This window comes from Lactuca virosa, chromosome 1 (genome assembly GCF_052849685.1).
Source record: "Lactuca virosa cultivar CGN04683 chromosome 1, Lactuca_virosa_CGN04683_v6, whole genome shotgun sequence".
Classification (NCBI taxonomy): domain Eukaryota; kingdom Viridiplantae; phylum Streptophyta; class Magnoliopsida; order Asterales; family Asteraceae; genus Lactuca; species Lactuca virosa.
This window is the reverse complement of record NC_136426.1, coordinates 307,337,140-307,625,497: the sequence shown is the minus strand read 5'-3', so window position 1 is coordinate 307,625,497 and position 288,358 is coordinate 307,337,140. Positions and strand designations below refer to the sequence as shown.

The 288,358-nt window shown below is 39.1% G+C and overlaps 1 pseudogene; it reads left to right on the top strand.

Annotated features, from left to right (window-relative positions):
* The first annotated feature begins 189,622 nt into the window (after positions 1 to 189,622).
* Positions 189,623 to 191,376, top strand: LOC145130944 (uncharacterized; annotated as a pseudogene).
* The last annotated feature ends 96,982 nt before the right edge of the window (positions 191,377 to 288,358 follow it).

Sequence of the window (288,358 nt, the reverse complement as noted above, 5' to 3'; positions counted from 1 at the left end):
CAACTCTCCTGGCTTGTTGATATGTGACTTTATCTCCAAGTTGTGAGCATATATAGACCTTGCTTGCCAATAGGGCTTGAGTGGCCTTGAACTATTCAAGAACTTGTGGGTTAGGGAGAATAATTGGAGGAGGTGGAGGGAGTGAAGAATGATTTTCGGGACATCATCTTCAAGAGTTTTTGGGAAGATCATAATTGTCTGAACCAGACATCTTTTGGGAGATATTCAAGATAGTTGATTTAAAGTCCTTAATATAACACCCAATATGAAATATTAATGCTAGGACCCAACACAATATTTTATACCTTAGAAGAGGGATGCCGTAATCCAAGCTATAAAATATTTGAAGGTAGGCGAATGACGATTCACCAATTTCCACCATGAAAAACGAAATAAATTATTAGGTTTTAATTGGTTTTGAAACTCCTAGATCCTTTGAGATTCATTGAACTTTTCAATGGCATGTTTCAATCTCGAGTTTGCCCTTCAGGTTTTGTGACTGGGATGCCGAGGATCAAAAAACAAGGTATGAATAACCATGCAAATATACTTGGTACCCTTAATATTTACCCCTCAATTGATGTGTCGGTTAACCACACGTGCTCCATCGTTACTATGATAAACATTAAGTTACCCTTTTTCTACCTTGTTAAATCCAGGTTAGTGTGCCGGTTAACTACACACGCTCCACTAACGACTTAATCAAAGTGCAAAGTGTAATTTCATGGGTTAGCACCTTATTCACATTTTCCTAAAGTAACTAAGATTGAGAATTTTATAAAAACATTTAGTTACTTTATATTCCATCATACTCTTAATGAGGATTTAAAGTCCTTGTCCTACCCGTTCGGCTAATGACCGTCCACCAGTCAAGGAAGTGGTGGGTGAGAGTGGACACCCATTAAGCTGCCATTTTATAGGCAGCAACCTTATACCCCCCTTATAGACCGGCTTCGTGAATGAGGCCTACTAACGGTAAGACTGACTTACTCTTATATATATATATATATATATATATATATATATATATATATATATATATATATATTATTAACTTATAATACTATAATGTATAAGGGTTGAATTTTAACTTTTAAAATTCTAGGGGTTGAAACTAAAGTTTTTAAAGTGACTTTACATGTTCCAAAACTTGAGGGCAAGTTTTATAACTTTCAAAACTTTTCATCTTTCATAACGTATGAGTTAATGGATTAATAAAATGAGAGACTTTTCATTTTATATAACCTATGTGTTTAATAATGGACTTTAAAAGAGTGACTTTTGGTAATCCATAACTTGAGGACAAATTATGGATTCCATTAAAACACATCAAGATCAAGAATTAAACTAACAAGCAAGTTACAAATAATTCCTATGATCTTCTAAACTCATAAGTTCATGAATGTTCATATCAACAATTTCAAGAATCATAAACAAACCATATAAAACTTGAAATTTTGATAATAGCTATTGAAAATGGATTAACATAACCATTACACCATCTAAAACAAGTTTTATAATACCAAAACAGTTTAGGGTAATGTTTCTAGTCCATTTCCTGCAGCAAAACTCGAAAATCTGCATTCAGGGGCTCCTACTCGTCGAGTGCACGAACCTACTCCACGAGTAGGATGAATTTACTCATGGACTCGTCGAGTCCCCCCACGGACTCGGCAAGTTCATGCTGCAGAATGAAGAAAAATGTGTTTTTTCCAACAAGTTTGCATCAAGTATCAAATAAACAAGCCGAGGCTCTGATACCACTGAAGGGTTTTGAGCATTCTAACACTCCTGTGGTGTAGATGGAACCCTAGAGACCATGGATCTATGTTTTACTAAGATACATGCAAAATTGATTTTCCAAGGTTCTTCAACTATCTAGCATAGCATGGGGAACTTTTAAACATAAATGCTAGAAGAAGAACATACCTTTTGTGGTTTGGATTCCTTGAGAACCTTTTGAGCCTAGCACCTCAAGTGTGATCCCTCAAATGTATCACACAACACCACAACACTTGGAATGACCTTGAGAGAAGTTCACTTACACCTCAAAATCGGCTTGCCCTCTTTCTTGTACAAGTAGTAGTCATAGTGCCGATTTTGCTTGCATAGGGTTCTTTATATAGTTGTGGCACAAGTAGGGTTACACCATGTAAACCCTAATTGTCATGGCTTTCCATATTCCATGATCCATGGGTTCGTAACCTCCATGGATTATCCATGGAGCACCTTATGGGTTTTAACCCAATCCATACAGACCATGGATCATTAGCCCACTATACAAGAATAGATGATTTACACAATCAACCGCATATATTTAATTAGTCTCCTTTTGATCACTTAATGAATTCCAAATTAATTCTTTGATCAATACTAATTAAATAATATTATTAATATATTAGAACTTATAATATATTAATAATCCTTAAGTGTCCTTTCTCTCATTTAGTCTATCCAAGTATTGCAATGCCATGCAACCCAAATGGACCATGCCAATCGGGTCAAGTACATTCCAGGAATAGTTATGAACTTAGACACCTAATCCAACATATTCACCCCTAAGTGACACCTAAAGCACTTGATCATAGTAGAATGTTGAGTTTTAACAAGAACTCCAAAAGTGTTGTAAATGTGTAACCCTCATAAAAATCATGCCAAATTTAAACTTTTTAAAACAATTCAAACCAATTAATTATTACAAAGATTGTTTTCAAAATATCCAGTGTCAGAGTATTCCAGAATCAAATCATAAAAATCATAGGATGCATACGATCACGCCTTCACCTTCCCGTGATCGTCAGAAGTACCTGAAACAAAATCAACAAATGTAAGCCCGAAGCTTGGTGATTTCCCCCAAAATACCATTGAAATACAGATATAACAATATCACATAACAAACACAAGATTCCTAATGAGCCATCAGTCTGAATGGACTGCCTCACAGGCCATCAATCTTTCTGGACCGTTCTCCGAGCCATCGGCACGTCTGGACCGCCTCTCAGGGTCTTCAGTCTATCCGGACCGCTCGTCGGGCCTTCGGCCTGACTAGTGTGCCCTAACCGGGTCTGCAGTCTATCCGGTCCGCCCTGGGTGTCTTGGCCTAAAGCACAAAGCAGGACCTGCCTCAACCCAATCCCAAGCCCAACAAACATGTGCACATAAATATCATACACTTGCATGCAATTAAAGATAGTCATACAGACCTAACAGATCACTAACATGGCAACAATCCTATAACCAGGATACCGATCTAACCGATCAATAACATAGAAACCATCCTATAACCAGGATACTGATCTAACCGATCTCTAACATAGAAACCATCCTATAACTAGGATATCAATCTAATAGATTACTAGCATAGCAACCATCCTAAACCAAGATGCAATCTAACCGATTAATTACATAGCAACCATCCTAAAACCAGGACGCAAATCATAAAGGGTCAGCCTTGGTGCCGTATACCCTGTTGATATAGTGAGGAGAACTCACCTCACAAGTAGCTCGAATCGTTAAAGTCAATTCCACCAAATACAGTTCCAAATCCAACACCTACATCCACCGATGACTCACTTCCATAAATTCCCAAATTACCAAAATACCCCCAAAGGTCAAACTGGTCAACCCTTGGTCCAAGTCATAGCCAAAGGTCAAAGTCAACAGTCCATGTTCACCCAACTCGTCGAGTTCCTTAAGAACTCAGAAAATCATAAACCCTCACCGACTCGTTGAGTTTCCGACCAACTCGTTGAGTTTCCGACCAACTCGTCGAGTCCATGCGTGTCCAGAAATCGGGGAAAACCCTAACTGACTCGTCGAGTCCTCTTACTGACTCGCCGAGTCCATGCAGAAACCAAACAACAGGAAAAACCTTGCCAACTCGTCGGGTCGGCTTATCCGACTCGTTGAGCTCATACAGTCCATTTCTTGTCCAAATGATTTTGAGCCACTCCAAAGCTCCAAATTGTAGATCCAGCCTTGATAGGCTGTACTTTTGTGGTTTGGGCTAGGCATTCTAATGTATAGGTCTTGGTAGGATGTTAGAGTGGATTGTGGTGGTTGTAACTTGTTTGTGGATGTGTGCAACCGTTCATGTGTGTACGGCCGCACACGCTGTGTGCGGCCGTACACGTGTATGGGGCTGTACACTTGTGTGCTGCTTCATGTGGTATAAATAGTCTGAGTCTGTGTCAGTTGAAGAGTGACGTATGTGTGTGTTTCCCAAGGTGTACCTGACATTTATATGTAATAGATGTGTGCATGCTTGGCTTTATTCTCCTTCTACTCCTTCTACACTCTGTTTGATTGTTTGCAATTCATTGATCACTGATTTGGATCTATAGATCAGGGACTTACAATTGGTATCAGAGCCTATTCAGTGTCAATTTGAAGAATCATAAGAGTGTGCGGTTGAAGATAGTTGTGGTTTTTGAGGTGCATTTATAATTTTTATTGAGAAACTGCTTCTAATCATTGTTTTTACTAAGTTTGGAACCAAAATTCATTCAAAAATCTAGTATTTTTGGGTGTGCGGTTGAAACTTTGAAGGAGTACGGTTGAACGAGTGCTGCCAAGTGTACGGTTGGCGTGTACGGTTGTTGTGTACGGTTGGCGTGTGCGGTTGAGTGAGCGATTGCATGTACGGTTGAGTATACTGTTGAGTGTGCGGTTGGAGTGTACTGTTGAGTGTGCTGTTAGAGTGTACAGTTGAGTATACTGTTGAGTGTGCGGTTGGAGTGTACTGTTGAGTGTGCTGTTAGAGTGTGCAGTTGAGTATACTGTAAGGCTGTACGGTTGGAGTGTGCGGCCACACTTATATTTATTAAAGAAATTTTTGTTGTTCAAAAATGGAATCTCAAAGCATGTCTGCTCATCATGAATTGGATGCTATTATGGGTACCACTTCTCGCATTCCCCGGTTGTTGTCGGCAGAAGGATTTCCTGAATGGAAATATCGGATTGAGAAGTATATCAAAATGAAAGATTTCAAGATATGGCGCAATATTCTAAGAGGTCCAATCCGCATCACAATTACACTGGAAGATGGAACCATAATTGACAAGCGGATTGAAAATTACACGGACGATGATTTTGAGAGAGTCGAGGAGCAGGAAAAGGCTCTTGCTACACTTACCATGGTATTATCTCCGCAAATTGCTCAAGGTTTCCATGAATATACGTCAGCAAAGGCTTTATGGGAAGCACTGATTGAAGTCTATGAAGGCAATGAAGACATGAAACAGAGTCGCCAAGACATGTTGCGACAGAAGTTCAATATGTTTAACCATGTCTTGGGAGAAACAATTGAAAATCAGTTGCAAAGGTTTATCACACTTACCACAGAAATGAGCTCTGCTGGTGTTATGGTTACACGATCTGAGATCAACAAGAAATTGCTGAATTCTTTACCAAAGTCCTGGGATATGAATGTCTCAGTGATCAAAAAGACCAAAGATCTGAACCGTTTAAGTTTGGCTGACACAATTGCAATCATTAAGGCTTGTGATCTCGATGATAAGCAAAGGGAAATTAATCATGTGAATTCATATTCCACAGCAAATCTTGGGATCCAAACCACCAACAACACTGCTTTTTCAAGCTTTACTACCTCTCAAGTTCCTCCAGTTTCTCATGTTCCACAAGTTCAACCCTATGTGACTCATCAACCTACCTCTTACGTGATCCCTCAAATGCAACATATTCAAGTTTCTCAACCTCAAACTTTATCTCAACAAGTTGGTTCTATTGTTGGTTCATCCACAGCTGCACCTAGTCAATCTCAAAGGTTCAGTTCTCAAGAAAAAGAAGAAAATCTGGTCTGGTGAACTGTTACAACACTTTTGTGGCTGGAGAGCTTTCCCCATAATTATCTTTTGCTGACCTAGACCAGATCCATCCTGAGGATGTGGAGGAGATGGACATCACTTGGCAAATGGCCATGGCTGTCTTTAGAGCAAAGCAGTTCTCCAAGAAGACAGGGAAAAACAACTGGAGTGTAAACTCTGACAAGAAAGTGGGGTTCAACAAAGGGAAGCTGAGATGCTACAATTTCCATGAGCCTGGTCATTTTGCAAGGGAGTGTCCAAGGCCAGACCGAAGAGAAAACTCTAAAAGAACCATGGTACCGGTGACCTATGTCAAGAAGGGATCTTCTTCAAGCAATCATACTGCCAACTTGGCGATGGTAGCCCAATCCTTTGATTGGGAAGATCAAATTCAGGCTCTAAATATTTCAGGACCTGAAAATGCGCATCTTGCTCAGATCAAGGATGGTGTGGAGGAAGAAGCAGAAAAAGACCCGAAAGAGGAAATGATGAATCTTCAGTTTGCGTTCATGGTGCAAACTTCTTCTGAGCTAGTTAAACCCGAGATGTGTCAGTAGTTCAGGGGGAGCATGAAGCTGAAAATTATGAATCAAATAATTCTGTGTCTAAATTTGGTGTTGAGTTTTGTGATGAGTTTGGCTTAATTCTAAAAAAAAAAAATAAATAAAAAATTTCAAGAAGTTCGGGTTCAGAGACGCCAAACCTGCTTTGACGCCCATGGCTGAGACACCACTGTTGACTCCTGATCTTGAAAGCGAACCCGTAGATCAAACATACTACCGATCGATGATCAGATCGCTGATGTATCTGACTGCAAGTCGCCCAGACGTTATGTTTGCGGTCTGTCAATGCGCGCGCTTCCACGCTAATCCTAAACTGTCTCATCTTATTGCTGTTAAACGGATTTTTCGGTACCTAAAAGGCAGCCCAAAATTGGGTCTTTGGTATCGTAAAAATTCCGAATTTGATCTTTATGCTTTTGCAGACAGCAATTACGGAGGCTGCTAACTTGACAAGAAATCGACTTCAGGCGGATGTCAATTTCTCGGAGATAGGCTAGTCTCCTGGAAGTGCAAGAAGCAGCATACTGTCTTGACCTCAACAGCAGAAGCAGAATACGTTGCTGCGTCTGCCTGTTGTTCTCAAGTCATATGGATCCAACATCAGCTGTTGGACTACGGTTTGAATTTTAAAGAAACCCCTATTTTTTGTGACAATGAGGCTGCGATCCAAATTGCTAAAAATCCGGTCCAGCACTCAAAAACCAAGCACATCGACATCAAAGTTCATTTTATCAGAGATTGCTATGAGCGCTCGCTCATTCGGCTAGAACAGGTTCCCACTACTAATAATGTGGCGGATTTGTTCACAAAGCCGTTTAACAAAGCTCGATTCGATGTGCTGGTAAACTTTTTGAAAATGATTCGCTTTGAGGATTAATTTTTGTTTAGGTTAGTTTAAATTTGCGCATTTCAATTTCATTCTCACCCCTGCACAAATTTAGGGGGAGAAATAAACCAAAACCAAACAAAAATTAGAAAATCAGAAAATCCAAAAACAATAGAAAATCAGAAAATCCAAAAACATTAGAAAAACAGAAAAATCAAAAATATTATTGTGAAGTGATGTGTTGGGAAGTGATATCAGATTGTGATAACAGACAATCTGAGTCTGTGTAAAGTACCAAAGCTGAATTGTCTAGGCTCTGTGTTCGATGCGCTGGTAGGCACGAAAAATTTAATGGACTTGACTAGGTGCAGATGAACTTAAGGAATCTAGAGAGTTGATAAACTCTGACCTAGATAGTTCTATTTAGCCTGACAATACGACGCTTGGATAGGTTGAGCAGGGAGATATACATGAAAATCCACCAGTCACATTAAAGAACCCGTATCTAGAACTGTGGTTTAACTTTTCCTCGATGTACGGATTATGTCCTTAATTCCGGTACTGACGGGGCGACTGGGGAATTCCGATAAATTAGGTCTGTAGGAAATTATTTTCTTTATTTCCTTCTGTTAGTCATATGTTGCCTCCTCTGTGTGATCGAAAGATCCGACCTGGACTGCAGCATATGCAACTCTATTTCTCTGCATCTTCTATCTATGTAATTCTTCCTATCTGTTAGCCATATCCTGTCTCCTTTGAGTGATTTACAATCCGACCTGGTACACAACATATGCAACCTTCTACTTCTCAATCCCTCTGAAATTCTAGTCAGTTATATGTTTCACTCTCTGCGTGATTGAAAGATCCGACCTGAGTGTACAGCATATGCATTCCAAATCTATCCTTTCTATGAATAATAGTCTGCTCACCTAAAGTAAGGAGTATCTCGGAAGTTCTTGATTATTGGGGTACGTCAGGAAGCGGGAAACATGTTCTAGTACATCTAAAAATTGAACAATTCTAGATTGTCTGTAAATCTCGCTGCTCAATTTAGGTGGATAACAATATCCTTGGTCGTCGTCAGATAAATGGTCCTTAGGGATTTTTATCTAGTAACTTAGGATCAATCTGTCTTGTCACTGATAGCATTCCTAAATTTTGTCACAATTTTTCGTGCTTAAGTGGGCCACAATACCGGCGATCGACCAGACCGATTCATGAAAGGAGAAGTACTGACAAATGGAAAATGATTGTCTAACAACTTTGATCCCACAAATCTCAAAAGGTTATTAATTTCAGTTAAAGGCGAAACCTAGGTTAAATTCAATTTTTAATATCATTTTATTTTGTTTTATTTTATTTTTTAATTTTGTTTTATTTTTTATTTTAGTAAATCTTAGAATTTATTTCATTTTTAATTTTGTATTTTGTAATTAATCCTCAAAAGGTTTCTTTTTTAAATATTTTTGGGTATTGGGCTTTTATTGTCAAGAATGGTAAAATGGCAGCCTCTATTGGAATGTATATAAAAGGGGGATGTGCGGTCAAAATCTCTTTCACTTTTACTCCTTTCAAAATACGACCGCACACAGCTCCTATTCCTCTCTCTCTCTCTAAAATCCTCAAAAACCCTCATTTTTCGAGAAATCGAAGCCTCTTAATCGTAAGAACTGTGAAATCGACTCCCATAATGTAGTTTTTGAGCAAAATAGATCTTGAATCGATGGTCAATTGAAGGTTTTGGTATCGACTGTGTGTGTGCGGCTGGACGCCGTGTGCGGTTGGACTCGTGTGCGGATGAACCGTGTGCGGCTGGACCGTGTGCGGCTGAACCGTGTGCGGCCAGCACTATGTGCAGTTGGAACCTGTATGCGGCTGTACACCTTGTGCGGTTGCACACATTGTGTATGGCTGTACACCTAAAATTGACATTAATTTTTGTTTAATGGGAAATCTCTTATTTTTTATGCTTGCGTGTTTCAGAACATCATGGGAGATCTTGAGTTCGCAAAGGTGCACAATTCAGCCATTTTTCTAGAAGATCCTCCGGTGGCCCACAACAATATCAAATTCATTGTTGATGGTCTAAGGAAATGCTGCTTGGTCTCTGCTTTCACCACATGTCCAGTGATTTATCAAAGGTTGATTAAAGAATTTTGGAGAAGCACATATGTTGAACAAAATAATGACGATGAAAAATATCTTGAGGCAAATGTGCAAGGAAAGAAAGTTATGATTACCGAGCAAATCATTCGAGAATCGTTGCAGGTTAATGACAGGCCTGAATTTTCAATGGAGATTGATCTGGAGCAAACACAAGAAACACTGAATCGTATTGGTTATGAAGGAACATTTCCTCCTACTGTCAAGAAGTTGTTACCTCCTTGCTGGAAGTATCTAGCTCATGTGTTTGTGAGCTGTATTTCCGGAAGGAGATCAGGAGCTAATGAGATTTCTCTCTCCAACACTGGAGCCATTGCAGCTTTAGCATCAGGAATTGAGTTCAACTTTTCGAAGTTCATTCTGCATGAATTAATTCTAAACATTGAGGGAAACAAGCGTGATAAGTTCTTGATGTACCCTAGGTTCCTGCAAATCATCTTTAATGTCATGCACCCCGAGATTGAGAGAGGAAATGAACTTTTGGATCTCAAGTTTATCGGTCCAAGTGCCTTCGGCTTAATGAAACAAAATCGAACTTGAAAATTTGTCTTTGAAAGAAAATTTCCGTTGATAAAATTTGGGATCTTTGTCGAGGAGAGTGATCAGTCAGAACCCAACGAATCTTCTTGTCCTACGGAGACCGACGATGTGGTCATCTCTACTTCTGAGCCTGAAACTGAAGAAGGGTTAATCTCTCCTGTGGCAAGGATTGCATCGGAGCATGAACAGCTGCCAAATGTGGAAGCTGAGAGTGAATTTGATCAAGAGGGAGATAAAGGTGATCATGATGGAAATGACGAGTTTCTACATGATATGGATTTCTCGGGCCTCGACAATGTTGCCATTCCTCTCAACTTTGATTTTGAACACGAAGATGGACTTGACTCAGGTCTGGATCTCTCTGACAGATTCTTCGAAAAGGTCGATGAAGTTGCTTAAACTGCAACTGAGACTAGGGCTATAGAGAAGACTTTTAAAACTATGCCTCCTTCGTCTACCTCAATGGAAGAAAATTTAAGCCAACAGGGTGCAGATTCTAGGATTCCTCCCCTTGATTCTGTTATCCCTACAACGTTTACATTTTCAAATGACCCGACACTGACACAAACCTCTCTGCCTCCTGTAGAAGGAAGGCAACAAAATTTGAGGCAGAGTGTGTCCATTCAAGGCCAATCACCACCAAGTGCAGCTGCAGTCTTCATCACAACTGTTACAACACCACCTCTCCAATCTAATGAAGGTCCAAGGTCCGTGCTTGAGACAGGCGGACTGTCTGCTGTTCCGGCATATTCCCCAACAAGACCGTCGCTTGATGAGGCTTCCATCAGACTCGCTAAGCACTTGTCTCAACATAGCCCAGAATCTTCCTCCCGTGGAAAGGGAATATCTTTCGAGGAAGGTCGCTTAAGGGATGACAATTCTGTTGTTTCCAAACTTCAAGAAGAGATTGGTATTCTGAAACAACAGAATATTGAGAAAGACATTTTGCTTGAACAACACGACAATCTCATCGCTGAACTCCTGGCAGAAAATGCTTCCAAGTCAAAACAGATTACTGATTTGCAAACCAATCTTGGATCAGTAACTGCCTTTTACTTCGATTTAAAGAACAAGCTATTTGACGCTTTTGGGGATAAGCTCAAAACTTTGTTTCAACAGCCTCATGGTATAGAAGACCCTCCTACTGCTTCCGACCAGCCTTCTGAAAATGAAGCTTCTTTTGATCAACCTCCTCCTACAACAAGAGTCGTTGATCGATTTGAAAAAGAACCTGAAGGTGCCAGACCTCGGATCACGATCAAACATGGGAAGAGGACCGTCACTGCCAATAGAAATGAAGGATTACTTTTTATGAAGAACTCGAACAAAAATCGCAAAGCAAAAGATCCTGTATTGACAGTGACGGATCTTAAAAAGCGAAAGTTTGGTGACGAGTATGGTGATCGCTCCGGGATCAGAATGTGGGGTTATGATCCTGAGTCTAAATTATGGGTGGTTAAAAGAAATTCTGGTCTCTCAGAATACTACAAAAACATCCATGATTTTAACTCATGGACGAAGGTCGATCTTTCTGAACTCTCTAGAGCCCCATTCCACAATCCCTCTAAAGATCCTAGCGCTTCAACTTTCAAGCAGTTCCTGGACAGACAGGTCAGGGATAACTTCTCAAAGATGAAAACTGCAAAAGCCCTATACAGAAAAGATGCGGATGTTATTGATCCTGAATCTGGTGAGCCAATGAAGATCATACTTTGGCCAGCAACAAAATAACTGAAAGAAATTCCTATCCCTCAACACATCCATGAAGGATATCTTGACGACATGGAATTTTGGGCATATGATGATGAAACTGCTACTGCTGCCATAAAGCTCAAGAGAAGCGAAAACGTGATAAGGCTTATCAGTGCAAAAGATCTTCTCAGATTCACTGAAAGAGACATTCGTACCTTAGCTCGTCACCAAATCATTTGCAGAAAAGAAGTCATGGAGGTTGCTGCTAAGGAATTCACTGGAATGGTCGCCACCATCATCAATGGAAAGCTATGGATGGGATCAATGGGAAAATCTAACCTGAAGCTGTTCGAAAAACCTGGAGAATGAAGACCATGTCTATGCTAGCCTCAAACCAAGGGGGAGATTGATAGGCTGTACTTTTGTGGTTTGGGCTAGGCATTCTAATGTATAGGTCTTGGTAGGATGTTAGAGTGGATTGTGGTGGTTGTAACTTGTTTGTGGATGTGTGTAACCGTTCATGTGTGTGCGGCCGCACACAGCACGTGTGTGCGGCTGCACACTTGTGTGCTGCTTCATGTGGTATAAATAGTCTGAGTCTGTATCAGTTGAAGAGTGACGTATGTGTGTGTGTTTCCCAAGGTGTACCTGACATTTATACGTAATAGATGTGTGCATGCTTGGCTTTATTCTCCTTCTACTCCTTCTACACTCTGTTTGATTGTTTGCAATTCATTGATCACTGATTTGGATCTATAGATTAGGGACTTACAAGCCTCCTAGGGCCTAGTTATCACGTAAAGTTGCAAACTTTACGTGCATGCGAGGTGTTAAGAGCTAAAACTAGGCTAAGGAAGAAGCTTAAGGCAAAGAGAAGGCCATAGCTTGACCAAGACTGAAACTTTATGACAATAAGGAGCTAAAGGAGTCCAGATCTGAAGTTGCAACCTCAGATCTTGCCCCAAAACCGAAAATAGTACAACAATACACCAAAAGGGTTCTAAACCTATGAATGAAGACATCTAGCTAATGGAGATCCATGGTAACGACTTGTTACCTTCAATGTGATGCTAAAATGGAGTAGAGTTCAGATTTACAACTCCTCCTTGTTCCAAGCTTCTTGAACTTCAAGCTCTTCTCACCAAGATCCACCTTCCAAGCTTAAAACACACAAATGTGGAGAGTAAACACGATTTAGGGTTTCTGAGCTCAAGGGGGTTGTAAGGAGGCTAAGGGAGGCTAATGACCCTTTAAATAGGATGCAAAACCTTGGAAATTAGGGTTTAATCCTACAGCTCCAACTCGTCGAGTTGTATCCTCCAACTCGTTGAGTTGGTCACTTAAGACACGCGGCCAAAAACCGTTCCTACTCGACGAGTCAGGACATCAAACTCGTCGAGTAGACCTTTCAAAATGAATATAAAGCTGAAAAGTTTATACCTGAGATTCGGGGTGTTACAAAACGCCAAGGAAATCAGATCTGCATTTCATAAGATAAACCCATGTATATCGAGTATAATCATCTGTAAAATATACGTAATAGGTTGACCCATCCTTTGTGGATACTGGTGCAGGACCCCACACACCAGGATGAATAATATCAAAAGGAGCAGTAGAACAAGATATACTTTTACTGAAAGGTAAAGCAAAGAATTTTGCCAGTTTACAACCACTACAATCAGAAATGTCACAAGTATTGAAATGATCCAAAACACCACTAGATGCTAGAAAACTCAAATGTGATACAGACACATGTCCCAAACGATAATGCCAAAGATAAAACACAGACGAAAAAGGAATCAAACGAAAAGAAGAGAAATCAATGCTAGAGGCAGTAATAACAGATAATTTGAGCACCTCCAAGACATACAGTTCCCCCACCCTACGGCCGATCCCGATCATCTTCTGAGTGTGTTGATCCTGTATAACACAGACATAATTAGAAAAAGAACACCCAATTACTAGACTTACACAACTGACTGACTGAGGCAAGATTCAAAGTAAGTTTAGGAATATAATAGACATCGGGGAGAGTGATATGAGAAATAGAGACAGACCCAACACCCTCGACTAGCATAGATGTATCACTAGCAGACATTGCAAAAATAGATGACACATGTGACAAAGAAGTAAATCATGAAAAATGAGGAGTCATGTGATGGGTCCCATCAAAATCTAAAATCCACAAAGATGAGGGAATACCTGATGTACCGGATAAAGTAGGACAAGAATGACACATAGATGCAGACATAGCAGAGGGATTAAAGGCCAAATATTGTCTGAATCACTCAAAAACCTTGGGATCCAATGTAGATGGTGGCATGTTTCTCACAGATTCTGTGTCAACTGGTGGTGTAGCATCAGCAACAAACTATGGAGGACAAGGTGTCCATAGAGGAGTAGCAGAGGAATGTAGCTGACACTTCTGTTGACCAGACCTATTTGGTTGTCCCGACTGAGACTGATCAAATTTACCCTTGTTGACTAACAATGGACACTGAGCATTCCAATGATTTTTCTGTTTGAAAATTCACACTCATCATAAGCAACCCTTGAAGTTTGTCGAGACTGATTAGAGGAAACAACAAGCACAGCAGGAGTGGAAGTAGGAATGGAGGTTGATTTAAATCCTTTATCCTCATGAGACTTGATACGAGTCTCTTCAAAAATCAACTCATGAACAACAGAATCCACTGAGGGAAGGGGAGAGCGATGAAGAATCGTTCCACGTAGGCCTTTAAAATCTGAACGCAAGGCCATCAAGAACTGGACCAAACGTTGTTCTTCCCTCCTAGCAATCTAAGGCTCAAAATCTTTTAACTATTTAGATTCAGTAAGAGCCAATTGATCCTACAAATCAGACATAGCAGCATAGAAATCTTGAATACTCTGGTCATTTTGTTGAAGAGCACGAATATCATATTCTAACTGATATTGTTTAGAAAAGTTGGACTCAGTATACAGTCTCTCCAAGTGATTCCAAACTTCTGTTGCGGTGTCATATTTAGCCAACTGCATACCAATAGACTGAGTAACAAAAATTTTAATCCAAGTAATGACCTTGGATTTATGAGTCTCCCAAGCATCAACCAACAAATCGAAATTCTCAGCTTGAGGCACTAATGGTTTGGCTTTAGTCCCAGTGACATAGCCCCACATATTCTTCCCACAAAGGAAGTTCTTCATAACATAACTCCAATACGTATAATCTTTCCATCTAGATGAGTACTGATTGACTGAAGGGAATCATCTTTTCCAGTCATGTTGGTAATGAATAAATAACTACAACAATAGATAAGCAATATGAGAATGAGAATAGCAACAAACCAGCGAAAACAATTAATCGAATAGCAAGAGATTGAATAGCAACAACGAACTAACAATAACAACAAACGAGTACCAACAAACAAACGAACATCAACATCGACGAAGTATTAAACAGTTCGATCCGCACCACAGATAATTGCTACAAAGTCTTATAACATCGTATCAAACCTCCGCTCTGATACCATGATAACATTCTCATATAACTATGATAGAGAGAGAAATTACAAGGTTCTAAATGAAAAGCATAAAGGCTACAAAGAATAAAGCAGAGAATAAATACTATGTAACGCCCGGTTCCTGGTATGTATTTAATTAAAATATATTCGTTTTTGTATAGAAACTCGACGAGTTGGAGGCCCCAAACTCGTCGAGTAGGGATGGAAATTGGACGCGGGATGGGAAGTCTACTCGACGAGTTGAGAGCCTCAACTCGACGTGTAGGACTGGCAGAATTAAACCCTAATTTTCAGGGTTTTGCACCCTATTTAACCACCTTAACCTCCAAAGGTTGGCCACATTTGCAGCCTCCATCGTCCCAAACCCTATCCATGAAACCCTAATACACTTTTGTGAGTTTGTGAGCCATCCTTGAGAGATTTTTGTGTTTTTAAAGCTTGTGGAAGAAGAAGAAGCTTGAGGACTCAAGAAGGAGTTTGTAGATCCAGAAACTTCACCTTATCCTCGTCACTTTTTGGTAAGCAAGTCTCAAACTTGCCAAATGATTGCTTAGATCTCCTTTTTAATACCTTTATTGGGTTTTTGGTGTAACACCTGTTCCAGGTACTGATTAATTTTTATAATTTTTAGGGTTTTGTGCATGGACTCGGCGAGTTCGGGTACTCCAACTCGTCGAGTAGAGACTGTTAGGGGACGCGAGATTTGGATCCTACTCGACGAGTTGGAAGGCCTCGACTCGACGAGTAAGAGCTGTAAAGAGAAACCCTAATTTTTAGGGTTTGCACCCTATTTAAAGAACTTAATGCACCTCTTATGGCCTCCCTTATCACCCTTTTAGCCAGAGAGAACCCTATTTCGACCTTGCATCATATTGAGTGAGAGTGAGAGCTTTTGTGAGTGATTTTGGGGTATTAGTGAAAGATTCTTGAGCTTGAAGAGGAAGGAGCAAGGAGAGGAGCATTAGATCCAACATCTACTCTGTCTTAGCCATCATTTTGAGGTATAAAGTCGTCACCTTGATCTCTAGTTGATTAGATACCTTTTCTTGGAAGTAAATGACCATTTTTGGTGAAAAATAGAGTCAAACTCGGATCTGAACTTATCACAAGGATATGGTTCCAGATCTGGACCTCTCTAGGTCCCTAATGACATAAAGTTGCTCACTTTATGCAGTCTAGCCCCTTTCCATGCATAAAAACCTTGTAAGAAGCTTAGTTTTGATGTTATGGCCTTTAAGGGCCTTGCATGCACGTAAAGTTTGCAACTTTACGTGGTATCTGCACTAAGGGAGTCTGGATCTCAATTTTGGGACCTTAGAACCCACTGAAAAGGGCTGAAATTGGAAAGGACTGAAAGAACTCGTCGAGTCCCTTAGCTGACTCGACGAGTCGGGGTAAGGTTTGCCCATTTATGGGTTTTCGGATGACTGCAGTGAAGGATTAGGGTTTTGGTCTAACCAGACATTAGTTTTCTGGACATATGATTAACTCGACGAGTCACTAGGGTGACTCGACGAGTTGATGCGGGATTCAGTGGAATGGACCCATGAGGAACTCGGTGAGTTAACACATCATACAAGAACTCGACGAGTTGCTGAATGCACTCGACGAGTTGAGGTCAACATGGACTGTTGACCTTGACTGTTGGCCTTGACTTTGACTAGGGTTGACTTTGAGGGTAATTATGGGATTATGACAAGTTAATCACATGTTGGTTATAGGCAGTTGAGGAGGAGCAGTGCAGGGGATACATCTGATCTCAACTTGTCAGTTCAGTTTTCAAGAGGTGAGTCTCCTCACCATACAAATGGGTCTAAGGCACCAAGGCCGACCCATTTTATAATATGTGTATCCTAGCTATAGTTGTATTATGTGGCATGTTAGTTGGTATGAGCTAGGAAGCATGCTAGTGGTATATATGGTATGTATTTATGGAAGACCATGGGAGAGCCCATGACACTTGGATGTAAGACCATGTGGAGGGCCCATGGCTTTCCTATCGAAGACCATGGGAGAGCCCATGGCACATAGGTGTAAGACCATGTGGGGAGCCCATGGCATCCTGGAGTAAGACCCAGGGGAAGAGCCCACAACATCCCTATTTGTTGTATGCGTGGCTTATGTGATAGATATGTAGCTTCTATAGCTATATGATATGTGATATGTGGATTGTGTGTGTGGTATTCTCTAGGGAACTCACTAAGCATTAGCTTACAGTTTGTGGATTTGTTTCAAGTACATCTGAGCCCAAGGGAAAGGGCAAGGCTTGATGGCGCGACGTGTACTCGCTCTCAGGCGTTTTATGGGACACTCTGATGTTTAGAAATAATTTGAAAACAATTGTATTGAGATTTTATGATTTATGGAAAAGTTGTTGACTATTTAAAAATGGAAAATTTCTTTTGAAAAATTGGTTGTTACAAGTTTGTATCAGAGCCTTTGTTTGAGGGATTCAGGCACACTCTCGGGTGTCTCAGGTCTCAAACTAAGTAAATGGTAAAATTGTTTTCAAAAATAAAATAAAAGTTAAAAACTTTTAAAGAATGGAAAAGATGAGAGTGCAACGCGCGTGATCGGCCGAGCCAAGTAAGTAGTTCCCCAATATGATTACCCATGTTATACTGATATTTGAGCTATGGTAATCGTGTGGATCTTGCCATGTGTATGCTTTTAAAGTTGTATACGGTTAGAAGCATATAGCCTTAGAATGATTGATTTGGCCTTATTTCCTGTTCCTTTTTTGGTTGTGGTCCTAGGCTAGAATCTCTTATTCGAAAGTCTATTTGATCCTTTTCTGTGTATAATTTGCATGCATAAAGGCAACCTGTTATGATTGGTATGATTGATGTGAGTAGAGCAAATCTTAGGATAGCCTGAGATTTGAGATATGTGATAGTCTGTGGGATATGATTTATTTTTGGAACGAATAAGAGTTAGCAGGTAGAGCCTTGGGGAAGCTACAGGTAGGTGTGGAAGGTAGTATTGGGCCTGTACTACTGAAAGCACAGGACCTGTACCCTAACCGATGTTAGATCCGACAACTCTAAGGAGGACCGGTGTGGGAAGATCCCCTATATAGATATCCTGATCATTATGATTTATGATATTTCAGTTCAGCATGGTGGTGACATGATTTGGGATAGGGAGATCAGGATCAGGATCAGTATCTGGATCTGGATCGGGCAGCGGTACTGAGCCCATTGATGAGAGGCTGAGCGAGATCATTGCATCCGAGGTTATGAAGGGCATCCTTGACGCTACCCCAGTGATCTTTGGGACGGTCAAGGAGGGGATGATGGAGATTATGGAGGAGAGGCTCAGGTCATTCGGAGCCGAGATTGCTGCGGGCCAGATCGGGGCCCGAACTCCCTCGTTCCGGGAGTTCAAGGAGTGTGGAGCGCCGAAGATTTTCGGGGTCAGGGACGTCATTGTTAGCCGAAGCTGGGTGGCGGATATTGAGAACGCCCAACGCATGAGTTCTTTCCCTGATGCGACAAAGGTGGGTTTTGATTCATGTATGCTGAGTGACAGAGCCCGAGATTGGTGGGGAGAGGTAACCAGCCAGGTGGGAGCATCCGGTGTGGCTGAGATGACATGGGTCAAGTTTGTTCGGCGATTCGATACGGAGGTTGCACCACCTATTGAGGTGCAACGACTTGTGAGGGAATTTCATGACCTTCAGCAGACCACCGAGACTGTGTCAGAGATCACCACCAAGTTTTGGGAACGAGCTTTATTAATACCACAGTACGCTACGGTGAGGATATGAGACGGACGAGATATCATTCCATGCTGAGGGATGATATCCGGGAGTTTGTGAGCTTTATAGGGTGCAAAACCCTAAACGAGATGGTGGAGAAGGCCCATGAGCGGGAAATGGAGTTGGACTTCCGCACCAAGCGGAAGCCTGAGCAGGCACATACAACAGTGGGTCAGGCTAAAAATCCTATGACCTCAGATCCTTCTAGTAGGGGCCAGCAGGGCCGTGGACGGTGTGCCAAGTGCGGTAAACCGCACAGTGGGGCTTTTTGGGCGGCAGGCTCGGGATGCTATGCGTGTGGCCAATCGGGCCACGTGATAAGGGATTGCCCCAAGAAGGGCTTGATTTGTTTTTACTGCAAGCAAACCGGCCACAAGCGGGCCGATTGTCCGAAGTTGTAGGGAGGGGGTGGAGAAATGGTGGGGCCTCTGCCTGCCACACTGAGGATTAAAGATGGCCGCCCTGCTAAGGCGGATGCTCCAGTGTTAAGGAGCCACAGTTTCAGTTGACTACCGAGGAGGCTCGGGCAGAGCCAGATGTCGTGGCTGGTATGTATTTATTCTTCCCTACTCTATATTTATTTGCAAGGCTTATGTGTACATTGTGCTTGTATAGGGACCTTCTTGGTCAATGGTATGTCGGCTCATTTTTTGTTCGATTCGGGAGCTACCCGATCATTCGTGTCTCTTGCGCTTAGCAAAAAATTTCGGGATATGCTGGGAACTTTGGATTCCCCACTCGAAGTGGAGAATGAAGATGACCGCACTGTGAGTGTTGCGAGGGTGTATCTGGACTGTGTCCTGAACGTGCATGGAGAGAGGTTTCGTGTTGATCTAGTTCCGATACCGCTGCGAGGGATGAAGGTGATTGCCGGGATGGATTGGTTGGGAGCCAATGGGGCCATGATCGATGTCGAGCGCCAATTAGTGAGGGTTCGAACTGGTTATACATGGTGAGAGGGCCTCGCAGGGGCCAACCCTCTGTTCGGCTGCGAGGGCTAGGAGATTTCTGCAGCAGGGATGTACGGGATTTCTGGCTTATATCTCTGATATAAGGGTCGATACCACGACAGATATGGGCAGTGTGCCGGTTGTACAAGAATTTTGGGATGTCTTTCCTGAAGAGATACCAGGGGTGCCTCCGGAGAGGCAGGTGGAGTTTCGCATCGATTTGGTGTCGGGTGCCGCTCCGATAGCGAAGGCACCGTACCGGCTAGCACCGTCCAAGATGCAGGAGCTATCTACGCAGCTTCAAGAGCTGCTAGACCGAGGGTTTATCCGTCCGAGCAATTCCCCATGGGGAGCTCCAATCTTGTTCGTGAAGAAGAAGGATGGATCACACAGGATGTGCATTGATTATCGGGAGCTGAACAAACTAAGGGTGAAGAACCGTTATCCGTTACCGAGGATCGATGATTTGTTCAATCGGCTAAAGGGCACGTCTTGGTTTTCCAAGATTGATCTACGGTCGGGATACCATCAGATGAGGATTCGAGATTAGGATATATCGAAGACAACTTTCAGTACTCGGTATGGGTACTATGAGTTTATGGTGACGTCATTTGTGCTCACCAATGCCCCAGCAGCGTTCATGGATCTCATGAATAGGGTGTGTAGACCGATGTTGGATCGGTCGGTGATCGTTTTTATTGATGATATTCTGCTCTATTCTAAGACCAGGGAGCAGCATGGGCAGCATCTGAGGGAGGTATTGGAGACCCGGAGGGCGGAGAGGCTGTTTGCCAAGTTCTCCTAGTGTGATTTTTTGCTGCGGGAGGTATATTTTTAGGGACACATCATCAACCAAGAAGGCATTTCGGTTGATCCAGCCAAGGTAGAGGCAGTGACGCGGTGGGAGGTACCGAAGAATGCATCCGAGATCTGTAATTTCTTGGGTTTAGCGGGCTATTATCGGAGATTTATCCAGGACTTCTCCAAGATTGTTGTGCCATTGACCTGCTTGACCAAGAAGAATGTGACATTTCGATGGGGGCACGGATCAGCAGTTGGCTTTTGAGACCATGAGATGGAAGTGATGCGAGGCTCCGATTCTAGTGTTACCACACTCACGACCTGGAATTGGGGGCCGTGGTGTTTGCCCTCAAGATTTGGAGGCACTACTTGTTTGGAGTGCGGTGCACCATCTATAATGATCAGAAGAGTTTGAAGTATTTGATGGATCAACATAACCTTAACATGCGACAGAGGAGGTGGTTGGACGTACTGAAGGACTATGATTGTGAAATCTTATATCATCAAGGGAAGGCCAACATGGTGGCTGATGCTTTAAGCCGCAAGGCGGCAGGTTCCTCGATCGGTAACGTTTGTTTGAGGATGAACGTGATCTCTCCATTGTTGGATATGATCAAGGAGGCACAGGCCGAGGGGGTGAAGAAGGAGAATTGGAAGATAGAACGGATTCGGGGACAGTATCCTTTGTTTGTTAAGGATAGTCGTGGCCTTCTGACACAGTGTGGCCGGGTGTGGGTACTGGTAACTGGAAGAGTCAGATAGAAGATATTGGAGGAGGCATACAAGTCCAAGTTCTCTCTACATCCGGGGGCTACGAAAATGTATAGAGATTTGAGACTGAGTTACTGGTGGCCCTACATGAAGCGGAAGATCGCCTGGTTTGTGGAGCGGTGCATGACCTGTAGGAAGGTCAAGGCCGAGCATCAGCGACCTCATGGAAAGGTTCAGCCGTTACCCATTCCCATGTGGAAGTGGGAAGAGATCACTATGGACTTCATCACGAAGTTACCGAGGACGGCGTAGGGTGTGGACGCTATTTGGGTGATCATGGACAGATTGACGAAGAGTGCCCACTTTATTCCGATCTCTGAGAGTATATCCGCTGAGAAATTGGCGGATATCTATGTGTGAGCGTTTGTGGCTAGACACGGGGTGCCAGTGTCGGTAGTCTCTGATAGGGATATTCGGTTTACATCTAGGTTCTGGAAGAAGTTCAGTAACGCCCCGATTCTCGAATATCAATTTATGGTGATAAATTCTCATGGATTCAAGGTCTACTCGACGAGTTGGTCGCCTGACTCGTCGAGTAGCAGCGGGTTAGCCCGCGCACTTAAGTGACCTACTCGCCGAGTCCAAGAAGGGACTCGATGAGTAGGAGCTGGAGGAAGAAACCCTAATTTCTGGGGTTTTGCACCCTATTTAAAGGATCATTTTTCCCCTTAGCCTCCCTTTACTGCCTCTTGAGAGTACAGAAACCCTAACTCGTGTGTGTGCTCCATATTAGTGTACATTTCAAGCATGGAAAGAAGATTTTGTTGCTAGAAGCTTGAAGATCAAGAAGTTGGAGGCAAGAACGTTTGGGGATCTGAAGTCTACCTCAGTTTAGCATCATTTGAAGGTAACAAGTTGTTACCTTGACCTTGTTCTTTCTATATCTCTTCATTTTGAAAGATTAGGGCTTCTATATCATGGGTGATAACCATTTTTGGGTATGGGCTAGGATCTGAAGTCGCAACTTCAGATCTGAGCTCATCTTGGACTCTGGAGCCATAAAGCCTCCAGCCTTAGCAAGCATGAACCCTCCATGTTGAGATAAACTCCATTGTAAGCTTAGGATTGACATTCTAATCCTATAGAGCCGTTCATGCAAGTAAAGGTTGCAAATTTCCGTGATAAACATGCGTTTGGAAGTTGGATCTGTAGCATGGAAACTTAAAATGGCCTAAAAAGCATCTGTACGGTTGAAGGATTGACGGGACTCGGCGAGTTGCAAGGTCGACTCGGCGAGTCATATGAAGATGGTCATGTACTCGACGAGTTGGATGAACAACTCGGCGAGTCCGTTGAAGATTGCCTTGGGCTCGACGAGTCAGTCGAATGACTCGGCGAGTCGGCTAGGGTTTTTCCCCAACCCTTGGACACGTATGAACTCGACGAGTTGCAGGGAAACTCGACGAGTCAACCAAGGATTTCACGACTTCTCGAGTTCAGTAAGGACTCGACGAGTCGGTAAAGTGCACTCGACGAGTCGGGTCAACATGGACTGTTGACCAAGGGTTGACCAGTTGACCTCTAGGGGTATTTTGGTAATTTGGAAGTTTATGAAAAAGGGTTTTATGGTAACTGTAGGTGGTGAAGTTCGTGTTGGTGATTCGAGAGTTTAGCCTATCTCTCCAGTGTGCCATTTGGGAGGTGAGTTATCCTCACTATACTAAGGGGTCTAAGGCACCAAGGCCGGCCTATTGGTTATGTTATTTTAGCAGTATTAGATGTTGAATATGAGTTAGTGTTGCATGCTAGTGGTTATGTTAGTTAGGTAGATCTGTAGGACTACCTGTGTTGTTATATGATTATTTGCATGCACAGTGGTTATGTTTATATGTGGACATGTTATGTGGTATGGGTTGAGGTGATACTGCTCCGTGAGGTAACCAACAAACCCGGGAGCATTCCAGATGCGACCTAAGGGAGACTCGTACTGTGGGCTCGAGGGCATTCCAGTTACGAGCTGAGGGAGACTCGTACTGCGGGCTCGATGGCAAGCCAGATGTGAACTGTGGGCCCGTAAGGCAATCCAGACTCACACTGTGGGCCCAGGGGGTAATCCAGTCTGTAAAGTTGTGGAGACAGTACATGATGTTGTTTATATATGTGTTATGTGCAGTGTATCGGTATTTTGGGGGAACTCACTAAGCTCACGGGCTTACAGTTTCAGTTTATTGTTTCAGGTACATCAGGGGATCGCGGCAAGGCGAAGGCATGATCGTACAGCTCCTCATATTTATGTTGATGTTTCTGGGATACTCTGATATTATACATTTTGAAAACAAGTTTTTAATAACTAATGGTTTTGGGTTGTTTAAAAAGTTTTAAATTGGATTAAATTTTTGGGTGTTACAAGTTCCACGAGGAACTGGGCACTCAGTTGCATTTCGGTACAACGTACCACCCCCAGACAGATGGCAAGGGTGATTTATGGAAAAGTGGTTGACTATTTAAAAATGAAAAAGAAATAATTTTATGGCGCGGTGTGCACTCTTTCTCAGGCGTTTTATGGGACACTCTAATGTTTAGAAATAATTTGAAAACAATTGTATTGAGATTTTATGATTTATGTAAAAGTGGTTGACTATTTAAAAATGAAAAATATGTTTTGAAAAATTGGGTCGTTACATTTGGTCCAACTAGCATGATCCTTAGGAAATAGACGTCCGAAGTGAGTATACTTTTAGATCTAGAGCTTTGAAGGGCTTTTAAGGCATAACTGTGAAAAATTTATGGCCATTGAATCCCCATGCAAGCTTTAGGTCATCATTTTGGCCTTTTAATCTCCAAAATGCCATGCATGGAGGGAAAGTCAGAGACTTTACGTGTTCATATGGTGCCTAGGGTCTAGATCTCAGTTTGTATGCCTTAGCTTAAAGTATTAATGGCTTTTGGATCAAGATCTAGGTCTTAAAGAGTTAGGGTTTGAGCTAAATCCATTAAGGAAGGGTATTAACTGGTAAAGTTGGAAACTTTACCCTTAAAAGGACATTTTCAGTATGTCTATGAAGTATGGAGCTGAGATCTGAAGGATAGGCGATTAATCCATTAAGAAAGCTTAACAAACTAAAGAACTCGACGAGTTCATAGAGGAACTCGACGAGTTGGGTCGGGGTATCCCGATTCTATTGATAGGAGAAAACCGACGAGTTTGTGAAAGAAGTCGACGAGTTGGATCGCGATTTCAGGGTTTATGATTTATAGAACTCGCCGAGTTAATGGATCAACTCGGCGAGTTGAGTCAACCCAGAATGTTGACTTTGACCATAATGCTGACTTTGACTTGGACTTTGACCAAATTTGACTCTTAAGGGGTTATGAGTATGAAAAGGGAATTAAAGGAAATCTTCTATGTATAGGGGCTTGAGTCGGGTGATATCCAGAGCCTGAGTTTTTGCAGCTACTTCCAGTTATCGAGGTGAGATACCTTCCTATAGGAGTGGGTCTAAGGCACCAATGCCGACCCACTAGTAGGAGTATAGAGTAGAGATGATTGTATTTGTGATAATTGTTTTGTTTGACACTATCTGATGTGATTTATATGTTATATGCCATGTTATATGTGATAGTGGTAGGAAGGGTGGTTAGACCCCGTAACTGGTTGTAATAAACCGGAGGTTAGGTCAGGCACCCAGATATGCCTAGCAGTATGTTTATGATATGATATTATGTGGTAGTGGTAGGGGTGAAATAGTCCCCGTAACCGGTTGAGATAAACCATAGGGTAGGTCGGGCACCCAGATATGCCTGACAGGGGTAGGTCGGACACCCCGGTATGTCTGGCAGGGGTAGGTTGGGCACCCCGATATGCCTAACATGGGTAGGATGAGCACCCAGGTATGCTCAGCAGGGTAGGTCGGGCACCCAGATATGCCTGACAGTATGTGATTATGTCATATGATAGGGGAACTCACTAAGCTTCGTGCTTACGGTTTACAGTTTTGGTTTCAGGTACTTCTTTTTCAAAAGGAACAGAGCCAGCAGGATCGCTGCGCATCACACTATGATTTCCGCATTATGAGATCTTTGGGAATTGTACTCTGATAATACTTTTCTATGACATATTTAATTATTTGAAATATTGGTTTTTGATTATGAAATGAGTTAACACTGTAGATGTTTCTGACTACTGGTTTTATACTTACCTAATTAAAAAATGAAATTTTTGTCTATGAATTTTGGGGGATGTTACAAGTGTTGGATTAGGTGTCTAAGCCCATAACTATAATTGGTATGTACTTGACCCGAGAGTAGCATGGTCCATTTTGGGTTGCATTCACCGAAGCAATTTGATAGGATAGATATTTAAGAAAGAGGTTATTTGTGATTTATTAATATATTATAAATATAATATATTAGTTGAGAAATCACATTATTTAATTAGTATTGATCAAGAATTAATTTGGAATTAATTCAGTGATCAAAAGAGACTAATTAAATTAACGGGGACTGATTAAGTAAATCAGTGATACTTATAGTTTGGGCTAATGATCCATGTTGATTATATTGGGTTTTTGTATACTACAACATTCTATGGTGCACATACAACCCTAAATTCTTTGGATCTATGTTTTCTCTAATTATACATGCAATAAATATCCAAAGCATAAGCCTACAACTAGCATATGATTTGATGCTTGAATCATAAAATATAGTAAGAATAATTACCTCTTTGTTGTAGCTTTATGTATTTGGCCTTTAAGAACTTAGCACCTCAAATGTGATGCCTCAAACGGTTCACAACACACCCTTGAACAATTGGATGACTTGAGAGAGATTACTAGGCACACAAATCGGTTATGAACTCCAAGAACACTTGTTGTCACCGATTTTAGCTATGGGGTTATGTATATATATGTAGGAATCCAAAAGTCATGGGTAAACCCTAATCCCTACACTTTGGGTTATGATCCATATTTCATGTGGGCTAAATCTTCATGGAAACTTACATAAACTTATACCATCATGGATCAATAGCCCAAACCATATATATATCATTGATTTACATAATCAGTCCTCGTTAGTTTAATTAGTCTCTTTTGATCACTAAATTAATTCCAAATTAATTCTTGATCAATACTAATTAAATAATATGATTACATATTAATATATTATAACTTATAATATATTAATAAATCATAAATAACCTCTTACTCAAATATCCATCCACGAATTGTCCTGGTGATATGCAACCCGAATGGACCATGCTACTCTTGGGTCAAGTACATACCAATTATAGTTATGGGCTTAGACACCTTATCCAACAAAGTATGTGGACTAAATCTTTGTGGAGTCCATGAAGATTTAGTCCAAAGGGCTTATCATATGGATTATTGGATTAAAGGCCCAAGGAAGTGGATTAGGTTTTATAAGTTGAAACTCTTGGAATTCAACATTATAAGTGTAACCCCTAAAACCCTAAAATGGGCACTTGTGCATTCCAAGAAGATGCTAGCGGTTTTGGTGGTTCTTAGCCTCTATCTCATCTGTCCTCCTCTTGCTCTTAGTGTTTTGTGAAGCATTTGAGGCATCACACTTGAGGTGCCAAGCTCTTGAAAGGCCAAATTCTACATGCTACAACTAAGAGGTATTCTTCTAACAAGTTTTTTATGTTTCATGTATCAAGTTGTAGGCTAGTTATAGGTTTCATGCTTTGGATAATTTTTGTTGCATGTATAACTATGCAAAACTTAGATCCAAAGCATTAGGGTTGTATGTACACCATAGGGATGTTAGAGTACATAAAACCGAACAGTGGTATCAGACTCATGGGTGTTTTCTGTTTTATATATATATATATATATATATATATATATATATATATATATATATATGCATTTGTTGTTTGTTCAAAGCTGAAAAAATCAATTTTTTTGGACTCTACCTGATCACCACGAGGTGGTGACGGGTCTGGCAGATTTTTCGGATTTCTTGGCTTAATTTGGATTTGTATAATTACTATAAGTTGTTTTGTTGATCAAAATTCAATTTTTATGTTATGAAAATAATTATCCTAATCCAATTAAAAGGCATTTCTCAAATTTTATGATAATTACTAGTTTATATGATAAAGCTAATTATTTGTAATTTTTGATTTGAAATTATCTTGCTACAAGAGTTGCATTAGGTCAAATTGGCAAAAGATAAATATATATATATGATTATACTATGACTTTAAATTTGATCTAAATGGTTTTGAGAGGTTACAAAAATTGCCATCAAGTTTTGGAACTCAAAAAGTTTTTTTTAAGGAGTTACAAAACTTGTCATCAAGTTTGAAATCCAAAAGTTTTTTAAGAGTTACAAAACTTGTCCTCAAGTTTTGGAACTTAAAAAGTCTCTTTGATGAAACATTATCTCTAGTAATTGAAAGGTTTCAAAAGGTGCAACTATTGGGTTCATAACTTAAAAAATTAATTAAATAGTTTTTAATTTTGAATTTTTTATATTTAGAACCTTGATGTCTTTGAATAGTTCAAATTACAGCTTATGGACTTTATTAAATTGATTAAAGTGTTTAATTAAAAGAGAATTAATAATTCCATAATGATATGGTTTAAGTTTAATTAAATTAAGAGTATAATTTATTAATAGATTAAACCATCTAGTATTTTAAAAGTTTAAAATACACTGTTATACTATATAAAATTAAAAGTTTAATATATTATATATGTATAAGTAAAAAGTCAGTCTTACCGTTAGTAGGCCTCATTCACGAAGCTAGTCTATAAGGGGTGTTTAAGGAAATTTCCTATAAACTGCCGATTGAATGGGTATCCACTCTTACCAACCGCACTCTTGACTAGTGGATGGTCGTTAGCCGAACGGGTTTGATAGGACACTTAAATCCTCATTAAAAGTATAATGAAAATACAGAGTAACTAAACAATTATAAATTCCCAATCTTAGTTACTTTAGGAAAAATGTGAATTTAGTGCTAATGTATGAAATTTCACATTGCACCTTATTAGTCAGTTAGTGGAGCGTGTGTGGTTAACCGGCACACTAATGTGGACTAATGAAGGATGGCAATCGGTTTCTCGTAAATTATCATTTATCAATGGAGCGTGTGTGGTTAACCGGCACATTGATTAGGTGATTAAAGACATCGAGAGCACCAAGCTAATTTGCATGGTTATTCACACCTTGTTTGTGATCCTCGATATCCCAGTCACAAACCTGAAGGGCATAATCGAGATTAAACATGCCATTGAAAAGTTCAATGAATCTCAAAAGAATCTAGGAATTTCAGTTCATTTAAAACCTAATATTCATTTTCGTTTTTCATGGTGGAAATTGGTAAATCGTCATTTACCTACCTTCAAATATTTTGCAATTGGATTACGACATCCCTCTTCCGATTTGCAGAATATTGTGTTGGGTCCTTGCCTTAATATTTCATTTGGGTGTTATATTAAGGACTTAAATCAATTAACTGGAATTGCTCCTTTGTAGATGTCTAGTTCTGACAACTATGGTCTACCTTATCCTTTTGGAAAAGGATTTCCTTATAAAGATGATATTCCACAAGACGATTGAGGTGAAAGATTAATCCCTTCTTCGTGCTGTAGTGGAACTTCTCTTCCTCCACCTCCTCCTATAATTCTCCCTGACCCACATGTTCGTCGACTTGAAAAGTTCAAGATCACTCAAGCCCTTTTGGCAAGTAAACACAAAGATGGAAAATATGTGTGTGAACACGTCTTGGAGATGAAGTCACACATTGACAAGCTGGGAATGTTAGGTGCGTTGCCTCGAGGAAGCTGGCTGTTGACTTCGTTCTTTAATTACTTCCTAAGTCATATAGTGAGTTCATTAGAGATTACTATATGACAGACCGCAACGTGACCCTTATTGATCTTACCTATTCGCTAATTATTGGTGAATCAGAAATGATTTGGCGCACTGGTAATGAAAATTTGATTGGAAGATCTACTTCCCAAACTTCCATGGACATTGAAAATGGAAACATTAAAAGTCCATAAAAGTCTTCTCTTCCCAATGGAAAGGGATTGGCCAAGGACAAACTGTTCGACCAAATGGTAAAGAGAAAGGCTAAGTCTGTGATTGTCTCGTGTACCATTCCAAGAGAGTCAGTTTGTTTCTATTTCCAAGAGAAGAGGCATTGGTTGCGAAGCTGCCCTGACTACCTGAGAGATCTAAGAGATGGTAAAATCAAATTGTATGGTTCTAGTTCAGGTAAGTCCACTATCTAACTCTATTAAGTTCCTATTTGAAGACTCTTAATACATGATGTGATGAGATCACATTTTGATGCTTTGTAGGATCGAAGAAAAGAAAGGAAGCTTAAAGGAAAAGCATGCTGTGTCTGACCGCGAAGAGATGGATTTTGATCGCATGATTCGATGATCAGAATTGTGAGCTGCTACTTAGGAGTTATCATAGATTGCTTAGAAATATGTAGTAACATAGTTTTCATTGCATTGTAAGGACAAGTTTTTCCGCAATGTTATAAATAAAGAAAAATTTGATTTTATCTTATTTTATACTTCCTTACAATGGCATTTGTGAAAATTGATGTTTGTATGTATCTATTTTTAGCAATATAGATTTGATTCTTTCGTTTGTGGTAGTGTCTGAATTTACCAAATAAGGAAATATTCTCATCACCAAGTTTCAATTGGACAGAAACTTGGAATCATGCAACTTGTATTGTATGATGAATAAGAACATTTGTCTTTGGGAAATTAAGACTAATTCATTTTCACATGTACATGTGAGTCAAGTGAAGGACTAGGGGATCGGGTACACTTTGTTGTGCACTGGTCAGGTCCACCATAAAGAACGATAAGACTATTCGTCATAATTTACTAAAAGTTTAGTAAATATGGTTATGCTTACAAGATTAAGTGTAATTCTGAATCATTGAAAAAGTTTCAATGTATGGCGGAACGAATAAGAAGAATCAAATTAGGCAGAAAGATAAAAGTTTCTCCAATCTGAAAGGAAATGAGAGTACTTGAGTATCGTGTTTTATGATCATCTTAGTGATTATAAAACCATATCACAATTGATCCTCTAAATACATCTCTGTGCATTTGTATGGCTAAGAAGAGGAATCGTGAATTGTTGAAATAGTTAAACCAAGAAGATGAGTCATACTTCGTTCCAAAATCAAGTCTTAGAGTCATACTCCAATATTGTGACTTGAGTGACATAATCTTAAGAAGGTTTATAACACATTTAGAATTGGTAGTTGTGATGTCTTTAAGACAAAGACCAACTAAGACCAATTGTATGAAGTGTTTTTTTTATAAGAATCCACACTAACTCTTGAATATTTGTTTGTCAAGGAGTGTTTCTTGACAAGAGAATATTATATGTCAACAAGTTAGTGGGAGTCTTAAAGAACTTGAAAAGTTTCAGGAACTAATTAAGAATAAACCATTGTTTATCACTAGCACACGACTTGAGGTTTGTAACCTATCGTGTTGATATATTCTTGTTTCTATGCCCATCCCAGTTAAAAGTTGGCTATGCATGTGAGTTCTATGAGTTCTCAAATGATTGCATAAGGTGAAGGACATTGATCAGTGAAAGTTCATTGATCTATATGAGTGAGCTGCTTAACAACTTGGAAGACATGGTAGGCCCTTGTACTTCCAAGTTGCAATAAATTAAGATTGAACAAGTTCAGTCCATATGAGTTTGAATTTGTCATAGACCTTGTCTTATGATAATGGTTGGGAATGACAGATTCACTTGGATAGGAACACATACACCATAAAATCTAAGTGTCATAACGTTTCTCTCAAATTCATGAAAATGATTGTGAGGAAACGCTTTCACTAAGTAGATTTTAAGGAGATAGCAGTTGTATTAATTGCGTTCTCAAATTCGATTATGATTACGACATCCCTCTTCGTAGTTCGAATTGTGAGAAATGGCAAATAGTTTGAACATTCGGAACTTATTGTCGTAAGTTCTGAATAGTTTAGACACACATATGAGCTTTCTAATAAAAGGTGTATGAGCTTAGATAAACTCAATAAAGTATTGATTTCTAGAAGTCCAGCTGATTTTGGATACATGTCAAAGCTAGTGGGAGCATAAATGTTATGCTAGTAACAAAAATTTGTTATGCTAGTGGGAGCATAATTATTATGGTAAGTGTTGCGAGTTAACAATACTATTTATAGGAAACAAAGTTCTAATTTGCAAAGTTGCAACGGTTGAAAAGTTGTTTCGCTATAGTAAAGGAAAGGATACTTATACTTTATTTCGAATCTAAAAGTTTAGATTGAAGTATTAATCAAACTTAGTCATGGATATATATGAATACCATGTTGAAATATTTGAACATTGGAAATTCTATATATGGAAATATTATAGCAAAAGACGGGTCAAGTATCATGTCTTTATGTAAGACATTATGAATCGTGTCCCATATGCTTCGGATATAGGATCGATTGCATATGCTATAATATTCACATGTTCTAATTTTCCAAATGCATAGGGCATTAAGAAGGAAAAGGACTAGAACCAGATATGACTAAAGTGGTTAAAGAACTGTCAAGGACAATCTAAGGTTCGCTAAGGATTGGTTTCTTAAGGAGAGTTGGAAGTATAAGTAATGGATGGTCCATATTGACATTATTATGAAGAGACAGAATTCCAATAATAATGCATTGTCATATGGCAAATATAGAAATGTTTTCATAATGGGAGTTGGATAGTAAGAATCTATGTGTAGATTAGAAACTTTTATGCAACAAGGATGCTCAAATGAATGTACTTTAAATTTGAGACTTCGCTTCCTTGGAATTGTTTTGTTATCAATCTCTAGTGGAAAGTTTTGTAATAGCGTTGGCAAAGTCTCCGTGACTTTGGTACCATGACATTACAAAATGAATTATTGCATGATAGTTTAGAATCTAACACTTGTGATAAAGATTTGGAATTGTGAAATGAGCATCATTAAAATGTTTTCAATTGATCTATTTCACAAAGTAAGGAGCGTATATATAAACTAAGTGTGCATGCTTGGAGCATGGGATAACTATTGTTTTTAATTCAAGTATTAAGTTGATTAATCGAAACATTATACAACGAATAATGTGTAATCAATATGGTGATTAAATAAAAGGTGTTTATTTGTATTCAAACTTTTTGAGACCATATTGAAATCGATTATTCTTGTGTTTCACTTTGCATGTTTTGACTTCCTGAATAATAAGATTATTCAAACTATCCACAGTCGATCATACTTTGGAAGTAGGTATTGAGGTAAGACTGTCATGAATCCGTCTGTAGATTGTCTACAGTGTTTAGACATAGCACAAGTTTGCTACAGTATTCATGAGTACCCCTATAATAAGATTTGAGTATTGGATTAAACCCACGCTCATGTGAATCACTTCATGGATTTCATCACGAGTGATTGTGAGACGATAATATCTTATATTCTTGAAACGGAGACATATAGTTGCAGTTTACAATTTGGTTGCACATTGATGATATGTAAACGCACTAGTAACTTGGTGTTATAAAACATATTGTTGTGTGTGATTTGATGAGTAAATAGAGCAGGCATATGAGTCGAAGTTTATCCGTTTCTTTTACCCTAAGAGGGATAAAAGCGATATCTGTGGGCCCCTCGATGATTTAGTGATGACAACCCTAAGCGCTTGGCCAAGCCTGGAGTGATTTGATATGTTCAATTAGTCGGTCGTCATAAGTCGGAAATCGGGAAACAACACATGAACAGAGAGAATGATTCTAATCCATGTAGTTCATACGATATCTAGAATGGAGGAATATATGATCCCTTATCTAATGGACGCGTTAGACTTCGACAACGGCTTTTAAGAGCTCCGATTTCTAGTCGGTTTTTCAAGTCGTACTTGTAGTTATAGTTATTAGACTTATCCAAGTGGGAGACTGTTGAATTAGATGTCTAAGACCATAACTATAATTGGTATGTACTTGACCTGAGAGTAGCATGGTCCATTTTGGGTTGCATTCACCGAAACAATTTGATAGGATTGATATTCGAGAAGAGGTTATTTGTGATTTATTAATATATTATAAGTATAATATATTAGTTGAGAAATCATATTATTTAATTAGTATTGATCAAGAATTAATTTGGAATTAATTCAGTGATCAAAAGAGACTAATTAAATTAACAGGGACTGATTAAGTAAATCAGTGATACTTATAGTTTGGGCTAATGATCCATGTTGATTATGTGGACTAAATCTTTGTGGAGTCCATGAATATTTAGTCCAAAGGGCTTATCATATGGATTATTGGATTAAAGGCCCAAGGAAGTGGATTAGGGTTTACAAGTTGAAACTCTTGGAATTTTACACTATAAGTGTAACCCCTAAAACCCTAAAATGGGCACTTGTGCATTCCAAGCAGATGCTAGCCGTTTTGGTGGTTCATAGCCTCTCTATTATTTGTCCTCCTCTTTCTCTTGGTGTTTTGTGAACCATTTGAGGCATCACACTTGAGGTGCTAAGCTCTTGAAAGGCCAAATTCTACGTGCTACAACTAAGCGGTATTCTTCTAACTAGTTTTTTATGTTTCAAGTATCAAGTTGTATGCTAGTTATAGGTTTCATGCTTTGGATAATTTTGTTGCATGTATAACTAGATAAAACTTAGATCCAAATCATTAGAGTTGTATGTGCACCATAGGGATGTTAGAGTACATAAAACCCAATAACAATTTGGTATCGGAGCCTTGGTTTAAGGGATTCGGACACACCTTCGGGGGTGTCTGGACTCAAATCGAGGGTTTGAAAGATTTTTACAAAAAAAATAAATTTTCTAAAATTTAAAATTAACGTTTTTGAGAAAGAACAAGGAGTGTGATGCCTGCAATCGGCCGAACTCAAGTAAGCTTTCCCCAAGATACCCATACATGTTATGTGATGATATGATATGATTATGAGAACTGCATTCTATATTAGGGCTGAGGATCTAGGAAGGATGCCTTATATTCCTATTGTATATATATGAGAACTGCATGCTAGGTTAGGGCTAAGGATCTAGGAAGATGCCTTATGTGCCTGCTATATGTGTTTATTGAATTACCTGCAAGTATTGATTAGTCAGTGATATGATGGCCTGATTAGGATATGCTTGATTATGGTTACTCAATGCTCGAATGCTACTTGCTTTGTGCTTTTAGTAGTTCTAGCTATCTTTAACTAACTAGTAAATGAATATATTAAGTTACATATTAAAAGGACTAAATAATTTCAGAAGGTTAGGTTTAGCCCTATTTCGCAGCTATCGTCTGAGTCTGACCATTGTAGGCTAGGACCTCTCATTCGAAGAATTATCTGGTCTTAGTAATATGTAATGGTATTCGCAAGCTAGTTAGGGAAAGATAGCATGAACTTCTTATGCAGCTGATGGCGGAGAGTGGTTCGGAGATTACCCTAGGGTAAGCCTAGGATGAGATTAGCATGGAGAGCAATAGTAGTGGAAGGGACTTGGTGAAGCCAAAGCAATCCTTGAGGAAAGTACGGATAGATGTGGAAGGTAGTATGGGTCGGTACTACTGAAAGCGGAGGATCCGTACTCGAGTCATGGGGGGCTGAGATGAAACTAGGAAACTTGTAGTGCGTATGTGATCCCTCAGTATTGGTGAAGTATTCAGATGGTTGTTATAATATGTTTTCAGCATGGTGAAGTATTCAGATGGTTGTAGTGCGTATGTGATCCCTACGTGGTAGACCAGATGGCAGCTCTGGCGCTGACGAGGGATTAGGATCGGGCTCTGGAGTCGGGCAGCTCGATGATCAGATGAGGGAGTTTATCCCAATTGAGACTATGCGCAGTGTTATAGATCAGACTCCTGTGATCTTCGGTACGGTCAAGGAGGGTATTTTTGAGATCCTTGATGAGAGGATGAGAGCATTTCCTTCTGAAGTGATGACTGTGATAGGGACGCGTGCGATGACGTTTCGGGAGTTCCGAGCTTGTGGAACTCTAGACTATCATGGGATTGGATACCCTATTCTCAGTAAGAGGTGGTTAGCGGATATGGCTAACGCGTTCAGGACGAGTTTCTGCCCCAAGGAGGCAAAGGTCAGATAGGCTTTCTGCTTGTTGAAGGACCAGACATGTGATTGGTGGGAAGAGATTGGTAGTGAGTTGGGTGATGATACGGTGGATTTTGTGTCATGAGATGATTTGCAACCGAGTTTCTAGCGGAGTTTGCTCCGGCAATTTAAGTGCAGCAGTCGGTGCGAGAGTTCTTGGGTCTCCGCCAGACTACTGAGGTTGTGGCAGAGGTTACTGACAGGTCCTAAGAGAGGGCTTTTTTGGTACCGCGACATGCAGCAGAAGAGTAGATGAAGAAAGTAAGGAATCATGACACGCTACAGGATGATATCAGGGAGTTCACGAGTATTTCGGGGTGTGAGACTCTGAATGATATGATTTCTTGAGCCCGTAAGTGGGAGATAGATTTGGAGTACATTGGTAAGAGGGGGTTAGTGTTGGGTTTTATGTACTCTAACATTCCTAGGGTGCACATACAACCCTAATGCTTTGGATCTAAGTTTTCTCTAATTATACATACAATATTGGTTTCCAAAGCATGAAGCCTAAACTAGCATACAAAATTTCATATATGAATAATAAAATAAGTAAGAAGATTACCTTTTGATGTAGCTAGTAGAACTTTGACCTTAAGAGAGCCTAGCACCCCAAGTATTGTGCCTCAAATGTCTTACAACAAACCAAGAACAAAAGGAGGAACTTGAGAGAGAGAGGCTTGGAGACACAAATATCGTTTTGAGCTTCTGAGAATCACTAGTGCACGATTTTTGGCTTAGGGGCTATATATATATATATATATATATATATATATATATATATATATATATATATATATATATATATATATATATATATATATATAATGTAGAATTCCAAGGGTCATTTGTAAGCCCTAATCCATACACATAGACTTATGATCTATAACACACATGTACTAACTCTTCGTGGACTCTCACATAAACTTGGTCCATAATGGATCAATAGCCCAAACCATATGTATCACTTATTTACATAATCAGTCCCCGTTAATTTAATTAGTCTCTTTTGATCACTAAATTAATTCCAAATTAATTCTTGATCAATACTAATTAAATAATATGATTTCCCAATATATTATACTTATAATATATTAATAAATCACAATAACCTCTTTCTCAAATATCCATCCTATCAAATTGTTCCAGAGAGTTGCAACCTAAATGGACCATGTTATTTTCGGGTCAAGTACATACCAATTATAGTTATGGGCTTAGACACCTAATCCAAAAGTCTCCCACTTGGATAAGTCTAATAACTATAATTGCAAGTACGACTTGAAAAACCGACTAGCAATCATATCTCTCTAAAAGCCGTTGTCGAACTCTAAACAAATCAATGACGCGTCCATTAGATAAGGGATCATATATTCTTCTATTCTACTAGATATCGTATGAACTGACACACGGATTATAATCATTCTCTCTGTTCATGTGTTGTTTCCCGATTTCCGATTTATGGCGACTGACTAATTGACAAAATCAAATTAGTCAACGCTTGGCCAAGCGCTTTGGTTTGTCATCGCTAAATCATCGAGGGGCCCACACATATCGCTTTTATCCCATATTAGGTAAACTTCGACTCATATGCTTGCTCTACTTACTCATCAAATCACACACAACAATGCGTTTTATAACACTAAGTTACTGATGCATTTTCGCATCATCAATGTGCAACAGACTTGTAAGCTATAACTCATATATCTCTGTTTTAAGAATATAAGATATTATTGTCTCATGATCACTCGTGATAAAATCCATGAAGTGATTCAGTGAGTGTGAGTTTATTCCAATACTCAAATCTTATTATAGGAGTACTCATGAATGTTTGTAGCAAAGTTTTGCTATGTCTAACACCTTAGACAATCTTACAAAAACCCATTCATGACAGTCTACTTTCATAACCTACTTCCAAAGTATGATCGACTGTGGATGTTTGAATGATATTATTATTCAGGAAGTCAAAACATGCAAAGTGAAACACAAGAATAATCGAATCCAATTTTGTTTCAAAACTTTTCAATATAAATAAAACACTTATTATTTAATCACCATATTGATTACTCATTATTCATTGTATAATATTTCGGCTAATCAACTTAATACTTGAATTAAATTAATAGTTATCCCATGCTCCAAGCATGCACACTATGTTTATCTATGGTCCCTACTTTGTGAAATAGATCAATTGCAAACATTTCCAATGACTCTCATTTCACAATTCCAAATCCTTATTGTAAGTGTAAGAATACGAAATTCTTGCCACTATTAGAATGTGTTAGGTTCAAACCCTTATGCAATGATCCTTATGTAATGTCAATGCACCAAAGTTACAGAGACTTGGACAATGAAATTACAAAGTATTCCACTGAAGATTGTTACAAGACAATTCCATGGATACGAAGTCCCACATTCAAAGTACATTCCTTTGAACATTCTTCTTGCATAAAAGTTTCTAACATAGATTCTTAATATTAAAACCCCATTGGGGAAACATTTCTATATTTTCCATATGACAATCCATTCTTAATAGAATCCTATCTATTCAAAATCATGTCAACATGGTCCATCGATTACTATAATTCCAATTGTCCACAAGCAACCAATCTTTGGCGAACCTTGGATTGTTCTTAGCAATCGTTTAACAACTTTAGTCATATACAGTTCTGGTCCATTTTCCCTCTTAATTCCCTAGGCATTTGGAAATTTCATAACACATAAATATTATAGCATATGCAATCGATCCTATGGCCGAAGCATATATGACACGATTCATAATGCCTTACATAAAGACGTGATACTTTACCAGTCTCTTGCTATAATATGTCCATGTATATAATTTTCTTATGTTGAATCATTTCAACATAACATTCATATATGTCCTTGACTAAATTTGATTAAAATCTCAATCTAAACTTTCAGAAGTATAATTTACACTCCCTTAATTATAACAAAACAACTTTTCAAACTCTGCGACTTTGAGAATTGAGACTTGTGTTTTCTATAATTAACATTGCTAACTCACAACACTTAACGTAATAATTGTGCTCCCACTAGCATAATAATTACATTCTTATTAGCATAACACTTATGCTCCCACTAGCTTTGACATGTACCCAGAAATCAGCTGGACTTCTAGAAAGCAATACTTGTTGACTTTCTTACGAAAGTTGAGATTTCTGATACGAGATACTTCGATAAGACTTTATGTAGGCTTCTCAAACTCATACACCTTTCCATATATATCTCACATGTGTGTCTAAACAATTTTAGAACTTACAACAATAAGTCTCAAATGTTTAGACCTTTTTCCATTTCTCACAATTCGAACTATGAAGAGGGATGTCGTAATCGTAATCGAATTTGAGCACGCAATTAACACAATTGCTAACTCTTTAAAATCTACTTAGTGAAAGCGTTTCCTCACACTCATTTTCATGAAGTGGAGAGAAACCTTATGACACTTAGATTTTATGGTGTATGTGTTCTTATCCATGTGAATTTGTCATAACCATAATCACAAGACAAGGTTAGTGACAAATCCAAACTCATATGGACTGAACTTGTTCAATCTTAATTTCTTCACACCTAGCAGCACAAGGGCCTACCATGTCTTCCAAGTTGTTTAACAGATCACTCTTACTAATCAGTGAACTTTCACTGATCAAGGTTCATTGCCTTATACAAACAATTGAGAACTCATATAACTCACATGCATAGTCAACCTTAACTAGAATGGACACAGAAACAAGAATATGTCAACATGATATGTTATAAACCTCAAGTCGTGTGCTAGTGATTAACAGTAGGTTTACTCTTGATTAGTTCATGAAACTTTTCAAGATCTTTAAGACTCCCACTGACCTCTTGACATATAAGATTCTCTTTGTCAAGAAACATTACTTGACAAACAAATATTGAAGAGTTAGTGCGGTCTCTTATCAAGATAAACACTTCACACAACTGGCCTTAGTTGGTCTTTGTCTTATCCAAGAAATCATAACTTACCAATTTCAAATGTACAAGAGTAAGAAACATTTTATTCTACATTTGATGAGTGTTATAAACCTTTTCTTAAGATTATGTCACTCAAGGCACAATCTTGGAGTATGACTCTAAGATTTGATTTTGGAACGAAGTATGACTCATCTTTTGATTTAACCATTTCAATAATTCACAATTCCTCTTCTTAGCCATACAAATGCACTAAGATGTCCTTAGAGGATCAAATGTGATATGGTTTCATAATCACTAAGATAATCATAAAACACGATACTCCAGTACTCTCCATTCCTTTCAGATTGGAGGAACTTTTATATTTCTGCCTAATTTGATTCTTCTTATTCGCTCTGCCACACATTGAAACTTTTTCAATGATTCATAATTACACTTAATCTTGTAAGTATAACCATGTTTTACTAAACTTTTAGTAAATAATAACGAATAGTCTTATCATTCTTTGTGATCGACTTGACCAGTGCACAACAAAGTGTACCCGATCCCCTAGTCCGTCACTTGAGTCACATATACATGTGAAAGGAATTAGTCTTAATTTCCCAAAGATGAAAGTTCTCATTCATCACACAATACAAGTCACATGATTCCAAGTTTCTATCAAATTGAAACTTGGGTGATGAGAATCTTTCCCTATTTAGCAAATTTTAACACTACCACAAACGAAAGAATCAAATCCATTTTCCAATATTGCTAACAATAGAAATAAACAAACATCAATTTTCACAAATGCCATTGCAAGGAAATACAAAACATGATAAAATCAAATTTTTATTTATTTATTAAAAGAACGGAAAACTTGTCCTTACAATGCAATTACAAATGAAAACTATGTTACTAAATATTCCTAAGCAATCTATCATAACTTCTAAGCAGCAGCTCAAAAATATGATCATCGAACCATGCGATCGAAATCCATCTCTTCGTGATCAGACTCAGCTTACTCTTCTTTTAGGCTTCCTTTCTTTTCTTCGATCCTACAAAACATCAAAATGTAATCTCATCACATCATGTATTAAGAATCTACAAATAGGAACTTAATAGAGTTAGATAGTGGACTTACCTAAGGAAGAGTCAAACATTTTGACTTTACCATCCTTGTGGTCTTTCAGGTAAATAGGGAAGCTTCGCAACCAATGCCCCTTTTCTTGGCAATAGGAGCAAATAGATTCTATTGGAATGGTACACATGACAATCTCAGACTTAGCCTTTCTCTTTACCATTTGGTCAAATGGTTTGACCATGGTCGATCCCTTTCCATTGGGATGAGAAAGCTTTTCTGGACTTCCAATGTTTCCATTGTCAATGTCATGGAAGTTTGGTAGGTAGATATTCCAATCAAATTTGCTTGACCAGTGCACCAAATCATTGCTGATTCAGCAGCAATTAGTAAATAGGTAAGATCAATAAGGGCCATGTCGCGGTCTGTCATATAGTAATCTTTAATGAACTCACTATATGACTCAGGAAGTGATTGAAGAAGTAAGTCAACAACCAACTTCCTCGATACATCGACTCCTAACACTCCCAGCCTGTCAATGTGTGGCTTCATCTCCAAGACATGTGCACACACAGACCTTCCATCTTGGTGTTTGCTAGCCAATAGGGCTTGAGTGACCTTGAACTTTTCAAGTCTTTGATCTTGTGGGTCAGGGAGAACTATTGGAGGAGGTGGAGGAAGTCCACTACAGAACGAAGAAGGGATTAATCTCTCACCTTGATCGTCTTGTGGAATATCATCTTTATGAGGAAAGGATTCGGGAAGACCATAGTTGTCAGAACTAGACATCTATAAGGGAGAAAATCAAGTTAGTTGATTTAAGTCCTTAATATAGCACCCAACATGAAATATTAAGGCTAGGACCCAACACAATATTTTACAATTCGGAAGAGGGATGCCATAATCCAATTGCAAAATATTTGAAGGTAGGTAAATGAAGATTTAACAATTTCCATCATGAAAAACGAAAATGAACATTAGTATTTTAAATGAATTGAAATTCCTAGATCTTTTGAGATTCATTAAAATTTTCAATGGCATGTTTAATCTCGATTATGCCCTTCAAGTTTGTGACTGGGATACCGAGGATCACATGAAGGTGTGAATAACCATGCACATTAGCTTGGTACTCTTAATGTTACAAATCACCTAATCAATGTGCCGGTTAACCACACACACTCCATTGATCCATGATTAACATCAAGCTACCCTTTGTCACTCTTGTTAGTCCCAAATTAGTGTGTCGGTTAACCACACACGCTCCACTAACGACTTAGCAAGGTGGAAAGTGCAATTTCATGGAATAGCACCATTTTCACAATTTTCCTAAAGTAACTAAGATTGAGAATTTATAAAATTTTAGTTACTTTATATTTCATTATACTTTTAATGAGGAGTTAAATGTCTTGTCAAACCTATTCGGCTAGCGACTCTCCACTGGTCAAGGGTGCGGTGGGTAAAAGTGGATACCAAATTGCGGTCATATTATAGGCCGCTTCCTTAAACACCCCTTATAGACCAGCTTCGTGAATGAGGCCTACTAACGGTAAGACTGAGTTTTAACTTTAACATATATAATATATTAAACTTTTAATTTTATATAGTATAAGGGTATATTTTAAACATTTAAAATACTAAGTGGTTTAATCTATTAATTAAACTAGACTTTTAATTTAATTAAACTCAAATCATATAATTATGGATTTATTAATACTCTTTTAATTAATCTTTTAATTAATTATCAACAAAACCATAATTAAAACTTTTAATTCTCAATTTAAGTTATGAAGTCAAAAAGTTTAGTATTTAATATTTCTCAATTAAAACTTTTTTAATCAAATTTTATATTCCAAAACTTGAGGGCAAGTTTTTAAACTCTTCAAAACTTTTAGAATTCCATAAAAGAGACTTTCCAAGTTCCATAACGTGTGGGCAAGTTATTAAACTCTTCAAAGCCATTTAGATCAAATTTTGTAACCTTCCAAGACTCTTGGAATTCATAACTTAAGGAGTTAGTTTGTTTTATGAATGAGACTTTTCATATCTATAACTTATGCAGGTTTCATAAACTCTTTAGATCAAACTTTTTAAACTAATAAAAAAATCAAACAATTTTATCTTTAACTAATTTGACCTAATTCAACTCATATAGCAAAATGATCGACATTTTTTACAAATAATTAGTTTTTCACAAAATCAAGTAATTATCTTTAAAATTGGACAAGCATCATGTTATTGGATGGGGATAAACATTACCATATCAATACAATCGAATTTTATGAACCAAAACCGTTTGTGGTAATGATCCTAATCCAAAACAGGCCAAAAACTCCAAATTTTTGTCATCTGATGATCCAACTCGTCGAGCCAGGCAATGGACTCGTCGAGTTCATGGCCAAATTCATCCAAGTCGTCGAGTCCCTCTTAGGACTCGTCGATTTCATGATCCAGACAGCAAAATTCTTATTTTTTCAACTTTGAAAATCAAACATTTGCATTAATATAATATAAAACTACCCATGGCTGTGATACCACTGTTAGGTTTTATGTACTCTAACGTTCCTAGGGTGCACATACAACCCTAGTGCTTTGGATCTAAGTTTTCTCTAATTATACATACAATATTGGTTTCCAAAGCATGAAGCCTAAACTAGCTTACAAAATTTCATATATGAATGATAAAATAAGTAAGAAGATTACCTTTTGATGTAGCTAGTAGAACTTTGACCTTAAGAGAGCCTAGCACCCCAAGTGTTGTGCCTCAAATGTCTTACAAAAAACCAATAACAAAAGGAGGAACTTGAGAGAGAGGCTTGGAGACACAAATATCATTTTGAGCTTTTTAGAATCACTAGTACACGATTTTTCGCTTAGGGGCTACATATATATAGTGTAGAATTCCAAGGGTTATTTGTAAACCCTAATCCATACACTTAGGCTTATGATCCATAACACACATGGACTAACTCTTCATGGACCCTCACATAAACTTAATCCATCATGCATCAATAGCCCAAACTATATGTATAACTGATCTACATAATCAGTCCCCTTTACTTTAATTAGTCTCTTTTGATCACTAAATTAATTCCAAATTAATTCTTGATCAATACTAATTAAATAATATGATTTTTCAATATATTATACTTATAATATATTAAAAAATCACAATAACCTCTTTCTCAAATATCCATCCTATCAAATTGTTCCAGAGAGTTGCAACCCAAATGGACCATGCTATTTTCGGATCAAGTACATACCAATTATGGTTATGGGCTTAGATACCTAATCCAACAGTTAGATTAGGTGCAGACAATGGAGGGCCTCGGGAAGAGACCCAAGATTCTGACCAGTACATGAAAGGCCAGCAGGACCGGAAATTTGTGCAGCATGTGAAGGAAACCGCACGAGTGGACTTGTCGTTCCAGAGATTTGGGCTGCCGCAAGTGTGAAGGAAACTAGCAGGGTTTGCCCTCCGGGGGCAAACTCGTTATTTCTCCTCTGCAGACAGGTAGGCCACAAGAAGGCCGACTGCCCGATGTTGAGGAGAGGAGCAGTGAGTGTGCCTGCTCCGGCCACTTTGAGGATCACCGATGGACGAGAGGGTAGGGCAGGAGCCCCAACAGAGAGGAGTCGAGCTTTACAGTATCAGACATAGGTGGTCAGGACTTCAGCATACGACATTGCGGGGACGTTATATGCTGTTCTCTTCATGGTTATATCAGTATGTAAGACTACAGTGGTTCTAGTAGCATTCACGTTATATGCTGTTCTCTTCATGGTTAGATCATTGGTGATCAGGCGTGATGTAAGACTACAGTGGTTCTAGTAGCATTCACTTTTAGTATTAGATTCGATGGCGACAGGTAGATGGACTTTTATGATCAGGTAGATCAGAAGGAATAATGGAGCCATGAGTGGCAATATGATTAGGGCAGATTTTGATAGCCAAAGTTCTCCTCGGAAGTCACGTGAGGCAACTGTGAGGTTACTCTTGGCTCAACAACTGGGCCAGATTTCAGTATTCTAGATAAGTTGGGACCAGGGAGGCCTCGGTGGATTTTGGAAGCAACCAGGAGGCAACATACTGTTTGGGTACGGTCAGCGGTGGCCTATGCGAGAACTTCTGGGTTCAAGCACCACCGTCACTTGGAGAAGAGCGGTAGCAGAAGGATACGAGTGTTATATGCATAGGTGTTTGGTCATTGGATGTTCCAAGAGAATTGTATTTTCGCATGGGTTGTGTTCGGTTAGAGTTTAGTGGTGGTGTAAGGATGGAAGTGCGAGCGAAGATTCACTAGCCAGGGTAAAGATTGAGGCCTCCATTCGCCAGCATGGGAGGTGGATTGAGGTATCAGACCAGATCAGATTTCAAGAGTACTCTTTAATATTTCAGAGAATGGGCGATCTTAGGGTTGACTGGTAATCGATCGTTAGCACTGGTAGGCGTTTGTTATCAACATGTCCCTTCGGGGACATCCGATAAAATTGGATTTCAGAAGGTAAGAAGGATTGGGAATCCTTCAATTCCTCATGTTTCGTGAAGACTTAGTCGAATCTAGGTGGGGGAGAATCGATCGGGTACTCAATAGTAGAAGTAGGAGTGAATCTAGGATGAGTTCGCATCCCCGGCAGGTTGGAAGGCATCCAATTGGCCGTCTAGGTGGAGGATTATGTGAGTTGCGAGTTCGGAAGACGTTCCAACATTTTGGTTCACGTTTTTCCTTGGCATTGGATGGCAGGATTGGGGACCATTTTAGAGCTCCAGTTAGGACTCAAGTTCAGTCGAGCGTTAGGTCAAGTACATGTTCGACCCAGTATGGACAGTGTTGTAAGACTGCAGGGGTAGCTGTAGCATTCACAAGCGGTCAGATAGTATGGACAGTGTTTTAAGACTACGGGGGTAGCCATAGCATTCACAAGAGGTCAGATAGTATGGACAGTGTTGCAAAACTGTGGGGGTAGTCGTAGCATTCACTAGCGGTCAGGTAGTGTGGGAAGTGTTGTGAGACTGCGAGATGACACGTGGCATTCACGAATTCTTTCAGACAATTCGGTCAGGGTGGGTCACTTCGCTAGATTGTGGGTAGACCACAACATGATTGGAATCAGAAACGGTAGATCATTGGTGATCAGGCGTGATGTAAGACTACAGTGGTTCTAGTAGCATTCACTTTTAGTATTAGATTCGATGGCAACAGGTAGTTGGACTTTTATGACCATGTAGATCAGAAGGAATAATGGAGCCATGAGTGACAATATGGTTAGGGCAGATTTTGATAGCCAAAGTTCTCCTCGGAAGTCACGTGAGGCGACTGTGAGGTTACTCTTGGCTCAGCAACCGGACCAGACTTCAGTATTCTAGATAAGTTAGGACCAGGGAGGCCTCGGTGGATTTTGGCAGCAACCAGGAGGCAGCATACTGTTTCGGGCAGTTCAGTGTTTCAGGCAGTTCAATGTTATGGGCAGTGTTGGTGTTTCAGGATTCCATGTATGGACGGAGTAACTGATTGAGTGTGAAGTGATGATCACTCGCAGTGGGATTAGATAATCTCAAAGTAGTTTATTTGACCCTATTGCGCAGCTCTCGTATGAGTGTAACTGTTGCAGGGAGGAATCTTCTACTCGAAGGATTATCTGAGCCTTCTATCAAGTGAAAGCATTCTACAGCAGGCTTATGGTTAAGGACTTCATTTTCGAAGGTTGCATCAAACTAATCAAAGTTGGAATTTCTGTGGTTGATCAGTTGTTCGATGAGGTTTGAGCATGGTAACATTGCAGTGTAGGTGGTCGGCCATGGAGGCGGACCATTATGGAATTAAGACTTTAGGAAGGCAGAAGTGGTTTACGGAAGCTAGGAGTTCATTTCTTTGGGATGGAAGTTCGGTACAGTTTCGGTTGACTTGAGAAGGTTGTTCTACATGCAGGATCATCGGTTGTATTCCACGAATCATTAGTTTTGGATATGAGTAGTGATAAGGAGCGATTTCGAGGATGAAATCTAATTTAAGTGGGGGAGAGTTGTTACACCCGTTTCCGGATTGCTTCGTTGCTGGGGGCTGTGGCCCAGTCATCAGTTGTCATGAGGCTTAGGGCTTCGGGAAAGGAAGGATTTAGCACATTTCGGATATAGTTGCCATGGTATAAGCGGTCCAAGTATTTGATTGTGTCTTCGGAAGACAATGGTGTAATCGTAATTTGACATCCCAACGTTTTATGGGTTATGGGATTTGTTCGGATGGTTTTATGGGTTGAGTAAGTTTCTATGGGCGTAGGGTTTGTCGCCACCTTTTCATGGATATAAGGATCGTTGGAAACGAACCACAGATAAGGAAGTTATGGCACTTTGAAATTATTGGCAATTTTGGTCCCTAATGAAGATGCTTGGCAAATCAGACCATGCATGCAAAGGTTACAAACAAGTGAGTACGTCCAGCGTAAGCTGGGGTACGCCCAGCATAGTGCTGGATAAGTGAAATGCTGGTGCGAAAGATGTACGCCCAACATACAGTGAGTACGCCAACGTACGTCCACGATCTTCAAAACCCTAATTTTAAGGGTTGGCTCACTATTTAAGCACCTTAAGTCCAAGGGGGTGCGCCTCTCTTTCATTCCTAGTGTCTTAAACCCTAATTTGGATTGGTAGCTTCATCCAAGAGTGTTGTGAGCTTTGTGGGTGCATTTTGGTGGTTTTTGAGTGCATTTCAAGAAGTGGAAGCTCATTACAAGGTGGTGGTTTAAGGGAGGACTTGTGGATCTGGACTTCTTGCTACATTTTCAGCTCAAAGAAGGTAAACAGTTCTGAGCTTGATCACTATATGCTATTTGTGAATATGTGGGTTTTTGGTCCCTTTTTGGCCTCATGAGCAAGATCTAGTGGATAGACACCACTCCAGGAGCTTTGAGTTGCTACTCTTAGCATTTCAGAGGTTATAAGTCCATAAAGTTTCCATCTTTGAGGCTAGAAACCATTCATGCATGTTCTAGATGGGTATTATTGGGTTAAGTTGGTCATTGGGTCCCTTTGAGTCATGCAAATGTAAAAAGGTGCCGACTTTATGCATTAAGAGCCTTATTTAAGGTTCCCTAGAAGTTTGGATGCAAAGGACTTAACGGATTAAGTCCTAATATGAGTCTTGAGGAAACAGTAGGTACGCCCCGCGTACTGACTTGAGGCGCCGATCTGTATCGTCGAATATGTTGAGCGTAGCAAGGAGGTACGCCCCGCGTTTGTCAATCAGTGGGCCTTCGGGCTTGTTTTTGTTTGGGCTGCAGACTTGGATTTGGGCCTTGTGTGTTGGGCTTTATGGTCAGGAGAATGTTACAGTCTTGGACTTGGGTTGGGCCAAGGGTTCTATTAGGCCTTCGTGGGCCTAATGGTTTCGGGCTCTCTTATGGGCCTACAAGTGCACAAATTTTGTTGGATCAGCTAAGGACATATATTTTGGATTAGGAATAAGTTATTGGGCTTTAGAGTAAGGACCATGTTAGGGTTGGGCCCAATTTGGACAATTGGGCCATTAATGGACTTTCATGGATTTATAGTTTGGGCCTTGATGGGTCGAGGGTGAAACGGTCATTTCACTCAAAGAAGGATTATGGATCATGGTTTGAGACCCAATTGCTAATAGGGAAATATTTTGGTATTGATAGCTCGCGGAGTTACAAGGGCAGCAACTAAGGATTTCCTGCAATTGACTTCAGCAGTGTGAGGTGAGTTACCTTCCTGTAAGAGTGGGCCTAAGGCCCCAATGTCGGCCCACTAGTAGGAGTATAGAGTAGAGATGATTATCTTTGTGATAATTTTCTGGTATGCCACTATCTGTTATGCTTTATGTGCTGGTATGCTATGATATTTTGTGATAGTGGTAGGAGGGGTGAAATAGTCCCTGGTTACCGGTTGAAAGAGACCGAAGGGGTAGACAGTACCCATATATGCCTAGCAGTATGTGATAGGTTTTGAGCATTCTAACACTCGTAAGGTGTTCATGCAACCATAAATACCTTGGATCTATGTTTTCACTAATTATACATGCAATGGTGTTTCCAATGTATTAAACCTATAACTAGCAAACAATTATCATATACCACACAAAAATCTAGTTAAGATAACATACCTTATGGTCGAGATTGAAGTCTTGATGTATCTAGCCTTAAGAGCTTATCCCCAATAGTGTGGAAGCCTTAAGTGGAATCACAACACATCATAGACAAAGGAGGAACTTGAGAGAGAATCTTCATGCACCCAAAACCACCATGAACTCCAAGAATACACTTGTGTCGATTTTGGGCAATGAAGTATGTATTTATATGTGGCATTTCTAGGGTCATGGATATAACCCAAATCCATACCCATGGGTCTTATGATCCATGGCTCATATGGCTCAACTCTTTATGTATCCATACATAAACTTGGTCCAACATGGATCGTAAGCCCAACACACATAAATATAACTAATTAACATAATTAGTCCCCATAGATTTAATTAGTCTCCTTTTGATCACTAAATCAATTCTAAATTAATTCTTGATCAATACTAACTAAAACCATATGATTTCATATTAATATATTAGTCCTTATAATATATTAATAAATCAAATATAACCTTCTCTCAAGAGTCCATCCTAACAAATTGTCCTGATGATATGCAACCCAAATGGACCATGCTACTCTCTGGTCAAGTACATACCAATAATAGTTATGGGCTTAGACATCTAATCCAACAGTCTCCCACTTGGATAAGTCTAAAATTATTATTGCACGTATGACTTCATAACCTGACTAGCAATCGTAGCTCTTAAAACCGCTGTCGAACTCTGAACAAACCAATGACGCGTCCATTAGATAAGTGATCATATATTCCTCCATTCTAGATATCATATGGACTGAGACATGGGTTATAATCATTCTCTCCAACCATTTGTTGTTTCCCGATTTTTGATTTGTCACAACTGACTAATTGAACGAATCAAATTTGTCCAGGCTTGGCCAAGCACTTAGGGGTGTCATCACAAAATCATCGAGGGGCCCACAGATATCGCTTTTATCCTTTTAAGGGTAAAAGGAATGGATAAACTTTGACGCATATGCTTGTAGTAACTACTTGTTGAATCATACACAAAGGCATGTTTTCTAACATCGAGTTACCAATGCGTTTTCGTTCAATCAATGTATAACCAACTCATAGGCAACAACTCATATCTCTAGGTTTGAAGAATATAAGATATTATCGTCTCATGATCACTCGTGATAAAGTCCATGAAGTGAGTCAAATGAGCGTGGGTTTAATCCAATACTCAGAACTTATGAGCACGCATGAATGTTGTAGCAACTCTTGCTTTGTCCACTACCTTGGACATCTACAAACCAGTTTCATGACAGTCTTGCCTTAATACCTACTTCCAACGTATTATCGACTGTGGACGGTTTGAACAACTTAGTCATTCAGGAAGAACAACCTAGTTATTCTGGAAGTCAAAACATGCAAAGTGAAACATAATACTAATCCTATATGGCCCCAACACTTTGAGAGTAAATAAAACACCTTTTATCTAAGCACCATATTGATTACTCATTATTCATTGTATAATGTTTCGATTTATCAACTTAATACTTGAATAAAACAATAGTCATGCCATGCTCCAAGCATGCACACTATGTTTGTCTAAATAATAGCTATGCCATACTCCAAGTATGCACACTATGTTTGTCTTATGATCCTTACTTTGTGAAACAGATCAATTGACAATATTTCAATGATGCTCATTTCACAATCCCAACCCTTATTGTAAATGTAAGAATACCAAACTCTTGCCATTTACTATAATCTATTAGATTCTAAAATTATATGCAATGAACCCCTTGCAATGAGTATGCACACAAGTCACAAAGACTTGGCAACAGACATTACAAAGTATTCCAATGGAAAGCAATTGCATGGAAACGAAGTCTCACATTCAAAGTACATTCCTTTGAACACCCTTCTTGCATTAAGTTTTTTGATCTTACACAGATTCAAAGAATAACTTCCACCTATGGAAACATTTCCATATGCCCATTTTGACTATCACTTGTGAATAAGAGTTGCTTCCTTTCAAAATATGTCAATATGGTCCTATTTCTATACTTCCAATTGTCCATGAGCAACCAATATTTAGCAAACCTCATATTGTTCTCGACAATTGCTTAATCAAATTAGTCATATCCAGTTCTAGTATTTTTTCCCTCTTAATGCTCTAGGCATTTGGAAAAATTTAGAACGGATGAATATTATAGCACATGCAATCGATCCTATATCCGAAGCATATGGGACACGATTCATGATGTCTCACATAAAGACATGATACTAGACCAGTCTTTTGCTATAATATTTCTATTTCTATTTGCCATGTCCTCATAATTCAGATTATGAAAAGGGATGCCGTAATCACAATCGAATTTTAGAACGGAAATAATGTCCCCATATATAGAATTTCCTTAGGTTGAACCATTCCAACATAACATTCATATATATATATATATATATATATATATATATATATATATATATATATATATATACTTGACTAAATTTGATTAAAATCTCACGATCTAAGTTTTTAGATTTGAAATGAAGTATAATTTCCTCTCCCTTAATTATAGCAAAAAACCTTTTCCCAATTGAAACTTTTGTTTTCTATAATTAACATTGCTAACTTGCAACACTTATTATAATTATCATACTCCCACTTGCATGATGATTATTAGCATAACACTGATGCTCCCACTAGCTTTGACATGTACTCAGAAATCAGCTGGACTTCAAGAAATCAATACTTTATTGACTTTCTTACCAAAGCTCAGACTTCTGATACGAAATGCTTTAATAAAACTTTATCAAAATCATACACCTTTCCTTAGATAGCACACATGTGTGTCTAAACAATTTCAGAACTATGAAAAGGGATGCCGTAATCATAGTCTCAATTGTTCAGACCTTTACCATTTCTCACAAGATCATGTTAGTGTGCCGGTTAACCACACACACTCCAATAACTACTTTGAGAATACAAATATCACAATTGCTATCTACTTAAAATCTCTGTGACAGCGTTTCCTCACCATCATTTTCATGAATCGGAGAGAAACCTTATGACACTTAGATTTTATTCTTTTTTTTTATATGGTGTATGTATTCCTATCCATGTGAATTTGTCAAAAACATAATCAAAAGAGAGGGTTAGTGACAAACCCAAACTCATATGGACTGAACTTGTTCAATCTTAATTTCTTGCCACTTGGCTGCTTAAGGGCCTACCATTGCTTCCACATTGTTATGCAAACAATTGAGAACTCGTAGAACTCACAAGCATAGTCAACTTTAACTAGAATAGGCACAGAAATAAGAATATGTCAACACGATAGGTTAAAAACCTCAAGTCGTGGGCTAGTGATTAACAATACTCTTGATTAGTTCTTGAAACCATCTCAAGATTTTTAAAGACCCCACTGACCGTTTGACATATAAGATTCTATTTTGTAAAGAATCATTCCTTGACAAAACAAATATTCAAGAGTTAGTGCGGATTCTTATCAAGTTAAACACTTCTCACAATTGGTCTTAGTTGGTCTCTGTTTTATCCAGAACACCACAACTATCCAACTTCAAATGTACAAGAATAGGAAACATCTTACTCTACATTTGACAAGTGTTATAAAATTTCTAAAGTTTATGTCACTGAAGTTACAATCTTAGAGTATGACTCTAAGACTTGATTTTCCGAATGAAGTATGATTTACCTTTTGATTTAACCATTTCAACAATTCATGATTCCTCTCCCTAGCCAAACAAATGCACTAAGGTGACTTTAGAGGATCAATTGTGATATGGTTTTATAATCACTAAGATAATCATAAAACAAGATACTCAAGTACTCTCCCATCTCTTCAGATTGGAGAAACTTTTATCTTTCTGCCTAATTTTATTCTTCTTATCCGTCCTGCCATACATTGAAACTTTTCCAATGTTTCAGAATTACACTTAAACTTGTAAGTATAACCATATTTACTAAACTTTAGTAAATCATGATGAATAATCTTATCGACCTTTATGGTGGACCTGACCAGCACACAACCTAGTATACCCAATCCTTCAGTCCTTCACTTGACTCACACATACATGTAAACAAGGAATTAGTGTTAATTTCCCAAAAATGAAAAATTCTCACTCATCATGCAATACAACTTGCATGATTCCAAGTTTCTATCCAACTGAAACTTAGGTGATGAGAATCTTTCCTTATTTGGTAAATTATGACACTACCACAAATGAAAAAATCAAATCAATTTCCAATATTGCTATCAATGGAAACATATAAACAACAATTTTTCACAAATGCCATTGTAAGGATAAATAAAATCAAAACCTTTTCTTTTATTTTAAAACTTGCTGAAAAATCTTATCCTTATAATGCAAATAAATATGAAAAACATGTTGTTGTCTATTCCTAAGCAATATATCATAACTCTTAAGTAGCAGCTCAAAATTCTGATCACCGAACCTTGCGATCGAAATCCATCTTCGCGACCAGAATCATCATACTCTTTCTTTAGGTTTCCTTTGATTCTTCAAAACATCAAAATGTAATTACATTACATCATGTATTAAGAATCTCCAAAAGAGACTTCATAGACTTATATAATGGACTTTAACCTGAAGCAAAGTCAAACCTTTTTGACTTTTACCATCCTTATGAACTTTCAGGTAAATTCGACAGCTTTGCAACCAATGCCCCTTCTTTTGGCAAAAGAAACATATGGACTCTATAGAAATGGTGCACTTGATTGTCTCAGACTTAGCCTTTCTCTTTAAGCATTGGTCAAATAACTTGACCATGGCCAATCCCTTTCTATTGGGAAGAGAAAGCTTTTTTGGACTTCCAATGTCACCATTGTCAATGTCCAAATAGGTTTGGGAAGTAGATCTTCCAATCTAATTTGCTTTACCAATTCTCCAAATCATTGCTGATTTAGCAGCATCAAACAAATAGGTAAGATCACTAAGGGTCATGTCGTGATCTGTCATCAGGTAGTGGCTGAAGAACCAAGTCAACAACCAGCTACCTCGAGACTTTGACACCCGACTCTCCCGGCTTGCTAATAGGGATTGAGTGACTTAGAGCTTTCAAGTCTTGAACTTGTGGGTTAGGAAGAATTATTGGAGGAGGTGGAGGAAGTGAAGCATGATTTCCAGTCCCATTGATGCACGACAAAGTGATTGATCTTTCACCTTGATTGCCATTTGGGATATCATCTTCATAATGAAGCTTGTTCCTAAAGATTTGGGAAGACCATAGCTGTCCAAACTAGACATATATAATGGGAGAAATTCAATTTTAGTTGATTTAAGTCCTTAATATAACACCCAATATGAAATATTAAGGCTGGACCCAACAACCTATTTATAACTCGAAGAGGGATGCCGTAATCCAAGTTATAAAATATTTGAAGGTAGGTAAATGACGATTTACCAATTTCCACCATGAAACCAAAATAAATTATTAAGTTTTAATTGGATTGAAACTCCTAGATCCTTTGAGATTCATTGAACTTTCAATGGCATGTTTAAATCTTGATTGTGCCCTCTCAAGTTTGTGACTTGGATGCCGAGGATCACAAACAAGGTGTGAATAACCATGCAAATTAACTTGGTACCCTTAACTTTATCACCTAATTGATGTGTCGGTTAACCACACGCACTCCAACAATCTATGATAAACATTAATTTACCCTCTGCCACACATTGTCAGTCCCAAGTTAGTGTGCCGGTTAACCACACACGCTCCACTAACGACTTAACAAAGGTGCAAAGTGCAATTTCATGGGTTAGCAACATTTCACATTTTCCTAAGTAACTAAGATTGGGAATCTATAAGTGTTTGGTTACTTAGTATTTATCATTATACTTTTAATGAAGGGAGAATTATAGTGCTTATCCTACCCGTTCGGCTAACAACCCTCCACCAGTCAAGGAAGCGGTGGGTGAGAGTGGACACTCCTTAAACTGCCATTTTATAGGCAGTAACCTTATACCCCCCCTTATAGAACGGCTTTGTGAATGAGGCCTACTAACGGTAAGACTGACTGATTCTTATACATATCTATATAATTAAACTTTTAATATAATAATAGTATCAGGGTTGAATTATAAACATTTAAAATTCTAGGGTTTGATTTGGAATTAAACTATACATAATGGGTAAACTTTACAAATTCCAAAACTTGAGGGCAAGTATTGAAAATATTCAAAACTCTTGGATTTTCATAACTTATGAGTTTAATTAAAGTTTTAAAAACTTTAATGAAGAAACTCTTGAAAATCCATAACTTGAGGACAAGTTATGAAGTCCATAAAACTATTTATGAGAAAAAGACTCTTCATTTTTTAACCTATGACACTTTTATGAGTTTTAAGATTCATAAATGTGACTTTTCATATAACTTGAGGACAAGTTACAAAAACACATTTTATGAACTACTTTTAGATCAATTTGGATTGAAAACAACTAACACATAATTTTTTCATTAATCTAAATTAACTCATAAAACAAGGTGACACAAAAACTTGGTAATCCATAACTTGAGGACAAATTATGTACTCCATTAAAATACATTTAGATCAAGAATTAACTAAAAAACAATTTTGCAAATAATTCTTATGATCTACCAAAACTCATATCAACAAATTTAAGAATTACATATCAACAATTTCAAGAATTACATAAACTAAAACACTTTGTGGTAATGATTTAATCCAAAACAGGCCAAAAACTAATTTTTTTTTCACTGAACAGTCACCACCTCGTGGTGAACTGGCTGATTCCAAAAAAAAATGATTGTTCTTGCAAATAGCATCAAGTATAATTGAAAACAAGCATAGTCTCTGATACCACTTATGGGTTTTGAGCATTCTAACACTCCTAAGGTGTTCATGCAACCCTAAATACCTTGGATCTATGTTTTCACTAATTATACATGCAATGGTGTTTCCAATGTATTAAACCTATAACTAGCATACAATTATCATATACCACACAAGAATCTAGTTAAGATAACATACCTTATGGTGGAGATTGAAGTCTTGATGTATCTAGCCTTAAGAGCTTAGCCCCAATAGTATGGAAGCCTCAAGTGGAATCACAACACATCATACACAAGGGAGGAACTTGAGAGAGAAACTCCATGCACCCAAAACCACCATGAACTCCGAGAACACACTTGTGTCGATTTTGGGCAATGAAGTATGTATTTATATGTGGGATTTATAGGGTCATGGATATAACCCAAATCCATACCCATGGGTCTTATGATCCATGGTTCATATGGCTTAACTCTTTATGTATCCATACATAAACTTGGTCCAACATGGATCATAATCCCAACACACATAAATATAACTAATTAACATAATTAGTCCCCATAGATTTAATTAGTCTCCTTTTGATCACTAAATTAATTCTTGATCAATACTAACTAAAACCATATGATTTCATATTAATATATTAGTACTTATAATATATTAATAAATCACATATAACCTTCTCTTAAGAGTCCATCCTAACAAATTGTCCTGATGATATGCAACCCAAATGGACCATGCTACTTTCGGGTCAAGTGCATACCAATAATAGTTATGGGCTTAGACATCTAATCCAACAATATGTTTATGATATGTTATTATGTGATAGTGGTAGGGGTGAAATAGACCTGTAACTAGTTGAGATAAACCGGAGGGTAGGTCGGGCACCCAGATATGCCTGATAAGGGTAGGTCGGACACCCCGGTATGTCTGACACGGGTAGGTTGGGCACCCCAGTATGCCTAACATGGGTAGGTTAAGCACCCAGTTATGCTCAACAGGGTAGGTCGGGCACCCAGATATGCCTGCCAGTATGTGATTATGTGGTATGATGGGGGGACTCACTAAGCTTCGTACTTACGGTTTACATTTTTAGTTTCAGGTACTTCTTTTTCAAAAGAAAAGGAACTGGCAGGATCGCAGGGCATCACACTATGATTTCCGCATTATGAGATCTTTGGGAGTTGTACTCTGATAATACTTTTCTATGACATATTTAATTATTTGAATACTGGTTTTTGATTATGAAATGAGGTAACACTATGGATGTTTCAGACTACTGGTTTTATACTTACCTAATTAAAAATAAAATTTTTTCCTATGAATGTTGGGGGATGTTACAGGGTAGGACCCCTTATTCGAAGAATTATCTGGTCTTAGTAATACATAAAGGTATTCAGGAGATAGTTAGGGAGAGCTGACATGGACTTCTTATGCAGCTGATGGCGGAGAGTGGGTCGGAGATTAACCTAGGGTAATCCTAGGATGAAATTAGCATGGAGAGCAATAGTAGTAAAAGGGACTTGGTGAAGTCAAGGCAATCCTTGAGGAAAGTACGGATAGATGTGGAAGGTAGTATTGGCCCGTACTACTGAAAGTAGAGGATCCGTACTCGAATCAAGGAGGGCTGAGATAGAACTAGGGAACTTGTAGTGTGTGTGAGACCTTTCGAGGTTATATATGACCCTTACAATTATGTGTTTTGTTTCAGAATGGTGGTAACACGTAACGGAGCAGGAGGTTCTGGGTCAGGGTCAGGTTCGGGTACAGGTTCCAAGCTAGTTGATGACAGATTGCACGAGTTCATTGGATCCGAGATTACGAGAAGCATCCTTGAGGCAGCCCCGGTGATTTTCGGTTCAATCAAGGAAGGTATCATTGAGCTGATGGAGGATCGCCTTAGGGCATTCAGGAGAGATATGGCATCTGGCCAGTCAGGGACTCGCACACTCTCCTGCAAGGATTTCAAGGGATGTGGTGCGCCAGACTTCTTCGGGGTGAAGGACACCATTGTGGGCAGGAGATGGATTGTAGACATCGAGTCTGCACAGTTGACGAGCTTCTGCCCTGAGGGGTCAAAGGTTAGGTAAGTTGTGGGTTGTTTGAGGGAGAGAGCTAGAGACTGGTGGGAGGCAGTCAGTGATACGTTGGGAGCCCCAGATTTAGGGTTGAGTTTGCGCCATCTATGGAGATCCAGCAACTAGCCAGGGAGTTCTTGGATATGAGACAGACTACTGAGTCAGTGGCGGAAATTACCGCTAAGTTTAGGGAGAGAGCCTTACTGGTGCCTCAGTACGCGAGTGATGAGGAGATGAAGAAAACCCGGTACCATGATATGTTGAGAGCTGACATTCGAAAACATGTCAGCTACTCGACATGCCCGACTTTGGATGAGATGATATCCAGGGCGAGAGAGAGAGAGGGAGATTGATATAGAGCACATCAGGAAGAGGAATGACGAGGCTGGGCAGACGACTGGGGTTTCTGGGAAGAAACCCAAGGGATTCGAATCGAGGTCGAAGTGCCACTAGGGCTGGAGCCGTTGTGGGAAATGCAACAAGCCACACTAGGGAGTCTGCAGAGCTGGGGGATCGGGATGCTATAAGTGCGGCAAGACTGGGCACTTTGGTAGGGATCGTACTGCCCCTACCCCCACCATTCAAACATCAAACCTGATTTTCTTTCATTGCAATCAGAAGGTCCCTAAAAAGGCCAACTGCCCGAGATTGACATCAGGAGCGCCAGTGGCGGCGCCAGCTCCAGCGACCCTGCGGATCACAGATGGCCGATAGGGCAAGTCAGACGCTCCAGTGGTGAGGAGGCGAGCCTTCCAGTTGACCGTCGAGGAGGCGCGTGCCACACTGGATGTGGTGACGAGTATGTTTTCTTCTCTCTGTCCTTTATTACATGTCAGTTTTGATATTTATATTCTATGTGTTTTGTTTGCGATTGTTCCTTGTGAACGGTATCCCAGTAAAGGTGATATTTGAGTCGGGGGCTACCCGATCATTCGTATCTTTTGCACTCAGCAAGAGGTTTGCTGAGTCTTCAGGCATCTTAGATTGTTCTTTAGAGGTCGAGATTGCGGATGACCGATCCGTCCAGGCGTCAGAGGTCTACAAATATTGCGTCTTGAGGATGTATGACGAGCGGTATCTCGTGGATTTGATTCCCATTACTTTTAGGGGAACAAGGTTGTCATAGGAATAGATTGGTTGAGCCCTAATGGGGTGGTGATCGACCGTGAGCAGCAGTTGGTTAGGGTCAGGGCCCCATGTGGGAGGGAGCTAGTGATTCGGGGCGAAAGGCCGCAGCGTGGGACGACTTTGTGTTCAGCAGTGAGAGCTGGGCGCTACATTCAACAGGGTTGCCCAGGTTATGTCGCCTATGTCATGGATACCCAGGAGGAGGGTAAGGCAACCGTGGGTGATGTGCTAGTTGTGCGGGAGTACACGGATGTGTTTCCAAAGGACTTGCCTGGGATACCTCCGGAGAGACAGGTGGAGTTCAGGATTCACCTAGTTCCTGGTGCGGCTCTGATAGCCAAGGCACCATATCGGTTGGCTCCTCCCGAGATGCAGGAGTTGTCTACACAGCTGCAGGAGTTGTTAGACAAGGGATTTATCGGGCCGAGTAGTTCGCCTTGGGGAGCCCTGATCCTGTTTGTGAAGAAGAAGGACAGGTCACATCGGATGTGTATAGATTATCGGGAGTTGAATAAAGTAATATTGAAGAACCGTTACCCACTCCCGAGGATTGACGATCTCTTCAATCAGCTTCAGGGGCATCTTGGTTTTCCATGATCGATTTGCGTTCAGTCTATCACCGGATGAGAGTCAGGGATGAGGATGTACAGAAGACTGCTTTCCAGACTCTCTACGGTCATTACGAGTTCGTGGTGTTGCTCCAGAAAAATTGAAATAATGAATAATATTATTCAGATTTTGAGACGAAAGAACTCCTTTTCTATCATTTGGGCTCACCAATGCCCCTGCCGCATTCATGGACCTCATGAACCGCGTATGCAGACCGATGTTGGATCGGTCTGTGATAGTCTTTATTGATGACATCTTGGTTTACTCCAAGACACAGGAGCAACACGAGGAGCACTTGCGAGAGGTGTTGGATACCCTGAGGAGGGAGAGCTTGTACGCCAAGTTCTCCAAGTGTGAGTTTTGGTTGCGCGAGGTGCAGTTTCTGGGGCACCTTGTCAACCAGAACGGTATTCTGGTCGACCCGGCCAAAGTGGAGGCCGTGATGAGATGGGAGGTTCCTAAGTCTCCATCTGAGATTTGGAGTTTCCTCTATTTATGAAACATCCCAAAAATACAAGCCAAAAATTTCGTTTCAAAAACATTATCAAAACTATAATCGTTCATAATCAATAAGAAAACCAAGTGTCATGTATCTCAAAATCTCATATCAAATACTGCAACAAAACCAAATGAGAAAATATCAGAGTCTTAATCAATCCCAGGCTGAAATTTGTATTGTGTGCCATGCGATCATCCTGAGCCCTTCCATTTTCTAGTAGAAGTACTTGAAACCAAAACTGAAAACTGTATGCACGAAGCTTAGTGAGCTCCCGCAAACTACCACACACCATACAATAACACATATAACACATACTGGGCCTTGCCCACTGCATCGGGCCCCGCCCGACATTGGACCGAAGTCCGGCATAACTTGGGCTCCTCCCGGCATCGGACCGAAGTCCGAAATAACTTGGGCCCCGCTCACTACATCGGGCCCCACCCGGAATCGGACCGAAGTCCGGTATAAACTAAACATAACATAAACATAAACATATAACATAATCACATATACTGCATCGGGCTTGCCCGGCATCGGATTGATTTCTGGAACATATAAAACATAACATAAACATGAATGAATCACAAAGACATCAAGCATACATAACTACTTCTCGGGATCGCCCGGCATCAGACCGAAGTCCAGAAACATATAAACTGCATCGGGCTTACCCCGACATACTGCAACTACATAAACGGGCCGGTATTGGTGCCTTAGACCCGTTCCTACTGGAGGAAAGCTCACCTCACACTGCTGAAGTCCTGCTGACAAAACCCTAGCTGCTGAATGATAGATTCCCGAATCTGTCAACATCAAAATAACACCCAATTAATAATTGGGTTCCATCATATATACTCATAAGTCCCTGCTTGGGGTAAAAGACTGCTTTACCCCTATCTTAGCTTGATTCAAGCCCAAGGCCCAATCGCAAAGGCCCAAAAGTCTAATAATGAACCAAGGCCCAACTATGGCCCAATTTTCCAAATTGGGCCCAAACCTCTACATGGTCTTGCCTTAAGGCCCAACCATTTACTCTTGGTCCAAGACTTGACATTCTGATGGCCCAAAATCTCATAATCATCAAGGCCCAAACTATGGCGCATCTATGGCCCAATTTTCCATATTGGGCCCAAGCCCCTTACGTGGGCCTTACCCTTAAGCCCATTAAATTATTCTAGTCCATATGATTTTTCTTGAATGGCCCATTATTGGCCCAATCACCAAGGCCCAATATAAATGCCCAACTTAAGGCCCAAGTGAAATTAGGGTTTCACATAAAATGACAATTAGGGTTAAGTGTTTCTCACTTAACCCATTAAGGACTTAAACCATTAAGTCCACTACTCTACAAGATACATCATATGGTGTAATCGGGCTTAATACATAGTCCAATGCCAATGGCCCAAATGTGGGTCCCAATAAGTCCAAGGCCCATAATCTAATATTAGGGTTTTCTAAACCCTAATTAGGGTTTCCCACCCAATAAGTGCCCAATAGGCCCAAAACTGAATCTTTAAGCCCACTAGGGGTTCATTAGGTCAATTAGGGTTTTGCAAGTGGGGCACCACCCACTACCACGTCGGGTAGTGGTGGTCAACGGATGCTCACGGCGGAGGCCACCACCTCACGGTGGTGGTTTGGTTCTTTTTCATTATTCCTTTTGCTAATTACAATTACAATGCTTTAATCCAAAACTAAACACACACACATACTAACTAACATAAACACACACACAACCACTTTAGTGGTGGCCGATGGTGGTAGAGGGTGGCAGCCACCACGTCACGGTGGTGGTGGTGGCCTTCTTCGTTTTCCAGACACACAAAACACACACATACTACACGAACTTGGAATAACATTACTCTCATACTCATGTGAAACACGAATATGGCAGCCCCTTCGGGGTGGCGACGATGACCGGAGCAAACAGGAGCGAGCCAACGACGGCGGCGTTCGGGATTGAAAAATGGCAACAGGAGAATGGGGGAGGAAAAATTATTCAATCCGCCACCGAGAGCTGCTACCACAACAACCATAAACTTGTTTCTTTTGGCAGCTCGTTGTCATAGCTTCATCAACAGCCTTCTTCTTCACTGGTTGTAGAAGCGACGATGGCGACTGGTCTCGGCGGTTCGGTGTAGCAAGGGGCATGGAGGCAGCGGTCGCTCACCGCAGTAACTGCGACGTCCTTCATCGGCCCTCGTCTTGGCGGTCCTCGGCTCCTACATTGGCGGCAATGGGAAAATGGGAGTGTGTCTTCATCGGCAACAATGCCATGATGGCATCTCGATGGTGAGGCAGCAGGCGTCGGCGTTCGAGGCTTCATCTGGTCGGAAAAACAAGAGAGGCATCGGGTGGCAGCTGGAGAAGATGCGAAGGAGGTGGCGGTTGATTCCCCACTAGGGTTAGGCTTTGGGAGTAATAAGGTGATGGGAAGGAAGGTCACCGGGTAAATCCCGCTCCCATACAAACTTCCATTTACTTTTGTCACATATAGCCCCTCCTTATCAGTTCTTCTTCAAATTAAGCCCCAAAATTTACCTTTTATACCCTGCCTTATGAATTCCATTTCATAATAAGTCCTAATAATTACCAAGCATACCCCCACTTCTAAACTCCTTCTCAAATTAAATCTGTAATTTACTAACAGCCTTCAACCATCAAAATTCTTCACAAATTAATATGAGAATTAAATTTTAACCCCCAACAACAACGCCTTGCTAAATTATTCCGCATTTAGGGCCACTACTCATTAATACATTTTTATCTATTTATTTATTTAGCAAACGGGATGATACAACTCTCCCCCACTTAAATTAGATTTCGTCGTTGAAGTCATTCCTTACCATCCCTTACGCTCCCGGCAACTAGAACTACTTGGCCACAATACCGAGTAGAATCCCAACCTTCCCAAGGCAGTTCAAGCCAATCCTCACAGGGTTCTAAAACCCGAAGATGCACGAATTCCTGGCATTATGATCAGACTACTCAACCTGAAATCTGAATCTCGATATGGTCTGACTCCTTGACAGACCGCTCATACTGAATCATTATTGGCGAACCCAGTCCACTTATCTCTCCACAGACTACTCAACTTATGACAACTCGGGGTTCCCACTGGAAAACAGAGTCACAGGCCTAGTTATCCCTGCAGATCACTTATACTTGGCCACGACTCAGCTAATCCCGCTGTAAGTGATTTGTCACTTCCCAATCAACCAGCTATTCCGTCCGCAGCTGCAAACCTGAAACACTAATACTGCTCGAGATCCCAAAACTGCCCGAAACACCGAACTACCTGAAGAAGTAGGTTGTCACATGACTGCTTTCCCAAAGTCTATCGAGACCTTCCTGGTCTCACTTCATTCTTCCGTCATCTGAATTACCGGATTCCAACCCGATTACGGAGCCACAAGACTCACACGCAGTCTCCCCACGCGACTTCTGAACGAAATCCTTGTCTGTCAATAGTTGTTATCAGTTATCATGCCACTGAGGCTCTAATAACCTTCTGATCAAACTGATCTGGTCTATACGTCGAGTCCTGACATCACCAAAATCCAAGACTAAAAGTGATTGCTACCTGACCAATGGCACACTTATATCACAAACGGCCTCATACCGCCCATTGCTTCCTTGATCCCATGACTGTAGTGACGTTCCGACAGTCTTATCCCTGGCTCCACTAGGTCTAATTCATCTGGGGAAATCTGTAAACCAATCTGTGGATTTGCCACGCCCTCACTGCTGCACCTGAACTGGTGGGTACTATTGTTCGTTACGCGATCTAACAACACTCCCATGCTATCTACCAACATAGTGAATGCTACGGCTACACCCACAATCTTACAACACTCTAGCACTATCGGACTGCTAGTGAATGCTACGGCTACACCCGCAGACTTACAATACTCTAACACTATCTGGCTGCTAGTGAACGCTACAGCTACACCCGTAGACTTACAACGCTTTCCATACTGAGTCGAACACGTGCTTAACCTAACATTCAACTGAACTCATGTCCTGACTGGAATCCCTAATCTGATTCACTAAGGCCTGCTATCACGTAACCCCGCTGCATCGGTACCGCACCCATGTCTTGTTGGATAAGGTGTCTAAGTCCATAACTTATTTGGTATATACTTGACCCGACCCGGCATGGTCCATTTTGGTTGCACTTCACCCGAACTATTTATATGGATAACATTATGAGAAGAGTATATTTGTGGCCTACTAATATATTATAAGTTATAATATATTAATATGAAATTGTATTATTTAATTAGTATTGATCTTAAATTAATTATGAATTAATTTAGTGATCATAAGGTGACTAATTAAATAATGGGCTATTGTACTTATATAGTGTGGGCTAACACTCATAAGGAAATGGGCTAAGCTTGAATGGGAGTCCATGGATGATCCATGGAGCTTTTAACCCATGGATCCTTGGAATAGGAAAAGACATGGGTTATTAGGGTTTGCATGGTTCATAACCCTAATCATCTACACTATATAAAGAGGCTTATGGTGCTTGAAAAGATATTGTGGGTGTGCATAAGGTGTGGCCGATTTCTAGAGTATTAGAGTGCTCTCTCATAAGTTTTCCAAGTTTGTGGTGATTTGTGATTTCCATTTGAGGAATTCACATTATTGGTGCTTGGCTCTCAAACTCCCAAGGAATCAACTCACTAACAAAGGTATGTAATTCTTCTAGTATCTTTTATGTTAAAAGTACCCCATGTATGCTAGATAGGTTATGAACCTTGGAAAATTATTTTGCATGTATTTTAGACAAACATAGATCCAAGGTTTCTAGGGTTGCATGAACACCTTAGGAGTGTTAGTTTGCTCAAAACCCAACAGTGGTATCAGAGCCTAGGCTTGTTTGTTTGATACTTGATGCAAACTTGTTGAAAAACTCAAGTTTTTTGCATTCTGCAGCATGAACTCACCGAGTCCATGGGGGGACTCGCCGAGTCCATGAGTAAATTCATCCTACTCGTCGAGTAGGTTCGTGCACTCGACGAGTAGAAGCCTCAGAATGCAGATTTTCGAGTTTTGCTGCTGGAAATGGACTAGAAACATTACCCGAAACTGTTTTGGTGTTATAAAACCTGTTTTAGATGGTGTGATGTTTATGCTAATCCATTTACAATGGCTTATATCAAAATTGCATGATAATATGTGTTCATATGTTCTTGAAATTTTTGATATGATGTTCATGTTCTTATGAATTATTGGTAGATCATAGGAATTATTTGCTAAATTGTTTATTGATAATTCTTGATCATTTATGTGTTTTAATGGAGTCCATAATTTGTCCTCAAGTTATGGATTTCCAAAGGTCACTTTCATTTATGCACACTTAAAACACATAAGTTACATAAAAATGAAGAGTCTTCATTTTATGAACCTTTAATTCATATGTTATGAAATGAAAAGTTTTGAATAGTTTCAAAACTTGTCCTCAAGTTTTGGAATTTGTAAAGTTACACACACTCTAATATACTTTAATTCCAAACCCTTAGAGTTTTAAAAGTTAAAATTCAACCCTTATACTATTTATAACATTAATGGTTAATTATTATATATATGTATAAGATTAAGTCGTTTTACCGTTAGTAGGCCTCATTCACGAAGCCGATCTATAAGGGGGGTATAAGGTTGTTGCCTATAAAATGGCAACTTAATGGGTGTCCATTCTCACCCACCGCTTCCTTGATCGGTGGAGGGTCGTTAGCCGAACGGGTAGGACAATGACTTTAAATTCTCATTAAAAGTATAATGAATATTATAAAGTAACTAAACCTTTAATAAATTCCCAATCTTAGTTACTTTAGGAAAATGTGAATATGGTGCTAACCCATGAAATTCACACTTTGTACCTTACCAAGTCGTTGGTGGAGGGTGTGTGGTTAACTGGCACACTAACTTGGACTAGTAAGGATCACGAAGGGTGACTTAATGTTTATCATAGATCGGTGGAGCGTGTGTGGTTAACCGGAACATTGATTAGGTGATAATATTAGGGGTACCAAGTGAATTTGCATGGTTATTCACACCTTCTTTTGTGATCCTCGGCATCCCAGTCACAAAACTTGAAGGGAACAATCGAGATTGAAACATGCCATTGAAAAGTTCAATGAATCTCAAAAGAATTTAGGAATTTTAAAACCAATTAAACCTAATAATTCATTTCGTTTTCATGGTGGAAATTTGTGAATCGTCATTCACCTACCTTCAAATATGTTATAGCTTAGATTACGGCATCCCACTTCTAAGTTATAATATATTGCGTTGGATCCTAGCCTTAATATTACATTTGGGTGTATTATTAAGGATTCGATATATCTAATCTAAACTTGTTTTCTTCTTTTCAGATGTCTTCCAACAACAATGCTTCGGGCTCTAACCCTACTGGCTCCTATTCCCTCATGATCCTTTGTGGGAGGGTCATCTTTGATGGTTCCCACTTCATGGATTGGATCCGGAACATTAGGATGGTCACTCGTTATGAGGACAAGGAATATGTCCTCGATAAGGAGCTAAAGGAGCTTGATGAGTCCACTGCTACTCCTGAAGAGGTCGCTGAGTATCAGGCACATGAAAGAGATGCCACCAAGGTGGCATGCATCATGATGGCCACCATGACAGCTGAACTCCAAAAGTCCTATGAGGACTATTACCCTTTTGAGATGCATCAGGATCTAATGGAAAGGTACCATCAGAGTGTTCGTCAAGAGCGGTATGAAATAATCTCCTCCATGATCACTACCCGTATGAAGGATAGCGAACCAATCACGAGCCACATGCAGAAAATGCAAAGGTATGTGGACCGTCTAATGAAACTGAATGTGAACTTCCCTGAGGAGTTGGCAATTGATATCATTTTGCACTCCTTGCCCTCGTATTATGATCAATTTCGTATGACATACCACATGAACAAGGAGGAAGTCACACTCAGTAAGCTTCAAGGACTTCTGAAGACTGCCGAAAGTGGTCTTAAGAGTAAGTCGGTTACTACTCCTACTCCTACTACTACCCCTGTTTTGGCTATCGGGCAAGGAAAAGGGAAAAAGAGGAAGCACCCTTCGAAGGGTACCAAGGGAAAGTCCCTTGAAGGCTCCTCATCTGGAACCAAAGGTGGTTCTATCACTCCTTCTGCCATCCCTAAGGATGCTGAATGCTTCTACTGTCAAAATAAGGGGCACTGGAAGCGAAACTGCCCAAAGTACTTGCAGGATGTTAAGGATGGGAAAGTGAAACCATCCCATGCAGGTATTTACACTATATTGTCTAATAACTCACCATATTCTAATTCTTGGGTTCTTGATACAGGTTGTGGTATTCACATCTGTTGTGACTTGCAGGGCCTAAGAAGAAGTGAGGATGTGGAGCACGGAAAGATAAACTTAATCATGGGGAACAAGAAGGTTGCACCTGTTGCCAAGATTGGAGTTTATACTTTGTTGCTAGATAGTGGGTTAAAGTTAGATTTGAATAAATGTGTGTACTCGTCTGAAATGGCGAGGAATATTATTTCCTTTCATGCTTTGTACAAACAAGGTTTTACCTTTTCTTTTGATAATGAAGTTGGTAGTATTAATGCTTTCTTTAATAATGTTCTTTATTTTAAAGCATTACCTTGTGATGGTGTGTATGAAGCTATATCGGTTGTAGATAATTTAGGAAATAATGTATTATGTATTGATTCTTCTACTAGCTTGGATAAAGCATCTTTGTGGCATTGTCGTCTTGGACATGTAAGCAAGAAACACATAGGCCAGCTCCAAAAGGATGGAGTCTTGGAGTCGTTCGACCTCAAGTCGGATGACAGTTGTGAGTCTTGTCTACTTGGAAAAATGACAAAATCACCCTTCACTGGTACTTGTGCAAGGGGTGAGGGTTTGTTGGACCTTATACATACTGATGTATGTGGACCATTCAAAACCGCCACAAGGGATGCTAATCGCTATTATGTGACTTTTATTGATGATTTTAGTAGATATGGTTATGTCTACTTAATCAAACATAAGTCAGAAACTTTTGAAAGGTTTAAAGAGTTTAAACATGAAGTAGAAAATCAATTGGGCAGGAACATTAAGATGCTTCGATCCGATCGAGGTGGTGAGTATCTTAGTACTGAGTTCCTCGACTATCTTAAGGAGTGTGGGATTGTCTCACAATTGACACCTCCCAGGACACCACAACTGAATGGTGTAGCTGAGAGGCGTAATCGAACTTTGTTGGACATGGTTCACTCTATGATGAGTCGAGCTTCGCTACAATCTCTTTTTGGGGGTATGCCTTAGAGACTGCCGCCCACATCCTTAATCTAGTCCCTACAAAGAAGGTTGCCAAAACACCTCATGAAATGTGGACTGGGAAAGTTCCCAATTTGGACCATATCAAGATTTGGGGTTGTGAGGCTTTCGTGAGGCGCGAGACTCATGACAAGCTCAAACCTTGAAGTGAAAGGTGTATTTTCATCGGCTACCCACAAAAATCCTTTGGTTACCTCTTCTACAGACCCAGTGAGAATGTGGTCTTTGTGGCAAGGAGAGGGGTCTTTCGAGAGAGAGAATTTATAAACCAAGGAGACAGTGGGAGGCAAATTGACCTTGAAGAAATTCAAGACTCAATTGGTGAAGGAACCTCAGACACTAGCAATCAACTTGAGGAGGAAATTCCTGTTGATCCAGCTGACGAGTCTATACTTCCGAGGCGTTCCACAAGGGTTAGGAACACACCTGAGTTTTTTTATGGATCTCATATTACTACGGAAGGTGATACATTTATCAGTGACAGTACACTGGTAAATCTGGATGAACCTAACAGTGTTAAGGAAGCCATGGCAGGCCCAGAGTCTGCTAAATGGAAGGAGGCTATGGACAGCGAGATACAGTCCATGTATGACAATCAAGTTTGGAACTTGGTTGACAATGTACCAGGTCGTAAGACATTCGGGTGCAAATGGATCTTCAAGAAGAAGACCGACATGGATGGGAAAGTGCACACTTATAAGGCTCGACTGGTCGTGAAGGGTTTTACTCAAACTCAGGGTATTGATTATGATGAAACCTTTTCACCAGTAGCAAAGATTAAGTCTATTAGGGTTATGCTAGCCATTGTTGCATTTCATGATTATGAAATATGGCAAATGGATGTCAAAACCGCTTTCCTTAACGGAAAGTTGGCTGAGGATGTTTACATGAATCAGCCAGAGGGTTTTGTCAGTGCAGAGTACCCCAATAGAGTGTGCAAGCTTGAGAAATCCATTTATGGATTGAAACAAGCATCTCGAAGTTGGAATCTTTGTTTCGATGAGGAGGTCAAAGAGTTTGGTTTCTCAAGAAGTGAAGATGAGTCATGCGTGTATGTCAGAGCTAGTGGGAGTATAGTTAGCTTTTTGGTACTATATGTGGATGACATACTACTCATAGGAAATGACATCCCAACCTTGCAGGAGGTTAAGTCCTGGCTTGGGAAGTGCTTTGCTATGAAGGACCTTGGAGAAGCTGCCTATATCCTAGGGATAAGGATATTAAGAGAAAGGAGTAAAAGACTAATTGGAGTTAGTCAGAGTATCTACTTGGATAAGGTGTTGAAAAGGTTCAACATGCAGAATTCCAAGAAAGGAGAATTACCGATCCAAAGCAATGCCAAACTGAGCAAGGCTCAGAGCCCGAGTACAGAAGATGAGATAGTTGAGATGAGTCGATTACCTTATGCTTCCGCTGTTGGCTCGATCATGTATGCTATGACTTGTACCCGTCCTGATCTAGCCTTCGCTTTGAGCATGGTCAGCAGATATCAGGGGAACCCTGGCAAGGCTCATTGGACTGCGGTAAAGAATATTCTCAAGTACCTGTGGAGGACTAAGGATTGGATCCTTACCCTTGGTGGGAGTGATGACTTGAGAGTAGTAGGGTATAGTGATGCTAGCTTTCAGACTGATAGGGATAACTTACGCTCTCAGTCGGGTTGGGTCTTTACCTTAAATAGAGGGGCAATCACTTGGAAGAGTTCCAAACAAGAGATTGTAGCTGATTCGACTTGTGAATCAGAGTACATAGCAGCGAGTGAAGCGGCAAAGGAGGCGATATGGCTGAGGAACTTCATCGGAGACCTTGGAGTTGTACCAGCTATTAAGGAGCCTATGGAGATTTTCTGTGACAGCAATAGTGTAGTTGCCTTAGCGAAGGAACCAAGAGATCATGGCAGATCCCGACACATTGACAGAAAATATCACTTCATAAGACACAAGATAGAAGAGGGACTCCTCGTGGCAAAGAGGGTATCGTCAGATGAGAACCCTGCGGATCCCCTTATGAAGGGACTGACGAGGGTGAAGCATTTGCAGCATGCGAGACACATCGGGCTGAGGGACGATATTAGTTTTACAGATTAGATAGTTATTACTGAAACTTGTAAAATGTAATCGACGTTTGATGATGAATAAAAGTTGTGATTTATTTATGAGTAAGGTGTTGCTATCATTGTCAATTATTTACTATTGTTTCAGCTTTGCATGTTTTGACTTCCAGAATAATAAGTTTATTCAAACTCTCCACAGTCGGTCATATGTCGGAAGTAGGTATGAATCAAGACTGTTATGAATTGGGATTGTAGATGACTAAAGGTGTTTAGCCATAGCAATGGTTGCTACAACATTCATGAGTACTCATAAGTTATGAGTATTGGAATAAACCCACACTCACTTGTATCACTTCATGGAATTTATCTCGAGTGATCATGAGACGGTAATATCATATAAGTCTTCAAACCTAGAGATATGAGTTGTTACCTATGAGTTGGTTGTGCATTGATTGCACGTAAACGCATCAGTAACTTGATGTTATAAAACGTGCCTTTGTGTGCAATTCAATAAGTAGTAGAACAAGCATATGAGTCGAAGTTTATCTATTCCTTCTAGAAATAGAAGCGATATATGGGCCCCTCGATGATTTTGTTTTGACCTATGTACCGGGCCCGGTCAGAACTAAATTGATGTGTTCGATTAAGTTCTTTGTCAAACAAATCGGAAATCGGGAAACAAACTGCTGGACAATAAGTAAGACATTGTTCCATGTATTTGTCCGGTTGATATCATGAGAGCAGAGGATTATGCGATCACTTATCTAAAATGGCGCTTCATAGTTCAACAGAGTTTTTGAGAGCTACAATTGTCGGTTGGTTCCTGAAGCTATATAGGTAAATACAGTTATCAGACTTATCCAAGTGGGAGACTGTTGGATAAGGTGTCTAAGTCCATAACTTATTCGGTATATACTTGACCCGACCCGGCATGGTCCATTTGGGTTGCACTTCACCCGAACTATTTATATGGATAACATTATGAGAAGAGTATATTTGCGGCCTACTAATATATTATAAGTTATAATATATTAATATGAAATTGTATTATTTAATTAGTATTGATCTTAAATTAATTATGAATTAATTTAGTGATCATAAGGTGACTAATTAAATAATGGGCTATTGTACTTATATAGTGTGGGCTAACACTCATAAGGAAATGGGCTAAGCTTGAATGGGAGTCCATGGATGATCCATGGAGCTTTTAACCCATGGATCCTTGGAATAGGAAAAGACATGGGTTATTAGGGTTTGCATGGTTCATAACCCTAATCATCTACACTATATAAAAAGGCTTATGGTGCTTGAAAAGATACAATGTATGTGTGCATAAGGTGTGGCCGATTTCTAGAGTATTAGAGTGCTCTCTCATAAGTTTTCCAAGTTTGACGTGATTTGTGATTTCCATTTGAGGCATTCACATTATTGGTGCTTGGCTCTCAAACTCCCAAGGAATCAACTCACTAACAAAGGTATGTAATTATTCTAGTATCTTTTATGTTTAAAAGTACCCCATGTATGCTAGATAGGTTATGAACCTTGGAAAATTATTTTGCATGTATTTTAGACAAACATAGATCCAAGGTTTCTAGGGTTGCATGAACACCTTAGGAGTGTTATTTTGCTCAAAACCCAACATGTCTGTGATCGAAGCATCAAAATAACCCACAAAATCATCTACACCCTCTGGCAGGGTGAAAATCAGTGCCTCACACAACCGTTGTCTGAGAGTCTCGAAGGCTGCCTGCTGCTCAAGCCCCCAACGAAAGGTCATCGGCTTCTTGGCCAGCTGTGTCAATGGAACTGCAATCTTGGAGGAGTCCCGTATAAATCTCCGGTAGTAACCCGCTAGACCCAGGAAACTCTGAATCTCAGTTGGAGACCTCGAAATCTCCCACTGCATCACGACTTCTATCTTGGCCGGATCGACTAGTATACCCTTCTGGTTGACAAGGTGCCCAAGAAATTGCACCTCGCGCACCCAGAACTCACATTTGGTGAACTTTGCAAAACGTCTCTCTGGCCTCAGAGTCTCTAGCACCTCGCTCAGGTGCTCCTCGTGCTGCTCCTCAGTCTTGGAATAAACCAACATGACGTTTTACTCTCCCAATCCCGCAAATGTTGCACTGATTCTGGCCCTACAGGCCTCTCAAAAGCTGATCTGAAATCTTGGGTCTCCTTCCGAGACCCTTCAATATAAACAACTGATATGGTTCCCTTTTCCCAATGTGATCGAAGTCAAGATCTCACCCTCGTGCTCTAGAAGTCATATCATTCAGGTTCTCGCACCCCGAGATACTCACGATCTCCCTGCTATCATTCTACAGTATGTCCTGATACTTTATCTTCTACAATTCCTTATCTGCTGCATACTGCGGTACCAACTAAGCTCTCTCCCGAGACTTGGCAGTGATCTCTGCCCAGTCACTACTAGAAAAACAGCCTTTTACGACACGCAATGCGTGTCGTAAAACGCTCAGACGGCGCGCAAATTCGCTTGTCAAGGAAGGCCCTGTCATAACGAGAGACGACACGCTTTTGCGCGTCGTCTATAGACGACGCGCATTTATGACACGCATTTACGACGCGCATTTACGACACGCAATGCGAATCAAGGAAGCCCCTGTCATAAAGGAAGATGACACACATTTGCGTGTCGTAACCTTACGACGCACGTTTAGGACACGGATTGCATATCATTAGAGCCCTTGTCATAAATGAAGACGACACGCATTTGCGTGTCATAAACTTCAGCAACCATTTACAATATAGATTTACGACGCGTCTTTACGATACTCATTTACGCATAATACAAAAATATGGAAGCAAATATATAACCAAACAATCAATTTCATCCATAACATCATGTCAAAAAATTGTAATACATTGGTATTAAGGGGATCCGATTGTACATTGTTAATAAGAGGTTTTCCCTAACTATATAACGTAATACTACATTGCTATTAAGGAACACCTTCTTGTTTCTACTTCTTATTGTTATTCTTCTGTTTCCACATGATACCTGTTTTCATCATTAACACATTAGTATTTTAAAAGGCTTTAAGCATCATCAATCTATGTTATAAAATATTAAAATTTAATACACATGTAGTAACATACCCTTTTCCAAGAATCCAAGCTTTAATACAACCCATACCTGTATAAAATATTAAAACTTAATACACATGTAGATTATAAAAGTTAATATGAAAGAGTGAAATAGTGCTACTTTCCCCTAAAAAAAGCAACACTTTCTATTCTGTTATATTATACAGCTTCAGTTTACTTAATATAAACCAAAAAGAATCAAATACAAAATATAAAAGTGAAAGTGAACAAGGGGACATACTTACTTTTAATAAAACACGAAAAGAATGTGGTTGTGGTTGTGTTTGTGAAATGCATTTCAGAAATCCAACCCACAATTTTGGCATTCTCCATACCTGTACACAACCACAAAATACAAAATATGCCCTAAAATTCTTAGACAAAAACATACCAATCCTGTAAAAAGAAAAATAGCAAAAAAACAATTTAAGGAATATATAATTAACAATCACTATGCACCAAGATAATCTACAGTCAACATCTTAGCTTGTGCAGAAGTGTGATGAACCAATGATTACTACTTGTAATAAGTTAACATTCCACTTTCCTGTCTTCAATTTATCTGCCACTAAAATAGCAAAAAATCAGTAACTATGGTGATGAAATGCAGAGGAAAAGAAGAGAAATTACATTAAGAATATGAAATCTAGAGTTGAGAAGAAAAACAACCATGGAACAACTAAATTGATCAATAAAAGAATTGACTAAACAACAAATACAATTTTTATATAGAATTATCAGGCATACCAAATAAGTTCTGAAGGCATTTCCATGCAATATTCAACTCTTTTTTTTTTGATAAAAAAGCACATCAATTCCTGAAGATAAAAAATAAGCACGGGTTTTAGGAACAGAGGGGTATATATGATTTTAGATTGTCTAATTAACGTTCTGAAATATATATGATTTTTTTTTTATTTTTTTATTTTTTTTTCTGATCTGGACTCTAACCCAGGCTGGTAAGTGTGTGGTTGATCTACCAACTCAAAAATGTTTTGTGAATAGAAATAAAAGTAAAGCATATCATAGAAAAAAAAGTGTGCTGCTACTACTCACAATAGACGACACAAATTCAACAAAATCATAGGTATTATTTGAAACCAGAATACAACTAGCTATCGTTATTTTAAAATCATGTCACCAGTTTCGTTTCATTTAGTCTATATAACTTTAATTACAGGATATATGATGAGATCAATGATTAGAGCCAAGATTATTTACACTATGTAAAAGCTATTATCGTAAGTATTATTATTGTTAACACTATTATTATTTTTTTTGTCAGTATTCTAGATCGATCCTTGCTAGATGCATATTTATCATACAAATATGTAATACAAATTGAAAACCAAGGAAGATGACAAGAAGAATATCACTTGTTTAATTGCTTGCTTTAATTCATTATCCACTAATACTTTTTGATGATAAAATATCCAAAAGCATTAGTTTATCTGTAAATTTTACCCTTTCTTAAGCTCCATAAAGGCAGCAAAAACGTGATGGAATTGGTCCATGAGAACCTTGTATTCCTTTGTACCACCTTCAGGAAAAAAAATAAACTAGCATTAGCTGACATATCTTGTGAACAAAGGCTGGAAATTTAGAAAATAAATTTCTAAATTGGTTATAATCATAAACATTTTAGAAATGATTTGAGTCATTAAAATTACATAAGCAAAAATGAGTTATATTGCAATTTTCCATTCTATGACATGATGGAATGGAAAAAAATGCCCCTAACAAACAATTCTTTTTTCACTCTAATGGAATGAACCATTCCATTCCAATTCCAATTTCAATTCCAACACACCAAACACAGCCTAGTACTCACATGCAAAGTGCCAATCATGATCATAGATATGCCGTTGAAAGGCAATCAGAATTGGTACTTTGATTTCAACATCTATACTTGTATCATCCTCTGAAAAAAAAAGTGCAGAATTAGTAAATAATGAAAATCAAATGATTTTTGTACACATCTTAGGAGAAAAGAAAAAACAGAAAAAAAAAAAACAACCGCAACATATCAAGAGGGTCAAGAATGATACATCTTATCAAGTATTTTAGTACTTATCAAAGAAAATCAGAAAATTAGAAAATTAGAAAATTAGCTTAAGGGTATTAAGACCTACCTAATTTTTTTTTATATATTTTGATATAATACAAATTAATTTATGTTTTATATAACCTGTCTTTTACTTATTTACATTGAAAATTGACAAATAATTTTTTTTCCACAAAAACGGAAAAACTATCTACAATGAGGTTATTGCCCTTTGCCACTATTTAATCACCTTACCATAGTTTTACACCCAAAAGCCAACAATGGAATAATGCATTGAACATTACACGTTTGCAAATAAGATACACATTAGCAAAAAATGGTCTTAGCACTAACTTTCACCCACCCACCCGATAACAAAAGAAAATGTAATCCGCCCAGTCAGTTAAACTTTATTTGCAAGTAAGTATATACAATAATATTGCAGAGTTTTTTTTAGTTTGAATGAGTATTCAGTCACTATTCATCCATACCTCTTTAAGTAGTTGATACCGAATGATATTGATCTCCATCTAGGGGTAGGGCTAGGTGTTGGTGTTGTTGGAGCGGAAGAAGCATTAATGATATTGATAACAGTGAAAGGGGAACTCAGCTCATCAAGTTCATCATCACTTGTGTTTAATAGAGACTTACTGCATTTTTGAGTTCTGCACCGGCCCCAAAGCTTGGTTTGCCTGATGAAACAGGAAGAACTCTTGCATCACTGATTGGGTCTGATAAAGGATCAGTTGGAGCCTCATCAGCAGATTCCCGAAGAATAGCATTAAACATAGCCACATCTAATCTCCCCATGATGTGAACCACCCATGAGTTCACATCACTTTGTCTTGCATTTCCTTACTAACACATCTGAATAATATCACTCAATTCTCCTTATCCTGCAAAAAGTAAATTCCCAAATTCAACTTCAATATTCACATCTTCCAATGCAAAAATACGAGCATACTTTTCTTAGTTTCTTTACCATAGGTTTAAGAGCCATCCCAACTTTTGCTATTATGATGGTCAAAGTTGACAAAATAGCACTTTTCACTTGCCATGGGAATCGGTCGCCTATGATTCGGATCAGAGGCCTGGAATCATCAAGGTAGAAAACACAAGTCAAGAAAAAAAATAAAATATGAGACTCTTAGACTTAAATGGTATATACCATGTAATAGGGATAACAAACTCCTTGAGTGCTTTTTCACTTGTTACTTCAATTAATTCTCAAAGACCTTAAGCAGCCTATTCTCTCAATTCTGTTGACCCGTTTATTAGGCCCTGAAGGTATATGGGAAGCAATGGTTGAAGAGCCTTTGGGAGACATAACCCAGGTATAACAATTGGTCAACCCTATATGTGAGGCAGGATCTAATTCCCAACAATCTGCTGCAAATCCGAAACAATGCAAAGCAAATTAATTGAAGGTGACTTTAACAAGAGATCCAAACCTCATCTGTTTTTTTCTTTCCTTATATTGGATATATAAACTTTCACAAACCTCTATATAAAAAACTTAGACAAACCTCGAGAGTACGTCAAAAATTCTGAAGCAAGAATCAGTTTTATTTCAGTAGGGAGGAGTAGGTTCATTTCGGTACTAACAGGTATGATATACCATAGAGTCCAGTTCATTTTCTTTCCTATTATCGATAACATCCAAGACCCATCAGAACCTAAGTAGAAAATACGATCACAATTGAAAAAAAATGAATCTTAAAACAACTAGGTTGGAGCAAGGGATTGCTTACCTGTGGACGACATGAATAACCTCCAACAATGATTGAACTCATTCGATCCATTTAAAAGCCTACCCTTTACCAAATCGATTGAAGACGTCATATTGAAGGTTGTTTGTAACTAAAATCTACGAGATTGATGATTTTAGTAAACTAAGTAAACAGATGATGTAGTTTTAACATGGGGAAATATGGATTCGAGCCGTAGAAGCTGAGAAGTAGACGCATCTATGAAGCGGGGTACTTGCAATCGATTTGTTGGATTTTATGGTCCTATTTTTGGGAGGATTTTGTGTGTTCCGGAGAAAAGCGCTAGTTCTTCCAAAATTTTGGAGGATGGATCAATGTAACGGGGCTGAGGTCGCCGACAAGGAGAAGCGAGCATGAGATCACTAGACCTGAGGTTGTCGGCAAGGTAAGGTTGCTGGCAAGGTGAGGTAGCCGGCAAGGTAAGGTTGCTGGCAAGGTGAGGTAGCCGGCAAGGTAAGGCGAGGTGATCAGGTGAGATTGTCGATCGTTGTAGAGGCAGAGCACCAAGAACGATCATCTTTCATTGGAAGTCGACGGCGGTGGGAGACACTTGGAAGGGTCGAAGAAGAAGCAGATGGTGGAAGGTGAATGGAGGTTTGAGAATCGAGAGAGAAGAAAGAAAGAAAGAAAGAAAGGGGGTTTTCGGCAGGGATGAGCTAGGGTTTTTAGCCGGTGGAAACAAAGCGGGCTTTTTAATTTTTGGATTTCATTTCCCCCTCGGATGAAACGCGCGTTTCATTAAAATTTATAAAGCGACATGCTTAGACGACATACATTTTATTTAAGGTGCCCTCCATGTTTTTTTTTATTAGACACTAGTTTTAGGGCACGCAAAAATGCGTGTCCTCTATGATTCATATTTTAGAAAACTGACATCAATTTTTAGGGCACGTATAAATGTGTGTCCTCTATCAGCGCATGTCATTGATTGCGCGTCGTAAAAGGCTGTTTTTCTAGTAGTGAGTCTCAGTAGTGTGGCGGAGATCTAACAACTCTCACGCCAACTGTTGCGCCTCAATCGCCTGGGCAAACTCTGCGCGGAATCTGGTCGAAAAGTCCCATGACATAACATCAACCTCTTCACCACTCAACTTACCAACCTCTTCCTATCAATCGCGTGCTCTGTACCTCAGGAGTTAGGAAGTAAATCAGATATTGTCCCCTTTCGAGACAACGGCTGGTACGAAAAATATTGGCGACAACTGCCAACCATCTGCTGCTAGCAATGGGGTCCCTAACCCCCATGATAATCTGGAGCTTCACAAGCTCTGAACTCTCGGAACATCAACGTACGTGTTCCTATCATGATTGCCATCTCAGTGTGGAATGCACTCTACCTCTCATCACAAATCTCTAAACTGCCCTCCCCGATCATACCGAAGACCACAGGAGTCTGGTAAGTGATACGGTGCATAATCTCAGATGAAATGAACTCCCTCATCTGATCATCGAGCTGCCGGGCTATAGAGTCCGAGCCTAATCCCTCGTCGACACCAGAACAAGCATCTGGTCTACCAGGTAGCGTCACTATACTCGGAAATATACCATCACAATCACCATAATACTCGTCAAAACTCGAGGGATCTCACACACTACAAGTTCCCTGGTCTTATCTACGGATCCTCTGTTTTCAGTAGTATGGGCCCTTACTACCTTCCACATCTATCCGTACTTTCCTCAAGAACTGCCTTGACTCCACCAAGTCCCTTTTACTGCTACTACTCTCTGCTACTCTCATCCTAGGCTTGCCCTAGGGCAATCACCAACCCACTCTTCGCCATCAGCCGAATAAGTAGTCCCTGCTTTCTTCCCCTAACTAGCTCGCAAATACTATTACATATTACTCAGACTAGATAATTCATCGAATGAGAGATCCTACCCTACAACGGTTGGACTCAAACAAGATCTGCGAAATAGAGCTAGACCTAACCTTATGAAATTATTTAGTCCTTGCAATATGTAGGTTAACATATTCGTTTACTAGTTAGTGAAAGACAACTACAACTACTAAAAGCACAAAGCAAGCAGCATTCGGGCATTGAGTACACATAATCAAGCATATACTACTCTAGCTATCATACTGACTAATCTGTACTAGCATGCAATTCTCAATAAGCTGGTACACATATAACAGGCACATAAGGCATCCTTCTTAGATCCTTAGTCCTAATCTAGCATACTGTTGTCATAAAGCTGAAAAACATATCATAACATAAACTTGTATGGGTAATTTGGGAGTACTTACTTGAGCTCGGTTGATTGCATGCACCACACCCTTTTCTCTTTTCAAAGTTCTTTTCTTTCTAAAATTTCTTTTCGCTTTTTCTAAAACTCTTTTCTTTCCTCAAAATCCTTCTTACAAAAATTGATTTTCTTTTTGAAAATTTCTATACCAATTCCTTAGTTTGAGTTCAGACATATCCGAAAGTGTGCCCGAATCCCTAAAACCAAGGCTTTGATACCAACTTGAAACATCCCAAAAATACAAGCCAAAAATTTCGTTTGAAAAACATTACCAAAACTACAATCATCCATAATCAATAAGAAAACCAAGTGTCATGTATCTCAAAATCTCATATCAAATACTGCATCAAAACCAAATGAGAAAATATCAGAGTCTTAATCAATCCCAGGCTGAAAGCTGTGGTCTGTGCCATGCGATCATCCTGAGCCCTTCCCTTTTCTAGTAGAAGTACCGAAAACCAAAAGTGAAAATTGTAAGCACGAAGCTTAGTGAGCTCCCCCAAACTACCACACACCATACAATAACACATATTTCACATACTGGGCCTTGCCCACTGCATCGGGCCTCGCCCGGAATCGGACCGAAGTCCGGCATAACTTGGGCCCCGCCCACTGCATCGGGCCCCACCCGGCATCGGACCGAAGTCCGGAATAACTTGGGCCCGCCCACTGCATCGGGCCCCGCCCGGCATCAGACTGAAGTCTGGTATAAACTTAACATAACATAAACATAAACATATAACATAATCACATATACTACACCGGGCTTGCCCGACATCGGACCGAAGTCCGGAACATATAAAACATAACATAAACATGCATGAATCACAAAGACATCAAGCATACATAACTACTTCTCGGGACTGCCCCGACATCAGACCGAAGTCCGGAAACATATAAACTGCATCGGGCTTACCCCAGCATACTGCAACTACATGAAAAGGCCAGCATTGGTGCCTTAGACCCGTTCCTACTGGAGGAAACCTCACCTCTCACTGCTGAAGTCCTGCTGACAAAACCCTAGTTGTTGAATGACAGATTCCCGAATCTGTCAACATCAAAATAACACCAATTAATAATTGGGTTCCATCACATATACTCATACGTCCCTGCTTGGGGTAAAAGACTCCTTTACCCCTATCTTAGCTTAATTCAAGCCCAAGGCCTAATCCCAAAGGCCCAAAAGTCTAATAATGAACCAAGGCCCAACTATGGCCCAATTTTCCAAATTGGGCCCAAACCTCAACATGGTCTTGCCTTAAGGCCCAACCATTTATTCTTGGTGCAACACTTGACATTGTGATGGCCCAAAATCTCATTATCATCAAGGCCCAAACTATGGCCCATTTATGGCCCAATTTTCCAAATTGGGCCCAAACCCCTTACATGGGCCTTACCCTTAAGCCCATTAAATTATTCTAGTCCATATGATTGCTCTTAAATGGCTCATTATTGGCCCAATCACCAAGGCCCAATATAAAGGCCCAAGTGAAATTAGGGTTTCACATAAAATGAAAATTAGGGTTAAGTGTTTCTCACTTAACCCATTAAGGACTTAATCCATTAAGTCCACTACTCTACTAGATACATCGTATGGTGTAACCGGGCTTAATACATAGTCCAATTCCAATGGCCCAAATGTGGGTCCCAATAAATCCAAGACCCATAATCCAATATTAGGGTTTTCTCAACCCTAATTAGGGTTTCTCACCCAATCAGAGCCCAATAGGCCCAAAACTGAATCTTTAAGCCCACTAGGGTTTCATTAGGTTAATTAGGATTTTGCAAGTGGGGCACCACCCACTACCACCTCGGGTAGTGGTGGTTAACGGATGCTTACGGCGGCGGCCACCACCTCACGGTGGTGGTTTGGTTCTTTTTCATTATTCTTTTTGCTAATTATAATTACAATGCTTTAAGCCAAAACTAAAAACACACAAACACACTAAATAACATAAACACACACACAACCACTTTAGTGGTGGCCAGTGGTGGTAGAGGGTGGTAGCTACCACCTCACGGTGGTGGTGGTGGCCTTCTTGGTTTTCCAGCCACACAAAACACACACATACTACACGAAATTGGAACAGAAGTACTCTCATACTCACGTGAAACACGAATATGGCAGCCCCTTCGGGGTGGCGACGATGACCGGAGCAAACAGGAGCGAGCCAACGGCGGCGACGGTCGGGATTGAAAAATGGTAACAGGAGAATGGGGGAGGAAAAACGACTCAATCCGCCACCGAGAGTTGCTACCACGACAGCCATCAACTTGTTTCTTTTGGTAGATCGTTGTCATAGCTTCATCGGCAGCCTTCTTCTTCACTGGTTGTAGAAGCAACGACGGCGGCTGGTCTAGGCAGTTCGGTGCAGCAAACGAGATGGAGGCAGTGGTCGCTCACCGCACCAAGTGTGACGTCCTTCATCAGCCCTCGTCTTGGCGGTCCTCGGCTCCTACATCGACGACAATGGAACAGTGGGAGTGTGTCTTCACTGGCAGCAAGGCCATGATGGTATCTCGGTGGTGAGGCAGCAGGCGTCAGCGTTTGAGGCTTCATCTGGTCGGAAAAACGAGAGAGGCATCGGGTGGCGGCTGGAGAAGATGAGAAGGAGGTGGCGGCTGTTTCCCCACTAGGGTTAGGGTTTGGGAGTAATAAGGTGACGGGAAGGAAGGTCACCGGGTATATCCCGCTCCCATACAAACTTCCATTCACTTTTGTCACATATAGCCCCTCCTTATCAGTTCTTCTTCAAATTAAGCCCCAAAATTTACCTTTTATACCCTGCCTTATGAATTCCATTTCATAATAAGTCCTAATAATTACCAAACATACCCCCACTTCTAAAATCCTTCTCAAATTAAATCTGTAATTTACTAACAGTCTTCAACCATCAAAATTCTTCACAAATTAATCCGGGAATTAAGTTTTAACCCCCAACAACAACGCCTTGCTAAATTATTCTGCATTTAGGGCCACTACTCATTAACAAATTTTATCTATTTATTTATTTAGCAAACGGGATGTTACAGTTTAGGAGGATATTATCGGATATTCATACAAGATTTCTCCAAGATACCGGTACCGCTGACCCGACTGACAAAGAAGGCGGTTGTTTTTCGCTGAGGGCCTGAGCAGCAGGCAGCTTTCTAGAATTTGAGGAAGAGGTTGTGCGAGGCGCCGTTCTTAGCTCTGCCAGAGGGCGTTGATGCTTTTGTGGTATATTGTGATGCTTCCATCTCAGGTTTGGGCGCAGTGTTGATGCAGAGAGGGCATGTCGTCGCCTACGCCTCGAGGCAGTTGAAGCCTCACGAGGTGAACTACCCGACACACGACCTAGAGTTGGGGGCTGTTGTTTTTGCCTTCAAGATTTGGTGACACTACCTCTATGGGGTCCGTTGTACCATTTACACGGACCATAAGAGCCTGAGGTATCTGATGGACCAGCCAAATCTGAATATGAGACTGCGAAGGTGGTTGGACGTGGTGAAGGATTACGATTGTGAGATCCTCTACCACACGTTTAAGGCCAATGTTGTGGCCGATGCACATAGCCGCAAGGCATTCGTAGCCCCGATCAGAGAAATCTTTCTGAGGATGAGAGTGATGACTCCTCTATTGGAGCAGATTTGGTAGGCTCAGTAGGAGGCTATGAAGGAGGAACATCGGAAGAGCGAGCGTACTGTGGGTCAGATTTCCTCCTTTGACTATGATAGCCATGGGTTATTAACACTCTATCTTAGAGTGTGGGTCCCATATCATGGGGGTGTGTGCCAGGTTCTGATGGAGGAGGCACACAAATCCAAATTTTCTATCCATCTCGGGGCGACGAGGATGTATAGAGATCTTCGTCCTGATTACTGGTGGCCCTGCATGAAGCGGGATGTAGCTTGGTACGGTGAGAGGTATTTACAGGAAGGTCAAGGACGAGCACCAGATACCTCACGGCAAGACGCATCCATTGGATAGCCCTATGTGGAAATGAGAGGATATTACTATGGGTTTCATCACGAAGCTTCTTAGGACTACACAGGGAGTGGATTCGATTTGGGTTATCATGGATCGGTTAGCCAAGAGTGTCCATTTCATTCCGATTTAGGAGAGCATTTTGGCCGAGAAGCAGGCTGACATCTACATCAGAGAGGTAGTAGCTCATCACGGGATGCTAGTTTTCGTGATTTCTGACCGAGACGTACGGTTCACTTCTAGATTCTGGAAGATATTTCATGACGATTTGGGTACTCGTCTGCACTTTAGCACTTCTTTTCCCCCGCAGTCAAACGGTCAGAGCGAGCGGACCATCCAGTCGTTGGAGGATATGTTGCAGGCGTGCGTTCTAGACTTTGGTGGTGTCTAGGATACCTACCTTCCCTTGGCAGAGTTTTCCTACAATAATAGCTACCACGCCAACATCGACCATCCTCCCTTCGAGATGCTATATGGGAGGAAGTGTAGAACCTCGATATGTTGTGGTGAGGTTGGAAAGAGGGTCATGGGGAGTACCACAGTGGTACTCAAGATGACAGAGAAGATCCAGCAGGTCCGGAGTAGACTCCAGACGGACTAGAGTGGGCAGAAGAGCTACGCCGACAGACGTCGATCAGACCTGGAGGGTCAGGTAGGAGACATGGTCCTCCTGAAGGTGTCATCCGGTTCAGGAAGCGGGGCAATTTGGGCCCCAGATACATTGGTTCGTTTAGAGTATTGGCCCTGGTGGGCCGTGTTGCATATCGACTGGATCTGCCAGCCGAGCATACTCAGATCCACATCACCTTTCATGTCTCCCAGCTACGGAAGTGCTTAGTAGATGACTCCGCAGTAGTGCCTTTAGAGGATATTCAGTTAGATGACAGGCTGAACTACAACGAGCGACCAGTAGCCATCCTCGACAGGAAGACAAAGGATCTGAGGAACAAGAAGGTGGAATTGGTGAAGGTGCACTGGCAGCACCGCAAGGGATCGAAATGGATATAGGAGCGAGAGGTATATATGAGGGAGCACTACCCAGAGCTATTTCCAGGTGCAGCAGACTTCAAGGACGAAGTCTGAAATAAGTGGGGAGATTTGTAATGCTTGGTTCCTGGTATGTATTAATCAAAAAAAATTGTATAGAAACTCGACGAGTTGGAGGCCCCAAACTCGTCGAGTAGGGATGGAAATTGGACGCGGGATGGGAAGCTTACTCGACGAGTTGAGAGCCTCAACTCGACAAGTAGGACTGGAGGAATGAAACCCTAATTTTCAGGGTTTTGCACCCTATTTAAACACCTTAACCTCCAAAGGTTGGCCTCATTTGCAGCCTCCATCGTCCCAAACCCTAGCCACAAAACCCTAATACACTTTTGTGAGTTTGTGAACCATCCTTAAGAGAGTTTTGTGTGTTTAAAGCTTCTGGAAGAAGAAGAAGCTTGAGGACTCAAAAAGGAGTTTGTAGATCCAAAAACTTCACCTTATCCTCGTCACCTTTTGGTAAGAAAGCCTCAAACTTTCCAAATGATTGCTTAGATCTCGTTTTTAACGCCTTTATTGGGTTTTTGGTCCAACTAGTATGATCCTTGGGAAACGGACGTCCCAAGTGAGTATACTTTCAGATCTGGAGCTTTGAAGGGCTTTCATGGCATAAAGGTGAAAACTTTATGGCCATTGAAGCCCCATGCAAGCTTTAGGTCATCATTTTGGCCTTTTAAGCTCCAAAAGGCCATGCATGGAGAGAAAGTTAGAGACTTTACGTGTTCATATGGTGCGTAGGGTCTAGATCTCAGTTTGTATGCCTTAAATTGAAGTATTAATGGCATTTGGATCAAGATCTAGGTCTTAAAGAGTTAGGGTTTGAGTTAAATCCATTAAGGAAGGGTATTAACGGGTAAAGTTGGAAACTTTACCCTTAAAAGGACATTTTCAGTATGTATATGAAGTATGGAGCTTAGATCTGAAGGATAGGGGCTTAATCCATTAAGAAAGCTTAACAGACTGAAGACTCGACGAGTTCATAGAGGAACTCAACGAGGTTGGTTGGGGTGTTCTGATTCTATTGATAGGAGAAACTCGAAGAGTTCGTGAAAGAACTCGACGAGTTGGATCGCGATTTTTGGGTTTATGATTTATGGAACTCGGCGAGTTGATGGACTAACTCGATGAGTTCAGTCAACCCAGAATGTTGACTTTGACCAGAATGTTGACTTTGACTTGGACTTTGACCAAAGTTGACCCTTAAGGGGTTATGAGTATGAAAAGTGAATTAAAGGAAATCTTTTACGTATAGGGGCTTGAGTCGGGTGATATCCGGAGCTGGAGTTTTTGCAGGTACTTCCAGTTATTGAGGTGAGTTACCTTCCTATAGGAGTGGGTCTAAGGCACCAATGTCAGCGCACTAGTAGGAGTATAGAGTAGAGATGATTGTATTTGTGATAATTCTCTGGTTTGCCACTATCTGATGTGATTTAAATGTTATATGCCATGTTATATGTGATAGTGGTAGGAGGGGTGGTTAGCGCCCGTAACCGGTTGTGATAAACCGGAGGGTAGGTCGGGCACCCAGATATGCCTGGCATTATGTTTACGATATCATATTATGTGCTAGTGTTAGGGGTGAAATAGTCCCCGTGACCTGTTGAGATAAACCGGAGGGTAGGTCGGGCACCCTGATATGCCTGACAGGGGTAGGTCGGACACCCCGGTATGTCTGAAAGGGGTAGGTTGGGCACCCCAGTATGCCTAACATGGGTAGATTGAGCAACCATGTATACTCAGCAGGGTAGGTCGGGCACCCAGATATGCCTGACAGTATGTGTTTATGTGGTATGATGGGGTAACTCACTAAGCTTCGTGCTTATGGTTTACAGTTTTGGTTTCAGGTACTTCTTCTTCGAAAGGAAAAGAGTCGGCATGACTGCAGCGCATCACACCACGATTTTCCGCATGATGATATTCTTGGGATTTGTACTCTGACATTATTATCCTATGACATGTTTTTGAGACATATGACTTATGGGTTTTTATTATATGATATAACCTTGATGATGTTTTCAATAATCTGTTTTATGAATTATTAAATTAAAAATGAAATTTGTGGTCTTGGATTTTGGGATGCTACATACTAGCAAGACAAAACCCTAAAGGGATAAAGACTAAAGGCCTATAAACATGTGGGCTAATAATATATAGGCTAACATAAACGTTATGTGGTTTATTTCTTCATATTGATGCATGACCACAACAACCGGATCACCTTCGTGTGCGTTGTTTATAACATGGTTATAAAGTCCATCAAACTCGCAACATGTTGACCTCATAAAGTGAAATGTATAACTTATTGCATCAAGATTACGACTGCGACAACCCATTAAATCATGGAAAACAGTTCCAACCTTTGCCCAAAAATCCCTTGAAGTTCGACTATGTGGGTTTTCCATAACCGTCACCCATGCCAGTGCTAACTTCTCTTCTTCCTCTTCTGACCAATTATTCATTTTGGGAGCCATGGTTCTTGAAAGATCAAGCAACACAAATGTGTGAAAGTGAATAAAAGTAGAGAGGAATCGGGTGAAATATGGAAGGTGTGTGGTTGTATCTATATATGTAAAAATAAGCCAATTAAAAAAATTTGAAAGTAGCCGTTACATAGTGGTCAAAGAGGTCAAAGGGAGTAAAACCATTTTATTTTCCGTTGTGTATCGACCTCGGCCCAACGAAATAGCATGAAAACGACAAACAACGACAAGCCAGGGTGGTGTGCACGGCCGTTGTCCATTGCCACGTAGACCACGACCGGTCTCATATACGGTATACTGGTTGGCCTTACATGTATTAACCAAATCAGTTAGGCTTTGGTCATATACGTAAATATTCTTATCCTTTTTAGACCAATAGAAATTACAAGGAACAAACGTAGCATCATTATCGTCAACATGAACCTCGATAATAGATTTATCTCCAAGATTGATTATAACACCCATAAAATTCATGCCAATTTAAAACTTTTTAAAACATTTAAAACCATTAAGTTATTACAGTTTACTTTTAAAATAATTTAAACATCAGAGTATCCCCAGAATCAATCATGAAAATGTAAGGAGGTGCACGATCACGCCTTCGCCTTCCCGCGATCATCAGAATACCTGAAACAATAATCGATAAATGTAAGCTCGAAGGCTTAGTGAGTTACCCCGAAAATACCAACGCCACACAGATATAACCATATCATATAAACATATAAGCAAACAATACAATATGCGTAATGAGCCATCAGTCTGACTTGACCGAATCCCGGTCCTCAGTCTATCTGGACCGCTCTTCGAGCCCTCGGCACGTCTGGACCGCCCTCCTCGGGGCCTTCAGGCTATCCGGACCGCTCGCTGGTCCTTCGGCCAGACTAGATTTGCCCAGCCCGGGCCTGCAGTCTACCCGGTCCGCCCAGGGTGTCTTCGCCTACTGCACACAGCGGGACCTGCCTCAACCCTTTCCCCAAACCAATAAACATGTGCACATCAATATTATATGCTAGCATGCAATAATAGATAGTCATACAGATCTAACCGATCTCTAACATAGCAACCATCCTAAACCAGGATGAAATCTAACATAGCAACCATCCTAAACCAGGATGAAATCTAACATAGCAACCATCCTAAACCAGGATGTAAATCATAGAGGGTCGGCCTTGGTGTCGTAGACCCTGTTGATATAGTGAGGAGAACTCACCTGGCACTACTGAAGTCCCGCAGATAAAACTCCAGCTGTTGGTTGACAGATTCCCGAACTGTCAACATCAAACAATACCCAATTAATAATTGGGTTCCAAGCCCAAGGTCCAACTCACACTCCAAAAGCCCAATAGTCCAGTAATGGGCCAAAGCCCAACATATGGCCCAATTTTCCAAATTGGACCCAGACCTCTACATGGTCTTATCTTAAGGCCCATCCATTAATTCTAGTCCAAACTCTCGGCATTCCATGGTCCAATATCACATAATCATAAAGGCCCAATTATGGCCCATCAATGGCCCAATTTCCCAAATTGGGCCCACGACTCTCACATGGGCCATATCCTAAAACCCATATAATTATTTAGTCCATTTGCTTATTCTTGGAAACCCATTAATAGTCCAATCACCAAAGCCCAATAGGAAGGCCCAACTCAAGGCCCAAGTGTAATTAGGGTTTTCACATGAAATGATGATTAGGGTTAAGTGTTTCTTACTTAACCCATTAAGGACTTAATCCATTAAGTCCAATATTGCCTTAGGTTAATTTTTCCAATGATTATAATTTAATATTTTAAATTTAATAATTAATTAATATCTTAGGTTTATTAAATAATTCCCGTGCGGTCCCGACAATTCAAAATTACGGTTTCATGGCATTATGGTTTTCCAAACCCAAATTAGGGTTTCTAACCCAATACTAGACCATTAGTCAATTGGTTGGGCTTTTAGATCACTTTGGGCCTCATTGGGCCCATTATTGTTTTATTAGGTCAATTAAGGTTTCCTTGGGCCCATTACGGTCTCTTTGGGCCTACTAGGGTTTCATTGGGCCCAATTCTGTCCAAGCATCCCCAAACGAGTCCAAAACACAAACAGAGCACACCGCCACCCAACACGGCGGCTGGTTGCGGCAGGAGACGACAGCCACCACCTAACGGTGGTGGTTTAGAATTTTCTTTAAATTACTTCGCTACAGATTACAATACAATTTACGATAATAACTAAATAACACACACACACACCCATAAAATAATACATACACACAACCACCCTTGTGGTCGCCGGTGGTGGTTCATGGTGGCAGCCACCACCTTACGGTGGTGGCGGTGGCTATCCTCGATTTTGCCGGATATACATCATACACACACATAATTCAGATTGCATACTACTCTCCAGCCACCCACCCGGTAGCAACAACGACGGGGAAGGGCGTCCGACGGTGGCTTCATCTTTGGCGTTCACAGCTTCTTCCGCGGCACCGTGGCGGCACAGTGGCGGCGCCGACCGGAGGGAAGAGTGGGGTTGGCGGCTGGAGTATGAAATTAGGGTTAGGTCTAGGGTTTGGTGGGTTATGATGAATATATACAGGAAGTTTAAGGAGGGTGACAGATTCACCCGAATCCATCTTTAACCATTTGCATATATTACACATTTAATCCCTCTCCATAAGAAATCTTTTCAGTTTAAGTCCCCGAAATTACCATGCAGTCCCTGCCTGACAAATTCTTTTCAACTTAGGTCCAAAAGTTACTCTTAGCCCATGTTTCAATGAATTCTTTACAATTAGGTCCCAAAATTACACTTTAACCCCCAGAGATTCCAATCTTGACATTTCGCTTCCCGAAACCAACTCCCAGCTAATTATTATTCGGTTTTGGATCATAATAATATAAAATAATAATAAAATTTACTTCTCGGGGTTCCGGATTTAGTATTTAATTATCTTATTTTAATCGGGGTGTTACAACTCTCCCCCACATAAATTTGATTTCGTCCTTGAAATCGCTTCTTATCATTCCTCACACGCCAGGCAACTTGAACTACATGGACACAATCTCGTGCATAGACCCAGCCTTCCCAAGGCGATCAAAACCACCCTAACAGGGTTTTAAAACTCGAAAATAGACGAATTCCCCGCATTATGATCACTTTACTCAATCTGAAATCTGAAGTCTCGAGATTGAATTCATCGCACTTAACTCCCAACTGGCTACTCAACTTCTGATAATCTGGGGTTCCTACTAGAAGACAGAGTCACAGACCAAATTTCTCTGCAGAACACTTATACATGAAAGAAACTCATCCGGAATACCAGATTCCCGCCCAGTTGTTGAACTAGTGAGCGATCTTACAGTCGCTCCACGCGATTCCCGAAAAAAAAAACTTCGACTAGCAATAACTGCCCTAGTTATATCGCCACTCACAGCTCCATCAATCCTTCTGGTCCATCCGACCATAATAGTCTGACAATTTGTCGCCATCGAACCAAAATACGAAAAGTGAAAGCTACCAAAATATTGTAGTCTTACATCATGTCCGGTCTCCAACGACCTACGTGTTGGATTAATGTCTAAGTCCATAACTATATTTGGTATGTACTTGACCCGACGCGGCATGGTCCATTTGGGTTGCACTTCACCGGCACAATTTATATGGATAGTCTTTTGAGAATAGTATATTTATGATTTATATTAATATATTATAAGTTCTAATATATTAATATGGAATCATATTATTTAATTAGTATTGATCAAGAATTATTTAGAATTAATTAAGTGATCAAAAAGAACTAATTAAATATGGACTCTTATATATATGGAATGGGCCAAGTTCATTTAGGTTGGGCTAAGCTTTCATGGATGGTCCATGGAGCTTTTAACCCATGGATCCTATGTAAATGAAAGGTCATGGGTATTAGGGTTTACATGGATGTAACCCTAATCCTCCATAATATATAAAGGGTCCTTGACTCACAAAATTGGCACAAGTGTGTGAAAATAAGAGTGGGCCGATTTTAGTGTGCATACATATTCTCTCAAGTTCTTCCAAGGTGTTTTGGTGATTTGTGATTCCATTTGAGGCTTCCACACTATTGGGGCTAAGCTCTTAAAGCTTGAAGACATCAAGCTACATCAAAAGGTATGTCATCTAACTAGAACTTTGTAGTATAGGTGCTTCATAATATGCTAGTTAGGATGAAACCTTGGAATAGTTAATATTTGCATGTATAATAGAGAAAACATAGATCCAAGGTTTATAAGGTTGCATGTACACCATAGGAGTGTTAGAATGCTCAAAACCCAACAGTGGTATCAGGGCCATGGGTTGTTTTCTGTTATATTGATGCAAATGTTTTATTTTTAAGTTGAAAAAAAAGGAAAAAAAACATGACGTTTGTCAAATTTTAAGATAATTACTTGTTTTTGTGAAAAACTAATTATTTGTAAAATTTGAATCATTTGCTATATGAGTTGAATTAGGTCAAATTTAGTAAAAGATAAAATGATATGATTATTTTATTAGTTTTAAATGTTTGATCTAAAGAGTTTTTTGAAACCTCCATAAGTTATGGATATGAAAAGGTTTTTAAAAAAAATTGATTCAAAGTTTTTTATGGAGTTACAAAACTTGGTCTTAATGTTTTAAAGAATTCCATAACTTGTTCTTAAGTTATGGAACATGAAAAGTTTCATCATAAAACAAGTATTTAACTCCACAAGTTATGGAATCCAAAAGTTTTCAAGAGTTACAAAACTTGCCCTCAAGTTTTGGAATTTGGAAAAAGTTTTTTATGATAAAAAAAAGAATTGAATTCTAAAACTCTTGAGTTCATAACTTAAACAATTAATTAAATGGTTTTAATTTTGAATTTAATAATTGGAATTATGATGTTTTATTGAATAATTCAATTAACTCTTATGGACTTTATTAATAGATAATTAAAGTGTTTAATTATAAGAGAATTAATAATTCCATAATGACATGGTTTAAATTTAATTAAATTAAGAGTATAGTTTAAGTAATAGATTAAACCACCAAGTATTTTAAATGTCTAAAATACACCCTTATACTATTATAATATTAAAAGTTTAATATATTATATGTATAACAGCAAGTCGTCTTACCATTAGTAGACCTCATTCACGAAGCCGGTCTATAAGGGGGGTATAAGGTTACTGCCTATAAAATGGCAGTTTAATGGGTGTCCACTCTCACCCACCGCTTCCTTGACTGGTGGAGGGTCGTTAGCCGAACAGGTAGGACAAGGACTATAATTCTCCCTTCATTATAAGTATAATGATAAATACTAAGTAACTAAACACTTATAAATTCTCAATCTTAGTTACTTAGGAAAATGTGAATAAGGTGCTAATCCATGAAATTACACTTTGCACTTTGTTTAAGCTGTTAGTGGAGCGTGTGTGGTTAACCGGCACACTAAGCTGGACTTAACAAGGTAGGCAAATGGTAACTTAATGTTTATCATAGTATCGTTGGAGCGTGTGTGGTTAACCGGCACATCTACTGAGGGGTAAATATTAAGGGTACCATGTATATTTGCATGGTTACTTCACACCTTGTTTTGTGATCCTCTGCATCCCAGTAAGAAAACCTGAAGGGCACACTCGAGATTGAAACATGCCATTGAAAATTTCAATGAATCTCAAAAGAATCTAGGAGTTTCAAAACCAATTAAAACCTAATAATACATTTCGTTTATCTTGGTGGAAATTGGTGAATCGTCATTCACCTACCTTCAAATATTTTATAGCTTGGATTACGGCATCCCTCTTCCAAGTTATAAAATAGTTTGTTGGGTCCTAGCCTTAATATATCATATTGGGTGTTATATTAAGGACTTAAATCAACTTTATGTGAATTTCTCCCATTGTTGATGTCTAGTTTAGACAACAATAATCTTCCCAAACCAAGCTTTCCTAATGAATATGACTTCCCGAGTTTGGCTCATGGAAGTCATACTTCTCTTCCTCCACCTCCTCCAATTTTTCTCCCTAACCCACAAGTTCAAGGTCACTCAATCCCTAATGGCAAGCAAGGTCTATGTGTGATCACATCTTAGAGATGAAGTCACATATTGACAAGCCGGGAGAGTTGGGTGTCAAAGTCTTGAGAAAGTTGGATGTTCAATCACTTTCTAAGTCACATAGTGAGTTCCTTTGGGACTACTATGAAACAGACTATGACATGAACCTTAATGATCATATCTATTTGCTTGGTGCTGCTGAATCAGCAATGATTTGGAACGATAGTAAAGCAAATTTGATTAGAAGATCAACTTCCCAAAAACTTTATGGACAGTGACAATGGTGACACTGGAAATCCAGAAAAAGCATTCTCTTCCCAATGGAAAGGGATTGGCCATAGTCAACCCGGTTGACCAAATGGTAAAGAGAAAGGCTAAGTCTGAGATAGTCCCATTACCAAAGGGTCCATATGTTTATTTTTCCAAAGGAAGAGGCGTTGACTGCAAAGCCGCCAAATTTACCTAAGGATGTTAAGGTCAATAAGTTCGACTCTACATCAGGTAGAGCCCATTATCTAACTCTGTTAAGTTCTATTCTGAGATCCTCATTACATGATGTGACTGGGTCACATGTTGATGTTTTAAGAATCAAAGAATAGAGAGAAATCTTAAAGGAAGTATATGTTGATTCTGATCGCGAAGGTGGATTGCGATCGCATCAGAATTTTGAGCAGTTGCTTAAGAAGTTATGATATATTGCTAAGGAATAGATAACAACAATTTTCCATTTGGATTGTAAGGATAAGTTTTTCCCCAAAGTTTTAAAATAAAAGAAAATTGTTTAATTTTATTTATTTGAAGTATCCTTACAATGGCATTTGTGGAAAATTGTTGCTTATATGATTCCACTGACAGCAATATTGGAAAATGGATTTGATTCTTTCATTTGTGGTAGTGTCTAAATTTACCAAATCAGGAAAGTTCCTCATCGCCCAAGTTTCAATTGGACCGAAACTTGGAATCATGCAAGTTGAATAGTATGATGAATGAGAACTTTCAAGCATTGGAAAATCAAGACTAATTACTTGTTCACATGGATGTGTGAGTCAAGTGAAGGACTAAAGGGATCGAGTACACATTCTTGTGCACTGGTCATGTCCACCACAAATCTCGTTAAGACTATTTGATTTACTAAAGTTTAGTAAATATGGTTATACTTACAAGTTTAAGTATAATTCTGAAACATTGGAAAAGTCTCAATGTATGGCAGAACGAATGGGAAGAATCAAATTAGGCAGAAAGATAAAAGTTTCTCAAATCTGAAAATATGGGAAAGTACTTTAGTATCATGTTTGTGATCATCTTAATGATTTAGAAATCATATCATAATTAGTCCTCTAAAGGTCATCTTAGTGCATTCTTATGACTAAGAAGAGGAGTCATGAATTGTTGAAATGGTTAGATCAAGAAGATGAGTCATACTTCGTTACAAAACACTTCTTAGAGTCATACTCCAAGATTTTAACTTGAGTGACATATCTTAAAGAAAGGTTTAAAACACTTGTCAAATGTAAGAGTAAAAGTGTCCTACTCTTGTACATTTGAAATTGGTAAGTTGTGATGTTTTGGATAAAACAAAGACCAACTAAGGCCAATTGTGTGAAGTGTTTGTCTTGATAAAGAATCCGCACTATCTCTTGAATATTTGGCAAGATAGTCTTATATGTCAAGAGGATAGTGGGAGTCTTAAAGATCCTAAAAAGAATTTCAAGAACTAATCAAGAATAAAACCTGAGGTTCTTCACTAGCACACGACTTGAGGTTTATAACATATCATGTTGACATATTCTGTGCCCATTCCAGTTAAAGTTGGCTTTGCATAGGAGTTCTGAAAGTTCTCAATTGGTTGCATAACAACTTGGAAGCAATGGCAGGCCCTGTACTGCCAGGTGGCAAGAAGTTAAGATTGCATAAGTTCAGTCCATATGAGTTTGAATTTGTCATTATCCTTGTCTTATGACTATGGTTTTGACGATTCACATGGATAAGAACACATACACCATAAAATCTAAGGGTCATAAGGTTTCTCTCCGATTCATGAAAATGATGGTGAGGAAACACTTCCACCAAGTAGATTTGAAGCAGATGGCAAAAGGTCTAAACAATTGAGACTATGATTACGACATCCCTTTTCATAGTTCTGAAATTGTTTAGACACACATGCATGCTATCTAAGGAAAGGTGTATGATTTTGATAAAGTTTTATCAAAGCATCTCGTATCAGAAATCTAAACTTTGGTAAGAAAGTCAATAAAGTATTGATTTCTAGAAGTCCAACTGATTTCTGAGTACATGTCAAAGCTAGTGGGAGCATAAGTGTTATGCTAATAATCATCATGTTAGTGGGAGCATGATAATTATTGTTAGTGTTGCAAGTTAGCAATGTTAATTAAAAAAACAAAAGTTTCAATTTGTGAGGTTGCAAGGATTGAAAAAGTTGTTTTGCTATAATTAAGGGAGAGGATATCTTCATTTCAGTTCTAAAGGCTTAGATTGAGACCTTAATCATCTTTAGTCAAGAATATATATATGAATTTCATGTTGGATTGGTTCCACTTAAGGAAATTCTATATATTGCATTCTCAAAATTCGATTATGAGTACGGCATCCCTCTTCATAGTCAAATTTTGAAAACATGGCAAATAAAAATATTGTAGCAAAAGACTGGTCTAGAATCATGTCTTTATGTGAGACATCATGAATCGTGTACCATTTGCTTTGGGTACAGGATCGATTGCATGTGCTATAATATTTGTCATTTCTAAATTTTTCCAAATGCCCAGAGGCATTAAGAAGGGAAAAGGTCTAGAATTGGATATGACTAAAATGATTAAGCAATTGTCGAGGACAATCTGAGGTTTACCAAAGATTGGTTGCTCAGGGACAGTTGGAAGTATAGTGCTAATTTTGGAAGGACCATATTGACATATTCTGAAAAGAGGCATCTCTTATTCAGAAGTGATAGTCAAAATGAGAATATGGAGTTGTCTCCATAGGTGGAAGTTATCTGTGTAAGATTAGAAAACTTAATGCAAGAAGCATGTCCAAAGCAATGTACTTTGAATATGAGACTTAGTTTCCATGGAGTTGATCTCCATTGGAATACCTTATAATGACTGTTGACAAGTCTTTGTGACTTTGTACATATTCATTACAGGAGGGTCAGTGCATATAAGTTTAAAATCTAAACAGATTTCGATAAATGATAGGAATTTGAAATTCTCACATTTTTCGATAAGGATTTGGGAGTGTGAAATTAGAATCATTGAAATTATGTTCAATTGGTTTATTTCACAAAGTAAGGATCATAGACAAACATAGAGTGCATACTTGGTGTATGGCAAAGCTATTGTTTAAGAAAAACATAGTGTACATGCTTGGAGCATGGGACAACTAGTGTTTTTAATTCAAGTATAAAGTTGATAAAACCGAAACAATGAGTAATGACTAATCGGTATGGTGATAAATAAAAGTGTTTATTTATATTCATAGGGTTTGATACCATATTTGATTCATTTATTCTTGTGTTTCACTTTGCATGTTTTGACTTCCAGAATAACTAAGTCGCTCTTCCTGAATGATTAAGTTATTCAAACCATCCACAGTCGGTCATATGTTGGAAGTAGATATGAATCAAGACTGTCATGGGTTGGTTTGTAGAGGTCCAAGTTGGTGGACAAAGTGGTACTACAACACTCATGAGTGCTCATAAGTTCTGAGTATTGGATTCAACCCACGCTCATTTGAATCACTTCATGGATTTTATCACGAGTGATCATGAGACGATAATATCTTATATTCTTAAAACCTAGAGATATGAGTTGTTACTATGTGTTGGTTATACATTGATTGCACGAAAACGCATTGGTAACTCGATGTTATAAAACGTGCCTTTGTGTATGATTCAACAAGTAGTAGAACAAGCCATATGAGTCGAAGTTTATCCATTCCTTTTACCTTCGGGATAAAAGCGATATATGTGGGCCCCTCGATGATTTAGCGATGACACATGTGAGTGCTTGGCCAAGCCAGGACTGATTTGATTTGTTCAATCAGTCAGTCATCATAAATCGAAAATCGGGAAACAACAAATGGACAGAGAGAATGATTATAATCCATGTCTCAGTCCATATGATATCTAGAATGGAGGAATATATGATCCCTTATCTAATGGACAAGTCATTGACAAGGTCAGAGTTCGACAGCGGCTTTAAGAGCTACGATTGCCAGTTAGGTTTTGAAGTCATACTCAATAATAGTTTTAGACTTATCTAAGTGTGAGACAGTTGGATTAATGTCTAAGTCCATAACTATATTTAGTATGTACTTGACCCGACCCGACATGGTCCATTTAGGTTGCACTTCACCGGCACAATTTATATGGATAGTCTTTTGAGAATAGTATATTTATGATTTATATTAATATATTATAAGTTCTAATATATTAATATGGAATCATATTATTTAATTAGTATTGATCAAGAATTAATTTAGAATTAATTAAGTGATCAAAAATAACTAATTAAATATGGACTCTTATATATATGGAATGGGCCAAGTTCATTTAGGTTGGGCTAAGCTTTCATGGATGGTCCATGGAGCTTTTAACCCATGGATCCTATGTAAATGAAAGGTCATGGGTATTAGGGTTTACATGGATGTAACCCTAATCCTCCATAATATATAAAGGGGTCATTGGCTCACAAAATTGGCACAAGTGTGTGAAAATAAGAGTGGGCCGATTTTAGTGTGCATACATATTCTCTCAAGTTCTTCCAAGGTGTTTTGGTGATTTGTGATTCCATTTGAGGCTTCCACACTATTGGGGCTAAGCTCTTAAAGCTTGAAGACATCAAGCTACATCAAAAGGTATGTCATCTAACTAGAACTTTGTAGTATAGGTGCTTCATAATATGCTAGTTAGGATGAAACATTGGAATAGTTAATATTTGCATGTATAATAGAGAAAACATAGATCCAAGGTTTATAGGGTTGCATGTACACCATAGGAGTGTTAGAATGCTTAAAACCCAACACTACAGTTTCCTGATTCCGATTATGCTGTGGTCTACCTACAATATTGCGAACCGGCCCACCCTGGCCTAATCGTCTGAAGCAATTCGTGAATACTATGGGTCCTCCCGTAGTCTCACAACACTTCCCTCACTATCTGACCGCTAGACCTAACGGATTACATACAGAGTCTTCAGCATAAGTGGACTGCCTCACTGGGCCTTCAGCCTATCTGGACCACTCTCAGAACCTTCAGCATGTCTGGACCGCCTCCCCGGGCCTTCAGCCTGTCTGGACCGTTCCCCGAGCCTTCGGCCTGACTGGTACGCCCTGCTGGCCTTCAGTCGATCCGGACAGCTCTAAGTCTGTTGTGCATAAACCTGGACCCATCCTGGTACCCTTTCCCATATAGCCAGTTATCCCCCACTTGGGGTTTCGAACTCCTGATCTAATCCGTAGACTATAATCTCGGCCTAATTCTAGACCTCATGTTGATCGCCCACTCTCTTGGGAAACCGTGGTCTGATCCCTGATCCGCATATCTACCATCTACGCTAAATAACCCGCACACCCGTGCTGAAAGTACTGCCGAGCCCTGGCAGCTAACAAAACCCCCAATCTATCGATCCAAAAACCCTCATAGTCGAGCACACACTCGACCGAACCCCTGAACTGAACTCAATTCATGACTATAAACCCACACGGATTCCCCAAATTCTATTATCAAACACCGAGAGGACCTGATACACATGCTCGGGAGTTTTACCGAACTCCCAACTCATACAGCTCTCAAACCAACAGCCACTTGGGCTGCCTTTCTTCCTGACAAGGATACGAAACTTATCCTAGTTTCGAAACCACTCCCGCTTCTGCATCCCGGGGTAACTCTCCCCCACTTAGATTCGACTAAGTCTTCACAATACATGAAAATTGGAGAATTCCCAATCTTTCTCCCTTTCCAACGATCGATCTGATGACAACCATCTCTTTCCAACTAGTGCTCCGTTACTAGTCATTCCCAAATGATCACACACTTCTAAGAACTAGATGAACACTTCCTGAATCCCAGGGAAACCAACAGTCCCTAATGCTCGAATGATCCCACACCCGAATCTTGAAGTCCAAAGATAGATGCTCCAACCAATGTCTCAACAACGAGTTACTTCCCTTGGCGCTTTCCTCCGCCAATGATTAACGATTACTAAACCACTACATCCTAACAATGCTGAATAACCGTCCTGTGGGACCCCGTTCGTAGACCTCCCACATAATACCCTTTTTCCCAAGGTGTTCCAATAATTCTCACACAGTCGGGCTCTAGAGATCATATCATTCAGGGTCTCACACCCTGATTCACTCACCATTTCAATCATCCATAGCTGAACCGCAATAGCTGAAACAACCTTTGCCCACAATTAGGCTACCACTACTCTCAAGACATAGTCTCCAATCCCGGAAGTGCAATAGACCACACAATCAATCCTTACTGTCCACTGCAATAGATCCACGGCAAATCGGATCTTAGCTCCCATGGGTCGGAACAGTAATCGTGTATGCCTCACAAGATACTCATGGTGTATTAACCCACCTGCGCTCAGCAGCGCTGAAATGATGTCGCCAACGCCGACGACTAACTGACCCCGAGTTGGAATACAACCTGATCCTGGCGTCACAAGCTTGCTCACTCCTGCGAGCTCGAAAACTGAAATGGCACAATCCTGGCCCTAGAAACGACATTTCAATCCATCAATTAACCATTCTACTTCCAGCTGCAAAACCTCAGCTGATCATAATCATCACTCCCTTTCCGGAGTCCCCACATCTCGCATTTCGGCCTCAAGCAAAACCCCCACAGCCTCAAATCCAGGAACTCCTGTGCTAGCCACTCCCGCTCAACCCGCAGAATTGTAATGAGTATTATACATCTCCCTGATCCCAAGTAACTGCACCCTCTGCACATCACAATATGTACCAGTAACAAGTCCCGGTACTGGAAAACTCGACCAGCTCCTCTCCATGCCGTCGTTACAGTTGTTGAAGCTGCTGCGGCAGCCGTCTCAGCAATGGCTGCATAACGCTCATCGAAATAACCAACCATGGCGGTCTTAATAGACCCAAACATCTTCGGCAACTGTCCCCGGACAATCTCGATCGCCTCCACCCGGATGATCTCCTTGACACGATCCTCTGACAACACTGGCCTATCCTGGCTGCCAGCTCCCAATCCTGATCCAGATCCGGTCTCAAGACGTCTCGTAACCATCATTTTGATAATACACCAGAAAGATCTCGTATAGTCCATATAATAACTGAGAACAAACTCCCAACTAAACCCCAGGGGTTGTGACTTCCTTGCTACGCATATGGGTCTTGTGCTTTCAGTAGTACGGGCCCATACTACCTTCCACACCTACCCATATTTGTCTGAAGTATCACCACAACACCCTAACAATACACATAAATATATCGAGCGCTCAATCCTCACTCCTAGAGGAATGCTAAATATCTCGTAACTGGCCTCCCAGCCTCACACAACTCACCCATGAAACTTCCACCAACCCTGCAGCACTGGTGTATGCTAACCATACATAACGTTGGACCCTATAGACTTTCGAATACCAGATCCTACCCTAAGACCTTCATCAAACAAGAACAGGAAATAAGGCCAAACCAAACATTTTCAGGCTATAAGATCTTAGTTATGTACGGCCGTGATACATACACTAAGCAACTACAGTAATGATGTCAATTTCATATAAGGAAAACCCTAGGCTATTAAGCATCATATAATCAGGCAATTCTATCATGCAATTCCTGAAGATCCCTAGCCTAGTGCTAGCATGCTGTTTTAACACATCACACAATCAAATAATCCGTAAGGTATTTTGGGGTCTATCCGCGAGCTCCGGCTGATCGCACACTTGCATCCTCCTTCATTATTTTGAAAACATTTTAAGAAAATCGTTTTAAAATCTTGTCCTCGGTTTGAGATTGGAGACACGCGAGTGTTTCCTCCAATTCACTCAAACCAAGGTTCTGATACCAACTTGTAACACCCATAAAATTCAACCCAATTTAAAACTTTTTAAAACATTTAAAACCATTCAGTTATTACAGTTTACTTTTAAAATAATTTAAACATCAGAGCATCCCCAGAATCAATCAAGAAAATTTAAGGAGGTGCACGATCACGCCTTCGCCTTCCCGCGATCATCAGAATACCTGAAACAATAATCGATAAATGTAAGCTCGAAGGCTTAGTGAGTTACCCCCAAAATACCAACGCCATACAGATATAACCATATCATATAAACATATAAGCAAACAATACAGCATGCGTAATGAGCCATCAGTCTGACTGGACCGAATCCTGGTCCTCAGTCTAACTGGACCGCTCTTCGAGCCCTCGGCACGTCTGGACCGCCCTCCTCGGGGCCTTCAGCCTATCCGGATCGCTCGCTGGGCCTTCGGCCTGTCCAGATTTGCCCGGCCCGGGCATGCAGTCTACCCGGTCTGCCTAGGGTGTCTTCGCCTACTGCACACAGCAGGACCTGCCTCAACCGTTCCCCCAAACCAATAAACATGTGCACATCAATATCATACGCTAGCATGCAATAACAGATAGTCATATAGATCTAACCGATCTCTAACATAGCAACCATCCTAAACCAGGATGAAATCTAACATAGCAACCATCCTAAACCAGGATGAAATCTAACATAGCAACCATCCTAAACCAGGATGTAAATAATAGAGGGTCGGCCTTGGTGCCGTAGACCCTGTTGATATAGTGACGAGAACTCACATGACACTTCTGAAGTCCCGCAGATAAAACTCCAGCTGCTGGTTGACAGATTCCCGAACTGTCAACATCAAACAATACCCAATTAATAATTGGGTTCCAAGCCCAAGGTCCAACTCACACTCCAAAAGCCCAATAGTCAAGTAATGGGCCAAAGCCCAACATATGGCCCAATTTTCCAAATTGGGCCCAGACCTCTACATGGTCTTATCTTAAGGCCCATCCATTAATTCTAGTCCAAACTCTCGGCATTCCCATGGCCCAATATCACATAATCATAAAGGCCCAATTATGGCCCAATTTTCCAAATTGGGCCCAAGACACTCACATGGGCCTTATCCTAAAACCCATATAATTATTTAGTCCATTTGCTTATTCTTGGAAGCTCATTAATAGTCCAATCACCAAAGCCCAATAGGAAGGCCCAACTCAAGGCCCAAGTGAAATTAGGGTTTTCACATGAAATGATGATTAGAGTTAAGTGTTTCTTACTTAACCCATTAAGGACTTAATCCATTAAGTCCAATATTGCCTTAGGTTAATTTTTCCAATGATTATAATTTAATATTTTAAATTTAATAATTAATTAATATCTTAGGTTTATTAAATAATTCCCATGCGGTCTCGACAATTCATAATTACGGTTTCATGGCATTAGGGTTTTCCAAACCCAAATTAGGGTTTCCAACCCAATACTAGACCATTAGTCAATTGGTTGGGCTTTTAGATCACTTTGGGCCTCATTGGGCCCATTAGGGTTTTATCAGGTCAATTAGGTTTCCTTGGGCCCATCAGGGTCTCTTTGGGCCCACTAGGGTTTCATTGGGCCCAATTCTGTCCAAGCATCCCCAAACGAGTCCAAAACACAAACAGAGCACACCGCCACCCAACACGACGGCTGGTGGCGGCAGGAGGCGGCAGCCACCACCTTACGGTGGTGGTTTAGACTTTTCTTTTCATTACTCCGCTACAGATTACAATACAATTTACGATAATATCTAAATAACACACACACACACCCATAAAATAATACACACACACAGCCACCCTTGTGGTGGCCGGTAGTGGTTCATGGTGGCGGTGGCTATCCTCGATTTTTCCGGATATACATAATACACACACATACTGCAGATTGCATACTACTCTCTAGCCACCCACCCGGTGGCTCAAGGCGGAGACAGCGGCAGCTTTGGGATGGCAGTGGTGGCGGCCACCATGGCTGGCGCCCATGGTGCCATGGTGGTTCTTCCTCGATCTCCGGCCAGCAACCCGAACACATGTAGACTCAGAACACGCACAACAGCAGTGGTTAACGAATGGAAAAGAAGAAGAGGGTGGCAGCGGGTGTTCCCGGCGGCCACTCGATCTCGCTGGAGGGAAACATCTGCAAGGGTGGAGACGACGGCACAATGCGAAGGTGGAAAGAGGTGGCGGAAACTTCAGTTGATCATGACGCACCCGTCGGTATTCACAGCTCCGAAGTGGCCTTCGGTGGTTCACTCATGGCTGACCATAACATCACAGGTGGCAGCGGCGGCGGTTCATGGCTGAGATGACACTGAAATGGTGGAGAAGGAAGGGTGAAGCGAACGACGGTAGTAACAGCAACGGGGAAGGGTGTCCGGTGGTGGCTTCATCTTTGGCGTTCACAGCTTCTTCCGCGGCACCGTGACGGCACAGTGGCGGCGCCGACCGGAGGGAAGAGTGGGGTTGGCGGCTGGAGTATGAAATTAGGGTTAGGTCTAGGGTTTGGTGGGTTATGATGAATATATACAGGAAGGTTAACGAGGGTGACAGATTCACCCGAATCCATCTTTAACCATTTGCACATATTACACATTTAATCCCTCTCCATAAGAAATCTTTTCAGTTTAAGTCCCCGAAATTACCATGCAGTCCCTGCCTGACAAATTCTTTTCAACTTAGGTCCAAAAGTTACTCTTAGCCCATGTTTCAATGAATTCTTTACAATTAGGTCCCAAAATTACACTTTAACCGCCGGAGATTCCAATCTTGAAATTTGGCTTCCCGAAACCAACTTCCAGCTAATTATTATTCGGTTTTGGATTATAATAATATAAAATAATAATAAAAATTACTTCTCGGGGTTTCGGATTTAGTATGTAATTATCTTATTTTAATCGGGGTGTTACATTGATCAAACGGGACTCTTGTTCACCACTTTCTCATTGACATTCAAATCCAAGTGCCCAAAGTTCCTCATTATTGATCGAAATGTTATACAGCTTAAATATACTCGTACTTTGAAATTTAGTGGCTAACCGAATACCTAAGACAGATTGGCTGATAATAACTATAAAAAAGATGAATTCAATAATAACTTTCATTATTGTTGTTTAATATAGATGTTATTTGATAAATGATCTTTATCTTTTGGGGTTTCTTATATACCAACTCGTGGATATAATGTCACTTTAAAGTCGAATATTTATTTAGCTTTATTTGTTCACTGTGTCTATATATATATATATATATATATATATATATATATATATATATATATATATATATATATATATATATATATAGGGTTAGGATTAAATGTGAACTTTAAATATAATGTGAATGTATGATTTAATTTAGGCCGTTAGATTAAAAAATAAGGAGGCTAAGAATGGATGCTGATTCTTTTTAATTTCTTATTAAATGAATGACGTTAATAGGGTCAATTGATTCATTATTCATCTATTTTAAAAAAGGAAGTTGACATGTTATATGCATACAACCCGATTCTTTCACTCCAACACCTAATATGATTCAATGTTATTAGGGAAGAGTGGTGTTGATATGATCATCTCAAGATGAGATTGCCCCAAAATTTAAAAAAAAAAAGTCAATTAGCTATTATAAAAAAATTATTTAATTCTATGAACGTTGTAAACATAGATCAACAATCAACTGAGGGTTTAAAAATGAAGCATAGAATCGAAGACAAAGAATGAAAAGACGTTCAAATTCAAGATTACGAGCGACCTTCAAATCGAGGTTTAAAAACACAGAAGATGTACTATTGAGGTTAGACGATGAAGACAATGATGATTTTGTCCCTCCACCACCCGTAGTTTTATTTTTATTCAATTGGTTTTTTCAGAATGTCTGCAACAAGATTATTAAGAAGTTAGGGTTTCCAAAGATAAGGTCTTTTTTTTTTTAATTCTAATCTAAGTTTTGTGAATAGTTTTAATGCATGCTGCTCGTTTTTTATAGTAGTAATGGGTTATTATGAAAGAATCAGAATGTTTATTACCTTGTGTTCTGTAAGAATGTGTATGTATTCTTGTAGAATTTAATTTGAGTATTCTTTATATGTTTAAAAATAGATAATGGAAAAAGCTTTTCTCATATGGGATGTTTTTTTTTGTAATGTATTCTTTCATAACGTGGTTATAAAAGTTGTTTTTAACAAGATAGGGTTTGTAAAGATTTTTTTTTAAATGTTAAGCGCATTTTGATGAACATGTTGATGTGTCCTGATTTTCCCAGTCGTAGCAGGAAATATTCAATGAAATTTTGGGCTTGTACAATGAATTCTCTAAGAATTGCAGGTTTAGTACAACGATTTTGGTTATATAGAGCTTAATTGCAAAATAATTTATAAGAATTATTGGTTTTTTTACAATCTATTCAGATTTTTTTTTTGTTATAGTAAAATGAAATCTATTAGAGATAATGGGTTAGTATAATAGTTTGGTTATACATGACTTACTTACAAAAGTATACTTGCAAAATTTTTGGTTTAGTACGATGATTTAGTACAAGTTTTTAGTATTTGTTTTGTAGCACCCGGTTCTTGGTACGTATTCAAATTCAAGAAATTTGGGATTTACTCTAGGACTCGGCGAGTTGGAGGCCCAACTCGTCGAGTAGACTCGACATTATGCGGGAGTTTTAGTAACCTATTCGACGAGTAGGGGACCGACTCGACGAGTAGAAGCTGTCTGGACAAAACCCTCATGTTCAGGGTTTGCACCCAATTTAAACAACTTTTCTTGCCTTAACCCAGCCTCCATCGTTCCTCCCAACCCATAGAAACCCTAACTCGAAACCCTAAGTCATTATTGAGTGTTCTTGAGATTTTTGGTTCCTTTTGTGTGTATTTGAAGTTGAAGAAAAAGAAGGAAGCTTGGAAGTTCAAGTGGAAGTTCGTAGATCCAAAGGTTGTGCCCCAATTCCAGCTCAGTTGAGGTATAAAGCTGAAACCTTGACTATTATTTGCTTAGTTCTTGATTTGGGGCTATTTTCTACCTTTTCCTAAGCCTTAGTGAAGCTATAGTCGGAATTGTGTGCATAAGTGGGTTTGTGCTTCAGATCTGGAACCATTGAGGGTTCCCATGGCATAAAGGTGCCAACTTTATGGCCATGGGAGACCCATGCTTCATATATATACCTCTTTTATGGATTTTTGAGCCAAAAACCCCATGCATGGACTTCAAGATTGGAACTTTACGTATGAAATGGACCCTAGGAGGTCAGATCCATGGTTTTGATGCACTGAGACCCATTGTAATCGACTGTATAGTTTTGGACAAAGAGCGACTCGGCGAGTCACTTGGGTGACTCGGCGAGTCGGGACGCTTTTTCCCCAAAACGTCTTCTGGAAATGGTTTATATTGAGTGGAAGGAACACTCAGCCTGCTAGGGGTTTGTCTTGGACCTGGAAATCATAGGACTCGGCGAGTCCAAGGCAATCTCCTAACTCATGAAGATGGACTCGACGAGTTGTTCATACAACTCGGCGAGCCATAGACTGAACACATTCGTATGAGGGAGATGAACTCGACGAGTTCAAGGATGAACTCGGCGAGTCGGTTGAAGATGGTCCCGATGTTATGGGTGAAGAAGGACCCGTCGAGTTGTTGCTAGACTCAGCAAGTAGAATCGGGGTTTTAAAATTTTATGGAAAAGAGGACTCGACAAGTTGGCGGGCCAACTCGGCGAGTCGAGTCAACTGGATGTTGACTTTGACCAGGGTTTAACCTTGACTGTTGGCTTAGACTCGGGTCGACTCTTGTAAGAGGGTTATGATTATGAATTTGTAATCGAGAAGGGTTGTTGTGTAGGGATTGAAGAGTTGAGACGAGCTGATTTCCGTGCCGAGGATCGTGCTGACACCACACGACATCGAGGTGAGTCTCCTCACTGTTTGTATGGGTCTACTGCCACAATGCCGACCCATTTAGTTTATGTATGGTAGGAAGACCCGGGGGTTAGCCTTAGACAACATGTATGAAAGACTAGGAGGTGGCTCCTACCACACTGTATGCTATGAGAGACCAGGAAGTGGCTCCTGGCACACTGTATGCTGAGTAGCCTAGTAGAGTAGTATGTATAGTTGTCTTGTGATGCTTGCATGGAAGACCAGGGGGTGGCCCTTGGCACTTGTCTGTGAGACCCAGGGAGTGGCCCCAGGCTTGACAAGAAAGACCACGTGCGGCCCGTGGCATAACAGCAAGACTATGTTTGGCACATAGCACCTTACTTGATTATGGATATGTTTGTTATGTATGGCTCATGGTTATGTATGGCATGTATGGATCAGTTGATATGTATGGCATGTGGTATCTGGGGAACTCACTAAGCTTCGTGCTTACGGCTTTCAAATATTTGTTTCAGGTACTAATGTTTTTCCAAGGAAGGAGCTTGGGACGATCGCAGCGCATCATACCATGTTTTCCGCACTAGATGATTTTTGGGATTTAAAACTCTGATAATTGTTTTATTATGAATGCTATTAAATGTTTAAGCGAAATTTATTAAGCAGTTTTTAATTAATCAAAACGATATTTTCGGTTTTGAATTTTGGGATGTTACAAGTTGGTATCAAAGCCTTATATTGAGGGATTCGGGCACACTCTCGGGTGTGTCTGGACTCAAACTGAGGACTTGATATGATAATTTTCAAAAGGAACTTGAAAAGTATTTGAAAAGAGGAAAGAACTTTGAAAAGAACAAGGTGTATGATGCATGCAATCGAACGAGCTCAAGCAAGTGGTTCCCAAAATACCAATACATGTTTATTATGTGATATGATATGATTAGGTGATTCGCATGCTAGATTAGAAATAAGGATCTAGGAAAGATGCGTTTGTATGTCTATATGAGCTTGTAGAATTGATCATCCAGTGGTAGGATAGCCTGTTTAGGTTATGTCTGATTATATGAGCCTTGAATTATATGTTAATACAAATTCTTGATTAGAGGATAGAACAGTTTCATTGGATTATGTGGTTAGTTTTCCCAATGCTCGAATTCTGCTTGCTTTGTGCTATTGGGGTTCTAGTTAACTTTAACTAACTAGTAAACGAATATGTACGTTACATATTACGAGGACTAAATAATTTCAGAAGGTTAGGTTTAGCCCTATTTCGCAGCTCTTGTATGATTCCAACCGTTGTAGGGTAGAACCCCTCATTCGAAGAATTATCTAGTCTTAGTGATATGTAATGGTATTCGCGAGCTAGTTAGGGGGAGATAGTGTTGGATAAGGTGTATAAGTCCATAACTATTTCTGGTATGTACTTGACCTGACCCGGCATGGTCCATTTGGGTTGCATGGTACCATGCAATTGGATAAACTAAAATGAGAGAAATAACACTTATGGTTTATTAATATATTATAAGTTCTAATATATTAATAATATTATTTAATTAGTTTGATCAAGAATTAATTTAGAATTAATTAAGTGATCAAAAGATAACTAATTAAATATATGGGTAGATTATGTAAATCTTCCATATCTTATATAGTGGGCTAAGAGGCTCCATGGATTATCAAGTTGGGTTTCACCCATATGATGCTCCATGGATGCTCCATGGGAGTTACAAACCCATGGGTCATGGAAATGAAGAGTCATGACACATTAGGGTTTACATGGTGTAACCCTATATGTGTCAACACTATATAAGAAACCCATTCTCCACCAAAATTGGCTACACATAAGAAACAAGAGGGCTAGGCCGATTTTAGAAGTGTGTATTCTCTCTAAAGTCATTCCAAAAGCATTTGGTGTTGTGTGAAGCATTTGAGGCATCACACTTGGGGTGCTAGGCTCACAAGGTTTCAAGGATCATAAGCAACAACAAGGTAAGTTATTCTATCTTTCATGCAAGTTAAAATTTGTTCCCCATGTATGCTAGATAGGAATATAACCTTGGAATTCAACTTTGCATGATAATTAGACAAACATAGATCCAAGGTTATTAGGGTTGCATGTACACTTAGGAAGTGTTAGAATGCTCAAAAACCATCAGTGGTATCAGAGCATAGGTTTGTTTGTTGTTTTTTTTTTGTGTGCAAACAGCTTGAAAAAAAAATCGTTAAATTACAAGTTTTTTTTTAAGTGTAATTTTTGATTCTTGAAAGTGTTCATATTCATGTTCTTGAACTTATGAAGATTAGATGATTATAGGAATTGTTTGTAACCTTCATGGTAGTTTAATTCATGATCATAATGTGTTTTAATGGAGTCCATAACTTGTCCTCAAGTTATGGAAAACCAAAGGTCTCACTTTTATTAAAGCCATTAAAAGAACACAAAAGTTATAAAAATGAAGAGTCTTCATTTTTATTACTCAATTAATTCATAAGTTATAAGAAATGAAAAGTTTTGGAAGTTTACAAAACTTGCCCTCAAGTTTTGGAACATGTAAAGTCTTGATTAAAACTTTAGTTCCAACCCTTATAATTTTAAAAGTTAAAATTCAACCCTTATACTTTATAATATTATAAGTTACTAATATATATATGTATAACAACAAGTCGTCTTACCGCTAGTACGCCTCATTCACGAAGCCGGTCTATAAGGGGGGTATAAGGTTGTTGCCTATAAAATGGCAACTTAATGGGTGTCCACTCTCACCCACCGCTTCCTTGATCGGTGGAGGGTCGTTAGCCGAACGGGTAAGACAAGGACATATAAATTCTCATTAAAAGTATGATGAATATTATAAAGTAACTAAATGCTTTTATTAAATTCCCAATTTTAGTTACTTTAGGGAAATGTGAATAAGGTGCTAATCCATGAAATTACACTTTACACTTTGTTTAAGTCGTTGGTGGAAAGTGTGTGGTTAACCGGCACACTAACTTGGACTTAACAAGGTAGGTAAAGGGTGACTTAAGGTTTACCATAGCATCGGTGGAGCGTGTGTGGTTTACCGGCACATCGATTGAGTGATAAACCTTGAGGGTACCAAGTGATTTGCATGGTTACTTCACACCTCGTTTTGTGATCCTCGGTATCCCAGTCACAAAACTTGGAGGGCACACTCGAGATTGAAACATGCCTTTGAAAAGTTCATGGAATCTCAAAAGAATCTAGGAATTTCTAAGAACCAATTAAAAACCTAATATTTATATTTCGTTTTTCATGGTGGAAATTGGTGAATCGTCATTCACCTACCTTTCAAATATGTTATAGCTTGGATTACGGCATACCTCTTCTAAGTTATAATATATTGTGATTGGATCCTAGCCTTAATATTACATTTGGGTGTTTTATTAAGGACTTTCTTCAAAACTAATCTTGTTCTCTTCTTTCAGATGTCTTCAAACAATGCTGCTTCTGGCTCTAATCCTAATGGCTCCTTTACCCTTATGAACTTGTGTAGGAAAGTCACTTTTGATGGATCCAACTTCAATGAATGGATCAGAAACATCAGGATGATTACCCACTACGAGGACAAAGAATATGTCCTTGACAAGGAGCTTAAGGAGATTGATGAGACCACTGCAACTCCCCAGGAGATCGCTGACTTCCGGGCATATGAAAGGGATGCTACAAAAGTGGCATGCATCATATTGGCCACCATGACAGCGGAACTCCAAAAGTCCTATGAGGACTTCTACCCTTTTGAAATGCACCAAGATCTGATGGAAAGATACCATCAAAGTGCACGACAAGAGAGGTATGAAATCATATGCTCTATCATAACAACCATGATGAAGGACGGGGAATCCGTCACGAGCCACATGCAGAAAATGCAAAGGTATGTGGATCGGTTGCTGAAGCTTAATGTGAACTTCCATGAGGAGCTTGCAATAGATATCATTTTGCACTCCTTACCATCGTGCTATGATCAATTCCGCATGACATATCACATGAATAAGGAAGAGGTCACACTCAGCAAACTTCAGGGACTCCTCAAGACCGCAGAAACAGGTCTTAAGGGTAAGTCGGTTGTTACCACTCCTACTCCAAACTCCGCCCCGGTTTTGGCAATCGGGAAAGGTAGAGGGAAGAAGAGGAAGAGCTCTTCGAAGGGTACCAAGGCTAGGACCCTTGATGGCTCTTCTTCAAGTGGAACCAAGAAAGGTTTTGTCACTCCTTCTTCTGACCCTAAAGAGGCTGAATGCTTCTATTGCCATGAAAAGTCACATTGGAAGCGGAACTGCCCAAAGTACCAGCAAGATGTGAAGGATGGGAAAGTTAAACCCAACCATGCAGGTATTTACACTATCTTATCTAATAACTCACCCCATTCTAACTCTTGGGTCCTTGATACCGGTTGTGGTATTCATATATGTTCTGATTTGCAGGGACTAAGAAGAAGTGAGAATGTGGAGCATGGAAGAATAAACTTAATCATGGGGAATAGGAAAGCTTTACCTGTCACCAAGATTGGAGTTTATACTTTATCGCTAAGTAGTGGGTTTAGTTTAGATTTGAATAAATGTTGTTATTCGCCAGAAATGGCAAGAAATATTATTTCCTTTCATGCATTGTATAAACAAGGTTTCACCTTTTCATTTGATAATGAAGTTGGTTCGATTAATGCTTTCTTTAGTAATGTTCTTTATTTTAAAGCATTACCTTGTGATGGTGTGTATGAAACTGTATCTGTGGTTGATAACTTAGGAAATAATGTATTGTGTATTGATTCTGTTAATGATAATAACTTGGATAAAGCATCATTATGGCATTGTCGTCTTGGACATATAAGCAAGAAACGCATAGGCCAACTCTAAAAGGATGGAGTATTGGAGTCATTTGACCTAAAGTCAGATGATAGTTGCGAATCATGCTTACTTGGAAAAATGACAAAGTCACCCTTGGAGTTGTACCAGCTATTAAAGAGCCAATGGAAATTTTCTGTGATAGTGAAAGTGCAGTTGCCTTAGCCAAGGAACCAAGGGATCACAGGAGATCCATACACATCGACAGAAAATACCATTTCATCAGACATCGAATAGAAGAAGGACTCCTCGTGGCAAAGAGGGTATCATCGGATGAGAATCCAGCAGATCCCCTCACGAAGGGACTGACTCGGGTTAAGCATCTCCAGCATGCTCGGAGCATAGGGTTGAAGGATGATATTAGATTTAGTAGTTAGATAACCTTGAAATTTGTAAAGTGTAATTGACATTAGATGATGAATAAAAGGTGTTTTATTTATGAGTAAAGTGTTGCTATCTCTTGTCGATCGTTTACTATATTTCTTTTGCATGTTTTGACTTCCAGAATAATTATGTTTGGTATATCATATTATTCGAACCTCCACAATCGGTCATATGTCGGAAGTAGGTATGAATCAAGACTGTCATGATTGGTTGCAGAGGTCTAAGTTGTTGGACATGGCTACAACACTCATGAGTGCTCATAAGTTCTGAGCATTGGACTTAACCCACGCTCACTGGAATCACTTCATGGAATTTATCTCGAGTGATCGTGAGACGGTAATATCATATATGTCTTCAAACTTAGAGATATGATTTGTTACTTATGAGTTGGTTATGCATTGATTGTACGTTAACGCATTGGTAACTCGATGTTATAAAACGTGCTTTTATGTATAATTCAATGAGTGGTAGAACAAACATATGAGTCGAAGTTTATCTATTCCTTCTTGGATTAGAAGCTGATATCTGGGCCCCTCGATGATTTTGTTTTGACCTATGTATCGGGGCCCGTCAGAACTAAGTTGATGTGTTCAATTAAGTTCTTTGTCAAACAAATCGGAAATCGGGAAACAAACTGCTGGACAATAAGTAAGACATTGTTCCATGTATTTGTCCGGCTGATATCTAGAACAGAGGATTATATGATCACTTATCTTAAATGGCGTATCATCATCTTCTCAGTTCCGAGAGACCTTGAAAGAGCTACGATTGCCGATCGGTTCCTGAATTATTGCAGTTATAGTTATTAGACTTATCCAAGTGGGAGACTGTTGGATAAGGTGTATAAGTCCATAACTATTTCTAGTATGTACTTGACCTGACCCGGCATGGTCCATTTGGGTTGCATGGCACCATGCAATTGGATAAACTAAAATGAGAGAAATAACACTTATGGTTTATTAATATATTATAAGTTCTAATATATTAATAATATTATTTAATTAGTTTGATCAAGAATTAATTTAGAATTAATTAAGTGATCAAAAGATAACTAATTAAATATATGGGTAGATTATGTAAATCTTCCATATCTTATATAGTGGGCTAAGAGGCTCCATGGATTATCAAGTTGGGTTCCACCCATAGGATGCTCCATGGGAGTTACAAACCCATGGGTCATGGAAATGAAGAGTCATGACACATTAGGGTTTACATGGTGTAACCCTAGATGTGTCAACACTATATAAGAAACCCATTCTCCACCAAAATTGGCTACACATAAGAAACAAGAGGGCTAGGCCGATTTTAGAAGTGTGTATTCTCTCTAAAGTCATTCCAAAATCATTTGGTGTTGTGTGAAGCATTTGAGGCATCACACTTGGGGTGCTAGGCTCACAAGGTTTCAAGGATCATAAGCAACAACAAGGTAAGTTATTCTATCTTTCATGCAAGTTAAAATTTGTTCCCCATGTATGCTAGATAGGAATATAACCTTGGAATTCAACTTTGCATGATAATTAGACAAACATAGATCCAAGGTTATTAGGGTTGCATGTACACTTAGGAAGTGTTAGAATGCTCAAAACCCATCAGATAGCAGGAACTTCTTATGCAGCTGATAGCAGAGAGTGAGTTGGAGGATACCCTAGGGCAAGCCTAGGATGAGATTAGTGCTGGGAGTAGTGTTAGTAGTAGTGAAGGGGACTTGGTGGAGTCGAGGCAATTCTTGAGGAAAGTACGGATAGATGTGGAAGGTAGTATGGGCCCGTACTACTGAAAGTAGAGGATCCGTACTCAAGTCAAGGAGGGCTGAGATAAAACCGAGGAACTTGTAGTGCATGTGTGATTCCTCAGCAGCGATGAGTATTTTGATGATAGTTATGTTATGACTGATGCAGTATGGTGAGGCTACGAGGTAGAACAGTGGGCACATCAGGTGCCGAGGAGGGATCAGGCTCGGGTTCAGGAGCCGAGACGCTCGGGGAGCAGATGAGAGAGTTTATATCAGCAGAGATCACGCGCAGCATATTGGATCAAACTTCTGTGATCTTTGGTCCAGTCAAGGAAGGGATTTTGGAGCTTTTGGATAGCCGCCTCGAGGCCTTCCGGGCCGAGATTGCTGCGGGGAAGTTAGGGGCTCCTCTGGAGCCCAATATTTATGGATCTATGGGATCCCTAGGTATGGAGGATCCCGTTATTAGATCTTGTCATCAGGGATCGGAGGTGGGTTACGCACCTTGTCTCCAGGAGAATCCGCTACATGATTGGATCGTTGAGGAGGTTTCACGAGCCGTACGCGAGAAGTTACCCGACGTTATTTAGCGTGTTACTGATAGGGTAACCGCTAGGTTTCAGGGTTAGTCAGGGGCTGTTCAGGGGGCTGATGGGATGGTCGGGGTAACTCGGGAGAAAGAGTTTGGTTCGGATGTGCAGTTAGGGAAGAGGAAGCGGACTTCTAGTCAGGCTCAACGATCTGTGCAGTCGGACGCTGCCATAGCTGACGCAAGAGACCCGAGTGGTCGTAGTGGATGTGCAAGGGGTAAAGGGGTACATGAGGATGTGCACAGTAGGTTACAATGCAGTAGGTGTGGACGGAAGGGTCATCTCCGCCGAAAATGCACATCGAAGGAAGAATTGTTTCTCCGTTGCCATCAGCCTGGTCATTTCAGAGCAAATTTCCCCCGTTTAGCGGTTAAGGCAGCTCAGGATTCATCGTAGATACTTCGACAGAGAGGGGGAGTTCAGGTTCCAACGCCCATGATTCCACAAGATGTCAAGATCGAGCCGCAATAGACCGCTGATATGTATTTCAAATCCAGCTTATGTTTATGATTTTATTGTTATGGTACTGCATCGATGTTAGTAAGTGTATTTCAGCATATTATGTTTCCTGCTTATAAATGAGTTGTATGCCATCTGCATACCATGGATGTTAGAATAGTAGTTCGAAGATGATTCCCTTTAGAGCAAGTTCTCAGGATGCAGTCACTGTAGCAGGTGTGTGTGTGGGGCTCGGAAAGTGTTTTGTTAGCCTTCAAGAGTATGTATGAGTTATCTCCTTGCTTGTATTCGGATTATATTGTGGAAAATGCCATATGCCAATTGCATACCGGGAATTATTAGTAGCTATTGTAGGGTCAAATTCCCTTTCTGGTTTGGAAGCATTCAGTGTTATTTTGGGATATGGTCGAAATCGGTTCAGGGGCATTATGTGTCGATCCGAGGTCAGGCTTCAGTAGGGTCCATGGAGTGGTCATCCACCATCATTAGAATTCGGTGGTTCTAGTCTTGGTGTTTGGGATAGCTTTTGGAAGCATCAAGGGAAGTGGTCTATCACTGAAGAGGTTGCTCTGAGCATTAGTTATTCGGACCTTAAGGACGTCAGTTTGAGCTCAGGGGATTATCAGTATCGGGGATGCAGAAAGTGTTCATCTAGTATTCGGTAATCGTACGGTATTTGGAGTGGGCTAGTGACGGATCGTTAGCAAGATTAAGGCGATAGTAGTTATCATGCCTATCGTGTAAGGGAGGAAGGAATGGAAATACTCGGATTTTCGCGTGCCGTAAAGACTTAGTCGAAGCCAAGTAGGGGAGAAACAATTATGTTACGGGAGCAGGAGCGGTTTTGAAACTGGGATAAGTTTCTCTCTTTTGTCAGGGAGAAAGACGACCTAGGCGGCTATATGAATTGAGGATAGTGTGAATTGGAAGTTCGGAAAACTTGCCAATGGTGAGATCGCATTCTCGGGATGTCTGATAGCAGGTTGCAAAAGAATCGGTTAGGAGTTTCAGTTAGGACATGAGTACAGCTTGGGGTACTAGAATGTGCTTGTATGCTCGATTATGGGTATGTTCAGATTAGTAGTCAGCGAAAGACCATGGTCAGCTGTCGAGTCAGTGTGGAAGGTGTTGTAAGACTACGGGTTAGCCATAGCGTCCACTAGCAGCCGGTCGGTGTGGAAGGTGTTGTCAGACTACCGGATAGCCGTAACATTCACCAGTGGTCAGATAGTATGAGAAGTATGGTAAGACTGCGGGGTGGCCCGTAGCAGTGGTTAGTAGATAGTGTAGGAGTGTTGTAAGACTATGGGGTGGCCCATAGCGTCCCTAGTTGGCAGATAGAGTAAGGACGTTGTAAGACTACGGTGTGGCCCGTAGCATTCGTATATTAGTATGGTTAGACTGCGGTGTGGCCCGTAGCATTAGTATGGTTAGACTGCGGTGTGGTCCGTAGCATTAGTATAGTTAGACTACGGTGTGGCCTGTAGCATTAGTATAGTAAGATTGAGGTGTGGCCCGTAGATTTGGTATTGTAAGAGTACGGGGTGGCCCGTAGCACTTGTTAGTTAGCTGTTGGTATAATGGTATAGTAAGAATACGGGGTGGCCGTAGCATGCATTACTGGTCAGATGGTATGGGAACATCAGACTGCAGGGTGACCCGTAGCATTCGTCGACTTTTTTTCAGCAGTGAGAAGGTACCAGCTGCGTGAATCGTATGTGGGTTTCTTCAGGTAGGGTAGACCAGGGCAGGACGGCCCGCACTAGCGTGGGTAGGTCATAGTATGATTGTATTCGGGGAGCGGTATGTCCTTCAAAAACCAGGAGTGATGTAAGACTACAACGGTTTTGGTAGCATTCACCTTTAATAGTAGATTTGTTGGCAATAAGTAGTCAGACAGTACGATCGGGAGGGCCATCAGGAATGCTGGAGTCGCGAGTAAGGGTGTGGATCGAGGGGTTTCGATAGTTGAAGTTCTTCAGAGGTCGCTGGAAGCGACTGAGAGATTGTGCTTGGAATTACTAGCTGGTGGGAGTCCGGTAATCCAAGTAATGTCAGATCAGTTGCCGAGCAAGGTAGTATCAGTTCATCCGAAGAGTGGTTAAGAGACAGCAGGATGTTCGGATAGAAGGGAGTACTATGAGGAACCTTGTGCGCGAATTAGCTCACCAAACGAAGGCACTAAGTCACTTACAGACGGATTTATGAATCTCATAGTAATGGGTTTGACCTTGTAGCGCAGCTCTCGTATGAGTCTAACCGTTACAGGGATGAATCTGCTACTCGAAGGATTATCTGAGCCCTCTATCAAGTATCAGTATGCTACAGCTAGTTGTGGACATGGATTTTGATCTGATGATAGCGTCGCGATAATCGGCACTGGGGAGTGTGCATTGGTCAGTTACTCGATGAGGTTTTGGCATGGTAGTTTTGGATTATAGGCGGTCCGTGAGGGAGACAGCCCAGCATGGGATTCAGACTTTGGGGAGACAGAAATGATTTGCGGAAACTCGAAGTTCTGTTTGGTTTTAGGATGTGGTCCGTGTAAATTGCACGATTGAGCAGTGGTGCCTTTAGGGGATATTCAGGAGGGTGACAGCCTGAGTTACAACCAGCGGCCAGTAGCTATCCTCGACAGGAAGTCGAAGGATCTGAGGAACAAAAGGGTGGAGCTGGTGAAGGTGCAATGGCGGCACCGCAAGGGCTCAGAATGGACTTGGGATTCAGGGGATGGGATGAGAGAGCACTACCTGGAGTTTTTCCAGATTCAACAGCAGACTTCGAGGACGAAGTCTAAAATAAGTGGGGGAGATTTGTAGCACCCGGTTCTTGGTATGTATTCAAATTCAATAAATTTGGGATTTATTCTAGGACTCGGCGAGTTGGAGGCCCAACTTGTCGAGTAGACTCGACATTATGCGGGAGTTTTAGTAACCTACTCGACGAGTCGGGTGACCGACTCGACGAGTAGAAGCTGTCTGGACAAAACCCTAATGTTCAGGGTTTGCACCCTATTTAAACAACTTTTCTTTCCTCAACCCAGCCTCCATCGTTCCTCCCAACCCAGAGAAACCCTAAGTCATTATTGAGTGTTCTTGAGATTTTTGGTGCCTTTTGTGTGTATTTGAAGTTGAAGAAAAAGAAGGAAGCTTGGAAGTTCAAGTGCCCTAATTCCAGCTCACATGAGGTATAAAGCTGAAACCTTGACTATTATTCGCTTAGATCTTGATTTGGGGCTATTTTCTACCTTTTCCTAAGCCTTAGTGAAGATATAGTCGGAATTGTGTGCATAAGTGGGTTTGTGCTTCAGATCTGGAACCATTGAGGGTTCCCATGGCATAAAGGTGCCAACTTTATGGCCATGGGAGACCCATGCTTCATATATGTACCTCTTTTATGGCTTTTTGAGCCAAAAACCCCATGCATGGACGTCAAGATTGGAACTTTACGTATGGAATGGACCCTGGGAGGTCAGATCCATGGTTTTGATGCATTGAGACCCATAGTAATCGACTGTATAGTTTTGGACAAAGAGGGACTCGGCGAGTCACTTGGGTGACTCGGCGAGTCGGGACGCTTTTTCCCCAAAACGTCTTCTGGAAATGGTTTAGATTGAGTGGAAGGAACACTCAGGCTGCTAGGGGTTTATCTTGGACCTGGAAATCATAGGACTCGGCGAGTGTATTAACAGACTCGGCGAGTCCAAGGGAATCTCCCAACTCAGGAAGATGGACACGGCGAGTTGTTCATATAAGTCGGCGAGCCATAGACTGAACACATTCGTATGAGGAAGATGAACTCGACGAGTTCAAGGATGATCTCGGCGAGTCGGTTGAAGATGGTCCCGGTGTTATGGGTGAAGAAGGACTCGTCGAGTTGTTGCTAGACTCGGCAAGTAGAATCAGGGTTTTAACATTTTATGGAAAAGGGGACTCGACGAGTTGGCGGGCCAACTCGGCGAGTCGAGTCAACTGCATGTTGACTTTGACCAGGGTTTGACCTTGACTATTGGCTTGGACTTGGGTCGACTCTTGTAAGAGGGTTATGATTATGAATTATTAATCGAGAAGGGTTGATGTGTAGGGATTGAAGAGTTGAGAGGAGCTGATTTCCGTGCCGAGGATCGTGCTGACACCACACGACATCGAGGTGAGTCTCCTCACTGTTTGTATGGGTCTACGGCCACAATTCCGGCCCATTTAGTTTATGTATGGTAGGATGACCCAGGGGTTAGCCGTAGGAATTTCGCATGAAAGACCAGGGGAGGCTCCTGGCACACAGTATGTTATTATGAATGGTAGGAAGACCCGGGGGTTAGCCCTAGGCAACATGTATGAAAGACCAGGAGGTGTCTCCTGGCACACTATATGCTATGAAAGACCAGGAGGTGGCTCCTGTCACACTATATGCTGAGTAGCCTAGTAGAGTAGTATGTATAGTTGTCTTGTGATGCTTGCATGGAAGACCAGGGGTGGCCCTTGGCACTTGTCTTTAAGACCCATGAAGTGGCCCCAGGCTTGACAAGAAAGACCACGTGCGGCCTGTGGCATAACAGCAAGACTATGTTTGGCACATAGCACCTTACTTGATTATGGATATGTTTGTTATGTATGGCTCATGGTTATGTATGGCATGTATGGATCAGTTGATATGTATGGTATGTGGTATCTGGGGAACTCACTAAGCTTCGTGCTTACGGCTTTCAACTATTTGTTTCAGGTACTAATTTTTTTCCAAGGAAGGAGCTCGGGGCGATCACAGTGCATCACACCATGTTTTCCGCACTAGATGATCTTTGGGATTTAAAACTCTGATAATTGTTTTATTAAGAATGTTATTAAATGATTGAGCGAAATTTATTAAGCAGTTTTTAATTAATCAAAACGAAATTTTCGGTCTTGAATTTTGGGATGTTACATGTTTGTTTAGCTTACTACGTAATGAGTACTTTGAAAAAATTATGTGTTAATGCAAATTATTCTTACAGAGTTGTTGGATCAATAACAAATTTTGTCGTTGTACAAAACTAAATTAAAAAACATTCATTCATAATTGATTTTTTAGTACCATGGTTGAGTAAAAAGTTGTAGTTATTGTTGATTGAAATGCCATGCATTCTTGTAAACTGTATTGTTTAGAAAATGTTGGTTCAGTGGAATATATTCTCAAAGAATTGGTGCTTTGTTACGATGGTTTTGTATTCTTGGGTTTTTAACGTAAATTCGCCTAAGTTGATATTAATGTATTAACTTTTTTTCATTGATAGAAGTTGTTGTAATTGCACCACAACCTATACCACAACTGGAAGTTACAACCGAAAGCTGATCAAGAGTTACTAATCGTAGAGATTACTGTGCAATAAGAACTAGTTATACAATAAATACAATCAGAAATACAAGAAATGATTGGAGTGGAAAGAAATATAAGAAAAAAGGACAAAAGACAACATAGAATCGCCAAAAATCGGAAATAGCTCCATATCTTTCGAAAACCACATTCAGTGATTCACTCATCATGTGCTCTAACTATAATCTGGTTTCTCTATACCCACAACCTACTTATTGTGCTCTTCTTTCTTGTGTCCAATGAAAGGTCTCAACACACCATCATCACAAATAACTTCCATACTCTTTAATGGATTAGTACACTGTAATATATATTACACTATATAAATGTAAGATTACTAGCAAGAAAAAAAATTGCATCAATATTTCTATAAGAAATATTAACTAAAAATCAAACAACCAAAACAACAAAACATTTATTACATAATTGGTTCTTGACAGAATCACATTAACAAAAAATACATTGAGTTTTTTAGAATACACAAATAATTAACTTAATTATTAAAAAGCCTTGTAGAATGGATAAATATCTAAACAAATCATCTCAATCATATGAAAAGGATGAACAACATATATTCTAAAAAATATGTATTTATATGAAACAAGCTAAAAATAACTACTTAATTGTTCAATTTGATACATTGATTCTAAAAGAATAGTAGTTTCAAAAGTATTACCTAACTAAAAAACAACAACAAATTGTTAACAATTTAGAAAAAATTTATTTATGCATTATTAGACAAATTAGTACATTTAAATAATTCAGAAAGTATTTCAATATGAAACAGAAATTGAGTTAAAAAAATTATCTATTATTATCACATTCTTTAAGAATGAGATACTAAAATTCCAATATCATGAATACCTGGTTTCCTATTATCGTAACTGGAAAAGAACCTAAAGCTTATAAATTTTAATGAAAAAACAAACTGAATTTTTACCTTATTCGAAATTCCTGCTTTCTTGATTCTCGTTGACAAATGTTCATTGTTGAATTTTACTGACATCAAATCAATTTATAAAAATCTGTATAAAAATATGATTTGATTTACTGCATATCAATTGTTATGGAGGATGAACATAATTCTTACGAATATGATGAAAATGGCGATCGAATAAGATAAAGTGGAATAAACCGATTCAAAACATATAACACATCTGTGGTTTCCTTATATATCGAATTGTTTATTTTAGATAATATTTCAAGTGGTTATGAAATTCCAATCATACCATTTTCCGAAGGAATTTGTTCAATGGTTGATATTAAGTCATACATTCATACAATATTTAAGGTTCATATATGAACCTAACTCATTCTCTCTCTCTCTCTCTCTCTCTCTATATATATATATATATATATATATATATATATATATATATATATATATATATATATATGGGTAAAGTGAATATACCTAACAACCTTATATAAGCTTAGGTACCTAACTTCATAATAATACTACATCGGTTTGTATCAGATTTACATTGTAATTGTCTAAGGTTCTTAAACTTCAACCCCATAACTTGATTACTTCCAAAATCTTTTGATTTTCACCATTATCTTTCTTTTACATCACGTGTTTCTGTCGAATATCTCCTGATGAGCTTCATATCCTACCGCTACAAATGAAATGATGAAAGAGAAATATAATAATTAATTTCCAGATTTTTTTGAACTAAATCAAGTTTAGGGATGAAGTTTAAGAACCTTCGATGATGGCAATGAAAATTTATTACAAAATGACGTAGTATGATGAGGTTAGGTACCTAAGCTTATATAAGGTTGTTAGATATATTCAATTTACCCTATATATATATATACATATATATATATATATATATATATATATATATATATATATATATATATATATATATATAGCCCGTGGCGTGTAGCTCAATTGGTAAGGCATGGGGGCGACTTGGATTGATAACAGATAGGTTGTGGGTTCTATCCACTACACCCCCCATGATTCCCAGCCGCTGAGTCAGTCAAAATATAACCAATCATCGAGTACCCTTGGGGGTTGGGTTCGATGGGGACGGTTTGGGTTGCCGGACTTCAACCTTTTTCGGATTGATATAGTCCGGCAACTTTTGGTCTTCTTTTATCTATATATATATATATATATATATATATATATATATATATATATATATATATATATATATATATATATATATATATATATATATATAGATAAAAGAAGACCAAAAGTTGCCGGACTACTTTATAATGTATAGATAAAAGAAGACCAAAAGTTTTTAAGACTAAAGTCTTAAAAACAAGGGGATAAAATTTTGACCACTTGATCTAATTTGGATGGTGTAGATTATATATAGGCTAATCCAAGTGAACAAAATTAAACCAATCAAAATAGAGCACTATGACTATAAAAGACACTTGATACATTTCTTCCTCTCGCAGCTAAGAAAGCCTAACCAATTACTCTTTCTGGAAACAACTACTCACCATCTCATCCAAAAGTTAAAAACATAAACCTAATCTCCCTCCACTCGCACGCACCACAAGCCTACAACACTCTTAACCTTCGGCGCCATCATTTACGACTACAAACTCATTTCGCCACCACTTACACACCACATAACCTCGAAAGACCACTGATACTCCCCACAACTTCCGTAATCCTAAACCATTACTCCTAAAATGCCCGCCTCCTTAAGCTAACAACCACCGTCCTTCTATCATCAACCACCTACACTTGTTTTCTTACCATTGTTGAAATCCCTAAGTCCAAAATCTCTAGATCTAAATATCCTTCTCTGAAAAATCTATACCAACATCGAACTACCACCAACCACTCTCATCATCACGCATTCTTTCACCACTTACTACAACCTTTTCCTTTTTCAGATATATCAAAGACCAACGAAATGCATAAATAAATAGAGCTGAACATTAAAGAAAGGTTTTTAAAAATGGGTTTCCAGATCTTGTATGAATATTTTTCCAGAATCGGATGGAAAAAGCTTTACGATAAAAAGGCGTCTTAAACTCTGTTTTATGGTTTACCTTTTTTTGTTTTGTGATATAGATTTCGTTTTTATATTATTTTCATTGTTTTATTATTTTTTACAATATCTTGATGCGTATGTATGTAAATTTGACATCGATATTTAGATTTGTATGCATGTATATGTTTGTCAAATCTTTTGTGTATGTGTGCGTATTTAACTGTATGCAGTTTGTTTTGTTAAATTTTTTCAATGAGTTACACATCTGATATATGTTTTTAGATTTTGTTTGATTTTAATTTTTTTTAAAAACATATATTTTTCCTAATATGAGAGCAGTTGAATTTTGACGCAAGAATTAGTGCTTATATATTTTATTTGAGTTTTATTATTTTTTTCTAAGAAAGCTTTCAGCATGATTTTCTGTTTACAGTGGTGAGATGTGAAAATTCCCATGCATGGTCAACAAAAAAAGTTTAGATATACAAGCAACTTACAATTCTTTCAGAAAAGTATAGTATGAGAAAGAGCATGTCATAATACGATTTTTCGTATGGTTTTAAAGAGGAATAAATTTAGTTAATCACAATAAAAGGGTTTATATATATTACTCCGTATGTATTTAAAATATGAAATTTCTTTCACTTTTCGACAATAAAAAAAGTCAGTTCAGATTATAAAAAAATACGCAAAAGGTAAAACTAAAATCTAATTTATATACAAAACTTGATGTATGATATTAAAAGTTAAAAAAAAATATTGTGATAGTACATTCTTTCATTAAGTGAAGGATAATTAAAAGGAGTAAAAGACAAATTATTTTTTGAAAATGAATCATTACTGCAAAAGTCGATTATGATACTCACAGTTGGATTGTATCGATGACTGTTTAAAGCAATGGTTTACAACTCATTAATGTTGGAAAATTAATAAATGTGAAAGAGTGTTTTTATTTGGCCTTTAAACTTAATCATGATTTGTTGTATTTCAATCTACATTTTAGTTGTATTATTTATAATTTCTTTTAAATTTATATTAACTTTACTTTAACATTTGTCCCAAATCAAATTTTTATTGTAAATAAATAATGTTAGTATTGTAAGCAAATAATTTTAGTTTGAAAGATAATGAATAACAATACTTAATTAGTGACAAATAAGTAATATTTATGTGTTTGAAAAAATAAATTATAAGAAAATTAAATTATTATTATTATCATTATTATTATTATTATTATTATTATCGGCTATTTAAAGTTTCGCTGATATTTTGGTTTTTAAAACACTTTGATTAATTAGATATGACTTTTTGTTATTTCAAGTACAAGTTTTTTTAGTTTAGGGTTTATCTACAATTCATATCTATATAAGGACCATCTTTCAATATAATTTTGGTTGCACCTTGGGTTCTTGATTCAATCATCAACTCATCTCGAAAATACGAAATCTATCTTAGAAACTATGTTATATGTATTGTTTTAACATGATTTATATGAATTAATGTAAGGGCATTTACAAAACATCTATATATAATTAATTATAACTACAAAATAAAACCTTGGCATTATGATGATAAGTTTAACCGTCCATCAGTATTTGTTTTTAATGTTTATAAATATATTCAAAAGACACCCATGATAAAATACAATTTTTACTTTTACCTATTTATGTTATCCTTTAACTTCCATAAAAATTTAAAATATAACTCCAATATTTTATTAACTTTTACTTCAATCCCTAATATATTTGTATAAAGATACAAATATTGATATTATGTTAACTAGACAAATATTATGAAGACGTTCAAATGAAATCAATATTCAATCTTAATGAAGTTTATGTGTTTTTTTAATAAGCTAAGTTTACTATTTTTAATATTTTTAACAAACTATTTTTAAAAGATTTTTTAGATATATATTTTTTAAATAAAAAAATATAATCAAGATTTTGTTTATGACTTAATAACATTTTGTATTAATTTTTCGAACGGTATATTCTAATATATTTTTTTTAAACAATATATTGAAATATTTATAATAAATAAAAATACAATGTGTTTTAAAAAAGGAATAATCAAATGAGGGTTTCATAGAACATCTTATGTAATCATAATAACTTAGTTAAATTTTTATTAAAAAAATATTAGAAAGGGTTAATCATTGGAATAGTTATTTAACAAGAGATTAAAGTTAATATATTATATGAATTTTTCCTAATTGATTTAATATTCAAAGTTAAAGATCCACAATATTTTTTTAAAAAACAACACAACACTAAATAACTAAAATGTAAACGACTTTTGACATAATTTAATGTTTATTTTGTTACAAACGCAATTGTACATTTGATCGGAAAACTTAGTATTTTTTACTAAATATTCAAATCTAAACTCTACGTCCAATCCTCAAACCATAAATGCAAAATGTGAAACCCAAAGCTCTTAAAGGTAATTATTTTTCCAATACATGATTATGTACCAAAGGGCTTGTAGCCCAGCGGTATCAGGTGGTGCCCTCCCTCTTTGAGGTTAAGGGTTCAAGTCCCGTCGTGGACATAGGTGGAATAGGTGTTGTTAGCTTAGGAGTAGATTAGATTGCTGGTTCAAAAAAAAAACATGATTATGTATTATTTGTAATACGACATGTTTCTAAAACAAGAATATTCGTCGAAAATGTCTCGCTCAAAGAAAACTATTTAACATCCACCATAGATAAAACTAATAGCTAAAATAGATAAGTTGCCGAACATAAAGTCTCCTTTACCCCCGGATTCAACGTCCGCCACATTGCGCGGGTACGCTACTAGTATATATATATATATATATATATATATATATATATATATATATATATATATATATATATATATATATATATATATATATATACATACACTAGGTTATAACTGTAACATCCCTAGATTTGTCATTATAGTCCCTGGGGATAGAAGGGTGAAGCCATGAAAGTGTAAGGGTTAAATTGCAAATATTGGGGTCAGGAGGAGTACGTTGCGCGTACATACGGGTACGCTGAGCGTACTAGGCGCGTCCTAGTACGCTGGGCGTACTCATGGCAGAAGGAAACTCTAATATTTAGGGTTTGGGAACTATATAAGCAACATTATGACCACAAGACCCTCCCTTACCCCAGTCACCACTGCTTAGAGTCGTTTCCCCAAACCCTATCCATTTCCTTGAGTGTTTGAGCTTTTTGAGTGTTTCTTGAGTGTTTTAAGAAGAAGGTGTTGCATCAAGCAGACGGAGATGAAGATCAAGCTTGTAGATCGGAAGTTGGTTTGTGCCCTAGAAGCTAGGTTAAAATCTTGGAACTTTATACTTGTATAAGATAGATCTAGTCATTTTAGCTTTATGGAAGCATTCTTGTCCCAAAAGTCCCAAAATGGTGCATGTTATGATTTGGACGAAATGAGCTGTCCTTTCAGACCTTAGAGGAGGTCCTAAGTGATAAAAATGGTGTCCCAATAGCTACATTTGTCTCATGCAAGAGGTAGGAAGGTCTTAATGGATTAAGACCATCAGTTAAGAACTTTCTAGACGTCCAAAGTGATAAAGTTCGAGACTTGATAGTTCCATGGGAAATTTGGTCGATGGATCTGTAGTTTGGGCTTAAGTGCTTAAGCCATTAAGCACTTATTAGGGTTTTGGTGAAACCCGACGTACGTCCAGCGTAAATCCAGTGCGCCCAGCGTAATGGGTCAACCAGCCCAATTGTGGTCAACATATGGACGAGTATGCCCCGCGTACCAGAGGAGTACGCCCCGCGTACGTCCTCTATTGGGCCTTTGACAATTGCGCTTCAGGTTTTGGAATGTTTATGGACTAGTTGGATTTGGGCCTTTGCTGGACTTTATAAATATTATGTTCTGGGCCAAGTTTTGATAATGGATCTTGGAGTGAGGCCCAATTAGGGAGTTGGGCCCAATTTGGTAAATTGGGCCAATAATGGGTGTTGCTTAAGGGCTTTCAAGGTTATGGAATTGGCATTGGGCCTTGGCCGAATAAAGAGAATGGACATGATGGATTGTGTGGACCCCTAGTCAAGATTGTTATGTTGTGTAATGACTTGGTATTATTATGTGATAGTTCGGGATTTCCGGTGAGATAGTGGTTCGGGAGTTCGGTTCTTCAGTTCAGATCGGCATTGCAAGGTAAGTTATTCTCACTATATCAACAGGGTCTAAGGCACCAAGGCCAGCCCTTTATCGGATTTGTATCCGTGTATTTGCTTGATATGTTATTGATCTGCTAGATCTGCATACTGGTAGTTAGGATGGTATTATGTTAGTGACCTGGTTTATGTCGGTATCCTGGTATATAGGATGATGCTATGTTAGTGACCGATTACTTCGGTATCCTGGTTATAGGATCGTTGCTATGATAGTGATCTGTTAGATCGGTATAATTATCTGTTATATATATGCTAGCGTATGATATTTATGTGCAATGATTGTTTGATTGGTATGGGGGTTGAATTGAGGCGGGTCCTGCTTCGTGCTGTAGGTCAACATACCCAGGGCGGACCGGATAGACTGCAGGCCCAGGAGGGCACCTAGAGGGAGGTCCAGTCATACTGTAGACTCAGAGAGTGGACCAGGAGAACTGAAGGCCCCGAGAGGGAGGTCCAGACGTGTCGAGGCTCGGAGAGTGGGCCGGACAGACTGAAGGCCCGGTGTGGGCGGTCCAGTCATACTGTAGACTCAGAGAGTGGACCAGGAGAACTGAAGGCCCTGTTCGAGCAGACCAGTCACACTGTAGACTCGAGATGCATGGTTGTTATGTGTTTGTTATATGATATGTTTATGGTTGTATGAGGTTGGTATTTTGGGGGTAACTCACTAAGCCTTCGTGCTTACAGTTTTAGTTTATTGTTTCAGGTTCAGCAGATGGTCGCGGGAAGGCGAAGGTGTGACCGTACACTTCCTCGATTTATGATTATGATTTCTGGGAACTCTGATGTTTAAACTATTTTGAAAACAAATTGTAATAACTGAATGGTTTTAAATGATTTAAAAAGTTTTAAATTGGCTCGAATTTTTTGGATGTTACAAGTTGGTATCAAATTCTTGGTTTGAGTGAATTGGAGGAACACTCGTGTGAATCCAGTCTCAAACTAAGGAAATTATTTTCAAAAGGATTTTTTTTAAAATGGTTTTCAAAATAAGTAAAAGAGGATGTGAAGTGTACGATCAGTCAGAGCCAGTAAGTAGACCCCAAAATACCATGCAATTATCTGATTATGCGATATGTTAGAACAACATGCTAGTGATAAGATAGGGATCCTCAGGAACCGTATGATAGAATTGCCTGATATTTGATGCCTTATCTTATGTAGAGTACCTCATTGATTGTTGTATGACTCTTTTGTGTGTGAATTAACTATTGGATGAATACTCCAAGTCACATGCTACATGGGTTAAATAGTCTTAGGGTAAGGGATTTTGTCCTGCTGCGCAGCTCTCGTCTGAGTCCAACCGTTGTGGGATTAAATCTTTTAGTCTAAGATTGTTTAAGACATGCGGTATGTGATTGTATTCATGCAACAGTTAACTGGAACCAATGGAGGTCGTGTGGTAGTTGGTGGATGGGTGGGTTGTGCGAGGTCGGTAGGTCAGTTATGAGATACTTAGCAATTCCTCTAGGAGTGAGGATGGAGCGCTCGCTATTTTTTCTGTATATTGAGAGGGTGTTGTGGTGATACTTGAGACAAATATGGGTAGGTGTGGAAGGTAGTATGGGCTCGTACTACTGAAAGCACAGGACCCATACGCGTAGCAAGGAAGTCACAACCCCTGGGGTTTAGTTGGAAGTTGGTTCCCTGTTATGGATTATCTGAGACATCTTAAGACCGGATCCAGGTTAGGATCGGGAGCTGGCAGCCAGGATAGGCCAGCATTTTCAGAGGATCGTGTCAGTAAGATTATCCGGGAGGAGGTGATCAAGATTGTCCGGGGACAGTTGTCGGAGATGTTCGGGTCTATTAATACCTCCATGGTTGAGTATTTCTACGAGCGCTATGCAGCCGTAGCAGCTGTAACGACGACAGGGGGAGGAGCTGGTCGAGCTTTCCAGTATCGGGACTTGTTTCTGGGACATATTCTGATGAGCAGAGGACTGTAGTTACTTGAGATCAGGGAGATGTTATGTACTCTTTGCATTCCGCGGGTTGAGAGGGAGAGGATGACACATGAGTTTCTAGATTTGAGGCTCGTGGGTTTGCTCGAGGCCGGAATGTGAGTCGCGGGGACTCCAGAAAGGAGTGATGATTATGTTCAGCTGGGGTTCTGCAGCTGGAAGTGGAATGGTAAATTGATGGATTGCATTGTCATTTTATAGGGAAAGGATTGTGCCCTTTCAGTTTTTCGAGCTCGAAGGAGTGAGCAGGATTGTGACCCCAGGATCGGGTTGTATTCCAGCTCGGGATCGGTTGGTTGCAGGGATTGGCGACATTATTTCAGCGCCGTTGAGCGCAGGTGGGTCGATTCGGCATAAGTATTTTGTGAGGTTCGGTTTGCCTTGGATCTCTTGTATCAGGCGGTAAGGATTGATTATGCGACCTATTGCACTTTTGGGATTATAGACTATGTCTTGGGAGTAGTTTGTTGCCCGGATTAGGGCAGAGGTTGCTTCAGCTGCTGCAGTTCAGCTGTGGACGTTTGAGCGGGGGAACCCTGAATGGAATGATTTCTAGAGCCCGAGAACGGGAGACTTGTTTGGAGCACCTTTGGAAAAGGGGTATTATGTGGGAGATCTGCGGATCGGGTCCCACAGAAGGGTTATTCAGCATTGTCAGGATTCAGTGGTTTTAGCAACCGTTAGTGATTGACGGACGAAAGCGCCAAGGGAAGTAGCTCGTCGCCGAGGTATTAGTTGGAGCATCTATCTTTTGGTCTTCAGGACTTGAGTGTGGGGGTCATTCAAGCATTAGTGATTGTCGGTTTCTCTGGGATTCAGGAAGTGTTCATCTGGTTCTTAGAAGTGTGGGATCAATTCGGACTGGCTAGTAATGGAGCGCTAGTTAGAAAGAGTTAGTTGTCATCAGATCGATCGTTTGGAAGTGAGGAGGATTGGGAATCCTCCAATCTTCATGTATTGTGGAGCCGTAGTCGAACCTAAGTGGGGGAGAGTTACCCCGGGGTGCAGAAGCGGGAAAGGTTTTGAAACAGGATAAGTTACACAACTGGACAGGGAGAATGGAGGACCTAGTGGCTGCTTGGTTTGAGGGTTGTATTGGTTGGGGGTTCGTGTAACATCCGGATTCCCAGGTATGCTATTTTAAGTATTTATTTTTGAGATTCATTGACCTACTCGACGAGTTGGTGATATAACTCGCCGAGTAGAGACGGGATGGCCATGTGGGTTTAATGTCTACTTGACGAGTCCAGGAGTAGACACGTCGGGTAGGCGCTGGGAGTGAAAACCCTAAATCCCCGGGTTTGGGACCTATTTAAAGGCACTTATAGCCTCCTTAGCGGCCACCTTCCCCAGAGAGAAACCCTAACATGCCCTATTCGTGCATAGAGAGAGAGAGAGGCCATCTTGAGCATTCTTGGGCTTTTTGGAGGAAAGATTGGAAGAGTTGGTGAATCTAATCAAGAGAAGGTTGTGGATCTTGCATTTTTCTGTCATTAGCTGCTATTCAGAGGTATAAAACTCTCATCTTGACCTCTTGTTTGTTAGATCCCATTTTGGGAGCTTTTAGGGTTTTCTTCCAATCATCTTATGTCCTTGAGTTATTTGAGCATGGTTTGAGGTTAGGACCTCAGATCTGGACTATAGGAGGCCTGGAGCCCAAAGAGTCAAGCTTTATTGAGCTAGAGGCAAGCTCATGTGCTTTCAGCCTTCTTTGGAGCTTGTAATGGCATATTGGAGCGAATATGCCATGCATGAACGTAAAGATCGAAGCTTTACGTGACATTCGATCCTAGGGAGCCTAGATCTAGAGTTTGGAGTGATGGATCTGCCCTAAAACGTCTGAATGGGAATATAGACTGGATGAACTCGCCGAGTCCATGAACTGACTCGACGAGTCGCTTAGGGTTTGTCCCGAGAAGTCTGAGCACGCTGTGACTCGACGAGTTGGCGGTCCTATTCGACGTGTAGAGTTGGTCTTCATAAGGTCCCTGAGGGAACGAGGGAACTCGACGAGTCTCCCCTGTGCACTCGACGAGTTGAGTCAACACGGACTGTTGACTCAAGTCTGACTTCTGTTGACTTTTGGAGCTTTGACCAAATATGAGCGATGGGGACCATGGAGGGGTAGAAGGGTCTTTTGCCCTTACCAAGAGTTAAAGAGGGGTTAGAATGAATTTATTAGAATTATGGTTTAATTAGAGATATTATCCTTGTGATTAGGCGGAGGCTAGATCGAGGATTCCCGAGAACGAGGCTTTTATTTACTAGCTTACGAGGTGAGTCTTCTCACTATACATACCTAGAGTGGTAACCAGAGCTGTGTGATAGACTATCATATATGTTATTGGTGTACTGTGATATTCTGCATTATTTCTATGTATTATTCAGAGTTTACAGATTTAGGACCAGAGGGTCCACAGAGTTAGGACCAGAGGGTCCACAGAGTTAGGGTCGGAGGGTCCCCCAGAGTTGTGGGACTGGACGGTCCCACTGAGACACATTAACCCGAGGGTCAAATAGAGTTATAGCCTCGAGTGGCTAATTGTTGTATGTGGTATTTTGGGGAACTCACTAAGCTTTGTGCTTAGCGTGTTATGTGTTATGTGTTTCAGGTACCTCAGAGGATCGCGGGAAGGCACCGGCATGATTGTATACATCTGTTCGAGATTTTATTGAGGGTTCTGGGATTTGACTTGTCATGGATTTATGTTGATTTGAGACACTTACGATTTTTATGATATATAACGTTTTATGTGATTTAAAAATGAAAAATTGGTTTGGAAATTTACGTCACTACAGTTCGGTAAAACTCCCCAGCATAAGAAACACGTCTTCTTGGTGCTTGAATAGCAGAAGTTGGGGAATCAGGTTGGAGTTCTAGTCATGTATTGAGTTCAGTTCGAGTATTTGGTCGAGGGTATGCTCGAATCTGAGGGTTTTTGGATTGAAAGATTGAGGGTTTTGTTAGCTTCCAGGGCTCGTTAGTGCATTCAGCACGGGTGTGCGAGTTATTTAGCATATGTGATTGACACGCGGGTCAGGGTATAGACCACGGATTTCTGAGACGGTGGGCGATCAACATGAGACCTAGGGTTAGGTCGGGGTTAGAGTCCACGGAATGGATCAGGAGTTCGGAACCCCAAGTGGGTGAGAACTGTCTGCATAGGTGTGACAACCCGAAATTTTTTTGCTTTTAAAGCTCAGTCAGTCAACTCAACTGAGTGTCAGACTCATTGGTAATGAGTTCTAGCCTGGTTAAAGGTCATTATAAGGAGTTTTAATCCTAGTACACTTAAGGGATGAGTGTTAGAATGTACCTGCTAGAGACACTGTACAACGAATCAAGCCCTAACCTCTTCACTTAGAGTTCACGGCCACAACACTTGAGTTTACGGCCGTAAACTCAAGGTGGGCCGTAAACTCCTCCTTATAACCTCATATCCTTCAACTTTCTTTCATTATTTCACTTCCACCTCAAGAACACTCCAATTCTCTCTCAACTATCATCCCGATTTTCAGCCTAGATCTTCAAAAGTGGTAAGTGTTATTCCTTGATTTGTTGTTACACTTCATCTCCTAGTTACACTCTTTGATTTCATCCATGAAAATCAACTTTTCTTAGATCTTCAAGTTTCACCAAGAACACACACTAGTGTTCTTGGCCAAAATCAACCATTTCAAGCCTCTATATCGTAAGTACTCTTCCCTATACTTGATATCTAGTTAAGACCCATGCTTAGAGCCTTGAAATCATCAAGAATGAAGGACCAAAAGGAGTTTACGGCCAAGCCATCTCCCATGGCCGTAAACCCCTATAAGTAGGCCATTTTGGCCATAAGCTCTTCTAAAGACTTGGATTTGAGGCTAGAACACTCCCTTGTGCTTTGTAAGACCTTGAATCATCACTAAACTCATCATTTAGAGAGTTTACGGCACAAGAGTAAACACATTGGCCGTAAACTCCAAGTATGGTCAAGTTTTGGACCTTAAACACATCTAGACTCTTGCTAAACCTTAGAAAACTTGAACCCTTGAGACTCCTTACCTTTAAGACCCTAAATGTAACCATTAAGAGAGTTTACGGCCAGGAGTAAACTCCCTTGGCCGTAAACACCTCAACACTCTCCATAAAGTTGGTCTTTCACATCCTTGTGTAGAGCAAAAATCCCTCAAGCTTCCCTAGCCTTCAAACACCCTCATATTCATCTTTGACCATGAGTTTACGGCCGTAAACTCCCTTGGCCGTAAACACATGGCCATGAAAACCAAGCCATGGCCATAAACACCCTTTAGGTCAATCAGATGTGATTCCAACACTTGGTCAAAGTGTTTCCTAGTCCCGTGAGGTGTTTCCTTGCATTTGGTTGCTTCCAAGCACTATATTTATGTCAGTATATGCCAATGTAGGTCATTTAGGACTTGTTGTATCTCGGGACTTCATTCGTGGAGCTTCTCATCCTTACACGCGTATTCGTTGAATCACCCACATCAGGTGAGTTCATACCCAGTAATGAATCTTTTAACTGTTTTAAATGCTTTTAAGGGGGGGAATACAAGTTGAACACAATGTTAATTGTGTAATTGTTTGTTATAAACATCTTTCAAAATATTGCTTATGTCATTTATAAGTGATCAAATCATTTCGAAAACTCTTTTAAAGTTATGTTACTTTATAGTTTTACAAAAGCTTCGCTTTTAAAGTACAAGCATAACTTAGTAGATAAAAGAGTCTTTTCAATAACAGTTCAAGTAAAACATTAGTAAACTATAATAGGTATAGTTTAGGAAGACACTACTCATTACTTCTAAGTACAATGAAGCATACAAAGAGTCAGTTCATACATGGGTCAGAACACACTATTATGAGAAACAATACACACTACACACTATACAAGAGGATATACTATACACTAGTACAGAGAGAACATTACTACACTATGACTTACTATACAAACACTGTTATACGATAAATTAATGTGACATACTATTTAAGGATACAACAATACAGTGTTGTATCATATTGTAACCAGAGTCTCCTGGAGGGAGAGCGGGCATCTTGTGTATAGATCTATACGGGACAGACACTCCCACACCCTGACTGCTAGCTACAGTCCCAGCCGATAAGGCCAAGGGGTGACAAATGTCACCTCACTACATATGACACCGGAGGGTCATCTTTTATTCAGTCGTCGATCAGCATGGTTACATACGAGTTCACATTTAAACCTTTAATTAACCAATTTGGGATTAAAGGCTACTTTAGACTCCCCGAGGTGTATTGTACATTTAATACTACCTGGAGTTTGTATTTTATTACTTTATAGCCAGCAGTGTCACTGCTGAGGAAAAACATTATTTTCCCTATTACATTTACTTTGTGATCTTCTCACATATTCATTAATGTATAAACTATATTTAGTTAATGATAGTCTCGCTTGGGATAATACACACTCATACAAGAAACAAACACACATAACATTTGATGCCTTGGTAGAAGGCTATGTTTAGTAGAAAGGACCATAATGCTAACCTTATGATTACTTAATGTATACATCAAAGGATACATATATATCAATAGGATCCGACAGGTAATAGGATGTGTGCTCTCCGCTTCATTTCCTGTTCCTTGTTTGGTTGTGGGCTTGGAACAGATTCACCCAGTCTATTATCTATTCGATTCTAGATATATATGTCCAGTATACATTGAGTCATCATAAGGGTACCAGGTATGGGTCAAGTCATAGGACACAAAGTCAATGCACAGTTTTCTAGTACAGAACATACTTTCCAAATCAGAACTTTTGGTATACAAAACTAGAAACTTACCAGTTAAGGGTTTAATCCATTTTATTAAACCAGTATAAACTTAAAGGACGTTAGGTGATTAAGTCTATAATACTTTAGTTTATACATCATGGTTATATATAATTAATACCCAATAGGTAGTTGGATGTGTGCTTTCCGCCTTACTTCCTGTTCCTCGTTTGGTTGTGGGCTTAGGGCAAATTCACCCAATTAACTTTCTATTCGATATTAAATCATATATATCCAGTATAAACTAAGTGATTATAGAAGTAATCATTGTGGTCACCATTTTATTATAAGAAATAAGGGTTTTCTTAAAGAATCTTTTCATTAAATATAAAGGAACCATTACAATTAACTCCATGAGTAACAAGTGAATACACCAGGGTTATATACCACAATGATCAAACAAACAATGGGATGTGTGCTTTCCGCCTTAGGCAGATGCGCACAATCGATTGTTTGTTTACTCTGAGTCTTATATAACTTGTATCCATTTAGTACTCATAGAAGGGATTGTAAAGTCATTTTTACTTAACTTCCATTAAAGTAGGAAATATAGGATTTTCTAGAGGAACAGGCGAACTTTTCTAAACAGAACTTACAACTTACAACATTTTACAACTACATTTTTAAATACATTTTCAACTACATTTTACAACCACATTTTACAACTTACTTACATCACTAAAATCTTATGAACTCACCAGCTTAATTGCTGATCAACTCTTTCAAATAATTAGTATTCTCAGGAGCCTAGTAAACAGGTACTCGTGCTGGGAATTCAGAAGATGGAGCAGTATAGCTTCAAGCCTTGTTTGTTATTTGCTTATGTATTCTATGTTTCGTGAACACACACTTTGTAAACACTTTTTTTCTAATGAAATGGTTGTTCATTACTTTTCTTACTATAATGCATGTCTTGTGATACTAAACATGACGTCCTCCACCCCAGAACGTTTCCACCGTTCCGGTTTTGGGGTGTGACAATAGGAAATATCACCAGGAGAGGGTGGTCTAGGGAGATGCTCAACAGTTTAGAGCGGTCCAGATAGACTGAAGGCTGGTGGGGCGTACCAGTCAGGCCGAAGGCTCGGAGAACGGTCCATACAGGTAGAAGGCCCAGAGAGGCGGTCCAGACATGATGAAGGTTCTGAGAGTGGTCCAGATAGGCTGAAGGCCTGGTGAGGCGGTCCAGTCATGCTGAAGACTCTATGTGTGTTAGTAGATCTATGTGCGGGTATTGAGTATGCTGTTATGCTATAGCAATCACTAGGTCTGTCCCCAAGCATTGATCATGCTGATGGAGTAGGCTGAAGACTTTGTATGGGTTTTGTTAGTTATATGATCAGGTTCTGAGTATATATGTGTTATGGGGTAGCAACTTGTTCTACAAGTAGATAGTGTAGGGTGAGGTTTTAGCATTGTGACACTTGTTGGTGTTGGGAAAGACATTGATTAGGCCTTCTTGGGAAATGGAGGAGGTGGGTACCTATAGAATGGAGTGATGGACATCTGAAGTGACGACAGCGGTGTCGATAGGTTATCGGGAGCATTCCAGTCATGAGCTGAGGGCCGGAGAGGGCATACCAGACTCATGTTGTGGGCTCAGAGGTAATCGAGACCTATGCTGAGGACGATGTAAGGGTATTCCAGTCATAGGTTATGGGCATAGAGATTGTGTTGGTTATGTCTCTGGTAGGAGCGTGTTCGGATTGGATGTATTGTTGAGATTCAGGGGAGTTACACTTAGTTGTGCCGAATCAGAGGATGGTGGATGAGACGTAAGAATAGATCCTTGCATCTCAAGTTATGAATAGACCTGAGTTATGTTCATAGAGGTATTCCAATATAGGGTATTTCATCCTGAGGATGATCGGACCCTATGATTGATTGGACTTGATATGCTTGGTATTCAAGCCCGAGGCTGATTAGGCCAGGCATAAGTGGTCGTGTTTATTAGTGGATTGATTATATATGATATTTTTAGAGCTGAAGGATGCTTTATCCTGTCAGCACAAAGGGTTCGCTTCAGGAAGAGGGAAAGTTGGGTTTCCGATGCTTTGAATCATCAGGATTTTGCCAGGTTGGCAAAGTGGCATGTAGGTTAGACCTTTTGAAAAGGTCCGGTTGGATTCACATCGCTTTTCATGTTTGACAGCTGCAAAGGCATATATTGGATGAGTAGGCGGTTGTATCGTTGGGTGATGTTCAGGTCGGAGAGCACTTGAACTATGTAGGGGAAACCATTGGCAGCATCGGAAAGGTTCCGAGTAGACTTCGGAGCCAGAGTCCAAGATACGGGAGCATATCGTGAATGGTTCGTTGTAGCAGGCTAAGAGGACGAAGCCTAGTTCAAGTGGGGGAGAATTGTAACATCCCAAGATTTTTCATTATAGTCCCTATGGATAGAAGGGTGAAGCCATGAAAGTCTAAGGGCTAAATTGAAAATATTGGGGTCAGGAGGAGTACACTGCGCGTACATACGGGTACGCTGAGCGTACTAGGCGCGCCCTAGTACGCTAGGCGTACACTTGTGTACGCTGGGCGTACTCATGGCAGAAGGAAACCCTAATATTTAGGGTGTGGGGACTATATAAGCAATATTATGAGCACAAAACCCTCCCTTACCCCAGCCTCCACTTCTTAGAGTCAATTTCCCCGAACCCTAGCCATTTCCTTGAGTGTTTGAGCTTTTTGAGTGTTTCTTGAGTGTTTTAAGAAGAAGGTGTTTCATCAAGGAGTTGGAGAAGAAGATCAATCTTGTAGATCTGAAGTTGGTTTGTGCCCTAGAAGCTCCAGAAGGTAAAAATCTTGGAACTTTATGATGGGTTTTGATCATTTTAACACTCCTATGGTGTACATGCAACCCTAGAAACCTTGGATCTATGTTTTCTCTAATATTCATGCAAATTTTATTATCCAAGGTTCTCATCCTAACTAGCATGGCATGGGGTACTTGTAATATAAAAACTAGTAGAATGACATACCTTTGGGGTACTTGTAATATAAAAACTAGTAGAATGACATACCTTTCTTGTAGCTTGGATTCCTTAAGACCTTGTGAGCCTAGCACCCCAAATGTGATGCCTCAAATGTTTCACACAACACCTACAACTCTTGGAATAACTTGAGAGAAGAACACTTTGATCACAAAATCGGCTAGCCCTCCTTGTCTTGTATTAGTGGCCGATTTTACTCCATATGAGGTTCTTTATATAGTGTGTCACATGTAGGGTTACACCATGTAAACCCTAATGTGCATGGATTTTCATTTCCCCCATGATCCATGAGTTATAACCTCCATGGAGCACCCAATGGGTCCTAGCCCAATCTAGTGAATCATCAACCATAAGCCCACTAAATAAGAATGAATGATTTACATAATCAATCCTCATATATTTAATTAGTCTCTTTTGATCACAAAATTAATTCCAAATTAATTCCTGATCAATACTAATTAAATAATACAATTTCATATTAATATATTAGAACTTATAATATATTAACAAACCATAAGTGTCCTTTTTCTCATTATGTCTATCCAATTGTTGAGATGCCGAGCAACCCAAATGGATCATGCCAAGTCGGGTCAAGTATATACCAAATATAGTTATGGACTTAGACACCTTATCCAACACTTTATACTTGTATGAGATAGATCTAGTCATTTTAGCTTTATGGAAGCATTCTTGTCCCAAAAGTCCCAAAATGGTGCATGTTATGATTTGGACGAGATGAGCTGTCCTTTCAGACCTTAGAGGAGGTCCTAAGTGATAAAAATGGTGTCCCAATAGCTAGATTTGTCTCATGCAAGAGGTAGGAAGGTCTTAATGGATTCAGACCATGTGTTAATAACTTTCTGGACGTCAAAAGTGATAAAGTTCGAGACTTTATAGTCCTATGACACATTTGGTCAATGGATCTGGAGTTTGGGCTTAAGTGCTTAAGCCATTAAGCACTTATTAGGGTTTTGGTGAAACCCCGCGTACGCCCAGCGTAAATCCAGTGCGCCCAGCGTATTGGGTCAACCACCCCGATGGTGGTCAACATATGGACGAGTACGCCCCACGTACCAGAGGAGTACGCCCCGTGTACGTCCTCTGTTGGGCCTTTGACAATTGGGCTTCGGGTTTTGGGCTGTTTATGGACTAGTTGGATTTTGGCCTTTGCTGGACTTTATGAATATTATGTTTTGGGCCAAGTTTGATAATGGATCTTGGAGTGAGGCCCAATTTGGTAAATTGGGCCAATAATGGGTGTTGCTTAAGGGCTTTCAAGGTTATGGAATTGGCATTGGGCCTTGGCCCAATAAAGAGAATAGACATGATGGATTGTGTGGACCCCTAGTCAAGATTGTTATGTTGTGTAATGACTTGGTATTATTATGTGATAGTTCGAGATTTCCGGTGAGATAGCAGTTCGGGAGTTCAGTTCTTCAGTTCAGATCGACATTGCGAGGTGAGTTATTCTCACTATATCAACAGGGTCTAAGGCACCAAGGCCGACCCTTTATCGGATTTGTATCCGGGTATTTGTTTGATATGTTATTGATCTGCTAGATCTGCATCCTGGTAGTTAGGATGGTATTATGTTAGTGACCTGGTTTATGTCGGTATCCTGGTATATAGGATGATGCTATGTTAGTGATCGGTTAGGTCGACATCCTGGTTATAGGATGGTTGCTATGATAGTGATCAGTTATATCGGTATGATATTTATGTGCACATGATTGTTTGATTGGTATGGGGGTTGGGTTGAGGCGGGTCCTGCTTTGTGCTGTAGGCCAACATACCCAGGGCGGACCGGATAGACTGCAGGCCCAGGAGGGCACCTAGTCAGGCCGAAGGCCCAGCGAGCGGTCCGGATAGGGTGAAGGCCCCGAAAGGGCGGTCCAGACGTGCCGAGGCTCGGAGAGTGGGCCGGACAGACTGAAGACCCGGTGCGTGCGGTCCAATCATACTGTAGACTCAGAGAGTGGACCAGGAGAACTGAAGGCCCGATGCAGGCGGACCAGTCACACTGTAGACTCGAGATGCATGACTGTTCTGTGTTTGTTATATGATATGTTTATGGTTGTATGAGGTTGATATTTTGGGGGTAACTCACTAAGCCTTCGAGCTTACAGTTTCAGTTTACTGTTTTAGGTTCAGCGAATGGCCGCGGGAAGGCGAAGGCGTGACCGTACACTTCCTCGATTTATGATTATGATTTCTGGGAACTCTGATGTTTAAACTATTTTGAAAACAAATTGTAATAACTGAATGGTTTTAAATGACTAAAAGAGTTTTAAATTGGCTCGAATTTTTTGGATGTTACAATAACCCGTGTATCACACGGTTGAGAACAAAAAACTTATATAATAAAAAAAGAAACAATTTGTTTAATCATATTCAACCAAATATTTATAAATAATAATTGATGTATGTATGATCCTTATGTATAATGATATTTAAAATGGTTATAAAATTTATAATAATAAAATAAAAACATTTAAACTTGATATACATAATTTTAGCGTAAATTTTATAAAGTTAGGTTATCGATTAATCTAATAAAAAAAATCTTTTCCAAACATACTTATTTTGTACCCACAGTGCAACATCAAAGAAAACCAAGTTCAACAAAACTCTCATGTACAATGTTTTCTGTTTTTTCGTAATAAAATTGGCAAGTGAAAAGGTTCAAATCAAATGATATAAATGAAATACATATCAAAAACTCGTATCATATTTGTTAAAATTCATCCGATTATATTTGAAAAGTGCACCTCTTGTATATATAATAATTCATATGGTTTTGAATAAACTTTTCTTATGGATGATTAATTCAACGGTTTATATTTCTAGAAAAATATGATATTTACACCTAAGCATAATGTTTTCTTACGGATAATCACTTCAAATTTGTCTACACATACCGAAATAGAAAAATTATCGTCCACATGTATAATTATCCAATACCTATTAATCGAAATAATTAAACAATAATGCTCTTGAGAATAAAGTCAAAAAAATAAACTTATCTTTATAGATAATCAACATCTCTAGTTGCTAGATCAACACACCTCATGAAAACAAAATTAGAATCATCATGGTTATAACCATGAATAAAAATTCACATATTAGCTTATATATTATATATTGTTTTCAGTAGTTGTAATCATTTGTTAAATTCATAAATAAAGTATTTATGGATAGGTTTGAGTTATGAATTTGAATTGATTTTAAAGGATTCCAATCAATCCCAATTAATTAGGGATTAAGATTTTGATTGTTTTGTAAATACTAATCAACATGATTTTATTTAAATTTAAAATCAAATCATAGAAAATTACCCATGTCATTTTTACATTATAAGAAAATGATACATGGACAAAATTAGACTTTTTTTATTACAATACTAGGTGTGAGACCCATGTGTTACATCTGTTTATTTAAAAAAAATTAGATATTAAATTTTAACAATTTGAAAAAGTTTGAATTTATAAGAAAATGAAGAAATTTTTTAAATTATTAAAATTAAAGAGATTTTAATATATTGAATACATTACATATATAAACCCTTTCTAATAAATACCTTACATATATATTACCTTACATATTAAATGTGAAATTTTAATTTAATAAAATGAAAAATACAATAAAATGACAAGTGGAAAATAGAAAATTTAAAAATTCTAGAAAATGTCATGTGTCCAAATAAAAGAGAAAAGGGCATCTGAAAAAAAAAATCTTTATTTATTAGGTAGGATATAATATAATATAATATAATATAATATATATATATATATATATATATATATATATATATATATATATATATATATATATATATATATATAAACAAGTCATGTCCTTTTTAAGCAATTAATTTAAAAAGAACCATCACCTTCACAAGAAAGAGAAAGAATGCATAACTTCATAAAAAATGGTCCATGCTAATTTCATTGATAGTATTGTTTGATGGGGTGATTCTAAACGATAAATCTAAAGTATGATACATGTGCTATTTCAGTTGTATAGACTACAAGAGTGATCGATGCTATCCAATAATCGCCGCGGTGATAGATCTATCAGATAATCTTATGATATTGTCAACATATAAGGTACAAGTGAAAGATACAATATCAAACAATTTCGATGTCGATGGGCAAATGGGACGAATCATATGCAACTTGTAATGCATACGGCACATATGAGAAATACGCTATCAAACAGGTTCCATGTCGATAGGCATAATAGACAATTAATATGATATTGTTATTGTTATTACATAATATTCAAGTGATAAATGCATAATCGAAGTATGGTCATATAGGACAAATAATGTGCAACTGTTAATGCATATAGAAATACGCTATGTAACAATTTACATGTCGCGATTGGTATACATGACTCATCATTTTTTTTGGGGTTATTATATAGCATGCATGTATTAGAACACGTACCTGGAAACTTACAAACAACAATTTTGTTTTATAGGATGATCATAAATCATGCAATTATTAGAGAAGAATACGATTTTTTTGCCGTTACAAAAATAAAATAAAAAATATCGATGTGTGTTTGAAACAATATCTTGATTTTTTCTACATTTCATTAATTGGTACCTCAAGTTGTGATACTAATTTGGTGGAGGACCAGTTGCTCCGTAGCCACCCCGATTGTGGGTGTCAACGTTTAGGTCTTCGATTAATTTTAAATAAAAATGCATGAATTAATAAAATAGGGGATAATTACTTAAAAGAGTAATGTATTTTTCGATTTATAGACATTTGATCATTGAGTTTTTTTTTCCGTTCATATTCTCACGTTTCAATTTGTTAAACTGTACACATTCAGTCCTTATGACCGACTATTCTAGGTTAATCGGTAAAAATAACTTAACAGTGTAATATAGTTCTCACTTTGCATACATTTAATATTTAATATTTTTTTTGTTGTGATATTGGCATTGATTGTTGCGCCTCAAAAACACCATTTTTTTACTTTTAAAAGTAATTGCTGGTTTATCAAAAAACGTGAATATCTAGGGTCATTTTTATAGCTTTAATTGTTTGTGAATAATAGAGAAGAATATGTATAGGAGCCATAATTGTAATTTGGGTTTATTTATTCTTCAATAAAACAAAGTTGTCTATTTGTGAATACTCTATTTGTGAATAATGGAGAAGAATGTATCGGCTATAATTATAATTTGGATTTTCAACAAAACTTCGCCTGAGAGAAATACGCAATATAACAATTTACATGTCGATTGGCATATATGACACATTACAATTTGTTTTGTGGGGTTATTCCACATCACAAGTATATTGGAACAATGCAAAAATACAAATACGATTTTGTTTTATTAGATGGTTATGAATGATGTAATTATTAGAGCAAAGTCAAGAAGAAGGTCATTTTTCACAAAGTTGCAAAGAGGAAACAATTCTTCAGACTAACTATCGATGTGTGGTTAAAACAACACTTTGGTCTTTTATACTTATTATTAATTGGATGTGTTCCCGTGGGGGTGCCACCAGTTTTGATGCCAATTTGGTGGTCGGGTTGTTGCTTGGTACCCACAATTGTTGGTGAGTTTTGGACAAAAAAAACACAACAGAAAAAAATCTATTTGGATTAAAACTATAAAAACCATATATATATATATATATATATATATATATATATATATATATATATATATATATATATATATATATATATATTAGAAGAAGGACGCGTCTAACTGGTAGGTTAGCAAAATTTTATTAACAAACTTGCAAACAAATCGTTTTTTATAAACTAAAAGACGACGTAACATATAAAACCAAAATTTTATAAGAAATAAGTGCCAGATCGTTTGTCAGAAAAAATGCAAAGACTTTATGGATGGTTTCAGTAATTTAAATAATTTTTTAATAATAAAAATAATATAGAAACCATAATTGTAATTTGGATTTAGACTAAACTGAACAAATGGTCCCTGTGGTATGTCGAAAAATGCTACTTTGGTCCAAAAAGGTTTGGACTAGCACCAGTAGTCCAAAACTTTCATTTTGTTGCGTCTTTGGTCGAATCTGTTCTGATTATTTTCAAAATGACGGATTTGCCCCTGTTAATTGTTGGATTAATGTCTAAGTCCATACCTATATTTGGTATGTACTTGACCCGACTCGGCATGGTCCATTTTGGTTGCAATTCACCGGCACAATTTATATGGATAGTCTTTTGAGAATAGTATATTTATGATTTATATTAATTTATTATAAGATCTAATATATTAATATGGAATCATATTATTTAATTAGTATTGATCAAGAATTAATTTAGAATTAATTAAGTGATCAAAAAGAACTAATTAAATATGGACTCTTATATATATATATGGAATGGGCCAAGTTCATTTAGGTTGGGCTAAGCTTTCATGGATGGTCCATGGAGCTTTTAACCCATGGATCCTATGTAAATGAAAGGTCATGGGTATTAGGGTTTACATGGATGTAACCCTAATCCTCCATAATATATAAAGGGGTCCTTGGCTCACAAAATTGGCACAAGTGTGTGAAAATAAGAGTGGGCCGATTTTAGTGTGCATACATATTCTCTCAAGTTCTTCCAAGGTGTTTTGGTGATTTGTGATTCCATTTGAGGCTTTCACACTATTGGGGCTAAGCTCTTAAAGCTTGAAGACATCAAGCTACATCAAAAGGTATGTCATCTAACTAGAACTTTGTAGTATAGGTGCTTCATAATATGCTAGTTAGGATGAAACCTTGGAATAGTTAATATTTGCATGTATAATAGAGAAAACATAGATCCAATGTTTATAGGGTTGCATGTACACCATAGGAGTGTTAGAATGCTCAAAACCCAACAGTGGTATCAGAGACTGGTTGTTTTCTGTTATATTGATGCAAATGTTTTATTTTCAAGTTGAAAAAAAAAGGAAAAAAAAAACATGACGTTTGTCAAATTTTAAGATAATTACTTGTTTTGTGAAAAACGAATTATTTGTAAAATTTGAATCATTTGTTATATGAGTTGAATTAGGTCATATTTAGTAAAAGATAAAATGATATGATTATTTTATTAGTTTTAAAAGTTTGATCTAAATGTTTTAAGGAGTTACATATTTTGTCATAAAATTTGGAGCTCAAAAGTTTTTTTTTTAAAGTTGTGATCTTAAGGGTTTTTGAAACTTCCATAAGTTATGGATATGAAAGTTTTTTTTTTAAAAAAAAAATTTGATTCAAAGTTTTTATGGAGTTACAAAATTTGGTGTTAATGTTTTAAAGAATTCCATAACTTGTTCTTAAGTTATGGAACATGGAAAGTTTCATCATAAAACACCATTAATTCCATAAGTTATGGAATCCAAAGGTTTTCAAGAATTACAAAACTTGCCCTCAAGTTTTGGAATTTGAGAAAAGTTTTTTATGAAAAAAAGAATTGAATTCTAAAACTCTTGGGTTCATAACTTAAACAATTAATTAAATGGTTTTAATTTTGAGTTTAATAAGTGGAATTATGATGTTTTGTTGAATAGTTCAAATTAACTCTTATGGACTTTATTAATAGTTAATTAAAGCGTTTAATTAAAAGAGTATTATTAATCCATAAATATATGGTTTGAGTTTAATTAAATTAAAAGTCTAGTTTAATTAATAGATTAAACCACCAAGTATTTTAAATGTCCAAAATGCACCCTTACACTATTATAATATTAAAAGTTTAATATATTATATGTATAAGAGCAAGTCGTCTTACCATTAGTAGGCCTCATTCACGAAGCCGATCTATAAGGGGGGTATAAGGTTACTGCCTATAAAATGGCAGTTTAATGGGTGTCCACTCTCACTCACCGCTTCCTTGACCGGTGGAGGGTCGTTAGCCGAACAGGTAGGACAAGGACTATAATTCTCCCTTCATTATAAGTATAATGATAAATACTAAGTAACTAAACACTTATAAATTCCCAATCTTAGTTACTTAGGAAAATGTGAATAAGGTGCTAATCCATGAAATTACACTTTGTACTTTGTTTAAGCTGTTAGTGGAGCGTGTGTGGTTAACCGGCACACTAACCTGGACTTAACAAGGTAGGCAAAGGGTAACTTAATGTTTATCATAGTATCGTTGGAGCGTGTGTGGTTAACCGGCACATCGATTGAGGGGTAAATATTAAGGGTACCAAGTATATTTGCATGGTTACTTCACACCTTGTTTTGTGATCCTCGGCATCCCAGTCACAAAACCTGAAGGGCACACTCGAGATTGAAACATGCCATTGAAAAGTTCAATGAATCTCAAAAGAATCTAGGAGTTTCAAAACCAATTAAAACCTAATAATACATTTCGTTTATCTTGGTGGAAATTGGTGAATCGTCATTCACATACCTTCAAATATCTTATAGCTTGGATTACGGCATCCCTCTTCCAAGTTATAAAATAGTTTGTTGGGTCCTAGCCTTAATATATCATATTGGGTGTTATATTAAGGACTTAAATCAACTTTACGTGAATTTCTCCCATTGTTGATGTCTGGTTTAGACAACAATGATCTTCCCAAACCAAGCTTTCCTAATGAATATGACTTCTCGAGTTTGGCTCATGGAAGTCATACTTCTCTTCCTCCACCTCCTCCAATTATTCTCCCTAACCCACAAGTTCAAGGTCACTCAAGCCCTAATGGCAAGCAAGGTCTATGTGTGATCACATCTTAGAGATGAAGTCACATATTGACAAGCCGGGAGAGTTGGGTGTCAAAGTCTTGAGAAAGTTTGATGTTCAATCACTTTCTAAGTCACATAGTGAGTTCCTTTGGGACTACTATGAAACAGACTATGACATGAACCTTAATGATCATATCTATTTGCTTGGTGCTGCTGAATCAGCAATGATTTGGAACGATAGTAAAGCAAATTTGATTAGAAGATCAACTTCCCAAAAAACTTTATGGACAGTGACAATGGTGACATTGGAAATCCAGAAAAAACATTCTCTTCCCAATGGAAAGAGATTGGCCATAGTCAACCCGGTTGACCAAATGGTAAAGAGAAAGGCTAAGTCTGAGATAGTCCCATTACCAAAGGGTCCATATGTTTATTTTGCCAAAGGAAGGGGCGTTGATTGCAAAGCTGCCAAATTTACCTAAAGATGTTTAAGTCAATAAGTTTGACTCTACATCAGGTAGAGCCCATTATCTAACTCTGTTAAGTTCTATTCTGAGATCCTCATTACATGATGTGACTGGGTCACATGTTGATGTTTTAAGAATCAAAGAATAGAGAGAAATCTTAAAGGAAGTATATGCTGATTCTGATCGCGAAGGTGGATTTCGATCGCATCAGAATTTTGAGCAGTTGCTTAAGAAGTTATGATATATTACTAAGGAATAGATAACAACAATTTTCCATGTGGATTGTAAGGATAAGTTTTTCCGCAAAGTTTTAAAATAAAAAGAAAATTGTTTAATTTTATTTATTTGAAGTATCCTTACAATGGCATTTGTGGAAAATTGTTGCTTATATGATTCCACTGACAACAATATTGGAAAATGGATTTGATTTTTTCATTTGTGGTAGTGTCTAAATTTACCAAATCAGGAAAGTTCCTCATCACCCAAGTTTCAATTGGACCGAAACTTGGAATCATGCAAGTTGAATAGTATGATGAATGAGAACTTTCAAGCATTGGAAAATCAAGACTAATTACTTGTTCACATGGATGTGTGAGTCAAGTGAAGGACTAAAGGGATCGAGTACACATTCTTGTGCACTGGTCATGTCCACCACAAAGCTCGTTAAGACTATTTGATTTACTAAAGTTTAGTAAATATGGTTATACTTACAAGTTTAAGTATAATTCTGAAACATTGGAAAAGTCTCAATGTATGGCAGAACGAATGGGAAGAATCAAATTAGGCAGAAAGATAAAAGTTTTTCAAATCTGAAAAGATGGGAGAGTACTATAGTATCATGTTTGTGATCATCTTAATGATTTAGAAATCATATCACAATTAGTCCTCTAAAGGTCATCTTAGTGCATTCTTATGACTAAGAAGAGGAGTCATGAATTGTTGAAATGGTTAGATCAGGAAGATGAGTCATACTTTGTTCCAAAACAATTCTTAGAGTCATACTCCAAGATTGTAACTTGAGTGACATATCTTAAAGAAAGGTTTAAAACACTTGTCAAATGTAAGAGTAAAAGTGTCCTACTCTTGTACATTTGAAATTGGTAAGTTGTGATGTTTTGGATAAAACAAAGACCAACTAAGGCCAATCGTGTGAAGTGTTTGTCTTGATAAAGAATCTGCACTATCTCTTAAATATTTGGCAAGATAGTCTTATATGTCAAGAGGATAGTAGGAGTCTTAAAGATCCTAAAAAGAATTTCAAGAACTAATCAAGAATAAAACCTGAGGTTCTTCACTAGCACACGACTTGAGGTTTATAACCTGTCGTGTTGACATATTCTGTGCCTATTCTAGTTAAAGTTGGCTTTGCATAGGAGTTCTGAAAGTTCTCAATTGGTTGCATAACAACTTGGAAGCAATGGCAGGCCCTGTACTGCCAGGTGGCAAGAAGTTAAGATTGCATAAGTTCAGTCCATATGAGTTTGGATTTGTCATTATCCTTGTCTTGTGACTATGGTTTTGACGATTCACATGGATAAGAACACATACACCATAAAATCTAAGGGTCATAAGGTTTCTCTCCGATTCATGAAAATGATGGTGAGGAAACACTTCCACCAAGTAGATTTGAAGCAGATGGCAAAAGGTCTAAACAATTGAGACTATGATTACGACATCCCTTTTCATAGTTCTGAAATTGTTTAGACACACATACATGCTATCTAAGGAAAGGTGTATGATTTTGATAAAGTTTTATCAAAGCATCTCGTATCAGAAATCTGAACTTTGGTAAGAAAGTCAATAAAGTATTGATTTCTTGAAGTCCAGCTGATTTCTGAGTACATGTCAAAGCTAGTGGGAGCATAAGTGTTATGCTAATAATCATCATGTTAGTGGGAGCATGATAATTATTGTTAGTGTTGCAAGTTAGCAATGTTAATTATAGAAAACAAAAGTTTCAATTCGTGAGGCTGCAAGGATTGAAAAAGTTGTTTTGCTATAATTAAGGGAGATGATATACTTCATTTCAGTTCTAAAGACTTAGATTGAGACCTTAATCATCTTTAGTCAAGAATATATATATGAATTTCATGTTGGATTGGTTCAACTTAAGGAAATTCTATATATTGCGTTCTCAAAATTCGATTATGATTACGACATCCCTCTTCATAGTCAAATTTTGAAAACATGGCAAATAAAAATATTGTAGCAAAAGACTGGTCTAGAATCATGTCTTTATGTGAGACATCATGAATCGTGTACCATTTGCTTTGGGTACAGGATCGATTGCATGTGCTATAATATTTGTCATTTCTAAATTTTTCCAAATGCCCAGAGGCATTAAGAAGGGAAAAGGTCTAGAATTGGATATGACTAAAATGATTAAGCAATTGTCGAGGACAATCTGAGGTTTACCAAAGATTGGTTGCTCAGGGACAGTTGGAAGTATAGAGCTAATTTTGGAAGGACCATATTGACATATTCTGAAAAGAGGCATTTCTTATTCAGAAGTGATAGTCAAAATGAGAATATGGAGTTGTCTCCATAGGTGGAAGTTATCTGTGTAAGATTAGAACACTTAATGCAAGAAGCATGTCCAAAGCAATGTACTTTGAATATGAGACTTAGTTTCCATGGAGTTGATCTCCATTGGAATACCTTATAATAACTGTTGACAAGTCTTTGTGACTTTGTACATATTCATTACAGGAGGGTCAGTGCATATAAGTTTAAAATCTAAACAGACTTCGATAAATGATAGGAATTTGAAATTCTCACATTTTTCGATAAGGATTTGGGAGTGTGAAATTAGAATCATTGAAATTATGTTCAATTGGTTTATTTCACAAAGTAAGGATCATAGAAAAACATAGAGTGCATACTTGGTGTATGGCAAAGCTATTGTTTAAGAAAAACATAGTGCACATGCTTGGAGCATTGGACAACTAGTGTTTTTTAATTCAAGTATAAAGTTGATAAAACCGAAACAATGAATAATGAGTAATCAGTATGGTGATAAATAAAAGTGTTTATTTATATTCATAGGGTTTGATACCATATTTGATTCATTTATTCTTGTGTTTCACTTTGCATGTTTTGACTTCCAGAATAACTAAGTCGCTCTTCCTGAATGATTAAGTTATTCAAACCATCCACAGTCGGTCATATGTTGGAAGTAGATATGAATCAAGACTGTCATGGGTTGGTTTGTAGAGGTCCAAGTTGGTGGACAAAGTGGTGCTACAACACTCATGAGTGCTCATAAGTTCTGAGTATTGGATTCAACCCGCGCTCATTTGAATCACTTCATGGATTTTATCACGAGTGATCATGAGACGATAATATCTTATATTCTTCAAACCTAGAGATATGAGTTGTTACTATGAGTTGGTTATACATTGATTGCACGAAAACGCATTTGGTAACTCGATGTTATAAAACGTGCCTTTGTGTATGATTCAACAAGTAGTAGAACATGCCATATGAGTCGAAGTTTATCCATTCCTTTTACCTTCGGGATAAAAGCGATATCTGTGGGCCCCTCGATGATTTAGGGATGACACATGTGAGTGCTTGGCCAAGCTAGGACTGATTTGATTTGTTCAATCAGTCAGTCATCATAAATGGAAAATCGGGAAACAACAAATGGACAGAGAGAATGATTATAATCCATGTCTCAGTCCATATGATATCTAGAATGGAGGAATATATGATCCCTTATCTAATGGACAAATCATTGACAAGGTCAGAGTTCGACAGCGGCTTTAAGAGCTACGATTGCCAGTTAGGTTTTGAAGTCATACTCAATAATAGTTTTAGACTTATCCAAGTGGGAGACTGTTGGATTAATGTCTAAGTCCATAACTATATTTGGTATGTACTTGACCCGACCCGGCATGGTCCATTTGGGTTGCACTTCACCGGCACAATTTATATGGATAGTCTTTTGAGAATAGTATATTTATGATTTATATTAATATATTATAAGTTCTAATATATTAATATGGAATCATATTATTTAATTAGTGTTGATCAAGACTTAATTTAGAATTAATTAAGTGATCAAAAAGAACTAATTAAATATGGACTCTTATATATATATGGAATGGGCCAAGTTCATTTAGGTTGGGCTAAGCTTTCATGGATGGTCCATGGAGCTTTTAACCCATGGATCCTATGTAAATGAAAGGTCATGGGTATTAGGGTTTACATGGATGTAACCCTAATCCTCCATAATATATAAAGGGGTCCTTGGCTCACAAAATTGGCACAAGTGTGTGAAAATAAGAGTGGGCCGAATTTAGTGTGCATACATATTCTCTCAAGTTCTTCCAAGGTGTTTTGGTGATTTGTGATTCCATTTGAGGCTTCCACACTATTGGGGCTAAGCTCTTAAAGCTTGAAGACATCAAGCTACATCAAAAGGTATGTCATCTAACTAGAACTTTGTAGTATAGGTGCTTCATAATATGCTAGTTAGGATGAAACCTTGGAATAGTTAATATTTGCATGTATAATAGAGAAAACATAGATCCAAGGTTTATAGGGTTGCATGTACATCATAGGAGTGTTAGAATGCTCAAAACCCAACATTAATATCATTTTCTCTTTTTCCTTATTTCTTTTTCTGATTTTCTGATTTAAAAAAAACAAGAAAATAAAAATAAAAATAAATTTCTCTCTCTCTCTCTCTCCCCCCATCATTGAGTTAGTGCAGAGGATTGCTTTTGGTATGACAAGAAATTGCATAAATTATAGAGTGAAAGAGAACAGATTCTTGTTTGTTGTTCTTGGACTCATACCCACGATCACCTTAAATCCACACACTTCCACCATTGTTAGAACAAACATCACCAACCTCCACCTTTCACCTTGGACCGTAACTAGCAGCCACCAAGGACCACCCATAGCCACCACCGAACTGCTGCTAAGGAGTTCGACAACCAGCCACCGATAGTGAGGCCACCGGAAAACCACCAGGGAGCACCGGAACATCACCGCTGCCACCACCCATCTACCCTCCTGCCATCGCCAATCAACCCACCACCCACAACCCGTTCCTTCTCCTTCCCTCTCTTCAAAACCGTCGAAACAGGAAAGTAAAAGCAGCAGGTCTGCCATCGCCGCCCTTCGTCGTCGCTGCTATGGAATCCCGTCGGACACCATAAACCTCTTGACACCACCACCATTTTCTGCCATTGGTAAACCACTACCACACACACACACACTCTCTCTCTCTCTCTCTCTTTATATTTTTGCATCGAGCCCCACTGTCGATTACAACAAATCTGTGGCTCGATTTTCAGATCTATTCATATCGATTTTTCAGGTCTATTCAGATCATTGGTTGAAGTTTGATCGATTTTTCAGATCTATTCAGCACCACCCCCATTATCGGTTCGGGCTCGTTGCTATCCTTGTTGCCTCCTGTTTTGCTTTCCTTCCGGCGAGAACGAAGAGAAGGGAAGGGAGTTGGGTTGGTTTTGATCGGTAAAGGAAGTGGGGGAGTAGAGGGTGGTGGGCAGCTGCGGTGGTGACATGGTGGAGGAAATTGGTCCTCGATGGTGTTGGGGTATTTCTTGGTGTCGTCGATGGTCAGGGAATGAAGCAGCAACGAGGGGAAGAAAAGAAAATGAGAGAGAGAAAAGGAAGTGGTCGTTTATGGGAGAGAGAGAGAGAGAGTTTTGTCTTTTCTTTTAAATTCTTTTTATTTTTTTAACCAGTCAAATATTTAAATAAATAAATAAAATTGAAAAAGTAAAAGGTAAGGGTAAAATTGTCATTATAAAAAAGTTCAAAGCAAATTTGATTAAACTTGCAACAAAATGAAAAGTTTGGACCGCTGGTGCAAAGTAGCAATTTTCAGCTAACCACAGAGACCATTTGTGCAGTTTTGTCTTTAGATTTATTTATTCTTTAACAAAAGCAAAGCAAAATAAAAGCAAAAAGAGAGACTGTAGGCGGCATAATTATGAGTTAGTTTCATTGTCTTCAACAAAAGTGTCTACGTGAAGTAGGTAGGGTTATAGATATAAAATAAGTCAATGGAAAAATGTTAACAATATCTTAAATTTAGTATGTTAATTTATATACCAACATATACATGTTTGCATTTATAAAATAACCAAAATAAATAACAATACATAATGTACTATGTAAATTTTCCATCATGACCACGGACTCTTTATGACACGAGTTAGATTTTTAAAAAATGTACGTAAAAATGAAAAGACACAATGACTATAGAAAATATTTTGTAAAAGAAAATTCAATCTGTATAAAAAAATATAAATCAGAAATACTCCGTTTCAAATTCTTTTGTTAAAGGCTTGTATAAAAGTCGTAAATTTCTTTTAAACTTAAGTTAGAATTGCAAAACAATAATAAGCTGATAGCGATAAGGATAAGCAATACGCTATAAACTCTCTCTTTTTTCCCTATGCAAACACCCTCTAAAAATGTACCACTCCAATTATAAAAAGAAATGAGATAAGTAACACGAAGAAGATGCATGGGTTGCCCTCATAACCATTGGTCATTTTAACACTTAGACCATTCAGATTACTATCTTTAGGTTCCGCATACATACATTTGGAACCAAATCTCGAGTCAAAAAGTTTTTTGGTAAAAATTTCGCTATGTTGCAACATTACCTTCAAGCAATAGTTTAAAAAAAATCAAAATAATAATAATAATAATAATAATAATAATAATAATGTAACGACCAAATTTTACAAAGAAAAATTTCATTATATATATATATATATATATATATATATATATATATATATATATATATATATATATATATATTTCCTTTTAAAACCAAAGCCAATCCCCTAAACCATAAAATCCCAAAACATTTATTTTCAAATCAACATTCATTACTTCATTGTTTTCCTTTTTAAAACATCAGAGGGTCCCAAACACATCAAAAGAGAGATAGAGTACACGCCATGTCATCACGCCTTGCCTTTGCCCTTAGGCTCAGAAGTACCTGAAACAAATCAACAACCTGTAAGCGAAATGCTTAGTGAGTTTCCCAGAGCATACCACACACATTCGCATACATATATCCTGATAGCTAAAAATAAGCTATAAACATGCCACCGAAACTATGTAATACGATTCAACAAGAGTGCCATGGGCTACCCCACATGGTCTTTACCTAGGACCGCCATGGGCTACCCCACATGGTCTTACAACCAATGCCATGGGCTACCCTACATTGTCTTTACTTAGGACTGCCATGGGCTACCCCACATGGTCTTATATCCAATGCCACGGGCTCCCCCCGGGGTCTTCCATACCAACATAATATCACACAACATATCAATTCATAAATGAATAACACACACATAACATGATCACATAATGGGTCGGCCTTGGTGCCGTAGACCCATAGGTATGGTGAGAAGACTCACCTCCGTCCAATGAATACAATTACTGCCCTCCCAATAATCCGCAACCTACCAAGCTGAATAATAACAATAATATATAATCAATGATAAGACCTTAAATTACCCAAGGAAACGCCCAACCTTCAAACTCTACCCCCAAGGCCCAATTACCCCTTTCTTGCAAATTGGACCCCAAAATCCAAGTCCAATATCCTTAATGGGCCCCTTGGCCCAATAAGGCCCAACCAGTAGGTCCTTGGCCCAAACAGATGAAAAGGCCTCAATCTTACAGAGTCTAAACAAGCTCATCAGCCAAATGAGGCCCAAAGGCCCAAAGGCCCAAAACAGATTAGGGCCCATCTGAGCTGTGTACGCCCAGCGTACCTCCCTGGTACGCGCTGCGTACTGATGGTCTAGCGACTACGCGTTGCGTACAGACAGTTACGCCCAGCGTACAATCGTATTAAGCACTTTTCCCATTAAGTGCTTAATGCTCGAATCTCTCACGTCCAAAAGCTAGATCTAAGATTGGAAAGATGTCCCAAGGCATAAAGTTGGCAACTTTATGCCCTTGCAAGTCTCATACACTCCCAACCACCCCATTAAGACCTTTTCAAGGTCTTTTACCCAAGCATGAGGTCACAACTCTCATCAAGCTTCCATTTTTACACTTCTAAATGACCAGGGGACCTCAGATCTGACTTTCATATTAAAAGGGAAGGCTTAACTCAACAAAAGAGGTCCAAAGTTCATAAAAGGGACAAACCACCAAAACCCTAGCTAGATCTAAAGATTAGAAAGGAAAGATGCAAGCTTTTTACCTCCAAAAGCTTTGCAAGATGCTTTTGGTGCAGGATCTTGAAGCACCCTCTTGATCCAAGCTTGCTTAACCACCCCTTCTTGTTGAAATACACACAAAAAGGCCACAAATCTCACAAGGTTTCCAGGAGTATATGGACATTCTAGGGCTGTGGAGGCTCTCTAGGGTTTAGTCCAAGGGACTTAATGTTGTTTAAATAGGCCTCAATGCCGGAAAAATTAGGGTTTGCGTCCCTGGCGCGTACGCCCCGTGTAACTCAAGGTACGCCCGGCGTACCCTGAATTCTCCGTGACCATTTTTATGCGGTACGCTAAGCGTACACTTAAGTACGCCCAACGTACTTAAGGGACCAATTATGCAAACTTATCATTTCTTAGGGTTTCAGGACATACCAGAATTTTGGATGTTACAACTCTCCCCCACTTGAACTAGACTTCGTCCCCGAAGTCTGCAGCTGAAAACAGTTCGGGGTAATGCTCCCGCATTTCCTCTTCTGGATCCCAGGTCCATTCGGAGCCCTTTCGGTGCTGCCATTGCACTTTTACCAACTTTAATTCCTTATTCCGAAGTCCCTTCGTCTTCCTGTCTAGAATGGCAACCGGCCTCTCGACATAATTCAGGCCCCCATCCACCTGAATATCGTCCAAGGATATAACCGCGGACTCATCAGCAACACACTTCCAAAGCTGAGACACGTGGAAGGTGTTGTGAATCTAACTAAGCTCCTCAGGAAGCTCTAAGCGATAGGCTACCTTGCCCACTCGGGCTATGATCCTGAACGGGCCTATAAATCGAGGCCCCAACTGTTGGATATAGTGTCTAAGTCCATAACTTTATTTGGTATGTACTTGACCCGACCCGGCATGGTCCATTTGGGTTGCATGGCATTGCAATACTTGGATAGACTAAATGAGAGAATAAGGCACTTAGGATTATTAATATATTATAAGTTCTAATATATTAATAATAGTATTATTTAATTAGTATTGATCAAGTATTAATCTAGTATTAATCTGGTGATCAAAGTGAGACTAATTAAATATATAGGGTTGATTATGACAATCATCAATTCTTTTATGGTGGATTAATGATCCATGGTTTATGGATTATGGATGTAACCATTTGGAGCTCCATGGATAGTCCATGGGAGTTACAAACCCATGGGTCATGAGAAATCAAGAGTCATGACAATTAAGGGCATTCATGTGTAAACCCTAATTGTGACAACACTATAAAAGGAACCCTATGGCTATCAAAATCATGACCTAGTGTTACTAGAGAGGGCATAACCGATTTTGAGTGCTAGAAGTATTCTCTCAAGTTATTCCAAGTCTTGTGGTGTTGTGTGAAGCATTTGAGGCATAACATTTGGGGCGCTAGGCTCACAAAGTCTTGAAGGAATCCAAGCAACAACAAGGTATGTATTTCTACTAGTTTTTATGTTTTATGTAATCCCCATGCCATGCTAGTTAGGAAATAACCTTGAAAAAGAAATTTGCATGTATATAGAGAAAACATAGATTCAAGGTTATTAGGGTTGCATGTACACTTAGGAAGTGTTAGAATGCTCAAAACCCATCAGTGGTATCAGAGCCTAGGATTGTTTTCTGTATACTTGATGCAAAACTGCTTAAAAATCGAAAATTCTGCATTCTGACGACTGGACTCGCCGAGTCCATGGGGAGGACTCGCCGAGTCCATGAACAAATTCATCCTACTCGACGAGTAGAATAATGCACTCGGCGAGTAGGAGCGTGCTGGGCAGTTTTTTCGAGTTTTGTTGCTGGAAATGGATTAAGATCATTATCCCAATCTGTTTTGGACTTGAAAAATCTATTTTTCAAAATGATAATGATTATGTTAACCCATTTTACATGACTTTTATCAATTTTGAAGTATTGTATATGTTTATATGATTTTCTTGAAATTGCTTGACATGAATTTGTGTTCTTATGAGTTTTTAGAAGATCATAGGAATTATATGTAACCTCCATGTATGTTTAATTCATGATCTTAATGGCTATGATGGTGTCCATAACTTGTCCTCAAGTTATGGATAACCAAAAGTCACTTCTTTTAATTATGATTAAAGAACTAAAGAGGTTTCATAAAATGAAGAGTCTTCAATTTTATGAACCATTAAAACTCATAAGTTACAAATTGAAGAGACTTGGAATAGTTTCAAATCTTGCCTTCAAGTTTTGGAACTTGAAAAGTCTTACACTTTAATACTTTAATTCCAAATTAAACCTTAGATTTTTAAAAAGTTTAAAAATCAACACTTATACTATTATTATAATTTTATTATATAGATATGTATAAGAATATGTCATTCTTACCGTTAGTAGGCCTCATTCACGAAGCCGGTCTATAAGGGGGTATAAGGTTGTTGCCTATAAAAGTGTGACTTAATGGGTGTCCACTCTCACCCACCGCTTCCTTGATCGGTGGAGGGTCGTTAGCCGAACGGGTAGGATACGATTTTAAATACTCGTTAAAAGTATAATGAATTATAAAGTAACTATACATTATAAATTCCCAATCTTAGTTACTTTAGGAAAATGTGAAATTGGTGCTAGCCCATAAAATTACACTTTGTACCTTACCAAGTCGTTAGTGGAGCGTGTGTGGTTAACCGGCACACTAACATGGACTAGTAAGAGTGGCAAAGGGTAACTTGACCTTATTATAGATCGGTTGAGCGTGTGTGGTTAACCGGCACATCGATTAGGTAATATTGTTGAGGGTACCAAGTCAATTTGTATGGTTATTCACACCTTGTTTGTGATCCTCGGCATCCCAGTCACAAACTTGAGAGGGCACAATCGAGATTCAAACATGCCATTGAAAAGTTCAATGTATCTCAAAAGATCTAGGAGTTTCAAAACCAATAAAACCTAATAATAAAATATTTCGTTCTTATGGTGGAAATTGGTAAATTGTCATTTACCTACCTTCAAATATTTTATAGTATGGATTACGGCATCCCTCTTCCAACTATAAATAGTTTGTTGGATCCTAGCCTTAATATTTCATTTGGGTGAATTATTAAGGATTTCTAATCTAATGAAACTTGTCTTTCTTTCCTTTCAGATGTCTTCCAACAATGCTTCTGGCTCAATCCCAATAGGCTCTTTTTCCCTTATAAACTTGTGTGGTAAGGTCATCTTTGATGGATCCAATTTCAATGAGTGGATCAGAAACATCAGAATGATTACCCGCTATGAGGACAAAGAATATGTCCTCGATAGGGAGCTTAAGGTTGTGAATGAAGCCACTGCTACTCCTGAAGAGTTTGCGGAGTTTGTTGCACATGAAAAGGATGCTACTAAAGTAGCATGCATCATGATGGCCACCATGACTCCTGAACTTCAAAAATCCTATGAAGATTTCTACCCCTATGAGATGCACCTGGATCTAATGGAAAGGTACCATCAGAGCGCGCGTCAGGAGAGGTATGAAATCATCTCCTCCATGATAACCGCAAGGATGAAGGATGGTGAACCCATCACCGGTCACTTGCAGAAGATGCAAAGGTTCGTTGACCGGTTGCTGAAGCTAAATGTTGACTTTCCTGAGGAAATGGCGATTGACATCATTCTCCATTCCTTACCTCCAAGTTATGATCAGTTTCGTATGACTTATCATATGAACAAGGAGGAAGTCACACTTAGCAAACTTCAAGGACTCTTAAGGACAGCTGAAAATGGCCTTAAGGGTAAAGCGGTTGCTACTTCTACTCCTTCAACAGCCCCTGTTCTGGCTATTGGGCAGGGAAAGGGTAAGAAGAGGAAAAACCCTTCGAAGGGTACCAAGGGTAAGACTCTTGATGGTTCCTCTTCAAGTGGGACAAAGAAAGGTCCCATTACTCCTTCTTCAAACCCAAAGGAAGCACAGTGCTTCTATTGCCAGGATAAGGGACACTTCAAGCGAAGCTGCCCTAAATATCTGCAAGATGTAAAGGATGGGAAGGTTAAACCCACCCATGCAGGTATTTACACAATATTGTCTAATAACTCATCTAATGCTAATTCTTGGGTGCTTGATACAGGTTGTGGTATTCACATTTGTACTGATTTGCAGGCACTAAGAAGAAGTGAGCAAGTGGAGCACGGGAAGATAAACTTAGTCATGAGCAACAGGAAAGCATCACCTGTTACCAAGATAGGAGTTTATTCTTTATTGCTTAATAATGGGTTAATGTTAGATTTGAATAAGTGTTGTTACTCGCCCGAAATGGCGAGAAATATTATTTCTTTTCATGGCTTGTACAAACAAGGTTTTTCATTTTCATTTGATAATAAAAATGGTGCTATTAATGTTTATTACAATGATGTATTTTACTTTAAAGCATTACCTTGTGATGGTGTATATGAAGCCGTGAATGTTGTAGACAATCTAGGAAATAATGTGTTGTATATTGATTCTTCAGATAGCTTGGATAAAGCATCCTTGTGGCATTGTCGTCTTGGACATGTTAACAAGAAGCGCATAGGCCAACTCCAAAAGGCTGGAATCTTGGAATCATTTGACCTCAAGTCAGATGATAGTTGCGAGTCTTGTTTACTTGGAAAAATGACAAAGTCACCCTTCACAGGTACTTGTGATAGGGGTGAAGGTTTGTTGGACCTTGTACACACGGATGTGTGTGGGCCCTTCAGAGTTGCTACAAGGGATGCTAATCGCTATTATGTGACTTTTACTGATGATTACAGTAGATATGGATATATTTACTTAATCAAGCATAAGTCAGAAACCTTTGAAAAGTTCAAAGAGTTTAAGCAGGAAGTGGAGAATCAATTGGGCAGGAACATCAAGATGCTCCGATCCGATCGGGGAGGAGAGTATCTTAGCATTGAGTTCCTCGACTATCTTAAGAAATGTGGGATTGTCTCACAATTGACACCTCCCAGAACACCACAGTTGAATGGTGTAGCTGAGAGGCGCAATCGAACCTTGCTGGATATGGTTCGTTCCATGATGAGTCGAGCTTCGTTACCAATCTCTTTCTGGGGGTATGCCTTAGAGACTGCCGCCCATATCCTTAATCTAGTCCCTACTAAAAAGGTTGCCAAAACACCTCTCGAGATGTGGACTGGGAAAGTTCCCAATTTGGACCACATCTAGATTTGGGGTTGTGAAGCTTTCGTGAGGCGTGAGACTCATGATAAGCTTGAACCTCGAAGTAAGAGGTGTATTTTCATCGGCTACCCATAAAGATCCTTTGGTTACCTCTTCTACAGACTCAGTGATAATGTGGTCTTTGTAGCAAGAAGAGGAGTCTTTCGTGAGAGAGAATTCATAAGCCAAGGGGACAGTGGGAGGCAAATTGACCTTGAAGAGCTTCAAGAGTCAAGTGGTGAAGGAACCTCAAATGCTATCGACCAACCTGAGGAGGAAACTCCTGTTGATCCGATAGATGAGTCCGTACCTCCAAGACGTTCCACTAGGGTGAGGAACACACCTGATTTTTATTATGGTTATCACATCACCACTGAAGGTGATACATTTATTAGTGATAGTACACTAATAGATTTGGATGAACCTAATAATTATAGGGAAGCCATGGCAGGCCCTGAGTCTGCTAAATGGAAGGAGGCTATGGACAGCGAGATTCAGTCCATGTATGACAATCAAGTTTGGAACTTGGTTGACAATGTACCAGGTCTTAAGACAATTGGGTGCAAATGGATCTTCAAGAAGAAGACCGACATGGATGGGAAGGTACATACTTACAAAGCGCGACTGGTTGCGAAGGGCTTTACTCAAACTCCGGGAGTTGACTATGATGAGACCTTCTCACCAGTAGCTAAGATTAAGTCTATTAGAGTATTGTTAGCCATAGCTGCATTTCATGATTATGAAATATGGGAAATGGATGTCAAAACCGCTTTCCTTAATGGAAAGTTGGCTAAGGATGTTTACATGGCTCAACCAGAGGGTTTTGTCGATACAAGATACCCTAATAGAGTGTGTAAGCTTGATAAATCCATTTATGGATTGAAACAAGCATCTCGCAGATGGAATCTTTGCTTTGATGAGAAAGTCAAAGAGTTTGGCTTTTCTAGGAGTGAGGATGAGTCTTGTGTGTATGTCAGGGCTAGTGGGAGCATAGTTAGCTTCTTGGTGTTGTATGTGGATGACATACTTCTCATAGGAAACGACGTCCCAACCTTGCAGGAGGTTAAGTCCTGGCTTGGGAAGTGTTTCGCTATGAAGGAGCTTGGGGAAGCTACCTATATCCTAGGGATAAGGATATTGAGAGATAGGAGTAAGAGACTAATTGGACTTAGTCAAAATACTTACTTGGATAAGGTGCTGAAGAGGTTCAGCATGCAAGAATCCAAGAAAGGGGAATTACCCGTCCAGAGTAATGCCAAGCTGAGTAAGACTCAGAGTCCGAGTACAGAGGCTGAGATAGCTGAGATGAGTCATATACCATATACTTCCGCTGTGGGCTCGATCATGTATGCTATGACTTGTACTCGCCCTGATGTGGCCTTTGCTTTGAGCATGGTCAGTAGATATCAAGGGAACCCTGGCAAGGCACACTGGACAGCGGTAAAGAACATTCTCAAGTATCTGCGGAGGACTAAGGATTGGGTCCTTACCCTCGGAGGCAGTAATGACTTGAGAGTGGAAGGATATAGCGATGCTAGCTTCCAGACTGATAGGGATAATTTCCGCTCTCAGTCAGGCTGGGTCTTTATCCTAAATGGAGGGGCAATTACTTGGAAAAGTTCCAAGCAGGAGACAGTAGCTGATTCTACTTGTGAATCAGAGTACATAGCAGCAAGTGAAGCAGCTAAGGAGGCGATATGGCTAAAGAACTTCATCGGAGACCTTGGAGTTGTACCAGCTATAAAGGAGCCAATGGAAATTTTCTGTGACAATGAAAGTGCGGTTGCTTTGGCTAAGGAACCGAGAGATCACGGGAGATCTAGACACATTGACAGAAAATACCATTTCATCAGACATCGAATAGAAGAAGGACTCCTCGTGGCTAAGAGGGTATCATCAGATGAGAACCCGGCAGATCCCCTCACGAAGGGACTGAGCAGGGTTAAGCATTTACAACATTCGAGGCGCATTGGGCTGAAGGATGATATTAGTTTCAATAATTAGATTCCTGAAACTTGTAAAATGTAATTGACATTTGATGATAAATAAAAGTTGTTATTTATTTATGAGTAAGGTGTTACTATCTTGTGTTGATTGTTTACTATGTTTCAATTTTGCATGTTTTTACTTCCAGAATAATTATGTTATTATTCAAACCATCCACAGTCAGTCAAACTTTGGAAGTAAGTATTGATTTAAGACTGTCATGAATTTGGCTTGTATGATTTGTCTAAAAGTGCTTTGGACAATGCAATGGTTGCTACAACATTCATGAGTACTCATAAGGGCTGAGTATTGGATCCAACCCACGCTCACTTGCATCACTTCATGGAATTTATCTCGAGTGATCGTGAGACGGTAATATCATATAAATCTTCAAACCTAGAGATATGAGTTGTTGACTATGAGTTGGTTATTCATTGATTGCACGAAAACGCATTGGTAACTCGATGTCATAAAACGTGCCTTTGTGAATAATTCAACAAGTAGTTAGTACAAGCATATCAGTCGAAGTTTATCTGTTCCTTCTAGAAATAGAAGCGATATCTGGGCCCCTCGATGATTTGGTTTTGACTTATGTACCGGGCCCGGTCAGAACCTAATTGATGTGTTCAATTTAGTTCTATGTCGAAACAAATCAGAGATCGAGAAACAAATGCTGTACAATAAGAAAGACCATGTTCCATGTGTTTGTCCGGCTGATATCATGAGAACAGAGGATTATATGATCACTTATCTTAAATGGCGTATCATCATCATCTCAGTTCCGAGAGACTTTGAAAGAGCTACGATTGCTAGTCGGATTTTGAAGTCATATTTGCAAATATAGTTATTAGACTTATCCAAGTGGGAGACTGTTGGATATAGTGTCTAAGTCCATAACTTTATTTGGTATGTACTTGACCCGACCCGGCATGGTCCATTTGGGTTGCATGTCATTGCAATACTTGGATAGACTAAATGAGAGAATAAGGCACTTAGGATTATTAATATATTATAAGCTCTAATATATTAATAATAGTATTATTTAATTAGTATTGATAAAGTATTAATCTAGTATTAATCTGGTGATCAAAGTGAGACTAATTAAATATATAGGGTTGATTATGACAATCATCAATTCTTTTATGGTGGATTAATGATCCATGGTTTATGGGTTATGGATGTAACCATTTGGAGCTCCATGGATAGTCCATGGGAGTTACAAACCCATGGGTCATGAGAAATCAAGAGTCATGACAATTAAGGGAATTCATGTGTAAACCCTAATTGTGACAACACTATAAAAGGAACCCTATGGCTAGCAAAATCATGACCTAGTGTTACTAGAGAGGGCATAACCGATTTTGAGTGCTAGAAGTATTCTCTCAAGTTATTCCAAGTCTTGTGGTGTTGTGTGAAGCATTTGAGGCACAACATTTGGGGTGCTAGGCTCACAAAGTCTTGAAGGAATCCAAGAAACAACAAGGTATGTAGAAATTTATGTTTTATGTAATCCCCATGCCATGCTAGTTAGGAAATAACCTTGAAAAAGAAATTTGCATGTATATAGAGAAAAGATAGATTCAAGGTTATTAGGGTTGCATGTACACTTAGGAAGTGTTAGAATGCTCAAAACCCATCACCAACTTGCATCTCTTACGAAACCTGATAATCCCCTTCCCGGGTGACTCCTTCAGCAAAACAAAATCCCCCACCTGAAACTTCAGATCTGATCGTCGTCGATCAGCATAACTCTTTTGACGGCTCTGCGCAATCCGTAACCGGTCGCGCACTTGCTGAATCAACCCGGTGGTCTTGAGTACCACCTCCGTGCTTCCCATCACACGATGACCAACCTCGTCCCAGCACACTGGGGTCCTGCACCTCCGACCATATAACATATCGAATGGAGCTCGATCGATACTGGCATGATAACTGTTATTGTATGAGAACTCTGCCAGTGGGAGGTACGTATCCCAACTTCCTCCAAAATCCAGCACGCACGCTCGCAGGATGTCCTCCAATGTCTGGATCGTCCTCTCACTCTGACCGTCAGTCTGAGGGTGATATGCTGTACTGAAGTGTAGCTGAGTCCCCAGTTCCTCATGGAACTTTTTCCAGAACCTGAATGTAAACCGAACATCCCTATCTGAAACCACTGACACCGGCACCCCGTGCCTAGCCACCACTTCTCGAACGTAGATATCTGCCAACTTTTCTGCGGATATACTCTCGGAGATCGGAATGAAATAGGTACTCTTCGTTAGTCTGTCCACAATAACCCATATGGTATCCACTCCCCTCGCCGTCCTCGGTAGCTTCGTAATGAAGTCCATAGTGATCTCTTCCCACTTCCACATGGGAATGGGTAACGGATGAACCTTGCCATGAGGCCGCTGGTGCTCGGCCTTGACCTTTCTGCAGGTCCAGCACCGCTCCACAAACCCGGCGATCTCCTGCTTCATGCAGGGCCACCAATAACTCAGTCTCAAGTCCCTATACATTTTTGTTGCACCTGGATGTATAGAAAACTTGGACTTATGCGCCTCCTCTAACAGTCTCTGCCTCACGCCCCCTGCCAATGGTACCCACACTCGGCCACACTGAGTCAAAAGACCGCGACTATCCTTGACAAACAAGGGATACTGACCCCGAATATTCTCTGTTTTCCAGTTCTCCTTTTTCACCCCCTCAACCTGAGCCCCCTTGATCATTTCCAACAAAGGCGAAATCACTGTCATCCTCATACAAATGTCCTTAATCGGGGACCCCGTCACCTTGCGACTTAAAGCATCAGCCACCACATTGGCGTTCCCTGGATGGTATAGGATCTCGTAATCATAATCCTTTAGTACATCCAACCATCTCCTCTGCCGCATGTTGAGGTTCTGCTGATCCATCAAATACTTTAGACTCTTGTGATCGGTATAAATAATAAACTGCACTCCATACAAATAGTGTCTCCAAATCTTGAGGGCAAACACCACCGCCCCCAGTTCCAAGTCATGCGTGGGGTAATTTGCCTCGTGAGGCTTCAACTGCCTCGAGGCATAAGCAATCACATGCCCTCTCTGCATCAATACTGCACCCAACCCTGATATCGATGCATCACAGTATACCACTAGATCATCCAACCCCTCAGGCAGTACCAGGACTAGAGCCTCACATAATCTCCGCCTCAGGGTCTCAAAAGCCCTCTGCTGATCCTCATCCCACCGGAAAGTCACATTCTTCTTGGTCAAACGGGTCAATGGCACAACAATCTTGGAGAAATCATGGATAAACCTCCGGTAGTAACCCGCTAAACCCAAGAAGCTACGAATCTCTGAGGCATTCCTCGGTACCTCCCATCGCATCACAGCCTCCACCTTAGCTGGGTCGACCGAAATACCCTCTTGGTTGATGAGATGCCCTAAAAACTGCACTTCCCGCAACCAGAAATCACATTTGGAGAACTTTGAATAAAGCTTCTCCGCCCTCAAAGTCTCCAGTACCTCTTTCAAGTGCTGCTCGTGCTGCTCCATGGTTTTGGAGTAAACCAGGATATCATCAATAAAAACGATCACTGACTGATCCAACATCGGCCTGCACAGCCGGTTCATGAGGTCCATGAATGCTGCCGGGGCATTGGTGAGCCCAAATGGCATCACCACAAACTCATAATGCCCATAACGAGTCCTGAAAGCTATCTTCGGTATATCCTCGTCCCTAATCCTCATCTGATGATACCCAGACCGAAGATCAATCTTGGAAAACCAAGATGCACCCTGAAGTTGATCAAATAAGTCGTCGATCCTTGGCAAAGGATAGCGGTTTTTCACTGTCAGCTTGTTCAGCTCCCTATTATCAATGCACATCCTGTGCGATCCGTCCTTCTTTTTCATGAAAAGGATCGGTGCTCCCCATGGAGAACTGCTCGGACGGATGAACCCTCGGTCTAGCAGCTCTTGAAGTTGCGTAGATAACTCCTGCATATCAGGTGGTGCCAACCGATACGGTGCCTTGGATATCGGAGCGGCACCCGGCACCAATTCGATGCGAAACTCCACCTGCCTCTCCGGAGGCACCCCAGGCAACTCTTCGGGAAAAACGTCCCGAAAGTCCTGCACTATCGGCACACTGTCAATATCTGCTACCTCCTCTATTCGCGTGTCCGTAACATAAGCCAAAAATCATGTGCAGCCCTGCTGCAAAAACCTCCTGGCCCTCGCGGCTGAGCAGAGGGTCGGGCCCTGCGAGGCCCTCTCGCCCTGAATGAACAGCTCTCCCCCCTTTGGCGTTCGAACCCAGACCAACTGTCGCCCACAATCGATCATGGCCCCGTTGGCCCCCAACCAGTCCATCCCAATGATCACCTTCAATCATCGCAACGGTATGGGAACTAAATCAACCCGAAACCTCTCGCCATGCACATTCAGGATACAGTCCTGGTATACTCTCGCAGCACTCACAGTGCGATCATCTGCAATCTCTACCTCGAGCGGGGTATCCAGAGTCCCCGACGCGTCTCGGAACTTCTTGCTAAGCGCAAGAGACACGAACGATCGGGTAGCACCCGAATCAAATAAAACATGAGCCGACACACCATTGACCAAAAAGGTCCCTATAAAAAAAACATAATACATACATATAAGCATTTAACAATACAAGGTAGAGAAGAGTAGACACATACCAGCCACAACGTCTGGCGCTGCCCGAGCCTCCTCGGTAGTCAGCTGAAAAGCGCGGCTTTTCACCGATGGAGCTTCCGCCCTGACAGGGCGACCGTTAGTAATCCTCATTGTGGCGGGCGCGGGCGCCGCCACTGATCCTCCTCCTCCACCTTGCAACTTCGGACAATCGGCCTTTTTATGGCCTTTCTGGTTGCAGTGAAAACATATCAAGCCCTTCTTGGGGCAATCCTTACTCATGTGGCCCTGCTGGCCACAAGAGTAACATCCTGATATCCCGACTGTCCGACAAGTCCCACTATGAAACCTCCCGTACTTGGCACACTGGCCCCGGCCCTGCTGGCCCCTACCCGAAGAATCGGAGGTCTTAGGCTTCTTAGCCTGAGCCCCTGCTGCCTGTACCTGCTCAGTCTTCCGCTTCGTGCGGGACTCCAACTCCATCTCCCTCTCACGGGCCTTCTCCACCATCTCATTCAGGGTTTTGCACCCTGTAAAGCGTACTGTGGGATCAACAACGCTCGCTCCCGAAACTTGGCGGTGATCTCCGCCACGGTCTCGGTGGTCTGCTGAAGGTCATGAAACTCCCTCACAAGTCGTTGCACCTCGATAGGTGGTGCAAACTCCAAATCAAATCGCCGAACAAACTCAGCCCACGCCATCTCAGCCACTCCGGCTGGCCCCACCTGGCTAGTGACCTCGCCCCATCAATCTCGGGCCCTGTCCCTCAGCATACAGGAGGCAAATCCAACCTTTGCCTCCTCCGGGCAAGAACTTGTGCGCTGGGCATTCTCAATGTCCGCTACACAGCGTCTGCTCACAATGGGATCCCTGACCCCCGAGAACTCTGGAGCTCCACATGCCTTGAACTCCCGAAACGAGGGAGTTCTGGCTCCACCCTGACCCGTAGAAACATCAGCCCTGAATGCCCTAAGCCTCTCTTCCATGATCTCCATTATGCCCTCCTTGACCGTCCCAAAGATGACTGGGGTAGCGTCAAGGATGCCCTTCGTAACCTCGGCCGCAATCAACTCACGCAGCCTCTCGTCAATACCATTAGTAGGGCCGCCTGACCCAGCCCCGGACCCAGATCCTGATCCTGATCCCCCTGCTCCAAACCGCGTTATCACCATGCTGAACTGAAATATCAAAACATAATGATCAGGATATCTATAACGAGGGTTCTTTCATACTGGTTTCCCTCCCCTTTGGAGCCCCAGGTAAAACATGGCTTTGGGTACAGGTCCTGTGCTTCCAGTAGTACGGGCCCAATACTACCTTCCACACCTACCTATACCTTTTCCCCACTGCTCTACCTAATGACTCCAATACAACCCAATACAATACCATAATCCACAACTAACACCCGAAACAAATCCTGGGCTGCCCTATGATTTGTCCTACCCATGACTATCAAACCCATCACAACAGGTTGCTTTTATGCATGCAAATTATACACAGAAAGAACCAAATAGACTTTCGAATAAGAGATTCTACCCTAAGACCACATTCAAACAAGGAAAAGAAATTAAGGCCAAATCAATCATTCTGAGGCTATAAGCTCCTAGTCGTATATAATTCTAGAAGCATACACATAGCAAGCTCCATATAAGCCATAAGACTCAAATATCAGTATAGCATGGCTATTCAAATTGGGAAACTACTTACTTGGCTCGACTGATCACGCGCGTTGCACTCTCATCTTTTGGGTTTCTTTTAATTCCTTTTTGGTTACTTTTGAAAACATTTTATCACCTTCTTAGTTTGAGTCCTGACATACCCGAGGATGTACCCGGATCCCTCAAACCAAGGCTCTGATACCAACTTGTAACGACCCAATTTTACAAAGAAAATTTTCATTATATATATATTTTTCCTTTTAAAACCAAAGCCAATCCCCTAAACCATAAAATCCGAAAACATTTATTTTCAAATCAACTTTCATTACTTCATTGTTTTCCTTTTTAAAACATTAGAGGGTCCCAAACACATCAAAAGAGAGATAGAGTGTACGCCACGTCATCACGCCTTGCCCTTGCCCTTAGGCTCAGAAGAACCTGAAACAAATCAACAACCTGTAAACGAAATGCTTAGTGAGTTTCCCAGAGCATACCACACACATTCGCATACATATATCCTGATAGCTAAAAATAAGCTATAAACATGCCATAGAAACTATGTAATATGATTCAACAAGAGTGCCATGGGCTACCCCACATGGTCTTACATCCAATGCCATGGGCTACCCCACATGGTCTTTGTTGGAGATAGTGTCTAAGTCCATAACTATATTTGATATGTACTTGACCCGACCCGGCATGGTCCATTTGGGTTGCACTTCACCCAAACAATTTACGGATAATCTTTTGAGAATAGTATAAGTTATGATTTATTAATATATTATAAGTTCTAATATATTAATATAAAATCATATTATTTAATTAGTGTTGATCTATAATTAATTTAGAATTAATTTAGAGATCAAAAGTATGACTAATTAAATATGGGCTCTTGTATTTATATAGTGTGGGCTAATGCTTATTTGGAATGGGCTAGGCTTGCATGGAAAGTCCATGGATACTCCATGGAGCTTTAACCCATGGATCTCATGGAAATGAAAAGACATGGGTATTAGGGTTTACATGGATGTAACCCTAATCCACCACACTATATAAAGGAGGCTTTGGTTCTTGAAATTGCACTAGTTGATGTGTGTAAACTAAGAGGGCCGATTTCAAGAAGTTTGTGACTATTCTCTCAAGTTTCCAAGTTTGTGGTGATTTGTGACTTCCATTTGAGGCATCCACATTATTGGTGCTAGGCTCTCAAACTCCAAGCAATCAACTACTACTACAAGGTAAGTAATTCTACTAGTTTTATTTGATTCAAGTACCCCATGCCATGCTAGTTAGGATAAGAACCTTGGAAAAATAATTATTTGCATGTATCTTAGTCAAACATAGATCCAAGGTTTCTAGGGTTGCATGTACACCATAGGAGTGTTAGAATGCTGAAAACCCATCAGTGGTATCAGAGCCTGGTTTGTTTATTTGATACTCGATGCAAAAAAAAGAAAACTTGAAAATCGAAGTTTTGTTCAAAAGCTCGTATCAAAATTTCAAGTTTTGTATATGTACTTACGATTCTTGAAATTTTTGATATGAACATTCATAAACATATGAGTTTAGAAGATCATAGAAATTACGTGCTAATAATTGATTAGATTAATTCTTGATCTTTATGTGTTTTAATGGAGTCCATAACTAGTTCTTAAGTTATGGATAACCAAAAGTCACATTTATAAATAACCATTAAAAGAACACATAGGTTACAAAAAATGTAGAGTCTTCATTTTTAATAACCATTAACTCATAAGTTATGAGAAATGAAATTTTTTGAAAGTTTACAAAACTTGCCCTCAAGTTTTGGAACATGTAAAGTCATATTAAAAACTTTAGTTCCAACCCCTAGAATTTTAAAAGTTAAAATTCAACCCTTATACTTTATAATATTATAAGTTTAATAATATTTATATATGTATAAGATCAAGTCGTCTTACCGCTAGTACGCCTCATTCACGAAGCCGGTCTATAAGGGGGGTATAAGGTTGTTGCCTATAAAATGGCAACTTAATGGGTGTCCACTCTCACCCACCGCTTCCTTGATCGGTGGAGGGTCGTTAGCCGAACGGGTAGGACAAGGACTTATAAATTCTCATTAAAAGTATAATGATAATACTAAAGTAACTAAACTTTATTGAATTCCCAATCTTAGTTATTTTAGGAAACTGTGAATAAGGTGCTAATTCATGAAATTACACTTTACACTTTGTTTAAGTCGTTAGTGGAGCGTGTGTGGTTAACCGACACACTAACTTGAACTTAACAAGGTAGGTAAAGGGTGACTTAATGTTTATCATAGTATCGATGGAGCGTGTGTGGTTAACCAGCACATCGATTGAGGGGTAATACATTAAGGGTACCAAGTAATTTGCATGGTTACTTCACACCTTGTTTTGTGATCCTCGGCATCCCAGTCATAAAACTTGAAGGGGACACTCGAGATTGAAACATGCCATTGAAGAAAGTTCAATGAATCTCAAAGAATCTAGGATTTTCTAAACCAATTAAAACCTAATTAAATATTTCGTTTTTCATGGTGGAAATTGGTGAATCGTCATTCACCTACCTTCAAATATCTTATAGCTTAGATTACGGCATCCCTCTTATAAGTTATAAAATATTATGTTGGGTCCTAGCCTTAATATTACATTTGGGTGTTTTGTTAAGGACTATCTCTATATCTAATCTAATCTATTCCCTCTTCTCTTCAGATGTCTTCCAATAACAATGCTTCTGGCTCAAACCCTACTAGCTCCTTCTCTCTCATGAATCTTTGTGGGAGAGTCATCTTTGATGGGTCCAACTTTACAGATTGGATCAGAAACATCAGGATGGTCACTCGGTATGAGAATAAAGAATATGTTCTCGACGAGGAGCTGAAGGTACCCGAGCCAACTGCTACTCCTGAAGAGCTTGCTGAATATGAGGTACATGAAAGAGATGCTACAAAAGTGGCATGCATCATGATGGCCACCATGACAGCCGAGCTCCAAAAGTCCTATGAGGACTATTATCCTTTTGAGATGCACCAGGACTTGATGGACCGCTACCATCAAAGTGCTCGTCAAGAGCGATATGAAATAATCTCCTCCATGATACCAACCCGAATGAAGGATGGTGAACCCATCACGGGCCACATGCAAAAAATGCAAAGGTATGTGGACCGTTTACTGAAGCTGAATGTGAACTTCCCTGAGGAGTTAGCAATAGACATCATTTTGCACTCCTTGCCATCGTGTTATGATCAATTCCGCATGACATATCACATGAACAAGGAAGAAGTCACCCTCAGCAAACTTCAAGGACTCTTGAAGACCGCCGAAAGTGGTCTAAAGGGCAAGTCGGTTGTTACTACTCCTACTCCTACTCCAACTGCGGCCAATGTCTTGGCAATCGGGCATGGCAAAGGGAAGAAGAGAAAGAACCCTTCTAAGGGTACCAAGGGTAAGACCCTTGAAGGCTCCTCTTCAAGCAAAACCAAGAAAGGTTTTATCACTCCTTCTGCTAACTCTAATGAGGCTGAATGCTTCTATTGCCATGAAAAGTCGCACTGGAAGCGAAACTGCCCAAAGTACCAGCAAGATTTGAAGGATGGGAAAGTAAAACCCAACTATGCAGGTATATACACTATATTGTCTAATAACTCACCTCATTCTAAGTCTTGGGTCCTTGATACAGGTTGTGGTATTCACATATGTTGTGATTTGCAGGGACTAAAAAGAAGTGAGAATGTAGAGCAGGGAAAGATAAACTTGATCATGGGAAAAAGGAAAGCTTCACCTGTTACCAAGATAGGAGTTTATTCCTTAGTGCTAAATAGTGGGTTTACATTAGATTTGAATAAATGTTATTATTCGCCAGAAATGGCAAGAAATGTTATTTCCTTTCATGCATTGTATAAACAAGGTTTTACCTTTTATTTTGATAATAATAATGGTAGTATTGATGCTTTCTTTAATAATGTTCTTTATTTTAAAGCATTACCTTGTGATGGCGTGTATGAAAATGTATCTGTTGTAGATAATCTAGGAAATAATGTATTGTGTATTAACTCTTCCACTAGCTTAGATAAAGCATCCTTATGGCATTGTCGTCTTGGACATGTAAGCAAGAAACGCATAGGCCAACTCCAAAAGGATGGAGTCTTGGAGTCATTTGACCTAAAGTCAGATGATAGTTGTGAATCTTGTTTGCTTGGTAAAATGACAAAGTCACCTTTTAATGGCACTTGTGCTAGGGGTGAAGGTTTGTTGGACCTCATACACACGGATGTGTGTGGACCCTTCAGAACCGCCACAAGAGATGCTAATCGGTTATATGTGACTTTTACTGATGATTTTAGTAGATATGGATATGTCTACCTAATCAAGCATAAGTCAGAAACCTTTGAGAAATTCAAAGAGTTTAAGCAAGAAGTGGAGAATCAGTTGGGCAGGAACATTAAGATGCTTCGATCCGAGCATGGTGGTGAGTATCTTAGTACTGAGTTCCTTGACTATCTTAAGGAATGTGGGATTGTCTCACAATTGACATCTCCTAGGACACCACAGTTGAATGGTGTAGCTGAGAGGCGCAATCGGACCTTGTTGGACATGGTTCGTTCCATGATGAGTCGAGCTTCGCTACCAATCTCATTTTGGGGGTATGCCTTAGAGACTGCTGCCCATATCCTTAATCTAGTCCCTACAAAGAAGGTTGCCAAAACACCTCACGAGGTGTGGACTGGAAAAGTTCCCAATCTAGACCACATCAAGATTTGGGGTTGCGAGGCTTTCGTGAGACGCGAGACTCACGATAAGCTCGAACCCCGAAGCGAAAGGTGTATTTTCATCGGCTACCCACAGAAATCCTTTGGTTATATCTTCTACAGACCCAGTGATAATGTGGTCTTTGTAGCAAGAAGAGGATTCTTTCGAGAGAGAGAATTCATGAGCCAAGGAGACAGTGGGAGGCAAATTGACCTTGAGGAAATTCAAGAGTCAAGTGGTGAAGGAACCTCAAACCCTAGCCCTCAACCTGAGGAGGAAACTCCTGTTGAGCCGACTGAAGAATCCATACCTCTGAGGCGTTCCACCAGAGTTAGGAATGCACCTGAGCATTATTATGGTTTTCATATTACTGCAGAAGGTGAGACACTTATTAGTGATAACACACTGGTAAATCTGGATGAGCCTAACAGCTACACGGAAGCCATGGCAGGCCCTGAGGTTGCTAAATGGAAAGAGGCTATGGATAGCGAGATACAGTCCATGTATGACAATCAAGTTTGGAACTTGGTTGACAATGTACCTGATCGTAAGATAGTTGGGTGCAAATGGATCTTCAAGAAGAAGACCGACATGGATGGTAATGTACACACTTATAAGGCACAACTGGTTGCAAAGGGTTATTCTCAATCTCCGGGAGTTGATTATGATGAGACCTTTTCACCAGTGGCCAAGATTAAGTCTATTAGGGTTCTGTTAGCCATTGCTTCATTTCATGATTATGAAATATGGCAAATGGATGTCAAAACCGCTTTCCTTAATGGAAAGTTGGCTGAAGATGTTTACATGGTTCAGCCAGAGGGTTTTGTCAGTACAGAGTACCCCAGTAGAGTGTGTAAGCTCGAGAAATCCATTTATGGATTAAAACAGGAACCTCGCAGATGGAATCTTTGCTTTGATGAGAAAGTCAAAGAATTTGGCTTTTCAAGGAGTGAAGATGAATCTTGTGTCTATATCAAGGCTAGTGGGAGTATAGTCAGCTTTTCGGTACTCTGTGTGGATGACATACTACTCATAGGAAATGACATCACAACCCTGCAGGAAGTAAAGTCTTGGCTTGGGAAGTGTTTCGCTATGAAGGACCTTGGAGAAGCTGCCTATATCCTCGGGATAAGGATTTTGAGAAACAGGAGTAAAAGACTAATTGGACTTAGTCAAAGCACTTATGTGGACAAAGTGTTGAAAAGGTTCAACATGCATAACTCCAAGAAAGGAGAGTTACCCATCCAGAGTAACGCCAGATTGAGTAAGACACAAAGCCCTAGTACTGAGGCTGAGATAGCAGAAATGAGTCGAATACCTTATGCTTCAGCTGTAGGATCGATCATGTATGCTATGACGTGTACTCGACCTGATGTAGCCTTTTCTTTGAGCATGGTTAGCAGGTATCAGGGGAACCCTGGCAAGGCACACTGGACTACGGTAAAGAATATCCTCAAGTACCTACGGAGGACTAAGGACTGGGTCCTTACCCTCGGTGGCAATGAGGACTTGAGAGTTGTAGGGTACAGTGATGCTAGCTTTCAGACTGACAGGGATAATTTCCGCTCTCAGTCAGGCTGGGTCTTTACTATAAACGGAGGGGCAATTACTTGGAAAAGTTCCAAGCAGGAGACAGTGGATGATTCCACTTGTGAATCAGAGTATATAGCAGCAAGCGAGGCAGCAAAGGAGGCTATATGGCTAAAGAACTTCATCGGAGACCTTGGAGTTGTACCAGCTATAAAGGAGCCAATGGAGATTTTCTGTGACAGCAATAGTGCGGTTGCCTTAGCTAAGGAACCAAGAGATCATGGGAGATCCAGACACATTGACAGAAAATATCACTTCATCAGACATCGAATAGAAGAAGGAATCCTCGTGGCAAAGAGGGTATCATCGGATGAGATCCCAGCAGATCCCCTCACGAAGGGACTGACTCGGGCTAAGCATCTCCAGCATGCTCGGAGCATAGGGATGAAGGATGATATTAGTTTTAGTAGTTAGATAATCTTGAAATTTGTAAAATGTAATTGACATTTGATGATAAATAAAAGCTGTTATTTATGAGTAAAGTGTTTCTATCTCTTGTCAATCGTTTACTATTATTTCTTTTTGCATGTTTTGACTTCCAGAATAATTATGTTATGGTTTATATCATATTATTCAAAATCTCCATAGTCGGTCATATGTTGGAAGTAGATATGAATCAAGACTGTCATGGGTTGGCTTGTAGAGGTCTAAGATGTTAGACAAAGCGGGGCTACAACACTCATGAGTGCTCATAAGTTCTGAGTATTGGATTCAACCCACGCTCACTTGTATCACTTCATGGAATTTATCTCGAGTGATCGTGATACGGTAATATCATATAAGTCTTCAAACCTATAGATATGATTTGTTGCCTATGAGTTGGTTATGCATTGATTGCACGAAAACGCATTGGTAACTCGATGTTATAAACCGTGCTTTTGTGTGTAATTCAACAAGTAGTAGAGCAAACATATGAGTCGAAGTTTATCTGTTCCTTCTAGGATTAGAAGCGATATCTGGGCCCCTCGATGATTTTGTTTTGACCTATGTACCGGGCCCGGTCAGAACTAAATTGATGTGTTCAGTTAAGTTCTATGTCAAAAAAATCAGAAATCGGGAAACAAATGCTGGACAATAAGCAAGACCATGTTCCATGTATTTGTCTGGCTGATATCTAGAACAGAGGATTATATGATCACTTATCTAAAATGGCGCTTCATAGTTCAACAGAGTGTTAAGAGCTACGATTGCTGATCGGTTTCTGAAGTCATACTTGCAACTATAGTTATTAGACTTATCCAAGTGGGAGACTGTTGGAGATAGTGTCTAAGTCCATAACTATATTTGGTATGTACTTGAACCGACCGGCATGGTCCATTTGAGTTGCACTTCACCCGAACAATTTACAGATAATCTTTTGAGAATAGTATAAGTTATGATTTATTAATATATTATAACTTCTAATATATTAATATAAAATCATATTATTTAATTAGTGTTGATATATAATTAATTTAGAATTAATTTAGAGATCAAAAGTATGACTAATTAAATATGGGCTCTTGTATTTATATAGTGTGGGCTAATGCTTATTTGGAATGGGCTAGGCTTGCATGGAAAGTCCATGGATACTCCATGGAGCTTTAACCCATGGATCTCATGGAAATGAAAAGACATGGGTATTAGGGTTTACATGGATGTAACCCTAATCCACCACACTATATAAAGGGGGCTTTGGTTCTTGAAATTGCACTAGTTGATGTGTGTAAACTAAGAGGGCCGATTTCAAGAAATTTGTGACTATTCTCTCAAGTTTCCAAGTTTGTGGTGATTTGTGACTTCCATTTGAGACATCCACATTATTGGTGCTAAGCTCTCAAACTCCAAGCAATCAACTACTACTACAAGGTAAGTAATTCTACTAGTTTTATTTGATTCAAGTACCCCATGCCATGCTAGTTAGGATAAGAACCTTGGAAAAATAATTATTTGCATGTATCTTAGTCAAACATAGATCCAAGGTTTCTAGGGTTGCATGTACACCATAGGAGTGTTAGAATGCTGAAAACCCATCAGTCTTTACCTAGGACTGCCATGGGCTACCCCACATGGTCTTATATCCAATGCCACAGGCTCCCCCCGGGGTCTTCCATACCAACATAATATCACACAACATATCAATTCATAAATGAATAACACACACATAACATGATCACATAATGGGACGGCCTTGGTGCCGTAGTCCCATAGGTATGGTTGTTGGATTAGTGTCTAAGTCCATAACTATTTTGGTATGTACTTGACCCGATTGTGAGCATGGTCCTTTTGGGTTGCCTTCACACGGGTGACTAGACAGGATGACAGTTGAGGAGAGAGGTTGATTAGGGCATAAATATGATTTATTTATTATATTATATGATTAATATAATAATTTGGAATCATATTATTAATTAGTATTTAATCAGAAATTAATTAGGAATTAATTTTGGGATTAAAGGAATTAATTAAAAGTACAGGGGCTGTTTTGTAATTATTTGATAGTTGAGACTTTGGGCTATTGGATCACCTTTATTAAGGCTTGAACGAAATTCCTAGAAGGATCTAGGAGTTTTCGTCCAAGGGCTTAAGGAAAGGAGTCCATGGACTTGCTTAGGCCCTAAGCTAAGGGATTAGGGTTTCCACCTTGAAACCCTAACTAGCCTCAAGTATAAATAGCACCCTAAGGCACTAGAATTCGTGGAACTCCTTGGGAAAACCCTAATAGGGCCGAATTTGGAGCTTAGTACCCTTCCTCCTCTCTCTCATATTCATCCTCTCACTCAAAGTGTGTTTGTGAGCCATTAGAGGTACTACACTTGTGTTACTTGCTTTCAAGAGCTAAGGAAATTCAAGGAACTAGTTGTTATTGCTATATAACAACAAAAGGTATGTATTCTATTTTTATATATGAATTTCGAAAATAATAGTAGCATGCCAGGTTTCTTTTTGTGTTCATAAAGTTGTATAACTAATAGTGAAAACATAGATCTAACTCTAGGGTTGCATGCACACATAGGATTGTTTGTATAAAACCCATCAGTGGTATCAGAGCCTGGTTTTTGTTTTCAATTAGATTTGATACAAATGTATGAATATGACAATTAGGGTTTATGGCCCATAAACCCTGGAGGCTTGATTTTCGAAATTAGAGTTTCTAAACCCTAGATTTCGAAATTTTGGTAGGGTTTCCTAAACCCTTTCCTTTGGTCCCAAGATTTCGATTTTAGGGTTGTCTAACCCTAGAATTTCGAAATTTGCCTTGTCCCCTAGATAGGATTCCCAAATTTTAGGGATTTAGATAATGCCATATCTTGTAATTATCCTTGATTCCTTAAATAGATAATTAAAGATCTTATGGATTATCTCATTCCATAAATTTTCAAATCTTAGGGGATTTAAGGGATTAGGTTAAATTAATTGTTTAATTTAATAGATATCCTCCAAGATTTAATAATTCAAATTAATTGGTTAATTTTGAATAATTATTAAATCAAATTTTAATATTTAAGATTAAAAGGTTTTAATTTTTCGAAAATTTTTTAAACCAAATTGTTTTGAAAAGTTCAAAACTTGCCCTCAAGTTTTGGAATTTAAAAGTTGATTAAAAGTTTAATTTTGAAATGTTAAATTCTAAAACCCTCGTATTTTGAATAAGTTCAAATTACACCCTTATGGTTTTGGAAAGTTAATAAAACCACCTAGTATTTTAAAAGTGTAAAATACACCCTATACTATATATATATGACATTAAAAGTCTAATATTATATATGTATAAGTAAACAGTCAGTCTTACCGTTAGTAGGCCTCATTCACGAAGCTGGTCTATAAGGGGTGTTTAAGGAAATTGCCTATAAAATGGCGATTGAATGGGTATCCACTCTTACCCACCGCACTCTTGACTAGTGGAGGGTCGTTAGCCGAACGGGTAGGATAGGACGAAACCTTCCATTATAAGTATAATGAAGTACAAAGTAACTACATGCTTTTATAAATTCCCAAATTCTAGTTACTTTAGGGCAAAATGTGAATTTGTATGCTAATCCATGGAATTACACTTCGTACCCTTGTCAAACGTTAGTGGAGCGTGTGTGGCTAACCGACACACTAATTTGGGATTGACATTGGTGGCGAAGGGTGGCTCGATGTTTATCATAGATCAATGGAGCGTGTGTGGCTAACCGGCACATTGATTAGGTGATAGTAGCAATTGGGTGCACCACGTGATTCGTATGGTTATTCACACCTTGTTTGTGATCCTCGGCATCCCAGTCACAAATAGAAGGGCATAATCGAGATTAAACATGCCATTGAAAAGTTCAATGAATCTCAAAAGATCTACGAGTTTCAATTCATTTAAAACTTAAATTTCTTTTTCGTTTTTCATGGTGGGAATTGGTAAATCGTCATTTACCTACCTTCAAATATTCTGCAACTAGATTACGGCATCCCTCTTCTAGGTTGTAGAATGTTGTGTTGGATCCTAGCCTTGATGTTTCATTTGGGTGTTACATCAAGGATTCTTATCAACTAACTTGAATTTTCTCCCGTTTTGTAGATGTCTAAATCTTACAATTATTCTCCCTAACCCACAAGTTCAAAGGCTTGAAAAGTTCAAGCTCACTCAAGCCCTATTGGCAAGTAAACACGAAGATGGGAAACCTGTGTGTGCACACATCTTAGAGATGAAGTCACACATTGATAGGTTAAGGATGATGGGTGTCGATATCTCAGAAATGTTGGCTGTTGACTGGGTTCTTCAGTCACTTCTTGAATCATATAGTGAGTTCGTTAGAGAGTACTATATGATGGACCATGACGTGACCTTCATTGATTTGACCTATTTGCTTATAGCTGCTGAATCAGAAATGATTTGGCATGCTAATCGAGCAAATTTGTCTGGCAAATCAAACTCCCAAACTTCAATGGACATTGAAAATAGTGACATTGGAAATCCAGAAAAGGTAAATTCTGAGATAGTTCCCTGTGCCATTCCAAAAGAGTCCATCTGCTTCTACTGCCAAGAGAAGGGGCATTGGAGACGAAGCTGCCCTGTTTACCCGAGAGATCTAAGAGATGGGAGAGTCAAGACGTATGGCTCTACTTCAGGTAAAATCCAATAACTAACTCTATAAGTTCCTATTCTTTGATTTTCAATACATGATGTGATAAGATTACATTTTGATGTTTTGTAGGATCGAAGAAAAGAGAGGAAGCTTAAAGGAAGAAGTAAGCTGAATCTGATCGTGAATAAATGGATTTCGATCGCATTGCTTGAAGATCGGATTTTTGAGCTACTACTTTAGAGTTAGAATAGATTGCTTAGAAATTGAAATAACATAGTTTTCATTTGAATTGCATTGTAAGGATAAGTTTTTCCGCAATAAAATGAATTTTGATTTCGTCCTATTTATTTATCCTTGCAATGGCATATGTGAAAATGGATGTTTATGTATTTCTAATTTTAGCAATGTTGAATTGGATGTAATTCTTGATTATGTTATTTGTGAAATGTCGAGGATTTGCCAAATAAAGGAAGATTCTCATCACCCAAGTTTCAATTGGACATAAACTTGGAATCATACAACTTGGTTGCGTGATGAATGAGAAACTTCATATTTTGGAAATTAGACTAATTCTTTGGCAAAGTGTCAAGAGAAGGACCAGGAGATCGAGTATACTAGGTTGTGCGTTGATCAAGTCCACCACAAGAGTGATAAAGATATTCGTCATGATTTACTAAAGGTTAGTAAATATGATTATACTTATAAGATTAAGTATAATTCTGAGTTGATTGAAAGAGTTTCAATCAATAGCAGAACGAATAAGAAGAATCAAGTAGGCAGAAAGATAAAAGTTTCTCTATTCTAAGAAGAAGGGATAGTACCTTTTATTGTGTTTTATGATAAGTCTTAATGATTAAGAACCATATCCCAATTGATCCTCTAAGTGAGTCTTAGTGCAATTGCATGTCTAAGAAGAGGAATCAAGAACTGTAGAAATGGTTAAATCAAGAAGTCAATCATACTTCGTTCCAATATCAAGTCTTAGAGTCAAGATTCTGACATGAGTGACAAGTCTTAAGTAGGTTTATAACACTCGACAAATGTGGAATTTGGAAAAGTTTTCTTATTTTTGCACATTTGAAATTGGTAAGTTGTGATGTCTTGGATAAGACAAAGACCAATCAGGACCAATTGTGTGAAGTGTTAAACTTGACAAAAGGCTACACTAACTCTTGAATATTTGTTTGTCAAGAAATGTTTCTTGACAAGAGAATCTTATATGTCAAGGAGTCAGTGGGAGTCTTAATGGTCTTGAAAAGTTTCAAGAACAAATCAAGAGTAAACCTAGTTGATCATCACTAGCACACGACTTGAGGTTTAAAGCCTATCGTGGATGACATACTTTTTTTTCTGTGCCATTCCAATTGAGTTAATTATGCGTGTGAGTTCTATGAGTTCTCATTTGAACGCATAAAGACAAAGCACCTTGATCAATGGAAAGTACATTGATATGAAAGGGTGAGTTGCTTGGAAGACATGGTGGGCATTCATGTTACCATGAGGCAAGAAAACAAGTTCAGTCCATATGGTTTTGGATTTGTCGCAAACTTTCGTTTTGACAAATTCACATGGATAGGAACACATACATCATAAAATCTAAGTGTCATAAGGTTTTCCTCCTTCATGAAAATGATTGTGAGGAAATGCTTTCACTAAGAGAGATTTTAAGAAGATAGAAATTGTGAAAATTGTATTCTCAAATTCGATTATGATTACGGCATCCCTTTTCATAATTCGAATTGTGAGATTTGGCAATGGATCTGAACATTTGGGACTTAGTAACATAAATTCTGAATTGTTTAGACATACATGTGAGCTATCTAAGGCAAAGGTGTATGAGCTTAAAAAGCTTAGATAAAGGCTTATCAAAGCATTAGGTATTAGAAATATGAACTTAAGGAATTCAATAAGCATTGTTTTCTAGAAGCTCAATTGTTTTCTGAATACATGTCAAAGCTAGTGGGAGCATAAGTGTTATGCTGGTAAGAAAATAATCATCATGTTAGTGGGAGCATGATTATTATGGTAAGTATTGCAAGTTAGCAATATTAATTATAGAAAACAAAGATTCATTTTGCAAAGTTGCAAGGGTTGAAAAATTGTTTTGCTATAATTAAGGGAGAGAATATTATACTTCGTTTCAAAAATTCTAAAGCTTAGATCGAGAAATGTTAATAAATTTAGTCAAGGATACATAGTGCATTCTCAAAATTCGATTATGATTACGGCATCCCTCTTCATAGTTCGAATTATGGGAACAGGGCACATAAAATATTATGGCAGAAGGATGATAAAGTATCACATCCTTATGTGAGACATTATGCATCGTGTCTAATACGCTTCGGGTATGGGACCGATTGCATATGTTATAATATTTCACCATTCTAAATTTTCCAAATGCCTAGGGCATTAAGAGGGAAAAAGGACTAGAATCGGTTTTGCCTAAAATAATTAAACAACTATCAAAGGACGGTCTGAGGTTCACTGAGGATTTATCGCTTGTGAGTAGTTGGAAGTATAGTACTGGATGGACTATATTGACATTATTATGAATAGATAAGATTCTATTAAGAATAAGTTGTCATATAGCAAATATGGAAATGTTTCCATTAATGGGAGTTGGATATTAAGACTCTATGTAGATTAGAAACTTTTATGCAAAAGGATGTTCAAAGGAATGTACTTTGAGTGAGAGACATCACATCTATAAAATTGTTTTGTAACAATTTCTGATAGAGAACTTAGTAATTTCATTAGCCGGGTCTTGGTGACTTTTGTGCTATGACATTACGAAAGAATCATTGCATAAAGTGTTAGAATCTGACATATTCTAAAAGTGGCAAGAATTTGGTATTCTTATACTAATAATAAAAAAATTGGGGATTGTGAAATGAGTTTCATTGTAAAAGTTTTTCAATTGATGTATTTCACAGAGTATGGACCATAGGAAACCAAAGTGTGCATGCTTGGAGCATGGGACAATTGTGGTTATAATTCGAGTAATAAGTTGATTGTCTGAAACAGTAAACAATGAATAATGAGTAATCAATATGGTGTTTAAATAAAAGTGTTTTTATTTACGCTCAAAAGTTTTGGGGCCATATAGGATTAATATTATTATTGCGTTTCACTTTGCATGTTTTGACTTCCAGAATAATTTGGTTATTCAAACATCCACAGTCGGTCATACGTTGGAAGTAGGTATGAAGGAAGACTGTCATGAATCTGTCTGTAGATTGTCTAAAGTGTTTAGACATAGCACAAGTTTGCTGCAGAGTTCATGAGTGCTTTGATAAGATTAGAGTATTGGATTAAACCCACGCTCACTTGAATCACTTCATGGTTTTATCACGAGTGATTGGTGAGACAATAACATTGTATGTTCTTGAAACCGAGGCATGTGAGTTGTTATTTGCTGGTCGGTTGCACATTGACAATAAGTAAACGTACCAGTAACTTGGTGTTATAAAACTTATTGTTGTGTGTGATTCGATTAGTGGGTGCAAGCAAGCATTTGAGTCGAAGTTTATCCATTCCTTTTACCCAAGGTGGGATAAAAGCGATATCTGTGGGCCCCTCGATGATTTAGTGATGACAAAGAAAAGTGCTCGGCCGGGCCAGGACTGATTTGATTTGTTCAATTAGTCAGTCGTCATAAATCGGAAATCGGGAAACGACACATAGACTGAGAGAATGATTTCAATCCATGTCTCATGTCTATACGATATCTTGTAGAATGGAGGAATATATGATCCCTTATCTAAAGGACACGCGTATCTGATGAGATCAGAGTTGACAGTGGCTTTTGGAAGCTACGATTGCTAATCAGGTTCTGAAGTCATACGCAGAATAGTTATTAGACTTATCCAAGTGGGAGACTGTTGGATTAGTGTCTAAGTCCATAACTATTTTGGTATGTACTTGACCCGATTGTGAGCATGGTCCTTTTGGGTTGCCTTCACACGGGTGACTAGACAGGATGACAGTTGAGGAGAGAGGTTGATTAGGGCATAAATATGATTTATTTATTATATTATATGATTAATATAATAATTTGGAATCATATTATTAATTAGTATTTAATCAGAAATTAATTAGGAATTAATTTTGGGATTAAAGGAATTAATTAAAAGTACAGGGGCTGTTTTGTAATTATTTGATAGTTGAGACTTTGGGCTATTGGATCACCTTTATTAAGGCTTGAACGAAATTCCTAGAAGGATCTAGGAGTTTTCATCCAAGGGCTTAAGGAAAGGAGTCCATGGACTTGCTTAGGCCCTAAGCTAAGGGATTAGGGTTTCCACCTTGAAACCCTAACTAGCCTCAAGTATAAATAGCACCCTAAGGCACTAGAATTCGTGGAACTCCTTGGGAAAACCCTAATAGGGCCGAATTTGGAGCTTAGTACCCTTCCTCCTCTCTCTCATATTCATCCTCTCACTCAAAGTGTGTTTGTGAGCCATTAGAGGTACTACACTTGTGGTACTTGCTTTCAAGAGCTAAGGAAATTCAAGGAACTAGTTGTTATTGCTATATAACAACAAAAGGTATGTATTCTATTTTTATATATGAATTTCGAAAATAATAGTAGCATGCCAGGTTTCTTTTTGTGTTCATAAAGTTGTATAACTAATAGTGAAAACATAGATCTAACTCTAGGGTTGCATGCACACATAGGATTGTTTGTATAAAACCCATCAATGGTGAGAAGACTCACCTCCGTCCAATGAATACAATTACTGCCCTCCCAATAATCCACAACCTACCAAGCTGAATAATAACAATAATATATAATCAATGATAAGACCTTAAATTACCCAAGGAAACGCCCAACCTTCAAACTCTACCCCCAAGGCCCAATTACCCCTTTCTTGCAAATTGGACCCCAAAATCCAAGTCCAATATCCTTAATGGGCCCCTTGGCCCAATAAGGCCCAACCAGTAAGTCCTTGGCCTAAACAGATGAAAAGGCCTCAATCTTACAGAGTGCAAACAAGCTCATCAGCCAAATGAGGCCTAAAGGCCCAAAACAGATTAGGGCCCATCTGAGCTGTGTATGCCCAGCGTACCTCCCTGGTACGTGCAGCGTACTGATGGTCTAGTGACTACGCGCTGCGTACAGACAGTTACGCCCAGCGTACAATCGTATTAAGCACTTTTCTCATTAAGTGCTTAATGCTCGAATCTCTCACGTCCAAAAGCTAGATCTAAGATTGAAAAGATGTCCCAAGGCATAAAGTTGGCAACTTTATGCCCTTGCATGTCTCATACACTCCCAACCACCCCATTAAGACCTTTTCAAGGTCTTTTACCCAAGCATGAGGTCACAACTCTCATCAAGCTTCCATTTTTACACTTCTAAATGACCAGGGGACCTCAGATCTGACTTTCATATTAAAAGGGAAGGCTTAACTCAACAAAAGAGGTCCAAAGTTCATAAAAGGGACAAACCACCAAAACCCTAGCTAGATCTAAAGATTAGAAAGGAAAGATGCAAGCTTTTTACCTCCAAAAGCTTTGCAAGATGCTTTTGGTGCAGGATCTTGAAGCACCCTCTTGATCCAAGCTTGCTTGACCACCCCTTCTTCTTGAAATACACACAAAAAGGCCACAAATGCACTCTTTAAGGCCTAAGAATGATGTCACAAGGTTTGCAGGAGTATATGGACGTTCTAGGTCTGTGGAGGCTCTCTAGGGTTTAGTCTAAGGGACTTAAAGTTGTTTACATAGGCCTCAAGTCCGGAAAAATTAGGGTTTGCGTCCCTGGCGCGTACGCCCCGCGTAACTCAAGGTACGCCCGACGTACCCTGAATTCCCCGCGACCATTTTTATGCGGTACTAAGCGTACACTTAAGTACGCCCAACTTACTTAAGGGACCAATTATGCAAACTTATCATTTCTTAGGGTTTCAGGACATACTAGAATTTTGGATGTTACAAATAATAATAATAATAATAATAATAATAATAATAATAATAATAAAAGTTTTCAATCAGAAAATATAAGCTCAAACAAGCAATTTTAAGCTACGATTATTTTATATGGGTGACCGGTTCAATTATTGAACAAATTTTCTTACATTTTGGTTACCCGACGATTGGATTCATCTAGATAGGTAGGTTTTATTGTATATAAATCGAGTTGTTTTTCGCAAATTGGTGTTGCTAGGGAGTCTGTCGAGTCGTATACTACGGGAGGTTCGGGCCAACACTAATTGAACTGATTCCTACAACGGTTTCGAGCGATTAAACTCAATCACACGTGAGAGCAACCGTCAGACGTAAGATCACACAGCTTTCGTGACAAGAGTGTATACTTAAAGAAGAGCTCCATTCGAGTCTATCCATCTCCTTTCTCGCTACTACAGAGGTTTTTCAGTGTATGGATGTTCTATTGGGGGTTGCGACTGACCTTTCCTCCTTACTCACTCAAAGGAGTTGTTATGGGTTGTAGTATATGGTTCCAATGTCAATCGGATGAAAAATTCTTGAGATAATAGCAAGATCAACTATGACCATATTGACTAACTTTGATTATGTTCTATGGTTCTGTCAATTCTTTTTATTTTTAGGATAGTTCATTCCAAGTTCATTTTAGTATTGTCTTATTTTAGGACAAATAAGGTTCAATCTTGGGTAATTTGATAGTTTCATTTTATTTACTTCTTTTTATAGTTTATTTTAGCTTTTTTTCATTCATAATTTAGCTAATCTTCATACATATTTTCATGTTTGTTGTTTTATGACTATTTCAGCTACTTTCTAGTTTTATGACCATAATTTCATATTTCAAGAATGTTAGTGGAGCGTGAATATTGGAGGACGATGAAGAATCTTAGGCTAAAGACTTGTGGAGTTGATACAAATTATGGGGTTGTTGATTATGGAAACATAAAGAAGATGGTATTTTACTTAAATGAGGACGGAAGAATATTGGAGCATGTAGAAATTATTGATCAGACGAGTACGTGAGCTATGGGTACTTTGGAGAAGCCAAATTGGGCATATATTGAAGAAAATTTGAAGAATTATGAACTATATGTTGATTGGACGCGTTTTGGACCAATGAGCTAAGTCATTTGAGGCCAATGGGCTAAGTCATTTAAGGCCCAAATCACAAAAGAGCCCATTTAAGGCACCACCCGCGCAGACCACCTGCGCACAGCTATGCTGGCCGTGCACAAGCCTGCTAATTTCTGAAATCTATCTTTAGTTCTATATTGGGAAGGTTGGTGTGCATCTTTTTGGCACTACTTCACATCCGAAAATTGGAGGATTCTCTAGAGTTTTTAGAGGTGTTGGAGCACTTAAAGAGCATCAAGAACATCATCTTTTGTCTCAAAAATCTTGCTACATGTTGGGTATATTTTACTTTTATTTTCTTTTCTTGAGTTTAGCCATCTTAGGCTACACTCATCTTGGTTGACTTTGGTGAAATCACTTGAATGTGTGGTTGAATGTTGAAGAAGTCCATGAACTTGTTCTTGAATATTTATGAGAATGTTTTATATTTTAACATCTTTTGCTACTTGTATGTTTTTGTTCATGATTTTAAATATATTTGTAGTGATTAGGTGGCTAATTTCTTGATTAAGTAATGGATCCTCAAATTAGCAAGCAACAAGTGATTCTTGTGTTAGTTTTCACTTCACACAATCACAAAAACTTTTTCTCCAACATGGTAGTGAAAGCATTTGACTCGTCTTGGATTTGGTGACTTTTTGGTTCTTAATGGTAGTTTATTTTCACTAATTACATACTTAATGGAAATTGTGACTTTACCTAAGGAAATATGTTATGAGCTTCTCTACCTATTTTAATAACTAAGAAAAGTCTAGGTAATCTCAAGCTTCTTGGATTACTATAACCAAATTAGGGATTTAAGACAAGTATCGCACTTTGAATTCTAATGATATATTTACCAAATTTTAATTGAGGAAACCTAAGTTAACCATCCTTCTCTCTTTGATTTTACATCAAATTCTTGCTTTTGTTTAATTGTGCTCTTTAAATCTTAGTTTATCTCTAGTTTTCTTTCAAATATTTCAAAAGACCAACCCCCCCCCCCCCCCCCGATTATTATCTTTATTTTAGTTTCACAAGTATCTGTATAACAAGAATTTCATAGAAATAACAAATTGAACCAAACTCGGTGGATACAATCCCTTTACCATTATACGCTATTTTGTGTGCCATATTAAGGGTATTTACTTTGTTGGCCCCGACAACCACTCGTACTCACTCAAAACTAAGGCTTTTTTTAGAAACCCTATCACTCTATCTTATATTCTTATGTGCCTATAATAAAGTGATGCATGTATATTCAGTTTGTAGGCCTAAAACCCTTTTGGGATTCTTGCTAATTTTAGTTTTTTCAGTGAGATTCCATTATGGTTAGACAATGTTATGGAGGTAGTTAGCATTGGAATTTCAAGAAACATGAACTTGATCAAGCATGTGGTTAAATACTTCGTAGAACCATAAATTGATACACACAAATACGTAAATCAGAAGGGTGAAAATAGTTCCAAGAAGCATAAATTGATCAAGTTTGTTGACAAACTTATCTAAAGGGGTTACCTTTATGGAGCCCCAAACTCGAGTTAACAATCAAAGTAATCCAAAAGACAAGAAAGAAGACAAGAAATATTATATCACTGCATTTTAACATGTTAAACATGTGAAATTTGAAAATAAGAAAAAACCCATTTCATTACCATCAAAATTTGTAACAGGACTTTCATCAAACAACTTATATGCATAACTCAAAATAAGAAAAAAAAAGTTATTTTCATAAACAAATATTACCATGGATCCCATGTTATATCAAGAATGAGAATCAGCATATGGTGTTGACCTTTCCAAACATCTGTAACAATTCATAATTCAATCGATCAACTTCAAAATACCCAGAACCAGAGATTCGATTTCACATAAAAAACATAATTTCATATTTTCAATCCAATATCATTCTCCCCAACTCATTTGTCGAAATGAATGTTTTTTTTATAACAGAAATAGTTGGAAGTAGCAGATGAAAGTCTGAAGTATCCCAAAAAAAACACTAAGAAATTACCTCTATTGCACACAAAGGCGGAAGACAACAAACATAATGATAATTTTGCTTCCTCCATAACAACAAAAACCAAACATAACCTAATCCCAGAAAGGAAGAAAAAATGAAATAAGTATAAGAAGAATGAAATCAAAATAACAAAACTTTTTTTCCGATTCAGCATGTGCATTTGTCGCTTCTTACAAATCCATTAGAGTTTAGAGGTTTCTTTTATTTAGAACCGATTTCTACATGTTGTAGATGACAACGGCAGAGAAGACAGGTGAAGTGGAGGCTGACATTTCTGAGAGAAAGGGTGAGTGGTGAGAGGCAGCAATCGACAGAGAAATGTTGGTAATGGGAGGCGACGAAAACGACGATAAGGTTTATTAGAGAAAGTAATATACATCAAGACTTTTCAAGGGGAAAATGTATTGGAGGACGATGGGAGATGAAGGTGGCGGGAAATATCTGGAAGTATTCCATTGGACAAAATAAAGGTGAAGCAATGGAGACAAACACGTATCAATTCAAGCCGATGATTTGGAGTATTGGAGTTGCAAGCCCATCAAATTCAATACCAGCCACATAAGCCAAACCACAAGCCACCAGCTCAATACTTCAACTGTTCATAAGCCATATATATATATATATATATATATATATATATATATATATATATATATATATATATATATATATATATATATATATATATATATAGAGAGAGAGAGAGAGAGAGAGAGACAGAGAGAGAGAGAGAAATAGGTTCAAATGTTTCTAGCAACTATTGTGTGCATGAATGCACCAATAGGAATTTATGAATAATTAAATAATTAAAAATTGTAATAAGGGCTATTATGTAACTTTAGCATGATAATTAAAATAAAATCCCTTAATTCATGGAAATTACCCTAAAAGTCTATTTGACCAACTATTTAACCCTAGCCTCTCATATCATACATATTCTATTTCTGCCTCCTCCCATTTTCTTATTGATGCGTCTGATCAAAAGAGGTAGTCAAACCTCTTGCTGCAAATCTGTTTCCCCATTCCGTTGATTAAGAAGATGTTATTCTCGGCTGCTCCATCTCCAATCAAAGCTAGCTTCTATCTCCAATCAAAGACCTGTATTGATTGGGAATCTTGTTGCTACGTTAGCCGTTAATTTCCGATTCCAATTTAGTTCAAACGACCACGCTAAACACCGAGTCAGCCGCCGATCAAGAATCACACGTCCCGACTGTTGTTAAAGATAACTTGGTAGCCATTGATGGTGAAGGAGATGATGGAGAAAAAGAGCTTCATGAGCTTTTGTTGCCTAACGTCAATGATCTCCCCCTCTCTCCTCCTTCTGCAATTGAATTCAATTTCGTCACTTACTTCGCTCCTGGTATGTAATTTTACCAACCAATGCCTTTAATTTCGTTAATTTGATTCACGGTTCGTTTTCCTTCCGCCCTAGAAGTAACAACCTATGATTCTACAGAGTATAATCTAGTTTTATTTTCATATTCGAATTCAAGAGAAACTTTTTGATACATATAATTATTACTATTAAATTGGAAGTTAAAAGTTAGCTAATTTAATCTGAATGCTCAAATGTGTGTACCAAATTTGTAGTTTTTTACTATAAAATGTCAAATGTAGGTCAAGTTACTATTAGTATTATCCCTTTTCTAACATTGTTTTGGTTACATTCTTGTGTTTTGATAGATTTTATGAAGCTAGAGCATGATCAATATATATCGCCATGCAAATGGGTATGAATCTTCAAAATAGATGATAAGATTTGAATTATTGATTCAGAAATTACAACCAACTGAAAGTTGTTTATAGTTTATAACATTGACAGTTTCCCTTTCTTTTTTTTTCTGAATAAAGGTTATGTGTTATTGGATTAGCTTCTGGTCATGTGGCCTTTAAGGATGAAGGAGGAGTCACTTCTGTGGATTTCAATGTTGGAAAATCCAACATAAGTGAGATCAAGGTCACAGGGTAACGCAAAAGGGTACATCCGTCATTCAACCTTTTCTTAATCCTTTTTTCTAGATAAGATTTTTCTTGAATCTACTATTTTGGTTTCTTTTTTGCAGAATGCACAACATTTCGAGTCCAATACAACCTTATGTAAAGTATGCACCAACAATGGTTTCTTTTGTTCGTTGGGTATATTCTTGATAATACAAATTCTTTAAGAATATTCAAAACCATTCTGTAAGAATAGTTTATTATGTAAGAATATTATTGCTGTATTCTGATAGAGTTATAGTTAATTAGTTATATGTTTAATGTGCAGTTGTTACAAGTGTATCACTACAAAATATTTGGCAATGAATTTGTGACAGAAATGGCTTGAAGAATGGCTTGAAGACCTGATGGGAAAGGCTCCTTGTATAAAATCATTCTCATGCAATACAATTATGACAGAATGCCAATCTCACAAAATGTCAATATCATTGAATGCTAGCATATTTTGAAGTGGCTTAGAGGTCAAACATACACAAGACATCTAGAAACGAAACAAGAAACTGAATGAGGATTCTTTCAAGAATGTCGATATTTTTTTTGCAAGAGATTTCAAGAATTAATGTAGTATATGTTCATAGTTGTATTCTTTAAGAATGAATGTAATTACTTATTCTAAACTATTAAACTTCGTCTTATATAAAATTTGTATTCATTAAAAATTATTGGTCTTGGTAATATGTGTTTATAATATTATGTTCATAGTTGTATAACATTCAGACAGAATTACAGAATATCATTCTAACAAAATAACATTCTGATAGAATAAAATCAGTTTATGTTTACAAATTACGTTTGAAATTGAATTAATTTGAAAAAAATCATATTTTTTAAATCAAAATCATTAATTATCCCATAAATCTCGATTTTTCCCTTTTTAAATTTGTCTCAATTGACTAAAATGCCCTTATGCTGAAATTTGTGTGATTATATGGTACATGTTACCCTATTGTACTATCATAAACCCTCAGATTATGACATTTGATTCTATTCCATCCGATGGTCCAAATATGTGCATTCTGGCACACAATAGTTAGCAGAAACAAAATAACCTAAGCCTATATATATATATATATATATATATATATATATATATATATATATATATATATATATATATATATATATATATATATATATATATATATATATATATATATAAGTGTCGCAGAAATCGGCCTAATCGGCCGATTAATAGGCGATTAATCGCTAATCGGACCTCCACCGATGAGATTTATTGCTAATCGGTCACTATAATCGGGCTTGGTCAATGCAGGTCAAAGTCGGAATTAATCGGACCTAATCGGGCCTAATCGGACCTAATCGGAATTAATCAGACCTAATCGGGTTTGGTTAATGGAGGTCAAAATCGGACCTAATCGGACCTAATCGCCGATTAATCACTTTTTTTGGAGAATTAAAGTTAGATTTATAAATTTTTGAATAATTTTCTTAAGAATTAATGGTCCTCGATTAATCTCCCGATTAATCCCCGTCTATCCGATTAATCCTTGATCGCTAGTCCACCCGGCCGATTAGCGATGAGTTGTATATATCGAAAAAACTCGCATCAAGTCGTCGAGTTCTCCTAATGAACTCGTCAAGTTGGCCAGGATACAAACAACTTAATGCCTTAAGTTATATCTATTGAATCTCGAAGCTTTAATTCTCAGATCTACTCCCAAATGATGACTAGGAGGGTAAAGTTTCCAACTTTACCCTTAAAAACAACCACAATGGATCCAAACCCGAATCCTTGACTTAATAGAGTGAGGTTTAACCCATTAATCCCTTAAACTCTCAAAACATAGTCCCAAAACACAGATCTGACATCCTAAGGCTGGAATATCAAGTAAAGTTTCCAACTTTATGTCCATGCATGCAAGAAAGGAACCCTAGGGCCCAAAACGGCTTAATAAATGACTAAATGCATGGATGGGACTTAGGACCTAGCAAAGCTTGCAACTTTATGCCAAGAGAGGTCATAAAAGGGTCAGTTCTAACATAATAACCCCTGGAACCCTTAATCATTTGGACAACCCAACCATACACCCAAAAATCAAGCTAAACATCCAACAAAGAGATCTAGGAGATAATAACACAAGGTTTCGACTTTATACCTCAGAAGAACTTCAAAAAAAGGAGAGTTTCTGGATCCAAAGCCTTCCTTTCAAACCAAGCACCTTCAATCTTCAAGCTCCTTCCAAATAACACCAAAAATCCACTCTCCAAGCTCATTACTAGCTTACACACTCAACCTTGAAGGATAACACACAAAATTAGGGTTTTCTGGACAATGAGGTTAGGAAAGAGGCCAGCAAAGAGAGTTAAGGTCTTTAAATAGGGTGCCAAACCCTAAAATTAGGGTTTTCTACACAGCCACCAAATCGCCGAGTTGGGACACCCCGATTCGTCGAGTTGGACCAAAAATGTTCGCGGCGAACAACCCCATCGACACGACGAGTTGGAGCTTTCAACTCGTCGAGTCCCCTCAGAAAAATGCGATGAATTAGGGTATTTAGCTAATACCAGATCCAAGCGTTACAAATCTCCCCCACTTGAATCAGACTTCGTCGTTGAATTCCACTGCATCAAACAATCCTGGGTAATGCTCTCTCATCTCCTCCTCGGGCTCCCATGTCCATTATGAGCCCTTCTAATGCTGCCACTACACCTTCACTAACTTCACTTCCTTGTTCTGCAGAGCTTTTGTTTTTCTGTCCAAAATCGCAATGGGATTCTCAACATAATTCAGGCTCCCATCAACCTGAATATCATCTAAAGAAATGACGGGGCCCCAACAACAACACACTTCCTAAGCTGAGACACGTGGAAGGTGTTGTGGATCTGACTGAGCTCATCCGGTAGATCCAATCGATATGCAACCCTTCCGACTCTGGCAGAAATCCTGAACGGACCAATAAATCGGGGCCCCATCTTCCGAAACCGAATGACACCCTTCCATGGTGACACCATCAGCAAAACGAAATCCCCCACCTGAAATTCGAGATCCGAATGACGCCGGTCAGCATAGCTTTTCTAAAGGCTCTGTGCGACTCGGAGCCTGTCACGCACCTGTTGTATCAACTCGGTGGTCTTAAGCACCACCTCAGTGCTTCCCGTAACCCGGTACCCAACCTCCCCCCAACAAAATGGAGTCTTACACCTCCGACAATACAACATATCAAACGGGGGTCGGTCAATACTAGCATGATAACTATTGTTGTATGAGAACTCTACTAGTGGAAGGTAAATATCCCAACTCCCTCCAAAATCCAAAACACAGGCCCGAAGCATATCCTCGAGAGTTTGAATCGTCCGCTCACTCTGTCCATCGGTCTGGGTGTGGTAAGCAGTACTGAAATGGAATTGAGTTCCCAACTCCTCATGGAACTTCCTCTAAAATCTAGAGGTGAAATGAACATCACGGTCCGAGACCACAGATACTGGTACCCCGTGCCTGACCACCAACTCTCGCATATATATATATATATATATATATATATATATATATATATATATATATATATATATATATATATATATATATATATATATATATATATATATATATATATATATATATATATATATATATATATATATATATATATATATATATATATATATATATATGCTAATTTATCGGCAAAGATACTCTCAAAAATCGGAATAAAATGTGCATTCTTCGTCAACCTGTCCACAATAACCCAAATGGAATCCACACCCCGCGCCGTCTTAGGTAGCTTCGTAATAAAATCCATAGAGTTCTTTTCCCATTTCCACAAGGGAATATGTAGCGGTTGCATCTTGTGGTGAGACCTCTGATGTTCGGCCTTGACCTTCCTGCAGGTCAAACACCGCTCCACAAACTACACAACCTTCCACTTCATGCAGGGACACCAATAACTCAATCTCAGGTCTCGATACATCTTTGTGGCCCCTGGATGGATAGAAAATTTGGACTTGTGTGCCTCCTCCAAGATTCTTTGGCTCACACCCTCGGACGTCGGAACCCAAACCCTGCCACACTAAGTCAATAATCCTTAACCATCTCGAACAAACAACGGAATTTTCCCCCTGAATCCGCTAGATCTTCCAGTTCTCCCCTTTTAAACCTTTCACCTGTGCCTCCTTAATCATATCCAATAAAGGTGAAATCACTGTCATCCTAAAGCAAATATCTAGAATCGGGGCACTTGCCGTCTTATGGCTCAAGGCATCGGCTACTACATTAGCTTTCCCGGGATGGTACAAAATATCGCAGTCATAATCTTTTACCACATCGAGCCATCTCCTTTGCTGCATATTTAGATTCTGTTGATCCATCAAATACTTCAAACTCTTGTGATCAGTGAAAATGGTGCATCGGACTCCATATAGATAGTGTCTCCAAATCTTGAGGGAAAACACCACCGCCCCCAATTCCAAGTCATGAGTGGGGTAATTCGCCTCATGAGGCTTCAACTGCCTCGAATCATAAGAAATCACATGCCCCCTCTGCATCAGAACAACTCCTAATCCCAAAATATAAGCGTCACAATACACTATAAAATCATCCAATCCCTCGGGTATTGCTAAAATCAGGGCCTCGCATAATTTCTGTCTCAAAGTCTCTAAAGCCAACTGTTGATCTGGTCCCCACCAAAAGGTCACATTCTTCTTGGGCAACCGAGTCAAAGGTACAACGATCTTGGATAAATCTTGAATAAATCTCCGATAGTACCCTGCTAGACCTAAGAAACTCTGGACCTCGGATGCATTCTTCGAAACCTCCCAACGCATAACTGCCTCAATTTTGGTTGGATCAACCAAAATACCCTCTTGATTGATGATGTGCCCCAAAAACTGCACCTTACGCAACCAAAAATCACATTTGGGGAATTTGGCGTACATCCTCTCCATCCTCAAGGTCTCCAAAACATCCCTCAAATGTTGCTTGTGCTGCTCCTTGGTCTTAGAATAGAATAAAATATCATCAATGAAGACGAACACAGACCGATCCAACATCAGACGATAACGGGAGCATTGGTGAGCCCAAATGGCATCACCACGAACTCATAGTGACCATAACGGGTCCTGAAGGCCGTCTTCGGTATATCCTCATGCTTAATCCTCATCTGGCGATACCCCGACCGAAGATCAATCTTGGAAAACCAAGAGGCACCCTGAAGGTGGTCGAACAGATCATTAATCCTAGGAAGCTGATAATGGTTCTTCACTGTTAGCTTGTTCAGCTCCTGATAATCAATGCACATCCTGTACGACCTATCCTTCTTTTTCACGAACAGGATCGGTGCTCCCCACGGGGAGCTGCTCGGACGAATAAATCCTCGGTGTAGCAGTTCCTGAAGCTGCGTAGACAACTCATGCATTTCAGGCGGGGCTAGACGATACGATGCCTTGGCTATTGGTGCCGCACCAGGCACTAAATCAATATAGAACCCCACTTGCCTCTCCGTAGGCACCCCTGGCAACTCCTAAGGAAATACGTCAGGGAATTCTTACACAATCGGAACACTGCTCAAATCTGGCGTGGCTCCCAACCTAGTGTCTGAAACATAATCCAAGAACGCAGAACAACCCTACTAAAGGAGCCTCCTAGCTCTTCCAACCGAACAGATAGCTGGCCCACGCGAGGCTCTCTCTCTCTCTCCATGAATAACCAGTTCTCCCCCACTTGGGGTTCGAGCTCTCACCAGCTGATGCTCGCAGTCTATCATGGCCCCATTGGGCCCCAACCAATCTATCTCGATGATCACCTTCAACCCCCGTAACGGAATCAGAACCAAATTGATAGAATACCTCTCCCTGAACACATTCAGAATGCTCCTCCCAAATACCCTCGTAGCACTGACGGTGCGGTCATCTGCAATCTCCACCTCAGGTGGAGAATCCAAGGTCCCCAGAGCATCCCGAAACTTATTCTTGAGCGCAAGAGATACAAATTACTGGGTAGCCCCTGAATCAAAAAGAACATGAGCTGACATACCATGGACGAAGAAGGTCCCTATACAATATCATAATAACATAAGAATAACAATAAAATAAACAATACATAAATAGATCACATACCAGTCTAATAGGATAATAATCCTTGAAAGATCGTTTAGATTCAAACAGATTAATATCAAGAACACCACGATGATCCAAAATATGCTGAATGATTAAAAGGTCACGCCTCAGAAGAAATCGATAAAGAATTGCTACTGTAGAGGCGTGATTAGGGTTACAAGATAATATCAGAGTTGCCAAAACACGATGTATGCATGCATCTTAAATACTCTAACCCTAGATAATATATACGGGAGGACAGGCCCAACCCGTTTACAAAACAGTCTATACATAAGGCCCAATGACACAACACATTATACCTAACAATTTTCCCCTTCCCTCAATTGAGCGAGAGTCCTTCAAGGCTAAGTTCGCTTATGCACTTCGTAAACCTTAGGAATAACATTCAACAAGGTCTTGCGAACCTGGATATACCATTGAATCATGTCTGAGAAGCATTTTATATCTCCTTTACTGTTGCCCTTGAATTTGGTGACAAATCCAAAATGAACTCAAGACAGGAAGTGTTGTATAGATATTTACCTGAAAGGGAGAAACAGGTCTCGTGAAAGTCTGCACTACTTCGTTCTCTAGCCTGAAACACCACATACCATCCTTCTTTGTGAATCTTCCCTATCTTCCACTTCTTAAAACCTTTAGGGGATTCTTTAGGGACAACATACGACTTCCTTCATAGTACAGTAGCTACCTCCACATCCATATGACCGACCTCTTGAATATAGGAAGTTATCATCAGTTTGAGATGTTGGATAACAGGCTTGTACTTGTGTTCATCTCTCAGCAACAAGTTGTAAAGCATGATCCAGTCGTATAGGTTGAGATACGATAGGTATGCGAGAGTGAATTCGTGAACTTGACTCGCAGAACCTCTGACAACTTTGAATTTTACATTTGGAAAACTGTCACTCTCAATTGGTCCAATGACCTTCACTGCCATTATATTGCTCGCACTCCACGTTTCATACTGTGGCTTCATGTGCTTGAGATAGAACTAAAAAAGTAGATGGGACGTTCGCAACCTTTACAAAAGAGCAAAACTTGAAGGCCTTAGGAGTTATTAGAAGATCAAGTTGCAAATCTTGTGAGTTCGGAAGCTCAAAAGACACAACTGGTTCTAACCAATATTGACTTGGTGAGTCCACAGCTTCATTCTGAATTCGCTTCAGCGTCAATTCAGGAAATAAGAGTTTTCTGCTTTCAAGTGTGACCTGAGCTTCTTTCTCTGCTTTCTCTTTTAGTTCGGCCTCATGAACAATTCTTTGTTGCTCATCCAATTCAGCTTTACAAGCTTTTTTCTTTTTGAGTCCAACTTCATCAAGCTCTTCATGTTCACTATAGTTAATAATTGGATCTTTAGAGAAAAGCTTTTCTTTACCTGTAAGCTCAGATTCGCTTTTTGGCTTGACTACAGTGGTAGGCTTAGCTGAAGTAGTTGTCGTGGCTGAAGACTTCTTTGGTGGATATCCCCCTTGTTTCGGAATGACGGGAGTCTTCGAAACACCCTCAATCCTACTTAGCATTGCTACAGCAGGACGAAACTTGTCGGCTAGATGCCTACGAATAGAAATAGTGAGGATTGGATCATGAGAATCACGGATAGTGGAGAGCAGAGCATTGACATCCCCAACACAGCTTTTGACCACCACTCGCTCAGAGTGAAGATCTTTGATCTGTTTGTTGGCTTGAGCAAGTTTTGTTTGATGAACCTTGACTGTAGTGGTGTGAGTTGCAAGTTGATCGATAAGTGTATTTTCAGCAGCTAGAGACTCTGAAAGTTGTGTCATCCTCGTAGAAATAAAAGTTTTGAAATTTTCATTATCCTTTTGCAGCTCAGAGCGAACTTTGGTAAGAGCCTCCTTTTCCTTTCGTAAAGTGGTATTGAGACCAGCTATGGCCTCATTAGCCAGTACCGTGTTCGACTCAGCGGATGATTGAAAGTTAGCCATAAAGGCCTTAGCATCAGTAATGAGCAACTCCATTTTGGTAGCCATTTCACCACATAAAGCTGCAGAATCTGAAACAGTCTTATTGGCCTTATCCAAATTGGCCTGATGTTCTCTGGTAAGAGACTGAAAGAAGGCTTCAATGGCAGCCTTGAAGTGAGCATCAGAAGAAGAATCTCTTGAAGAATTGATCAACGAGTCAAGCTTCTTAGAAAGAACTTTGAATTAGCGTTGAGTAACCGGAGCCTCATCATCAATATCAACCCTGATGTTGAATGGACTGTAGGTGAGTCCTGCAAAGTCATCATTACCATCACCGTATATCATATCCGGGTCATTTTAGCAAAGAGGAGAAATGGGTTAGGTGTTGTGATCAGTCGTGAAACCTGATTGTTCAGCCACAACATCAGATGCGTTAACAGAAACATGAGGTTCAACGGATGTTTTGGGTGTGGTGGTAGAATCAGTGAATAAAGGAGTGGATAAGGAAACACTTGTATGAGGTTGAGAAGAGACTGGTGGAGGACATGGTGCAATAGTTACCGGTGTGGAAGTGGTTGCAGTTTTAGGTGATGGAGGAGGACATGGAACGAAGTCGTTGTAAACATGTTCTTCTTCCTCATTGCAAACGGGTGGTTCTTCCTCGTTGCAAACAGGTGGTTCCTCTTCATTATGAACAAGTGGTTCCTCCTTAATGCGAACAGGTGAACCTTTGTCAATACAAACATGCTATTCTGCTTCATCACGAACATCTGAATGAGTGTCAGATTGCGAATCTTCGCTTTCAGATGGAGTGGGGGACTTGGTCTTGCGAGCAACTCTTTTCAACTTTTGCCTTTTAGGAGCAACAACAGATGGAACAGCTTTCGTCTTTTGCTTTTTAGGAGTGTTCGCAGGTTTGGATGGACCTTCCTTATCAGCCTTCTTCTTTTCTCCCTTCTTGTCCCTTTTATTACCCCCTTTCTTTGGTTTATCTGCATCGACAATGATCAACTGCATCTCAGGTGTTAAAGGACGAAAACCTGAGGCAGGAATTGTGTGATAGCCTTCAAGAATTTTGCTTGCAGGAGGCACATCACGAAGCATGGCTTCAGGGACTGATCCACAAAAAGGAAATTTTGAAGTGTCTACAACAATGATTCCAGTGGTGTGAAAGGTTAAAACATTGGACATCAGGGCATCTTGCATAACTGGAATCTTCAACTTGGTGATGGCCCTTTGAACAACAATAGACCAGAAACGTGCATAAGAAATTTCCATGTGACGAGTTGTTGAATGAGTAATTTGAACCACTTGTGTCCAGAGAACAACACCATAGGCTATGTTGAGCCCGGTGTAAACACCATATATGATTGCCATAAATAACTTGCTAGCGCAATCAGATCCAGTAACCCTTTCTGAAAAAGCCTTGAACAAGAGAGTGGAGAGGCCATTCCATTGTGGTGGTAGGTTTGGTTTCCTGAACTTGGAGACGGTGGTTAGGGTTTCTTTATACCCCATTTGGTAAAACATCTCCAAGAGGTCAGTGTTGGACACAGATTCAGGGCTGATCATGTCGTCCGATTGAGGAAGCCCTAGAACAGAGCAGAATCGTGATTTGGAGATGGAGGTTTTATGATTAAGGATATCGAACATAATCCTCTGTCCTTCTTTGATGTAGCACGTATAAGAGTAGGATTTTGATAGCATCGACATCGGAACGATTTCCATCCTGGTTAGGGCTCTGATCAATGGATAGTACTTCAGGAATTCAATGATCACAAGCAAGTGGCTGTCATATTTGAAAGAATTATGTGAATGGTAATGTGAGATGAAGCGCCAAAAACCTTTTATACCATTTGATTGGTGAGAGAAATCTGGAGACAGATTACATCGATTAATGCAATGTCGCCTGAAAAAGCACGATTTGAAAATTGTTGATGTCAGAGATATACGTCATACGGCGATAAAGTAGACGTCCGTTCAAAATTTCACGCGCCCTTTTGAATTCTTATCCTCAGGAAATTACCGTGTCAGCTTTGTCCTTTCACAGTCATTGCATAGATAAGGCATTCGTAGTGAACTATATCCATTCGCAGTTAGATGTTACTAAAAGCCCTGCGAAACTGAGATGAACCATGAGAACGACGAACCAGACTTTGGGAAGATCACTAGGATCTTCGTGTAAGAGTGTGCCAAAGAAATAGAAATAAAACAATAACCTCTAAAGGATTCTAGTGATGTCTAATTAGACACGAAACTATGGATCCCGGGCATAGATCTCTTCCTTTGAAGTCAAGAGAGACTAAGAAGTGTCTGTGTGGCTTCCCATTGAAGTACGATCAATAGTTTATTAAGAAACATTGAAAGACATCTTTTTATTTAGGCTAAATGGGTGGCTTTGTATCCAACCAAACTCCAAAACTTGATATAAGTACGAACGTTCGGATGAAGTACTCGTGTGACCAGTGTAGTCAGTAGAACGAGTAGGTGTGGAATTATTTTAGGTGACATGGGTAAATATATAAATGTTAAGAAAAATTAAAAATTGGATCTAGTGGGAAGAAATGTCTTAGGGGTAGAACATTTCATTAAGATCGCACAAAAGGAAAGAGTGTTCTTGGTACCGTCCATGAATGTGGCATTCGTTAATTCCTTGGTGAAAAATCTAGAACATTTAATTGTTCACCGTCAATTCATTAAAGTGTATTGGATTTTGGGTTTTACTTAGTTCATTCTGGAACGAAGCTAAGATCATTAACACAAATTTTGTGCAACCATAAACCTCAGTGATAATTTATGAGAGTCTCAAGGGTTACAATGATGAATGCGAAGGTGATGAAGAAATTTGAAGGTGGCTCCAGGGATATGAATGTACCTCTGCTATGCGAAGGTGACTAAGCAGATAACTTTTAACTCAAGTTGAGAAGTGTAAGGTAGCTCATGAATTATGTGAATTTAACAGCCTGATTGGGAACAAACGATTGGTAGAATCGATTCATTAAGGCTTCATATAAATTCTTCGAGGCTGTAGCCAACATGCAACACCATGCTTCTAGGGACACTTAGCTAATACAAACATAAAGAAGATTATACCTGCTCCATCATGCGAACAAAGAGAGACTACGACTGTTTTCTTCCTGGAGCTTCTCAGGAATCCAATGTTTTTGATATTTTATAGTTTTATGAAAATAAAATAAGGAAATAAAAACACAATAAGATAAAATATTTTTTGGATTTTGGTTTTCTGAAGAGAAATAAGAACATCATTTATGTAAAAACAAAACCATGATGAACACGCTTATACATAATATACACAAAGATACAATTTTCTTTAAGTTTTGATTTTCTGAATATAAAGAAAAATAGAAAGAAATAAACTATTATTGAAATTTTGGAATTTTATGAAATGAATTAAAAACAGAAGAGATTCAAAAATGAAACAATAACAAACGACATTATACAAAATGTACAAAAGGATACTTGAGGAACCGAACCACTAATGAACAGTAGAATGCGAATGAACAGTTGATTACGAACTACTGCGAACATTTGCACCGATTCGCAGTGATGAATTAGATTGCGAATGAGCAGTAGACTGCCAATGAATAGTGGACTACGAACTACTGCGAGCGTTCGCACCGATTCGCAGTGTTAAAGTAGACTACGAATGAATAGTAGACTGCGAACTACTGCGAGCGTTCGCACCGATTCGCAGTGTTAACATTATTGATGTGAAAGTGGTTTCAGAACAGATTCAACTTCCATCATTCCTAGGCCTTGAAGAATTCTATTGAAGGTTTTCTCAAGTAAGACCTTGGTGAATACGTCAGCCAATTGATCACCAGATCTTACGAAGTGAATTTCAACATTACCATCTTCCACATGATCTTTGATGAAGTGATACCTTAGTGCTATGTGTTTCGTCTTAGAGTGTTGCACTGGGTTATGACAAATGCGAATGGAAATTTCAAAGTCACAGTATAATGGGATTCGTTTCATGCTTAGGCCATAGTCACAAAGTTGGCTTTGAATCCAAATGACATGTGATGTGCATGAGGCAGCTGCAATGTATTCAGCCTCAGCTGTTGACAAGGAAACGCAGGTTTGCTTCTTGGATTGCCAATTTACAAGTTTGTCATCAAGGAATTGGCATCCCCCAGTTGTACTCTTTCTATCTAACTCACATCCTCCAAGATATGCATCCGAAAAGGCTTGCACAAAGAAACCAGACTTTGATGGATACCATATTCCAAGTGATGATGTTCATTTTAGGTACCAGAATATGTTCTTGACTGCAATCATGCGGGGTTCAGGAGGATTCGCTTGGAACCTAGCACAATAACAAACGGAAAACATAATATCTGGATGACTCGCAGTTAGGTACATTAAAGAACCTATCATTTGCCGATAAAGCGCCATATCTGCATCCGGTTTATCCAGAGATGGAGTGAGTTTCGTTCCGAATGCCATATGGATTTTCACTTTTGAGTCTCCCAACATCCCGAACTTTGCAAGCAGATTCTTCGTGTAAGCTTCCTGGTTAATAAAAATACCTTCATGACTCTGTCTAATGTTCAATCCAAGGAAAAAGTTAATTGAATCCATAGAGATCATCTCAAATTTAGTTTCCATCAACTTTCGGAATTCAGCTGTTAGGCTGGCATTAGTAGATTTGAAGATGATGTCATCAACATAAATTTGGATAATCATCAAGTGGTGACCCTCCTTCTCGCGAAAGAAGGTTGGGTCAACTGAACCTTGTTTAAATTTTGACATTTTTAAGAAGCGATTGAGAGTTTCGTACCAGGCTCTTGGAGCTTGCTTCAGACCATAAACAACCTTTTCAAGAATGTAACAATTATTAGGATATTTTTTGTTTACAAACCCAGGTGGTTGTTCCACATACACTGTCTCTTTAAGTTCCCCATTCAAGAATGCACATTTGACATCCATCTGAAACACTTCAAATTTCTTGCGCGCTGCATATGCCAAGAAGATGCGAACGGATTCCAACCTTGCAACAGGTGCGAAGGTTTCTTCATAGTCAATACCTTCTTCCTGGGAATATCCCTTGACAACTAGTCTCGCCTTTACTCTGATCACATTTCCTTCTTTATCTAGCTTATTGCGAAATACCCATTTCAAACCTACAACTGATGCATCAGGTGGAGTGAGAATTAACCTTCAAACCTTGTTTCGTTCGAATTCGTTGAGTTCGTCTTGCATCGCTTGCACCCAATCAGAATGATCAAGAGCAACGTTGACAATTTTGGGTTCAACCTTGGAGACGAATGAATTAACCATACAAAATTCCACTTTAGAGAATAATGCAATTTGTTTCGCTTTTTGCTGGGATCTTGTGAGCACTCCAGCAGAGGATTCACCAATCACTTGGGTTTTTGGATGATCTCTGGTCCATTTGATCAAAGGAGGGTAATTCAGATCATAAGAGGGATCCAATTCAGCGTTTACTTCCTTAACTCTGATTGTACATCCGAATCATCATTCGCTACATGTGAATCATCATTCGCTTCTTTATTCTCCCCCTCGAATGATAAGAGTTCTTCCACTTCAGGAATTTAAGTGTCTCCTACGAATGGAGGTTTGTGAGTCATTGTGGGAGGTGATGTATCTTTATCAGAAAGTGGTTAAGAAGAAAAAGACGAAGTAAAACCCTCCCCCTGAAATTGAATATTCGTATCTTGTGGTGTAGATGGCTCCCTATAAAAACTTGCATTGGAATTGAAATTCTCCCCTTGGAATGCGGTATTCGTGTCTTGATACAAACGTGGAGAAGAATTCTCCCCCTGGAGAGGTGTGATAGCTGTTTGTGATACTCTTAGACTTTGAGGTTCGCTTTCTAGATCTTTCGTAGCATCATCAATTATTTTCTTTAATTCATCCTCTTTATTGTCTGTTGCTTTTGTTTCAGATGAAATGGCCTTCTCTGGCTCATCAAAGGGTAATGTGAATTCCTCATAAAGGTTGGAGAGAGGAATTGTGGCTGGACTTGGTTTCGGAAGATCTCTTGTGATTGGCTCTCATTCGACTGAATCTTCTTCAAGTAAGTGTCGTCGAACGTGACGTAGTAGGTATCCTCTATCTTCTTGGATCATTTGTTGAGAACCCTATAAGCCTTGGAGGTCAACGAATATCCAAAAAATATTCCATCGTCAACTTTCACATCGAATTTTTTTTGTTGTTCCTTGGAGTTGAAGATGAAACACGTGGAACCAAATACATGAAAGAGCTTAACGTTAGGTTTGCGATTATTTATTGTTTCTTAAGGAGTGATGGAAAATTGCTTATTCAGGAGAGATATGTTTTGGGTGAAGCAATCAGTCGCAATCGCATCCGCCCAGAAATAGAGAGGCAGACTTGCGAAAGATAGCATGGTTCTCGCAGCTTCGCACAAGGAACGGTTTCGCCTTTCAAATACACCGTTCTGTTGTGGTGTATAGGGAGCTAAAAAATTGTGCGAGACTCCTTTATCAGCAAGCAATTCTTCAAACGCTTAGTTTTTGAATTCCAAACCAATGTCATTTCGAACATTACGAACTAGCTTTCAAAGTTGAAGCTCGATTTGCTTGATGAAGTCTTTAAGTTTTGGTGTTGCTTCAGATTTCTGTTTAAGAAAGTACACCCAAGTGAAACGTGAAAAATCATCAACAATTACAAGAATATACTTACTACCACCGAAACTTTCAATTGCAGAAGCGCCACAAAGGTCGATATATAGAAGTTTTAGTGGTTCAATGACTTTCGTGTTTACTCTCGTTGGATGACTTTTCCTACTTTGCTTTCCTATTTCACAGGCGGCACATAGGTGGTCTTTATCGAATTTCAGGAGAGGAAGTCCTCGCACATGTTCACCAAGAACAATCTTGTTAATGTCTTTGAAGTTGAGGTGCGAAAGTCTTCTATGCCATAGCCAGCTATTGTCTGAGTGAGCTTTCGTAAGCAAGCAAATAGCAGGCTTCCCTCGTATCGGATTCAAGTTTAACGGATACATTTCTCCTTTACGCTCCGACTTAAGAAGGATTGCCTTGGTTTTATTTTCTTTGATTTCAGACCCTTCGTCGTCAAAGGATACCTTCAAACCCGTTCCTACAACCAACTACGAAACACTGATGAGGTTGTGTTGCAGGCCTTCTACGTATGCCACTTTTCGAATAGAAAACTCTCCATTCGTTATCATCCCATAACCTTTTATTTTTTCAAAAGAGTTATTTACATGCTTAACATTTCCACCATCTTTCAGAGCTCGAAACTCTCGCAATTCCTCCTTCCTTCTAGTCATGTGACGCGAGCAGCCACTGTCGATATACCATTCCGAGTCGAACTTCTCGTCACATATTACCTGCAAAAATCAAGAAGATTTAGGAACCCAAAGTTTCTTGGGTCCTTGTAAGCCTTTTACAAAAAGGGGAAAAGTAATTGAAAAATTAACTATATAAGTACGTTTAACTAATGTGGTCTCATATTTATTTGTTATGGTGAAAACTTTTATCCTTTTATCTTTTTTGTTCGTTTCTTGTGAAAAAGATTGTTTTTGCTTGCTTTTGATTTGTTTCTGTGCGAACCCTTTTTCAACTTTCTTTGAGTTAGAATGCGATTGCTTGGATGGAACTTTAGAATCTGAAGCTAAATTTTCTTTTCCTTTAGCTTCTTTGGATGAAGCCTTTTTGGTTTGAGAGTTATGTGGTTTTGGCTTCTCCATAGGCATCTTTGAAAAAGTGGGTTTTTGAACAACTTTCTGTTTAGAGTCATGTGGACTGCGATAGTGACGATGCGAAGATTGTCTAAGGTTGGCATGCGAAGGGGCTTTCGCATATCGATTGAAAGGTTTTTCATTGAGAACATAGTTGGGATTTTGGGATTGCCAAAATAGCTTGCTTTCATTAAGATTTCTTTGATATCAACCAATCCTTTGCCGTTTTTGAGCTGCAAGTTACTATGAGGACTTGTGGATATTTGCCCTTGGTTTCGCCTTTCTTTCGTGAGATTCGTCCTTCACTGATTTAGGTTCGCTTTGAATGTCCTTGGTTCCACTTGGACTTGCTTTCTCATAGTTTGAGCGATTGTTCAGTGGTTCTGCCACATATCTTCCATTGACTCTCCAAGAGGTCTTTTCTGACAAACCTACGGTTTCGTCTGCATTGTCTATTGGAACAGACGACAAGTACTCATCACATCCATCCTTGTTGTCATCATCTATGAGGGACGTTAATTCAACTATTTGATTTTTATCCATTACTTTAGTAGCAAATACTTGATTAGGGATAGTTTGCACTTTGGGAAAAACCGTTGCTTTAGCTTTTTAAATTTCAGGTTTATTTTGAGAAATGCGTGCGAACTCAACAGAGTTTTTGGAAATTAAAGCTTTTGCAGGTTCAATGTCATTTTTCACAAATTCTGAGCAATCAACCTCATCTTCTACAGAAATTTCACTCATCTCACTGTCCTCATCGAGTTTAGATGTATTTTCAACATTGATTTTGTTATCTGTACTCAATTTGGCACCTAACGAGTTAAATTTTTGTATAGTATCAGATTTTATTAGCTTCTTGTCATTTTCATCCAACAGTTGTTTTAAAATGTTTTTATGGTCTTTGGACTTAATGTATGATTCAATTCTTTCCAGTCTAACCTGTAAGCATCAGAAGTTTCGTCAGACGAAACGATGAATTCACATTTATAACAGTCGGCGTCAATTTCATCTTCCTTTACTTCAAGAAATGGAAAGATCATCTTGTGAATTTTCTTACCAATCTCACAATCAAGGTGCAACTGAGTAATATTGAAATAAAGCCTTTTAGCAATTAAATAGAAAATGTTACGTTGTTTCAAAAGCATTAAATTGTCTCGTTGCAAATAAATCAATTGATCCCTAGACTTAGACAAATCTGACTCGATCTTCTCTATCCATATGCGCATCTCATCACTTTTCGACAAAACCCTGCTAATTTGATCAGTTAGGTTAGAGTTTGTCAAACGAGTTCTTTTTAAACTATCACTAATGCTTGAAAATTTAAATTTTAGATTCAAGAATTAGATTTACCTTGTTGATCACCTGTTCGCACTCATTGATTTGTTTAGGAACTAGTCTTGCTGCGAAACAACTATCATCTCCTCTTCCACTCTCAGTGGCGCTCCCCTGCATATGTGACCTTCCGTCTGTCACCATCAAGCATCTTCCTCCAAACTGCGAACTCTCTGCTTTCGCAACGAACGCCCTGCTATGCGTAGGCCTATGAACCACGTCATATTCAGAGTCTGTTGACCAGACCTCAACTCCTCCAAACTCGTCTTCAACAATATTTTCCTGCACAATTAAAGGAAGCATCGAGTTATCAACATTCTTTTTCTTCTTGATCTCCTCTAGCTTTTGCATGTGGTACGCCTCATCATCTTCTCCTTCCTTCTTCGCATTTAACCTTCTCAGCATGCACTCCTTGGACAAATGATTTTTGTCATGACAATAATTGCAGTCATAGCCGGACACCCATGAGTTTATTCTCCTTCTTTTCTTCCTCCTTTTGAGAACCATTTGTATTCTCTTCTTTCACCTTTTCAGAGCTGTAGCTGCCCTGCCAGTTTCGGTTATTGTTTGAGGGAAACTTCTTCTTTGCGAACCGCCTAGGATTTGAGACCATTAGAGCATACTCCTCGTTTGTAAGCTCTAATTCAGAATGATCAGACTCAGACCCATCCTCTGCAACTGTCTTTCCCTTTGGAACAAGAGCTAGAGATCCCATTCCAGAAACAACTTTCGCTTCTTTTGTCACCTGACTTTCGTGTGCCTTCATAATTCCAACAAGCTTGGCTAAGGTATAGTTTTTAAACTGCTCATGCGCCTTGACGGTAGAAACTAGTGCCATCCACTCAGATCTAAGCCCGTTCATGAGTGTAACTTTTTGCTCGATTACTTGTCGTCCAATACCATGTTTCATCATCTTACTCAGAAGATGATTATAGCGATTGAAAGTTCAACTCAAACTTTCTTCAGGCTTTTGTGTAAAGGTACCAAAATCTGAAAGCAAGAGTGTTTGAGTAGAATGCTCTAGATTTGCATTAGTAGAGTAAAGTTCCTTGAGCCTATCCCAGATGGCTTTTGCAGTGTCACACGAACTAACTACACGAAAGGTATCAGCCGGCAAAGCGAATCGAATGATCCTCATTGCTTTAACATTGCTGATTACCTTTTCTTTCTCATCCTGAGGAACGTCTTTTACATCAAGAAGCAGTTGGTTGTATTCCTTCTGAGTTTTAATAACTCTTTTGGTTGCTGTGTGAACAAATGCACCTAGAGTGATGGCTTCCCATATCAAATAACCGTTATCCTTGAGGCCGAGAACATAATCTTCGAAGTGAAGTTCCCAAACTTCATACTCATTGGGAAAGAGAATCGGGATCCTTCTTCTCGACCCAATGCTGCTGGCGAGATTTATGGGGTTGATGTGAGAATCGTCGTGCTACATGATGATATTTGGATTGAAACCTATAAAGAATCAGAAGTGTAAACTAAAGAAGTTTTAGGGTAATACTAAGATCACATAATAGCTTCAAGAAAATGATGATGACGATCAACCAAGATCCAATATTAACGGAAGCCCTAATGACTCAAGGATAATAATCCTTGAAAGATCGTTTAGATTCAAACAAATTAATATCAAGAGCACCACGATGATCCAAAATATGTTGAATGATAAAAAGGTCACGCCTCAGAAGAACTCGACAAAGAATTGCTACTGTAGAGGCGTGATTAGGGTTACAAGATAATATCAGAGTTGCCAAAACACGATGCATTCATGCATCTTAAATACTCTAACCCTAGATAATAAATATGGGAGGATAGGCCCAACCCGTTTACAAAACAATCTATACATAAGGCCCAATGACGCAACACATTATACCCACCACAGTCACGACATATGGCGCTACCCAGGCCTCCTCCATAGTCAGCTGAAATGTGTGGCTTTTCACCGCAGGAGCTTCCGCCTTAACCGGGCGGCCATCAGTAATCCTCTTTGTGGTGGGTGCTGGCACTGCCACTGCTCCTCCCCCTCTAACCAACCTCGGACAATCGGCCTTTTTATGACCGGTCTGGTTGCAGTGGAATCAAATCAAGCCCTTCTTGGGGAAATCCCTGCTCATGTGGCCCGGCTAGCCACAAGCATAACATGCCGAACCTGTAGACCGACATGCTCCACTATGCGGATTACCGTACTTGGCACACCAGCCACGACCCTGCTGGCCCCTGCTGGAAGGATCGGAGGTCTTAGGCTTCTTGGCCTGACCCACTGCTGCCTGAACCTGCTCCGGCTTCCGCTTCGTGCAGAGCTCTAACTCAATTTCCCATTCCCGAGCCTTCTCCACCATCTCATTCAGGGTCTTGCACCCTGAAAAACTCATAAACTCCCGAATATCATCTCTCAGCATGGAATGATACCTGGTCTTCTTCATCTCCTTATCCACAACATACTGCAGAACCAAAAGTGCCCTCTCTCGAAACTTGGTGGTGATCTCCGCCACAGTCTCGATAGTCTGCTGTAGATCCTGGAACTCTCTCACCAAATGTTGCACCTGAATGGATGGTGCAAACTCCTGATCAAATCTCCTCACAAACTCCTCCCAAGTCATCTCAGCCACCCCTGGTGATCCCACCTCACGGGTCACCTCCTCCCACCAGTCTTGTGCTCGATCCCTCAACATACAAGATGCGAATACCACCTTTGCTGCCTCTGGGGAAAAACTCGTGCGCTGGGCATTCTGCATGTCTACCACCTAGCGTCGACTAGTGATGGGATCCCTGACCCCGAAGAACTCAGGCGCTCCACACACCTTGAACTCCCTGAATGAGGGAGCTCGGGCCCCAATCTGGCCTACAACAATCTCAGCTCGGAAGGAACTTAGCCTCTCCTCCATGATCTCCATGATGCCTTCCTTAACATCACCAAAAATCACCGGGGTAGCGTCAAGGATGCCTTGAGTAACCTCGGCTGTGATAAGATCGTGCAACCTCTCATCAATGGGCTCTGCACCTGAGCCTGAACCTGATCCTGATCCTGAACATGAACCTCGCGTGATCACCACCATCCTCAACTAAAAATATCGCAAATAACCAATATAAGGAATTCAAAAGAGATTCCTCCTCATTGTACTTCCAAGAACTATCAGGTCTGTCATTGCTTCGAGTACAAGTCCTCTGCTTTTAATAGTACATGCCCAATACTACCTTCCACACCTACCTGCACCTTCCCCAATCCTTACCTGGTATCCCTAAATCATCAAATCACAAATCATAACTCAAAAATACAACACTAACTCAGATCCTAGATTACCCTAGGATTCTCAACCCTCACCAAACCAGAAATCTAGATTAATCACAGCAGGTTGCCCTATGCATGCAAGTTATACACAAAGAGAATCACATAGACTGTCAAATAAAGCTTCTACCCTAAACCACAACCAAACAAAGAACATGAATAAGACAGATTCCTTCATTCTAGGGCTATGCAATCCTAAACATGTACAACTTTGAAAGTATACACTTAGCAAATAATCCATACAACCATATTTCCATAAATACTATACCATGACTAAAATAGTAGGAATACTTACTTGAGCTCGGCCGATTACGCCTATTGCATTCTCCCCTTTTTCTTACAAAAAATTATTTTCAAGAGATTTAACTTTGGTTTCTTTTTGAAAAGCAATTGTTACCGTTTCCTCAGTTTGAGTTCTGACACACCCAAAAGTGTGTCCGAATCTCTCAAACCAAGGCTCTAATACCAACTTGTAACAACCTAATTTTTAGATTTTTTTTAAGAAATTTTAATTTCGTACACATAATTCATAAGAAATGCATGCCATGCCATCAAGCCGGGCCCTTGCCCTTATCAATATAAGTATCTGAAACATTCAATAAAACTGTAAGCACAAAGTTAGTGAAATTCCCAATTACACATATCATATAATCACATAATTTCATGCTCATACATATACATACAAGTTTGCCAAAGACTCCCTCCATGGTCTTCAATGGAATGCCATGGGCTACCCCCATGGTCTTATATCCCCGTGCCATGGGCTCCTCCCATGGTCTTGCCAATTGCCATAGGGTCCTTCCATGGTCTTCACATAAACTCATACATAAGTCAAATAGAAAACCATTACACATTCCATTACTAGTCATCTCATATCAGTTAATGGGTCGGCCTTGGTCTCTTAGACCCATGAGTGTGGTGAGAAGACTCACCTTAATACTAAACGGTAGCTGACTAGGTCGGGACTCCAAATATCCGCTCTACACCACCCTATAAAAGAAAAAAATTCGTAAATACAACTCAAAATGCCCCAAAACCCCTTAAAGGTCAAACTTGGTCAAAGACTAGGGTCAAAGGTCAAAGTCAACGACCTGAGTTAACCCAACTCGCCGAGTTGTCCTTCAACTCGTCGATTTTCTCCATTAGTTGTATAGATCGGGAAAACTCGCATCTACTCGTCGAGTTCTCCTAATTAACTCGTCGAGTTGGCCAAGAATCAAACAACTTAATGCCTTAAGTTGTATCCATCGAATCTAGAAGCTTCAATTCTCAGATCTCGTCCCAAATGATGACTAGGAGGGTAAAGTTTCCAACTTTACACTTAAAAACCAGCAAAATGGACCCAAACCCGAATCCTTGACTTAATAGAGTGAGGCTTAATCGATTAATCCCTTAAACTCTCAAAATAGTAGTCCCAAAACACAGATCTGGCATCCCAAGGCTGGAATATCATGTAAAGTTTCCAACTTTACGTCCATGCATGCAAGAAAGGAATCCTAGGGCCCAAAATGGCTTAATAAATGACTAAATGCATGGATGAGACTTAGGACCAAGCAAAGCTTGTAACTTTATGCCAAGAGAGGTCATAAAAGGGTCAGATCTAACACAATAACCACTAAAACCCTTAATCTTTTGGATAATCCAACCATACACCCAAAAATCAAGCTAAACATCCAACAAAGAGATCTAGGAGATAACAACACAAGGTTTCGACTTTATACCTCAAAAGAACTACAACAAAAGGATAGTTTCTGGATCCAAAGCCTTCCTTTCAAATCAAGCACCTTCAATCTTCAAGCTCCTTCTAAAGAACACTAAAAATCTACTCTCCAAGCTCACTACTAGCTCACACACTCAACCTGGAAGGATAACACACAGAATTAGGGTTTTCTGGACAAGAAGGGTAGTAAAGAGGCCAGCAAAGAGTGTTAATGTCTTTAAATAGGGTGCCAAACCCTAAAATTAGGGTTTTCTACACAGCCGCCAACTCGCCTCGATGGGACACCTCGACTCGTCGAGTTGGACCAAAAATGTCCGCGGCCAACAACCCCTTCGACAGGACGAGTTGGAGCTTTCAACTCGTCGAGTCCCCTCAGAAAAATGCAATGAATTAGGGAATTTAGCTAATACTAGATCCAATCGTTATATATATATATATATATATATATATATATATATATATATATATCTGGGGAAAAGTGAGTATACCTGTAGAGGTCCAATTATGTTGTGAGGTGTCGAATGGTCTTATGTCCTCGTTAGTATCGAAGTTTGTAATGCAGTATTCGTTATATGTATTTCATAGGGGCACATTTTTATGTCGAAGCTTATTAGATTTAGCGCTTATGTATTTTTTGTAAACTTCTGTCATTCCTATAAATAGAGATAGGTAGTAGAGATTGAGGAACTTTTTGTAACGCCCGTGTTTCGAGGCTAAACATTAATTCGATGATGTAATAGTCAAGTTCAACCAGTGTAACTTATTTTAAAGTAATAAAGATTATATACTTATTTGTAAAGATATAATAAAAATAAGCGTCAAAAATAAAATCATAGACAAACCCAATATCTATGAAGAAAGTTGTAGTGATAGTGACAAGGATTCCAGAGATATAAAGAATGCCGAAATCCGAGTTATAACGAAGAAGTTATAACTTATCAAAGTTTCGCGACAGAACCGGCGCGACACAGCATGACGTAAAAAGTGAGTTTACGATAAAATGCTTTTTAGCCTTAGTGATCTAAACGATACTCGTAGTGTTCTCTAAACCGAGAGCGTGCATAAAAAAATGCCCAAATCTGACTTCGTATGAGGAAGTTATGATTTTTCCAAGTTTCGGATTAACAGTACGCAGCCCGAAATTCAAATTATAGATCGAGTGATTTTTAGCCGACACAACATAAACGAGAATCGAAGATCTCGTCAATAGTAGTTCAACGGTAAAAAGACAGATAAAAACGGACGTCGTACGAAGAAGTTATGAATTTTTAACGGACTTTTCTTGTCCTGACCTGTTAAAAATATAACTTTAAAAATAAATAAAAACTAGCCGACGGAGTCTAAAGAAAAGCTGTATAGTACGGTCTCACCTACGCGTGGATATAAAGAACGTTGGAAACGGTGCTCATATGCGAAAGTTATGGATTTTTGAAGTTAGAGGTACACATTTCAAAGCTTATCCAAAGGGAACGCCCTGCGTAGAGAAGGAATGCCCAACATCCGAGGTACGCCCTGCGTACGAGGAATGAACATTGCGCAGTCTCACATTGCTCGGTCCAGAAGCAACTACATATCTCCATCCGAAGAGTGAAACGTCCGAGCCTCGCAAGCTGCACCCCGCTCCTACGCGTTGTGTACAAGGGAACGCCCTGGGCTTCGGAACGCGCTGCGTCCGTCGCAGGAATGCCCTGCGTACCGAAGGCCAGGCTCCCCTATAAATTGATGCGAGGAAGGCCGTATTTCACACTCTTTTCGCTATTTCTTTCACTCTCTACTCTCTCTCTAGCCACCCTAAACCACCCCAAATCCTAGGGAACCTCCCTAACACTAGAAGAAAGCCCTGAAGAGCTTGAAGGCCCCGAGAAAAAGAGTTTTTTGGTTTAGAAACTCTGCCCCCATAGAGCCCGGTTTTCAAGCAAACCTCCCGGTTTCGTCAAAGAAGATCATTTTAAGAAGCGAAGTGCTGTCCGAATCACCACCGTATCAAGTGAGTGTATAGTCATTTTCATCTTACACATAGATATGAAGTATTTTATATAAATTACGTGTTATGTGTATATATTATCTGTTTGCATGAGATCCCTGCTGGATGAAAGATCTAAACCTCGTTCTTTTCAGATCTGAACTTTTTCTTTTCAAATCTAAACCTTTTCTTTCAGATCTAAACTTTTTCTTTCAGATCTGAACCTTTTCCTTCAGATCTAAACTTTCTCACTTCAGATCTAAACTTTTCAGATCTGAACTGCATATATATATATATATATATATATATATATATATATATATATATATATATATTATACTTTGAGATCTATGTTGTATGAATGATTTAAACTTTGTTTTTCAGATCTGAACTGTATATGTATTTTATATCTACAAATATGTTCGGGTAAAACATGGGTAGATGAAATAGTTGGTGTGTGATGAAATAAAATGATGAGAGGCCTCGGTGTTGACGATGATCCAGTCATCTAGCGGAGTATGGATGACGACCATGGACTCTTCTAGGAAGTCCAGTGGAACGCTACTAGGCTCGCAACCTGTAGGTGTTTATTTGACCTAAGTGTTCACCAGGTGTACTCCATCTCCCTCGTGGTTGCCTTATTCGAAATAAATTGCTGAGGTATCCCCTAAGCAGTGGTGTTACCCCGATGATAATCCTTAGGCTAGGTGTCTTATATTAGATGTTTTAGGGACGTAAAGTGAGGATAACGGGAACGGGTAATCGGTTTTGATTGGTTTGATGAAATTAATAAACTTATTTATTGTGGGTTGAAAACCGTATACGCTCACCAGGCTCCCAAGCCTGACCCACTCAGTTTCTTGTATTACAGGTAGTGGCAAGAGCAAAGTTGGATGATTTGACGAGAGATTATGGATTTATATGTTGGATAAGGTGTCTAAGTCCATAACTATTTCTGATATGTACCTGACCCGGTTTGGCATGGTCCATTTAGGTTGCATGGCATCATGCATTTGGATAGACTAAAATGAGGGAAATAACACTTAAGGTTTATTAATATATTATAAGTTCTAATATATTAATAATATTATTTAATTAGTATTGATCAAGAATTAATTTGGAATTAATTAAGTGATCAAAAGGAGACTAATTAAATATATGGGTTGATTGTGTAAATCATCCATACTTATATAGTGGGCTAATGCTTCATGGATTATCAATTTGGGCTAAAACCCATGGGATGCTCCATGGATGATCCATGGTGTTTATTGAACCCATGGGTCATGGAAATGAAAAGTCATGACAATTAGGGTTTACATGGTGTAACCCTAATTGTAACACACTATATAAGCTTCATGTTCTTCGCCAAAATCGGCCACTAAGATATACAAGTGAGGGCTAGCCGATTTCTAAGTGTTCTTCATTTCTCTCTAAGTTATTCTAAGTGCATTTGGTGTTGTGTGAGACATTTGAGGCATCACACTTGAGGTGCTACGCTCACAAGGTTTTCAAGGAATCCAAACTACTACAAGATATGTTTTCTTGCTTACTTTTATGTTGAAAAGTTCCCTATGTATGCTAGATAGGATATAAACCTTGGAAATCAAATTTGCATGTATCATAGTAAAACATAGATCCAAGGTTTCTAGGGTTGCATGTACACCTTAGGAGTGTTAGAATGCTGAAAACCCTACAGTGGTATCAGAGCCTAGGCTTGTTTGCTTGATATTTGATGTAAAATTGTGAAAAAAGCTGAAAATATTGTTGTCTAGACAGTGGACTCGGCGCGTCCATGGGGGAGCTCGACGAGTCCAAGCACAAATTCATCCTACTCGTCGAGTAGGTTCATGGACTCGACGAGTAGGAGCCTCTGATTGCAGATTTTCGACTTTTGCTGCTGGAAATGGACTAGAAACATTACCCTAAACTGTTTTGGTGTTTTAAAACTTGTTTTAGATGGTGTAGTGGTTGTTCTAATCCATTTACAATGGCTAATATCAAAATTTCATGTTTATATGTGTTCATATGTTATTGAAATTTTGATAGGAATATTCATGTTCTTATGAGTTCTTGATAGATCATAGGAATTACTTGTTTAATGTTTAATTCATGATCATTATGTGTTTTAATGGAATCCATAATTGGTCCTCAAGTTATGGATTACCAAAAGTCTTTCTTTTAAAGTCCACTAAAGAAACACATAGGTTACATAAAATAAAAAGTCACTCATTTTATTACATCATTAACTCATAAGTTATGAAAGATGAAAAGTTTTGAAAGTTACAAAACTTGCCCTCAAGTTTTGGAACATGTAAAGTCACTTTAAAAAACTTTAGTTCCAACCCCTAGAATTTTTAAAAGTTAAAAATTCAACCCTTATACTTTATAATATTATAAGTTAATATATATATATATATATATATATATATATATATATATATATATAAGAACAAGTCGTTTTACCGTTAGTAGGCCTCATTCACGAAGCCGGTCTATAAGGGCGTATAAGGTTGTTGCCTATAAAATGGCAGCTTAATGGGTGTCAACTCTCACCCCCCTCTTCCTTGATTGGTGGAGGGTCGTTAGCCGAACGGGTAGGACAAGGACTTCTAAATCTTCATTAAAAGTATGATGAAAAATAAAGTAACTAAATGTTTTTATAAATTCCCAATCTTAGTTACTTTAGGAAAATGTGAATAAGGTGCTAACTCATGAAATTACACTTTGCACTTTGATTAAGTCGTTAGTGGAGCGTGTGTGGTTAACCGACACACTAACCTGGACTTAACAAGATAGGCAAAGGGTAACTTAATATTTATCATAGTATCAATGGAGTGCATGTGGTTAACCGGCACATCGATTGAGAGGTAAATATTGAGGGTACCAGGTAATTTGCATGGTTACTTTACACCTTGTTTTGTGATTCTGGGCATCCCAGTCACAAAACCTGAAGGGTACACTCGAGATTGAAACATGCCATTGAAAAGTTCAATGAATCTCAAAGAATCTAGGAGTTTCAAAAACCAATTAAAACCTAATAATTTATTTCGTTTTTCATGGTGGAAATTGGTGAATCGTCATTCACCTACCTTCAAATATTTTATAGCTTGGATTACGACATCCCTCTTCTAAGTTATAAAATATTGTGTTGGGTCCTAGCCTTAATATTACATTTGCGTGTTTTATTAAGTACTATCTTTATATCTAATCTAAACTTGTCTTTCTTCTTTTTAGATGTCTTTCAACAATGCTGCTTCTGGATCAAACCCTACCGGCTCCTTCTCTCTCATGAACCTTTGTGGGAGAGTCATCTTTGATGGATCCAACTTTATGGATTGGATCAGGAACATCAGAATGGTCACTCGATATGAGGACAAGGAATATGTCCTCGACAAGGAGCTTAAAGAACTCGAGCCGTCTGCTACTCCCGAGGAGGTCGCTGAATATCAGGCCCATGAAAGAGATGCTACCAAAGTAGCATGCATCATGTTGGCCACTATGACAGCCGAGCTCCAAAAGTCCTATGAGGACTACTATCGTTTTGAGATGCACCCGGATTTGATGGACCGGTACCATCAGAGTGCTCGTCAAGAATGATATGAGATCGTCTCCTCCATGATAACAACCAGGATGAAGGATGGTGAACCCATCACGGGCCACATGCAGAAAATGCAAAGGTATGTGGACCGTTTGCTGAAACTAAATATGAACTTCCCACATGAGTTGGCAATTGATATCATTTTGCACTCTCTACCTTCGTGTTATGATCAATTCCGCATGACATACCACATGAACAAGGAGGAAGTTACACTCAGAAAACCTCAAGGACTTCTGAAGACCGTGGAAAGTGGTCTTAAAGGTAAGTCGGTCGTTACTAATCCTACTCCTACCGCGGCCCATATCTTGGCAATCTGGCAAGGCAAAGGAAAGAAGAGGAAGAGCCCTTCAAAGGGTACCAAGGGAAAGTCCCTTGATGGCACTTCTTCAAGTGGAACCAAGAAAGGTTTCGTCACTCCTTCTGCTAACCTAAAGAGGCTGAATGCTTCTATTGTCATGAAAAGTCGCACTGGAAGCGAAACTGCCCAAAGTACCAGCAAGATGTTAAGGATGGGAAAGTAAAACCCAACTATGCAGGTATTTACACTATATTGTCTAATAACTCACCCTATTCTAATTCTTGGGCCCTTGATACAGGTTGTGGTATTCACATATGTTGTGATTTGCAGGGACTAAGAAGAAGTGAGAATGTGGAGCATGGGAAGATAAATTTGATCATGGGAAATAAGAAAGTTACACCTGTTACCAAGATTGGAGTTTATTCTTTGTTGCTAAGTACTGGGTTAACAATAGATTTGAATAAATGTTGTTATTCGCCTGAAATGGCAAGAAATATTATTTCCTTTCATGGTTTGTACAAACAAGGTTTTACCTTTTCATTTGATAATGATAGTGGTGGTATTAATGCTTTCTTTAATAATGTTCTTTATTTTAAAGCATTACGTTGTGATGGTGTGTATGAAACTGTGTCGGTTGTAGATAACCTAGGAAATAATGTATTGTGTATCGATTCTTCCACTAGTTTGGATAAAGCATCATTATGGCATTGTCGTCTTGGACATGTAAGCAAGAAACACATAGGCCAACTCCAAAAAGATGGAGTCTTGGAGTCATTTGACCTAAAATCAGATGATAGTTGTGAATCTTGTTTGCTTGGGAAAATGACAAAGTCACCCTTCACTGGTACTTGTGCAAGGGGTGAGGGTTTGTTGGACCTCATACATACTGATGTGTGTGGACCTTTCAGAACCGCCACAAGAGATGCTAACCGTTCTATGTGACTTTTACTGATGATTTTAGTAGATATGAATATGTCTACTTAATCAAGCATAAGTCAGAGACCTTTGAAAGATTCAAAGAGTTCAAACAGGAAGTGGAGAATCAGTTGGGCAGGAACATTAAGATGCTTCAATCCGATCGAGGTGGTGAGTATCTTAGTACAGAGTTCCTTGACTATCTTAAAGAATGTGGGATTGTCTCACAATTGACACATCCCAGGACACCACAACTTAATGGTGTGGCTGAGAGGCATGATCGAACCTTGTTGGATATGGTTCGTTCCATGATGAGTTGAGCTTCGCTACCAATCTCATTTTGGGGGTATGCCATAGAGACTACCGCCCATATCCTTAATCTAGTCCCTACCACAAAGGTTGCCAAAACACCGCACGAGATATGGACTGGAAAAGTTCCTAATCTGGACCACATCAAGATTTGGAGTTGCGAGGCTTTTGTGAGGCGCGAGTCTCACGATAAGCTCGAACCTCGAAGTGAGAGGTGTATTTTCATCGGCTACCCACAGAGATCCTTTGGTTACCTCTTCGACAGAACTAGTGATAATGTGGTATTTGTAGCAAGGAGAGGAGTCTTTCGAGAGAGAGAAGTCATAAGCCAAGGAAACAGTGGGAGGCAAATTGACCTTGAAGAAATTCAAGATTGAAGTGGTGAAGGAACCTCAAACCCTAGCATTCAACCTGAGGAGGAAACTCATGTTGATCCGACAGAAGAATCTGTACCTCTGAGTCGTTCCACAAGAGTTAGGAATGCACCTGAGCCTTACTATGGTTTCCATATTACTGTGGAAGGTGATACACTTATCAGTGATAGCACACTGGTAAGTCTGGATGAACCAAACAGCTACACGGAAGCCATAGCAGGCCTTGAGGCTGCTAAATGGAAAGAGGTTATGGACAGCGAGATACAATCCATGTATGACAATCAAGTTTGGAACTTGGTTGACAATGTACCAGGTCGTAAGACAGTTGGGTGCAAGTGGATCTTTAAGAAGAAGACCGACATGGATGGTAATGTACACACTTATAAGGCGCGACTGGTTGCAAAGGGTTTTTCTCAAACTTTGGGAGTTGATTATGATGAGACATTTTCACCAGTAGCGAATATTAAGTCTATTAGGGTTATGTTAGCCATTGCTGCATTTCATGATTATGAAATTTGGCAAATGGATGTCAAAACCGCTTTCCTTAATGGAAAGTTGGTTGAGGATGTTTACATGAGTCAGCCAGAGGGTTTTGTTAGTGCAGAGTACCTTAATAGAGTGTGTAAGCTTGAGAAATCCATCTATGGATTGAAACAAGCACCTCGCAGATGAAATCTTTGTTTCGATGAGAAAGTCAAAGAGTATGGCTTTTCGAGGAGTGACGATGAGTATTGTGTATATGTCAAGGCTAGTGGGAGTATAGTTAGCTTTTTGTTATTATATGTTGATGACATACTACTCATAGGAAATGACATCCCAACTCTGCAGGAAGTTAAGTCTTGGCTTGGGAAGTGTTTCGCTATGAAGGTCCTTGGAGAAGCTGCTTATATCCTAGGAATAAGGATTCTGAGAGACAGGAGTAAAAGACTAATTGGACTTAGTCAGAGTACCTACTTGGATAAGGTGCTGAATAGGTTCAACATGCAGAATTCCAAGAAAGGAGAGTTACCAATCCAGAGTAACGCCAGACTGAGTAAGACTCAGAACCCGAGTATAGAGGCTGAGATAGCTGAGATGAGTCGAGTACCTTATGCTTCCGCTGTAGGCTCAATCATGTATGTTATGACTTGTAATCGTCATGATGTGGCCTTTGCATTGAGCATGGTCAGTAGATATCAGGGGAACCCTGGCAAGGTTCACTGGACTGCGGTAAAGAACATTCTCAAGTACCTGCGGAGGACTAAGGACTGGGTTCTTACCCTCGGTGGGAGTGATGACTTGAGAGTATTGGGGTATAGTGATGCGAGCTTTCAGACTGATAGGGATAATTTCCGCTCTCAGTCAGGCTAGGCCTTAACCTTAAACGGAGGAGCAATTTCTTGGAAAAGTTCCAAACAGGAGACAGTGGCTGATTCAACTTGCGACTCAGAGTATATAGAGGCAAGCGGGGCAGTAAAGGAGGCTATATGGCTAAAGAACTTCATTGGAGACCTTGGGGTTGTACCAGCTATAAAGGAGCCTATGGAGATTTTCTGTGATAGTGAAAGTGCAGTTGCCTTAGCCAAGGAACCAAGGGATCACCGGAGATCCAGACACATTGACAGAAAATACCATTTCATCAGACATCGAATAGAAGAAGGACTCCTCGTGGCAAAGAGGGTATCATCGGATGAGAACCCGGCAGATCCCCTCACGAAGGGACTGAGCAGGGTTAAGCATCTCCAGCATGCAAGGCGCATAGGGCTGAAGGATGATATTAGTTTTAATTGTTAGATAGCTTTGAAATGTGTAAAGTGTAATTGGCATTTGATGATGAATAAAAGTTGTGTTTATTTATGAGTAAAGTGTTGCTATCTTTTGTCAATCGTTTACTATCGTTTCATTTTGCATGTTTTGACTTCCAGAATAATTATGTTGTTGTATTTCATATTATTCAAATTCTCCACAGTCGGCCATATGTAGGAAGTAGATATGAATCAAGACTGTCATGGGTTGGCTTGTAGATGTCCAAGGTACTGGACATAGCAAAGTGTTGCTACAACACTCATGAGTGCTCATAAGTTCTGAGTATTGGATTCAACCCACGCTCGCGGGTATCACTTCATGGAATCTATCTCGAGTGATCGCGAGACGGTAATATCATATAAGTCTTCAACCCTAGAGATATGACTTGTTGCCTATGAGTTGGTTATGCATTGATTGTACGAAAACGTATTGGTAACTCGATGTTATAAAACGTGCCTTTGTGTATGATTCTACAAGTAGTAGAACAAGCATATGAGTCGAAGTTTATCTGTTCCTTCTTGGATTTGAAGCGATATCTGGTCCCCTCGATGATTTTGTGTTGATCCATGTACCGGGCCTGGTCACAACTAAATTGATGTGTTCGATTAAGTTCTTTGTCAAACAAATCGGAAATCGGAAAACAAACTGCTGGACAATAAGTAAGACATTGTTCCATGTATTTGTCCGGCTGAGATCTAGAACAGAGGATTATATGATCAGTTATCTTAAATGCCGTATCATCATCATCTCAGTTCCGAGTGACCTTGAAAGAGGTACGATTGCTAATCGGTTCCTGAAGTCATACTTGCAGTGATAGTTATTCGACTCATCCAAGTGGGAGACTGTTGGATAAGGTGTCTAAGTCCATAACTATTTCTGGTATGTACTTGACCCGGTTTGGCATGGTCCATTTGGGTTGCATGGCATCATGCATTTCGATAGACTAAAATGAGAGAAATAACACTTAAGGTTTATTAATATATTATAAGTTCTAATATATTAATAATATTATTTAATTAGTATTGATCAAGAATTAATTTGGAATTAATTAAGTGATCAAAAGGAGACTAATTAAATATATGGGTTGATTGTGTAAATAATCCATACTTATATAGTGGGCTAATGCTTCATGGATTATCAAGTTGGGCTATAACCCATGGGATGCTCCATGGATGCTCCATGCTGTTTATTGAACCCATGGGTCATGGAAATGAAAAGTCTTGACAATGAGGGTTTACATGGTGTAACCCTAATTGTAACACACTATATAAGCTTCATGTTCTTCACCAAAATCGGCCACTAAGATATACAAGTGAGGGCTAGCCGATTTCTAAGTGTTCTTCATTTCTCTCTAAGTTATTCCAAGTGCATTTGGTGTTGTGTGAGACATTTGAGGCATCACACTTGAGGTGCTAGGCTCACAAGGTTTTCAAGGAATCCAAACTACTACAAGGTATGTTTTCTTGCTTACTTTTATGTTGAAAAGTTCCCTATGTATGCTAGATAGGATATAAACCTTGGAAATCGAATTTGCATGTATCATAGTAAAACATAGATCCAAGGTTTCTAGGGTTACATGTACACCATAGGAGTGTTAGAATGCTCAAAACCCTACATTATAGGCCAATAGAAAATATATAGAATGAGGTAAAGGCCTATATTGTATTCAAGACCATTTTGTCTTATGGCTTATGATGTTCTGTTTATGCTTTTGATCTGTATTGATGATGACATCACGAATTTTGTAATATAATGAAAATACATTTGTTTAAGAAATGCTTTGATAAATTTTTATCATATTTTGTTTTGGAAACAAATTCCGCAACACTTTTCTTTGAAAGATTACTCTGATTTTATTATAAAAGCATAAATGAAATCAGTCTTTTCTGGCCGTGAAAATGGGGATGTCATAGTCCAGGTGGGGTAGAACTGATCCCACATCAGTTGGGAAGGTGAACTAAGCATTCCTTATAAAGGGTGTGGATACCTTCCCTATAACAACACGTTTTAAAGCCGTGAGGGCAGCATATCCCATAAGAACTTTGCAGTTAAGGGTGCCCGGGCAAGAGCAATCCAGGGATGGGTGACCCCCTGGGAAGTTTTCGTGCCGGGAGCCCAAAGCGGACAATATTGTGATACGTGCCAGAGGGGGATGTTACAAATTGTATCAGAGCTGGGGCACGGGTTGATGTGTTCGGCGGGGACGCTGAACCCTATAATGGGGGGTGAAGGTGGGTTAAACCTGATCGCACATCGGCTGGGAAGGAGAACTAAGCATTCCTTATAAGGGGTGTGGATACCTTCCCTATAATAACACATTTTAAAGCTGTGAGGGCAGCAGATCCCATAAGAACTCTGCAGTTAAGCGTGCCCGAGCGAGAGCAATCCAGGGATGGGTGACCCCTTAGGAAGTTTTCATGCCGGGAGCCCAAAGCAGACAATATTGTGATACGTGCCAGAGGGGGATGTTCCACTTTTGAGCCTTCGTTGGTCTTACTCTAAGAAACACTCTTATAACCTTTAGAAGTTTTATTGAGCCATCCATATTATATTTACTCTTGTGTTCTAGATTAAAATCAAACTCTGATGTCAATTCGTTTACTCGATCAATACAAAATAGATTTGGTATCAAAGAAGGATTCTTACAGCTAATTTATGATTTTCTCGAGTTTTCAAAAGTTTTTGGATCTCTTTTTAGATTCAAAATATTCCGCACTTTTGAGTCTGAAAATATTTTATGATCATCTGTATCGATTCCATTATGCTTTTAGTTTGATAAATTGAGTGTTCGGTAATTGATTTCTAGAAGATTCACTTCGTTGAAATTAGCCTAACCATTAAACTAATACAAAACATGAATCTATTGACAATTATCTTTGAAATTGGTTTAGCATGACCATTACCACATCAAAAACAGGTCTACAAGACAAAAAACAGCTTAGGGTAATGTTTCTAGTCCAATTCCAGCCTTAAAAGTCGAAAATATGCTGTCAGGGGGTCCTACTCGTCGAGTGCACGAACCAACTCGACGAGTTGGATGAATTTCTTCATGGACTCGGCAAGTTCATCAGTGGACTCGGCGAGTCCAGTGCTCAGACAGCCAAAATTTTTGATTTTTCAGCCATTTCAACAAGTATAACATGAAAACAAGCCTTGGCTCTGATACCACTGTTGGGTTTTGGTATAATACAACATCCTATGGTGCACATACAACCCTAAATACCTTGCATCTATGTTTTCACTAATTATACATGCAAATGGTTTCCAAGGTATTGAAGTCACAACCTTTTTGTGTAGCTGGAAGTCTTGATGTATTTGGCCTTAAGAACTTAGCCCCAATAGTGTGGAAGCCTCAAATGAAGTCACAACACATCAAGGACAAAAGTAGGACTTGATAGAGAATCTCCATGCACTCTAAAACCTTCATGAACTCCAAGAACATGCACACACACTCTAGGGTGGCGGTTTTTAGGTCATAACATATGTATTTATATTTGTTGAATTCTAAGAGTCATGGGTATAACCCAAACCCATATCCATGGATCTTATGATCCATGATTCATGTGGCCCAACTCTTTATGTATCCATACATAAACTTGGTCCAACATGGATCATTAGCCCAACACATATAAATATAACTAATTACCATAATTAGACCCCATAGTTTTAATTAGTCTCTTTTGATCACTAAATTAATTCCAAATTAATTCTTGATCAATACTATTTAAAACATATGACTTCATATTAATATATTAGAACTTATAATATATTAATAAATCATATATAACCTCTTCTCTCAAAAGTCCATCCTAACAAATTGTCCTGATGATATGCAACCCAAATGGACCATGCTACTCTCGGGTCGAATACATACCAATAATAGTTATGGGCTTAGAAACCTAATCCAATAGGTCTTACACCTAAGTGCCATGGGCACTCCCATGGTATTTGATAGGAAAGCCATGGGCTCCCCACATGTTCTTACATCCAAGTGCCATGGGCTCTCCCATGGTCTTTGTCACACCCCCAAACCAGAATGGCGGAAACATTTGGGGGCGGATGACTTCACGTAGTATCATAACAGTTGAATATTTGTAAAGAAAGTAACCCAACCATCATAAATAAAATAGAAGTTACATCCTTGCATGTAATACGTGTTTCAAAAGAATATTACAAATATGATGATTTTAGAATGTTTTGATAACAGAGGCCTTAGCGTTCCTTATCCAAAAGCTGATGGTTACATGTATTACTGATTTCCTGAGAAATACAAGTAGTTTTGAAAAAGTGTCAACAATTAAGTTGGTGAGTTCATAAGCGTTTTTGTTCTGAAAGTTGTATGTCTTTTGGTAAAAATAACTGAACATGTTTTCCAGAAAGTCCAATATTTTCCATGCATGTGTGGTAGTTTGAAAAAGTTCCAAAGACTGAAATACAATTGTATCTTTCATGCTAAAATGGTGAAAGTGGATTTTTATGCATATATAATTGTAATTACTGAATGCATTTAAGGGTCTCGTAAACCGAAGATATTTTGATACACCATGTGAGTTGTATAACCATGCTATTGACCCAGACTGCCTGTAAGAACGTTCTTTAGGCTTTGCAGTGTTACGACATTTGTCACCCCAGGCATGCCGGTCTAACTGTAGCTAACAGTTTAGGTGTGGGATTGTCAATCCCATATAGATCTATACACAAGTATCACGCTCTCCCTCCAAGAGATTTTGGTTATAATACAGGACTTGAAATGCATACTCGAGAGTACGTTGAAGATGAGTGTCTCACAAAACATAGTATCAAAAGATTTACGGAACGAAAAGTCTATATGAAAGTATTTCCTTTATACAGTGTTTCTGTAAAATATGTTATGAATAACTCGTAAACTATACCCATTATAGTTTTTCGAAAGTGTGTTGCATTTGGTGATAAAAACTCGATGTAATACCAACTTTGCATGTAAAGTGTAACGTTGGTAGTTTAACATTTATGAACAAAACGTAGGTAAATTATTCGAAACCATATGTAACGATTCGTATTTTAACATAAGTTTTTCTCGTGTTTCACTTGTATTTCCCCCCCTAAAACATGAAAAATACGTGAAAATGTAGGGGTATGAACTCACCTGAAAAGTGTGGTGATTTGAAGAAAACGCGGTTTTCTCGGGCGGCACTTCGACCGGAAAGTGGTGAATTTCTCGGTAATCTCGGAGCTTCGGACCTTCATCGAGACTCGGGTACGTAACCGGGGTGTCGGGGTCGTCTCGGGGTGCTAACCAGAGAGTAGAAGTGAGAGAGAAGAGGGAAATGAGCAAGGAAAGTCGGAACCCTCGCATCTTATTTATAGGGTGAACTTTCAGGACTCACGTCGTGAGCATGGGATGGCTCACGTCGTGAATTTGGCCCGTAGACGCGACGACTGGTGGTCTAGCTCTGGCACACATCAGTCATAGACTCACGTCGTGAGTCTTCGGATAAGGTTGGTGTGCATGCCCCGAACTTCAGAAATTCATATCTCTCGCATACGAGCTCCGTTTTCGACGTTCTTTATATTCACGCATAGGTGAGATTGTGCTCTACAACTTTCGTTTAGACTCCGTCGGCTAATTTTGACTTAAGTTTTTTGTATTATATTTTTAGTAGACGGGACAAGAAAAATCCATTAAAACATCATATCTTCTACATCTGACGTCCGTTTTCGTCTGTCTTTTTACCGTTGTACTACTATCGTTGAGATCTTCAATTCCCGTTTAGGTTGTGTCGGCTAAAAATCGCTCGATCTCTATTTCGAGTTTTTAGCTGTCTACTGCTATAACTGAAACTTAGAAAAATCATAACTTCCTCATACGAAGTCAGATTTGGGCGTTCTTTTTATGCACGTTTATGATTTAACATAATTTGCGACTTTCTTTTAGATGCCTAAGGCTAAAAAGTATTTTATTGAAATTTCACTTTTTACACTTGGCAGTGTTTTACCGGTTTTGTCGTGAATCTTCGATTAGTCATAACTTCTTCGTTATAACTCGGTTTTGAGTGTTCTTTATATATTTGGAAACCTTGACAGTATATCTAACATTTTATGTAACCCAATCGAGACTTTAGAATACTTCATTTTGACGCTGTTTTTATTGATTTCCAAAATAGATTTAACATTTGACTTTGAACATTACATGGATTTGAAATATCGGGTTGTCACAGTCTTCCATACAACATACCACATATATCAAAAGCATACTTCCTAGTTCATACCAACTAACATGTCACATAATGCAATCTCAGCTAGGATACTACACATCATAAAATGGGTCGGCCTTGGTGCCTTAAACCCATTGGTATGGCGAGGAGACTCACCTCTGTCTGCTGAATACAAAAGTTGTTCTCCTAACAGTCCGTAACCTCCCGAGCTGAATAATAATAGTAAACAATGTTAGGACTTTAATTAATCAGAGGAAACCCAAACTCCAAACCCTTTCATAAGGCCCAATTGTCCACCCCTAGCTAATGGGCCCAAATTCCAAGTCCAAAATCCTTAATGGGCCTCTTGGCCCAATAAGGCCCAACCAATATATCCATGGCCCATAACCAATGATATGACTCATAGATCCCAAAATACAACCATGCCCAATAATCAAATGAGGCCCAAAAGCTCAAAGGCTCAAAACAGATTCGACCCAACTGTGATGCGTACGCTCGGCGTACCATCCTTGTACGCGCAACGTACTGGGGTCTTCGGGACTACGCGCAGCGTACACTGGGTTACGCCCATCGTACAACCAGGTTAAGCACTTTCTCCATTGAGTGCTTAATACACGATTCCTTTACGTCCAAAAGTGAGATTTAAGCTTGATAAGACGCCCTAAGGCATAAAGTTGGCAACTTTATGCCTTTGCATGCCATATATGCACCCAATACCCCCATTAAGACCTTTCCAAGGCTCTTAACCTGTCACACCCCCGAACCAGACGGCGGAAACGTTCGGGGGCTCGCGTGACTTAAATTGAATATCATCACAGTGATTATAAATGAAACACAACATAAACTTCAGCATGCATTAATACATAACGATTGACATTGTTCACATCCAGTACATTGTTTAAATATTACATATCCATGACATCAATTGTTTGAAAGTTTTCAAAACATAACTTCCTAACATACTTGATATTACCTTGCAGCTTACCTGTTACCTGAGAATACATGTTATTTTGAAAAACGTCAACATATGAAATGTTGGTGAGTTCATAAGCAGGGTTGTGATAAAAATGATTCGTGTAGTTTATAAAACCCAGAAAATCCGATATTTTCTGAAAGAACAATTGTTTATACCAAAGTCTGAAGATCCATAAGTTGGTGCATGAATGATTTCAAAACGTGTATAAATGGGAAGTTTTGTATTATAGTTATAGAAAAATATAAGCGAGTGGTGCTGATTCCCTCGAAAAACCCGATGTTTTCCGATAACATAAAATATAATTGTTTTCAGATTGTTATACCGCCACACGAGTGATTTTGATTACTTTTCCTTGATTACTCGGATAGTATTGGATTTATTTAATTATGTGAGTCGTTATAACCATGCATAATAATGACTAGTTCATCTGTCTTGGCATCCTAACGTACGCCGGAATTGATCTTAAGATTTTGTCACCCTGGACTGGCCGAGTCTAACTGTAGCGAACAGCTGAGGTGTGGGGGAGTCACCCCCGTATAGATCTATACACAAACTCTCGCTCTCCTTCCAGGAGACTTTGATTATAACTACAGACTACGAACGACCCTTAGAGGTGTCGCCCGTTATTACTCACTTAATCCAAACAAAATTGATTACTGGTGATTAACGACCGGGATTTGTTTACTTTGATTTCAAATAAGGCTAACAGACACGGAGAAGAGGAATACAAGGTCCTGCTAATTACGTGTGTTATTTAAGGCTGTTGGTTATACGAAGGACACATTGGCCCATTTCATATTTGATAAAATTTAGACCTTACTAGCAATGCTAACGGGCCACCAAGGCCCAATAGCACATATAAGCCATTGAGGGTCCCTTAAACATGTAATTGGGTCACAAGAGGCCCAATAGACATGTGTTATTATCGTCGAACCCAAAAGTCACTTTAATGGGTCACAAAGGCCCATTAAGCATGATTAAGATCTTTCAAGTCTAACTATTTGAATATTTACGTGTTTTAGGTATAATATAATGGTCGGAAGTTTGATTGAAAAATTGTTAAAATCTCAACGACACGAAACTTGTCGGTTGTTTATAACGATATTTGAAAATATATGTATATTTTTCATTCTATTTTCATAAGTTGTAATGTGGTATTCTTTTTAACCCAAATATCTTAAAACCAAAATAATTGACTCAAAATATTGATTTGACCCATTCAACCCTTTCTTTAATAAAAATGACAATTTTAGTCCCTTACATAAAGAAAATACATTTTAGGCCCTTAACTCATTTTCTTGACATTTTTGACCCATAGACTTGTTTAAATAAAGGTTTTTAGCTCAAAATTTACTCTTTGGCAGTCTCAGTCCCTCAAATACTGAATTTTCAGTTAAAACCCAAACTTTTCGCAACTTTTACAATTTTGGCCCAAATTCAAAAAAACTTTACATTTTTGATCCTTTTTGGAAAAGAAAAGCATTTTAACCCTTGAAATAGTTTTGTTTACTCCTTTTCCCCCTGTTTTGAGAATTGTACCATTTCAGTCCCTTGAAAATCATAATTTTGCAAATTTTGGGCCTATGGGCCGAAAAGCCCAAAAATTAGCCCATTAAGCTACAAATTACATTTCTAGTCCTTTAAAGAGTATAATATTCATAAAAACATTTATTTTTACTGTATTCACTCTTTTGGTCCTTAAGAAAATCGTGAATGACAATTTTTAAACCCAACTTTTGTTTATTTGACAATTGTAGCCCAAAAATGGGTTTTATGTTGCAATATGTTTATTATAATCTTAGAGGGTAATTTTCTTGACTTGTTTAGTGTAGTATATCTTAGATCATGTTTGTTTTCCTTCTTGTGCCATAGATCTTGAGATTTCTTCCCTTTTTGTTACATATTTGCCACATAAACACATAAAATTACACATACATGCATGAAATCACACATAACATACACATACACATAGATCTACACATTTTACTTGTATTCTCCCCCATAAAACTTGTAAAAACCGAAAATAGAGGGGTATGAACTCACATTTTTTAGTTGATCACGGTTTTGAAGAAGAAATGGAAGAAAGTGATGTGATTTTCGGCCTAGCAAGCTCCTTGGAAGATCTTTGGCTTAGATGTGTTCTAAGAAGCATGATCATGTATTTGAATAGATCAAGAGGAGATTTTTGATGAAATGAAGTAATTAGATCATGGATTTAAGCATCAACTTACCTAGGATGATGACTCTTATGGAAAATCCTACTTGAAGTGCCCAAGATCTTCGAAAAATTTTTATGAAGAAGAATAGATTATGATGGTGTTCTTGAGAGAAAATCTAAGTGGTTTGTGTGTGTGTTGTTCCTCCTTTGGCCGAGAATTAAGAAGAAGAAAGGAGAAGAGAGAGAGATGAAAGGATGGTTGCATGGAGGTATGTGATGTTGCTTGGAAGTCCATGGTGTAATAAGGAGGTGGCTAACCCTCCTTATTTCATGAATTTCTCCTTTTTTTCTTTACTTCTTGGGCCGAGAAAGAGAGAAGAGAGAAGAGGTCTTTTGGGCCATTTTGTGTTAAATTCATATTATGGGCCATTTAGATGATTTTCGGCCCATTGGCCCTTTTTCAGTAATTCACGGCCCAATATTCTTCAAGTATGAGTCTTATGGCCCATTAGGGCTATTTAGATTTGTTATGGCCCAATAAGGTCCATTGAATATAACCTAGTTTATTTTAGGCTTATAAGGCCCAAAATATTAAGTTTCATGCAAATGGGTCCAATTAGGGCCCATTTAAGAGTTCTAAGCCCAAAAAGTCAAATTGGAAGCTTATTGGTCCATTAGGCCCAATAAGAAAATCCTAGTCCAAAATAGACTTAAACCGGGATTTTTAGGGTTTCCAACCTTTTGTTGACTATTTGGATGTTTGTATAGAGTATTTGATGGAATTTGTGGTCATTGAACAAGCACGATACATGTTTTCAAGTTTTAGCTACAATGTTATCTTTGTTAAGTGTTTACAACATATCATAAATTCGTAGTTGTGACATCATCCCCCCGTTAGAGGGAATTTCGTCCCGAAATTCTTTTTAAAGCTAGATTTGAGAATGTGAGAATAGATGAGGGTACTTCTGCTTCATTTGGTCTTCACGTTCCCATGTGAATTCCGGTCCGCGTCTCGCGTTCCATCAAACTTTCACAATCGGAATGCTACTTTGCTTAGTACGCTTCACTTCCCTATCCATGATTTCGACTGGTTCTTCGACGAACATGAGATTCTCGTTGATTTCTATTTCTTCTAATGGAATGACGAGAGTTTCGTCGGATAAGCACTTCTTTAAATTAGAAACATGGAACACGGGGTGTACACTGCTGAGCTCAGCGGGTAGCTGCAATCTATAAGCCACTGGACCTATTCGGGCAAGAATCTCGAAGGGTCCAATGTATCGAGGGTTTAGTTTTCCCCGCTTCCCAAAATGAATCACCCCTTTCCAGGGAGAGACCTTTAATAACACCCTATCCCCGACTCTAAATTCCAAGGCTTTCGCCGCTTATCGGCGTAGCTCTTTTGTCTGTCTCGTGATGATTGCAATCGGGCCCTGATCTGAATTATCTTCCCGGTCGTTTCGCATATGATTTCTGGTCCCGTTAATGCATTATCTGATGTTTGTCCTTTTGCTAACTGAGTGTCTCCTACCTCAGCCCAACACAATGGTGATTTACATTTACGTCCGTACAATGCCTCGAAAGGAGCAACTTTGATGCTTGAGTGGTAACTGTTATTGTACGAGAATTCGATTAAAGGCAAGTGGGTATCCCATGACCTTCCAAAGTCTATCACACATGCGCGAAGCATGTCTTCTAGCGTTTGAATGGTTCGCTCGCTTTGACCATCCGTTTGCGGGTGGTAGGCAGTGCTCATGTCGAGTCGTGTTCCCATAGCTTTCTGAAGCGATTGCCAAAAGCGTGAAGTAAACCTACTATCTCTATCTGAGATGATAGATATGGGCACTCCGTGGAGTTTCACGATTTCCTTGATATAGATCCTCGTCAGACGTTCCATCTTGTATGATTGTTTTATTGGCAGGAAATGAGCGGATTTTGTCAACCTATCAACTATTACTCATATGGTATCCAAACCATCAGTCGTCTTGGGTAGTTTGGTCACAAAGTCCATAGTAATCCTTTCCCATTTCCACTCGGGAATTACTGGTTGCTATAATAATCCTGAGGGCTTTTGATATTCCACCTTTACCTTAGCACATGTGAGGCACTTGCTAACGTAAGTGGCAATTTCTGCCTTCATGTTAGGCCACCAATAATGTTGCTTGATATCCAAGTACATTTTATCCGAACCCGGATGGATGGAGTATCATGTCTTGTGGGCTTCATTCATGACTAATTCTCTGATTCCCCCAAGTTTAGGGACCCAAATGCGGTTCATGAAGTAATATGCTCCGTCCTCCTTTACTTCGAAATTCTTTTCCATTCCACGTAACGCTTCGCTTGCTTTGTTTTCTGCCTTCATGGCATCCAACTGGGCTGCTCTGAGTTGCGAGGTCAGGTGGGATTGGATGGTTATGGAGAGAGTCCTCAAACGACGATTCGAGTAATCCTTCCGACTCAAGGCATCAGCTAATACGTTAGCTTTACCTAGGTGGTACTTGATTTCGCACTCGTAATTGTTCAGCAGTTCAACCCATCTTCGTTGCCTCGTGTTTAACTCCTTTTGATTTAATATGTGCTGGAGACTCTTGTGGTCGGTGAAAATGGTGCACCTGGTACCATAAAGGTAGTGCCTCCAAATCATCAGGGCGAAGACCACAGCTCCTAATTCCAGATCATGGGTGGTATAATTCACCTCATGGGTCTTTAGTTGCCGGGACGCATAAGCTATCACCTTTCCACGCTGCATGAGTACACAGCCTAAACCCTGATTCGACGCATCACAGTAAACTACAAAGTCTTCTGTTCCTTCCGGTAGTGATAGTACCGGCGCACTGCAGAATGCTTGCTTCAGAGTTCGGAATGCAGCCTCTTGCTTATCCGTCCATTCGAAGGGTACGCCCTTTTGCGTAAGCAAGGTAAGTGGCTTGGCTGTTTTGGAGAAGTTTTGAATGAACCTCCTGTAGTAGCCTGCGAGACCTAAGAATTGACGAATTTCGGTGGGTGTTGTTGGGATCGCCCATCCTTCAACGGCCTTGACTTTAGAAGGATCCACATGTATCCCTTCCTGGCTAACAACATGACCCAAAAAGTTCACACTACGGAGCCAGAACTCACACTTAGAGAGTTTTGCGTATAACTTTTCGGTTCGCAGGGTTTCCAGGATTTGTCGGAGGTGTCGGCCGTGTTCCTCTTTGCTTCGAGAATAGACTAGGATATCGTCGATGAAAACGATGACAAAGTTGTCAAGGAATGGTCGCAGATTCGATTCATTAGGTCCATGAATGCGGCAGGGGCATTAATTAGACCGAAGGGCATTACGACAAATTCATAATGTCCATAACGAGTTCGGAAGGCGGTTTTGGGGATATCCTCTTCCCGGACTTTGAGTTGGTGGTATCCGGATCGCAGGTCTATCTTAGAGAAGTAACTTTCTCCTTGGAGTTGGTCAAATAGATCGTCGATTCGCAGAAGTGGATAGCGATTTTTGATAGTGAGCTTATTAAGTTCCCTGTAGTCAATACACATCCTAAAGGTACCGTCTTTCTTCTTAACAAAGAGAACCGGAGCTCCCCAAGGTGAGAAACTGGGTCGGATGAATCCTTTGTCCAAAAGTTCGCTGAGTTGACTGGACAACTCTTGCATCTCCACAGGAGCCAATCTGTAGGGCGATTTGGCGACCGGTGTAGCTCCTGGCACCAGATCAATTCGGAACTCGACTTGTCTTTCTGGGGGTATCCCAGAAAGATCTTCCGGAAAGACATCCGGGAAATCGCAAGCCACATGGATGTTTCGAATATTGATCTCCTCTTTGGTCTTATCCACTATATGAGCTAGAAACGTCAAGTCCTTCTTTCGTAGATACTTCTGTGCCTTAATGCACGAGATAAGACGAAGGTTCGTGCTGGGTTTGTCTCCGTATATAGTTAGGGTTTCGCGATTTGGGAGGTGAAGGCGAACAGCCTTCTCGTGACACATAATTTCAGCATGGTGGGGGCTTAACCAGTCCATGCCGATAATCACATCAGAAATCCTAATGGAAACAGGCATTAAGTTTATTTGAAAGACGTGATGATTTAAGGTCAGGGTACATCCGATGTAGATTTCCCCAGTGGATTCTGTTTTCCTATTAGCCATTTCCACCGTAAAGGTTTCATTAAGCTTCTGGGGTTGTTGTTTTAACAAGTGTTTGAATTTATTACTCACAAAGCTTCGTTCTGCCCTGGTATCAAATAGGATGCATGCATAAGTGGTGCGAGTTCGGCAGCGTAACGACTCTATGAGTAGTGTAATCACTTAAACATAGGGTCGCTGGTACATAGCATAGATCGTATAAGCACAATACTAAAGATAGATATGACTAGTCCTAACACTCTAAGGAGCGCTCGACGACGGTAGTAAGGTCATATACCGAAGTGTTGTGCCAACAACTTGGCCATCTCAGTCATTTCTCCAATGACTTCATCTCTTTCCTGTCCAGCTTGCACCACTCGTGCTTCCATGGCGAATAGCTGTTGCCGTAGAGCAGCAATCTCAGCTTCTGGAGAGCGATTCTCCCTCGCGGGATTCCCTGGTGGGGCGGGGTGGTCCTGCTGCGTCTCGCTGGTAGGTGATGTGGCAGAATCCTTGTCTGAGTCATGTTCTTCATCCATGTCGTCGTCGGTCCCATCAAACTCGTAGTTTATGTCCGTGTACTCGTCAGGCTCCACGCCGTGTGCTCTCCCCTGATCTCCCTCAGGCTCATCCTCGATCATCCCGTGGGCCACTCAGACCTGATGAAACTGAATGCCCTGGTGCTCCCCTTCCATGGTGACTGAGAGGAGGTATATGAATAACTATTATTACTCCTAAGATGTTTTAATTATTATGTAAATTGAGTTGATGTTCTTTTCTTGGTAACAAGGTGGTAAGTTTTTAGGTTTACCGTCCATCGAGGTTTTTACCGGGGCATGTAATAGTTGTACTTCGGAGAAAATGTAGTTGATCAGGCTACATTCACCCTTAATACAACTAAGAACAGTCCCGACTTATCGAAGATGTCAGCATTATCTTATTTGATTTGGTATTATGTTCTTTTTCCTATATCGCACAAGTAAAGATGTTTTATCGTTGTGTTTTACTTGTTTTGTTCAGAGTTGTTTTAGTCCCTCTTTAGTTTATAGTTGCATACCAATGTGTGGTTAGATATGCCAGTTCACTATAAACAGAGCTCTGATACCAACCTGTCACACCCCCAAACTAGACGGCGGAAACGTCCGGGGGCTCACGTGACTTAAATTGAATATCATCACAATGATTATACATGAAACACAACATAAACTTCACCATGCATTAATACATAACGATTGACATTGTTCACATCCAGTACATTGTTTAAATATTACATATCCATGACATCAATTGTTTGAGAGTTTTCAAAACATAAATTCCTAACATACTTGATATTACCCTGTAGCTTACCTGTTACCAGAGAATACAAGTTATTTTGAAAAACGTCAACACATGAATGTTGGTGAGTTCATAAGCAGGGTTGTGATAAAAATGATTTGTGTAGTTTATAAAACCCAGAAAATCCGATATTTTCTGAAAGAACAATTGTTTATACCAAAGTGTGAAGATCCATAAGTTGGTGCATGAATGATTTCAAAACGTGTATAAATAGGAAGTTTTGTATTATAGTTATAGAAAAATATAAGCGAGTGGTGCTGATTCCCTCGAAAAACCAGATGTTTTCCGATAACATAAAATATAATTGTTTTCAGATTGTTATACCGCCACACGAGTGATTTTGATTACTTTTCCTTGATTACTCGGATAGTATTGGATTTATTTAATTATGTGAGTCGTTATAACCATGCATAATAATGACTAGTTCGTCTGTCTTGGCATCCTAATGTACGCCGGAATTGATTTTAAGATTTTGTCACCCTAGACTGGCCGAGTCTAACTGTAGCGAACAGCTGAGGTGTGGGAGAGTCACCCCCGTATAGATCTATACACAAACTCTCGCTCTCCTTCCAGGAGACTTTGATTATAACTACAGACTACGAACGACCCTTAGAGGTGTCGCCCGTTATTACTCACTTAATCCAAAAAAAATTGATTACTGTTGATTAACGACCGGGATTTGTTTACTTTGATTTCAAATAAGGCTAACAGACATGGAGAAGAGGAATACAAGGTCCTGCTAATTACGCGTGTTATTTAAGGCTGTTGGTTATACGAAGGACACATTGGCCCATTTCATATTTGATAAAATTTGGACCTTACTAGAAATGCTAACGGCCCACCAAGGCCCAATAGCACATATAAGCCATTGAGGGTCCCTTAAAGATGTAATTGGGTCACAAGAGGCCCAATAGACATGTGTTATTATCGTCGAACCCAAAACTCACGTTAATGGGTCACAAAGGCCCATTAAGCATGATTAAGATCTTTCAAGTCCAACTATTTGAATATTACGTGTTTTAGGTATAATATAATGATCGGAAGTTTGATTGAAAAAGTGTTAAAATCTCAACGGCACGAAACTTGTCGGTTGTTTATAACGATATTTGAAAATATTTGTATATTTTTCATTCTATTTTCATAAGTTGTAATGTGGTATTCTTTTTAACCCAAATATCTTAAAACCAAAATAATTGACTCAAAATATTGATTTGACCCATTCAACCCTTTCTTTAATAAAAATGACAATTTTAGTCCCTTACATAAAGAAAAGACATTTTAGGCCCTTAACTCATTTTCTTGACATTTTTGACCCATAGACTTGTTTAAATAAAGGTTTTTAGCTCAAAATTTACTCTTTGGCAGTCTCAGCCCCTCCAATACAGAATTTTCAGTTAAAACCCAAACTTTTCGCAACTTTTACAATGTTGGCCCAAATTCAAAAAAACTTTACATTTATAGCCCAAAAATAGGTTTTATGTTGCAATTATAGCCCAAAAATGGGTTTTATGTTGCAATATGTTTATTATAATCTTAGAGGGTAATTTTCTTGACTTGTTTAGTGTAGTATATCTTAGATCATGTTTTTTTTCCTTCTTGTGCCATAGATCTCGAGATTTCTTCCCTTTTTGTTACATATTTGCCATATAAACACATAAAATTACACATACATGCATGAAATCACATATAACATACACATACACATAGATCTACACATTTTACTTGTATTCTCCTCCATAAAACTTGTAAAAACCGAAAATAGAGGGGTATGAACTCACCTTTTTTAGTTGATCACGGTTTTGAAGAAGAAATGGAAGAAAGTGATGTGATTTTCGGCCTAGCAAGCTCCTTGGAAGATCTTTGGCTTAGATGTGTTCTAAGAAGCATGATCATGTATTTGAATAGATCAAGAGGAGATTTTTGATGAAATGAAGTAATTAGATCATGGATTTAAGCATCAACTTACCTAGGATGATGACTCTTATGGAAAATCCTACTTGAAGTGCCCAAGATCTTCGAAATTTTTTGATGAAGAAGAAGAGATTATGATGGTGTTCTTGAGAGAAAAGCTAAGTGGTTTGTGTGTGTGTTGTTCCTCCTTTGGCCGAGAATTAAGAAGAAGAAAGGAGAAGAGAGAGAGATGAAAGGATGGTTGCATGGAGGTATGTGATGTTGCTTGGATGTCCATGGTGTAATAAGGAGGTGGCTAACCCTCCTTATTTCATGAATTTCTCCTTTTTTTTTACTTGTTAGGCCGAGAAAGAGAGAAAAGAGAAGAGGTCTTTTGGGCCATTTTGTGTTTAAGTTCATATTATGGCCCATTTAGATGATTTTCGGCCCATTGGCCCTTTTTGAGTAATTCACGGCCCAATATTCTTCAAGTATGAGTCTTATGGCCCATTAGAGCTATTTAGATTTGTTATGGCCCAGTAAGGCCCATTGAATATAACCTAGTTCATTTTAGGCTTATAAGACCCAAAATATTAAGTTTCATGCAAATGGGTCCAATTAGGGCCCATTTAAGAGTTCTAAGCCCAAAAAGTCAAATTGGAAGCTTATTGGTCCATTAGGCCCAATAAGAAAATCCTAGTCCAAAATAGACTTAAACCAGGATTTTTAGGGTTTCCAACCTTTTGTTGACTATTTGGATGTTTGTATAGAGTATTTGATGGAATTTGTGGTCATTGAACAAGCACCATACATGTTTTCAAGTTTTAGCTACGATGTTATCTTTGTTAAGTGTTTACAACATATCAGAAATTCCTAGTTGTGACATAACCCATGCATGAGGTCCAAAATCCCACCAAGATTCCATTTTTATGACATTAAAGGACCAAGGGACCTCAGATCTATCATTCCTATCTTTTGGAGTTGCTAAACTCACAAATGGAGGTCCAAAATCCATAAAAGGAACAAATCTAGAAAGCCGTAGCTAGATCTAGAGACTTAAGTCGAATGATGCAAGTTTTTTACCTCCAGGAGCTTTGCAAGATGACCAATATGCAGATTCTTGAAGCACCAACTCGAACCAAGCTTGTTTAGCAACTCCCTCCTTCTTGAAAGAACTCTAAAATGGCCACAAAACTCACTCCTTAAGCTCCAAAACCCTCACACACACTATCACAGCTGAAAGTAGATGAAAAGAGGCTAGAGAGGCTGGTAGGGTTTGGTCCAAGAGGCTAAAAGGTGTTTAAATAGGGGACAAGTCCGAGTTTGAGGGTTTTGGCCCTTTGCAGCGTACGCCCGGCGTAACCTTACGTACGCCCAACGTACATAAGGCTCCTCCGCGATCCTTCATGCAGAGTACGCTAAGTGTACTCGTAAGTACGCCCAACGTACTCAAGGGGCCAGTTATGAAAAAATAGGGATTCTTCAAGGGTTCAAGCCATACCTGATTTAGGGCGTTACAACTCTCCCCCACTAGAACTATACTTCGTCCTCGAAGTCCGCGGCTAAAAATAGATCAGGGTAATGCTCCCACATCTCATCCTCCGATTCCCAAGTCCATTGGGAACCCTTACGGTGCTGCCATTGTACCTTTACCAACTTCACTTCCTTGTTTCGAAGACCCTTAGTCTTCCTATCTAAGATGGCGACCGGCCTTTCGACATAATTTAGACTCCCATCCGCCTTAATGTCATCCAAGGAAATTACTGCGGACTCGTCAGCAACACACTTCCAAAGCTGAGATACGTGGAAGGTGTTGTGAATATGACTAAGCTCCTCTGGCAGCTCTAAGCGATATGCCACCTTGCCCACTCGTGCCGTGATCCTGAACGGGCCTAGCAACCGAGGCCCCAACTTTCCCCTCTTTCGAAACCTGGTAATCCCTTTCCAGGGCGACACCTTCGGTAATACAAAATCCCCCAACTGAAACTCGAGATCCGAACGCAGTCGGTCAGCATAACTTTTCTGACGGCTTTGCGCGACTCACCACCAGTCATGCACCTACTGAATCTGTCCGGTAGTCTTGAGCACTACCTCAGTGCTCCCCATGAGTCGGTGCCCAAACTTGTCCCAACACACTGGGGTCCTGCACCTCCAACCATATAACATCTCGAATGGAGCCCGATCAATACTGGCATGATAACTATTATTGTACGAGAACTCATCAAGTGGGAGGTATGTATCTCAACTCCCTCCAAAATTCAGCACGCATGCTCGAAGCATGTTCTCCAGCGTCTGGATCGTCCTCTCACTCTGACCGTCAGTCTGAGGATGGTACGCTGCATTGAAATGTAGCTGAATGCCTAGTTCCTCGTGGAACTTCTTCAAAAACCTGGAAGTAAACCGGACACCCCTGTTGGAGACCACAGACACGGGCACCCCGTTTCTAGTCACCACCTCACACACATAAATATCTGCCAACTTCTTCGTGGATATACTCTCGGAAATCGGAATAAAATAGGTACTCTTCGTCAGTCTGTCTACGATCACACGTATAGCGTCCACTCCCCTCGTCGTCCTAGCCAACTTTGTGATGAAGTCCATGGTAGTATCTTCCCACTTCCACATGGGAATGGGTAGTGGTTGAACCTTTCCATGAGGCCGCTGGTGCTCGACCTTGACCTTCCTGCAGGTCAATCACCGCTCCACGAACCAGGCGATATCCCGCTTCATGCAGGGCCACCAATAACCCAACCTCAAGTCCTTATACATTTTCGTAGCTCCTGGGTGTATAGAGATCTTGGACTTGTGTGCCTCCTTTAATAGCCTCTGTCTCACTCCCCCTGTCACTGGTACCCATACTCGGCCACATTGCGTCAAAAGGCCGCTACTATCCTTCACAAACAAAGGATATTGCCCCCGAATCCACTCGATATTCCAAGTCTCCTTCTTCACCCTCTCGACCTGAGCCTCTTTGATCATGTCCAACAAAGGAGAAGTCACTATCATCCTCATACAAATGTCCCTAATCGGGGAACCTGCCATCTTGCGGCTCAATGTATCAGCCACCACGTTGGCTTTCCCTGGGTGGTATAGAATTTCACAATCATAATCCTTTAGCACATCCATCCACCTCCTCTGTTGCATGTTGAGGTTATGCTGATATATATCAAATACTTTAGACTCTTGTGATCGGTATAGACAGTGAACCGCACTCCATATAAATAGTGCCTCCAAATACTGAGGGCAAACACCACTGCCCCCAATTCCAGGTCATAAGTGGGGTAATTTACCACATGAGGATTCAACTGCCTCGAGGCGTAAGTTATTACATGCCCCCTCTACATCAGTACCACACCTAACCCTAAAATCGAAGCGTCGCAGTACACCACCAAATCATCTAACCCCTCAGGTAGTACTAGAATCGGAGCCTCGCTTAACCTCCGTCTCAGGGTCTCAAAAGCCATCTCGTGATCCGCACCCCACCGAAAAGTCACATTCTTCATGGTCATGTGGGTGAATGGCACAGCCATCTTGGAGAAATCCTGGATAAATCTCCGATAGTAGCCTGCTAAACCCAAGAAGCTACGAATCTATGATGCATTCCTCGGTACTTCCCACCGCATCACAGCCTCAACTTTGGCTGGATCAACCGAAATACCCTCCTGATTGATGACATGCCCCAAAAACTGTACTTCCCGCAGCCAAAAATCACACTTGGAGAACTTTTCATAAAGTTTCTCCGCCCTCAGGGTCTCTAATACCTCCCTTAGATGCTGCTCATGCCGCTCCGTGGTCCTAGAATAGACCAGAATATCATTAATAAAAACGATCACTGACCGATCCAACATCGGTCTACACACCCTGTTCATAAGATCCATGAACGATGTTGGGGCATTGGTGAGCCCAAACAGCATCACCACAAACTCATAATGCCCACACCGAGTCCTGAAAGTCGTCTTCGTTATATCCTCATCCCGAATCCTCATCTGATGGTATCCCGACCGAAGATCCATCTTGGAAAACCATGACGCACCCTGCAGCTGATCGAACCAATCATCGATCCTTCGCAGTGGATAACGGTTCTTCACCGTTAGTTTGTTCAGTTCCCTATAATCGATGCACATCCTATGAGATCCATCCTTTTTTCACGAAAAGGATCGGTGCATCCCACGAGGAACTTCTCGGAGGAATGAACCCTCGGTCTAGCAGCTCCTGAAGCTGCGTACATAGCTCCTGCATCTCCGGTGGTGCCAACCGATAGGGTGCGTTTGCTATCGGAGCGACACCCGACACCAAGTCAATGCGGAACTCCACCTGCCTCTCTGGAGGCTCTCCTGGTAACTCGTCGGGGAAAACGTCCCAAAAATCCTGTACCACTGGCACATTGCCCGCATCCATCACAGTCTCTACTTTCGTATCCGAGACATAAGCCAGAAATCCCGCGCAACCCTGATGTAAAAACCTCCTAGCCCTCGCAGCCGAACAGAGGGTCGGTCCCTGCGAGGTCCTCTCACCATGAATAATCAGTTCTCCCCCACTTGGGGTTCGAACCTTGACCAACTAGCGCTCGCAATCAATCATGGCACCGTTGGCCCCCAACCAATCCATCCTTACAATCACCTTTAGCCCTCATAATGATATCGAGACTAGGTCGACATGAAACCTCTCTCCAAACACATTCAGGACACAGTCCCGATGCACCCTCGCAGCACTAACGGTTCGGTCATCTGCAGTCTCTACCTCAAGTGGGGAATCCAGAGCTTCGGGTGCGTCCCAGAACTTCTTGCTAAGCTCGAGTGATACGAACGATCGGGTAGCACCCGAATCAAACAAGACATGAGCAGACATACCATTGACCAAAAAGGTCCCTATACAAGCATATAGTACACATAAGTCATAAAATTAATAAGAACATAGAATAATAGACACGTACCAGTCACAACGTTTGGCGCTGCCCGAGCCTCCTCGGTAGTCAGCTGAAATGCACGACTCTTCATCGCCGAGGCATCCACCTTAACAGGGCGTCCATCGGTATTCCTCAGTGTGGCAGGCGTAGGTGTCGCCACCGCTCCTCCCCCTCCTCACAACCTTGGACAATCGGCCCGCTTCTTGCCGGTCTGGTTACCGTGGAAACAAATCAAGCCCTTCTTGGGGTAATCCCTGATCACGTGGCTTGATTGGCCACAAGCATAGCATCCCGAGTTTGGTCCCCGGAAAGCCCCACTGTGCGGTTTACCGCACTTGGCACACCGGCCACGACCCTGTTGGCCCCTGCTGGAAGTGTCTGAGGTCTTAGGCTTTTTAGCCTGACCTACCGCCACAAGTGCCCGCTTAGGCTTCTGCTTGGTGCGAAAGTCCAACTCCATTTCCCGCTTACGGACCTTCTCCACCATCTCATTCATGGTTTTGCACCCTGTAAAGCTCACAAACTCACGGATATCATCCCTCAACATGGAATGATATCTCGTCCGCCTCATATCCTCACACGTAGCGTACTGTGGGATCAACAAAGCTCGCTCCAAAAACTTGGCGGTGATTTCCGCCACAGTCTCGGTGGTCTGCTGAAGGTCATGAAACTCCCTCACAAGTCGTTGCACCTCAATAGGTGGTGCAAACTCTGCATCAAATCGCCGAAGTAACTCGGCCCATGTCATCTCAGCCACACCGGCTGCTCCCATCTGACCGGTTGTGACAACCCGATATTCCGAGACAATGTAATGTTCAAAAAGTCAAATATTATAAACTATTTCTGAATCAATAAAAATAGCGTCAAAAATGTAGTGTTCTAAAGTCTCAATTGGGTTGCATAAAATGTTAGATATATTGTCAAGGTTTTCAAAAATATAAGGAACACTCAAATCCGGGTTATAACGAAGAAGTTACGACTAATCGAAGATTCACGACAAAACCGGTAAAACACTGTCAAGTGTAAAAGTGAAATTTTAATAAAATACTTTTTAGCCTTAAGTATCTAAACGAAAGTCGTAGATTATGTTAAACCGTGAGCATGTATAAAAAGAACGCCCAAATCTGACTTCGTATGAGGAAGTTATGATTTTTCTAAGTTTCAGAACAGCAGTAGACAGCTAAAAACTCGAAATAAAGATGGAGCGATTTTTAGCCGACGCAACCTAAACGAGAATTGAAGGTCTCAAGAATAGTAGTACAACGGTAAAAAGACAGACGAAAACGAACATCGGATGAAGAAGTTATGGATTTTTAACGGAATTATCCTGTCCCGGCCTATTTAAAATATAATATTAAAAATTAAATTCAAAATTACCCGACGGAGTCTAAATGAAAGTTGTAGAGTATATTCTCACCTACGCGTGGATATAAAGAACGTCGAAATCGGAGTTCGTATGCGAGAGATATGAATTTCTGAAGTTCGAGGCACGCACACCAACCTTATCCGAGACTCACGACGTGAGCAAGAGACTCACGACGTGAGTCTATGACTGATGTGTGCCAGAACTAGACCACCAGGCGTCGCGTCTACAGACCAAACTCACGACGTGAACTATCCCATGTTCACGACGTGAATCCCGAGAATTCACCCTATAAATAGCATGCAAGACTTCCGACTTTCCTTGCTCATTTCACTCTTCTCTCTCACTTCTACTCCACGTTTAGCACCCCGAGACGATCCCTACTTCCCGGTTTCATATATCTATGTCCCGACGAAGGTCCGAAGCTCCGAGATTTCCGAGGAATATACCACTTCCCGGTCGAAGTGCCGCCCGAGAAAAATCTTGTTTTTTTCAAATCACGACACTTTCCAGGTGAGTTCATACCCCTACATTTTCACGTCTTTTTCATATTTTAGGGGTGGGGGGGGGGGGGAATACAAGTGAAATACGAGAAAAACTTATGTTTTAAGATAAGCATCGGTTTATATGGATTCAAATACTTTATCTACATTTTTATAAATGTTAAATAGCATTGATACCAACGTTACCCCTTTACATGCAAAGTTGGTATTACATCTAGTTTTTATCACCAAACGGAACACACTTTCGAAAAGAAAAACTATAATGGGTATAGTTTACGAGTTATTCATTACATCTTTACATAAACACTGTAAAACGAAATATTTTCATCTACAAGAAATATAGACTTTTCTTTTCGTAAATCTATTAATACTAAGTGTTGTGAGACATTCAGCTTCAACGTACTCTCAAGTAGGCATTTCAAGTCCTGTATTATAAACCATAATCTCTTGGAGGGAGAGCGTGATACTTGTGTATAGATCTATACGGGATTGACAATCCCGTACCTAAACTGTTAGCTACAGTTAGACCGGCAGGTCTGGGGTGACAAACGTCATAACACTGCAACGCCTGAAGAACGTTGTTACAGGCAGTCTGGGTCAATAGCATGGTTATAAAACTCACACGGAGTATTAAAATAAGTATGATTTACGAGACTCTTGAATGCATTCAGTAAAAACATTATTTGAGTATAAATACACTTTCACCATTTGAGCACGAAAGATACTATTGCATTCCAGTCTTTGGAACTTTTTCAAACTATATGTAGAAAATATTGGATATTCTGGAAAACACGTTCAGTTATTTTTACTAAAGGACATACAAATTTCAGTACAAAAACGCTTATGAACTCACCAACTTAATTGTTGACACTCTTTCAAAACTACTTGTATTTCTAAGGGAATCAGTAATACAGGTAACCATCAGCTTTTGGAGAAGGAACGCTAAGGCGTCTGTTATCAAAACATTTTAAATCATCATATTTGTATTATTCTTTTGAAACATGTATTACACGCAACAATGTAAGTTTTTATTATATTTATGATGTTTGTGCTTACTTTCTTTACAATATTCAACTGTTATGATACTATGTGAAGTCATCCACCCCCGAATGTTTCCGCCATTCTGGTTTGGGGGTGTGACAGATTTGTATCAGAGCATTGTTTACAGTGAACTAAGTATATCAAAGCACATAAGATATACAAACTGTAAATGCAAAGGGACCAAAAACCCTCTGACAAAACGTTTTCATAAACGATACTTTTAATAAATTAAAACGATATATATATATATATATATATATATATATATATATATATATATTTTCTAAAAGTATAAATACATGCATGCATCGGTCTCGTATCATAGCAAAATTTTACAAAAAGTATTAAGGCAAGTTGCGACACTACGACTAGGCCTCGGGGTATGTAATCAAATCGAGAATAAATATAGCCTGATCAACTATATTTATCCTGGATGTGACCAACGTATGTCGAGGAATGGTCGTAGTGAGCAACAAGTCGAAAACTTACCAAAGAAAATACTAGAATCAAACTTACAAATTTGAAATACTATATGAGTATTTTATAAAACCATAAGAGCTATAGTAATCGTGCGAACCTCGATATTTAGTTAAATTTAGGAAATCGTCAAATAAATAAAAAATTTATTTATCAAAAATTACCTTTTTACTCCCGAGTTTTTATAAAGTTCTCTTGCCTTTATTTCTCGACTAGACAAAATGGCATGATTTCACATTCCCGGGGATCCCTACTACCCTAACCAGGGTAATGGAGGCTGGATTGAAGAGGACCCAGAGGAAGATCCCAAAGAGATTCCCGAGGAGGAGCCAGAAGAGGATTCCGAAGAGGATCCCGAGGAAGACCCAAATGAAGAGTCAGAAAAGGAAGGAGATGGTGGGAGCACTGACTCGGAACCTGAGATCTACAATCCTCCCCGAGGAGCAGCAAATCCTCAAAGGAACTTTCATGGCCCGGCACCCCGCTGGGCTGTGGATCTAAAGCGATGGAGCAGGGAACAAGGGCAACGCCCACCCTACGGCATGGCACGCGGCTTTCATAACCTCAACAACGGGGGTTCGGCTGACAGAGCACTCCCTGTCATGGTTCGTCGCATTGCCAACCAAGGCGAGCAAGCAAGAGTGAATGCCAGCCAACTCTTGGACATTGGGGCCACCGCTGCTGTCACTGCGGTACGTCTTCGTCGTCTGGACGAGGAGCATGAATGAACAATAGAGCACACCTTTTCCCTTCAGAAGGACATTACTGCTGCTACAGCCGAAGTAAGGGAGTTCCGTAAGAACCAAGCCGCAATGGAGAGGCGTATCATCGAGGCTGAACGTCAAGTAACCCGAGCTAAGGCATCCACAACCACATACCATGGTCCGCAACGTGCTACCCGCTCGGAGTAGAGCGCGTGCTTCTGGCACTATATCTATACCTATCGGCTAAGTGTTGGTGTTACTTTTCTTTTATAAATGTAAACCCGACGGATTGTGAGTACACAATTCGGAGGCCGGAATGCTGTCAAATTTTCCCTTTAATCATTGATGTACCCTAGACCCATGTAAGGTCAAAATTTCCTGATCGTTGTATCAAATACTAAAATCAATGAGAATGACACGCATGTATTATTTCCTTGAGTATACCATTAACTTCTTAAGATACTAAGAAAATCATACACTTATTATTGAAAGCTTCCATTTACTTACAAATTTCGGTAATGTTCGGAACGCAAAGCGTATGATACTAAGACTTTCCATAATCATTTCTGAAGACTTATCAAGAATTCGTATCTTAACTTATGGCAGAATCATGCCACCAAGAAGAAATCCTCGACGCTTCAATAATACAGGAGCAACACCACCTCCACCACCACCTCCGTCAATGGATGCTGCTACCTTTCATGCTGCTGTAACAGCTGCCGTAACTGCAACAATGGCACAAATGAGTAACAACGGATCGGGAGGAGGAATAAATAGCTCTACTAATGGCTAAAACCAGGGACGCTCCGGGGAATGTACTTATAAGGACTTCTCCAACAGCAAACCCATCCCCTTTAATGGAACTGGGGGAGTGATGGCTCTATCCCAATGGATAGAGAAAACGGAAGCTGTGTTCGAGATATGCTCATGCCCCGAAGAAAGCAAAGTAAAATTTGTCGCATGTACTTTCTCCGAACGAGCCCTAACGTGGTGGAATGGCCACGTCAAGTCACTAACTCTGGTGGTGTCAAACTCCATGGGTTAGGAGAACCTGAAGCAAATGCTACTGCGAGAGTACTGCCCAAGGGGCGAGATCCAGAAACTTGAACAGGAACTTTGGGAATTGACTTTGGTGGGCTCGGACATCACAACCTATACGAATAGGTTGTGTGATTTGACAATACTTTTCCCAGGGATGATGGCCCTAGAAAGCAAGAAGGTGGAAATGTATATATGGGGGCTGTCACCCCAGCTTCGAGGAAGCGTGCTAGCTTCCAAACCCACAACGTTCGACAGTGCCTCACAAATAGCACAGTCCCTCGTTGATCATGGGGTCTGCCAAGATGTCACGACTATCGTCCCGGAACCAACCAAAGGAAGTAACAACAATAACAGCAATGCCAACAACAACAACAACAAGAAGAAGTTTTGGAACAAAAGGAAAGGTCAAACTTCGCAAGAACCTTCAAAGAAACAAATAGTGGCGGTCCATGCTGCTATTGCCCCCACAGCTGTCCCTGTTACCCCTACGCCGGTAAAACAATATGCTGGGAACCTACCAAAGTGCAACAAATGCAATTACCGTCACAACGGGAATTGTCGGGAGATGCACTGTAAAAACTGTGACAGGAAAGGGCACACTGCCCGTTTCTGTAAGGCACCGGCGCGACCAATCACCCAAGTTCCTGGTGCTGGAGTGAGCCAGGCATATTATGGGTGTGGGGAAACTGGGCACTACAAGAGGGATTGCCCTAAGGCAAAGCATGCTGGCGGTGTAGGAAGAGTGCTGGCAATAGGGCAGAACAAGGCAATAGCCGATCCCACAGCGGTTACGGGTACGTTTCTCCTCATCAACATTTATGCATGCATACTCTTTGACTGTGGTGCAGAGAGAAGTTTCGTGAGTCATAAATTCAAACACTTACTTAATCAAAAACCCCAAGCACTCAATAAAATATTCACACTAGAAATGGAAAACGATAAAATGGAAAGCGCAAACGATATGTACATAGGCTGTACGTTAAATTTAAATGAACACTCGTTCCAAATCAATCTTATGCCGATTACTATAAGAAGTTTTGATGTCATCATCGGTATGGACTGGTTAAGCCTTAACCATGCCGATATACTTTGTCACGAAAGGGCCGTTCGCCTCAATCTGCCAAGCGGCAAAACTCTTATCATTTATGGGGATAAACCCAGTACCAATTTACAAATCATCTCTTGAGTCAAAGCCCGAAAATACCTTCGCAAAGAATATCATGCCTTTCTAGCCCACGTGGTAGACAAGAAATGAGAAGTGAAAGATATTAAAGACATTCCGGAAGTTTGCAATTTCCCCGACATTTTCCCTGAAGATCTTCGAGGAGTCCCACCAGAACGTCAAGTCGAGTTCAGGATCGACTTGATTCCCGGAGCTACCCCAGTAGCAAAATCGCCGTACTGTCTAGCACCGGTAGAAATGCAGGAATTATCCAGCCAGCTGAACGAGCTTCTAAGCAAAGGGTTCATTAGACCGAGCTCTCACCATGGGGAGCATCGGTCCTGTTTGTAAAGAAGAAGGACGGATCTTTTCGCATGTGCATCGATTACCGGGAACTGAACAAACTTACGATCGAGAACCGATATCCCTTACCGCGCATAGACGATCTGTTCGATCAACTAAAGGAGCGAGCTACTTCTCAAAGATCGATTTAAGATCTGGGTATCACCAGCTGCGAGTCCTGGAAGGAGACATTCCCAAAACGGCATTCCGAACTCGCTATGGTCACTACGAGTTTGTAGTGATGCCCTTTGGATTGACAAATGCACCGGCAGTGTTCATGGACTTGATGAACCGAGTATGTCGTCCTTTCCTGGACAAATTTGTGATCGTATTCATAGATGATAAACTCATATATTCAAGGAGCAAGGAGGAACATAGCCAACACCTCCGACAGGTCTTGGAAACATTAACGACAGAGAAGCTCTACGCAAAATTCTCAAAGTGCGAATTTTGGATTCGGAAAGTAGATTTCATAGGTCACATGGTCAGCAAGGAGGGGATACACGTGGACCCTTCCAAATTCAAGGCAATCGAGAACTGGACAACTCCAAGGACTCCAACGGAAATCCGACAATTCTTGGGCCTTGTCGGGTATTACCGGAGGTTCATACAAAACTTCTCAAAGATTGCTAAGACACTTACCACCCTGACTCAGAAGGGTGTAACCTTCAGCTGGGGAGAAAAACAAGACGTTGCATTCCAAACACTAAAGCGAGCCCTATGTGTCACACCCCGGCCGTCGGCGGAAACACCGGGCAGTGTAACGTTATTTCTCGTATCATAGTTATCAACTTCCTGAAAACACATGCAATTTAAAATACGTCAACATAAAGTTGGTGAGTTCACAGGTTTTGACTCCATAAAATAATATATTTTCCAAGTTCAAAATTATAGTTTTGAAAGTATCATTTTGACTCTCCAACGTTTAGTATATATATCCTAGGTATAAAAGTTTACTTACCAAATAAGTAGTTTACCTATAAGCCTCATATACTATGAACATAAGTGTTTGTAATTCCATACAAACAAAAGTTGCTACGTATAAATCTTATTTCAATTCTATACGAGTAAAACCACTACGTATAAATCTATTTCAATTCTATAGGAGTAAAACCGCTACGTATAAATCTATTTCAACTCTATACGAGTAAATAGGATAGGTGTAGTGGTCTACTTAATATACAAGTAATATACCTACTAGATTCTTATACTTAGAGTATAAGTCTTTGGGGAACTTATACTTAACATTCATACTTGTATATCGACAAAGTATAATGCTTCTAAAGTTGTGCTACCATGAGTCTGTAGCTGCGACTATATGACTTAGTTTTATACCTCTTATTATTATTACAAGGATCACACATTGCGGTAGTACAAGGATTACACCTTGCGGTAGTAGAAGGAGTACATCTTGCGGTAGTACAAGGATTTCACCTTGATGTAGTACAAGGATTTCACCTTGCTGTAGTACAAGGATTTCACCTTGCGGTAGTACAAGGATCACACCTTGCGGTAGTACAAGAATTACACATTACGGTAGTACAAGGATCACACCTTGCGGTAGTACAACAACTATAATTAGAATTAAAACCAGGTTTAATCTTGACATAAAACCAATAACAACAACAAATAACATACCTGGTTTTATCTTGACATAAAACCAACAATAACAACATACTTATCAATTAACATATAGAACTTCCGAGTATAACTTTGGAACTATATCGCACACAACATATATATAGAATCCTAAGTATAACTCAAGATCTACATTAGTATACTACTATAACAATAACATGCTAACAACTTTACGATAGTTGTATACTTTCAAATACGAAATAACTATATCCCGGTTATTATAACTATCTACGTTGATATTAATATACTGTCAAATAGACATAATAATAACGTATATACAATATTTAGCATGTGTTTTCCCCTGAAAATATTAGAAAGTGGGGCCGTGAAACTCACCTTAGTAGCGTGATTATAGAATCTAAACGGTCAGAGGCTCGTCATTGTCAGGCTCGAGAAGGGAAAACGGCCTTCGGAAACGAGAGAGAATGAAAGGAGAAGGTGTAAGGATTGAATGAGCTTTGATCGCTATTTATAGGGTGTTCTGGGGCCATTCACGTCGTGAACATGATAGGTTCACGTCGTGAACTTCCATGAGTCATCCCATAGCCTTAACGCGTGTTTTCTAGCTCCGATTAGTGTCTGTTGACTCCTCACGTCGTGAATTTTTGATGCTCACGTCGTGAGTTCAGTCAAATTAGGGTTTCTGACAGCTGCATCTTCGGAAGGCCATAACTTTTGCATACGAACTCCGTTTTCGGCGTTCTTTATATGCACGTGTAGGTAATTCCGAGTAATACAAATCTATAATAGATTACAATAGATAATTCTAAGTCTATTTTAAATTCCTCTTTTTATAAAGATTTTATAGTGTTCGGTTTATCATAGCTTCTTCACGCGAAGCTAGATTTCGACGTTTTGTATATTTTTGGAATCGTATGGACGTATACTTTGATTTATACTATAAAGTATGTATGTAAGTTCATATTTATATTAGAATTATCATGAAATACATAGTATGTTTACTAAATTACTTGTTTTGACAAAATCACATTACATGATTGGTATAATCACATGTGATTGTTATTGACCTACTTTTGACTAGTGTTACACTATGCAGGGCACCTATATTATCTTTGCCAAAAGGAACAGAAGACTTCGTGGTCTACTGTGATGCGTCAACCCAGGGACTTGGATATGTCCTGATGCAACGAGGGAAGGTCATCGCATACGCCTCAAGACAGCTGAAGACGCACGACCTCGAATTGGGAGCAGTAGTGTTCGCCCTAAAAATCTGGAGGCATTACCTTTAAGGTACCAAGTGCACCATCTTCATCGATCACAAAAGCCTCCAGCATATCCTCAATCAGAAAGAACTCAACATGAGACAAAGACTGTGGGTGGAATTACTAAATGATTAAGAATGTGAAATTCGTTATCACCCGGGAAAAGCCAACGTGGTTGCAGACGCTTTGAGTAGAAAGGAGTACTCGGGCCGCCGAGTAAGAGCATTAACCATGACCATCCACTCACACCTGTCCGAACAAATCAAAGTAGCACATGAAGAAGCCTTGAGGCCAGAGAACGTGGCAGGTGAAGCATTGAGAGGAATGGACAAAAACATTGAAGTCAGGTATGACGGAGTTCGTTGTCTCATGAACCGGATCTGGACACCAAAATTTGGTGGATTCAGGGATGTTGTCATGAACGAAGCTCATAAAACTCGCTACGCCGTAGATCCCGGCTCAGACAAGATGTACTTAGACCTCAAGAGGTTGTATTGGTGGCCGAACATGAAAGCCGAAATAGCTACCTTTGTGGGCAAGTGCCTGACTTGCGCCAAGGTTAAGGTAGAATATCAAAAGACCTCGGGACTACTTCAACAGCCAGAGATACCCGATTGGAAGTGGGAGCGGATAACCATGGATTTCATAACCAAGTTGCCTAAGACTACGGGTGGACTCGACACCATTTGGGTTATCGTTGACAGATTAACCAAATCCGCACACTTCCTACCAATAAAAGAGACAGACAAACTGGAGAAGCTGACAAGGATCTACATTAAAGAGATAGTGCGCCTTCACGGAGTACCGATATCTATTATCTCCGATAGAGATAGCCGATTCACATCATGATTCTGGCAGTCGCTGCATAAAGCTATGGGAACTAAGCTGGACATGAGTACAGCGTACCACCCACAGACAAACGAGGAAAGTGAAAGGACCATTCAAACATTAGAGGACATGCTAAGAGCTTGTGTGATAGACTTTGGTAAGGCTTGGGATACCCATTTACCATTGATCGAGTTCTCGTACAACAATAGCTATCACACTAGCATCAAAGTTGCTCCATTCGAAGCCCTCTATGGCCGTAGGTGCAGATCACCTCTGTGCTGGGCTGAAGTGGGCGACACGCAACTAGCAAGAGGTCAAGTACCAGACATCACTCTCACTGGCCCGAAAATCATAAGAGAAACTACTGAGAAGATTGTCCAAATCCGAGAACGATTAAAAGCTTCAAGAGACAGACAAAAGAGTTATGCGGATAAAAGACGGAAACCCTTCGAATTCCAGGTTGGGGACCGGGTACTATTGAAAGTCTCCCCCTGGAAGGGTTTGATACGTTTTGGAAAACGTGGGAAACTCAACCGTAGGTATATCGGACCATTCGAGATCCTTGCCAGGATCGGCCCGGTGGCATACAAACTTCGATTACCGCAGGAACTCAATAACGTACACCCTACCTTTCACGTGTCGAACCTAAAGAAGTGCTTGTCCGATGAGACCCTCGTCATCCCTCTGGACGAAATTGAAATCAACGAGAGTCTCCACTTCGTGGAAGAGCCTGTAGAAATCATGGATCGGGAAGGTAAAAGAACTAAACAAAGTCGCATACCCATTGTGAAGGTCCGTTGGAATGCCAAGCGAGGACATGAATACACTTGGGAGCGCGAGGATCAGATGAAACAAAAGTACTCACATCTTTTTCCTAGTCCATAAACTCTGTCTTAGATTAAATTTCGGGACGAAATTCCCTCTAACGGGGGGATGATGTGACAACCCGATATTCCGAGTGAATGTAATGTTCAAAAAGTCAAATATTATAATCTATTTCTGAATCAATAAAAATAACGTAAAAAATGCAGTGTTCTAAATTCTCAATTGGGTTGCATAAAATGTTAGATATATTGTCAAGGTTTTCAAAAATATAAGGAACACTCAAATCCGGGTTATAACGAAGAAGTTACGACTAATCGAAGATTCACGACAAAACCGGTAAAACACTGTCAAGTGTAAAAGTGAAATTTCAATAAAATACTTTTTAGTCTTAAGTATCAAAACGAAAGTCGTAGATTATGTTAAACCATGAGCATGTACAAAAAGAACGCCCAAATCTGACTTCGTATGAGGAAGTTATGATTTTTCTAAGTTTCAGAATAGTAGTAGACAGCTAAAAACTCGAAATAAAGATCGAGCGATTTTTAGCCGACGCAACCTAAACGAGATTTGAAGGTCTCGACAATAGTAGTATAACGGTAAAAAGACAGACGAAAACGAACATCGAATGAAGAAGTTATGGATTTTTAACAGAATTATCCTGTCCTGGCCTATTTAAAATATAATATTAAAAATTAAAGTCAAAATTAGCCGACGGAGTCTAAATGAAAGTTGTAGAGTATATTCTCACCTACGCGTGGATATAACGGTAAAGTCGTATGCGAGAGATATGAATTTCTGAAGTTCGAGGCACGCACACCAACCTTATCCGAGACTCACGACGTGAGCAAGAGACTCACGACGTGAGTCCATGACTGATGTGTGCCAGAACTAGACCACCAGGCGTCGCGTCTACAGACCAAACTCACGACGTGAACTATCCCATGTTCACGACGTGAATCCCGAGAATTCACCCTATAAATAGCATGTTAGACTTCCGACTTTCCTTGCTCATTTCACTCTTCTCTCTCACTTCTACTCCACGTTTAGCACCCCGAGACGATCCCGACTTCCCGGTTTCATATCTAACTCCCGACGAAGGTCCGAAGCTCCGAGATTCCCGAGGAATATACCACTTCCCGGTCGAAGTGCCGCCCGAGAAAAATCTTGTTTTCTTCAAATCACCACACTTTCCAGGTGAGTTCATACCCGTACATTTTCACGTCTTTTTCATATTTTAGGGAGGGGGGGGGGGAATACATGTGAAATACGAGAAAAACTTATGTTTTAAGATAAGCATCGGTTTATATGGATTCAAATACTTTATCTACATTTTTATAAATGTTAAATAGCATTGATACCAACGTTACCCCATTACATGCAAAGTTGGTATTACATATAGTTTTTATCACAAAACGGAACACACTTTCGAAAAGAAAAACTATAATGGGTATAGTTTACGAGTTATTCATTACATCTTTACATAAACACTGTAAAATGAAATACTTTCATCTACAAGAAAGATAGACTTTTCTTTTCGTAAATCTATTAATACTAAGTGTTGTGAGACATTCAGCTTCAACGTACTCTCAAGTATGCATTTCAAGTCCTGTATTATAAACCATAATCTCTTGGAGTGAGAGCGTGATACTTGTGTATAGATCTATACGGGATTGACAATCCCGTACCTAAACTGTTAGCTACAGTTAGACCGGCAGGTCTGGGGTGACAAACGTCATAACACTGCAACGCCTGAAGAACGTTGTTACAGGCAGTCTGGGTCAATAGCATGGTTATAAAACTCACACGGAGTATTAAAATAAGTATGATTTACGAGACTCTTGAATGCATTCAGTAAAAACATTATTTGAGTATAAATACACTTTCACCATTTGAGCACGAAAGATACTATTGCATTCCAGTCTTTGGAACTTTTTCAAACTATATGTAGAAAATATTGGATATTCTGGAAAACACGTTCAGTTATTTTTACTAAAGGACATACAAATTTCAGTACAAAAACGCTTATGAACTCACCAACTTAATTGTTGACACTCTTTCAAAACTACTTGTATTTCTAAGGGAATCAGTAATACAGGTAACCATCAGCTTTTGGAGAAAAAACGCTAAGGCGTCTGTTATCAAAACATTTTAAATCATCATATTTGTAATATTCTTTTGAAACATGTATTACACGCAACAATGTAAGTTTTTATTATATTTATGATGGTTGAGCTTACTTTCTTTACAATATTCAACTGTTATGATACTATGTGAAGTCATCCACCCCCGAATGTTTCCGCCATTCTGGTTTGGGGGTGTGACACCGGTCACCTCGCCCCACCAATCCCGGGCTTTGTCTCTCATCATGCAAACCCAACCTTTGCCACATCCGGGCAAGAACTCGTGCGCTGGTCGTTTTCGATATCGCCCACCCAGCGTCGGCTGACAATGGGGTCCCTGACCCCGAAAAACTCCGGCGCCCCACACGCCTTCAACTTCCAGAACGAGGGATTCCGGTCCCCAATCTGGCCCGCAACAATCTCAGCCCTGAATGATCTGAGTCACTCCTCCATTATATCGATACTGACCTCCTTGACCATCCCAAAAATGACTGGGGTAGCGTCAAGGATGCCCTTTGTAACCTCGGCTGCAATGATATCGCGTAATCTCTCATCAATAGGCTCAATACCGCTGCCCGATCCAGACCCAGACCCTGATCCTTATCCCCCTGCACCAAATCGTGTCACCAGCATGCTGAGCTGAAATGTCATAAACCATAATAATCAGGACACATTATATATAGGGGATCTTCCCACACTGGTCCTCCTTAGAGCTGTCAGATCTAGCATTGGTTCAGGTACAGGTCCTGTGCTTTTAGTAGTACGGGCCCAATACTACCTTCCACACCTACCTGTACCTTTCCCCAAGGCTCTACCTGATAACTCCAATTCGTCCCAAAATAAATCATAACCCACAAACCACTGCATAAGCCAAAACCCAACATGTCCTAAGATTTGCTCTACCCATATCAATCAGACCAATCATAACAGGTTGCCATTATGCATGCAAATTATACACAAAAAAGGATGAAATAGACTTTCGAATAAAAGATTCTACCCTAGGACCACAACCAAACAAGGAATAGGAAATAAGGCCAAATCAATCATTCTGAGGCTATATGCTCCTAACCGTATACAAATTTAAAAACATACACATAACAAGTCTCATACATTGGGAACTACTTACTTGGCTCGGCTAATCACGCGCGTTGCACTGTTTTCTTTTCATTTCCTGAAAGTTTTTAATTTTTATTTTGAAAACAATTTATCATTTCCTTAGTTTGAGTCCTGACACACCCGAGAGTGTGCCTGAATTCTTCAAACCATGGCTCTGATACCAACTTGTAACGACCCAAAATTTTAAAAGAAAAATTTCATTTTTAATTATCCAAAATGCATGTTTACCATCCAAAAAACCAATTACAATTATTTTCAAAAACATATCAATTACAACTTTGTTTAAAACGGCAGAGTGTCCCGTAACATAATAATGAGAGATAGAGTGCACGTCGTGCCATCAAGCCTTGCCTGTGCCCTTGAGCTCAGATGTACCTGAAACAATTCCACAAACTGTAAGCGAATGCTTAGTGAGTTCCCGGAGCATACCACACATACAATTCAAATATCATAAATCATACTAGCCCTAAGGGTACACACATCACATAAATCATGCATACAACCGGTAAGGATGTTGTGGGCTCGTCCCCATGGTCTTACTCCAGGATGCCATGGGCTCTCCGCATGGTCTTACACCTAAGTGTCATGGGCTCTCCCATGGTCTTTGATAGGAAAGCCATGGGCTCCACACATGGTCTTACATCCGAGTGCCATGGGCTCTCCCATGGTCTTCCATACAACATACCACATATATCAAAATCATACTTCCAAGTTCATAACAACTAACATGTCACATAATGCATTCTCACCTAGGATACTACACATTATAAAATGGGCCGACCTTGGTGGCTTAGACCCATTGGTATGGTGAGGAGACTCACCTTCGTCTATTGAATACAATAGCTGTTCTCCTAACAGTCCGCAACCTCCCGAGCTGAATAATAATAGTAAACGATGTTAGGACTTTAATTAATCAGAGGAAACCCAAACTCCAAAACCTTCCATAAGGCCTAATTGTCCACCCCTTGCTAATGGGCCCAAAGTCCAAGTCCAAAATCCTTAATGGGCCTCTTGGCCCAATAAGGCCCAACTAATATATCCATGGCCCATAACAAATGATATGACTCATAGATCCTAAAATACAACCATGCCCAATAATCAAATGAGGCCCAAAAGCTCAAAGGCCCAAAACAGATTCGGCCCAACTGTGATGCGTACACTCGACGTACCATCCTGGTACGCGCAGCGTATTGGGGTTTTGGGGACTACGCGCGGCGTACACTAGGTTACGCCCAACATATAACCAGGTTAAGCACTTTCTCCATTAAGTGCTTAATACACAATTCGTTTACGTCCGAAAGTCAGATCTAAGCTTGATAAGACGTCCTAAGGCATAAAGTTGGCAACTTTATGCCTTTGCATGCCATATATGCACCCAACACCCCCATTAAGACCTTTCCAAGGCTCTTAACCCATGCATGAGGTCCAAAATCCCACAAAGACTCCATTTTTATGACATTAAAGGACCAAGGTACCTCAGATCTGTCATTCCCATCTTCTGGAGTTGGTTAACTCACAAATGGAGGTCCAAAATCCATAAAAGGAACAAATCTAGAAAGCCCTAGCTAGATCTAGAGACTTAAGTGGAAAGGTACACGCTTTTTACCTCCATGAGCTTTGCAATATGACCAATATACAGATTCTTGAAGCACCAACTAGAACCAAGCTTGTTTAGCAACCCCCTCCTTCTTGAAAGAACTCTAAAATGGCCACAAAACTCACTCCTTAATCTCCAAAACCCTCACACACACTATCACAGCTGAAAGTAGATGAAAAGAGGCTAGAGAGGCAGGTAGAGTTTGGTCCAAGAGGCTAAAAGGTGTTTAAATAGGGGACAAGTACGAGATTTAGTGTTTTGGCCCTCTACAGCGTACGCCCGACGTACCCTTACGTACGCCCATCATACATAAGGCTCCTCCATGATCCTTCATGCAGAGTACGCTAAGCTTACTCATAAGTACGCCCAACATACTCAAAGGGCCAATTATGACAAAATAGGGATTCTTCGAGGGTTCAAGACATACCTGATTTAGGGAGTTACATGGTTGTGGCATCGAAGATTGTCTCATCTGAATTTCAAAAATTTGAACAAATTAGTGGTATATAATCTTGTTCGAGGCTTACCTCTTTTAAAATTTAATAAGGATTCATTATGTGCAGCATGTGAACGGGGAAAGCAACATCGACAGGCTCATCCAATTACTATCGATTCAAAGGTCATAGAACCATTGGAATTAATTTACATTATCCTTTGTGGACCTTCGACTGTTGAAACTCTCAACAAGAAGAGGTACATATTAGTCATTGTCGATGACTTTTCATGGTTCACTTAGCTTTTCTTTCTTCAACACAAGTCTGAAACTGCACAAGTAATGATGAACATCATAAAGCATATTGAACTCAGTTTGAGGAAGAAAGTGAGAAAGATGAAGAGTGATAATGGTTCTTTATTCAATAATAGAATTTTGGATTCATTTCTAACTGCCCAAGGGATTACGCATAATTTTTCATCTCCTTACACACCATAACAAAATGGTGTTGTCGAACGGAGATATCAATCTCTTTGTGAAGTAGCGAGGACTATGCTCACCTATGCGAATCTACCTCAATATCTCTTGGCAGAAGCAGTATCTACAACATGTTTAACTCAAAATAGATCTTTCATTCATCAAAGTTTTAACATCACTCCATATGAGATTACCAATAATCAAAAACAGAATGTGAAATTTTTTCTTGTTTTTGGTTGCAGGTGCTTCATAATGAATCTCAAAGATAATCTTTCAAAATTTCAGTCCAAAGCTAATGAAGGGATATTATTGGGATATTCACATAATTTGGTGGCATATAGAGTGTTGAATAAGCAAAGCAGGAAGATCGAAGAATCTGTCAATCTAACTTTTGATGACTATCATGTTAAACAAGTCGAAAAGCCATTTGATCAAAAGCCTATCATTATAGAAATAAATATTGAGTTAGAAATTAATAATGCTTTCGATTTTGATTATGACTTAATTTTTGGTGTTCGTGACAGGGCTATAGATGCATAAATTCATGCTGAGGATAATCGAATTCCTGAAGCTTCTAAACATTCTCATGATTCAGCATTAACTTAGGAAAATGATGATTCTTATTCAACCTCTAATACTCCATGCCATGTCGACTGTCATCCCGTGTTACAAGATGATCAAGTGGAGAGGGAGCACTTGAATTCGACTCCTAATATTGAGGGGGAGCATGGGAATTCGAGTACTAATGTTGAGTGCGAGCGTCATATTTCGAATACAACTGTCGAGAGGGAGCATCACCAGTCCAATCCTATTATCGAGGGGGAGCAAAATGGAATTGTACCTAATGCATCGAATATACCAACTGATGTTTTTCATGATATAACTAAAAATGTGTCCAATGTAGGTGAAGGTTCAGAACCAGATGATATGTTCGAAGATGCACCTTTGGATTTCGATCCAGCCTACCCACCATTGGACAAATGGAAAAGGAATCATCCTAAAGAACAAGTTTTGGGTGATCCACATGATGGAGTTTTGATAATAGATCAACTTCGTGCTAAAAATTTGGTACTAAATGGGGATCAAGAGTATTGCATGTTTAATGTTTTATTTCAAAGCTAGAACCGAAAACAGTTAAGGTTGCATTGGATGATCCTGATTGGATTGTTACAATGCAATCCGAATTAGCTGAATTCGAAAGAAACAATGTTTGGGGTCTTGTTCCAAAACTAGTTGATGTGTTAGTAATTGGTTTAAAATGGATCTTTAATAATAAAACTGACAAAGAAGGAAATGTGGTTAGAAATAAAGCTAGGCTCGTTGTTAAAGGATATTCGCAACAAGAAGGTATTGATTAAGAAGAATCCTTCGCCCCTGTTACAAGACTCGAGGCTGTTCAAATACTGTTGGCTTATGCAACACACAAGGCCTTTGATGTCTATCAAATGGATGTCAAGTGCGCTTTTCTGAATGGTATACCGGAAGAGACTGTGTATGTCGAGCAACCACTAGGTTTTATTAATGATAAATACCCTGATCATTGTTATATTCTCGATAAAGCTGTTTATGGGTTAAAACAAGCACCACGAGCCTGGTATGCAACTCTTACCAATTTTTTAAAGCAATTGAAATTTAAAAAAGGATCAGTTGATCCCACTCTCTTTCAAAAGAAAGTTGGAAATCATCTCATGCTTGTTCAAATTTATGTCGATGACATTATTTTTGGCTCTATTGACCCTACATTGTCGAGTGAGTTTGAGAATATGATGAAGAGTCAATTCAAGATGAGCATGATGGGGAAGATAATCAATTTTTTGGGATTAAACATTCGTCAAAGCCGAGAAGGAATCTTCATTAATCAAGAGTAGTATTCTCGCAATCTACTTGAGGAGTTGGAATGACGAATAGCTCGAAATTGCGAGTACCTATGGCTGTTGGCACACGTATTGGACCTTCGTTAGATAAGCCTGCTGTAGACCTCACATTGTACAGGAGCATGATCGGTTCGTTACTATACTTAACTGCTAGTTGACCTGATATTATGTTTGCTATTTGTAATTGTGCTAGGTGCGAGTCGAATCCAAGTGAACCTCATCTAGCTGCTGTAAAGAATATCTTTCGCTATCTCAAAGGGACAGTTTCGTTGGGTTTGTGGTACCCTTCGAAGACGGGTTTCTTCATTCAAGCATTTTTAGATGCTGACCTGGGTGGATGCCAACTTGATAGGAAAAGCACTAATGGTGGATGTCAATTACTGGACGGGAAGCTTGTGAGCTGGAAATCGAAGAAACAAACTTTTTGTTTCAATTTCCACAACAGAAACATAATAGGTTGTTGTTGTAGCTTGCATTTCTCAAATTATTTGGATTCAAAGTCAGCTTTGTGATTACGCAATCAACATGAAATAAATACCTTTGTATTGCGATTCACAAAGTGCAATTCGAATATGTCATAATTCGGTGCAACATTCGAAGACCAACCATATCACACTTCGATATCATTTCATCAAGGATCATGCCGAGGATGGAAACATAGAAGTTCACTTTGTGAAAACAACAGATCAACTTGCTGATATCTTTACCAAGCCTTTGGATGAAAAGTATTTTCTTAGGATTTTATCTGGACTAGGCATGCTTGATGCAACTACTGTTCCAAATGCATCTTCGTCATAAAAATAACAAGGAGTCGACACTTCGCTGAATGAATCAGATGATACTCTTCATTATTTAGCTTTCGACATGCTTCGTTTTCGACATCTCACAAAATGATTCAGAACATCCTTCTTTGTCTGAACTGATTTTATATATCGATAACCTATGTCTCTATGACGACTCTCTTCACTTCGTTTGTCTGGTAACATTGTATTTTTTTGGTTTTGCTAAATGAAAAAGACCAAAAATATTTTATTTCTTTTATTTTTCATTTTCAAAAAACAATCAAAAATCGAATAATATTTTTTTCTTTTGTCTTTTAAACTTCAAAAACAAAAATTCCAAAAAGATTTTCTTATTTTTGTTATTTTAATTTTCAAAAGCAAAAATCCAAAAATATTTTTTTTCTCTTGTGTGTGTTTTATGGTTTTCAGATTAGATCCCAATCGACATCATATGGTGGTCATTACATCGTTACTGGAAGGGACAGGCATAATTTTTGCACTTTGCACTCACTAGGCGTCCCTTGAAGCATGATGATGTATGTCGACCTAAGCCTCATAGGCTCCATGTATGCCAAAGCATTATTGGATCACTCACAATGAGGGTTACTTTCCAATTAGGCTATATTCGCATTAGTCGACGAGCTACCTTTCTCTTCTCATCTTGAGTTAAGAGATTTCTGCTTGGTCGTTATCATTCGCAGAGGTACAACATTTTTCTTGAACATTCTTTTTCATCAACATAATTCTTCATAAATCACACACTTCACTTGCATATCCTCGACATCTCTAGTAGAAACCAACCAGAATGTAGATATAGCACAAGTCCATGTTCATGATCTTGATTCATGAGTTTGTGATGATGGTGAAACCCATTATATCCAAACTATTCAAGGAATTGATGGTGAATTTTTTGTTCAAGATTTTAACGAAACAATTGTTTCTGTACCCTTCTTCAATATTCAAAATCGTTTTCCTTTGTTATGAGTGGTCTTGATAAACTGTTTTACACCCAAGACATTTTTGCCCAACAAGATCCAATACTTTCTTTTTCATGGAATATGATTTCGGTATGGATATCACGTTGAACCTGTGTCACTAAGCAATAAATTCTATCTCGGACTTGTCCCTGACTACACTAATCATACAGGTAATTTTGCTCATTGTATTCCAGCTTATGTTAAGTGGTGATCATGAACAAAATTGAGCCAACCTTCGAAACCTTATTAAAAGAAGCCATTCGATACTCCTATATGAGTATTCGATTGTATATCACGGGATACCACAAAAGTAGTTCAATATATCTCTTGATGTTAAATGAAGTGATCTTTTCCCGGGATTCATCTTCTTTTACATGAAATGATGATTTTATGTCACTTTATGCACATATTTTATTATCTTGGTTCCCGCTATTTCGATGTCACACATTTGCAAAGAAATCATTGAGGTTTTGAGTAATACCAACTAAAACCTAGATTTCGAACGTCTGGCCATGATTTCATTTTTCATACCAAAAGCGAATTAGCTCAGCCTTAAAACGAAGGATCTGGTGACGGTTCTGATCCTCTTGTGGCAAGTGAAATGACTGATTGATGTGACAGTTGGGTGATTTCATGGTTTTCCAGGAAAAGTGCTCATTACTTTTCAGATGTGGCTATCTTTATGGCTATAGGTCCATTTTTCAAGGATACACATGGCATAAATTTATTGCTAACCGCTTCAAATTCAAACTTGGGGTATCAATATAAAAGGATTTTGGGGATCTCTTATTCAAACTTTATGCTATGAGGCTAAAGATTTTCCTTAATTCTCTTTCCTTATACTTCTCTGTTCTATCAAACCTTCAAACTCTAATAATGACAGCCACAAATGTTCAAGTTGATCCTTCTCCAACAATTGATGAAGCTTCATCTCAACCGTTGTTAAAGATTCAAGGTTCCAACTATCGGGTTCAACCTGATGTCTCGAAATATCTTGAAGAACTGCAAATGTTGATTATGCCTCTCAATCATTATGTTATATATACTGTGATGACGACTTCTTTCTCAGTTCCAGTGACCTGGTTATCGTTGGCCGGTTCTACTGCCGTGTTCAACAAAACTTCTGTGGTGGTTACTTTCCAGTTAACCAACGACAAGATATACAAGCTCACAAAGAGACATTTCTCACAAATCTTGAACATTCATAATGTTCGAACTTTGTATGAGGCTACCATTGAACAGGTGGTTTACATGTTCAACGAGATGGGTCATCAACCCCCATTGACTAAAATTAGTTAGTGCAATAAATCGTCCTTACCATGTGTGTGGAATTTCCTCTTTGGAATATTTCTTCGATGTTTGACAGGAAGAAGTGTGGGTTTGGAAAAAAGGAGACTTGAAATTTATGGTATGGTTGTTCATTTGCAAGTTGATTATGCTACTCAACTGTGGGAGGAATTTGGTGTTAGTATCTCACATACAAATATGGCTAATGGGGTTTCGTGTGCGAGATATTGGAGTCTGATTCTGCAATCTGGCTATGAGAAGGAATGGATTGATGTACCTGCTGATGTTCCTAAAGCTGAATTTTGGATTTATCAACATCTGAAGACTGTTAAAGATGATTCGGAGGTGTTTCCCAATGTTGCAAAGATTCTAGATGCTATGCTTCGCAAGGTTGATCCAGGAAACCCTGTTCTTGTGGCTTATCTTCAAACCATCAATCCTACTGTTAAAACATGTGTATTGCTTTCGAAAGGAATTGCAGGGATTTCAAAACATGGAAAAACTCCGAAGATATCTTTAAAGGTTGAAAAGCCTATATCTGTTCCCGAGACAATTGAAAAGGAGGTTATGAAGCCTATTCAATAGCATGTTCTTGAACCCGTTGTGCAGGATGTTCAAAAAGAGGTGGTGCCTTCAAAAAATGGTGTCTTGAAAAGAACAAAGAAGTCCGCTCATTGACCTCGTCATTCTCCAGAAAGGAGGCCAATTATCGAAGATGTTGTGGAGAAGTCTATCTCTTCACCAAAAGGGCTTTTGTTTCAAAATTCAAAAAGATACGTGAAGGAGTTGGAAGATCCTCTCGATGAGGTTGTTGTCGAGACAGAGTTCGAAGATAATGATTCTCTTGTTCGACATAATGATTTTGGCTTCGATTCACTGCAGAGGGACTCTCCAGTGAAGTTGACTTTCGAGGCGACTGGCAGTCTTAGTGGATCTATGAAAGCATTTCATGTGGAGACAACTACTAATCTGGGCGATTCATCTACTTTTTCCATCCCTGAGAAGACTCAAGTCATACCACCCGAAGTATCAATGGCCGAATCAGTTTCTGAGGAGGTTCGAACTTCATGTATCCCTGTGAACATATCTAATATGGACAAAAATACTAATATAGGTGAAGGGATGTCGACTCACGAAGCCCAAGGTACTTCGAATATTTATACTTCATCTATTTATGTTCCCATTGTTATTTCATCAACATTTGAAAATACTGTTATTGATACCACCACTTCACTACCACCATTTTACTCACCCATTCATACATCTTTACATACTTCCACTACTTCACCAACTTTTCAAAACATTCTCAATCAACCTGTCACTTCTTTATTTCTTTCTCAGTCCACCGATGGTCCAAAATCTACTTCGGAGGCTGAACAAGATGATGATGATTTTATGGTCTCGTTTGGTGATATTCAGTTCGATCCTGAGGAGGGGAATATTCCTGATCATATGTTGATATCATGAAAACAATTCAAAATCTTGAATCGTAAGTTGAACTCTTTCCTTCAGCTTCAAGCTGATTCTGGAAGTAGAAACACTGTGTCCGGGATTGAAGTCGAGGTTTTGCTTAAAGGTCAAGAACATCATTTGGAAACTGTAATGGAACAGATTGACACGAAGACTAAAGAGCGTTTGAAGCGACAGTCTGAGTCTTTTAATCATGAGGTTAAGGATCCGCGAGTTGTTGCCAAAGAATGACATATTCTCTTTGTCGAAGCAGTTAAGAAAGTAAGGGAGGATGTCAATTTCAAACTTTAATAAATTCCAACTAAGATGACCATGGAGATTGCAAAACTTGATCAGAATTATTCCAATATTCATACGATGGTTGATGTAATTGTTGATGCTGTAAAAAAGGTAGTGCAATTTTACAATTTGCTTATCACCAAGGTTGAGATGACGTCAGAGTCTGAATTAAAAGGTTTTGCAAAGCTGGAAGAATTGTTGGGAAGTTTGAAGGCGTTAATTTCGAAACTTACAGTCTCTCCTCGCTCTTCGGTGTTTCAAGAACCATTATCTCAATTGTTTTCTTCGTTGGAATCAAACCTAAAGGCTGAACTTGCTCCTCTTCTGAAGTTCGTCAATTTGATGTCGTCTGATGCCCCACCTGTTAAAACAGGGGTGCTAGGGGGAGAAAAGGGTGGTGGTTCTGGTGTTTAAAAAGGTGTTGATACTAGTTCGTCAAAAGATCATTCTCAAGGAAAGGTTTTGGGGAAGGTTATGAGTACACAGATTCCTACTTCGCTTCCAACTCCAATGTCATCTACATCAACTACCATGGCTTCGAAGCCTTTAACCAAAGGTATTGTTATTGGTTCATCTGTTGGTGGATCAAGTTCGAAGCCACCTCCATCAAAGGAAGAATGGAAGGAAAAGGGAAGGGTATCCAGACTGATCCAACTTTAAAAGAAAAGAAGATTGCCTTGGAAAAGGAAATAGAAAAACAAAGGAAAATCCAAAGTATTCTAAGATAAAGGCAACGATACCCTCCTGGTCTTGAGAAGGGTGACCGGACCAAACAATATTTCTATGAAAACATTGAGAAAATTGTTTCACTTGGAGAGATGCATGATTTTTTGAAGGTTCCAAAGAAGAGCTATGAGATAGAAAATTCAGATTTCAATCATTTGGATTTTCCCATCAATCATGTGATGTTCGTCTCTACTCAGTATCAGCTAATGGATAAATTTGAAGACAAAGAAGAGTATAAGAAGCTAAAATTGAGATTTCATGCAGTCCTTGGGAAGAAGGAAGAAGATGTTTGGTCCTTAGTTAAAATAGTGAAAGTGATGGGTGTTGTCAAGGATCAACTTTTCGAAGGTCTTTTGCAAAACTTACATTTTCAAGTATTTCTTGAAAATAATGTAGCTTGTGATTTTACAGTTGCATACTTTCCATTGATGAACCTCGATGATTTTAACTGTTGCAAAGATCTTGAGAGGAGTGGATTTATTGAAACTTCAAGTAAACATGAAATAATATTTTATGTCGGGGTTTGCACATGTCAAGCTCTTCATTGACAATTACTTTGATTATCTTGCCTTAACTGATCTGGAACTTGCTTTGGCAATGGGAACACACATTACTGTGCCACGATCATTATTGAAAGGTCACAAAAGCTTGAATGATTTTGAAGATGGTGAAATCTGTGTTAAACCTATGGGAATTGTATTTGTTGGAAAGAATTAAAACATCAAGAATACTAAGTTTTTGTTCAGGGTTGAGGATGTTGAAAGATATACAAATTCGCGATATACGAATCTTCTTGTTCGTATAAATAATTGCAGAAGGAATACTAAAGGTGATAAAGCTGATGTTTGAAGAACAATCATTTGGTACACTGAGATCAGAAGAGTTCTTCATCATGCAACTAATATGCTAATGACATAGGATTCGATGCTGCTCACAAATGGAGAGATTGTAGGGGTCGAATTATGTTGTGAGGTGTCGAATGGTCATATGTCCTTGTTAGTGTCGCAGTCTGTAATGAAGTATTCGTTATATGTATTTCATAGGGGCACATTTATATGTCGAAGCTTATTAGATTTAGCCCTTATGTATTTTTTGTAAACTTTTGTCATTCCTATAAATAGGGATAGGTACTAGAGATAGAGTAACTTTTGAGCCTTCACTGTTAATACTCTATGAAACACTCTTGTAACCTTCAAAAGTTTAATTGAGCCATCCAGATTATATTTACTCTTGTGTGCTAGATTCAATTGAAACTCTGATTTCATTTCGTTTACTCGGTCAATACAAACTACAATACCTTACAAGAGGATATAATCTTAGGTACCTAATTGTTAAGACTACGTAGTTTTTGTTGGATAAGGTGTCTAAGTCCATAAGAATATTTGAGATGTACTTGACCCGACCCGGCATGGTCCATTTGGGTTGCACTTCACCCGAACAATTTGTTTGGATAATCTTTTGAGAATAGTATGTTCATGTTTTATTAATATATTATAAGTTATAATATATTAATATTAAATCATATTATTTAATTAGCATTGGTCATAAATTAATTTAGAATTAATTTGGTGATCAAAAAGGTGACTAATTAAGTATGGGCTCTTGTATTTTATGTAGTGTGGGCTAATACTCATTTGGAATGGGCTTGTCATGCATGGGAATCCATGGATAGTCCATGGAGCTTTTAACCCATGGATCCTTGGAAAGGAAGAGTCATGGGTATTAGGGTTTACATGGATGTAACCCTAATCCTCCACACTATATAAAGGAGCTTATGATGCTTGAAATGACACTAGTTGTGTGTGAACAAGAGTGGTGGCCTAATTTCTAGAGCACATATATTATTCTCTCAAGGTTCCAAGGTTTGTGGTGATTTGTGATTCCACTTGAGGCATTCACATTATTGGTGCTAGGCTCTCAAACTCCAAGCAATCAATCACTACCAAAAGGTATGTCATTCTTCTAGTGTTTTATGATTGTAGTTCTTTTTGCCATGCTAGTTAGGATGTAAACCTTGGAAATTATTATTTGCATGTATTTTAGAGAAAACATAGATCCAAGGTTTATTAGGGTTGCATGTACACTTAGGAGTGTTAGAATGCTCAAAACCCAACAGTGGTATCAGAGCCTAGGCTTGTTTTCTTGAATACTTGATGCAAATAGCTGAAAAATGTCGAAAAACTGCATTCTGCACAGCTGACTCGCCGAGTCCCTCATGGAAGTCGCTGAGTTCATGTATATATTTAACCAACTCGCCGATTCAGTTCATGCACTCGACGAGTTGCCAGGCCTGAGTGCAGATTTTCGAGATTTTCTGCTGGAATTGGTCTAGAATCATTACCTTAAACTGTTTTGGACTTATAAAACCTATTTTTGATGTGGTAATGATTGTGGTAAACCAATTTCAAGGCTAATATCAAAATTCCAAGTTTTTATATGTGTTCATATGATTCTTGAAATTGTTGATGTGGATGTTCATGTTCATATGAGTTTTGTTAGATCATAGGAATTATTTGCAAATTGTTTGTTAGTTAATTCTTGATCTTAATGTGTTTTAAGGAATTCATAATTTGTCCTCAAGTTATGGAATTCCAAAAGTTTTTTCTTTCAAATGTTTTTTAAGAAGTCATAAGTTACATTTTCTTTTGAAGAGTTTTTCACATAAATGGTTTTATGGACTCCATAACTTGTTCTCAAGTTATGGATGTCCAAGAGTCTCTTCATTAAAAGTTTTAAAACACTTAATTAAAACTCATAAGTTATGAATATCCAAAAGTTTTTGAATTGTTCAAAACTTGTCCTCAAGTTTTGGAATTTGTAAAGTCGCACACAAACTTTAATTCCAACCCCTAGAGTTTTAAAAGTTAAAATTCAACCCTTATACTATTTATAACATTAATGGTTAATTATTATATATATATGTATAAGATTAAGTCGTTTTACCGTTAGTAGGCCTCATTCACGAAACCGGTCTATAAGGGGGGTATAAGGTTGTTGCCTATAAAATGGCAACTTAATGGGTGTCCACTCTCACCCACCGCTTCCTTGATCGGTGGAGGGTCGTTAGCCGAACGGGTAAGACAATGACTTTAATTCTCATTAAAAGTATAATGAATATTATAAAGTAACTAAACCTTTTATAAATTCCCAATCTTAGTTACTTTAGGAAAATGTGAATATGGTGCTAACCCATGAAATTCACACTTTGTACCTTACCAAGTCGTTGGTGGAGTGTGTGTGGTTAACCGGCACACTAACTTGGAGTAGTAAGGATCACGAAGGTTGACTTAATGTTTATCATAGATCGGTGGAGCGTGTGTGGTTAACCGGCACATCGATTAGGTGATAATATTAAGGGTACCAAGTGAGTTTGGATGGTTATTCACACCTTGTTTTGTGATCCTCGGCATCCCAGTCACAAAACTTGAGAGGGCACAATCGAGATTGAAACATGCCATTGAAAAGTTCAATGAATCTCAAAAGAATCTAGGAATTTCAAATCCAATTAAAAGCTAATAATTCGTTTCGTTTTTCATTGTGGAAATTGGTGAATCGTTATTTGCGTACCTTCAAATATTTTATAGCTTGGATTACGGCATCCCTCTTCCAAGTTATAAAATATTGTGTTGGGTCCTAGCCTTAATATTCCATATTGGGTGTTATATTAAGGACTTGAATCAACTAACTTGATTTTCTCCCATTGTAGATGTCTGGTTCAGACAACTATGATCTTCCCAAATCTCTTGGAACAAACTTTCTTCTTGAAGATGATGTCCCTCAACATCATGCTTCACTTCCTCCACCTCCTCCATTTATTCTCCCTGACCCACAAGCCCGAAGACTTGAAAGGTTCAAGATCACTCAAGCTCTACTAGAAATGAAACATAAAGATGGAAGACATGTGTGCGCTCATGTCTTAGGAATGAAGTCACACATTGACAGGCTGAGAATGTTAGGTGCTGTTATTTCAAGGAAGTTCGCTGTTGACTGGGTTCGTCAGTCACTTCCTGAGTCGTATAGTGAGTTTATTAAAGACTACCATATGACAGATCCTGACATAACCCTAATAGATCTTTCTTATTTGCTTGTTGCTGCTGAATCAGCAATGATTTGGCGCAATGGTCAAGCAAATATTGATGGAAGGTCTAATTCTCAAACTTCCATGGACATGGACAATGGTAACATTGGAAGTCCAGAAAAGTTTTCTCTTCCCAATGGCAAGGGATCGGCCTTGGTGAACCCGGTTGACCAAAAGGTAAAGGGAAAGGATAAGTCTGTGATTGTCTCGTGTACCATTCCCAAATAGTCTATATGTTTTTTATTGTCATGAGAAGGGACATTGGAAGCGAAGCTGCCCTGAATACCTGAAATATTTGAAAGCAAGTAGAGACAAAATGTTTGACTCGGCTTCAGGTAAGTCCACTATCTAACTTTGTTAAAGTTCCTAATTGTTGATTCTTATTACATGATGTGACTAGGTTGCATCTTGATGTTTAGCAGGGTCGAGCAAAAGGAAGGTTAAAAGAAGAGTGTGCTGAATCTGATCATGAAGATGGATTTTTATCGCATGGTTCGAGGATCGGATTCTTGAGCTACTACTTAGAAGTTATGATAGATTGCTAGGAAATATGTAATAGCATAGTTTCCATTTAAAGTTGCATTGTAAGGAAAAGTTTTTCCGCATTTTATAAATAAATAAAATTTTGTTTTACTTTATTTTATATCTCCTTGCAATGGCATTCATTTAAAATTGATGTTTGTATGTTTCTAGCATTAATGGAAATATGAGTTTGATTCTCTCATTTGTGGTTGTGTCTGAATTTACCAAATGAGGAAAGGTTCTCATCACCCAAGCTTCAATTTGTGGTTGTGTCTGTATTGTATGATGAATGAGAATTTTCATCTTTGTAAAATTGAGACTAATTCATTGATCACATGCATATGTGAGTCAATTGAAGGAATAAGGAATTAGATACGTTGGGTGTGTGCTGGTCAAGGTCCACCACAAAGATCGATAAGGCTATTCGTCATGATTTACTAAAGTTTAAGTAAATATGGTTGTACCTACAAGTTGAAGTACAATTCTGAAACATTGGAAAAGTTTCAATGTATGGCAGGACGAATGGGAAGAATCAAATTGGGCATAAAGATAAAAGGTTTCTCAAATCTGAAAAGATGGGAGAGTACTTTACTATCTTGTTTTATGATCATCTTAATGATTAAGAAACCATGTCACAATTCATCCTCTAAGGACATCTTAGTGCATTTTATGGCTAAGAAGAGGATTCATGAATTGTTGGAATGATTAAAATCAAAAAGATGGATCATACTTCGTTCCAAAACAAATCTTAGAGTCATACTCCAAGATTGTAACATTGAGTGACATAAAGTAAGGCTTAGAACACTTATCAAATGTAGTGTAAAATGTTTTCTACTCCTGTACATTTGAAATTGGTAAGTTATAATGTCTTGGATAAGACAAAGACCAACTAAGACCAATTGTGTGAAGTGTTTATCTTGATAAGAATCCGCGCTATCCCTTGAATATTTGTTTTGTAAAGGAATGGTCCTTGACTAGGGAAACTTATATGTCAAGAGGACAGTGGGAGTCTTAAAGATCCTGAAAGGATTTCAAGATTTAATCAAGAGTAGAAGCCGAGTTTTATCACTAGCACACAACTTAAGGTTTGCAACCTATTAAGTTGACATGATTCTTGTTTCTGTGTCTGTTCCTATTAAGTTGACTATGCATATGAGTTCTGTTAGTTCTAAACTGTGTGCATAACAGCTTGGAAGCATTGGTGGGCCTTGTGCTACCAGGTGACAAGAAATTAAGATTGAACAAGTTCAATCCATGTAAGGCTGAATTTGTCACTAACCTTGTCTTGTGATTATGGTTTTGACGAATTCACATGGATAGAAACTCATACACTATAAAATCTAAGTGTCATAAGGTTTCTCTCCGATTCATGAAAATGATGGTGAGGAAACGCTTTCACTAAGTAGATTTTAAGTAGATAGCAATTGTGTTGTTTGCATTCTCAAAGTCGTTAGTGGAGCGTGTGTGGTTAACCGGCACATTAACATGGACTTGTGAGAAATGGCAAACAGGTCTAAACATTATGATTACGGCATCCCTCTTCATAATTGTTTAGACACACATGTGAGCTATCTAAGGAAAGATGTATGAGTCTGAGAAGCTTAGATAAAGTTCTGTCGAAGCATCTCGTATCAGAAGTCTGAACTTTGGTGATGAAAGTCAATTAAGTATTGATTTCTAGAAGTAGATTTCTGAGTACATGTCAAAGCTAGTGGGAGCATAATTGTTGTGCTAAATAATTATTATGCTAGTGGGAGCATAATCAATTATGATGAGTATTGTTAATTATAGAAAACAAGAGTTTCACTTGGAAAAGGTTGTTTTGCTATAATTAAGGGAGAGGAGATTATACTTCATTTCAATCCTAAAAAGTTTAGATTGAGATTTCAATCATCTTTAGTCAAGGATATATATATGGATTTTATGTTGGAATGGTTCAACATAAGGAGATTCTATATATATTGCGTTCTCAATTTCGATTATGATTACGACATCCCTCTTCATAGTCGATTTTTGAAAACATGGCAAATAAAAATATTATAGCAAAAGACTGATCTAGTATCAGGTCTTTATGTGAGACATCATGAATCGTGTCCCATATGTTATGGGTATAGGATCGGTCACATGTGCTATAATATTTATCCATTCTAAATTTTTCAAAATGCTTAGAGCATTAAGAGGGAAAAAGGAATAGAACCAGATATGACTAAAATGATTAAGCAATTGTCGAGGACAATCTAAGGTTCACCAAAGATTGGTTGCTAAGGGACAGTTGGAAGTATAGTGTTAAATTTTGGAAGGACCATATGGATATATTCTGAAAAGAGGTAGCTCTTGTTCAGATATGATAATCAAAATGGGAATATGGAAATTTTCCATATTGGGAGTTGGATATTAAGAATCTATGAGAAAGGTAGAAACTTTTATGCAAGAAGGATGTTCAAAGCAATGTACTTTGAATATGAGACTTCGTTTCCATGGAATTGATCTCCTTTGGAATCCTCTGTAATGACTGATGACAAGGTTTTGGTGACCTTGTGCATAATCATTACGAGAGGATCAGTGCATATAAGTTTAAAATCTAACAGATTTTTCGTAAATGGTAGGAATTAGGAATTCTTACATTTACAATAAGGATTTGGGATTGTGAAATGAGCATCATTGGAATCATGTTCAATTGATCTATTTCACAAAGTAAAGATCATAGACAAACATAGTGTGCATACTTGGAGTATGGCATAACTATTGTTTAGAAAAACAAAGTGTACATGCTAGGAGCATGGGACAACTGTTGTTTTATTCAAGTATTAAGTTGATTATTTGAAACATTATACAATGAATAATGTGTAATTAATATGGTGATAAATAAAAGGTGGTTTTATTTATATTCAAAAGGGTTCTGAGACCATATTGGATTCGATTATTATTGTGTTTCACTTTGCATGTTTTGACTTCCATAATAGCTAGGTTATTCTTTCCGAATGATTATGTTATTCAAACCATCCACAGTCGATCATATGTTGGAAGTAGATATGAATCAAGACTGTCATGAGTTGGTTGTAGAGGTCTAAGATGTTGGACATGGCTACAACACTCATGAGTGCTCATAAGTTATGAGTATTGGATTCAACCCACGCTCACTTGCATCACTTCATGGAATTTATCTCGAGTGATCGTGAGACGGTAATATCATATAAGTCTTCAAACCTAGAGATATGAGTTGTTACCTATGAGTTGGTTGTACATTGATTGCACGAAAACGCATCAGTAACTTTATGTTATAAAACGTGCCTTTGTGTATAATTCAACAAGTAGTAGAAACAAGTATATGAGTCGAAGTTTATCTGTTCCTTCTAGTCCTTGGAGGATTAGAAGCGATATCTGGGCCCCTCGATGATTTTGTTTTGACCTATGTACCGGGCCCGGTCAGAACTAAATTGATGTGTTCGATTAAGTTCTTTGTCAAACAAATCGGAAATCGGGAAACAAACTATTGGACAATAAGTAAGACATTGTTCCATGTATTTGTCCGGCTGATATCATGAGAGCAGAGGATTATATGATCACTTATCTAAAATGGCACTTCATAGTTCAACAGGGTTTGAGAGCTACGATTGCCGGTTGGTTCCTGAAGTCATATCTACAAATATGTTATTAGACTCATCCAAGTGGGAGACGGTTGGATAAGGTGTCTAAGTCCATAACAATATTTGAGATGTACTTGACCCGACCCGGCATGGTCCATTTGGGTTCCACTTCACCCGAACACTTTGTTTGGATAATCTTTTGAGAATAGTATGTTCATGCTTTATTAATATATTATAAGTTATAATATATTAATATTAAATCATATTATTTAATTAATATTGGTCATAAATTAATTTAGAATTAATTTGGTGATCAAAAAGGTGACTAATTAAATATGGGCTCTTGTATTTTATGTAGTGTGGGCTAATACTCATTTGGAATGGGCTTGGCATGCATGGGAATCCATGGAGCTTTTAACCTATGGATCCTTGGAAAGGAAGAGTCATGGGTATTAGGGTTTACATGGATGTAACCCTAATCCTCCACACTATATAAAGGAGCTTATGATGCTTGAAATGACACTAGTTGTGTGTGAACAAGAGTGGTGGCCTAATTTCTAGAGCACATATATTATTCTCTCAAGGTTCGAAGGTTTGTGGTGATTTGTCATTCCACTTGAGGCATTCACATTATTGGTGCTAGGCTCTCAAACTCCAAGCAATCAATCACTACCAAAAGGTATGTCATTCTTATAGTGTTTTATGATTCTAGTTCTTCATGCCATGCTAGTTAGGATGTAAACCTTGGAAATTATTATTTGCATGTATTTTAGAGAAAACATAGATCAAAGGTTTTTAGGGTTGCATGTACACTTAGGAGTGTTAGAATGCTCAAAACCAAAAACAGTTTTTATTAATGATTTTATTTGCTGAAAAAGAAAAATGTTATTTCCTAGAAAAAAACAATACTTTCCAATTTGTTTCCTTATTTTTATGAAAATAGAGATCACATTTCCTTCTTTTTCGAGTGTTGTTGTGATCATCGTTGTTTTGAAAAATGATTTCCATACGACTTTGCTGCTTGAAATCGGATTCCTAATGAATCGGACTACAAAAGGTTCAAGAATTGAATTGGATTGTCATACGACTTCTAATTGAAGAAACATAATTTCACAGAATTGGATTTTGTGATAGGCTTAAAGAATTCGGATTTCAAAGGATTGGTTTAAGAAATCGCATTGAAGAAACTGCTTCATGAAATCAACCTCCTTCAAAAACTACTAATACTCTGTTTACGGTAAATCTTGAAAGCAGATTCCTAGTGAATACGACTTTGCTTTAAAAAAAACTATTTCCAAGGCTTTGCTGTTTACTGATTTCAGAATTTTAGTTTTTGGGATTTCGTTTTTCATGATTTTACAATTTTAATCTTGGATATTGCTGTTTCCGGACTTCAAATTTTGTTACTTAGTCTTATTTGTTCAGAAATTTTTCTAGTGACATTGTTGTTTTTTAGAGCTGGACATTGCTGTTTTTTAGAGCTCCATATTGTTGGTTGTTTTGAGTTTTATGAAAGGTAAATATCCAATGTAATTAATTTTTGTATATTCTTTGTTCTCATTGTGATTTTTAAGTATAATGATTCAATCTTAACTAATAGTAAACAAAATGGTGTTAATCTTTTATTTAGAAACATGGATCGTGGTCTTGTGCATGCCATAATGGTTGAAACCGAAGCAAATTATCAAGCTATTGAGCTACATATAACTGAAGATATTGACAAAAATGATTTCGTAGAAGCAACATGTGAATCTGAAAAAAATAACGATGTTGATGTGAACATTGAGTGTGATGAAGATGAAGTTAATGATGAAAGTATATTGGGAAAGGTTTTCGTTACTGCGTATGATGCATATGAATTTTATAATGATTATTCATTTTTACATGGATTTGGTATATGTAGAAATGACATATTTAAAAGATTGAAAACAAATGAGCCTTTTCAGATGATTTATGTATGCACAAAGAAGGGTTCAGACGCAATAAAAAAAAGATTCAAGTGAAAATGAGACAAAACGTCGTAGATATGTTAGAACCGGATGCTTAGCAAGGCTTCTAATTACAATACAAAAGGATGGGAAATGGTTAGAGGACTTGTTTAATGACTCAAACAATCACAAATTGAGCATGACACCAATAAAGGTGATGAAGCATTAATCTCATAACAAGTTCCACCGTTCCACGGAATGTAAATCTCTTATGATTGAACTTGGACAATCAGGGTTGAAACCTAGTATGGTTAAAAAGGCTATTAATGTAATGAAAACCTCAAATGAAGCTGATGTTACTTTAAAGCAATGTGTTGATGTCTTATCCAAGCGATGAAAACATCATAAAGGAAAAGAGTTCTATGGACATATAAAATATTTTCAAGATAAAACATTAGTGGATAACAACCATTATTTTTTCATGGATTTGTGCGATGATCCTGATGGGTGTCCTAAAAATATTTTATGGGCTGATGGAAGATCAAGAGACGCCTATACAAAATTTGGAGATGTTGTTTTGTTTGATGTTACTTATATGAAAAAGAAATTCAAGATGCCTTTTGCTACCTTTACTGGGGTGAATCATCATGGCAATCTATACTTTTTGGTGGAGCATTGCTAGAAAACAAAAAGGAAGAAACATTTGAATGGTTATTTGAGCATTTCCTCAAATGTATATTTAACAAATATCCGAAGACAAATATTACTGATCAAGACAAAGATATGGGAAATTCAATAAAAAGAGTTTTTCCAAAACTCGTCATCGTTTTTGCGAATGGCATATCAAGTAGCATGAACCAGACCACCTCCGACCTTATGGTTCGCATTATAGTAATTTTCAACACTCATACAGAGAATGGATAAAAAGTGACACCATTGAAGAATTTGAAGCCACGTGGGAAGTTATACATTGTAAGTATAAACTAGAAAGTAATTGTTGGATAAGTGGCATGTATAATCAATGGATGCATTAGGTTAATGCTTACTTTAAGGATATTTTTTTGGCTGGTATGACCACAACTAGATGAAGTGAGAGTATTATTTCATTTTTTGATGGATTTGTTAACTCAAGCACAATATGACAAAGTAGTTGTGTCACAAAGGGCCGCCGAAAAAGATGAAGATTTCCAAACTATTAATTTGAGGTCGGTTCTGTCCTCAGTACATCCAATCGAAGCAAAAGTAGATGAGTGTTATACCCGAAAGATTTTTCATATTTTCAAAAAAGAATGGATAGAAGCTAGTAATAATTTGACTCACGAGACACTAGGCAAAAGTATAGAAGAAAGCAAATATCGAGTTGGGCGACTACATGTTGATAAAACATATTGGCGAATTGTTACTTTTCGTTCTTTGAATCAAGTCAATGTCACATGTTCGTATGCTAAGTATGAGACTCATGGAATTCTATGCAAGTAGAGCATGTATGTGATGAAGCAGAGGTATGTTAAAACACTCCCAAGTCATTATATTTTACCACGGTGGACCTTTAATGCTAGTTACAAGGTAGGTAATGTTAGTATCGCACTCTGAGATATGAATACTAAAAATGGAGTTAGTACCTTCACATTATGGTGTGTACATTCAAATTTTAATAAACTAATTGAACAAGCAAGAGACTCCCCTTCGGAGATACATAAACTCAATACGCTATTGATAAGTCTTTTAGAAGATCAAGCAGTACGAAAGAAATCTATATGTGACAACCCGAAACTTTTGTCCTGTGCAATCGACCTTTATAGCAATATTAAACTCAATTTTTATCACCATTTTACGCTATATAAGGGTCCGTTTAAGTGTTCTAAGCTTGAGTACAGTTAGGAATGAGATTAGGAATGAGTTCACATGTCGTTTAGAAACAAAATCGGGCCATACACCCTCATGAGAGGTGTGTACGGCCTCACACACCCTTATATATATAAGGGGACCCCTTCACTCATTCCTTTCCTTTGGCTGCACTCTACTTTCTCTCACTACTTTCTCTCTCTAAAAACTTCATTCAAGAACACTCTAAAGGGCTCAAGAACGTGAACTATCTCATCAATCAGCTCATTATCTCGGTAAGACACTTGAATCAAAGCCTAAAACTCATAGTGTTCTTCGTGTTCTTCATCCTTTGAAGGTGTACGGCCGCACACCTTCATAAGGTGGCCGCACACACACTAAACTCTCCAAAGTGAAGAGTTTTGGCCTTCATTTACTAATAGGACTTGGTATTAGCACAAGAACACCTCGAAAACACCTCAAAATCGACATTTCGGACACAAACGAGGAGTGTACGGCCGCACACTCCTGTGTACGGCCGCACACACCCTCTGTACGGCCACACACTCCTGTGTGCAACCGCACACACAGTCTGGCCGCACACCCTGGCCGCACACACATACTGATGGCCGTACACTTCCTTTATTCGATCAATTATGGCTCCGACACTTAGTTCCAAGCATTTCCAAGTCCCTAGGGTGGTTTCCCATCGTGTTTTATCATGAAATTCCTTAATCTAATACGTATAATCATTATTATATGTTAATAGGATCCACTTGCATACGAAACATCGGTTGACACTCAACACTCGTAACCAATTGTGCTTTCAGATCCTACGATAAACTGTGACTTCATACCCATACGCTTTTATAAGTTTTATAACGTTTTCAGGGGGGAATACAAGCCAAAATATAAAGGTTTTCACAACATAAAAACTAATGCAATTACGATGATTTTACGTTAAACATTTAGTTACTTTATCCCTTTTGTAGTATGTGGAGCATAAGGGATGTTTTCTAAACATAATTGCATAGTTTTCCGAAATGTTCATAAAAGTAACTTATCAATCAAACTATAATATGTATAGTTTGGAGATTTCATTATCAATTTTCAGAATCAAACTCCAAGCAAGTCAAACATATAAACTATGATCGATTTAGTTTATCCATACGAATAACGAGAGTATCTTACTAGATAATTATTTTGTATAATTATTATACTCCACATCGTTTATCAATGATTTCGAACTCGAGAACAACTGAATTACTCGTAAACTAGTTAATACAGGATTGTGAGATTAATCTTCGTTTTTGCCCTTCGGGGTACCAATAAATCCTTTCCGGAAGTATAACCAGAGTCTCCTGGAAGGAGAGCATGAAATTTGTGAATAGATATATTCGGGACTGACAATCCCTCACCTGCACTGTTAGCTACAGTGGGGCGGGCACGCCCGGGGTGACAAATTTTGTAATCATACGACGTCCGAAGAAACGTCAAGAAGGTCTCGGGTCAAATTAGCATGGTTATCCGACTCACAATATGTATAACTAACCGTTGTTTACACGATATTTTCTTCAATAGTTTTAATTAATTGTTAAAACAATCTATCTCCTTACTGGAAGGGAGTCCAGCGATTAAATCCTTGGTTTTATTTTAATAATTAAACTACTTATCTACTGGTGGCAACCATCGTTTTTCGAATGAAACTTACTCTTATTCAACGAACATTTTAGAAAATATGGGATTTTCTTGGAAAGCATGCATATCTATTTCTAAAGTCAATAACGAATGTTTTTGATACCAAACGATATTTACTTATAGTACAAAGAAATAATTTGTACAAATTCAGTGACTAGTTTCCAATACAATAACATGCTTATGAACTCACCAGCTTTATGCTGACCGGTTTTCAAAACCGCTTGTATTCTCAGGACATCGATAGACAGGTACCTCCGCTCATTTTTGGAGAAGATGGAGCTTCTTGAAGTTCAGTCTTTATCTTTTGTTTCTTCTAAACATAACGATATGTACAAATTATGTTTCCAAGCAGATGTAAATATTCTTAAATCAATGTAATGGTTGTGTTTACTTTGATTACTATGATACGATTGTTGTGATACTACACATGACGTCCTCCGCCCCGGAGCGTTTCCGCCTTCGGTTCCGGGGTGTGACACTATATCTCTTGAGAATACATCTCAAGGTTCTTGTATGGGAATTTCGCAAGTAGATATGATGCCACAGTTATCTGTCCGTGATCCTCTTGGTCCAACTACTACAAAAGGTCGTCCTAAAGCTGCTAGTAGAATCAAGTCTCCTTTAGAAGCTCCCAAAAAGCGAAGATGCTCTTACTATCAAGGATTGGGTCATTACGCTAGTAGTTATTCAAAAAGAAAGGTACTTATAATAATAATTATTTTTCATGATTTTAGAAGTATGATAATTAAAATAATGATTTTTTTTTCAGTATCAGGCAGATGAATCGATGCATGAGAAAGAAAAATGAGATGTGTTGTTTTTGTGAGCAAAAGAAAGAGCCATATTCTTGTTGATATTTTTGACATTCTTTTTTGGTTAACGATGTACGAAAAATCTTGATATTTTTATGTTTCTTAACATTTTTTATGTTTTCAAATGAATATTGTTGATTATTTCTGATTTGATTGTTTAAAAATGATTGTTGGTTGTTATTATGGGATAAAAATGAATGTGTGATGCTAATATTGGTAAACAGTGAAAGTATGATCCTATTGCGGGTTAAAAGTGAAAATATACAAGTACAATGGGTTAAAAGTGATATTAGGATGCTAATATGGGTTAAAAATGAAAATATTTAGCCATTATGGGTTAAAAGTGAAAATATAGATCCACAATGGGTTAAAAGTGATATCAAGATGTTAATATAGGTTAAAAATGATAATATTCGGCCATTATGGGTTCAAAGTGAAAATATACAGCCATTATGGGTTAAAAGTGAAAATATACGACCACAATGGGTTAAAAGTGATATTAGGATGCTAATATGGATTACAAATGAAAATATTCAGCCATTATGGGTTAAAAGTTAAAATATACAACCATTATGGGTTAAAAGTGAAAATATACAACCACAATGGGTTAAAAGTGATATTAGAATGCAAATATGGGTTCAAAATGAAAATATTCAGCCATTATTGGTTAAAAGTGAAAACATACAACCATTATGGGTTAAAAGTGAAAATATACAACCACAATGGGTTAAAAGTGATATTAGGATGCTAATATGGGTTAAAAATGAAAATATTCACCAATGACTTCCAGCCTAGCTGGGAAGAGGTACCGGGTTTAATACCCACGTGGGGTCAGAGGTCGGGAGTTCAATCCCTACAAAACCCAATTTGGGTGTCTCTTAAAGTTGTGCCACATGTGGGGAAATTTTCCCTGGAAACCCCTATGGGGGCTGGGTTTGCCCTGTAAAGGAGCTCGAACCCGGGGTGCTCGTTGAAATATGCGAGTAGGCTTCCGTTTAATCAATTGCCGTTTCCAAAAAAAAAATGAAAATATTCAGCCATTATGGGTTAAAAGTGAAAATATACAGCAATCGTAGGTTAAAAGTAAAAGTAGGATGTCATTATGGGTTAACAATAAAAGTAAACATAAAAGTAGGATGTTGTTATAGGTTAAAAATAAAATTATATCCATGAACAAAAAAAATCAAGAAAGTCAATTTTGCCCCTATTACTCCAAAACAAGCGAACTATGCTTTGTGCACACCAACCGATGGTACATATTGCATAGAAAAAGTGTTTAGTGAGGCATGTACAAAACACAGTGAATAAAATACAACAAAATAGGAAATTTTGAAAATTAATTAAAAATCTGGAAACTTTGAAAGTCAACTAAAAACTCAAATTTTATTAAAAAACATATCAATATCCATAAACAAAAAAAAAATCAAGAAAGTAGTATTACAAAAACACTACTTTTACCAAACATATTACCAACAAAAACATAGAAATAAAAAACATAAAAGGTAAACTAAAATCTTTAAAAGCAACATTTTTTAGGAAAGCTAAACTTGATAAAATCTTGAACTACGGTTTGGCTTCCTTTTAGTGTCATAATTTTCATCTCCCATTTCAATTGCTAATGGAATTAGAAGATTTAAGTTCTTATCTTTAGTACCCTCTTCAGCTTCATTACTACTCTTTTCATTGGCAGAATACTCTCGTTTTCAGGAGTTTGATGAGAATTTTCACCATGGGTTGTCATCCAACATCATATTTGTGAAATAATGTTATTGAAATGGCACTATCGCATTGTTTATGAGTGGCTCTCTTCTGAAATTATCTCTATAATGCTCCATTTCGGTTTTGTAGTTCATGGTAAACGTGAAGCAAAAAAAAATTAAAAAAAAAATCAAGAATCCAACAGGACATGAGATAACATGACTAGACAAAAATTACAATTCTTTTACACCAAAAAAGAGGAGGAACAATGTGGGACTGGGGCAGTGTCGGATTTCTTCCTACCTCTTCCCTAATGTGACTTGATTTTATGGGAGCATGACTTTGTTCATTTTGGACATTGAACAGGAGTCCATTTGCTTTAAACTAGTAAACTTGTTCAAAATGATGAATGGGTGACATGTAATACTTGTGCAAGATAAAAGAAGCCAATGTGAAAACTTACACAACAATGGAGAATCTGAACAACTTATATGTGGACCAAGGGCACAAAGCCTAAATTCACATTTTGAGCGAGATAACACCCTTTCTCGATAATAGCCTATGCTTTCTAAGCCATTTTGAGACAAAACTTCACTAAGACATTTAATGAAACACCTGGTGATCGAACATCTAAATCTAATGAAATAAGTAAAAAAATTGGAATCAATCTAATTTTATCTCACCTGATGCGCAAGTAGAACAAATTGAAAAACATAAAATTGAAAAACGCCTCAATGTGTCACATGATTAATCAGAGTGGAATTAACGATCCTAGTTGGATACAAGAGTGGAATTAAACGAATCTGGTTGGATAAAGAGTGGAATTGACGAATTTGTTGGAGAAGCAAGCAACAAGATCGGTAGATGTTAAAGAGTACACAAATTCTTGTAATAGTGAGGGGCCCGATTGAAAGATTCTTCGAACCGTAACTTGAAGCCACAGGCAACTCTTTCTTTTTTCAATACTTTGTCACAGATCTAATTTTAGACCCAGTGTTGAGTCTTTTGCATCATTGCTTACGATACTAATCGAGAATCGATTTTTAAATGTGGCTGAAAATATACAGATTTTGATGGTGAAGGCTTGCGAAACGAACGACGATGCGAGGTTTGTTTTGAGGTTTTTGGTGAACCCATTCCCAGGAATCACCGCCGTGGACGGGTGAAGATCACGAATATGTTCCTCTTTGCAACTGAGAAATAAAACCAAAATGATGTTTGTGGGATTGATCAGAAACCTAATGTTCTCAAAATGTTTATGAAATAAAAAGATAAAGGAAACGACACAGTTTTATATATTGGGTACCTAACCTTATGTCCTGCTATAAGGTATACTCACTTATATATATATATATATATATATATATATATATATATATATATATATATATATATATGGAGTGGTTAAAATGAGAACCCATAAAAATTAAGAACACAAGAACCTTTTTTTAAATGTTTTCATTAATGACATTTTGTACTAATCCAACATTTATATTGTATTAAGAAAACTTTTTCATTCCTTATTTACAAACTACTTGGCACTTGTCGCCGGTCCACCGTGGGACCATCGTCGGACCACCGTCGGACTAACATTAAATTCTTTGGCATTTTTTGGTAATATTAACAAGTTAATAGAACAAACATTAAAGCTCTCATTTCTTTGGTAATACTTTTTATTTTTCCAACCAAAATATATACGAAATTTTAGTAAAATAAAATAGAATTATGCCTATATTCATTTTTTTTTCTAAATTATAGATATATTTATAAAATATATATTGTGTATAAGTTGTATTCATAATTTAAAATACATTATTCATGGTTTAATAAATATATTAATTCACTAATATGCAATTTAATATTTGTATGCATACCTTCATTCATATTTTAACATAAAATTTATATAAATATACAACTTAATACAGTCTGGTTATAGTTTAATACATAAAATTCACAACATAACATATTACAATACATTATACACTAATTCACATATATAAAGCAGTCAAATTCAACCTATACCACCACCACCACTAACTACCAAACACCACCATCAACGACATGCGTCACCGTTGTAATCATCATTATTTCTAAATTAGATCTATGTATAAAATCATTAAGTGACAAGTTAAATACTATATTCACAATTTAATAAACTGATTGATTCACTTATTATGAGTTTAATACAAAATAATTATAAGAAAAATACTGTTACATATTTATACAACACAAAAAAATAAATATACTCACAATAAAATTAATACAAACATTCATATATAAATCATTCATATTTTAACACAAAATTCATTAAAAATTCACGACTTAATACATTTAATTCACAATTTAAACAGAAAATTCACAACTTAATGTAGTCAATTTAAAATTTTAAACATAAAAATCATAATTTAATATACAAAGTTAGCAGCTTAATATAGTCAATTCACAGTTTAAAAAAAATCACAGCTTAATTTAGTTAATTCACAGTTTATAACATAAAAATCACAGCTTAATACATAAAATTCACAACTTATTACAATAAATTCACAGTTTAATAAACAAAAAGTATAAAATTCACAGTCATATTATCAACTTAAAATTCTTAATATAATCAATCTTAAGTGAAATACACAAAATTCACAGCTTAATACAATAAATTCACAGTTTAATACACAAAAACTATATATTCACATCCATATCCTCAAATTAAAACTTACATTTATACGTTCATATATGGAGACATATCTATGTATTAAATTGTGAATTTAGTATATTAAGTCGTGAATAAAATTCACAGCTTAATCTATAAATTTCACAATTTAATACAATACATTCATAGCTTATTTACAAGTATAATCTTATATTTCAGTGTATTAAGCAATTAATTCACTGTTTAATAGATACACAAATTATCTAATATTTCAGAAGCAAACATCAAAATAAAAATATATACATTAATCATAAAAGATGATAACTTATCTGGAATCAACAAAGAAGATGAGTGCGAAATAGAACATATCCTTACTATACCACCACCATCATTATCAACACGACTAACTACCATACACTGCCATCAACCATCGCCATCACCAACCATCGGTGCAACACCTCTAACATCCTTCCTCAAAAATCATATTTGGATAAAAGAAAAATCAGAATTCACAGTTTAATAGAACATTTCAAACACTAACTGACAACTTAATTCAATATTTCAGACACTAATTCACTAGTTAGTGCATCAAAAAAATATACATTCACAACTTAACAACTTACATATTCAAATAAATAAATAAAAATATTCACAGCTTAATGACTTACCAAATTTCGTTGAGGTATTTCATCAAACACTTTGTGTGCACCACATACATCAGATCCATAATCACTATAAAACATCAGAGAAAAAACAACAAACAACTTCTGAATTCATGCGACGTTGTTTGGTTCTCCGACGAGGTTTGACAGCAAGAGCAGATCCAGATATTGAGAGAAAAAATAGCAAACAACTTTCAGAGATCTGAGATGAAGAACACAAAACCAGATGTTTAACTTGAAGAAGACGACGTCAGATCTCGTAGGAGCTCGAAGATCTGGACATTTGTTATGGCGAAAATCATATATCAGGACCGGAGCTCACAGATCTTGACATCGGTGGTGCTAGAAATCGTAGATCTGAAACAGAGCTTGCAAATCCGAAGATCTTGTGGTTTTGGACGACGAGTGGAAACGATTGGAGGTGGATGTTCAGATGTAGTTGTTGAACAGATCTGATGTGTCAGAGGTTTGTGGTGGTGGTGTTGGAAAGTCGTGGGAGATTCCAAATATGAGTGGAAGAAGGTCCAGATCTGATGCATTCGAGATCT